General features: G+C 37.9%; 4 protein-coding genes and 1 long non-coding RNA gene across 5 annotated transcripts; 3 read left to right on the top strand and 2 right to left on the bottom strand.

The window, feature by feature from the left end:
* The first annotated feature begins 70130 nt into the window (after positions 1-70130).
* On the top strand, positions 70131-108357 carry SEL1L (SEL1L adaptor subunit of SYVN1 ubiquitin ligase). Its single transcript, XM_070941156.1, has 21 exons — positions 70131-70233; positions 78722-78759; positions 79314-79533; positions 82322-82489; positions 83722-83827; positions 85410-85572; positions 86600-86653; positions 86741-86800; positions 87168-87249; positions 88429-88583; positions 91271-91327; positions 92975-93043; positions 94977-95054; positions 95872-95934; positions 96397-96484; positions 97594-97742; positions 98303-98468; positions 100952-101026; positions 101452-101624; positions 102262-102390; positions 104281-108357. The coding sequence occupies exons 1-21, from the start codon at positions 70131-70133 to the stop codon at positions 104482-104484; spliced, it is 2400 nt and encodes a 799-aa protein (XP_070797257.1). The 3' UTR covers positions 104485-108357.
* A 6615-nt stretch (positions 108358-114972) lies between these two features.
* On the top strand, positions 114973-196117 carry STON2 (stonin 2). The gene is made up of 7 exons (XM_070941129.1): positions 114973-115061; positions 133133-133260; positions 134651-134872; positions 140165-140362; positions 183320-185179; positions 190566-190768; positions 195952-196117. The coding sequence occupies exons 2-7, from the start codon at positions 133173-133175 to the stop codon at positions 196033-196035; spliced, it is 2655 nt and encodes an 884-aa protein (XP_070797230.1). The 5' UTR covers positions 114973-115061; positions 133133-133172; the 3' UTR covers positions 196036-196117.
* Positions 180427-212892, bottom strand: LOC139315126 (uncharacterized). Its single transcript, XR_011600242.1, has 4 exons — positions 212781-212892; positions 208240-209150; positions 182374-182527; positions 180427-180854 (listed from the first exon to the last, which is right to left on the bottom strand). It is a non-coding gene; the product is annotated as an uncharacterized lncRNA (long non-coding RNA).
* Positions 211715-232536, top strand: GTF2A1 (general transcription factor IIA subunit 1). Its single transcript, XM_070941139.1, has 9 exons — positions 211715-211909; positions 213718-213819; positions 215248-215449; positions 216712-216776; positions 218112-218187; positions 222583-222716; positions 224162-224572; positions 226038-226127; positions 228590-232536. Exons 1-9 carry the CDS (start codon positions 211880-211882, stop codon positions 228695-228697), a joined length of 1218 nt encoding a protein of 405 aa, XP_070797240.1. The 5' UTR covers positions 211715-211879; the 3' UTR covers positions 228698-232536.
* Positions 232537-240419: 7883 nt separating this feature from the next.
* Positions 240420-284408, bottom strand: TSHR (thyroid stimulating hormone receptor). Its single transcript, XM_070931476.1, has 10 exons — positions 284233-284408; positions 268795-268866; positions 263178-263252; positions 262371-262445; positions 259489-259563; positions 258771-258848; positions 254018-254086; positions 247447-247524; positions 242531-242719; positions 240420-241839 (listed from the first exon to the last, which is right to left on the bottom strand). The coding sequence occupies exons 1-10, from the start codon at positions 284406-284408 to the stop codon at positions 240420-240422; spliced, it is 2307 nt and encodes a 768-aa protein (XP_070787577.1).
* Between the last annotated feature and the right edge of the window lie 3950 nt (positions 284409-288358).

Below are 288358 nucleotides of genomic sequence, written 5' to 3'. Positions count from 1 at the left end.
GGATTCTCACTTTAGAAGGCCATGACTTGCAAAAAGGCTGGCACGCCCACATTTGGGACACGGAGAAGAAAAGGAAGACACATTTCCACAGACATAAAATTAGAGACTCCTTGGTTCAAACATGGACTCAGATTAGGCAGAAATATTACAAAAAAATTCCAAATTGGCTCTCAACGATGGAGGCCCTGACCCACCCAAATAGGTGGGAGAGGGAGAAAATGGGCAGATACAAAGTTATTTTGGACGAAGGAGGGAGGCTTAAACCAAATGACATCCTACGAGAGCAAGGAATAATCCTAGATTGGTGGACCTATTCACAAATAAAATCCAGATATCAGAGAGATAAAGAACAATACGGTTTAGAACTTGGACCAAATGGATTGGATAAAGTCCTGATGGGAACAAATAAAAAGATTCTGGCAAAACTATACAATTATTTATTAGGCGAGGGTAAGTTTGAAGATGTCACAAAGAACCAAATAATTGCATGGGAGAAAAATATAGGGCGTGATATAAATTTTGGGGAATGGGAGGAGGCATGGAACAGAAATCTTAAACTTACTAGAGCGGTGGCATATAAGGAAAACCATTACAAAATGTTGCATAGATGGTACCTAGCCCCGGCCAGACTAGCAAAGATATATTCCAATATACATCCCAACTGTTGGAAATGTGGCCATGGTCAAGGCACCTTCTTTCACATGTGGTGGACATGCCCGGAAGCGAAAGGATACTGGAATAAAATTAGGAGGTGGTTACAAGAAATAATTGACGAAGATATTGAACTAACACCAGAGATTTTCCTCCTGGGAATAATAAAGAAACCATATAGAAAGGAAATGATACATTTAATGATCCACATAATTACAGCCGCTAGATTGGCATATGCACAGTACTGGAAAGAGAAAACTCAACCACCAGAAGAGCTTACAATTAAGAAAATACTCGAGTGCGCAGAGATGACTAAATTAACTTATGAATTAAATGATGAGAAGTCAGTTTACTATATGGTATGGGAAAGGTGGTACAAGTGGTTGCATGACAAAATGAAAGAAAGATCTAAAGGTGTGTTAAATACTGGTTAAAAGTGAGTTGAAATGTCACCAAATACTATTTATGTAAATAGTTAAAACACTGCACATCCGATACTAATTGAAAATGTTATCATACTTATGTATTTTATGTTTTATGTTTCTGTTTGAATGTTTGTTTTTCCTCTTTTCTTTTTTCTATTTTTTATATTTTTTTTTGTTTTTTGTTTTGTAAAAAACCTCAATAAAGTTTATTTAAAAATATATATATATATAAAAATAATAAAATAAAATAACCCCCCACCTAAGTGATAACCTGAGCCATTTAATGGGCTCCATGCCACTCTGCGTTCCCCAGGCCCGCTGGCAGAAACAGGTCTTCAGCGCCTTCCAGAAGAGTGTTAGTGTGGGGGCCATTCTAATCTCTGGGGGAATGATATTCCAGAGAGAGGGAGTCACCATGGAGAAGGCGCTTCTTCTGGGTCCCAGGTGTATCTCCCTGGGGAATGGGACCCACAACATTCCTTGCCTCCTTGCTCTGGTGGGTAGATGTGACCAGCAAGAGACGGTCCCTCAGATAAAGTAATAGGTTCTTACTATTAATGATCAATCACAAGGTTCTTGTTTTTCTTCCTTGGGATCTTTATTTTAACCTGGACTTAAAGCAGAAATTGGCAACTTTTTAGTGTCAAGGCTATTTTTGATATGGGTCACATCAGTGGTGAAATCCAATTTTTTTTACTACAGGTTCTGTGGGCATGGCTTGGTGGACATGATGTGGCTTGGTGAGCATGGCTTGGTGGGCATGGCAGGGGAAGGATACTGCAAAATCTCCATTCCCACCCCACTCAGGGGAAGGATACCGCAAAATCCCCATTCCCACCCCACTCCTGGGGCCAGACAGGTGGTATTTGCCGGTTCTCCGAACTGCTCAAAATTTCCACTACCGGTTCTCCAGAAACCCGTCAGAACCTGCTGGATTTCACCCCTGGGTTACATGGGTAAGTGGAGCTGTAGCAAAAAGGACTTGAGGCTAGAGGTAAAAGTAGGTGGGATACCCATTGTCTCTTGAACAATCACTTTTTCTCTGACACTTCAATCTTCAGGCTGCAGATTAGGGGCTACAAGGGGGTCCCAAGTGAAATCAGAAAATGCTTTACTGACCTTCAGCAATTTTTCAAAGGAAGGACTGCTCTAAATTATAACAAATATAAAAGTATCAGTAAGCATACAGAAACCTGAAAGCACTAAAAAGCCTCCCAACCCGATACTTCTCTATATCTAATTTGCAAGATTAATTAAAGACCTTATGGAACTGGATGCAATGTGAATGCCTTGAATCAGACATTCCAATTTAAGTGCAACCACTAAAAAAAATTGACAAATAAATATAAATTTGTGTTCCTAACAAATCATTTCTTCTTTTTGGGCAATATAAATGATTACATTATCTGGTAATTATTTAGCACACTGTATATAGACTTAATTGAGCTTCCTGTAACTGCACAATCTTAAAGATTTTAAGGCTAGTGGCATTTTCTAACTCATATAAGGGAAATGGATTGTATCATGAAAGTCACAATGACAATAACTCAACAGTTGAAAAAAACATATTTAAGATCAGAATCCTAAAATTAAGGTATTTGTTCATGATTATTGCCAAGTTCACATAATGCACATAACCAAAAGATAATTTTTAAACTAGAATGTTTTTAAAAAATCAGCCAATTTTGGCTTATTAACAAATCATGGATGCATATATGTCCTTGTTGGTGGAACACAGATTATATGATAATTTGTAAACTAAAGATCTTTACTTGAACAAAATATTAGGAGCCTATTTGGTTTTAAATTGGGGTTGTTTGAGTTTGTGGCATATTATGTGTTTATGTTATGCTGATCAAAAATATCTGGTACTCTCTTACTGTTTGCAAAAATTTTTAGATTTGGCACCATTTCATTTTTTCATTTTCATTTTATTAAATTTGTATACCGCCCTACTCCCGAAGGACTCAGGGCGGTGAACAGCCATAAAATAAAACATATAAATACAAAATTTAAAATAGAGATAAAACAAATTAAATAAATTTGGCTGAACCATATTTAAAACCCCAATAATTTAAAACCAAATTTAAAATTCCCATTTAAAAGAGGAGAAATTTAGGTCAGGCCGGCTTGCTGGAATAGGAATGTCTTAAGCGTGCGACGGAAGGTACGCAGATCCGGAATCCTCCGTATCTCGGGGGGGAGCTCATTCCAGTATCACCAATATGATTAAATATGTAAACCTAATCTACAACTTCTTTAATTTTTTAAAAAGACTTAGATGAAGGCATCTATTGACACAACACACATGACTCTATGCATGGGCATTATAACCACAATAATCAAATGCTGCAAATATTAGACTACATGATGCAAAAAAGAAGCATGGATATAAAAATTAATGAATAAAAGTTCAAGCATTTTTGTTTGAAAAGGAAAACGGAAGGAGTGATGGTAGTTGATACATAAATACCAAAAATCTAGAAAAAGTAAATGAATGAATATTTTTCTGGAATGTTTATTAAAAATGGAAAAATTGAAACATTTTAAGACACTCAAGTGCTAGTAGAAAAGTAGTAAAGCAATACTACTTACTAGTAGAAGGAGTATGATGTAGGTAAACTGTTGTGAGGAATGAATGTTGAAAAACCCAATATGGCTGTGTATAGACTGTTACATGGATGTGAGAGTTGGATATGCCAGGAGAAGCATAAAAGTTGAATATCAAATCTGTATGATACAGTACAAGAAAAGATAGTCAATAATGTATGAGTGTCAAATCAATGTGGACCAAATACAAAAGTGAGTGACCATAGGAAAGAAGTATATAGAAATGATTTAGACATGTAGAAAGACTGACCAAGGATTGAATCACAACAGTAATATATGAAGAAAGAAGGAATAATTGGATGAATAAAGGGAAGAGCAAAAAAGTCATGGAGTTGATAAGAACCTGAAAAAGAGAAACCTGAAGTTTAAAGAACCAAGGGCAATAAATGAAATTGTGTATAGACATGTTGAAAGTATGGCTTGAAAAGGTAACATGATATGGAGAAATGTAATAAAAACTAGTTTTAATTATGCTTTCCTTTTCTTTTTTTCCAGGTGATTTTGAGTTTTTCTGTGTTTTGGAGGTTGGGTTATTTCATATACTCTTTTTCTATAGCTTCATAATGTTTCTAATTCAGATAAGAAACCACATTATGTGTATTTATGTATCAATCAAACTTTATTATAAAAATACAGTACAATAAGTTAGGTAGATAAGATAGGTAGAGACAAGCAAACTATGACTTAGGTTGGTGGCCAGTTCCAGTGTGGCTATTCAGTCAAAGAAAAAATATTCCAATCATATGTTCTGATAAACAAGAAGAAATGGAGTTGCCTCTATTATGCTGTAAAACTTGCAGCAATCCAGCTGTAACTTGAAACGAGAAAAAAGGTTCTGCTTTACAACCGATTGCAGTTTAAGCTTCCTGGCACAACATGATGCAGAGTTCTGTTTGGATCATGCAGGAAAACCATGGGAGATTCAGACAGGAAGAAATGATTAGATTTTCCATCACTCCACTAATGCTGTCAAGCCTGCTGAATTTTTCATAAGACTCCAACTTGTGGAAAGCTTTCATGTCATCAGGGAATGTAGTTAAGTCTGATCTCTACATTGTCCCAAAAGACACAGCTGTGTTAACATGAGCAGGAGGAAAAAATCCTAAAACACTTTGGTTTAGGATTCAATAGATATTACCTGTATCACTCAGCAGTCTCAATATCTGAATATATATTTGCTTTGTTTTATGATCTCTCACTATTAGGCATTATTCTAGAATAAATGTTTATTATTATTAACATCATCCAAATTAATATCACAGCATGGTCACCTGGATGTTGAGTCCAATTGTTTGAATTCTGGCCAGGGGCCTAAGACTCATAGAGTCTTTTCTTATAGGGTCCTTGGTGCTCTCTGAGTTGGGGTTTTTTTTCATTGCAGATGTTTTATTACCAAACTAGGTAACATCATCAGTGTTAGAAAGGAGTGGATTGCTCTTTTTATATATCCTATTGACTTGCCCTTTCTTTGCCTTTCCTACAACTCACCTTTCCTCCAAACAGTTGGAATAATACACACCATGTTTTCAGATGTTATCCTTTGAGGAATATTTTTACTGAGAGATAATAACTAGGAAAAAGCCACCCGCTGATATTCCTCACTGTACAGAGATTTAAATCTACGTTTCCCACATGTAATCATGTCACATTAATGACTATCTTTTGGGAGAAGGGAAGAAAAACACTTTAGCATTATTACTTCTTGTAACAACAAACTGCAGTGAGCACCACCAGATTACCACCAAAACTTTTTGCTGAGAAACAAATTGGAGATATCAACATTTTCAGGGAAAGCCTGGGTTTGCAAAATATAAAAGAGCCTTGATAGTACAGGGATTTAGTGCACCCTGTTATTAACACAGCTGCCTGCAATTTCTGCTGGTTCGAATCTCTCCAAGGCTCAAGGTTGACTCAGCCTTCCATCCTTTCTAAGGTAGGTGAAATGAGGACCCAGTTTGTGGGGGCAATAAGCTGACTTTGTATAAAATATACAAAAGAATGAAGGCTATTGCTTAACACATTGTAAGCCACCCTGAGTCTCCGGAAAAGGGCGGCATATAAATCAAATTAAAAAAAAAAAAGGTATTTCCAAAACAAACTCCATCAATTCAAGGAAGCTAGATCTTGCTTAGAAGACTGAGAGACAATTGGGAAAGAAAAATTCAACTGGAAAGTAGAACAGTTTCATACTATCTTATCAGAACTTTCAGGAAGAATGGTTTCATTACAAATATATCTCAATATTTTATTGCAGATCTCGTCTATTTTTAACATTTAAATGACAGAATGTTGCTGATAATTTGTGCAACAACACTTGATTTCGAATTTACGGGATTATATCAAAGAAGGAGAACACTAAGGGAGATACCAATATGGCAATAAACTGTTAAGAAGGTTTATTAAGAAGCTGTTCCCAAATAGAGTGACAGTGCTAGAGGTCCTTCCTCAATCAACTACAATGAATCCAAGAGGCAAGGAGGGTCTTGGAATTCAACTCACAAAGAAGTTGATTTTGCAAGGCAAAACTTATAAATTGTTCCCCCTCTCACCCTCACACTTTGCAATGATGATATTGATGCTGGGGTGATTAACCAGCAGGAAATTAGTGTTTATATTTATATTTATTGAACAGGAATAGAACACAGGAGAGTAAACAGGTACACAATAGGAAATTCACATTGAAAGGGAAGCAATTGCACCAGCTGTTTGCCTAGTGCACTTGAGCTGCTCAGGAGATGAAAGCTGTCAGCTATTAACTTATTAAGGTCAAGGCAGGAATTTTGTTAGTTGCAGACTGCAGCATCAGTCACACTAGGAGGAGCTAATTGATTAAGATCATGAAGCCAAGCTTGTTAATTTGCAGTTAGCACTTATTAGTAAAGAACCGCACTGTGAAGAAAAACCATTCAAGAAGAGTACTTGTTTACATAATCTCTCTGCTTTATAGGGGAAGATGAAAAGAGGAAAAATGGCTCAGGCAGAGGATACTGATTGTTTAAAATCTACTTTAAATTTAATTGTCAAAGGCATTATACTATAGACTAGGGCAGTCAAACTCACGTCCTATGGGCCAGATGCGTCACACGCTAGCCACGCCCATGCCCAGTTTAGCGAAAGGGGGAAAGTTATGATAAGTCATGTGACAATACCATGATGACATGAGTTTGACACCCCTGCTATAAACCTATGTCTAATATTAGTGTTGACCTAACATTATAAGCAGAGGTGGTATTCAGCCGGTTCACACTGGTTGAGGTGAACCAGTAGCGGTGATCACAGGTGAGATCACGGGTGGGCCCGGGTGGGCCCGCCCACCTGCCCCAGCTCCAAGTCGTGCTATTTAGACATGTTTTCGAGGCTGGCCACATGCATGGAAGGCGCACAAGCAAGCAAAGTGCATGTGCAGAAGGTTGGGTGCATGCGTGGACAGCATATGGGCGCGTAAAGTGATCATGCTCAGGTGAACCAGTGGTAAAGGTAAGTGAACACACACACACATACACACACACACCGATTATATGGCAATGCAAGTTAAATCACACAGAGACTATACAAGAAACATTGTAAAAATGATGTTGGTGATGATTCCATGTGGCTGCAGTAATGTGCTACATTTCTCTGAGAGATCTTCATAATCTTGTGACTACAAATGGGATTTTCGGAAACTGTGAAAATGTTCAGAATATTTATGAAAATAAAATTCAATAAAAACAAAATAAAATGTCAGGAGCCGGGAAGAGCATGAGGCAGATGGCCTAAGAGCAATATAATGGAAAAAGTTGTTTGGAGAATTCCCTTTCTGAGGGAGATTGTAAAGGATGTGATAATATGCAGAGGACCCTGGTGGAAGCAGATTAACTAGACTCATTCAAATCAGGTTTCAGGTTCAGGCACAGCATGGAGACAACACTGATCACAAGTTTTGATGAGTTATGATGAGACCAAGAGAAGGATAATGCAATCTTCCTGAGATTAGAGTAAGAGTTGTTTTCCAGTGGCCCTTGTCCTTTCTAAAGGGATTGGTTCAATTTCAGAATGCCAGAGAAGGAGCAGGATTGGGGCCATTCTAATTTCTGCATTAGAATTATCTGTCTTCTCAAAAAGATGAAATCAGAGCTTTTCCAAAGGATTTTTTTTTGGACATGATAGCAATAGCACTTAGACTTATATATCACTTCACAGTGCTTTACAGCCCTCTCTAAGCTCTTTACAGAGTCAGCATATTGCCCCCAACAATCTGGGTCCTCATTTTACCAACCTCAGAAGGGTGGAAGGCTGAGTCAACCCTGAGCTGTTGAGACTTGAACTGCCAAACTGCTAGCAGCTGGTGATCAGCAGAAACAGCCTACAGTACTGCATTCTATTCGAACATAGAAGCCGCGGTGGTGCAATGGTTAAAGTGTAGTACCGCAGGCTACTTCTGCTGACTGCCAGCTGACTACAATTTGGCAGATCAAATCTCACCAGATTCAAGGTTGACTCAGCCTTCCCTCCTTCCGAGGTGGGTAAAATGAGGACCCAAATTATTGGGGGCATAGGCTGACTCTGTAAACCACTTAGAGAGGGCTGTAAAGCATTGTGAAGCGGTATATAAATCTAAGTGCTATTGCTATTGCTATCCATTGTGCCACCGCAGCTCTTGATACCATGTTTTTATTGTATTTATCTTATAGTTCTTTGATATTATAATTTCTATTATTAATTTCCACTGCTAATGGGAGTGGGAGAATTCTGAGATTCTCCCAGACTGAGACTCTCCATAGACTGCTAATGGGAGTTACCAAGAGTCTATTTATGATTGCAATGGGTTACAACTCTGATTAATAAGTAAAATGGAATAGAATAGAATAAAATAAAATCTCCGGATCTCCAGTCACTATGGAGACTATGATAAGACAGGAGGGATACTGGGAAATGCAGTTCATAGTTCAACAGATATTTGGAGGGCCACATGTTGACCACTTTTCCAGGTTGATGGCTGACACCAAACATAACAAGGTAACAAATGCAAGGCCTTTTTGAAACTGGAAAATTTAACATAGAATAATCATATAAATAATTTTGATTATTCTATATTAACATAGAATAATTATATTAAATTTATATTTCGCTGATAAAGAAATAAAGGGAGACTAGTATAGATCTATTTCAAGCTATTTAGCTCTCATCAGCTAGCCATACCCTTATTCGGATTCGAACTTGGGCTGCCTGCATATTAGGCAGTTGTATTAACCTCTGAACCACAAGTTCTCCTCCCTTCATCATCTTGAGCCAGAAGAGAGATTAAGTGTTTTTCTACCAATATACCATGTTTCCCCAAAAATAAGACCCTGTCTTATATTTTTTTTGAACCCTGAAATAAGCTCCTGGCCTTATTGCCACATGCTCAAAACCCCGATTAGGCTTATTATCAGGGGATTCTTATTTTGGGGGAAACAGGGTCTATATACTGTATATACAAAAACTTACACACACACACACACACACACACACACACACTTCTGTTTACAATGCATTATAGCTTTAATACTATAATGATAAGCAAACAATTATAAAGATTAGCAGCAGTGGGGAAAAGCAATCCTAAACTTTTTTTAAAATGGGAAAAGGTATAAGGATAGGAGGGCAAAAAAAACCTTCTTCTATCAGATATTCCTGCTGTGAACAATCAAAAAGGTGAAATTTTCCCCATCTTCCTTTCCCTTCCCCAGGGTAAGCTCTTCTAACCTGCTGTTACTGAACACATTATAGTAGGAGAAAGAGAATGGAGAGGTGCCTATTATAGACAGATTTAATCAGACACCACTCCAGTTGTCAGGCAACTTTGGAAAAGAAATTGCTTTGGTTTCTCTCAAATGAGATTAGTAAGTGTGGGGGAATTTTAATTTAGAAAGGTGATGGCCAGTCGCAGCAGGCTCATCACATATATTTTCTTCTTTACCTTTATGCAGTTCCTGGCAAGCGATTGAAAATAAAATTGGATGAGGAACACTAGAGAAAAACTGCTGAAAATATCTTTATCCACATCTACATTTATATTTATTTCCTGTATCAGTTTTGAAAGTCTAAGGTATGTTAAGAAACTTGTTGGTCTGAGTTTCCTCTGAGTGAAACCTACCGAGTATTTTCAGTATGCTTCGAAGGCAGTTTCATTCTGGAAATTATTCTGCTTACAAGATGCTTCAGAACTAAGTACTGCTCCATTCATATAAAAGGCATGATTTGTAAAGGGGGTGTACCAGTAGTGGGTTTCAATTTAGTTTGCTATCAGTTTGTTCGTGCACGCATGCATGCGTGCACGACACTTCTGTGCATTCACAGAAGCTTCCAAGTAGGTGGGCGGAGCCTCCCGCTGCCGCTGCTACCTGTTCGCCCAATCTGAGGCAAACTGGTAGCAACCCACCACTGGGGTGCATGTATATGCCCTTGTGTTAAGGTGCATTACTTATATTATGGGTTTGGGGAGGAAAGGATTGGTCATGGCATTTTAGTGCTGTGTTTGTCATGTTTAAAACAAGAAGCCCAAAGCCAGCAATTTGTACTGTCAGAATTCAGATATTGCAGTCAATAGAAGATTTCCAAGGGTTGTGACATAGGAGCTAGCAACCAAGACAGTCACTTGGTATACAACATGCCTTTATAATCTTGCTTTTCTTTAGTAAATCGTAGAGATGCAGGGAACCAGAGAAGGACTGGTTGTCACTGGGAACCCAATGTAGCTAGAACACTTAACAAAATAATTTTCTATTAATTCTAAAACTTTTGAAAACTTTTTATCTTCATGAACTAATTGCATCCTGTATACCTCAACCTACTCTATTAAAAAATTTAACCTGTGGCCCTTAGCCACCAAGAGTGCTTTCCCTCCTTATAATGAAATCTCTCCTGTGAAAAACTTTAAATTTCAATTTGGTGTTGGACTTGTACATGTTTTGGGCTTAAAGAGATTCAAAATAGCTCCACCTTGATTTTACATGGCATAATAGGGGAACAAGGGAAAACTCCAACAATCTGTTGCACTTTACAATAATAGCTCTTGCGATGTTCACTTCTTAACCAGGCTTACCAGGCTGACAGCTACTTAGAAATGCTCACATGCCACTAGTTGCCCCAGTCATGTGTACAAATTGAATTCAGTATTTAACATGTTCTCTCTAGACACAGATTTCACTCATCCCCATGGGTATCCATAGGAGGATTCAGGGCAGCAAATGACGAAGTGCTTGAAGATACTACCTGCAAATGCCACAACTTCCTCTCTAGCCTCCCATATAATAAAAAGTAACTTTAAAAATTAATAAATGAAACAAACCATCCTGAACTGGCTTTACATGATTTCATTCACTTTTATTAGCATGCTACTTATTTCCCATAAGCAAATATCTACTATATAATTTTTTAACAAGCTAATAAAAGATAAAATGCAGTTTCCTGTTTCTGTTCTCAACACTTGCCTTTGTAATTTCCAAATGTTATTACAGTACATACACATAATTTCAAGGAAATGTCTTAAAAGTATTTGTTCCTAACTAGTAGACGCTAGTAGATATAATATGGCAATATTCCTCTCTTCTGAGCTGGGATGGCCTCCATTTTGAATTTCTCACACTACCTGTTAACAATACCTGTTAGGAAATCTCTTCATAGCACTGTGGGCAAAGTAAAATGCTACCAATTCTTGTTGTACTGGCACCCTTAGTTACAACAGTTCTCATGCCTCAGTCTTCACAGTTACCGTGGACAAAATTGTTTTGAAATATATTTATATTAGTGAATTTGAATGTTCTAGTTTAAGGCAAATAATATTGTCCAGAAGAACTAAAGTTAGATAAAGAATAATATGCTCAACAAATGGATGTCAGTTTTCTGGACAAATATCTAATATCATTGTTGATGATGTGTCACTATGAAACAAGAAAATAAACCTAATGTCAAGGGATAACAAAAATAGAATAAAATGTTACAGAATAGCTATGTTTAGAGGCTGTACAAGATGTGTTCTTTTTAAGAAATGCAGCACACCTGACACACCATCATTCACAGAAATTTCCAAGGTGCTATTTGTCATCATCAACCTCATCAAAGACAGTTCAGCCGTATTCTTGCAGACTGTTAGGTCGTGAGATGCCACCATGCCTGACCACCACATTTATCAGTTTAGGAAACCAACATCCAATAGTTGGCATGATGAAATATGGAAAGCTAGATACAACATTTATCTTTGTTGGAACTGACTGATCACTCCCACGGTTTTAGTTCTGCCCATGCTGACACTCAAACATAATGTCTTACAATCTATCATTGGATCCACCTTTGAAATACAACTTGGATTTTTTAAAAATAGACAGAACTTGGTATGTCTGTCAGAGAGAGGGGAGGGGGGAGGGGAGAGAGAGAGAGAGAGAGAGAGAGAGAGAGAGAGAGAGAGAGAGAGAGAGAGAGAGAGAGAGAGAATTGCACACTAGCTCCTGTTATCTATCAGCTTGTTTCATTTAAACACTTTTTTCAGAATTTGGCCATGATTAAATTTAAGTATTTGAAAGATGCAAAATGGTAGAAATATTGAGCAATACACAGCTGGTATGGCTTTATCACAGGATATATCAGGTAGAAATTTATCTCCCCATGAAGTTAGAACTTCCTTTCTTCAAATAAATGGATGCCTACACTCATATTTGAAATGGATTATGAAATATGATAATGAATATGAACTTCATTAGTTCAGATGCTATATTGCCTTTAAATACAGTTACAACCTTAACTGTAGTTACAACCATAATGGAGTCTGCTTTGGTCATTAAACAAATATCACAGTAAGTTAAGTGAATCCATTGTTTGTTATGGTGCCAAAATAAAGTGACAGTTTTCAGCAGAACCATTTTAAACCACAGTTATGTGATCACAGGACACTGCGAACAACCATAAATGTGGCCATGTTTGCCAAGTACCAAAAGCACATCACATGAATGTCGAGAGGGGAAACTATTGGAATTTCAGATGCAGGTGATAAGTCCCCTTTTTCAGCTAGGTCATATCTTCAAATGGATACTAAGTGACTGGTCGTAAGTCAAGGACTTGCATATAAATTTTATTAAAGATTTTTTTAAAAAAAGGGAAGATAAAAGGAAGATAAAAACTAATTTAAAGCAAGAAGAGGGAAAAAAATAAACAAGCCAACAAGTAAAGGAAAAAAAAAAGAAAAGAATAGAAAAGAAAGAAGAAAGATACACAGAAGTAACTTCTGATCTTCTTAACCTCAGTTATAAGTACAATTATAAATTTACCTCTTACTAACTATATTCTTTCTATAATCTATCCTGTATAATCATCAAAACCTTAAATCATAAATTCTTTTTTTTTTCTGTTTCACACAAAAAGTCTATATGGGGGTTTCCAGTCAACAAAAATGTAGATATTGGTTTTTTGTATTAAAAAAGTTAATGTAGCCATCTCAGTAAGTTCCATCATTTTCATCAACCATTCGTCCATTGTAAGAAGCGACAGCATACAATGATCTTGCTGTAGTTATTATGTACAAAACCAAAGTTCCATAACTTTTTCCAACTGTTTGTCCATCCGTCTCGCCAAACAAACCCCTCTGATCTCAATTATGTTAAAATCCTATATTAACTTAAGGAAATAAGTGAATGGCAAATGTTTTGTCTCCTCTTCTTATCTGCCTTATCACAATTACAGAAAGACTTTTGCTATCTTTTGAGATTTTTATACCACTAGTCCTATTGCTGGTAAAGAGGTAGTTTTTCATATGTACCCTGTTTCCCCCAAAATAAGACATTCCCTGAAAATAAGCCCAATCGGGCTTTTGAGCGCATGGCAATAAGGCCAAGCACTTATTTCAGAGTCCAAAAAAGTATAAGACAGGGTCTTATTTTCAGGAAAATACGGTATTTTTGCTAACTTAAGTGTTATACCAAGCATGTTTCTTCCACGGCAAGTGCTTGTCTTTGATGCTAGAATACTATTGTCCCAGTTGAAGAGAAAACATTGTTTTCAGTCTAGCCACTACATACCATTACACTACTCTTTTAAATCCTAGAATGGCCTAAATATGTATATATTATCCCACTAACTAACACAGAATTAATGGCTTCTCAGTGGCTATATGCAGGGAATCTGCAGCTTTTCCTCTGTAATCTCACTTAAATCTTCATTTTTTTTTCAGAAGGTTTGGGGAAAGTATATGATTTTGGACAATCAAGTCATAACTAAAGAAAATATCAAAATGGAATTCTTAACATGATTGAAATAATCAAACAAATATTTCTAAAACAGATCAAGGTAAGGAGAACTGGAAGATTTTCTGGGCCTGTAAAAATAGCAAATATAAACAATATATCTGCAAAATTTAAAAAATGGGTTGTTGAGTATTCATCTAATTGAATGAGAAAAATATGTATGAAGAAGTACTGAACTGTTGAAATTGCAGGAAAATTAGATGCATAATGTAAAGGATGATCAACATGAAGACCAAATATACGAACTAAAACAAGTGAATGAAATACTACATTAGAAATGATAAACAATAAATCAGTGATACGCTTGAAGCATCTATCTTTTTGTGGTATTTTCATTTAAACATTATAAAACACAAAACACCACACTAGCCATTTTATTGTTAGGCCAGACTCCAGAATTTCTTTCCTGTGAATATGATAAATAATCCAGAGTGACATAGAATATCTCAAAGGAACTTTTTTTTCTTTGCTTTCTTCAAAAATTGTTTCTCAAGGGCATTACTAAGCAGATGAAGAAGCGTCCTCAAATGAACACAACCTCAAGAAAAGATAATCAGGATATAAATCCTAGAGGTAGATATATTCCATCTTTGTGACTTACAGGACTAGAAGATATATGGTCCACATTTCCCAAAATAATATAAGGTTGGTAATGTTTTTATCCTTCAATATTTGCATTTTCCTAAGATTTCTTCCCAAAGATGTAGAAAAATGGATTTTAAAATGCATGGTTTGAGAGAAAATGAATTCAACAAGAAATTCTTGTTCTAAGAAAACAATGCTTTTAAATTTATTATTGCGTGAACACTTAGTTATTCAGAAAGTTGCAGGTAATAGAAATGCAGAATATTTTCAATAAGGGAGAGTTACCGATGGCTCTAGCCTTAGATTTCTTGATGAAACAGCTCTGTATATTCTTAATTTGACCTTGGGCTTTTCTCTATTTTACATTTGGGGAATGAATTCTGTAATTAAAACAGTCCTTATCAAAGGACAGCAGACTCTTAACATATGTCTAGCCAGCTGTACATCAGAAAACCCCAACAGCTATTTTCAGAGTTATTAAGTGGATGTCATACAAAGGAGACAATATATATGAAGAGTGTCCTAGTGGACAGTCTGTTTTTGAAGATAGGTGGAAATGTCTTACTACACTCTTTTAAGATATCCTACCATAAAATGAATACCTTATAAAACAGCAGAATTTTCAATATATGGGATACACTGAACCGAGGTTTATGGACTATTACCCCCACCACCTGGCATTTTAATCAAGGTGTGAAATATTTTGCCCATTTCACGCATAACAAAAACTGCTGTGTCTTTAGATGCTGAAGAAAGAAGATGAGGTGGTGAAATTCAATGGAAATCCACTTGAAGTCAACTATCTGCAGGGTACACAGGGGGAAGGTGGGGAGAACAAGCATATTGACAAAAAAAAAATAACAAAAAAGTAACAACCTCTAATGTCATATATATTTTTGGTTAGGAATAGCTGATTCCCCAAAAGGCACAAGAAACATTCTTAGCAAATATAAAAGGTAGATGCCCACAACACAGTGTCAGAAAAAGTTAATCAAGTATAACCACTGTACTAAATGAACCTTATATCAGTGTCAATGCCAGGACACAGCTGCTAGCATATCAGGCCAACCATTAGAAAATGCCATGGCATAGTGGTATGCATAGCATTAGGCAATTGGTTTGGATGAATGGGCATATCTGACAGATGAAATGCATGATACCCACTCAATACAGACTAAAAAGGCAGAAATGTTCGCTATGGAAGATTTCAGCATATGAAAAGTTCAAAGATGAAATGCTTAAAGAAGATACAAAAAAAAATGGCTCCCATGTGAACTGGATTAGGATTCTGGTGAAAAGTTTCAGGAATTGTGAGAAAAGTGCCAAAGTGGAACTAGCCATGGGTTGATCAGTGGCCAAGCTTTGCTGAAAATTAGAAAAATGATTGCAATTGTAGTCTTTAGTATGTTCACAAAGAATAATGGGATATGTTGGCATCCTATCTTGATTCTTCTAGAACTGAAGTATCAACGGATACTTCAACATAGAATTAGGAAATTGCACATGTGTGTCTACATGTCTATTTTTTAATTAACTTTTAATTAACTTTTATTAAATAATAAAAGTTGTAAAATAGCAATTGTTTATACATGTTTGAGCTTCTGGATGAAGAACAAGTAGCATTGGAAACATTTTCCAACCAAAGACCTTAATCCTAACCAAAGACATCCACAGCAAGCTATGATAACATTAAAATGTTGAAAAATTTGTCATGTTATTACAATGTCACCTCACATATAAAAATGTAAGAAACAAAGCTTTTGTGTGTTGTGACATTGCAACATGTATTTCATCACATTGCTTCCCTTCTAGCCCTCCATGTGACACTACTGCATTATATGAAATTGTATTGTCCCGCCACCAAAGATGAAGTAAGAAATAGTAATATATATACATTAAATATCTTGGATTGCTAAACAGATTGATGGGAGCAAATTCATATTTTTTTTTCTTTATGTAAGTAGACGTGTTATGGTAATTTTATTAAACATTACAATTAAAAAGATAGAAACTAATACAAGCTACAAAAAAATAAAAATGAATAATAGAAAGAAAAAGAAAAAATAGGAATATATATTTTGCATTTGCAAAAATTTACCACACCATATGGCCCTCAGAATAAGTCACAAGAAATACTGAGGTGAATTTCAGGTATCAAAATAGCCTTGGTTTAGATAGATAATGCAAGCAGAAGTGGAGGAATGGAATCAGAAATCATGCAGTCCAGAATAATTATCATTTGGATAGAGATCTACGCACAAGATTTCCTGCAAGCTATACCAGACCACCTGAAGTGATAAGTATAAATAGATATTTCAAAGTACAGCTGAGACATTGTGTTTATGTATAATTTAAATGTTAAATTTCTCAACCTTATTCATAGCATCACTGCTTTGTTGGAAAACAATTTTAGGTGATATTTTTCATAGATAAAAATTACATAGATGATTACAAATTTTGCAATGGATAAAGTTACAAACAGTCAGCATTCTATAATTCTCTGAACATATCAGATATATATATGGATGCTGCTTTTATCTGTGCAAACTCCAAATGGGCACTGAATCTCCATCAAAATAAAGATGCTGTGAATAACACTGGAGACCTGAGCAACTTAAATTATCTGCTAGTAGAGCTTTTATGTATTTTTTAAAGAATATTAATATAGTTAATACAAATACAGGCATTAATGGAGATTTAATTTAATTTAAAAGTTTTCCCTGGTAAATTTATTTATTTATTTGATTTAGACCCTGCCTTTCCACTCTGGTGAATTTTCAGCAAAATAAATGAATAAATAAAAAATTGAAAGCATAAATTACGATTAAATGGATATTAACATCATAAACAATTAAGCCTGCTAAAAGTCATACCTCTTTACAGGTTTATTAAATCATGAGAGAGGGAGGGAGGGACAGAAAAAGAGAGAGAGAGAGATGATTCTGACCTCAGTTATATTTTCAAGTGAGCTCCTCTGTAGATCTTTAAAAAAACAAGCAGGCTCATCATAGGAAACATGATCTCTTATCTAGTCAGGTGCTAGTTAGCAGTTTTGAAAATACCTATAAACAGCATAAATTGGTAAGCAACTGGTAACCAGTGAAGAGCTTTCAACAGGCATCATATGAATACTGTATCTCACCCCAGTTACAATCATATTTTGTACAGCTATTTTCTTTTAGTCACTATCTAAGAACTGCCCTATGTACAATCCATAGCATCTTCAAGAAAGGATATAACCATAGTGTGGATAACCATCATGAAATCAAGTCTCCCAGGAAGGATCACAGCTAGCAAATCAGGTCTAATTGTGCAAAGCATTTCCCACTACAGCTGCCACCTGTCAATCAGGATCAAGCAGTACTTCTTAATCAGGGCTGTCAAACTCAGGGCCCGTGGGCGGGATGCATCACGCACTGGCCATGCCCATGCTCAAATTAGCAAAAGGGAAAAAAGTCCCGATATGTTACATGACACCACCATGATGACGTGAGTTTGACACCCCTGTTCTACATTATCAGTATGGTTTTTCAGGGAAAGAGCACTCTCATTTAAAACAAACTGAATTTTTATCCTTAAATCTAATTCACAGGGAGGGCCTGCTCCGGATACCGTCAGCTAGACAATGTCGGCTGGCGGCCCCCAGGGGTAGAGCTTTCTCTGTGGGCGCACCCGCCCTTTGGAAACAACTCCCCCTGGGGCTCTGGCTGGCTCCTGACCTCCGCACCTTCCGCCACAAATTAAAAACATGGCTGTTTGTGGCGCCTAGCCTGGACTGAGGGGGTTTTCAATTGTTTTAATGGGTTTTAATATTTGTTTATGTATGTATTTTATGTTTTTATTGGTTTGTTTTAATTGTTGTGAGCTGCCTGAGTCCTATGGAGATAGGGCAGCATATAAGTTATATTAAATAATTAAAATAAAAATAAATAATTCCCTCTTTACTATATACTGTATGCACCTGTCTTCTTTGGATTTAAATAATAATTCATTGAAATTATTTTTTGGCTTGGCGTCTATCCATTCTTCCTCTTTCCTCATCTCCTTTTGTCTTGCTTTTGTCTTGCCTCTGTAGGAAGTCACTTACTAGCCTCCTGCGCTTCTCAGGATAAGACTGTTCCATCCACTCCCAAGGTAAAATCAGTTGATTCTGCAACCTTTATTTTGTATGGGGATTAAATGCATGTGGGTGCTCAATACTGTTGACTATGGTATATATGTTGTGTATAAATGCCCACAGTTGTCCATCCCCAGGCATGATAAGGGTTAACACCACATCCACCTAGATCCTCCCTTGACCCCTCCTTACCTCAGCTCCGCCTCCCAGGTACTTAAGACGTGGTCTAGGCATCCAGAGGTCACTCCCAGCCATATACCTGTAATTGAAACATTGATTAATAAAGAGAATTGATTCACTGCATCCTGTGTTTGGAGTTATTGGGTAAGATCCTAGAAATAAGTCACAATATAACAGAATAACAGATTTGTTATAACATAACAGAATAACAGATTTTGAAGGGACCTTGGAGGTCTTCTAGTCTAACACCTTGCTCAAGCAGGAAACCCTATACCATTTCAGACAAATGGTTGTCCAAGGCTTAATGACCTTTTGTCTAACAAAGAAAGATGGCCTTCCAAAAGCTTATTCAACTTATCTAGCACTTCCTACCTTCTCTCTTGTAAGCAGGGTTTGTTTTAGTTGTCTTTGTGTCTTTGTTGTTGTTACTGTTCTATATTGCATTGAGAGCAAACTGCTGTATTAGCCAGAGGAAGAACATAAAAGAAACTCCAGTACAGCATTATTTTAATCTATTTTCCTTCTTCCCTCTATTTTTTAGAGGAATGCCTTTGGGATGCCACAAATCTGGCAGGGTGGCTACTGGATGGATATTCACCATCTAGAGCAACTCTATTGTGAATATACCCAGCATAAACTCTCAATATTCTAAATATTCTAGTTCCTTTACTGCCTGGCCTGCATCACATATGACTGTATAATATTAAACATATTTTACCCATAAGACTTCTATTTTGTCCTACCTAGGTATGTTTTTGTTGCTTTGGGTGGTAAACTATTATTTCGGAAATATGTTTGGAGACATTTACCTCCCTCTGAAACGTACAATGGGAAGTCTTTTTTTCCCACTGAACTATCTCATATTGTACACAGTAGAAAGGTGCTAAGATTGATTTTGTCAGTTTCCTTTGGCTGTCAAATATGAGTATTACACAAGATGTAGCTGTGATGTCCCCATGGAAGCTAAAAGTTAAATGAAGGGAAAAGTATGATTGGGTCTACTTCATAATGCTCACCTGAATGTTGTTTTATTGTTTTAATAAATTCTAGCCCACTGCATTTACTAGAAGCCATAATTAAGTAGTATATTGTTTCTAATTATCTAATTTTAGCCATTTGTTTAACTCAAACTCTAAGAAAAAAAACAGGCAAAACAGTCAGTCAGCTCCAAAGTTTTTGTAATATAGCCTTGACCAAAAAGATGCCGCTCTTAAGTAAGAACTAATAGGTACAAACAAAGCCATTTATTATTCCTTGGTTCCCTGTGGGAAAACTTGAGGCTTAACTAACAGCAAAAAGAGCATTTATAAATGTGGGATTGATGAAAAATGAATCAGCCTGTGTCAAACTGTGCTCAGTGGCTTCCATATCTGCCAGCTTCCTCTGCATCATAAGAACTTTCTACCTTCCTGTTTGAATTAGTTGTAATAAGATGGATGGAGAGAAGTAAAATGTACTAAATGAAATGCACTGCTCATCAGCTGCCTTCTGCTTTGCTGGCAGGTGGTTCCCATCCATATGGAAGAGTCAAGTGATAAGTCACTGCAGAATAACATTCCTCAGAAAATGGAGCCCCTGAATGTAGAAGCAATGTGTCCTGAATGCAGAGGACATATAACAGGAAAGGAAGCTACTCCACAGGGATCCTGTACAATCCATCATGCTATCACATGTAGCTTGATATCATCAGGCAAATAATTTGCATCAGTTGCAGTGATGTCATGAGATATATGATGTCATCTGTCTGTCTATCTATCTCAGGCAGGGGTGAAATCTACTTACCTTCCTTACCAGTTCGGAAGTGCCTGCGCCCCACGCACATGCTCGCTTCACTCATGTGTGTGCATGCATCACATGCGCACGTACACCTGCGCATGTGCAAAACCTTCTGCACATGCAGTTAAAACCAGGAAGTAATGACACCCAGGTGGCAATCACTACTGGATTGCCGAGCCACAGGGAAAAATCGCTACTGGATCAGGCGATCCGGTCCGATCCGAGAGCATTTCATCCCTGATCTCAGGGCTGCCAAACTCCTGGCCCGCGGGCCAGATGCGTCCTGTGCTGGCCACACCCACGCCCAGTTTACAAAGGGGGAAAAAGTCCCAATACGTCATGTGATACCACCATAACATGAGTTTGACTCCCCTGTTCTATCTTATAGGTCACCCAACTCCTGAACAACTCTGCATAGCTCACAACTAAAAAAGAACAGAACATATTTCAGAAAATGTCTCTGGTTAGATTTTCCATCTTAACCTCGTTCCTGGCAAAGTGAACCTAAGTTTGTATTGTTGCAATCTTTATACTACATTTTATATATTGCAACAAAGATCATGAGACTACAATCTGCACTCTCGGGGACCATATACACCAATAGGATTTTACTTCCTGTCCCCAACCTCATTCCCTGCTAATTTTTAGCTAAGGAATTAAAATTAAACCTAGTCTTTTAAAGGTTAGGTACCATGGCATAGGACCTGGGTATTTGCAGGACCGCCTTTTGCCGCTGATAGCCTCCCACCGGCCAGTATGCTCCCACAGAGAGGGACTCCTCAGGGTGCCATCAGCCAGGTAGTGTCAGCTGGCGACCCCCAGGGGGAGGGCCTTCTCTGTGGCAGCACCTGCCCTCTGGAACGACCTGCCCCCGGAGATACACATGATACCAGATCTCCAGGCTTTTTGCCATGTCCTAAAATCTTTTCTTTTCCACCAAGCAGGGCTGGCGTAACCCCCCCCCCCCCCTTTTGAGATGTTAGATTTTTAATTGTCTATGGGTTTTACTTGGGATGTTTTAAATTTTGGGCCAAAGTTGTGTAATTCTTTTAAAAAAATTTAAATTTTGTATTGGAATGTTTTTTATTTTTGGCTGTGCACCGCCCTGAGTGCAGCAGGAGAAGGGCGGTATACAAATTTAATAAAAAATAAAAAAATAAATGATTAAGAGAATCAGCTAGATCAAGTTCAAGTAAATATATATAATATAAATATAATTTGAAATGGACTCAGTGATTTTCTGCTTCAATTACCCTATTGCTCCAGCTCACAAGCATTCACACAACACACATCTGAGATTCACAAGCTATCTATAACTTATAAAAGTAAATGTTTTCTACTTCATTTTACTGACTATCTTTCTAGAATCGGTTTCCTTGATGGTGAAATTGGACTCTACTGATGTTTCCCATTGAAGATTTTGTTGCTTTGGTAATAAAGTTTCCAGTTTTTCTTGTTTCTAACACATTTCAAACCTAGGTTCAATGAGATATTTCAGCATTTGTGGTAAGCTTTTTATCCAACTTCTTCTTAAGTTTTAAAATCCCACACTAAACAATGTAATCAAAGCAATTATAGTCACAGATTTGGTATCAGGACTCTAAGCTATCTTTTGTATCATTGTTCTAATATGACATTGGGGGGGGTCTTCAAAATTGTGGCACTTGCCTCTGCAGAAGATAGGATTCCTGTATGAGATAATTGCAATGAATAAAACTTATAAGTTGTCTAGATAATTAGCATCAGTGCACATTCAGAAATTGCATTTAAGTAGTAGAAACAAGAAATCAGTATTACATACCCAAGTGATAAATATACAGTTCAGGTAATGGTTAGCAGAACACAAAACAAAATGAAGTAAAAGTGATTATGATGAAATGCACATACTGTATCTATTCAGGCAAGCCTGTTTTGACACTAATCTATAATGGGTATTTTATACTATTGCTATTTTTAATGTGCTGTTTTTATTTTCTAAACCATTTCATTCTCTTTCAAACTGAATTGTAGGAAGATCATGATGACAATGGTGGTGGTGGTGATATTGATTACGACAATGATAACAATAATTCCCAGATTCAGCTATTACTGAATGGAAACTAATACATTGGCTTTGTATTATCCTGAAAAGCAAGGTTTTCTCTGAAACTGAGGCGGAAGCTACTGAATAGATAGAAAATAATAACTATTTGCTATCTAAGCAAGCCTGAAATTATAGATAATTTGAATTCTGGGTAACTAACAGTTGAATAAAGTTGTGGAAACTTTAGAAGAATGTCTTTCAGAATTATAAGAATGGTGTATAACTTGGGAAAATCGAAGCATTGTAGCTAAACAATTAGAAAACAGATCTGACTGAGAATGAAAAGCAAACAAGCAAAAAACAGAAAGAATATCATTAGCGCCAGAAAAGAAAAAGTATTTGGACAATCTTTGTATTACATTAACATGCCAATCAAAATAATTCCAGCATAGTCTATTAAAGAAAAAAAACTATCTTACATATTCCTTTGCTTCTATTATATCAATACAACCAGGACTTAAAATAAGGAAATCAAAGGCTTTTACCAATCGAAAGTAATAATGGAAAATTTGCGAAAGTCAAAAAAAAATTGGACAGATTTGAGTAAAAGCAGAACAAATTAAAGCTTAAATAAAAATGCCACATATAGAACTAAAATTTGCTTTACAGAAATCAAGAAGCCGAAAAATATAAAGCATCTTCAAATCCAGATTAAGGGGAAAAAACATTGAATATTGGAAAATGTTGTGGGGAAATGATAAAATAAATAATAACAAAGCACAATGAATCAACATAGCTGAAAAAGAATTTAATGGAAAACAAAAGGAAGATAGGGTGTAAATAACAGAAATAGTTCAAATGAAGATTGAAACAATCAAAAACTGGAATGCCCAAGAAAAGATGAATTACACTTTTGGCTCAAACACCACAGAAGCACATTTCCAGGCTTCTTGAATGATTTTCTGAAAATAACAAAAAAAAAAGAGTAGATAACAACTGAAAGAACATTTCTAGTACATAAATCAAGGGGAAAAGGAACTGATAAATACAAGCCTACAACTAACCTGTCACTGCATTAAAGTTGTTCACTGGAATTATAGCACATCCAATATAGGCTTTTTTAAAAAAACAAAATGCCATTTTCTCATTGGAACAAAGAGGAATGTGCAAAAATTCACATGGGAAAAATGACCACCTACTAATTGATAAAATGATTCTTCAGAACTCCAAGAAAGGACAAATGAAATTTTTTTAATTACCTAGATAGATCATTTTAAGACATTTGATTCATTTGTTCTTAAACTGCATCTGAAAATACTAGGAAATTTACTAGGAAGGAATACTAGGAATTTACTAGGAATACTAGGAAGGAATAAGCAGAAAGATTGGAAAATTTCAGGAAATGTTAACAACTTCATGGAAAACCAACCTGATGGTAAATGGAGAAGTAAAAATGAAATGAGGCATATATCAGGAAGACTTATTGTGGCTATTACCCTTTGAACTAGCAATGATTTGATGCATAAATATCCTCAATAAAATCAATTTTTGAATACCAAGTCACAAAACGAAGCTTAAAAATAAACCACTCACTTTATAGAGATGACATAAAACTGTACAGTAAATCAAAAGCTGAAATCAAGTCTCTACTGGACACAGTCCTCATAATTACTGAACATAAGAAGAACGAAATTTGACCTGGGCAAATGTGCTATCTGGCAATTAAAGGAGGAAAGGTTATAGGAAATGATGGGCTGTAGCTAATGAATCAAAACACCATTAGACACCCAGTATCTGAAGAAGGTTATACAATATTTAAGATTAATGGAAGCACCTGATGTATTACATGGCTAGGTTAAAAAGACTACTAGTTCAAATTATATTTAAAAAAATTAATGTTAAATTTATACTACATAGCACAAATATTATTAAAGCAATCAAAATGTGGGCAGTTGCTGGAATTGATATACTGCAAGGATTATTGACTAGACCCAACCTAGATTGGACAAGCTAGGTCAGATCTAAATCTAGACTAAGGAAATTATGGACCATAATTCATGCATTTCAGACAAAAAGTGACATTCACAGATTATATGTATCCAGAAATAGAGGTAGTAAAGGCATACTATAAACAAACAAGCCGTGGAAAGGCAAAAACATAATATGAATGATTAACTTAAAAAACAAAAACAAAGAGGTTCTACTTTCAGAAGTTTGTGAGGAAAGGCATCTGAACACCACAAAACCAAAAAGGAATGCAATAGAGAAATAATTTAAAGTCAGATTAATACCTGGAAATGAAAATCACTCTGTATGCATGATTTTGAAAAACAGCAAAAGATTTGTGATTCAAAACTGAACCATTTAACAAAAATGAGGAAATAATCATATGAATAAATTCTGCAAAGCAATACCATCAAAGCCAAATTTGAACATTTTTCTGACATGGCCAAATGGAGATTTTAAAAAAACTAAGGATAAAACTAGATTCTCTCATTAGTGGCTCTAGAAAAATTACCATGAACAAATCCTTGATAGGGTTGAAATATGTGCCAACCAGGGGCAGGTTCCAAATTCCATCGCTACCAGTTCGCTCATGCGTGCGTGGGGCTTTTGCACATGCACAGAAGCATTTAGACGGGTGGACGGAGCCTCCCACTGCCACCGCTACCGGTTCGCCCGATCTGGTGCAAATCGGTAGCAACCCACCACTAGTGCCAACTGGAACTCATGAAAAAAAAAAAACCATCTTTATTATTTGCAGGCACCACTGGAACTCAAAAGAGTTATGCAAAATGAAGAGATAACAAATTCTGTATTTTAAAATTCAAACACTGAAGCACTTAGTAGTAGACATTGCTGCTAAAGAAAAGAACAAAGAAAGGTTCATTGACGTGGCAATACCTAGAGATAACCAAATTGATGAAAAAAATGGAAAAAATAACCATAATTTACAATACCATAATTTACAAACTGAGGTTGAAAGGTTGTGGAGGAATAGATTGACATACTAATTGTAATTGGATTTTTGGGTGTAATAACAAAAGGATTCATCAAACATTTGCAGATTTTAAATGGACTTGACGCCACTAATTTGCAAAACACTATTCTATTTGGAACAGCATGGCAATATCTCCATGACTGTTAGATCCTTAACTAGGACTCATTTGAGTCAACACTCCAGTAAATTAAACTGTGATATTCACTGGGGCAAATAGTGATGTATAATCATAACAGGCAAATTCATATAATATATTCCAGAGCATCATAAAACCCAATAATGCAATATTTCAATTAGATCATATTAAAACACTTCTTTTTGCCTACATTCTATGCCTTCAGCTAATCCCCAGTTTTCTGGCAATCAGAAATGATTACCAGTTACAATGTTTAACAAGAAAACTGAAAACCGAGAATTCATCCATGGATATACAGGGGAGGCTGTACTGAGAGATATCAAGATTCTTCTTTGACATGTCATAGATGATGCATTTCTGTTTGGGGCAAGAAGAGAACTGGCTATCTCTAATCCATTTTGGAAATGGATTGTCACAGTAGCCTCACCTTCTGCTATACCTTCTGTAGCTGACTTCTCTGCCAGTTGCTGCCAGTCTTCAATCTGTTTTCTGCTAACGGAAGTGACTATCAAACTGTCTATGAGGTATTTCATTTTTGGTTTTTTGTTAACAGTCCAAATTCCTGGGTTTCATATCAGGTTATAAAAAATGTCTTGAGAAAGAATGAAAAATGGTCATTAGTGGCTTAGCTAGTTCTTCTCTTATGTATCTCCAGCTAAATCAAATCTATTTATATTTGTGAACAAAAAATATACGAAACACATTATTTGCAGTTAGCTTTTTTTTCATTTCAGTGCAAAAGTATCATTTAAATGAATTTTAAATTGCAAAAAAAAAAGACAATATATAAGAAGTAAAGAAAAGAGAAAAAGAGAATAACCAGTAGCAACATGGAATGGACTGAATTATAGTGGCATGAAAATACCATTGGGAGGCTTGAAAGAACAAGTTAGGGATAGATCACAGATCACAAAATCTATGTGATTGTCAGGAATCAAGAAATGACTTAATGATACATATTTAATCAAATCAATGTGTTGAAGCAAAGCAGCATAGGTTGTGGCCATAGGTTCACATATAGCTCCTAAAGACTTGGGTGGAGCCTCAGAAATATACAAACTATGGAATTTTAGTAGCTTATCTGACAGAGAGTGAAAAATTATTAAATATGTAAATAAAACTTAGTTAATAGTATTAAATTTAAAATAATTTAAATGTAAAATAAAGTTAATGTTTGTCTGATCATCAATGACATTTTGGAAAATTCTCCCTGATTAATTAATTAGTAGTGTTGCTGCCGCACCAAAAATGTTTTTTTTTATGCCAGTGAGCAATGGCAAAGATGGAAAAATCCCTTCTGTGTCCAGAAGCTAATTTGTTTGTTAATTTGTTTATCTATTGCTACAGTTTATAAGTCACTCCATTTTCAGACACTCCAAGAGGGTTAATGAATTATTATATAATGTTAAAAACAGAAATCAGTTCAATTTAATGATATAAACAGGAAATGTGATAATTATGATAGCAAGGATGAATTTTTCAGTCTTTTTGCTTTAGTAGTTGTTTTAAAGCAAAATAAATGTATTATGTCTTATCTGCCACTTCTTTTCGTCCTAAAATCTGCCCCAAATCAGATCTTTAATACCAAATTTCAGCAGCACAAGGGTGGGTTACCTATTAACCCCTGTCCTACTACACAGGTTTCCTGCGAGGAAAAAATTGGTGCAGAAAAAATATAACTTAAATACAGTGCACAGAACGTTTCTGGAGAGAGAGTTAAGATTGGTGGACTAAACACCAGTAAATTAACTGTTAACAAAAGTCTCAGAGAGAAGAAAAAGAAAAGATAAAAATGGATTTGAGCTGGTTTTCAGAATGCATTAGAAGGCTCTTTCAGTCAGTTAAAATCTATTTAGTGGCTTAGATAAAGATAAGCTAGGATGAAAGAATCAACAAACAGTATACAAAATACCCAATGATTAACTGAGAAAATACATTAATGCTTATTTTTTCTTTATATGAATTAATGAGGAGTTTTCACTATGAAGAAATAAATTACAAAATTTAATATATTTTTTTTCAGCTTATTTCTAAAAGGGCAAGAGAGGACTTATTCATGGGGAAAAAAACCTGTGATTCTTTTTTTTTTTTAATCCATATTTGCCAGCAAAAGTAGTTGACAGGCTTTCCCTATGCCTATGATGCCACTAAATATCTATGAAAAATCTCAACCATCCTGGTCATTATTGTCCCAAAGGGGCTTTTCCAAAAGGCAACTGGACTTTCTTGATTATTTTTTTGTTTGAAAACATTTTGCTTCTCATCCAAGAAGTTTCTCCAGTTTAAGCTTCAAAAACCAAGGAGGTCCAATTGCCTTTTGGAAAAGCACCTTTGGAACTACGGTGCCACTAATAGGTCAAAAAAGGCAGGAAGGAAATTTATGTTCTTCACTTTTGCTAAGTAAGGAAAGGGAGTACCATGTGGGCATTAGAGAACTGCTGGAAACAGGACAGACTAATGACACATACTTTAAATCAGCTCATCAACACAGCAAGCATCATTCTATCTGGAGACCAAATATTTGAGCCCTGTATCTTTTCCATGCCTTTTATAAGTGAATGCCTAGATTCCAATTTCAATGTGCTGTGGACCATTGAATCCCATATAAGTGATCATATTGTTTCTGTCATCGTTAGGAAATGTGACCTATTATGGGTTTCTTATCAGTAAGTCAAACCTGATTTGACACTTCATGGGGAAAACATTCCTTACAAATCTCATAAAACTAGTTAGTTCACAACAAATCTTTAAGGTTCATTATGTCACACATGTACCCTAGCCAAAGAAATGTATAAGTATATCATCCTCAGCTGTTGGGTGACTTTTCTGCTTTGGTGTAATTTGAACTCATTACTCAGCCACATCCACCTGTTTTTCTTCATCCCAACCATTTCATATTTCCAGATGTTGATTTATTTCTCTGGATTGGTTGGGCTCCAAATGCACAACCATAAGTGATTCTCAATTAGCTATGGGATTACTGGAATAGGCTTCTTACACATATTTGTTGTCAGGCAGATACAGTCCAGATGGCTTATTGGAAGCAGTTTTCTTGATGTATAAGTAGAAGAACCATGTGAACTATGCACATCAAATCCCCATGTAATGCAGAGGTTGACTGCAGCCTTCTTATGTGTAAGACCTCAGTGTTCATGCTACCACTGGCAGAAGATCATAGAGACGCAATAATAAGAGCAGCAGCACAAGACCAGTATATCCTATTGTTGAAAATTGCTTTAGCACTGAAGCTTTGGCAAATCAGTGGGCATTGTATTTGTGCAACAGAGGCATTATTATATCTAAAGTAAAGATAGTTTGGAAGTATGAAATCAGTGGCACTGACTCTGAAGCACCTCATGATCTATTGACCACAGGGGACAGTAACACGTAAATAGAAAGTTAAGGATTGTCTCTTTGGCATTTTGCTTGCTTATAGTCTAAGAAATTATAAATATTAGATACCTTTGGTTTTTTTCCCAGGCATGCATGTAAAAAAAATGTGTGCTCTCTAATTGTCTTCCTGGCAGAATGTAACTAAGTAAGCTTTGTCAACATCTATACAACTCAAATATTTTGGCCACCTAATGAGAAGGAAGGACTCACTGGAGAAGAGCCTAATGCTGGGAAAGATTGAGGGCAAAAGAAGAAGGGGATGACAGAGAACAAGGTGGCTGGATGGTGTGTTACTTATTTTCGAGAATCTTGCCCAATAACTCCAGCACACGATACATTAGTTGAATCAACAATATTTATTTACAGCATATCTATCTGTTACAGATAGTCAGCTGGAACTGGGCTCCGGGCCACATGGATGGAGCTTATATACCTTGGGGGCAGAGTTGAGGTAAGGAGGGGTCAAGGGGTGAAGGGGTCTGTGGGTGTTAACCCTTACAGGTCATTGCCTCATGATGAGAGCATGTGGGTCAGGCATTTATACATGACAAATGCCTGACCGAGATGTTTGGGTGAGTTGGTTATGTGAGGAAGGTGCTATATGTGGACACCTAGCTTTGACATTAAGTGAGCGTGTTGTTTGTTTTGTAGCGGCTTGGTGAGTATGTCTGCCATCTGTTCCTCGGTTTAGCAATGTACAGTTTCAATGAACCCAATGCTTGAAAGCTGCCTGACGTGCTTGTGTTTAATGTCTATATGCCTCGATCTCTGGCCTATTGCGTCTGCCTTAGATATTTCGATGGCAGCTTTGTTGTCTTTGTGGATGACGATTGGATACGTAGGTTCAGCCCATATGTTGGAGAGCAAGTCATCAAACCAAACTAAGTTGTTGGTGGCCTTGGACAAACATATGAATTCAGCTTCTGTGGTGGATATAGCAATCAAGTTTTGTTTACCTGTGTACCAATGTACGGGGCTGTTATTAAGGAAAAATATGTACCCAGATGTGCTCTTCCTGCTTTTTACGTCCCCTGCCCAGTCAGCGTCAGTGTAACACATTAGTGTTCGTTCTCTGGAGATTTCTGGCTCCAGACATAGGCAGGCATTAGAGCTGTATTTCAAATATCTGAGTATCCTCTTGATGGCTTCCCAGTGGTATGTTGTAGGTTTGCCAACATGCCTGGATAGGAGGTTGATGGGTAAAGCGATGTCAGGCCTTGTCCAGTTTGCAATATACAGTAGTGAGTCTATGGTTGACCTGTAAAGGGTGTTATCAATGAATGTTCCTGCTTCATTATACATGTTATTCAAGAAGTCTGGCTGCATTGGAGTTTCACAAGGCTTGGCATCGAGCATGTTACATTTATGTAGGAGGTCTAGGATTTTCTCCTTTTGAGATAGCCAGAAACCTTTGTCGGTTTTGGTGATTTGTACTCCTAGGTACTTATCTACCTTTCCTAATATTTTCAGGGAGAAGTGTTTCCCTAGTTCATCAGCAAAGTTATCACATTTGCGTGCCTGGTTACCAATGTGTAATATGTCATCCACGTATATAAGGACATATTCAATGGAGTCACCTACTCTCTTGATGAAAAAACAGTTGTCAGCTGAGGTGGCTGAGAAGCCCATCGATCTGAGGATTTTGGCTAGGCATTCGTACCATCTTTTCCCTGATTGCTTTAGTCCATACAGGCTTCTATTCAGAAGCCATGTTTCCCCCTTTTGTGTACCTTTGCTGGGAGGGGCCTTGATGTAGATTTGCTTGTCAAGTTCCGCATGTAGGTATGCTGTTTGCACATCAAATTGGTGCACCTTGAAACCCAGGATGGATGCGATCACTAATGCACACTTGACACTCTCTGCCCTGACTGTGGGGGAATACGTGTCTGTGTAGTCTTCTGGGTATTTTTGTGCGAATCCCTGTGCTACTAATCTGGCTTTGTATAACACTTTATTGCCTTCTAGCGTCTTGATCTTGTAAACCCACCTGGTACCAATTGGGATTTTCATTTGGTACCTTGGCTGGGGTGTACACATTTAACTCTCGGAGGCTACTCATCTCCCTCTCCATGGCTTGCTCCCATTTGACCCTTTCCTCCTGAGGTACGTCTAGTACTTCTTCATAGGTGTTTGGGGTTAAGTTGTTAGTTTGCAGGGATAATACATAATCGTCTAGTCTTTTGGGTGCCTTGTTCCTGTTAGATCTAACTGGCCTGCTTGGCGGGGTTTCTGTTTCATGTAAGTATCTGGCTTCCTTCTCTGTGAGTGCGTCTAGCTTTATGCTTGGGTGATTTTCTTTCCACTCCCTGATTTCTACTTCCTGCCGTTTTAGTTTGGTTTCTCCCTGTCCCCTGTTCTCCATTATAACTTGACCTGCCCCATTCTGCATGCTATTGGGTTGTTCCTTTTTGGGGAATACCTTGTTTAGATGTATCTTTGACCAGTTGGAATGCTCATGGAAAACTGCTGTCCGGGACACTATGAATTTATTGTGGCTATCTATGAACCTAAACCCTTTGGTCCCTGGTTCGTATCCCATGAACCTCAACCTTCTCGGTGGGGGCAAGAAGTGGTCCCTGGTGGGTTGCAGTTGTAGTGGCACCCAGGTCCCGGTGATTGTGTTCCCTAGGTGGTTCTTGGTGGTGACCCCTTGCTCGTCGGCTGCCTCTTCGGGTCACTCCATGGCGTCTGGGTGCGGGCCCAGTAGTTTTATTTTAGTGCTGAAGGCTGAGGTTAATATCCGTATGGCCTTATCGATGTTGAGCTTGGTAGGTGAGCTCGCTGGGTTGGGTTCTTGCTCATCCCCATCTTTGTGGTTAATTTTTTAAATTGTTCGTGAGTAGGCCTCGGTTCCTACCAAACAGTTTAAATTACGGGCGCCCATTGGTTGCTGACATCACAGTCCAAGATGGCCACCACGGAAAGGGCGCGAATTCGGCTTCGGCTCTTTCAACGGGACTATGGTAAGGGTGCAAGTTTCCTATTATGTCTGTGGTCGTGTGGTTCGGTTCGGCCTCGTCCTCTCCGGTCACTGCTCTGCAGTCCTCGATTAGGCCTCGGAGGTTCGCGATGAGGTCCTGGTTGGTTGAAGCTGACTCTAGTAGTTCCAGTAGTTTTCCCCTTAAGTCGCCTTCCTTACTTGCGGTGGTTTTGGGGTCTTTTTCTTTTTCAGTTCGTTCTTCTTTGATTTTGGCTGGGGTGCCAGGGCTGGAGACCTGATCATTCGTGTCCGTCTTCTCTCTTGGCATGGCTCCCGCAGGTGATAGCTGTGCTGCCATTTTCATTGTGAAGGCTCGGGTGCTCGCTCTTCCCTTTGCTTCAGGTCGCTTTGGGGTTCCCGACATGTCTTAGAGTAATTGGGCTAGCCAACCATCCTCTGCTACCATATTGTTACTTATTTTCGAAGATCTTGCCCAATAACTCCAGCACACAATATATTAGTTGAATCAACAATATTTATTTACAGCATATCTATCTGTTACAGATGGTCAGCTGGAACTGGGCTCTGGGCCACATGGATGGAGCTTATATACCTTGGGGGAGGAGTTGAGGTAAGGAGGGGTCAAGGGGTGAAGGGGTCTGTGGGTGTTAACCCTTACAGGTCATTGCCTCGTGATGAGAGCATGTGGGTCAAGCATTTTACATGACATGGAGTCACTGAAGTAGTAGGCATGAGCTTAAATGGACTCCAGAGGATGGTAGAGGACAGGAAGGCCTGGCAGAACATTGTCCATGGGGTTGCAATGGGTCAGACACATCTTTGCAGCTAACAACAACAACAATATCTATATGGTTTTTTGAATATATATCCTTTGATGAATGAAGACAAATATATGTGTCCCAAAATAATGTTACAGGATCCAATCTGATCAGTCACTGGGACCAGCTGTTTAGTTTTCCAAGCTTTTGGACTCATGCTGGAGCCCATCCTCAAGGAACGTCTCTCTACCAGAATGTAGCCGAAAGGACATATTTTGGTAGAGAGAAGTTCCCCAAGAAGGGCTCCAGACTGAGTCCAAAAGCTTGGAAGACTAAACCTCTGGTCCTGGTGACTGAACCCAGGTTGGATCCTGTAATAATATTTCCTTTTCTGTTATAGTTACAAATCCTGACTCACAAATCAATGCACAGATCAGATTCCTATTCTCAGGAATGCTCACATGCCCACACATCAGAGGTGGGTTTCAGCAGGTTCTGACCAGTTCTGGAGAACTGGTAGCGGAAATTTTGAATAGTTCAGAGAAACAATGAATACCACCTCTGACTGTCCCTGTCCCCATCTATTCTCTGCCTCCCGAGTCCCAGCTGATCAGGAGGAAATGGGGATTTTGCAATAACCTTCCTCTGGATTGGGGAGGGAATGGAGCAGTGGTGGGTTCTTCCCGGTTCGGCGCAGTTCTGCCGAGCTGGTAACGGTGATGATATGACGTCACCAAACTGGTTCTCCCCCCCGTCCCCTGCCCCACCCCCCCCACCCCCCACATTATTCTTACTTTGTATTTGGCCCCACCCCCAATCTATTGCTGCCTCCTGAGTCCCAGCTGATGGCTAGAGAGAAAAAAACTGTTTAAACTCTTGCCGCGGGGCTCCAAAGGTCTGCCCTACAGCTGATCAGTGTTAAAAGAAAACAAATGGGTAAACCGGTGCCTGCAAAAATAAATGGGTAAACCAGTGCCTGCAAAAATACATGAGTAGACCAGTGCCTGCAAAAATAAATGGGTAGATCGGTACAGCTCTGCAAGCAGTTAAAAGCCTGGTAGACCAGTACCTCTGCTAACTCCTAAATAATTGTCACATGACCATCAAGCCACACCCACAAAATAAGCCACGCCCACAGAACCGGTAGTAAAAAAATTTAGAACCCATCCCTGGAATGGAGATTCTACAGTATCCTTCCCCTACCATGCCCACCAACCCATGCCCACCAAGCCATGCCACGCCCACCAAGCCACACCCACAGAACCAGTAGTAAAAAATTTTGAAACCCACCCCTGCCACACATAAAATGATTCCACCTCCACCAGTTAGTCCCACTGAATACATTGAGAAAACAGTGGTTTCTGCATGCACATAAAATGGCAATCACAGGCACTTCAGGGATTTCTTAATGTACAACTAGTTAATCACGGCATAAGGAAATAGGTTAGTCTTTAAAAGACCATCAGATCCTGCTTTTGCAAAACAAACTATCAAGAAATGGAGCAGCATATAACTTTAAATTATATGTGATAGACTTTAAACTGATTTGGGGAAAAAATCTTGTCCAGAACTAAAGACTTTCAAGTTCCCAAGGACTGTACTAGGCCCTACTCCTGGTCTGTAATGAATAGAGATTTCTTCTGCTGAGGGATAATGTTTCCTTTCTTAGAAAAACCTATGGACAATCCCATTCTTACTAACTTACCCTCTGCTTCTAATCTTTATGATCTGCCTGTCAGGGTTCCGACAGATGCCCTAATTAAATCATGAGCCTCGAGCCAAGCTTCAAAAGAAATCCAGTTATTTATTAGGAGTTTCATGCCGGCACATTCCAAGTGAAGCCAACTCTGAGCCCATTACTTTACAGCCCAAATTTCCCCACCCCCCAGGGTGTGTCATCAGTCACATTCGCTAACAGAGCAATTTCGCCGGTTGTGGAGAACACTCCCCTCCAACCGCTGTGGGTAACCCTGGGAGACAGCCTTGAGAGAGATTTGTCTGGAATGTGCTTTTGTTTTTGGCTGCCATGCTTCACCGTTTTCCCATCCCCCTTGCCTATGGCAACTCGAGAGCAGGCCAGGGATGCTTTGCGAGTTGACAGTGCCATCAGTATCAACTCTTAACTATACAGATTTTCTCCATGATGATCTGTTCCTAACCTAGTCTTTCAAGGCTTGCAATGATGTGTCCATTGTCACTGTAACTCAGTCCGTTTATCTTGCTGTTGTTCATCCTTTTCTTCCCTTTCCTTCCACCTTTCCCAGCATTAGAGAATTAGAGCTCTGCATAATAGATGCAAATCTATTCTGGATTTTACCTCAAATTCCATATGTTGGCCACAATCTACACATTTGTTCTAGGTTTAAATTTATTCTTGGAATAGCAGAGAGTAGCATCTATATTTTTCAGTGAGTTCCTCCAAACTTTAAGAACCTGCTATTCATTGGAAATCAATTCTTCCTTTTAGCAAATAAAACAATACTCAGTGGGTTATAAACATGGAGTAAGCAGAGGGTTTTTAAAGTTTATTTATATCCTAAGGATATTTCTTGATAAAACATTTTGAGAATTTCCAGGCGTCTTTCTGGTCATGTGATCCTAAAAATTGGGCAGTGAGTAAGTGAACAGAATACAAATTATTCCCCATTAAGGCTTGGGAGAGAGAGAGAGATCACCACGAAGAAAATTGTAGTATATTATGTTTATTTCTAGCTAACAAAAACAATCCATGAACGAATGATAAGGCAACAAGGTTAATTTCACTGGACAGAGAAAGGGAAAAAATGCCACAAACCACAGATTCCCTCACTAGTCATAAATATTTTTATTACCGTGAGATTAACACTCCTGGATAAAGACAATGCAGAAACCATATATGTAAGCTATTGACTATCATTCTGAGCCAAATTATGAATGCACTGTTTCCCAGTCTAAACTCACTGTCTGGTTTCTTGTTTTCAGCAGGAATTATCCAGGAATATTCTTATTCTTATTGATTTCCTGGAGTCAGATATGAAAAGAGATACACACTTTTTATGTCTGATGTTGATTCTGCTTGTCAATGTCACTTCCATGGTTTAGATTTTTCTTTTCTTTTTTTAGCTTTCCGTCCCATTTTTTCATTGATTTTAAAGGGGTAACAAAATTAAAGCTGCGTAAAAGAGTTAGAATGATTTAAGAGAGAAAGAAAGACAGAGAGAGACAGAGAGAGACAGAGAGATTGAGATTATATATAGATATCTCTAAAATAGCAGAGGAATCCAGATAGGGTAGCTGCTGGTAAGAAAATATTCATGTGTTCTTCTCTTTCCATGAGTTGATTATCTGTTTTAAGAACAGACTACAGACTACAAACTAAAAACTGTAGTTACTACTTCAGGAGCAGGGGCTGGGAAACAGAGAGAAAACTGTGTTGTTCTTAGCTGTACATGTATTTGGATCATGGCCAGTTTAGCAGATACAGATCTTTAAATATCAGCTTTCTGTATTGCTTGGAGTCCCCTGGATGGCTCTTGATAGTATCTCAAGAAATTATGATTCTTCTAACTTATTCAAGAAATTGAAGGTATTACTTCCCTGATGGAGTTGAGCTAGGTGAGTATTTAACCGAATAGTCACCAGTAAGTTCAGTTGCATCTGTCTTCGACGTTGAAACAAGAACTGCTCTCCTTTTCTATATTTTTTCAGTAAAGATGTTATTTGAAGGAGGTAACTGGATTTGTTTATGCTCCCCACCCTCTCTAAATAAAGTTTATTCTTTTGTATATTTTCCTCTGCCAAGATATTGTTGGCAATTTATCTATTTGCTAAAGCTAGGATGGGAACTTACAACTAATGGTGAGACTTGCTGTGCTCCATTTAGCAACAACTGTAGGGTCAAAGATTCCCCATGCTTATGTAACAATTTGCAGTGGCTGATGAATACTAATTGCCCAGATAGCTGGACTGATATTTGTTGTCTAGATATACAGTAATATACTGGCAAGATATTACTTTCATCTAACTTATTACAGTCACCCCTAATTATACATGCTCATCTGAACTCATATCCTTTAAAAACTGAGTGGAGGCATGAAGCCAGAAAAATTATTTGAGATCTACTCAAACACTTTCTTTATATAATGTTTTGGTCCTTTCTCTCTTTTCTTCAGTTAAACAATAGCAGATAAACAACTGTACTCAGAATTCCTAATTTTAAGAAAGGAAAACAGAACTGTGCAATTTCTTTTTAATTGGAGAAAGGAGCATTGTGTCATTATGATAGAAGCTTCACACCTTTTGTATCTAAATATCATATCATGTCACATATACAAAAAGAGTGCAGCTTGCAAACTGACAGTATGACACTATACTCATAATTTACCCATCCTCCTTTACTGCCTTCCTGCCAACAGCTCTGGTGGGAATCTTCTAGGTATAATTATACTGCTACTGCAACTGCTGCTTTCCACATTGAGACAAAGAGACAACATATTTCACACAAATTGGATGCTTTGCATTGCCTCATAGGCTCTTAGCATCCTTGGGCTATTGCAAGTGATGGCTATGAAAGGAGAGGGAACATGAAGCAGAACCACTTCTCTGTTAGAAGTGAGGGAGACCATTCTTTTCCATAGCAATTCAATGGCTGCTCGATTCAAGCCTTTATTATAGCAAAACGCCCCCTTAAAATCTGTGTAATTATATATCTTAGCATGAAATCTGTGTAGTTATATATCTTAGCATGACCTATGGGATGGTTTAAAATATTCAATCAAAGTACGGATGCAACCACTTTGATATACAGACCAAGGCAATTTCTTTCCCTAAAATATGGTCCTGGAAAGAGTCAGAATGTAATTGTTATACTAAATATCTGTAATCAGGAGAGCCTTTGCATAGATTCATATTGCCAGCTGGACCCTTTCTTTGATCGCGAGAATCTTCAATTACTTATCACATGGTCAGCTCACAACTGAATGATTGCAATGTGCTCCATATGGAGCTTCTCTTAAAAAATACCTGGAAGCTACAGCTGCTTCAGAATGCAGGGACACGAGCAGTAACTGCCACCTCTTGGAGTGTCCATGTGTCACCACTGCTACGTGAGATGCATTGGCTTTCAAGTCCAATTAAAGATGCTGGTTGTTACCTATAATGCCCTGCATTACATAACGTCTGGATATCAGAGACACTGCTTGCCTCCAATCATTTCTGCCTATCAGTATTTTCCAGCAGAGGAAAATGTTCTCCAGATCCCCTATATTAAATATTGCCATCTTGGGAGATCTAGGAAGCACGCCTTCTGTGATGTAGCCCCTACCCTCTAGATCAGTATCCCTTCCCCCCGGGGGGGGTGATATCCAGCAGGTTCTGACAGATTCTGGAGAACCGGTAGTGGAAATTTTGAGTAATTCGGAGAACCGATAGCGTTAATTTTGAGTAGTTCAGAGAACCAGCAAATACCACCTCTGGCTGGTCCCAGAGTGGGTTGGGAATGGGGATTTTGCAATATCCTTCCCCCAGGAGTGGGGAGGGAATAGGGATTTTGCAGTATCGTTCCCCTGGAGTAGTGTGGAAATGGAGATTTTGCAGTATCCTTCCCCTGCTATGCCCACCAAGCCACGCCCACAGAACCAGTAGTAAAAAAAGTTGAATTTCACCACTGCCCCCCACCAAGAGATAAGGAGGGCACCCTCCCTCCTAGGGTTCCAGAAAGCTGGCTTTGGTCCCAGACCTGGTAATGATGTTTATTATTTGTCTAAGGCCCTTTTGTTTTATTGATTTTTCTGGTTATTAGATAATCTGGGCTGAACACCTGATTTAATGTTTTTAGCTGTTTTTATGTGTGTGTTTTTCCTAATTTTATATGCTGCCCACACTTCATTGGCTTTGGATCACTAATAAATTTAAATAAATAATTTTCTTCATGTCCGAAAAATAGACTTGCTTTGTTAAGCAAGACAATACAACAACACTTTAAAAAACAACAACGTTAAGAATCTTTCTACAGCTTGGGCAAACTGACTTCTAGCTTCAGACATCACAAAATTAAACAATTTAAATGGAATGTGGGGTTAAAAGCTCTTGACACAGAACGTAAGGATAAAAGGAAACAATACCACTGCTCCATCTTAATTTATTGACAACTGGAGAATGCAATGCAGGAAGAAGAGTAGCGGAAAGAGTCTTGCATAGAGAGAATGTAAACTCTGAATTATAGTTAATATGGTTGAAGAAAAGGCATTTCAAGACGACTTTTAGAAAAGTATTTTAGAAACCACAAACAGCACCTACAAGTTTTTATGTCTAGTTACAGTTCAGAGATTCCTAGAATGCAGCAGTCCTGGTTACTTGCTTAAAGATTTGCTTTCTAACCCCAGTTGTTTCATTTTTGGCCAATAGACAGCTGCCTTTATCCTGGTTCATATATTACACTAAGTCTTAATACCGATAACTGAGTTGAGTTTGGCTTAATGTATTTTATGAATTAGGTCTTTGTGGCTTGGAAACCACATTTCATAGTTTAGTGCACTATGCCAATTTTATTTATTCAAGTACACCGACTAGGTATGGCTTATTATTGAGCAGACCACAACCTTATATCATTTGTGAACAGTGTCTCCAAATTCCAAACTGGCACTTCTTGATCCTTATTCAAACCTTCTGAAAACCAGAACATCTATTGCTGTAGGTGTGCTGACTTCTTCCACTAGCAAGGATCCCATAATAACTCATGTGGAAGCCACCACGTGTAACTGCTTTTATTTTTCCCAATATCAAAATTATTCAAGAATAACTGTACAATTGTACAATGGGGAGAAGAAAAGAGAAAGAGCCTTGGTAGTACAGTGGTCTAAAGCACCCTGTTATTAAGACCAGCTGCCTGCAATTACTGCAGGCTCGAATCTCGCCAGGCTCAAGGTTGACTCAGCCTTCCATCCTTTCTAAGGTAGGTAAATTGAGGACCCAGTTGTGGGGGCAATAAGCTGACTTTGTATAAATATACAAAAGGATGAAGGCTATTGCTTAGCACATTGTAAGCCGCCCTGAGTCTCCGGAGAAGGGCGGCATATAAATCAAATTAAAAAAAAAAAGGAAGGGGCTTTAAACCAGGGGTGTCTAGCCTTGGCCATTTTAAGACCTGTGGACTTCAATTTCCATGCTGGCTGAGGAATTCTGGAAGTTGAAGTCCACAAGTCTTAAAAGTTGCCAATGTTAGACACTCCTGCTTTAAGCCCTTAATCAGGCTGTTCACATGATAAATAATCTGATTTTCAGAACATCTAAATAATATTCTGATATAGGCTGGATTCATACATCATTCTGAGACATACATTGTGCTTTTATAAGCCACAATATCTGGGATCACACAACACAAATAAGCAGCAATGGGATTTAAATAATTTAACAACCAGTTCTTTGCCCTAAGGATTTCTTCCAACAACCAGTTCACCAAACTGCTCAGAAAGTTAACAACCGGTTCCCCCGAACTGGATGAATCCCACCACTGCAAATAAGTCAAAAAGATTCAAACCATATTAAGGTTTAGCCTAAATTCAGCCACTGTCTTCCATTGATCTGACTGTTATATTCATTTGTTGAAAGTAAGAAAATGGCCACAATCCTTAAGAAAAAGTTCCATTTGTAAGGCTACATAAGTGTGTATCACTGCATGTTTATATGCATTACATTGGAATGAAATTGTAAAAGCATTTCATTTGAAAACATTTCCTGTTGCTGACATCCAGCTAAGTAAAGTACTGAAACCATTTGATTCATGTAATGTACAAACTTCACTAACTGCTCTTTGGATTCCATGTGCAATTTCTATCTACTTATTACTAAATTCCTAAAAGGCTTGGAGCTGTGCAATTTGTTGCCTCCTGACTTGTGCACTGTCTATTTGTTATGGCCTTCTAGAGTGTATCATTACTTTCGGGGGAACAATTAGCAGTCCATTAGAGGACTTAAATTTAGGGGCTGCAAAGACTCCCCAAAATATATATGCCAGAAATATTAGGATGCCAGGGTGAGTAAAATTAGTGCATTTGAGAGATATAGATATGGCATATGCAAAATAGGCACTGTTTCCAATCTAAGAATTTGACGGCATAGGTAAAGATGTATTCAGGTTGCAAGCATTCAGACAGCCACTAGAGAGAAACAGAGAGATGCATACATTTCTCTTCCCTGCCATCTGGTGCTTATCTGAATTTTTATAGCCAGATGTGGTAACTCTACACTTACGTTTATGCTCTCTTTTTTTAATTTCTTGGATGGAACTGTGCTTGCCATAAAATTGGTCAAGAACCAAAAGGCTGGATATCATGCAGTCCAAGTTAAACAGAATGAAGCCATTATACCAGGACCAGGTATAAGAAGCAGAAAATCATGCTTCCATGCATTTTTGTTTGATTTGGCTATATTATTGTGAATAAATAGTCACCATAATTAATGCCTGTTTCAACTGAGAAACAGTTACTATACCTTATTGCTGTTTGGCAGCCAAGTCTCCAGTAGTGTTGCTACATTGCCACCTAGTGGCAGATAAATGCTCCAGAACGCATGGCTGGAAATGGGGTAGAAATACACAGGAGAGTTAAGATACATATTTCAGAGCTGAAGCATTGATGGTGCTCTTTGCCTATCTAATCTGTGCAGTTTAGTGAACATTTTGTTAAGAATTACACTTAAATTAAAATTGGGAAAATGTCACTGAACTGGAAGGACACCCAACTATCACTTTGCCAGAATTAATCACTTATTTCTGCATGCAGAGTAATGGATGCATTTAGATTTCATCTGAGGCAATGGATTTTTTTTTCTTACTCTGTACATTTCTGCATAGATGAGAGGCCAGGTCCATGTGCATAAATTTATCTGTCTAAACTGAGATTTGGTTAAGGGATCATAGTTGCATAAAAGAGTACATGTTTGGGGGTAAAGAAGACCCTGATTCAATTCACAGTACATTTAATGAAATTATATTGGACTGGATGACTGATAGAGAGTCCGAGACTCTGCTGACTCTTGGAGACAAAGGGAATAACTGTCAGACGGAGTAAACAGTACTGAATTTGACAGGTCAATTTTCTGACACAAAATCAGTCTTTATATAATTAAGTACAAGAAGCCAAACATCAAAGAATTAAACAGCTCAGAACAAGAGTTGATATTCATCCTCTCTTTTCCACAGTATATAGCAGGGGTGGGTTCTACTTACCTTTACTCCCAGTTCGCAATGGGGCCACTTGTGCGTGCTTCTGCGCATGCGCAGAAGCTTCCTGATGACGTCGGGGTCGGTGGATGGAGCCTCCTGCTGATTTTACTACCGGTTCTTCTGAACCGGTCCGAACCGGGGGCAACCCACCACTGGTATATAGCCTTATATTTAGAGCATATATGAAATGTTAGTCCCAGGTAAATTAACTTAATTCCCCCAAGATTGGATTTCATATAGTTGCCAGCTTGGTTCCCTGAACACTGGAACATTCAGGAATGATTTGTGTTTTAGGCCTACCTATTACAAAGCTTCTGTCATTACAGTTAGAATTCAAGCCATGGTTACTGCTATGTCTATCCCAACAGTGAATTCTCATCCTTTTGTGTGGAAAGTGGCTGTTCTGTCCCACAATGATACTGACAGGTCATTGATCTCCCATTCATTTGCTCTCCATTTTCGGGGGGGAGGGGGGAAAACTCCATAAAATATAGCTACTCGCAAGTATGGTTGTCAGAAGAACCATATTAGAAACTTTCTACTTTATTCATTTCCTCTCTTGCTTCTGTGCAGGCAGTTACAACACAAAAGAGAGCAGAATCACAAGCACCGAGGCTCACACAGAGAGAGGCAACACTTTTACCTCTGTTATGATTAGACCCTAGCAAATGCCTAGCAAATGCATACAGACGTATTCTCCCATTAATCCCCATGGAGAAAAAAGCATGGGCATTTTCCTTCCATTATTTCATTACAAAATACAGTTGTGTTTGACTCTAGGGCAGTGATGGCTAACCTTTTCCGGACCGAGTGCCCGAAGTATGCACCCAAACCCCCAAAATGCAATGTCCACATCACCCCCGCGCATGTGCCCTGCCCCTGTGCATGGATGCATGCCCCCACGTGCCCTGCCCCCCACGTATGCATGCAGCCCCCCGCACATAGCCTGCCCACATCATCATGAGGCCTCGCTACACACGCCCCATCCCTGCACATGTGTGCATGCCCTCCACATGCACCCCGCCCCTGAGCAAGCACGGCAGAGACCTGAAGACCAACTGGCCAGTGGAAGGTGCACGTGCATGCACAGCAGAGCTGAACTGGGGCAACGGCTTGTGTGCCCACAGAGAGGGCGCCGTGTGCCACCTCTGTCACACGGTGCCATAGGTTCGCCATCACAGCTCTAGGGGATGATGCTCATCTCCATTTCCTAATAAGGAAGCCAATGTGTCTGCCACATGGTCATGTGGCTGGAATGACTATATACAGAGGTGCACCGAACACTGTTAGCTTCCCACTGAAGTGGTACCCATGGTATTTATCTACTCTCATTTGCATGCTTTCAAACTGCTAGGTGGCAGGAGCTGGGGCAAGAATGGGAGCTCACCCGTTATGCAGTACTTGGCTCTCAAACTGCCAACTTGGTTGAGAAGCCCAGTATCTTAACTGCTAGGCCACCACAGGAAAAAAAAAACATAGGCCACTACTTTGACCAATGTTGAAAAGGGGGTTGGAAAGAGATTCCAAAAGTCATGGTTTCTATACTTTTGCTACTTTAAAAATTAGCTTAAGAATAAACATACAGATCCAGGTTCTGTGAAGATGAGAGGCTAAATGAGACCTACTGGTGCAATTATGTATAATTTATGAAAAATAATGTGTTTGGGATGTTGCGAGGTCCTTTTCAATTGTTTCCAAAACATAGAGAAAATTCTGCTTCCTTTGAGTATAGGCTGCAAGACCATGAGGTAGTAAAGCTAAAACCATTAGGTGTAGATTTTTTAGTTAACCAAGTCAAAATCTCACACTTTGGGGTAGCTATATCATCCTGGCAGACTACCATTAAATTGCAACACCCTTTGAACAACAGGGCTTCTTTCATTTCCTATTTGCATTTAATCCAGAAAAGCTGACAGGGGATGACAAAAGGACTGCTGTCATTAATTTCCAGCGTAATTAGTACTTACTGGACAAAAAAAAAGAAAGACTAAATCTCATTGCTACAATTTACAACTCAGCAAAATGGGTGCAGACCCTCCATTAACACTGGGAATTGGCACTTGGTATGATTGTGTGCAGTGGCGTATAAAAAACACATTACTTTGAGCAGATAAAATATTTAAGCTGGCTATCTGCAACTGGACAAATTGCAAATGATTAAAAAAAATAAACATTTTTTACTCTGCATGTGTTTCATTTCTATGATGGCTGTAACTGTGTCTCACACAAGGCTATTGGTAAAGGTAAAGTGTTTAATTTGTGTTCTCCACAGTCATTAGAAAATTTAAGCATTTGCTTGGATTCTATGGACTGAAGGTGAGCACCAAATTAATGAAGGCCATATCCGGCTGTGTTCCTATCTTGAGGCAAATTATGCATATTTTGATGAGAAAGAAGCAGTAATTGAATCTCCCTGGATTAAATTTTATGTGGCCATAAACCTACTATTAGTCCAGCAGCTAAATTTAATAATTCCTCAATGATGGTTCCATCCCTTAGCTGCTTTTGTTGTTCTTTTGCCCCTTCTTCCTGACACACAAAATGAGAGGCACAAATTAAGGCCAAAACAATTGTGAGATGATAGAACATTCCAGAAAGATGGGACTGTTTTCAGCCATGGCACTAATTCCCCTTGGATACTTGCTTTTAGCTTACCTTTTTATCACAACGTGTTTATCCACCATTTATTATTACTAGGAGTATAGGATTAATTCTCTCTCTCGGTTCAAATGTCTTAACCAAAATGAAGTCTCTGGAGCTGATTTCAAACTAAGCTATGCAAAAGGTACAGAGATTTCATCCCAGTTTTACAGTACATATGTACTATATGAAATCTATCTGAGATAGATTTCTTTGGAACTATATTTAACATGTAAAATTCCTCTTAAAGTTATTTATTTATTTGGTGCCTTTGAGTCAGTTTTTAAGTCCTGGCAACTGCCTGGACAAGTTTCAGAAGTTTTCTTGGCAAGATTTTCACAAGTGGTTTGCCATTACCTGGTTCCTAGGACTGAGAGGGAATGACTGGCCCAAGGTCACCCAGCTGACCTTCATGCCTAACCAAGACTAGAACTCATGGTCTCCTGATTCCTAGCCTGAAATTTAGCCATTACACCAAACTAGCTCTTACTTTTCATTTTTAATTATATTTATTTTATTAATAATCTCTGGAGTATTTTTATCTGCAATGTTTAATACTAGCCTAGATGAGCTTTTTCCATTACTTTTTGGTTCCCATACAAATACACCTTTCCATCTCAAGTCTTATATTATCTCTCCTGTTTGACTCCTGTGACACCCAGTTCAGAACCACATGATGCTGTCAAAGAGGGGTGCATTGTTAGACAGAATCAGATGGACATCTAGTAGCCATCCAAGTTTAGGTGAAGTACTAGTATGCTTCCATGTTGTATTTCCAGGGGTAATAACAAAGCTAATGAAGACACAATTATTTTAACAGACAAGCAAAAACATAAGACAACATTTCCCAAGCAAAGCTATCATACCTCCCATGGCTGTGGAGTTATGGAATAATTACCTACTTATTTTCAGAGCAAAAGGCTGGGGAACCTTCACATAAACAAATGCACAGACAAAAATGAAAAATGTGAAAAGAAAATTATGTTATGAGGAATATATATGGTAAACTGGATGTATCCTTTGGTCAGGCCCCAAACCAAGAATGATATATGGGCAGTTCTTCTAAGCTTGAGCTCTTTATTGTTTTACAGCTTTAGACAAAGTCTTGACAGACTGAGGACCCAAATATTTGCATCTACAATATATTCTGGGAACAGTTAGGGTGGACCTATCTTTACCATCTTTTTCTCACACATAATATCTGTACTGAGTTGTCTCTTGCTCCCCAGGAATGCACTCCCTCCCTCCTGGTGATCCACCTCCTGGCTACATTCCATCACACTTTTCTTTTAGAAAATTCTGCTTGAATGAGTCCTGTTCAGTTGTTTTTCATGACTTCCCTTTTCTTGCATGCAGCAGTTGTTTATAGCAGTGGTCCCCAACCTTTTTATCGCCGCGGACCAATCAGCCTTTGATAATTTTACCGTGGCCCGCTGAGCGCGCGCAGGGGTGGGAGCTTTGGGCCACACGTGCGTACCTGCGCGGGGCTCTCTTCCCTGGAGCCTTTGCGCACGGCCCAGGAGCTTTTGCGCACGGCCCAGGAGCTTTTGCGCACGGCCCAGGAGCCTTTGCGCTGCAGCGTTCATGTCCCCCGGCCGCTGCGCGGCCCGGTGCCAGGTACTCCACGGCCCGGCACCGGTCCGCGGACCGGGGGTTGGGGACCACTGGTTTATAGTATATTTTCTGCTGGAGAAGATCCTGTGGCTGCATAGGAAATGGTAGCAAGAGCTTTTTTTGGAATTAACAACATGGCTTGTTATGTCAAACCATGGCTTGGACTGGAGTGATGGCATCTTTGTTTCAAGGGTGCACTGTTACTCTGAATTAGATGCTGGTGGAACTCTTAGATAAAGGTGCTACAATTCTCTTAGTGTGCATTAGGAGTCACAGCTGATGTCAGGACACACTGAAGCGTCTTTAGATGATCCAGAAGCTCAGTTATCACTTGATTTAAAGGGGGGGGGGGGTCCACTTGGCTCACAGTAAATTCTTCTTGGTAATATTAGAAAGGGTTGATAACGATCATCAGTATGTGAGGGGAGGGGGTTGACTAAGATATTTAACTGGAGCAGGAATGGAAAACTTAAATATCTTACTTAAATGTAAAAAATTTGACTCCAACCATAATTTTGGTCAGAATCAGTTCCAAAGAACTGTGGCAGGTGGGAAAGATTCTCACAGGGGACATGACTGTTCTGACATATGGGGGAATCATTGCACCTTGACTTGGTGCTTGAATCAAACATGATGTAGGAAATGACCAGGCTGAGCCCAAGGGAGGGGTCAAACATGTCATAAGTCATGAGTCCCTGTGTGCCCGCAAGAGATCTAAGTCCAGCCCATCTTGAATTCCTTTTTTAACTCCCACACGTTCCCTTAATGATCATGAGGGTGGGACCTGGTGGGACCCAGAAGAAGGGCCTTCTCTGTGGTGGCTCCCTATCTCTGGAACAGCATTCCCCCAGAGATTAGAATGGCCCCCCACTCTAATACTCTTCCGGAAGGCACTGAAGACCTGGTTCTGCCAGCGGGCTTGGGGAACCCAGAGAGGGATGGAACACATTAAATGGCTCGTGTGATCTGCGGTCGCAGGGGGTGGGGGTGGGGGTGGGGGTGATTTTATTATATTATATTATATTAATTTATTTGATTCTTTTTATTAATTTTATTGTTTTAAATTAGGTTTTATATTCTGTAAGCCGCCTTGAGTCACCATGGGTGAATAGGCGGCAATATAAATTCAATCAATCAATAAATAAAGTTATCTAGAAGAATCTGAACTACTAATAGTCAATGCAAATTGGCGGTAGATAAGAGTCAACAGAATTCAAGGTGGTTGGGACTTGGATCTCTTGTAAGTGCAGAAGGACTTGAGACTGATGTGGCGTTTGACCCCTCCCTGGGCTCAGCCTGATCATCTCCTACACATACAAGTTCATGAGCTACCAACAGTTTTTTTTTTCAAATGGATGACATTGTGTCAATTTATTTGAGGATCTTTCAGAATTATCTAGCAATTTAATGGCAGGTGATAAAGGAAATAGGAATAAAATAAGGGAGGGCAAAAACAGTACAAACAGCAGCATTCTGAACACAAATCAAAGGGTGAAGTGAAGTCTGGGGTTACCAAGCCACCAAGTTGTTACAATAATCCAAGCACAACAAAATCAGCTCATTAACTGTTTAGCCATTTTTGTAGTGTGGAACAAGCTATTCATCCTACAATCAATCATTAAGGAAATGAGGTAAAAGTTACATTTCCCTTCTTGAGCTTACATTACCTTCTTGAGAAGTTACATTCTTCTTGAGCCTCATGGCTGCTATGACATGGATGTTTTTGTTACTTGCTATCTCTGCTCTTTTAAACAATTTATATTTTATTTTAGATTTTTACATCTAAAATTCTATCTAAAATTTATTAGTACTGTACAAATTATTTAAAAGAAGTGTTTTAAGGTATATGGGAACATGCATGAAAAATATAGAACTACCATATCTGGGCTGAAAAAACCTGAATGACCATTAGATTGGAGCAACATCAGGCACAAAACTGCTTTGTAGCCCATTTAGTGATTGTCCAGTTTGTCACAGCCCAGATATGATAGCTCTAACAAAGTGTTTATCTGAATTATTAGAGAAACAGTGTCTTTTGAACTGCAATATGGTGTGCAAGCCTGAAACAAGACGGCTTTAATGATACCAAAATGAAGTGCTTAATAAACTCTGACTCTTTAAAATGATTTGCATAACCCTATAAAATATTCTGCTGCTTCGGGATAAGTTTGGACCACATATTCTCCCCTCCAAAATATGTGGGGGTGAAGAAGTGCTTAATGTCCCTTGTTCTTTTCCTCTAGGTCCTAAAGAACATTGATAAATGAAAGTGCTAGAAGTAAGATGAAGTGAACGCTTGAAACAGAAAGCTTGTAGAAATCTCTGCTGAGGTAATGACAGCTGGGCTTTGAGGGACATTCTCCTATATGGGAATGTAAAATGGCACACTCATTTCTACAGAGCGGCTAAGATCTGTAGTTTCTTTCTTAGTCATACTGCATCCTGACACTTTTTCTTCAGAGCCTGCACTTGTTTGCTCTGACCTTAAATCATGTACTAGATCTGCTATGCTCATCCCTGTGGCGTGGCAAACTGGTATATTTGATTCTGACAGATGTCGACCTGGCTTTTATTTGACACGTTACAATTTCCCTCAGATCCATTAGTGCTTCACTGCTGCTTCCAACCACAAAACAGGATGGATGGATGGATGGATGGATGGATGGATGGATGGATGGATAGTGAAACAGATAGGACTGATTTATAAACTATAAAATAAATAGTTTGTCAGATTTCTCTGAAAGAAATTCTATGGGAGTGATTCATAATACCCACTTACTATGAAAAATGGTAAATTCCTAAATGTTTTACCATCTTGGATCTTGATTATAACAATTGTGACCCATAAAAGCTTTCCCTTTGGGCAACAGCTCAATTTTATAAATTCTAGCTAAAATATCACTTCTGAACTTTCAACAGATAAAGGTGGTATATCAAAAGAAACCACTTTATTTTTTTAACTTGTTTTTATTTTACTATCTTAAGGCTTCATAAATAGGCTGGGTAGAAAGATGTACGTAATTGGATCTTGTGGATGAAATGAGTAGCTGAAGCAGTAATTAATATCATTACTCCTTTGCAATTATTGTGATCCTTCATACTCTTTTCCCTTGAGTGTGGCCCTTCAAGCAATTTGCAGTAGAGAATTTACCTTTTTTTTTTTTTTTGAACAGCAGACTGCCCTTCGTCTTCTCTATTTTTGCACATTATGATTGAAGAAATGTGCATGCAAATGTCAGTGACAAAAATGTGTCAAACACCTCTGACCCTGAATGAAAAGCATTGATCTGTGAAAGAAAGATAGTGTATTGTAAGGAGTCCATCTCTTTTCAAAATGATACATGTCAATGAACGGTCCCTTTTGCCTTTAAAGTGGAAGAAAGGATAAGCAGACTCTCTCTAAGACTAATCAAAAGAGGAACAAATCCTTCCAAAACTATCTGTGGCTCATAGGAATTTAATGAAAGTTTTCGTTAGGAAGAGTTATGGTTCCCCTTGATGACTTTAATTTAATTTGCTTTCATCTGAAAGATTAAATTGCAGCAGGAGTTGGAGTTAGTTGATCACCAGAGACTCAATCCATGAGGATTGCAAAGAAAAGGAATTGGTCATAAAATGAGACTCAGTTCCACAGAGTCCAACTGAGATCTCTAAAAGCCAGACAGAATCTTCAAAGACTAGTCTAGGCTGTTTCTGTTAAGCCTTAATCAGCCATTTTCTGTAACAGTACCGGCCTAGAGAATAGTGAAGCTGTCTTTTGATTACTCACAAGGGAAATAATACTGAGTTTTTGCCTTAAAAAACTTCTCATCTGGCTCAGTTCTTTTGTCTTAAGTCGATACAACAGAAAATATTTGCACACAGTAACCCCTTTCCATCACTGCTAAAAAGCTCCCAGATCTAATTTTGGTTAATATTATTGAATGCAATCTCTGAGTTGCTATCATACGTACTTGCACTTCACTCATCATTTCCTTTTCTGCCTAGACACTAGAAGTAGTGGTTTTGCAAACTTCTGTAGAAGAATCATTGCTATCTGATAAAAATGAAAAATTGTTGAAAACAAACCTTTTTATAAATGGGAGTGTGGTCTGTACAAGTAATCATGTTAATTGCATGGTGTTAATTTCATTATACTTGCCCTTGCCATGTCAGTTCTTTGTACTACCTTAGTTCACTTTTTAAAATGTTATTCTTGGCATCAGAGATTAAGAATATCCAGTTTTAACTCTCCCCTTGATCACTTCTATGGTAGCTGAAATAACTTCAACATGTGGTTCTTCTGAGGAAAATTTGAAGGAGGGGGGAACTATGTATGTCACACTAAGTCCCTGAATGAAAGGTAGGAGATAGGTAGATAGATGATAGATGGATGGATGGAGTTGGGGCTAGTTAAGAATATATCCTAGGATCCCTTTGGCTCAAATCTCATTTCAGGCTGAACTTACCAGGTGGTAAAGTAAAATTGGAAGAATTAATTTGCCCCTCTGGGGATATAATTTATACCCCAATATGAGATGTCTGAAAAAAGCACATATTTGCAAATTTAGTGAAATTATTTAACAGGCTGCTCTGTAAACTAAGCAAAAGCAATCAGATACCTGGAATCACAGCCACATCTGAAGTCAAAAGGCACTAACAAAATAAGTGAAACATTAACTGCAAAAATTCACACTAGCTGCAAGTGTGTATCAGACAGGTAGGAATTGCCAGCATTTAGCACAGGGGACCAAAGTAACAATAACTGGTAACAAGTAAAAAATAAAAACTTAAAAGCAAATACTAAGGTCCTTTGTTTAAGCGAAGCCTATGCTGTGTAAAAAAGTAATTGAATCTACCCTTAAATTAATATTTTAGTATGCATAAATTAACTCAATCACTAAAGGTAATATCAGTCATGACTGTGATGACCTATTATACGGTTCCTAACTAACTGTAATTGCAAAGTCCAGTAACCAATCAAATGGAAGTAATGATTTTCATAAGCCTATAATGAGAGGTTTGTAACCCTATCTCTTTCCACACATTGCCTGTTGCCTTCCAGGACCATGTTTGTCAATAAATCGGTTTATGCTTCAGTGTTACTGTGTTCTGTCTCTTGTTCATACATACCATATAATGGAATTCTTTCTCTTTCAGTGGCCTTAAATCTACTAAGAATTCAAAATCAAAAGAGTCACTTTGGATAGCAAGATGAGCAGCATATGAATTTAATACATAAATAAATGAACCACTAGTTGTTGAAGTTTAACAACTCATATATGACTAGACTCCTGACTTAACAACATTCATTCAGTCACTATTTAAAGTTACAATGGTGCTGAACAAATGGTAGTGACAAATAATCTTCTAAATTACAGTGGTTGCAATCACATAATCAAAATTTGGGTGCTTAGCAATCAGTCCAGATTTACAAGCATAGCAGCCACTCAAACTCCCCCCTCCCCCTCCCCCGCCCAGCAATGCTGCCCTTCTGGCCACCTGCACTCTGCTGCTGCCACCTACCCCTGCCAGGCCTGGTTGACCTTTGCCATCTTCTCCCTTCTGCTGCTGGCCTGTATTCCAAGTGCTGGATAAGGCCTGGTCCTGGGATGTCCACAATAAGGGTGGCCGAATGGGAGAGACCAAAGGAAGCTTTCTGGACCTTGTTGGGGAGGAGCCAATGGGATGGAGCTAGTGGAGAAGGCAGAGCATCGATGTAGGCAGTGACTCCTCTGGTGGAGGGGATAGCTGAGATGAAGCAAAAGTGAGTATGGCAGGGGGGAAAGGCCTCATCTGCCAAATGTTAAGTTGGGGTGTAAAAAAAACATGTGCCTCTTTAGGCAGAATGGTCACAGGCTAGAGATGATGATACAATCCAAGAGAAACTAGCAGGTGCAAGGGGACAACTAGCCGCAGCCAACTCACTGCAGGACAATTCAATAATTCAATTTAATTATTTAAAATAATTTTAAAAATTAAGTTTTGTCATTCACATTTTGTTTTGTCCCTCATTTGGTATACTTTCTTTAATGATTCTATTCCACCATTTCTTCGAGATTAGTGTAACTCTGGTCCTGTGGCAAGTTGTCCTGTGGCGAATTGGCCATGATGAGTTGTCCCACAGTGAGTTGGTCATGGCAAGTTGGCCGTGGAGAGTTGGCCATGATTATGGCAAGTTGGATGTGAAAAGTTGTCCTAGACCCATTAGCAGGTCACAAGTTCCTTTTACTGCTTAGAAACTTTGCAAAGTTCAAAGCAAATACATAACAGTAATCATAAGGACTTTTTGCATAATATGGATTGGCACCCACTTTAAAACATATCTTCCTATGACTGTTTCAGGCAGGGCAGTTTACTGTACAGATATGTGATTCAGCTTTGATCTGATTTGACAATAGAAATCACTTGGAGAAAGTGCTTGCTTAATTTTCTGAAGACAAAAAAAGAAGATTGTCTTCTAAATTGTCAAATCTATTCAGAGGCATCTGATTCAATTCAATAATTCAATTCAATTTCTGATTTGATTCAGGAACTGTTCAGTTCAGAGATTCAGTCAAATTGGCTTCAGATCAATTCTTCAAAATAGAATTTTTACACAGCTTCATCTTAAAACTTGGCTGCATGACACTGGGATAATTGTAATAAAAACATATATTTCTTACTCCCCACAAAAAAGATACTGAATTTTCTAATGTTTGCACATTTCAAAACCATCTTTTTAATTCAAATAGGAATGCAGCATATGTCACCATAGTGAGGATTGTGTGCTGCTGACTTATGTCATTGCCTGTTCATTATGTTCCCTGGATACTAACTACTGGTAGCAATGCAGTGCCCTCCCCCTTCTCTCTCTCCCATTGTTCCTTTATTTTAGGCTTTAAAGTGATGTCTTTTCAAAGAGAGGCTTGTTCTCTACAGAGAAGGATGTTGAGAAGATTTCTCACCTTGGGTGAGAAAGCAGCTTTTAAAAGTGACGACAACAAAGAACAGTAAATTATCATTTAGTAAGGGATTTTTTGTGACCACCTATTGAACACAGGCCATTAGTGACAAAAACAAAAACAAAAACAGAGGCCTCATTACTTTGTTCTTTAAGCCAATGGCCCCCAACCTTTCGGCACCAGGGCCCAGCTCTGTGGAGAGAGGTTATTCTGCGAACCAGAGGGAGCGTGATTTCGCATGCTGCCTGCATCCCGCGGATGGGGCTTCACTTGTTTCCATTGCCTGTTTTCTGGCATGCCGTGATCCAGTGCCCCTGCTTTAAGCAATGAAGAGAAACAAAACATAATAGCATCCCCTCATTTGCACCCATGTAGTTTTCTAAAGATTTCCAACTTAATGCTACTGTTTTTTTAGGAATTTTAATAATAAGCATAATATTTTGTCCAGAAAGATAACAGATATTATATTTTATATCTGATACTTTTTTTGCTAAAAGTCACTTTAGATACATGAAAATTGAAATACACATTCCTTGTATTTATTAACTTTGATGAGTTATTATCAACAATTTGCATTGGTCTTTCTGAACAAAGATGACCAAATTCAGCTTGACTTGGACTGCAACACTGGGACAGACATAGGGATGTCAGCTTGACAACCATTTGACTTATGGTATTTTGAATTCTTTCAACTCATACATTTTTAAGGAGGTGAACAGGGTATATGGAGGGATGGCAGCTGACCAATTAGTCTTGTTAAAAATTAAAGTATGGGCTGTTAAAATCTGCAAACACATAGATTTCCTCTGCTATCAGAGACTGACTTATTTGACACGTGGAAGAGGCCCTTCTTCTGCATTGCTCCCAGTAGCATCCACTGCCTTGGGTATTTCCCCTAGTCTCCTTTTCTTTAGAGAAACAGCCATGATATTTGCTTTTTTTTCTATTTTATTGATGGATATCTGAATTATATTCAACATACAATTTTACTTGTATTTGTTAGTGTTACTTTTTGTACTCTGTACAATTTTATTTATTGCTAGTTACCTTGGGTGCACAAATTAAACAAAAAAAAGTGGCATAGAAATCAAATCAATAAACAAACAAAGCCTGAAAAAGCCTTCTAACCAAAAAAGTAGAAAGGCAATATAAGTGGTAAATCTGAACTGTTAGGATTCTGAGGGCTGAAAACAAGAATTTGGTGGACTACATCTAGTTCTGGAACCTCAGGTTAAGCACCTTATTGTACAGTCATCCTCCTACATATTAAGACAGCTCTCTATGTCTTAAAAATACTCATCAAACTCCTATATACAAGCTCTTCCTTTCACTCCTGTGCAATTAGGGTAAATGTGTGATGAAAACAAGAGGCAGCTGAAACACTGGGGGAAAAAATGCTATCAAGCCAAAAGGGATTGTTTTTCAATCATTCAAGCGAGTCACCTTCCTCTCATCAATGCAATTCTAGATTGTGCCACAGCTAGCCCTTTCCAAGAGGTTGGAAAATGTTCTGTCTGAGGATAATGATGAAAGAAGCACGTTCAGCCTCTCTCTTTAATGCCACTGTCAGCCTCACTAGCTAGTTTTATAAAGAGGAATTCAGATGGTACTGAAAACAGCCTCAGTTGCCTGCCTATTGGGAGTGACTGTGCTTATATTGAATGAGGTTCAATACAATAGAGAGTTCCCTTGAGTCCCTTTCATTGTGACAGTGATCTTGGGAAGTATATTACTCCCAAAATATTCTGTGCTGCTATGGCTGGTGCTGTGCATACCAGAAATGTACAGCATATGGCTCAAAAGCTGCCTGGATTCTGCCTAGCAGATGTCTCAGGCATAGCTTGATCCAAGAAAAAAAAATGTGAGTGTCACTTCCCACACCTTTCCCTTTGACTGGCTAATTGCTGTTTATGAAATGGTCAGCTGCTGAGAACTTCAGAGAACTTGAAATTCTGAATTTAGAAAACTTAGAACTACGCCGCCTTCGGTATAACCTAAGCATAGCTCATAAAATTATCTGCTACAGTGTCCTACCTGTCAATGACTACTTCAGCTTCACAACAATACACAAGTACACGATAGATATAAACATAAAGTGAACCGCTCCAAATTCGATTGCAGAAAATATGTCTTCAGCAACAGAGTGGGCAATGCCTGGAACGCACTACCTGATTCTGTGGTTTCTTCCCCAAACCCCCAAAACTTTAACCTTAGACTGTCTATTGTTGACCTCACCCTATTCCTAAGAGGTCTGTAAGGGGCGTGCATAAGAGCACCAGTGTGCCTACCGTCCCTGTTCTAATGTTTCCTCTGTTCATATCTATTTTATGTATTCAATTCATGCTTATACTTACATATCTTACCTAATAAATTCTTGACAAATAAATAAATAAATAACTTCAGATGGAATCCCAGTCAACAAATTCTTCAAATATGAAATGCTTCACCAACTGAAGCCAAGCAACTGAGGCCACCACTGCTGGCACACCAATTTGAGCTCCCACCTGGAAAGTCAAGGCAAAAATAATTATCAGACATGAAATATTGCAAGGATGTGTGAAACAAGAAAAGCCATACATATTTCTGTCAAAAGAATGGTCTCTGTAAACAAAAGGTAAACTCCAGTGGATGAAAGATAGAAGGCCAAGGCTACAATTTGACATGTTAAAGGGACTTTTAAGTAGGCTCCTGTTCCACCAAACTCTGCCACTTTGGAGAGATAAGTATGATAGAGTGCTAACACAACCATAAATCTTATTTGCAGAGTTGTACTGCTGCACAAGGGTCTTATGCTGGTGCTTTTCCCTCCCGCATTGCTGACTAGCAGCCTCTCCAGCTGCTAATAGGGAAGCAAAAGACTTAGCATCCATTCATTGGTTTTCTTGCACTTGTCCTTCATGGTGATGGAGGAATGTTGAGAGCAGGGGTATCAAACTCGATTCCATTGAGGGCCGGATCAGGGTTGTGTTTGACCTCAGGAGCCGGAGTGGGTGTGGCCAGGGTGGGTGTGACCAGTTTGATGTCACTTGTGTCAGTGGCGCCTATGGTGGCCAGAGCACTTGGCCAGTAAAAACGGGCTCCCGATCTCCATTTTTGGCCATGGCGGCCTCCTGCAGCCCTCTGTCAGCAAAGGAGCTCTGTTTCTGTTGGCAGAGGGCTGCAGAAGCATGTTGTGGCCAAAAAATGGGGCCTGGGAGGGCTGCGTGCAGCCCTCCTTGTTACGATCTGATAAGCGGCCGCCCAGCAACGGGAGGCTTCCTGATCGGCTGAGCTGATAGCTCGGCCGGCGGGAGGTGTGATTGTTTTAAAGTGTTTTATTGGCCGTGCGAGCCCAGCTGCAATATAAATAGCGGCTGCGCACGACCGATGTTAGGTTACATTTTAACCCTTGTGCTTGTTGCTGTGAATAAACTGTGTTGCTTATCTTTGTCTCTTATCCACCATTCTCAATTCAGAACACTCCTGAGCTTCATTTTTGTTGGCAGAGGCACCATGGGCCAGTCCTGTGCTGTTTCCAGGGCAGCCCTGCAGGCCATATCTAAGCACCCTGTGGGCTGGATCCAGCCCCCGGGCCTTGAGTTTAACACCCCTGGTTTAGAGCAACAAGGAGCTACTTGTACATCTGTCCCTTGTCATGGCTGCAAGCGGTGGGGATGGTGACTGCAGCAGAGGCTGATGAGTTGGGATTTCCTGTCATTGGGTAACCTCCTGCCTCACAGTTTCAGAAGAAACCTTGCAAAAGCTATCCTATTTCCAGGATAGCTGGAACTAGGATTTCTAAGGCTTACCCAGTCTTCCAAATGGTAAGGGGCCCCTCCCCAGAGATGGTATTCAGCTGGTTTGGACTGGTTCGAGTGAACCGGTAGCTCCAACGATCAGTTGGCCCTGTCCACCCGCCCCCACTCTATCCTGTCCTTTATTTCCTGCTTTGTAGCTCATCTCAATCACGCAGCACAGCTGATTTTCCCCCCTCACTGTTCTACCTACCATTGCTGACTTAGAAGGTAAGCAGCTGAGTTTCTAAATGCTCCATTTTCAGCTCTGCGCACCAGTGCCTTAGGCACATGCACGAGCAAAGCGCATGCTCACCGAACCGGTTGTTAAACTGGCAGCATCCCACCACTGCCCTTCCCCCAAAAAGGAGGAAGAAAGCTATATCATCCCACCAAAGCTACCTAATGGCAAAACCATTTTTTTGTTTTTTTTTGTAAAATTTATTGGCTGCCCATCTTACCACAGAGTAACTCTGAGCAGCTTACAATCGTGTATATGCATATACATATGCATGTTTATATGTATACAAAACATAAGTTAATACCAACCACTAAAATCCAATTAAAAATGGAGAGGAGGGGCAGAAGGGGGAGTTGGGAAATTTTAAAAAATTAACATTTTTAGTACAGTTAAAATCCTTCTGAGAACTGTGGCAAACACATACATAGGGCATAATCTGATATCACTGCCTCATAGATTATGGCCAATGGTATTTAAATATCAGATCAGTTAGTTCTCAGGGGCATCATCTAAAAGTTTTCACAAAGAGATGACTTTTCTCCTTCTCTAGAAGATTATTATATACCATACTAGTATCCATTTGAAGTACTTTTACTGAAGTATTTAAAGTTATCTAAAACAAAAATGATCCTTCATGTCAATCTATCTCAACAATAAAAATTATTAGACTGTAAATAATTTCTATCCATTGGCCATTGGCCATACAAAGAACAATTGAGAGATGTAGTTCAAAACATCTGGAGGCTACTATGTTGGAGAAGTCTCCCTTAAACTAACAATTTTTTATATTTTTAATAGATTTTGTTTCTGCAGTTATTTGTTATCCCCACCATCTTTTCACCACTTCAATCAGGGTTAGGGAGCAACACCAATAGTCAAGGTAGGGTAAAATCATCTGGGATTCTTGTAAGCCCAGAATGCAACTCTTAGATGATTTGTATAATAATTCTTTCTACATTTAGTATGGGAAGTCTATGAGGACCAAGAACAATTCCCTGAGCAAGAACAATTCTCACTTTAAAGTAAATAGAAAGTAAATAGTAAGAGAACAGTTTGCTGATGACTTTTCATTCTTTTGAATTTCCCAGGGGAGAGCAGGTACCTTTTACGAAAGAAAGAAATCTAAGTTGCCACCATCACTAGTTGTGGGTGGCATTTTCTATAACGTAGGAAGCCTACTTAGATAAATTTCAAGGTGTCATGTTTTGCTAGTAAGGAATATTGGATTTTATTTTATTCCTATCCTTTATTTTTACCCTTTATTCCTTTGTTTACATTTCTAAAGCCTTATTCCTTTCTTTAAACCCATCTTGTTTTTTCTATGTTTTCCTAATAAATTGTAGATATTATTTTAAACAGATTTTGGTGTAAATTTGTTTGAGTTTTCTGTATTTTTTTCTTTCTATCTAGTGGTTGTCTATTTTTTTTAGTCCAGAAATATGACTAGCTAATTCAAGAACAGAAGATCCTCAGAGCAAGAGTAGTAAAAAAATTTCCACCTATAATAGAAAACACAGGCTGGATTTCTTTCATATCAAAAAGAAAAAAAACCTTTTTTGTTTAAACTAGAAGAGGCACCCTGTTTATTTTTCCAAATTGGGCTCTAATCTGATTAAGGGCAAAATTTCAACAGGTGACATATTCTCCAACTTGATCTGCAGGAATTAACAGGTAAATTAATATGATGCTAATTTCTCTAGATAAAAACATACCAACAAAAAACACTTCAACTATTATCATTAAATATGTTTATCTCACATTTCTGAGAGAATTCTTAAGGCAGCAATTAAAGAGTAAAATTGTACCCTTAAATCCTTTTAAAATGTCCCTAACATTAAGGTATCACAATTAGTCCAATTATCCTTTTAAAAGTCCATTTTCAAGCAAAGTTGGACAATTGAGTTGGCCAGCCATATAATCATTTCAATAATAAATACATTTGTTTTTTAAAAAAATGATATCCATTGGCTGATTTTTCAGAGTTGAAGTCCCAACATGTATAGAGGATATATACAGCTGTCAAAAAATAATTCTCTCAAGTTTTAAGTTTGGAGTTTCATTGTTTTAGTTTGGTTTTGTTTTTCAAAAAAATCCTTATTAAACTGAAAGCATGGGACAATAAATGAAGCTTGTACAATGGTCTTTCAAGCATTTCAGCTGTTAAACTCCAACAGTTTTCAATTAATAGGAAAGAATGTCACCGTTAATGTTGGAGTGCCATCTAGTGGGAATGGTTCATTGAAGTAACCATGCTCCATAGGAATGCTTTCAAAATGAATTAAAAAGTTATTTTTAGAGCTGTGCCATGCTTGAATATAAGCTTCCTTGGAAAATAAAAAAATGATGAAATGTTACAGCCCAGTGCTTTGCTTGGAAGTCCACCAATTTTCTTAAAAAACCCTCAAGTTAAACAGGTGCGGGTAGGAATGTCCTACATTTGATTTAGCATGAACTGACAAATAGCATTTTGATAAATTTTGTTTTGTAGCTGATCACATGTCCAAAATTTGTGAATTGCTGGTACAACTCTCTAGCAATCAACTGTCCATTATAGTGGTGGATTGCTCCCAGTTCTGTCCGGTTCTATAGAACTGGTAATAAAACCGACGGGAGGCTCCGCCCACCCAGCACATCACCATTGGTGATCTGCGCCTGCGCAGAAGCTTCTGTGCATGCACAGAAGAGCGTGCATGCGATCCCACTGCGAACCGGTAGTAAAGGTAAGTGAAACCCACCCCGGTCCACTATATCAAAAAAAAAAAAAGTGTAGGAAATCCCACACTACATTTTATTAGATTCACATCTGATCAACATACAAAAGATTTATGGACGGGAATATGTAATGCTGCCAGATAATTGTTTTGTTGGAACATAGCTGTGCATTGCAAAGAACAGGAAGTTGCTGCTCCAAGTGCTATGGTAAAGCGCAACATACATTTTCCGAGCTAGAGAGAAGCAACCATTTGTTGTCCCTGACAATTAGATGCTACCCGATACCAGTTTTACATATTATTAGCTATGCATTCAGCCATACTGCAAATCTCATGGTTTAACTATGTTGGACTAAGTTTTTAATTTTCTTGCTTTCTCTTTTTCTTCTTCTTCTTTTTAAAGTAACATTTCCTGATAAACAGTGCTTGGAGGACTCAAAAAAATTCTCAAACTTTTGTATTATTTTGCTTGGCCTTAAGCATTGCCAGGTCAATGTATGAATTATTCCCAACTTTGCCATGGTTATTTTAAAAAATAAATCCTGATAAAATGCATGATAGAAATTGAACTAGTCTGTAGTCTAAAGAGAAGGGAGTACTTGACATGAAGCATAAAAGTCTTGCAATCTTTACCTGCGGAGTACCATCTATGTTTATTATAGCAAAACCAGAAACAACTTTATGGCACATTGAAATATATTTTGAACATGAAATATATTTGTAAAATAGTTAAATGGAGTACTTACAGCTAGGAAAGTTTATGCATTAAATGCGTAAAGCATCTCAAATTATAAGAATCTCTGTTGTTTTATAAGCCACCTCCACTATAAAGCACATGTATTTAACACAGCATTTTGTAGGTTGAATTGTTCTACGTGTACAAAAACATTTCTTGGACAAAGATTCTGACCTAAACATTGATTAGTTTTTTTCTAGGGTTTTTTCTAGGGTAATCACGTAGTGATTACCAAACACAATTCAATCCTGAACAAACTGATTTTATTAAAACAGCTGAGAATTAATTCATTCTCAGCTTAGTCCAAAACAAATTCTTCATAACCAGTTCTACAGCCTTATCACCAACCTTTGATGTCTTTGGCAACCTGCCAAAGGCTTTTCTTGGCAAAAACCCCACAAAGTTCAAAAGACGTTGACAAGAAGCACTGGAATCAACGTTGCTTTTCTACAAATAACCCAATGGCTAATTACTGCTCTTTTAAGCCTTATGGGAGTGGCCAATCATCTTCTGGCCTTACTCCTGAGTCATTCTTTTTGCTTCAGCTGCTCTTGCCTTCTGGCAGCTCTTCGCATGTGTGCACTAGGAACAGGCTCCTCCTGTTCCTCTGCCTCTCTTCTGTCCAGTTCTGGAGGCTCCGGAGTCCACGCATTGCTCCCAGATGGCCCTGGCCCCATCTCTGCCTCCAATGCAAAGCCCTCATCCGGGCCTTCCCCTGACTCCAGGACTGGCCCATTGTCCTCCCCAGCCTCCTCACCATCTGACTCCACTGCCAGGTCCGCAGGCTACTGGCGGACCACAACACCTCACTAATTACAACCAGCAGAAAGTAAGCTAACATAGAAAAAAAGCAGAAGGAAGTGATCCAAGATTGATATTTTCTTAGCAAAGTGACAAAATGGGAACAAAGAATAAATCTTTGATTCCTTATTTATAGCTCATTGTCCATTTGAGACAGTAAGTCATGAACTTCTGGAAAGTCAATGTATTGGATTCACATTTTCAATGTAGCAGTTTAGTTTTTTGCTCAGTAGATATACTGTAAACTGGAGGTAAAAAGGTAAAGGTTCCCCTCGCACATATGTGCTAGTCATTCCTGACTCTATGGGGAGGTGCTGATTTCCGTTTCAAAGGCGAAGAGCCAGCACTGTCCAAAGACATCTCCATGGTCATGTGCCTGGTATGACTAACGCCAAAGGCACACGGAACGCTGTTATCTTCCCACCAAAGATGGTCCCTATTTTTCTACTTGCATTTTTTACATGCTTTCGAACTGCTAGGTTGGCAGAAGCTGGGACAAGTAATGGCAACTCACCCCATTACACTTACACTTACACTACTCTAGGGATTCAAACCACTGAACTGCCAACCTTTCGATCGACAAGCTCAGCATCTTAGCCACTGAGCCACCGTATCCCTTAGATACTGGAGGTAAACTGTCTTTAAAAACAAATGTTCTATGTTTCAGTTTCCATAACTAGCAAGATGAATAAAGTCCATATTTTTTAAAAAATATTTTGACAATGAGAAATTACAGCTAAGTTTTTGTTGTTTTATATATATATGGACATTCCCAGTTTATTATATCTTATACAAGTGATAACTACTGAAACTCCATTTCTTTACATGGAATGATAGACAAACTTTATTATATAAATCTTATTTATTGTTTTAAAAACAAGGAAAACATGCAGCAAATCTCATATAATCAGGTCTTGAACAAAAAGTTACTATTGTAATAGTATAGTATAGTGTACAGTGTTAGTGTTAGTGTTAGTGTTAGTGTTAGTGTTGGATAGGATAGGATAGGATAGGATAGGATAGGATAGGATAGGATAGGATAGGATAGACTTGATGATATCTAAGGGCCATTCTAACTCTATGATTCTGTTGACAAGAATGCTTTGTCAATTCCTTATGTTATTGAACAACATATTCATATGCCTTAAGGATATAAACTGGAGTAATCTTGCCACTGTGTTTTCTTATGCACAATACTCAGGGTTATAATCATTAATGACAAATGTTCAATTAAATTGATCATGTTAATCTAAATGTCCAATTAAATTATTTAGGAAATTTATATGGCTGCCCACTCACTCACAGTGACTCTGGGTGGCTTACAAGCAGTAAAACACAGTATAAAAATAAAAAATAACCCCTACCCCAGGCGACAACACAGAGTCAGATAAGCCACTTGATGGGTTCCAACCCACTCTGGGTTCCCAGGCCCACTGGCAAAAACCAAGTTTTCAGGGCCTTATGGAACAGTGTCAAAGTGGGGGCCAGTCTAATTTCTGTAAGGATGATATTCCAAAGGGAGGGAGTTACCAATTAGGTTTCCAATTTTATCACATCCTTGTATTTGCTCCAATGGAGCAACATTGGAGTTACTCAACATGGAGTTCCAACTAATCTTGCTTTCCTGATAACTGTTTGTGTGATACATGCTTACTACGGTATTAATCTAACCTAAACATAGTACCTCAAACTGTATTTTATGAAGCAATCCTAAAATTTCTCTCCTTTCCAGGGATGAAATCTATTCTTAGCATAATTAACATCAAAGAGACCCATGTTAATTATCCATACAGTCTTATGCTTAAGCATTAACTGACTTCTCTTTCTGGGCTGACTCCAAAGGTTGAAATTGCGTTTAAACCATTTTTAAGCTATGAATTTAGTTTTAAATAAAATTACAGTTAAAAGATGTTGCTGGAGTTGGGAAAAGTTATTAACAGAGAAAATTACTGCTCTGCTCTGTGCTGGAGAGTTAATGAGATGGGAAAAAATGTGAGCATTTAATGGTAAGGGCTTTCATCCATTAGGAAGACAGTGTTAAGTCCTGAATATATTTTAATGAATTAGTTGGAATACAAGAATTAATTGTCACAGCTTGAATCAAGAGAAGATTTACCTTGTGCTTTTATGCTAAACAATTAAGTTACTTTCTTGTTAAATTGCACAATTTTAAGACAGCATCTTCAAGATATGTTGACTGCAAGTCCCATCATCCACATCCAACACCATATATTGGTGCCATGGTGCAAAACATGGAGAGAAAAGCAGGGTACTTAATCAAGGTCATAGAGCAACCTTGTGGGTAGCACATATTGTGATTTAGTCACTTAAATATGAAGGTTTCCTAATTATTATTTGGTCAACATTATTTTAGTCTAAATTTCCTTTTTTGTAACTCAGCACCATCCAAGTAAGTCAGGATTGCAACTTTCAGAATTCCAGAAGAGACAGGGAGTATTGATCCATTGTTGTTGTTAGTTGCGAAGTTGTGTCCAACCCATCATGACCCCATAGACAACATTCCTCCATGCCTTCCTGTCCTCTACCATCCTCTGGAGTCCATTTAAACTCACGCCTACTGCTTCAGTGACTCCATCCAGCCACCTCATTCTCTGCCATCCCATTCTTCTTTTGCCCTCAATCATTCCCAGCATGAGGCTCTTCTCCAGTGAGTCCTTCCTTCTCATTAGGTGGCCAAAGTATTTGAGTTTCATCTTCAGGATCTGGCCTTCTAAAGAGCAGTCAGGGTTGATCTCCTCTAGGGCTGACTGGTTTGATCGCCTTGCAGAATTGATCCATAGACACCCACAAATAAAGTAGAAATTCCCACTGCTTTGAGAAAACGCTCTTATAATATTGGTGCTCAATTATGCATTCCAAAAACAAAGAAACTAGAAGAACAAGGTAGACAATATAAACAGCATCTTTTTTCAGCAGGCAAATGTTTTTAGTCAGAATAAAATGGGGGGGGGGAAATTAGATACAGACCCATAGATTACAATGATAAAGATTATTCTTTACATATGTAAGATCTTCCCCGTCACACTGCTTCATTTAAAAAGGCTGTTAAGAAATTCACTGATTTTTCTGAGCTACTTAATTTAACCCTAGTTATGAATAAATTTTAGGTATGGTGGGTATTAATTTCTCTCAATTTAATATGCACAGTTTTATAGGAATCCAGTCTATTTGAAAGCACAATGCATTAGCTACAAAAGGCCTTGCTACATTTTTTCAATAAATATTCTATCTTGTTCTATGTAGCTTAATTGCTGTTTATTTATTTTTTTTCCCCATAGTGATAATTTTCCATTTAAAAAGCATTTCCATTATATGTAACCTGGAGATTTGCCTACTATGCATCAATTTACTGAATACAATGTTATTCCTTAGCCATGAAAGCCAGCTGGGTGATCTGGGGCCAGTTAGTCTCTCTCAGTCCAATCCACCTCAAATTAATTAATTAAATCTTATCAATCTAACAGAAAGCAAAAGCTTGTTTACAAAAGCAGCATAATAATGATCAGAGAAAATACAGAAAACTAAACTGGATATCAGATTTTGAAATCACCAATGCCCAGGCTGCAAGTCAATACAGGTACAGTACAGTCCTTGAATTTAACAGTTTGTTTAGTGACCATTCAAAGTTACAACAGCACTGAAAATAGTGAGTTACGATCATTTTTCACACTTATGACAACTGTGGCATCTCCCCGGTCAAGTGATCAAAATTCAAATGCTTGGCAGCTGACTCGTATGACGGTTTCAGTGCCCCAGGGTCCTGTGATCACCTTTTGTGACCCTCTGACAAGTAAAATCAATGGGAAAACCAAATTCACTTAACAACCATGTTACTAACTTAACATATGCAGTGATTCACTTAACAACTGTGGCAAGCAAGGTCGTAAAATGGGACAAAACTCACTTAACAAATGCTTTGCTTAGACACAGAAATGTTGGGCTCAATTGTGGTCATAAATCAAGGACTGTACAACAGAGTGTGCATGCCATTGCCTCCCCTTTTTTGCAGGCTTCAGAAGCTTTCAGAAGCTTTCATGATACTATTAAACTCTCACAGCAAAATTGCAATATATTGGGAATTGTTTTCTTTCCCTGCCCACTCTTGGAGACTGAATAGGATTATTTTTACCCTCCCCTCTAATAAAGCAGATCACAAATTTCAATCCCATATATCTTGGTAACATCCTACATCAACCCTATGCCATCTATGGCTGTCAGAGATGGAAATCAAGAAAATAACAGAAATGCAATCTCTAGCCAGGGGAAAAAAAACATCATTGCAATTACATAGGAATAATCTACATGCTGTCAACCCTGAAGTGAACCTGGCTGAGGCCATCTTGGAAGCTTCAGTGTTGCCACATAACAGAGAGAGAAGGGAAAATAGGTGGGATTAGATGGGGTTTTATAGCCAAAGCAATAAAGTTTTTTCCTGTGGGAACCAAGGACATTCTCACAGGTGGCTGGCCAGAGGAGGAGTGAAGTAACCCAGCAACTGGATTGCATCGCATGACCAGTGATTTGGGGGAAAGTGGAAACTTTTACTTTTTAATTAGGTGAAAGCCACAGGAACTTTAGAGTCAGCTTTCACCAGTTGCGCCAGTAAGATTTTTAGAATAAACTGTTCTTTGAGGAACTTGCCTACCTCAGAGTTCTCCTTTCTATGGGTACCACTCCAAGCCACATTGTGGAGGGGGTGGTATGTTTCCTGAGGTGGATGAGTAAAGAATTCCAAGAACATATATTCCCAGCAGGATCACCCAAGGTATGAAGGTCATCCCAGCTGCCCAGCTAAAGCAAACAGGCATCTACATTGGGACAGCAGCAAAACAGGAAGGTGCTGGAGGTGGATAATTACTTTAGTAACAAAGGTAGAAACATTGATTCATATTGTACAGGAGAAAACAATGATAAACTGCTCTAGTATTTTACTGAGAAAACCTGAAAGATTGATAATATAAAGTGACAGATACTACATGACAAAGGAGATGCCAGAAGTTCAATATGATTTTAGAAATGGCTGACAACAAGAGGCATTATTGCAAATGCACATTAGATAAGAAAATCAAAGAGTACAAAAAAAAAAGAAATCAATACAGTATATGTTTAACTCATTTTGAAAATCTTTCAATTGTGTTATCAAGCTGAACAATGCCTTTAGACAAACGGAAATACAAGAACATCTCATTGTCCTCATGAGAAACCTATACCTATCTCTGCAAGCTTTAATAATGAAAATTCAGAACAATAAAAAAATTGGGACTAAAATTTAAATGCGCAGAAGACCAAACTACCTAAAAATGTTGTATTTAGCTGTATTACTTTCAACTGTCCTTAGTATTTCATAGGCTGGAAAAATTTTGTTCAATTATATTGAGATTTATGCAGCTTTCTTTCTAGGGCAGGGGTGTCAAACTCAAGGCCCAGCAATTTCCCACCTTGCAGCAAACAGCAAACAGCCTGGTCAGCTTCAGCACACCCTGATTTAGCATGAACAGCTGATTGGCGGTTGGACTGGCCTCCTGGGATACCGTTGATCAGCTGTTACAGGCTGAGGGGATTGCCGCTGCCCATCACCGCTGTCTTTACCCATCGCCATTGCTGCCTATCGCTGCCTCCACGCATCCCATTTTCGGTCTCTGCACTCCCCATTTTTGGCGTCCACACATTCTTTTTTTGGCCTCTTGTACCTATTAAACTTCTTGACACATAGGGGCTGTAGTTTCCAGCAGGATTCTGCCCGTTTATCTCCTTTCTTGTGTGTCCCTATAAACCAGGGATTGTCAGATAGACTGATACTTTCAGAGCAATCACCATTTCCTGTCTCAGTTCAGTCTTCTCTCTTCTATAATTTTAGTAGTTCCTGCAGGTTTCTAGCAACAGATAGAATTAACTTTCTATCATTATGCCATTTCCTAAATGAAGCTTGATCTTTTTCTTTTATGCAAGTGTAGGAAGTTAGCACCCACCCCTTTCCTAGAGGAATGAAATATTTTGGGAAATATTAAAAAGGCAGAATATTGAGAAATGGTTGAGAAATGGAGAAGCATGTTTTAAAGATGAAGCAGCTCCCATCTTCCTGCCCCCATCCTTTGTCAATGGGCCAGAGGCAGAAACTCAATCTTTGTCAATGGATCATCATCTGCAACACAATAGGACCCATCTAACAACAGAAACTAACACAATAGGACCCATCTAGCAACAGAAACTCACCACCTGGCACCTGGGAAAATTACATCAGTCAGCAAGGCTAGTTAAGACCTCCACCCTCTGGGAGTCTGACAACCAATCAGGATACTCTTTCTGGGCCCCCAGGAAGTTCAAAGCCAGAGAGGGCATAAAACCCAGGGACTCACTGCGTCTCGCCCCTTTTCTGTACAGGAACTCAAACCATTAAATCATCTTTCCAAGCAGTCTCCATGTTTCCAGTGTCTTTTTCCCCACTTGGAGCTGAACCCAGAAGGATATTTCTTCTAACATAACCTACAGACTCAAGAATATTTTTTTCAAATAAAGTTTCACAACTTCAATATTTCTCCCTCAGGGCATTCTTTCTACTACACGAAACCATCAGCTTTCCATAGCAGAAATAGCCGCAGGTTAAAGAAGCTTCTTGTAAATAAGCAGGAAATGGGGGAAAAATAACCTTTTTTAAAAATATGCAATGCACTTCTTTCCTCTAATCGAAGTACTTCCCAATGGGAAATGATGTATAATGAATGTACCACTCCCGAACCTGCAACAGATCTTTTCAAAAACGCTGTTCGTTTGCTTAAATAGGAAGGCAGGATGTAACAAAACATAATAAATACTTTATTGGCCATGTGTACTTACACACACAAGGAATTTGTGTGTAATATAGTTATTTTTTCTTTAATGTACACTGAGAGCATATGCACTAAGACAAATTCCTTGTGTGTCCAATCACACTTGGCCAATAAAGAATTCTATTCTATTCTATTCTATTCTATTCTATACTATTCTATTCTATTCTATTCTATTCTATTCTATTCTATTCTTTTTTTTTTTAGTTTTAATGTTTTATTATTAAGAAATTATAATAATACAATTTTTGTCCATCCGGTTACATAGTATGGAAAAAGAAATAAATAAAAATATACATGTTTGTACATATATAATCTTTGCAAACCAGTTACATGGTATAAAAATGTGTTCTCATATCATTCTTAATGTGTATATATATAATAAATCTTTAAAGGTAAATTAGTAAATACATAAGACATATCTTCTGCTTACCCATGTAACCTTTCCTTGCCTCATTATATTTCCTACCATCTATAGTACATCTTCTCTTTCTATTTCATTTAACTATTTCTTATACTTGCTCTAGTCTCTTTCCTTTTTTTTTATTTCATCTTCCTCTTCTCTAACCACCCGTACCACTTGTCCCACACGCTATAATAATCAGAATCTTCTCTATCATTAATTTCTAACGTTAATTTGTTCATCTCGGCACATTCCATTATTTTGCCAATTACTTGTTCCTTAGTTGGTATTTTTTTTTCTCTTTCCATTGTTGAGCGAAGGCGATTCTTGCTGCTGTTGTTATATGCACTGCCAAGTCTATTCTATTCTATTCTATTCTATTCTATTCTATTCTATTCTATTCTATTCTATTCTATTCTGTATTAGTAATATAAATGTCTGCCGAAATTAAGGTGGGGAGGAAGGAAAATTACTCTCTGCGACACACGGTTATGCTAAAATCTCGGTTATTTCTGGGGAGGTTCTGCGTGCCAGAAAATCATGTTCAAAGAAATCAGAAATTCTTGCTCGTCGTTACAATGTACAATTGGTTCGCATTGTGAGCAACGTCATTCCTTGAGGCGGATCCTTGACATCAAAAGGTCTGAATTGGATTTAATTCCTTTTTGCAATGTCTCCTGGTCTTTGTAGTCCTTTCGGACGACTTCTCGGTAGATCAGAGGTCTTCAAACCTGGCAGCTTTAAGACTTGTGGACTTCAACTCCCAGAATTCTCCAGCCAGCTATTCTATGCTGTGCTATGAGAATTCTGGGAGTTGAAGTCCACAAGTCTTAAAGCTGCCAGGTTTGAAGACCTCTGCGTTGCATTGGTCGCCCAGTGGGGAATTCTGGGATTCCGCACATCTTAAAAAATTCCTGCGGTTGAAAACAACACTGATCTATCCCGAAGTGTCGATCTCTTTCACCTGCAGAATAAAACGTTTTAAATTCCAACGGACTCCCACGTGCGGGAATCCCGCAAGGAAGACCGATAACCCTCCGATCTCCTCTCTCCTTCCCTTCCTTCCGCGTTTGTAATTCTTCGATAACCCAGAGCTCAGAAGCGTCTTAATTGGCCGCCCCGCCTCCTCCGGCGTTGGATTGGCCGCCAGAATGACATTGACGCGTCGCTCCGCCATTGGCATCGGGCTCTTACGGGCCAATTCAGAGAGGCCATGTCAGAAAACGCGCGAGCCAATGAAAACGCGCCGTCTCCAGCGTCGAGCAGCTATTGGAAGCGCCGCATGGGATGCACTGATTGGCCGTCGGGCGGCTGTGGGGCGGGGAGCAGGCGGCAGCTCTCCGGGTTTTCTCGGAGTGCCGCGGCGGAGTCGCTTTCGTCTTCGGCGGGATGGGTGTTTTGTCGCGGGCCGCGCCGCGGTGGTTCCTGGCACGGGCGGCGGTGGGGTTGCAGCTGTTGCTGTTGCTGGCTTCCATCAGCTTGGCGGCTGCTGGTCAGTACGAGCGCTTCCGGTGGGCCTTGCTTTGTGGACGGGGTGCCGAGTGTGGGAGGGGGGAGACCCTGATTGAGAGGGCGGCGGCGGCGGCGGCAGCCGGGTGGGGGGTGGGGATGGGGAGGTGAAGCCAAAGGCCGAAAGCCGGTAAAGGCAAGAGAGGCCAGTCGAAAACCGGGTCAAGTGCGTTGGAATAAATAGTTGCTTTTAGTGGTCCTTTCTCGCCAACCTCGCAGATTAGCCTCTCTTTCAGCTTTGACGTTTAGCATTTGCAACCCTTCACTCCAATACTTCCGCTAATTTTATTTTATTTTATGTTATTTATATGTCGCTTTTGTCGTGTGTTTTTTTTATATTATTATTATTATTATTATTATAAATAATTCAAGGCGGCGAACAACCAATTAATCCAGGGAGGAGAAATCTTTTAGCACGGGCCCCTTTGTGTTGAAAGGCACTTGCTCTGCAATGAATGTATATGGAAAGCTAAGACTCGGGGGGTTACCCCAGGGCAGAAAAGAGGTGATCCCCCCCACCCACCCACACTTGTTGTAAGGCCCCTAGCAACTTTTTCTAGAGCACAGCATGGAATGATCTGCTAAACGAGGAGTGGAAAGGTATGTTTGTTAAGCGCTTTACTAAATGTTGCTAAAGGTTTTGACTCTTCCTCCCCCCCTCCCATAATATGGTTATTGTATATATTGTACAAGTCTGTATAAATATCCAGACAAGTGCATATATAATAGGTATTTGGCACTTATTTGTTATATTTATATCCCATCTTTCCTATAAAAGCTCAAGGCGGTGACTATGATTTCCTTTTGCCTATGCAAGCTTGTAAATATGATCTATGTCTGCAGCTGAAGCCATTAATGCACATTAAAACGCACTGTACCAGACATGTTGTCATATTTTGCTCATAAGGTACACATTTGTCTTTTTGCATCAGGAAAGCTGTTTCTTGATAACAATTTTTCCCCCTGAGGAATGCTAATTTATTGTAATATGTTATATTAACAAAATTTCAAAAGCTTCTACCAAATAGTTACTGATTATTACATTATATTACATTATATTATTACAAAATAAACTTAGAAAGAAAGAAATAGAGAAAAAGAAAAAGTGGGGAAAGAAGAAACATAACTTCCAATCTTCGTCACAATAATAAACAAATTTGATATCTCTTTGCCTTCCTATAAGATTACAAAGACAATTTTTTTCCACAAAAGCTGTTTATTTAATTATTTCCAAAATCTTAAAGTAACAGTTTCAATTTTCTAAATTTGCCGGGACCTTTAATTTATAACTTAGATCAAAATCTATTTAACTTTTCCTGTTTATTTCCTATATTTTAAGTTTTTAAACTTATGGCTAAATTTTCTTCTGTTCAAAAATGACTGTAAACTCATCAGGTGGCTTTTCAGTTCTCTAATAGCCTTAAGATAGTTAAATAAGCAGTCATTTCTGAAAGTGACTAGAAATAAAAAAGAATAGAATAGAATTCTTTATTGGCCAAGTGTGATTGGACACGCAAGGAATTTGTCTTGGTGCATATGGTCTCAGTGTACATAAAAGAAAACATACATTCGTAAGAATCATAAGGTACAACACTTAATGATAGTCATAGAGTACAAATAATCAAATCATATTAGGAAACAGTCAATATAAATCGTAAGGATACCAGCAACAAGGTTACAATCATACAGTCATAAGCGGGAGGAGATGGCTGATAGGAACGATGAGAAGATTAATAGTAGTGCAGACTTAGTAAGTGAGGTTAGCAAAATTAGTGTCCTTTAAAAGATTCCATGGTGGCTGTGAGCATGATGGTTGATCCCTTCCTCTCCTGATACTCCAACCTGTGGGAGACTGCTATCCTGCTGTCTTCTCCTGAGGAGCATCCATCCTGGGTTACATGTGGTTAAGCTCCTATCATTTCCTTGTCCTTGATGATTCTTCAGTAGTCTAGCTTTTTCAAAGACTGTTTAGTTTGCCATATCTCCCCAAGCCTTTTCTTGATATTTCTCTACTCTAGAAATCTATATTTATTGTCTGGCTGGCCAGAATGCTCTGAAAAGCACAAGATGCCAGATGGTGATGCTTATTGTTTGTGTGAAATAATGTGAGCTCATTTCTGCAGAGGGGGATAGGAAGAAGTTGAAGAATATAAATGAACGAAATAAATTTAGCAATGAAGTAAGTTAATAACTGATAGCAGATAGGGAGGTTCATGGTATTAATGGGTGGGTAGTAGTTTTTCACTGCCTTGAATGCCTGAGAAAGTTGATTGTCATATATAAAAAGAAAAGCAGTGGAGACTGATAACTGACATAGTTACATTATTATTCCCAAGAATGCCTGGGGAGAGGAATGGTACAAGGTACCTTCTTGTGGACTGACCATTAGTGATCCCTCTACCAAACCACCTGATTTCGACCTGCCTCACTTTGGTCGAAATTGAACAGAATTAGATGTGATACTGGAAGATGTGCCACGGCCCTGTATCAGTGGGAATGGGAAGATTCCCACTGATAAAGCAATTGTGGTGCTGATATGCAAACTATTCAACATATTGTTCCCATGAAGTGTGCTCCCTGGTTCCTTAGATCTACATGAAGCAGCACCAGAGGCGATCGCCTGAATAGTTGACATCCAGTTAGGAGGCCACTGCCATATACTCATAGACGTTTTACTTATAATTACATGGACTGTGTATATATGTTACTTCTATTCTGTCATGTTCTCATTGTACTTTAAATAACTGAGATAGTAAAGTCAGTTAACAGGTTTGACTGAGAGAGTAAAGCAGATAATTCTACCATTAAAAATTAACTGCCCCACTAGTAAATAAAATATAATTTAATTTTTCGATCAAAATGTTGACTAATTTCTCTCATTCACACCTAAAAACCAAGGTGTTTAGTCAGTTCAAATTCACCCACATAATTTTCAAAACTGTAATAGTATTTCTACATATTACTTAATAAGCGCTGGATGTATAATAACACAAGATTTTTCCTAGCAAAATGGTAGCCTCTCATTTTTAATACTGGTTTAACTCTAGGCATATTTTATATACATTATAATACATATTTTATATACAGAATTTCATGCTGTAGTTGTATTATGAATATTTGTCTAGAAATAAGCCCCATTGAATATAACAATTGTTTAACTATTACAGCATACAAAATTTTATCCGAAAAAAGTAAAATCTTTCTTGATGACCTAGCTTTGTTATATTCTTATTGTCTCTTCTACATGTTTAAAAAATAGCTTTGTTATGTTACAAAAGTCTTTCACAGAAAACATAGGCAGACCAATGCCAAGATGAATGCTTTATCATCATTGATAATGACCATTCGAAGTTACAGCAGCATTGAAAAAAGTGACTTATGGCCATTTTTCACAGTTATGACTGTTGCAGCATCCCCATAGTCATGTGATTTACATTCGGATGCTTGACAACTGACTCACATTTATGACGGTTGCAGTGTCCCGGAGTCATGTGTTCTTTTGTGACCTTCTGACAAGCAAAGTCAATGGGGAAACCAGATTCACTTAACCATGTTACTAACGTAAGAACTGCCATGATCTACTTAACAAATGTGGCAACAGAGGTCATAAAATGGGGCAAAACTCACTTAAGAAATTTCTCACTTACCAACATAAATTTTGGACTCAATTGTGGTCGTACATTGAGGGTTATCTGTATTTTGGCTGTTAGGGAAAGTGCACTTTGAGTACTTACTACATCCAAAGGTATGGTTTGATTTGTTTTTGTTTAAATCTAATTGGAAGTGTGTATTTTTCCAGAACTATTTTTTCAGAGTACCCAGCTTTGTGAAGCAAATGAAACAAATATTTCTGAGCTCATGGATATACAGAACTAAAAAATTCCTATTCCAGACTGACTAGAGTCTTGAACATTAGCTTGACTTTAACGCTGGGGATATAATGTTATATTTTGTGATATATGAAGCACTGAAGCATCCTTCTGTTAACTTATTGCCCTGCAGATTTGTAGATTTTAACTTCAGAATTGGCCACGTTGCAGAATTTTAAAAGTATAAAAAGATCATACCTCCTCTCCCTCTTAATTAGATTTACCTCTTGCTTTTCCTTTTCTTCTGGAAGCTACCACAGTGGCCTTTTGGAGCAGGTTGAGATTGTACTCAGCTCAAAATCAGTCAGTGTATTCCATTCCTGGGAGTAGACTTGAATCCATCCTAGTCCAACATGTTTATTACTATGATACGCCACATTAGCTGAGAAAGGCTCCTCTAAAGTTTGCTGAAAATTATATTCTTGATGGCATGGATCACTTGTCTTTTTATTTCTTTTTTGCTGATTATATAAGTGTTTTTTTCTGCAGTAACTGAACATTATTTGCAATTTCTAGGTTGTTCTTGGATTAATATCCTACCAGATAATTTCTAAAAGTTGTACTACAATTTTTTTGTTTGTTGGTGTGCTTTAATTTAGCTGATGGGTTTGTAGAAATTACTTCGGGTGTCCTGTTTGAACTGTTTCATTATCAGTAGTTTTAGATATTTACCATGAACATAGAGGTGAGATCTCAGTATACAATATATGGAAAGGTCTTTTTGCTTATCTTTCGTTTTGCACTTGCTTTTTTGTTACTTGCTGCACGTCACAACTTTTGTACATGAGAAAGAACATGTGTATAAATAAATGGATTGGGTTATCTGCACAATATACTTTTAATTGGTCACAAAAGATATTGATAAATCACTTGTGGCACAAGACTTGTTATAGTAACCAGACATCTTAGTCAGGAATACTTGCTCAGCTTGTTATTGAGGAAGTTTGCCCGATCAGAGTCTTCAGTCACTATTAACATCCAACAATGCAATTGAGAAGCCGAGATTATGAAGAAACTCTTAGAGCAAAATAACTAGGAGAACCAAATGGCATCAGTAAAAAGGCCACAAGGAAGCCACATGAAGCCATGTGGCTAAATTGATCCATCTGTAAATATCAGTACATTGCACATAAAATCACTCTTGAAGAATTTCTAATAAAATGAAGAGAATGGATATAGACTTTGGATATAATTTTCCAAGATTCAAGGTCTTGTAAATTGCAGTGTTATTGACTGTAGTTTTATGTTGGAATGGAACCACTCTGAATAACAAGAGTCACGTGTATTCATCTTTTGCAAACTCTGGGTTTTCATATTAGAAAAACAATTTAGTTAATTGATCTGGAATTGTTAATAATCCTTATTTTTTTCTCATGGGAATCAATAATTAGCATGTACTTGTGTTTTTAATATACACTCAGATTAAGCTTTTAAGAAACCAAACCTGAGTGTTTATCCTGACAGGGTTTCTGGTTTTTAAAATCTACTTATTTTTTGTTGAGTCCTTGAAATATAATGAACCTAAGCTAAGACTTCTCTCATTTTTTTTTCCACAAAATCTTTACCAACTGAAAAGGAAAAGACAGCTAAACAAACAGAACCTGTTTTCCTTATGATACATTGCTTTGGAAAGAACATCTTATCTGCTGACAGTCAACAATGTGTTTGCCTGCAACTTAATATAGAGCTTGTTCCTTCAGAGAGATCTTAACATGATGCAATGAGAATGAAATACAGCCAACTTGCTTCACTTTAAAGATACAAATTATTTCAATACATTTATCGGTGTGATAGTTTAATGGGTTTAAATTAAAATAATAGCCTGTTGTACCCACAATACTAAAGTGAACAGAAATCTTGTGATTTATTGTGAAGTTGATCACTAAAAATTTGTCATTGTTATCTATGTTTTTTAATTTGAATTGTTTTCAAGTGAAATCACTTTTTGATATTGATTGCAATGGTTTTCTCATGCTAAATATGCTGCTTTTTTCTGAATAAATCAAGTCTATATTACTGGTCTGGAAATTTTATGAAACATTAATTTTTAAAAAGTGATTTCTAATCTGCTTTCTTTATTATATAACATTGCCCAAAATTTATTGTAGATTTTTTTTCTTTTATTTGTAAATTTTGCTGTGTGAAGCTTCAATTAGAAGACCACCTGTCTATGCTCCATTCAGTTCCTTATTTTTGGCTCTTTCCTTGTATCAGTATTTTATTTTCTTATATTAGCTCTGTTTCTTCTAAAGCACTTTTCCTCCTGCCTAAGAATTCTAGCTGATCTAATTTTTTTGAAATAGACATACTTTAAATAGATATACAGTTGCAAGAAAAAGTATGTGAACCCCTTGGGATTATGTGGAGTTTTGCATGAATTGTTCATAAAATGTGCTCTGAACTTCATCTAAGTCACAACAATAGAAAAACACAGTCTGCTTAAAATAATACTACACAAACATTAGATGTTGCCATGGTTTAATTGAACATAACATGTAAACAATCACAGTGCAGGGAGGAAAAAGTATGTGAGCCCCTAGCCTAATGACTTCTCCAAGAGCTAATTGGAGCCAGGAGTGAGCCAACCTTGACTCCAATCAGTGTGATGATATTGGATGTGTTGCTGACGGCTGTCCTGCCCTTTAAAAACACACACCTGTTTTGGGTTTACTGGTTTCAAGAAGCACTGTCTGATGTGAACCATGCCTCGCAGAAAAGAGCTCTCAGAAGACCTACGATCAAGAATTGTTGACTTGCATGAAGCTGGAAAGGTTACAAAAGTATCTCCAAAAGCCTTGATGTTCATGTGTCCACGGTAAGACAGACTGTCTACAAATGGAGAAAGTTTAGCACTGTTGCTTCTCTCACTAGGCGTAGTCGTCCTGTAAAAATGACTGCAAGAGCGCAGCGCAGAATGCTTCATGAGGTAAAGAAGAATCCTAGAGTGTCAGCTAAAGACCTACAGAAATCTCTGGCACATGCTAACATTTTTGTTGACACATCTACAATAAGGAAAACATTAAACAAGAATGGAGTACATGGGAGGACACCACGGAGGAAGCCATTGCTGTCCAAAAAAAAATTGCAGCACGTTTGAAGTTTGCAAAAGAGCACCTGGATGTTCCACAGCACTGCTGGCAAAATATACTGTGGACAGATGAAACCAAAATTGAGTTGTTTGAGAAGAACACACACCACTATGTGTGGAGAAAAAAAGGCACAGCACACCAACATCAAAACCTCATCCCCACTGTAAAACATGGCGGAGGGAGCATCATGGTTTGGGGATGCTTTGCTGCGTCAGGGCCTGGACGGATTGTTGTCATTGATGGGAAAATGAATTCCAGAGTTTATCAAGACATTTTGCAGGAAAACATACAACCATCTGTCCGCCAACTGAAGCTCCGCAGAGGATGGGTGATGCAACAGGACAATGACCCAAAGCATACAAGTAATTCAACAAAAAAAATGGCTTCAACAGCACAGAATACGCCTTCTGGAGTGGCCCAGTCAGAGTCCTGACCTCAATCCGATTGAAATGCTGTGGCATGACCTTAAGAGAGCGATTCACACCAGACATCCCAAGTATATTGCTACACTGAAACAGTTTTGTGAAGAGGAGTGGTCCAAAATTACTCCAGATCGTTGTGCAGGTCTGATCTGCAACTACAGGAAATGTTTGGTTGAGGTTATTGCTGCCAAAGGAGGGTCAACCAGTTATTAAGTCCAAAGGTTCACATACTTTTTCCTCCCTGCACTGTGATTGTTTACATGTTATGTTCAATTAAACCATGGCAACATCTAATGTTTGTGTAGTATTATTTTAAGCAGACTGTGTTTTTCTATTGTTATGACTTAGATGAAGTTCAGGGCACATTTTATGATCAATTCATGCAAAACTCCACGTAATCCCAAGGGGTTCACATACTTTTTCTTGCAACTGTACATATCAGTCACATTATTATTGCAATGTGTCTGTGCTTGATGATTATTCAAAATAAAAAAGAAATAAACTCGCATTTTACAGCAAGAGAAAGAAAAATATAATACCTTTTACAGGTTTTCAGCATATTGACTAATTTGGAATGATTTATTAAATTAAATTGAGCAGTTTATCTTTAAGATGTGTTTTATTTACATACCTCTAGTTAATTCTAGATTGCCTTTTGTAAATGTAAGATTTCTTTCTTTATTGAAACAATCTATATTTTCTGGTCCAATTGCCACACTAGTCTAGATAGTCCTGTGACCTTTTTAGTTAGAGGTGAAGGAAAGAAGTAATAAGTAAAATATCTACCACTAATTTTTTTCACTGAAGACAACTTATGCTTTATAACCCTTCCTGGTTTGGATTATTTATTTGCAAATAAGATATGAATTATAATTACTGTATATATTCATTTATTGGGAGGTATGTATCTCTAGCACATCGTTGTACCGCTTTGGGTGCATATTGCATTTATGCATCAACATGCATAATTTCATGTTAATATTTGCATATTATTTATCAGCAGAAGCTTTGAGACAAAATTAATGCCACTTGTTAAGAATATGATTTATTTCCAAATTTTGCTGTTAAAATCATCCTCTTTAATTTTGTAGACGAAGAAGCTGCTCAAGAGGAGTCTTTTGAATCAAAGGTGACTAGTCTTTTGTCTGGGATTCCTTTTTCATAGCTATGAATTTTTGAATCAATGAACATGGTACAATATATAATTGCGATGAAAAATTCTTTACTTAAGTTTCATGGATGAATAAAAGCTTAAATGAAAGAAAATTATTTTTATTTCAGTGATTCTATTATTTTGAAATATCTTAGATTATTTAATTATTTCCACACAGGTCATTTGAGAATTTAAATGGGAAATATTTTCAGCTAATTTCCAGTGAATCTATAACTGCATTAGTTGCACTATCCATTAGCTGCATTGGTTGAAGCTGGTGGAAGTCATAGCTCAGCAACATCTAATGGGATATAATGAAAGATGAGTTGCTGGGAGTAGAGAATAGACATATTTTTAAAACAAAAAGCAGATTCTGGAAGAAAATGTGATAAATTGGAATTGTAACAAAGTAGTTTACATTGTGTCTTTTGACTTTTTGTATGCAATTGTCATAAAATAAAAACTCCATATTTTACTATATTTTATAACAAAAACTATGTTTCTTTTTTTCCCTATTATTTATTTTGTAGTCAACCTTGCCTTCTGAAGAACAAGTGAAGGATCATTCAGCAGGAGCTCAAGTGGTAGCAGGTCAGATCTTTATTGATTCTGAAGATCCAGAGGCTCTAGCTGAAGATGGAGATGGTTTTGGAGAAGAGGACAAGGAAAGGACTTTGGAGAGCTTAAGCTCTTTAGAATTGTCTGCTTTATTAAATAAAGACCTGGAAGAAGTAGAAGCAGAAAAAACAGGTGATTGTGTGGGTTATTAAAGTTTTCCATCTGCCGATCTTAAGCAGTTTTGTATATTCTTTTTAGATGAGATTTGTAAGAGCTTAAGGAAAACATTTTTACTTTGTTTAGAGAAATTGGTAAAACTATAGCAGTCAAAGTCAGAAGCCTCATATTCCCTCCTTCCTGTATTAGTTTTGCTCTTTTTTTCAACAAACTGTAATAATAGTAACATACATACTGCTTAAACAATTGATTTTTTTTTTTTTTTTTGATTTATATGCCGCCCTTCTCCGGAGACTCAGGGCGGCTTACAAGGCGTTAAGCAATAAACAATGCTGATTTAAAGGAATAAATATTTGGGATTTTTCTTGTATATTTGTAGACCGATTATGTGGTAAAAATCAGATAATCTGTCTACAAATATACAAGAAAAATCCCTAATATTTATTCCTTTAAAACAGCATTGTTTAAGCAGTATGTCCTAAATTCTGCCTACAGCTTTTTTTGTAATTTGATGCTCCTTCTTAGGACATGAGAACCAGTTTGGTGTACTGGTAAAGGTGCTAGCCTAGAAACCAGGAAACTATTATCTCTAGTCCTGCTTTAGGCATGAAAGCCAGCTGAGTAACTTTGAGCTAGTCACTCTCTCTCAGCTGAACCCACTCCGTAGGTTTGTTGTAGAGAAAATAGGAGGAAGAAGGAGTATTAGTTATGTTTACCATCTTGAGTTACTTATAAAATAATAAAGGTGAGAGAACATTTTAATAACTGATGGAAATATAAAAACTGTATTCAGGTGTATCCATGAATCAGTAGAATGGATTTTGCTGGTAAAATAGCTTTCTGCCTGTCTTATATGTCAGCCCCACCAGTGTATTCATACGGTTTTAACAATGTTACATAATTAATCAGACTTTTGACCTAAATGCTTTTGATGAAGGTTGCTGGTAAATCTCTTCAATGTCAATTAAAAAAACCATAGCTTGCATTCTGTGATTTTTAACTAGCTTCACTGACTTCAGTCACTAAATGCGGACAACGTTATAAATCTTTGCATCTTGTTTCCAATATTCAGATCCCAATTTTGAAACAGATTTTAGAGGTGATGGTAGAGATACCTGGTATTCATCACAACCCCATAGTAACATATTCTTCGATGAAAGCAAGATTACCAAAGAGAATACTCAGATATTTAAAGATTAGTCCGTCTATATGAGAACTTGGATTTAAAAAATAGGAAACCATATGCATATCTGTTTATTAATGCACTGAAAACAAGACTACTCACAAAATGGAAAATGCTTTGTTTCTACCTCTAAACAAACTGCTGAGCTCTGGAAGTTCTGCAAGACAGCTTGAGTCTGTTATGGTTTAGCCGCAGGATGAGAGCTTTTAAAATATTTGTTCTCAACTTTGTGTGGGAATAAGCCTTATTCTGAATTAATTTGCATGACTGCCTACTTATCTTTCCTCTGAAAAGACAGCTATGCTGTTCACTAGCACAGGAATTATTCGTAGACAAGGTGGAGGGGACAGATTTCAGAACATTAATCTAGAAAAATAAGATGAGAAACAAATCTGAATAGGAATTGCAATATGTATTTTGACTAAAAGAAGCGATATTGTTTTTCTTTCATGATATCTTGTCTGTTTCAGTGCAATAGCCTTGTATTTTGTTTGTTGATTGGAACTCTCTTTATATCTGAATTCACATATAATTCTAAATCATAAACTGGATTATTTTGAATCTTAGCTTGTGGAGATAAATCTCTGCAGATTATTTGGGGTTTACTACAGTGCATATAGTAGAGAAAGAATTACAGATAAGCTATTATTGTACTTACTTACCATATAAGTTTTATTTGACTATAAGCAGACAACCTTTATGATACGATAAGCATTTGCAATTTGAAATGTCCCAATAGATTTTAAGAATAAATGTTTCAAAAAGTTAAGACAAGGAACATCTGAAGTCCTTAATCATTATGAAACTTTTCACACATCTAATTATAACACTGAAAGAGAGCATGAAGTGATTCTTGCTCTCTTTCAATGCTGTATCATAGATGACTGAAGTTCTCTTCAAATGCCACGTCAAGTTGCATTTCCTAGTTTTATGTAAATTTCAGAATTGCATTTCAACTTGTAAAGAGATCATATTCTTCCCAAATCCTAATCTATTTTTAATTAAGTTTAAGGACTATAATAGTAAATTGTTACAGAAATATTGCAGCATTAAAATGAACATGGGAACTGTTATTAACAGATTTAAATAGATTCTACCTTAAATAATTGAATTAGATGATTTCATTGTGTTGATTTTATTTTCTCTTAATTATTTAGATTTTGTGAGTGTTGTGTTGGCTTCAGTTGTGGGATTCAAGTCATTTAACAACCAGTTCTCTGCCCTAATGATTTCTTCCAACAACCAGTTTGCCAAACTGCTCAGAAAGTTAACAACCGGTTCTCCCGAAGTGGTGCGAACTGGCTGAATCCCACCACTGGTTGGCTTTCATCTGTACAACATGGGGATAACTTTTCATACATTTGGTTCTTCTGTAGAGAATTTTCTGACTGGCAGAATTTTTGACAATTCATATGTGATTCTGTTATCTGTTTCAATTTCTTGTTCTGAATCTGCATATCCATTGTGATGAAAATGTTTATAAACTCCCTGAAATTCCTTGTTATATATATTTTACAAAGGAAAGCTATAAGAAATAAAATTATGTTAAAACTTACCAACAGTTGGTGACTTGATAAGCATTGTAACTTCAGGATGTTTCACATGGGTTGTTTGTTTTAGTTTTGACAGCTATTGGAGGAACTGCAGATGGCGAGTTATGTCGGTTCCCCTTTCTCTTTATGGAGAAGGAATACTCAGAATGTACTGCAGATGGGAGAGAAGATGGGAGACTATGGTGTGCCACAACCTATGACTACAAGACTGATCAAAAGTGGGGCTTTTGTGAAAGTAAGTATGGCTTTCCTAAGAAAAGCAGTTTTCTGACTTCGTGAATTTAAATTAATGGGTGTTATTCAGTAAGGGACAGATATAGATGAATGCGAAAAAATATGTTTGTACATTCTGATAGATGGATTTAAAGGGTCCATTGTTATAGAGATTCTGCATACTAACAGCATGGGAGCTGTTGCCAATACAAGTACTGCTTACAAGCGGATCTCCCAAAGGTATTTGCCAGGACCTAAAAACATATCTTTTATATTTTTGCAGGTGTTAAATTAAGCAGCTAAATGAAATAACACTCTTCTTTAGCCTAATGTTGTATATGTGGCTATTAACTCACCAGTCAATTTTTACTTTTTATATTTTAGAACTTTTAATACATTACTCATGAGCTTGGTTTTTCAGAGCAGAACTTAGGTTTAAAGTTCTGGTGCTGGCATTTAATACAGTTAAATTAATGCTTCAGGAAAAAAAGAGCAATATATGAGTAATTTGAATATGTGGATATTTTATCCACATGTTTATAAAGTTTTGGAAACTATAGAAGAATATCCTGAATAAACAATAAAGAAGTATTTCTGTTTTTACTTTCTTCATGATTTCAACTGCCAGTTCAGCTTTTTGCTTAAAATAATAACTCATATTAACTGGAACAATATATTTTCTATGCTGAAATACAAAACTCACTGATCACTGGAAAGATTTCTATCAATAGAGTTAATCAAAGCTTCATTTCCATTTATTTTAATTCTAAAAATGTAGCAGGTACACACAATGTTGAGTTTTGAAATCTGTCAGGTGTAAAATTTCATAAAATATTCTGCTTTCTATGCAAAAAACGTGTTTTGAGTATAAAATAGGATGGTTTGGACCTTGGGAAATGCTCCAAACAGCTCGTTTGGGGGGGAAAGTATGTTTTCATATTTTTTTACTCTGAAAATACTGCAGAATGCATTGCATATCCTTAATAACTGATATCAATGGGGTTTGCATAAATGCACAATGAAGACTGACTTCTAAGAATACCATCAAACTATGAGCCAGACATACTCTGGTTTGTTTTAATATATGATTGAGATTTTTTTTTCTTCTCAAAGCCTTTAGTGATTGCCACAGTATAACAAAAATGGCAAAACACAATAGTTTAACAAAAAAGCCTGAAATAAATGGTCTCAGAATAAAATGAGCAGCATTGTAGTGAGTATTAATTAGCTTTTTAAAAAAAATCTTTTTATTAGCTGAAGAGGAGTCTCATAAGAGAAGACAAATGCAGGAAGCAGAAGATGTTTACCAAACAGGGATGAAAATTCTTAATGAGAGCAGGAAGAAGGCCCAGAAGAAAGAGTGAGTTTTCTTCTTTGTTTAGCTCATATCTCCTTTTTGGATAGAAGGATATCAATAGTTTCTCCCAAATTCATCAAATTTATTTGGATTACAAATTCTGGGGATCAAACTAGCAAACTCAGAGCCCTGATACCTGTATGTTCAATATATGCAGTGACTGAGGAACCTCTAATGTGCTCCAAGGTTCTTTTACAAGAGGGTCCCCAACCTCTAGTACCGTGATGGTGAACCTATGGCACACATGCCACAGGTGGCACGCAAAGCCATATCTGTGGGCACGTGAGCTTTGCCCTAGCTCAGCTCCAGTGTGCATGCACGCGCTGGCCAGCTGATTTTTCGGGACTTCCGGAAGTCGAGAAACGGGCCATTTCAGGCCTCCGGAGGGCCTCCATGGGGGTGGGGAAGGCTGTTTTTGCCCTCTGCAGGTTCCTAGAAAGCCTATGGAACCTGGGGAGGGCAAAAAACGGGCCTTCCTGTCTCACCAGACGTTCAGAAACAGACTGTTTCCAGCCTCCAGAGGGCCTCCGGGGGAGTTGGGAAGGCCGTTTTCACCCTCCCCAGGCTCCAAGAAAGCCTCTGGAGCCTGGGGAGGGCGAAAAATGGGCCTACTGGGCCCACCGTGCCATTGCATGCCAAAAGTGGGGGGAATGCGGGGGGTTGTGTGCACATGCACTGGGCTCATTGAATTATGGGTGTGGGCACGTGTGCACATGACCCCCCACGCTCCCCCCACTTTTGGCACGCAACAGCAAAAAGGTTAGCCATCACTGCCCTAGTCCATGGATTGGTCCCTGTCTGCAGCCTGTTGGGAACCAGCCCATGCAAGCAGTGGGCGAGCACACAAAGCTCCATTTGTGCAAGTGGCGGATGCGCACGCGAAATCATCCCCACTCCCCTGATACTACTGCTGCTGGTCCATGAAGCTGGAAAAGTTGGGGACTACCGTTTTACAAGATATAGCTTATCAGATAAATGTTACCTATTAGGTTAAAACTTAAGGTAGAAGAATAGACAAGTGCCTATTTCTGTGAATCATTAAGCCACCATGATGTGACTTCCCTGCTCCCAAATTATTAGATTTGGTAGGCTCAGCACATATTTTTTGTCATAACCACCCCCTGCTAACAAACTGGAAAAAAAATAGCTTCAGTATTTCAATCCCACCCCAGCAATAAAAATGTTTGGCTTGATGTTTTGCTATTAATTTTCAGTATATGAGGACTTGTGTTTCAGTTATGACATTGCATTCATGTTTTACACTCTGTATTTACATGAGAGAAATGTGCTAACTTTTAGGGAAGAGATTTGAGATCTGTCCAAACTTGGATGTATCACCCAGAAACTTTCAAAAGTTTTTAGCAAGATATATATATGTAATAATAGACAAACATTATTAATACATAATGAGAGAATAATCATATTGATTAATCAAATGTTAAATGAAATCAGATTTGGGTTTTAACAATATTCATTCAAAGGACTCATGCAGCCATCAGCTGGAGAATTTGCACACCATCTACACAAGCATTTTTGGAACAGCATTAATGCTTAAAAGAACAACATGCATTTTTTCTTCTTTAAGGGCTTATCAGTATTTCTTGAGAGCCGCTGACATGAATCATACTAAGGCCATGGAAAGAGTGTCTTATACATTATTGTTTGGTGACTACTTGAAGCAAAATATTCAGTCAGCTAAAGAACTGTTTGAGAAACTGACTGAAGAAGGATCTCCTAAAGGTCAAACAGTATGTATAACTTTTTTCTCAGGGTCCACAGATCCGTCATTCTTGTTGTGAAAAGTTCGGGGGGGTGGGGAGGAGATTGTATATAATTGAAAAGTATGCTCCCTTTTTAAACCATATTTATCTATATACAATTATATTAATTAACTTACAGATACTAAGTCTAAAGGAACAATAAGGGAACAAACCAATTTCATATGTTATACTTCCAACAGTGAGATTGAGAGCTAGCCCCTTTTAAACATTTTCTATTTTTAATAAACATGTTGAATGTTGCATTCTTTTTATTTTAAGATTATACAAAATTGAGCCTATTATTCTTAGACATTGATCTGTTAATATAATAATATATAATAATATATAATAACTCCCAACATTTTATCCAAGAATTGGGAGACAAAAAACTAATATTAGCCTTGCAATATACTTTATTAAAAAAGACTGTCGATCTAAAATCATCCAAAACACATTCTAATACAATATGGGCAATAATTTAAACATTTCAGATACTGCTAATGTTTCTGGATAAAATTGAAATCAAGCAGCCCAGAGTCATTAAGAGTCCGATTCCATACAGATTTAATAAATAATAAATTATTATCATCATCTCATAAAACAGAATCTCATATATCTTCAGGAAAAATTCTCATACTATGCCCAGGTGTGTCTAAACACTCATGTCTGTGTTTTAAATTCATGTTGGCTATTCTATTACTGTTGCTATTTTGTGTTAAATTTTCTGCACCTGTGTCAAAACAAAACCCATCATGGAGCCTTCTGTGGTGGGTTTTTTTCTTTTAAAAAAAATCCCACAGGAATTATTTGTGTGGCATTTGTTATGGGCTTCTCCATCATCATTGCAGCGCACACACTATGACTAAAAAAGGTCAGATGGAGTGGTTTCCTCTGAATTGTGTGGTGGTACTTGTTCACTTTTTATAAGAGATGTCTGGATATTTAATTTGGATTCTGAAAACATACCTAATCAAAGTAATCTTGTAAAAATGCTAGTTTTTAATGTTTTTTTCAGGCCCTTGGATTTCTATATGCTTCCGGTCTTGGTGTTGATTCCAGCCAGGCGAAGGTAATGCAAAGCCATCATCTTTTGTCTGTTTCTGTTAGTATGCCATTGAAAACAATTGAATTAATTAGCTGCACTTTGTTTTTGTAGGCATTAGTTTATTATACTTTCGGTGCTCTTGGAGGAAATTTAATAGCGCATATGATTTTGGTAAGTAGAGCTTTCTCAACCATACAAATAATGACATAAAACAGCGAAATCCTAATAACAATCTTATCTTCTAGTTTTTATGACTATGTTTTGTTCTTATTGAGAATTTATCCCAATGAACACAGAAATTTACTTTGAAGAGATAAATTTATTAATTTGCTTTTAGAAAGGAACATTGTAATTGTAATTTTATGTATAAGGTTTTGGATTTGCTCAGTTTTATTGTTTTTACTTATTGCATTTTATCCTGAAGTTCATTGAAACAGAAGTTGTCAATGATTTAACAAAAACACGTTATGTCTGTTTTGAATATTTTCAAATGTAAGACAGCGGTACTTGCTTTATGACAGTAGTTGTTTCTTTCCAGGGCTATCGGTACTGGGCTGGAATAGGTGTTCTTCAGAGCTGTGAATCTGCACTTACGCATTATCGCCTAGTAGCTAACCATGGTATGTACATGTATTTATATACATCAGTAGATGGAGAGATAAATCTATGCATTTCCATTAGCTGACATATAAACAGGATAATTTTGTGTCATTAAACTGGAGTAGTTCATTCCCTTTAAATAGAAATGTGGTTGGTAATATAGATTATATGATGGCTAGTAACCAACTAATGCTAAAAGCAAAGCTTGGAATCTGATGTTTGTTTCAATTGACATAAGTTTTGTCACAAGATCTAGAAGGGAAACATTTCAATATGAAATGTTCAATAAAAGAGCTGAGGTGGCACAGTGGTTAGAGTGCAGTACTGCAGCTACTTCAGCTGACTGCTAGTTCAGCAGATCAGCAGATCAAATCTCACCGGCTCAGCCTTCCATCCTTCCGAGGTGGGTAAAATGAGGACCCAGATTGTTAGGGGGCAATATGTTATTTAGTATACTGTCTTTGGTGTAAGCCGCCCAGAGTCCTCGGAGAGTGGGCGGCATAGAAATATGACTGCTAAAATAAATAAAATATCCCTTGCATGGTGTAAATTTGCTCTGGAACATTCAGATATCTTGTAGTATATTTGGAGAAGAGATGGGGGGAAATCTTAAGCAAATAGAATTGTGCTATTGTATTATTTCATTTTCCACAAGAAATAATAGAATTGCAAGCATATAATGAATGTTTTTCTTTGGTACAATATTATCTTAATTAGATGTTTCAAATTTACTTGTTATTTTTGCAATACTGGGTATTATTCTTGCTTGAAATAATTGGTTCTGTTTAACCCTCTTATTAGGAGACCTAGCTGGCACCACAAATATTTGTATAAAGAAATAGAAAGCAGAACCTCTTCACACTTATTAAATTAGTTGTCTCATGCTAGTGTTGTGTCTATCACCCCCCCCCCAAATTTAATTTACAAATCCCTAAAACATTTTTCTTCGTGGAAATTATCCATAATTTGGAGGTAATCTTGAGGGGCTCCCTTTTCATCTTGTAGCAACTTCTGTATCACATGACACAATAAAAGACATAAGTTTGCTTATAAATATGTATGTCTCAGTTATTTAATGGGCATTTAGAACAGGTGAAGATTCCTTTTAGTAATTCAGTGGATGAAAAATATGATATGCACTAGACCTTGAATTATATAAGGATAAAATTAAATGTTTCTACCCTGTTCTTTCTCCCTAGTGGCTAGTGATATCTCTCTTACTGGAGGCACAGTGGTTCAGAGAATTCGTCTGCCGGATGAAATAGAAAATCCAGGAATGGCAAGTGGAATGTTGGAGGAAGATTTAATACAATACTATCAGTTCTTAGCTGAAAAAGGAGATGTTCAAGCACAGGTAATTTAACTGGCAAACTAAGAGGGCAAAGAGAAAAGTTAGTTAGGGAGCTCCATTGAGACTTGAGTGAACAGGAATAGGGAATTTGGCCAGTTTTTGGAGTTGAATAGCTTCACAGAAGAAGGCTTCTTTGCCTAATTAGATAAAAGTTTCATTCTTTCAATTGCATTGTGTTTGTTTGCTTGCTTAACTGAGGGGTGAGACAGTTGCAGCCGATTTTTGATTAGCTAGCGGGTGAAGGTACATTCTTGCAGTTTAGTCTCTGGAAACAGAGAAGAGGCACTTGAAAGTTTACAACTGGACCAGACAAAGAGAAGGAAAAGCAAAAATGGGAATGCAACTGAAGACAGTAGAGAGGAGCACACTGACTGCCCATCTCCAGAAACAAAACAAGTAGTTCTCGACTTACAATCACAATTGAGCCCAATTTTTTTATTGCTAAGTGAGACAGTTGTTAAGTAAATTTTGCCCCATTTCACAATCTTTCTTGCCACAGCTGTTAAGTGTATTGCTGCAGTTGTTAAGTTAGCAACATGGTTGTTAAGTGAATCTGGCTTCCTCACTGATTTTGTCAAAAGGTCACAAAAATGTGATCACATGACCCCAGGACACTGCAACTATCATAAATTCATGCCAGTTGCCAAGCATCTGAATTTTGATAATGTGACCATGGAGATGGTGCAACAGTGATAAATGTGAAACATGGTCATAAGTCGCTTTTTTCAGTGCCTTTGTATCTTTGAACAGTCACTAAATGAACTGTTGTAAAACGAGGGCTACCTGTATTTGTTTGTTGATACGTTAAATTTATTTGCCCCCTATCACCATGGGACTACTGTAGGCAGCCATCAACATAAAAATAGAGAAATGAAAAGAAGGGTAAGTGTAACAGTAACAATATAGTGACACAACAAAATAAACAATGAAACACAGTAATATGAGATTAAAAGTTGGGCAGGGACAAGCAGGGAATGCAGGAGGAAAGGAGGGGTTTGCTATCAATCTAATATCCACCTCCAGTGTGATACTCCCCCATTGGGTCCCCTGGCCAAATGGCAGAGCCAGGTCTTCGGGATGTTGTGGAAGAAGAGAAAGGTGGGAGCAGATCTCACCCATGGGAGGGGTGGATAGGATGTTCCAGAGGGCAGGTGCTACAGCAAAGAAGGCTCTTCTGGATCCAACAGCCAAGCTTTCACTGATAGGACCCGTGGTAGGCCCTCTCTGTCAGCACGAGTGGAGCGATCCTGATCTAGCAGGATGAGATAGTTCTTCAGGTAACCTGGAATTTAATAAACAGGGCTGTTCTTAAAATTAGCAAAGTTATTTACTGAGAGAATGATGCAAGTAATCACATCAAACTAAAGGTCTTGAAAATAATAGGGTATGTGTTAGTTACGCAGGATAGTGATGCTGATAAGACATTCAAGAATAACAACATGAAGTTTTTTCCCCAAGGTTGTGCTATTTAGATGGTCTGTTTGCCATATTTGTTGGAAATAGTGAGAGTTTATTAGGAAGCGAGTTAGGGAATGCTCAACTATACTCTTTAGGTATAACATTTTTTAAAGGAGCTTTTTAAAGAATGCAAGTTCCTCCAAGGTTTTTAAAAAGGCAGCTTGGTTGGTTATAGAGCATACTATATTTTCAAAACATGATGGAGTCAAATTTTATGTAAAGCTGGGAGAATATTTTCCTTTCCTTTCTACAAAATGCTAAGAATACTTCTATGAGTCATTTCGATTTAGATTGCGCTAAAAGTAATTTGCACATTCTCTGTCCTGAAACTTAATACATTGAGCTGTGGTTCCATGACATTATTTTACACAAGCTAGCAAAGGCATACTTTGCTAGCTTGTGTAAAATAATCAATACTTCAGAACACTGTAATGAGCAATATCTTACAAAATACTATTAGACAGCTCTCATGATAACCATGATTTGTTATTGCCCATCAGCTTGTGATTACTTTTGGAGTACAGAGTGTTGCCTTTTTCTCATTGCCCATCTTTTCTTGTTTTGGATTGTTATAAAAAACTGGTGTAAATCAATGTTACTCAGCAGAAAACGATGTTTGGGATAAATGTAAAGAAAACCTTATTTTTTCTGATTAGTTTTCAATATGCAGGATGTAATTTCATGTGGATGCATGGCTCTGCTGTTCTTTGGATGTGAGTGGGAAATGTTCTTCATTACACTGGAAGGTCATGTAGTGCTTTTGGGCAACTTAAGGCAGTTGTATCTTTTCTTCCAATCGTGTGGCTGCCTGCCATAGTTATAGTACAGTTCAGGAAAAAAAAGATGCATTTGGTGACAAGTGCCTCATGAGCAGTCCGATGTGTTCTAAACCACCCTTTTTCTTTAGAAACTGCACATCCCAATTAACAATCTGAGGAGATAGAGCCTAGGCTGATATGTATTTATTACATTTATTTGCCACCTGACAGTGTCAAACCTTGTCTCCATTAGTTTCTATAAAACCTAGCATGGAGTGCTTGTAGGTATCTCATCAATTCTGAGGTGAATTGCTATTTTTTTAAAATTGCAGCAGGGCAATTTTTCTTTAAAACATTGCCTTGACCTCTTTTTTTGGAGGTTGTCCCTTTAGTGTGTGCGTTCTAATACTCTTTTCCTTCGGAGTACGCTTTCTTGATAGGAAATTGAATAACATGTTTCAATTACTATTGCAGGTAGGGCTTGGACAATTGCACCTTCATGGAGGAAGAGGAGTAGAGCAAAATCATCAGGTATCTGTAGGGCAATACATAAGATGTTGGTACATTTAACTTGTAAAATGAAACTGGAATTGAGAAGCTATTTATTGCAATAGCTGTCATCTTAGCATAACAGTAGAGCTCTAGAGTCTAGGAGGTATTTCAGTGTTTAGGGTGGCCAATGCACAAGGAGCCTAATTCCAGTTAGTTACAAATGTCTTCTATTATGTAGTTCATACCTGACATTGGTCTGTATGCATTTACTGCAGCTCACAAATACATCCCATCTTGCCTGTTGAAACTTGTTCTGCATGGATGTATGTTGAAAAGTTTATGTAGAAAGGTAGAAGATGCTGTTCACTTGCTTGAATAAGCAGCTAATGTTATTAATAATGCTGTTTTCTTCATGTAAGAGAAGAAATTGTTTAATTCAATTTTGATATTAAATAAGGAAGCATAGACTATGCCTGTGGTGAGAAACTTAATAAATAAATTATACATTAAGTAAAGAAGTGTTTCTCAACCTTGGAACTTTAAGATACATGCACCTTAAATCCCAGAATTCTGGAAGTTGAAAATTACATGTCTTAAAGTTGTCAATTTGACAAATGCTACTGGAATGATGCAATTAAAATCGCAGTAATGCAACTAAAATAAACCAAGGTATTTTTAAAATATAATACAGTTCTAAGATAACTTTAAATATATTCTTTAATATAACAATTCTATTAAATTTATTTATTATAAACTTACTATAGCTAATAATAAAGCAAACAAGTTCTTGTCAGCTTTCATTCCCTTTGCAGTGCTAGTTTACTAATAGGAATTGCTTATATGGAAGAACATTTAAAAATAATACCTCTGAAATAGAATAGCACCTTCTTGTTCCTCCACATCCTTCATTCTCATAATGTGTGGACCAGGCCGCCTACTATGATACCAAGGGTTCATAAAGTCACAATGTAAAAAGATATACTAGTCATAATAAGTATTTATACCCTTTAGCTAATTAAAAGGAAGGTATAATAGTCATAATAAGTATTTATACCTTTCAGCTAATTAAAAGGAAGATTTCTCAAGTTCTCAAGTCATGTTTTTGATGGATCAAAAATTGTGCCTTGAAGCTATGTCTACTTGGAATTAAGCACTATTTATCACAGTGGAATTGCTTTCAAATAAACAAGGGTATGGTTAGGCTATCAAACAAATGATACTTCCCTAGCATGCAGAAAGCGAAACAATTGTTGAATTTGCATATTTTAGTATATTCAGTTATATAAAACTGGTATATCTATTGCTCATATTCATAATGCAGATTATTAAAAAAATTGAATGAATGTCAGATGTTATATTAAAAAATTATTGTCACATACAGTGGGGCAAAAAAGTATTTAGTCAGCCACCAATTGTGTAAGTTCTCCCACAAACTATTGAGATGAACTTTTGATATTGACCAAATACTTACTTTCCACCATAATTTGCAAATAAATTCTTTCCAAATCAGACAATGTGATTGTCTGGATATGTTTTCTCATTTTGTCTCTCATAGTTGAGGTCTACCTATGATGACAATTACAGGCCTCTCTCATCTTTTTAAGTGCGAGAACTTGCACAATTGGTGGCTGTCTAAATACTTTTTTGCCCCACTGTATTTATATTTCTACTCTTTTTCTTCTCCAGAGAGCTTTTGAATACTTCAACCAAGCAGCAAATGCTGGCAACTCACATGCAATGGCATTTTTGGGGAAGGTAAGGCACAATTGTCTTTGAGCTGTGTATTTGGAAATTACCTTTTGATTACTACTATAGTTAGAGGATATATTGTTGTAGAAAATAAGAGATAGCTAAATGTCAGTCAGATTGTCTATTTAAATGTTCTTCTGAAAAGCAGTATCTGACATTACAACTTCAATAGAGAATGAAACCTTCCTAGGCTAGTCTAGGAATTAGCTTTAGCTGCCATAAACATACAAAGTCCAAATAAACCAAACTAAAAGAATTACAAATTACAAATCCTATCTGTCCTAACTGTGCCACATAAATTACTCTTCAGATGATAGTCAAGATCCCTCTGCAAAAGTAAATCACGTTAAACTCTGCACTTAAGTTTATCAAACTTCAGATATAATGGACAAAACCAGATATGATGGACAAAATCTATGCAGTAGATTTCTATACTTAACCCACATTCACTGTTTTATGTATGCATAAATTTCCCATTTATGTAATGAGAGTATGAAATAGAGGAAACCAACCTTTTATCTCTTAACTTTTCACAATTTTCCTGCCTAATCTAGGCTCTCGGTTTGGGATGGAGATATCAGTGTTGTTATTGCTTCTGATCAGTGCGTAATTCCTTTTAGAAACAGAAACCTTGAAAAGTAAGCTGACCTTCATGTCAAGCTCAAATTGTAGAGGCTTCATAGTCACCTTCAAATAGTTTTCTTGACAACAATACAGAAATAGTTCACAAGTCGTTCAGGGATTTCTTTTCAATGCTTCTATGAATGGTCTGCAGCCCTTATGTTTCCCTCATAGTCTTCCTTCCAAATATCAATTAGGTCTGCTTCTACTGAGTTTTTCGGGATTAGTGAGGTTATCTAAACCAATTAAGGTGTTCAGACCACTAGATGAGTATGTCCCACAGAGAACACGACTAACTTCTCAAACAACCACCATTGGGGTAGGAAGTACTGTGTCTGCTAAGCTTACTTTCCTTTAATGACTCTGATACACTTAATTTTATTCATAATTTTTTTTAGACTCTAAAAGAGGATTGAGAGAATTACTTTATTTAGAAAAAGACTACTAATTTAGCCGTAGGAGTCAATTTTGTGGTGTTATTATGGTAGAAACCTTCACTCTTTGAAGGTTTTTAATGTATTTATCAAAAAGTCACACTTTGTCGAATTGTAATTAGACAATTTTTCTGGACAAAATCTGACATAAATGCTTCCCTCCATAGTATTTTCAACCACTTCCCAAAAGTTGAGATTTACCTAGGTACATCTGATTATTGGATACTTTCTTGTACTAAATTGAGAGATGAATATTGCACATTTATTGTAGAATTCTATTAGTTTGATGAAACATGTTCAGAATTACAGCTTAAAATATCAATGGTCGCTTTAAGAACTGCAGGAAAGTGTCCATAGATATAGAGATGCTGTTTTTTCTGCACTCTAGTTTGTGAAGCATGGGTTGAAAGGAGATTTTTCTTCCTTCCCTTTCTTTTTTAATGGACCCTTCGGGCTACACTTTTTTTTTTCCTCTGTCACAAAATAAAAGTTGTTAGACAAGGAAAACCAATCCTAGAGGCAAATCTGAATCATGCAAATCTTGCTTCCAGAATGAGAAAGGAATATTAGTCCATTATTGGATGTCTCCATTAGATCAAGCCAAAAGGAACCTTGGCAGAAAGGACAATAGGCTATTCTTTCTCTCAAAGGAAGAATCTTTCTTCTAAGATCCTGTTATGATACATACATTGATCAACTAAAACAAATTTTACAAAATTGTTTTACATTTAAACAACTTTTAAATGAAATTATTATGTTTTTTATTAATCTCAGTATAATTAAAAGAGTTCTGCATTAAATTGGCCAGATCTTATGCCAAAAAAATAAATATTTTTTTCTAAAATTAGACTCTTAATAACTTTCAGTTACATTTGTTTTTATAGATGTATTCAGAAGGAAGTGATATTGTACCTCAAAGCAATGAAACAGCCCTACAGTACTTTAAGAAAGCTGCTGACATGGTAGGTTGCTGAACTTGGTTCTTGGTTACAAGAACTCATATATATACGGTACAACTGTATCTTTGGAAGCCAATCATTTTGAAACTAAGTGTTCTACACACAACAAATACATATATATTTGTTTTTGAGGAAAATTACTGTTCTGATATATTCAGAAAATCCAGATAAAAAGTGCATTTTTAAAAAATCACAAATGTTCAGTATTCTCCATTTATAACCTTCCACATTAATAACTAAAACGGGTAAGTGGTTTCTCCTGTTGTCTTCCCACGATGATTACCCATACTTGTAAGACATATGTGAGTGACCACTTCGTGGTGTCTGTCATTTTTCCCACACGATATAATTTATATGTGCAAGTCTGATTATTTTCTTCAAGGCTTTATGTTCAATTTGTTCTGATATACTATTTTAATTAGAGTTGTAATACTGCACATTTGGTATAAAGATTAGGACAATTTAGTAATGAAGTGAACAAAATAGAGAATGTTTGTTTTCAACTCAGGACAAAACTGCCCCATTGATTCAGTATCTTGCATATTTTATGTTTTATACGGAACAAAACTCAAAACATTTCATGAATCCAACCTCAGGGAGCTTGGACCAGTTTTTGAAACAGTTTTAAATTTCCCACTGCAATGCCTGGGAGAGGAGTTGTCAGTCTGACAAATATACATTAAAATAAAACTTAGGAAACATGACCATTTTGTTTTGAATTTAAAAAGTTCTTTTCAGGATTGGAATATTTGCTTCCCATTTTATCTCTTTACAAGTTACTGGTTTTGAATTAGATTTTAATCACAGTCTTGTATTTCAGGGCAATCCAGTAGGACAGAGTGGTCTGGGAATGGCTTATTTATATGGAAGAGGTGTTCCAGTGGTAAGTCTTCTTAGGAAAATGGGAGTAACAACTCTATTTAAAAAAGAGGAGGTTGCTTTTCCAATATTAGAATCGTATTGTTTATATAGCCTTTTATATTGCACTTACATGGATAAAAAGGAAAATACCATTTGAAATGGAAATTAGAAAAAATATACTTTTAGGTGGTGGAAATGTTCAGGTAAACAACTCCAAGTATAAGAGGTAGCAGAGAAGAAATGCATCGAAGAACATTTTTTATGTTTGAGAGTGGCAGAGTTGGCAGAATGAACGACATAGGATCAAATGAAGTGTAAGAAAAAGGAAGCTATGGAATGCACAGTCAGATTCATATTTTACTCATTATCACTTAAAAGCATCATATATATATTCACATTAAAACATAATAAAAAAGATTTAAGACTGCAATGAAGATTTTTAGTGTAGAACCCTGACTGATCCTCCATCATCTGTGTCCTTTAGAACTATGAGCTGGCCCTGAAATACTTCCAGAAGGCAGCAGAGCAAGGATGGGTCGATGGACAGCTTCAGCTGGGCTCCATGTACTATAGTAAGAGACTTTTTCTGATATTCAGAATTTACATTTTGGAACTGGATATGTCATTTTCTTCTAGGAAAATGTTGGAAGTAATTGAATAATTGAGACTCTGGTTTATAAAAGAAACATTTTTAATTTTCACCTCATAAAAATAGTCCATAAATTAGGTTATTAACCTTTAAAGCATGTCATTTTAAAAAGTGTCATTGTTGAATCAGTTTCTTTTGCCTGCATATTATTGATCTTTTAACATGAATCCTTAAACAATGTTAAATAACAGACCAGAGTGTATCTCTGTTTCATAGCTGGAAAAATAAATATAATAGTGTATGGCTAGTTGGGGTTATTATATATTATTTTATTTCTGCCTAATAAATGAAATTCTTTGGACAGATTATGAAGTTAATAAAGATATTAAGAATAAAACTCATTTCATAAATAACATGGGAAATTTATTATAAAGCAAATGGAAGCCATATTTTCATAGACTGAAATTGATATGTTCTTTTATTTGGTGACCTAGTCTTTCTTTCTGGCTTTTGATTATATTGATCCAGGAAGTGGATCAGGAAACTGAGCTCTTTTAAGTTGGGCTATATGTTAGGACACCAAATATAATGTATCAAGCAGAAAGCAAGATTTCAAGTTTGCATTAAACTCACTACTCTAAATTATAGGAAACTGAATGGTTCGTAAGTTCATTTAGTATTATGTATTTTAATTTCACAATTCAGACTGAACTGGTGAATCTTATTACTGTCAACTAAGTGAAATAGCAACATAGATGAAATTTAGAGAGTGTACAGATCAAAGGACATAAATTATGAGCCGAGGTGGCACAGTGGTTAGGGTGCAGTACTGCAACTACTTCAGCTGACTGCTAGTTCAGCAGATCAGAGGATCAAATCTCACCGGCTCAAGTTGACTCAACCTTCCATTCTTCCGAGGTGGGTAAAATGAGGACCCAGATTGTTAGGGGGCAATATGCTATTTAGTATACTGTCTTTGGTGTAAGCCGCCCAGAGTCCTCGGAGAGTGTGCAGAATAGAAATATGAATAATAAAATAAAAATAAATAAATAAATAAATTCAATTATTCCTGCTGATTCTTTTCTTTTGTAGATGGCATTGGAGTGAAAAAAGACTATAAGCAAGCCTATAAATATTTTAACCTGGCTTCTCAAGGGGGCCACATTCTGGCCTTCTACAATTTAGCACAGATGCATGCCACTGGCACTGGAGTCATGCGGTCCTGTCATACTGCTGTTGAGGTAAAAATCACTTGACTTTCTATGAAGAATACAGTTTGCTGTTTAAAGAGTGAAGTCATCTATTTGGATAACAAAAGGCTTACATTTCATCCAGCTTATAAACATGAGCTATTCCAAGTTCTTTAAAGTTTCGCATAAAGTAAGATGAATTCTAAGAAAAACAACAGAATTAGCTTGCTAAAACAGCAGCATCCACTGATAAAATCTATTCACTCTTCTTCCCTATATGCACCAAACTGTGGAGCTTTGGTGGTTTCTCAAGAATGAACTTGTGGAACTTGCTTGAAAAAGTTCAATGCTATAACATTTAATGTAAACTAGAAACATTAAAATAAGATTTGTTGGGAGTTTGTGATGTTGAGTGAGTTCTTAAACAGGTTTGATCATCTTTTTACCTAATGCTTGATTGTTCTTATTCATTTTTGCAGCACTGTTGAACATTGGTGCAGAATCTATGAACAAGATAATTATTTCCACAACTACAATATATTTCCAAATAGCCACTAAAGAAATATCTGTAAAAAAATCTTTAAAAGAATTATCTTTTTTTCCCCCTGTAGCTGTTCAAGAATGTGTGTGAACGGGGCCGTTGGTCTGAGAGACTCATGACTGCTTACAACAGCTATAAAGATGGCAATACGAATTCTGCAGTTGTTCAGTATCTGCTTTTGGCAGAACAAGGCTATGAGGTTGCACAAAGCAATGCTGCCTTCATTCTTGATCAAAGTAAGGATTAAATAGTTCCTTGTGTTGCTGGTCTAGTACAATGCAGTGGTAATTTTTAGCATCCAATTCTTACTTTTGCTTAGCTGTTTTTGCCTATGCACAAATGCATGTGGTATATCAATGTAATATTCATATGAATTATGAATGAAGCATAATTCGTAATCCCATGAAAAAAAATTAAAAATTCAATAGCATCCTGAAATTAGTATTCTAAAACTATAAACAGAGTTTAATGAAATGTTTCTTTTTCCCCCCTTTGATTGCTCAATTAACAACCTTAGACTCGAGTGAAAATTTTATTTAAATGCCATTTCAAAATGAAAGCATTCATTTTATTTCCTTTTTAAATTATGGATGGATGGATGGATGGATGGATGGATGGATGGATGGATGGATAATGTCAATACATCAATTACTAATTATAAATTCAGTTCTATTTTAATAATATTGAATAATGAATTTGTAGATTTTTAACTGGTTAAAAAATAGCCCAAGAGTTAGTTATTAATACTTCTTCCTAGTACTAAATAATTGGATGATTGAAAATGCATAAACAGATGGTGTTTAACATTGCCAACAGACAGCAAACTCTGCTGAACTGATTCAGCCAATGTAAATTTTCTGCTTATCCTCTTAATAATAGATTTCATCCAAAACACATTAAGGTATCGATTAACATACATATATTTTGGAGTTCATCTCCTCTGTTCTTTGCTTATCAGTATCTACCATCCTATGTGCAGCAAAAAGTAATAGTTATGTTTGCAGATGGTCTATTAGCAATGCTAAAATTTAGTGCTGTAAACTTTGTCAAATTGAAGTAGCCTAGATAACTTTATATTTGCAAAAAATGAGTGTTTAGCCAGTTATCTAATATTGCATCAGCTTCTAAATTCTTTCTATCCCATTCAATTTATGAAAGTTAATCTCATAACCTAAAACCGTGATGACGAACCTATGGCACGCATGTCACAGGTGGCACGCGGACCCATATTAGTGGCCACGCCAGCTCAGTTCTGGGGCGCCTGCCAGCTGATTTTCGGGCCTTCTGGGCCCACCAGAAGTAGGGAAACAGGCTGTTTCCTGCCTCTGGAGGGCCTGGGGGGGTGGGGAAGGCCCATTTTTTTTTCTTACCTGGCTCCAGATCCTCTCTGTGTATCTGGGAAAGGCGAAAACAGCCTTTCCCACTTCCTTGGAGGCCTATGGAGGCTCAAAGGGCCCATTTCCCCACTCCCGGTGGGACAGGAAGTGATGTTTTTTCCTGTCCCCAGCCTCCAGAGACTCCTAGAGAGGCTCCTACAGACTCCTAGAGAGGTTCTGGAGGCTGGGGACAGCAAAAAATGTCACTTCCTGTTCCACCGGGAGTTGGGAAATGGGCTTTTTCAGCCTCTGTAGGGCCTCCAAGGGAGTGGGAAAGGCTGTTTTTGCCGTTCCCAGATACACAGAGAGGATCTGGAACCAGGTAAGAAAGAAAAACGGGCCTACCAGGCCATCATGTGCCAGGAGCGGGGGGGAGGCACGCGTGGGCATGTGCGCGCGCGACCCCCGCCCCCCCTCTCCTGGCACGCGATGGCAAAAAGGTTAGCCTTCACTGACCTAAAATCTAAATATATGACTTCAGTGGAGATGTGAAGTATTTGCATGACTTATATGAATGAGGCAGTGCTAATATAAATGAAACTCACAGACAAGGGCCCAAACAGCTCGTATAAGACTCCAAGCATTTCTGCATTTCTTCGCTAGATAGAGTAGAAAAGAGGGATATTCTTTTTTAAATCCAGTGTGTATTTCAGATGTGACCCAAACATTATTTTCTGGATTGCGATTGGTTTTTGTATACATTTGACAAAATGTCTGTATAAAATTCAGGATGCATAACTGTTTGCCAAGCTTGAAAGTAGCATTTTACTTTCAACATTGTATATACATTTAATGTACATTGTACATTAAATGGCAGTCAAGACTCAGGGTGAAGTCAGAAACCAAACTGGATTTCATTTATTTTCTTTACTAGTTAATTAGAATTACATAACCTTACCAAGATAACTCTTCAGTCACATATTCAATAATTTCTCCTTCCACAGTTTTTTTTAAATATACAACTTCTGGAAGTCTTTATTCGCTCCATCCGAACAAATTATGAACCTTGGGCCTATTATTTTCATGTTATGTTTTTGGCCTTTTGTCATAATAAAATAGAATGAGGACAAATACTCTGTCCAGACATCTGAGACAACTAGTAAGCTCTGACTCCACTGGGTTTTAACTTTGCAGAATTCAGTAATCACCACGATCCCTCAACTGATTAACATGCTTGCAAACAAGGGTATTCTTGTTCAGGTAATTCAGGTTCAAGTTCTGTTCATCTCTATTTTTGTGATGCTTGTTGGGAAAACAGCAAAATGGGTTACATGATTAATACATGACAGGAAAAGAAATGACTTGGACCTTTGCTGTCTCACCTTTTTTTCCTCATACTACAGAAGAAGCCAGCATAATAGAAGAGAATGAAACCTATCCCAGAGCCTTATTACACTGGAACAGAGCAGCCTCACAAGGTCAGTCATTTCAGAATTTAGTCCAGTTTCCTAGCAGTAGCCTCAAGAACTGAGCTGTTGTGGATGATTTTTTATCATACTAAGGAGTTGTAGCAGTACTTGTTTAACAACTGAAAGCAGATCTTGATAGTAATGTGCCACACATTTTAATAGAAAACTGAATCTAAATATATTTGATAGATTTGGAGTATTAGGCTTCTGCATTCATATGCTTGTTGTACTAGTTGCCATAGTCAGTTTGAAGTGAAAACATCATTTTTGAACTAATTCAATCTAGAAATAAAATTCTAAATAATTGGAGACGGGTACAGATTTTGTCTTCAGTGCAAGTCTGTTCTCTCCACATTAATTAGAGCATCTTGAAAGGAATGAAAAATAGCTAAACAATGTTACAAGTCCTTTCATAGAGTTTATTTTCTTGATAGGTTACACTGTTGCTAGACTAAAACTTGGTGATTATCATTTCTACGGCTTTGGCACAGAAATTGATTATGAAACTGCATTTATTCATTATCGCCTGGCAACAGAGCAACAGCACAGTGCTCAAGCCATGTTCAATTTAGGATACATGCATGAAAAAGGACTTGGGATTAAGCAGGTAAGCAAGTGCATAGTTATTCCCATAGTTTTGCAGTAACACAAATATATGTTTCAAAAGACTGTCAGCATCGTCTGCTTTTAAACGAGTATACTGCAGGGGTGTCAAACTCGCGGCATCACATTGTCGTCATGTGATGTGTCACGACAGTTTTCCCCTTTGTTAAATTGGGGGTGGGCATGGTCAGCATGTGCCGCATCCGGCCCATGAGCCACCAGTTTGACATCCCGGGTATACTGTAAGTCAGAAGTAAACATGTGGCTTTCAGCCTAGCTTCAGAAGATTCTGTAAGTAATCATTTCAGACATTTGACCAAAATAATCAAATTATATTATTCTCTGAGTAGAGATTATTTGGATTGATAAAATTGTTTTAGTGTGATGCAAAATGGTAGTGACAGTCAAAAGCACAAGATATAACTATTTAAAACCATAGTTTCCAAAGTTCTTGTTAACTTTTTATTATTCTGTCATAAGCATTATTAAAGAACAGTAATAAATTTTATTCCATTAACACATGTACAGTAAGTAATTCTTGTGAGATACATACACGAAAGGAAGAAAAGAGATTCCCTGTACAATATTCATATGATTTGGTTAGCTGTTTTTGCAAATTTCGTGTATTGTATGTGTTGTAGGACATTCACCTTGCAAAACGCTTCTATGATATGGCAGCTGATGCTAGTCCTGATGCTCAGGTTCCTGTCTTCCTTGCACTTTGCAAGTTAGGAATTATTTATGCCTTCCAGTATGTACGAGAAACCAATGTAAGTAATGATGAAGAAAATGGTGTTATTTAAGGTAATCTATGTAGTGGTGATAGCTTTTCTTTCATGTGATTAGTTTTGATGGATTTATGTGCGTGAGATATATATATATATATATAATATACACACATACCTACCTACCTACTTACAGTAAAAATGGTTTTTAACATAACAGTTTCTAGGATTTGGCTGAGAAAATATTTTGAATTTTATGTCCATTTCTATGGTAATGGTGTAAAATCTCTATATTTCTTGATCAGATGTAATGCTTTTGAGTTCAGTTCAGTTCAGTTTAGCCAGAACATCAAGGACCAGTTGTAAGTGCCACTTGTTCAGCACTGTTGTGCCTTCAAATAGTTGTTGAACAAATGGTCTTAAAAGGACTACTTGTATTGCACAAAACTGGCTGTTCTAATATCCTTGTGAGGAACTTTTCTGACAATCCAAACATGCTATTCCAAGTATTGCAAAAACTGTCTAGCCTCAGAACATACTCACTCCAACTTGGGTTCCAAATTAGGTCTGCTGAAACAATTGTAACTTTCCTACCATCAAAGCACAGAATATGAAAATCTCATCTAGTCCACTATCCTGCCAGAAAACATGCAGGAAATCTGTGAGCATGAAAATAGAAGCCCTCTTATTCTATTAAGCCTTAGCAATTAATATTCAGCAAAATAGCCTGTCCACAGATTTTAGCCTGTCCACAGAAGGAAACAAGTGTGTTATTTGTTTTAGGCACAAGTGGCTTGGGTGAAATGGGGAAAAAGCCAAGGATACTGACAGCCAGAGAGAGGGAGCGAAATTAAAGGAGAGTGTAATATGCCATTTTTAGGAGCCCGTTTTTATCAACAGAAGCATCAGCATGAAGAATAGGCAGACAGGCACATAAATCTGTGGAAGAGAGAAAGGGAATGACACAGTGGTGGAATTCAATTTTTTTTACTACCAGTTCTGTGGGCGTGGCTTGTGGGTGTGGCAAGGGAAGGATACTACAAAATCTCCATTCCCACCCCACTCCAGAGGAAGAATACTACAAAATCCCCATTCCTGGGGGAAGGATATTGCAAAATCTCCATTCCCATCCCACTTTGGGGCCAGCCAGAGGTGGTATTTGCCAGTTCTCTGAACTACTCAAAATTTCTGCTACCGGTTCTCCAGAACCTGTCAGAACCTGCTGAATTTCACTCCTGGGATGACAAGCAGAAAAGCAAATGAGATAGGCTGTAGTGGAAGCTTCCTCCTTAGTGCTAAAGCTGTCAGGAAAGGAACATATATTTATTTATTTAATTAATATAATTTGTATGCCGCCCTATCTCAGTAGGACTCAGGGCAGTTCACAACAAATAAAAACAAACCCAATAAAACATAAAATACATAAATATGTATACATAAAATACATAAATATATAAATATATAATTTAAACATAAATTAAAACCCATTAAAATAATCAAAAACCAAAAAATATATGCAGGCTGTCCATCAGCCATGGTGGCAGTTGAAGGAAAAGTTGGAGAGACACTGAGAACACTAGGCCTATACTGCTCTGGCGGCTGCTCTGTAGAGAAAAGAGGAGGCCATGTGCACAACTTGCCTCATCTCCTTCAGATGTTGTTTCATCCCAAATCTGGGATGAAACACTCTGGGCATCAGTTGCACCTAACTGTGACTGATCTGAACTCATTTATTAGATTTGTTCTTAATTTGAAACTAAATATTTTCCTACATCACACATACCAGGACTGAATTATTTCTTCTGCATTGTTACTGTCCATCAAACATAGTACTCTTGTCATTTAGAAAGATGCTGAATCTATGAGGAATTTCATACACATTGGGGTTACAGTATGAATTAATTCTCTCCCCCCCCCCCCAATGTTTCTATTTAGGTCAAGGAGATATTTTCACACCTGGACATGGACCAACTCTTGGGTCCTGAGTGGGACCTTTACCTCATGACCATCATTGCTTTACTTTTGGGTACAGTAATAGCTTACAGGCAGAGGCAGCATCAAGGAGTCCCAAGGCCTGCGGGGCCACGACCAGCGGTACCTCCTCAAGAACCTGCTCCAGAACAGCAGCCACCCCAATAGTAGCAGCTGGAGGTTCAATGAAGTGAACTGGAATTTCTAGCTAGGACTCTTTTTGTGATCTTATGACAACAGATCAAATAGTTACATGCACACAAGATTCAAAAAAGTATTGAATTGAGAAAGCAGTTTAGAATTATGCCTTTTTTCAGGGATATGCATCTTTTTTGAGATGGAGTGGAATGTTATTTCAGTGCCAATGGAATAACAAAATAGATTTTATGAAAAAGAAATGTGCTACTTCATGCCTACTATATTTAGTTCATTCAGTGCCCTTTTCAACTGTCCTTTGATTGTTCAAAAAGAAATATATCATGAGGTTTAATATGAGAATATCAGACCTTGTGCTCTTTTAAGTAAATGGTTGTAGTCTTTTCCAAATATGTTTGTGATTGTGATAAACCGGACTTTATTTTATGGTTCTCCCAATTATTTTGAAACCAACATAAACCTCTGTAGTGGTATCAGCCATGAGGGTCTGGATGCTTTAACTTAGAATGACCAGTTATAAACAGATATATATTCATGGGCTACTCTTTCTAGAGGTCAGGTTTAAAATACAAACTACACCTGTGCAATGACTATTTAAATAAGATGAAACCTTTTTTGTTTAGCATTCAGACTTGCTTGAATTATGCACACTCAATCTTTCTGGTATATCTTTTCCCAAGTGTACAAGGCAGCTTGTTAAGTCTTCCTTTTTTTTTATTGTTTCACAAGTATGCCAAGATTATCCAAGCAATGGGCTGAAAAAACAACCAGTGTTAATCAACCTCTTTATTTCAGTGGTTTTTTTCTGAAGTATTTTCTCATTGGATATCATTGGTTTGCTTTTCAGTCCATCATAATATATTCTTATGATTCAGACTTATTTGGGGTTGAAGATTGTGCAATTAAGTGTTATTAATGTAACTGCTATCTACATATCTCTTTAAAATATGCACTCTGATGTTATGCTGCACATGGCTCTTGGAGAACTAGTCAGTGAATATGCATATGGTAGACTATCCTAACTGTTGTTTTATAACAACCTTGCAATTATGAGCTATACCAACTATGCCAGATTTGGGTAGAATGCATGTGATTTTTAAACTTTTGCAAAATGGGAATAGAGTGCATGGCTAAGATTGAAACATGGAAATTTTCAAAACAGTGAGATGAGTTAATATGAGTTGCTGTAGAAATCTAATCCCAAAATTTCCTTTGCAATGTCATGAAAATAACTTTGCTGTAATATTAATTTATGAAGATTTTAAGTACTCTACTAGGAAAACGACAATAAATTTTGGCTGAAGGCCCAATTTTAAAAAATACTTTTTGCTACTTTTGCAAACGTAGATGGTTCTAGTGCATCATTATATAATCTTGAGTACCCTGGATGGAATAATATAATGAAATGCTGTTCTCTGGAAACTAAATCTCATAAGTGCATTTAAGAAGTATGCAACTTCTGTATATAGCAGTAGGCTCCCTCGAGTAAGTTTAGAATACAGGACGGGAACAACAGAAGTCCCCTTATAATGAAAGTGGAGAGAGAGAAATTGAGTTTGTATAAATCTAAAATAAAAGGATATTTTTAACAGGATTGCTTATATCTACAGGAGGCTGTTTTAACAGCAAGGCATGTTTCTTAGCAGTATTACTGAAGCAGGTAGTTGTGTAGACAGAGCTTTCCTTCCAATTGTACACATTGGATAAGATGAAAATTTTCTTGCAATAAATATGTCCCAAAAAGAAAAAGGAAACTAATTAAAATCTGTTCAGTTATTTGGGCTGCAGTTTTTTTAAATAATTTGTAGAAAATTTACCTATTTCAGAAGAAAAAAAAACCTTGCCTCAAGAAACCTTGGCTCTTCTCCAGTAAAAGGTGCAAATGGAAAAATGTTCCAAGTCTTTAGTATGAATAATGGTCTGCCCTTGTGTGTATTGTGTACAGACTCCTATGTGATGAACTCCAGAAATTTATATTAACATAAAATCCAAATTATTATATTAAAACTTTTTTTTTCTGAAATATAAGTAGTAATTTTTCAAAATGATTAAAACATTTCCAATGACTTTTCCCTTTGACATTACTTTTAATTACTATGGTGAGCTATTATTTCTGCTCCTTAATTACAGGAATGTAACGATGGATTCTATATGCTTAAATTTCACTTAATGTAATATCCTGCATCTAGCACTTGAAAGAAAATACAAAATTGCAACATTTTACACCCTTTGATCTTTTGCTTTCAAAAGTCAGGATAAGCAATATTCATACTTCCTGTTTTTAGTGTTGCCTCATCTATATAAAAATATTGATTTAGGTTGTATGTGCTTTTGAAAAGCATCAAGCTAACTCAGGGATTTAAGAATTTGTAGATTTTCTAGGTTATCTGCCTAGACAATTGTATCTGATTATTCTGATCTATTCTAAATTGAACTTTTACCATTTATTTTTAATTAAAATGAACACTACCAGAATAGAAGTACTTTAGTTCTGTTGATGCTAGGGAAGAGACTTTAATTTTTAAATTTTAATATGCAGTAGAGTTTAGTAAGCAACCCACTAATTTTGGGGAGGAGGGTGAATTAAACTTAATCTAAACAGGCTAGTTGACAGGAATCAAATTTCTGAACACAAATTGTTATAATTGAAAGGCATTCTTCTAAACTTACTGGAATTTAAAGGCTGTTACTATAAAAACAAAATGGCTGTAGCAAGCCAAGTAGGATTAGAACATAAAGTTGGTTTAGTGTAGGCAATTAAAGTTCTGTTTAAACTTAGTAATTTTTCTTACCCAATCTTTTTTTTAAAAAAAAATCTTTATTTTACCAAATGTGGAAAATATTATCAGAAGAATGTTTTGGGGAATATAATTATATACTGTTTGAATATTATAGTTCAGATTGTTAGCTGCATTAACATGCTATGCATACGTATGGAAAAATTTATTCTGTGTAGACCAAACTGTTTTGAGAATTTAGTCAAGAGTATTTGAAATTATGACAAACATTTTACCACATTGGTGAGGTTGTTAGGATCTGCATTCCTCCTCTGTAATATAAAGCATCTTAATCTAGAATCTGCAATGTGGCTGTACATGAGGATGAATATTGATCTTTGAGAATGTATTCCAGTGTATTAATTCTGTTTCTTAATAGTGGTAAGAAACCTGAGAGCAAGTTTTTCTGCATTTTAAGAAATTAAATGTACCGTACTCCGACTAAAGGTGTAGCCATCACTGTTAGAGCCAATTGCTGAATGTAAGGTTTCAAGCAGGTGCAAACACTTGCACATGCAACACTATTATAGTAAAACCATGTACCTCCACACCACAGATCCCTGGTGTAAATGATTCAGTTGATATGAGTGGAAAGCTCAGTGCGTCTGAACACAAGGCTTTAGTGCAAATTAATATTGATAGAAACATGCAAGTCCTGGCTGTCTGAAGCTGGACTTGGGCCAAAATGCTCTGCTTGCTATTGGTAATGATCACCACGTATCAGGCCCTTCCAGTCTTTTAATATTTTAAACAGAGCACAATAAACTGAATTTTTTTCAAAGAATTGGTATGATTTGAATGAATGCATTTGCAGAGAGAAAATAAATCTGTATGTCTGACTTGGACTGACATACATTGACAAAAGGATAAGTCACTAAGTGTGTATAAGGGGTTTTGTAAATTTTCTTTTGTATTTAAGATGATGCAGTATAAAGGCTGGAAAAGTGTAATATAGCTGTAAACAAAATCTGTTAATAGAGAAATGTACAGATTCATTTTGTATTATATCTTGTTAAATAAAGATGCCACTTTGGTGATTGGCCTGTAATGAATGCTGTAAGAGAACTTGTGTTGCCTTTTATTAAAGATATTTTTGATAAAACAGTGATTCATATTGTTAAACTTTACATTCCCATCTTTCAAATTCAATAATGATTTGTAATCCATTGTTTATTTTCTCATTGAGTTCTAAAATATACACGTCATCATGTATTCCTGCCATAAGATAATTGCTAAGAATTATGTTTTTATGTACTTTATACCCAATGAATGTGTTGGAAGAATAAGCGAGCATTATTCTTGTGTGTATCATTTGTAGTGATATTTTGTCTTGTCTGCAATATATATAATATACATTAATAAGGGTAGACAAAAAAAAGCCGTTTATGTCCATAAGAACAGTTTCCAGCATAAGAATGGGCAAAGAACAACCCACTGCCTTCTGGCAGCATATGTCTGGGCATTCACAACCCTTGGGGGTGTACGCTCTGTTTAGCAGTCACCATGGGAACGAAATTCTTTGTACAATACTAATCTCATTCCCTCTAAAGAACGTAAGGATTTCTCTATAGTACAGCCTTCCTGATAACTTTAAACATCACTTTATTGCAAAGTTTTGTTATACTCAAGAGTTTACATTTAAAAAAAAGCAGCAGGATTTGAGAAACAATGCAGATTTGTAACACCAGATTGAAATGAGCGAGCCATAATGTAATAAGGCCAGACTTCAATGCTTTCAGGCAAGCTGTTTTCTGTTGGCCTCTAATCTGTTAGATAGTTGTAAGAGCAACCACTCTAATGCATACTATAATGAAAGACTCAACGTGCTTAGGGAAATTGCCATGACAGTGCTGCTGTGACATTAAACAAGCCCCTAACCTGATTTTTGGGGACAAATTTAAGTCAGATGCCTGTCACAATGAACAGCACCACCAGTCAATCACTGCATGAGGTAAAAATAGAAATTAGATCATTGTATGTCAATAGTCCTAAAGGTTCACTAAAACAATTCCAATCTACTTCCAATTTATTTTGAAACTTTTTAAAAAAATACTTCAATAGTATTAACATTACAATCCAGCACTTGTGTACAAAATAGACAATATTAACTATTAAACTGAATATACCGTTAATAAATGTGTTGTTGAAATAAGAGTAACAAGGTTGTTTATTTTGCATTGCTCAGCTTTTCTAGCATCTCCACTTTATTTTTGTTTTACATACAGAATAAACTAGATGTGAGTTATTTAGCTTCATTTTTGTTCTGTTTCCTGATCTGACTTATTGTTAGTTTATATTCATGACATTTAGTAATTTTTGGAATTGCATTTTTAAAAGTGATTTGAGATGTATAATATTTTAAAAGGAAACTGCAAGAGTATGGATATTTTGCATTTACTTTAAAAGATAAGAACTAGCTTAAACTTCCAATAAAATAGAGTAGAATATTTCTTACCTAGATTATGCTGTATGTATATTTTAAATGAAGAATTAAGTTCATAATTTTTGCCTGAGGAGAAAAACACAAAATGGAAAATTATAAAATGAGTTAATGTTCATCAGAATGAAATAATACAATCTAATTGTATAACTCCTTTCTTTTACTTTTTGTTTGTTTTATTGAAGGCTATCTATTGAAGTTCACGCAAATTGTTCAATCTGCAAAAAACACTCCCAAAGCAATAGGAATGAGCTTGTACATTTGAGGGGAAATAGTTCAAATCCAGACTCCTCCTACCCTCCAGCATGAACTACCCAAACAGATTATTGACTCACATTCGAGCTGTTTTTAGGCAGACAGAATCATTATGTAAACATGGAACAGGTACACTTCAATGTCAAGACTGAGAAAAGAACTCTCAAAGAGTCTGTTGACTCAAAAGAGCAGGAGGGAAGGAAATATATAACTTGGTTTTTGCATTCTGCAGTACGAAATATTGGGGTTGCACAGTTGAGTTTTTGAAAGAATAGAGACAGATAGCTGTGCCTGCCCTATATTCTGACTGACTGATATTCAAATTTATGTTAATTACTTATAAAATATTGTTATACAGAAAATATATATTTTTAACCTATGATTATTTGTCCGTTTATTCAATATATATGGCTGCCCATTTCAATAAGTATCAAAGGGGGGCAGGGTTTGAAGGACATAGACTAATCCTGTTGGCTTCATCATTGTTCTGCCCCTTCATATTAGAGGAACAATACTAAATTCTGTTTCAGATTTTCATCGAATTCAGGTAATTGTTATTCTGAAATAGTATGTGAAATTGATAGATGACTGGATAAAGCCTGTTCAGATAAAAGGGAACTTTTCTTAACTGGAAGACAATGTCCTCAACTGAGTTACTACCACATCTTAAAAGCACTGAATATATTTCTGTAGATGGTAGGTTTCTTTAATTAAAAATTGGGCAACACTGTTGTAGATATTTTTTTCTTTATTCCACATTTATTATTTTTATAAGTAGGTCAAGCCTGTGAACATACTTTATATTCCCTCCTCCAATTTTCCCCACAACCCTGTGAGGTGAATTGGGCTGAGAGAGAGTGAGTGACCCTAAGTCACTCAACCAGCTTTCATGCCTAAAGCAGGACTAGAACTCAGACTACTAGTTTCTAGACTTAACCACTAGACCAGACTGGCTCAAATTTTGTTCCTCCTTGGCAGATACCATTTGCTGGTTTATGTAGACAATTTATATGGCACCCAATCTCATTGCAGTGACTGTGTGTATGTGTATTACTTTATTAAATTTCTACAAAAGGTAAAATTAAAAAAGGAAAAGTCCAAGAAATGAAAAAAAAGTAAGAAAAGAGTAATTTCAACTTTTTTCAATACAGTTACAAAGATAAAATACAAGCTGTTGTTCTAAAATGCAATAGCATACACTATTTCTATAATACACACATGACCATTGCGATGCCACAATGTTTGTAAGTGAAAACTAGTCATAAGTCACTGTTTTTAGTAATGTAGTCACTAAACAATTGGTTGTAAGTCAAGGTCTACCTGTAGTTAAAAGTAATGAGACATGCAAAAATAATTTACAATTTTTACAATGTACTATACTTGCCCTGGATTGCTGCAGTTAAAACATATTCATTCTCTTACTAGTCCAGTAAGACTAGATTCCACATTTCTCTTTCTCCCTCCCTCGAATTTACACACAAGCGACTCAGGGCAATTTACAAAATATTAAAGCAAGGTTTCTTACAAGTAACAAATACACTGGACCTGATGTTCTCTGATATAATTTACATAAAATTCCTAATCACATTGGTTGCCTTATGATTATTGGAACATAAGATTAATAAAATAGTGCATTGCTGTAACTGGATTTATTTATTTATTAAATTTATATCCCGTCCTTCTCCCCGAAGGGACTCAGGGCGGTGAACAGCCGAGAATTAAAATAACATACAATATAAAAGTTAAAATAACTAAAAATAAATTAAATTAAACGGCCGCCCCAATTTAAAACCTCTAGCAATACAATTAAAAAACTAACCCATAAAATTATTCAGGCCAGGCCGGCTCGCTGAAATAAAAACGTCTTCAGGGCCTTACAGAAAGTGCAGAGATCTGGAATCAGCCGTATTCCGGGAGGTAGCTCGTTCCAGAGGGCGGGTGCTCCCACAGAGAAGGCTCTCCCCCTGGGGGCCGCCAGCCAACATTGCTTGACCAACGGCACCCTGAGGAGGCCCTCTCTGTGAGAGCGTATTGGCCGGTGGGAGGTTATCGGTAGCAGAAGGCGGTCTCATAAATACCCTGGCCCTAAGCCATGGAGCGTTTTAAAGGTGAGAACCAACACCTTGAAGCGCACCCGGAAGACCACCGGAAGCCAGTGCAGCTCGCGCAGGAGAGGTGTTATATGGGAGCACCATGTCACTCCTGTGATCACCTGCGCAGCCGCATTCTGGACCAGTTGGAGCCTCCGGGTGCTCCTCAAGGGGAGCCCCATGTAGAGAGCATTAGCATAGTCCAGGCGAGAGGTGACGAGAGCATGAGTGACTGTGCATAAGGAATCCCGACTCAGAAAGGGGCGCAACTGGCATATCAGGTGAACCTGATAAAAAGCCCCCTTGGCCACAGCCGTCATATGCTCTTCTAAAGACAGCCATGTGTCCAGGAGGACGCCCAAGTTGCGAGCCCCCTCTGTGGGGGTCAATGACTCGCCCGCAATAGCCAGCGATGGCGCCAGCTGGCTATATCGGGATGCCGGCATCCTCAGCCACTCGGTCTTGGAAGGGTTGAGTCGAAGCCTGTTCCTCCCCATCCAGACCCGCACAGCCTCCAGACACTGGGACATCACTTCAAGGGTATCGTTGAGGTGATTTGGGGTGGAGATGTACAGCTGAGTATCATCAGCGTACAGATGGCATTGCACCCCAAATCCATGGATGATCTCACCCAGTGGCCTCACAAATGTTGAACAGGAGTGGCGAGAGGACCGACCCTTGTGGCACCCCACAAACAAGGCGCCTCGAGGTCGACCTCTGCCCCCCTGCCAACACAGACTGCGACCAACACGGTGCCTCCCACCCCCAATCCCCCCAGCCGGTGCAGCATGATACCATGGTTGATGATATCAAAAGCCGCTGAGAGATCTAATAGAGGAGGACAGAGGAGCAACCCCTGTCCCGAGCCCTTCAGAGATCATCAACCAACGCGATCAATGCCGTTTCCGTGCTGTACCCAGGCCTGAAGCCGGACTGGCACAGGTCTAGATAGACAGTTTCATCCAGGTACTGCGGGAGCTGTTGCGCAACCACACTCTCAACAACCTTCGCAATAAAGGTTGGAGACAGGACGGTAGTTAGCCATAACAGCCGGATCCAGAGAAGGCTTCTTAAGGAGGGGCCTCACCACCGCCTCTTTCAAAGCAGGTGGCAGGAAACCCTGCCAAAGAAGCATTTATAATCCTCTGGAGCCAGCCTCGCGTAGCCTCCCGGGTAGCCAGTACCAGCCAGGAGGGACACGGGTCCAGTAAACATGTGGTTGCGTTTAACCTCCCCAGAATCCTGTCACGTCCTCAGGAGCCACAGGATCGAACTCGTCCCAGATAACATTCTCAAGACCTGCCTCAGCCACCCTGCCGGAATCTACCCAGTAGAATCTACCCAAGCCTTCCCGAATCTGAGTGATTTTATCGTGCAGATACTGTGCAAAATCCTCAGCCTGCCCTTGCAAGGGATCCTCCCGCGCTCCCTAATGTAGGAAGGAGCGGGTCACTTAAACAAGGTGGCTAGGCGATTATCTGCCGTTGCAATAAGAGCGGAAAAGTAATCACACTTTGCCGCTTTTATCGCCACTAAATAGGTCTTAATATGAGACCTAATTAGTGTTCGATCGGATTCAGAGCAACTGGCCCTCCAACCACTCTCTAGGCGTCTTTTCCGGCGTTTCATCCCCCTCAGCTCCTCGGTGAACCAAGGAGCTGGGCAGGTGTGACGCCGGGTCAGAGGCTGCAAAGGCATGACACGATCCAAAGCCCCGGCGGCCATCCTATCCCATGCGGCCACCAGATCTTCAGTCGAGCCAAAGCCTCAGGAAATGGCCCAAGCTCCCTCTGGAATCTCTCTTATATTTGCACATATAAGCCATCAATTATTTTTTATTTGCTACAGTGGCTAGTTTCATGCAATATTCTGTGTCAAAATCAAACAAATTACATTGTGGCTTGAGGCAAGTGTGAGAAAATAAATGCTAATGCTCTGTTGTTATAAAATGTCAAAATCCATGCCAAAAGGAAACACATTGCTGTGGAACTTTGCTTTGGACCTAAGTGAGTGAAATCCAGAAAGATTTACAAAAAGAAGACCCTGTTTTGTTTTGTTTTTTTGAACCCTGAAATAAGCCTTATTGCCATGCACTCAAAAGCCCGATTGGGCTTATTATCAGGGGATGTCTTATTTTGGGGAAAACAGGGTATAATAAAAAGTAAGGTCTTTTTTTTTATCAATTTCTCCTTGAGATTAATGTTTCCATTTTGATTGGCTTCTGGAAAACGCAGAAACATTTTAAATTTATCTTTCAGAGCTATATTGATCATTCAATTCAGTGGTGAAATTCAATTTTTTAACTACAGGTTCTGTGGGCGTGGCTTGTGGGTGCGGTGTGGCTTGGTGGGCAGGGCAGGAGAAGGATACTGCAAAATCTCTATTCCCACCCCACTCTGGGACCAACCAGAGATGGTATTTGCCGGTTCTCCGAGCTACTCAAAATTTCCGCTACCGGTTCTCCAGAACCTGTCAGAATCTGCTGGATTTCACCCCTGGTTCAATTCCACCTGCTGTCCATTTTGGAGGAGAGAGGCACAACAACTGCTTAGTTTGGCGCCGCTCTTTGGGATGCAGCATTTTCAGCGTGCGGAAAATATAGCTAACGCACGTTTAGAATGGTGGTACTAAATTATTACACATCTGTGTATCATCTGTGCGACGGATTACAAACAGGGAATCCACACTATTCCGGCCGCCCAAGGGAGGGAACACCCCGCCTCCCATACGTAACTTGCCACGCCCACAATCTTCTTCAGCCAATCCCAGCTCGCTTTCGCTCTCCTTCGGCCGGCTCAGAAGATGGCCCAATAGAGAAGCTCTGGCTCTTTTCTTAAAAAAAGGGGGAGGGGAGGAGGAGGAGGAGAGAAGCGGAGCTGCTCTCCCACTTCTAAAGCGGCTGCCGGCTGTTGCTTAGCTTTCCTGTCGCTGTAGGGAGATTCAGTGTTACTTTCCTCGGCGCGGTCCAATTTCTCCTCTTCCGTGCCTGGAGCAAGAGAGGGAGTCCAACTGCAGGGAGTTCCGCAGGTAATCTGTCTTTTCCCTCTCCGCCTTTCTACGAACCGAATGAGCAGGTGGTGGATCCCCGGCCAGTGGTAGCCAAGAGTCCGCTACGGTTCCCCTTTCATATCTGCTCAACGTCCCCTGCTCAGTTGTGGTGATAAGGGAGCTTCACCTTTGAGGAGAAATACGTCCACGGCCATGTTCCCTCTTCTGAAATGGATCAAAGGGAACCCGAGCTTGCTTGGACGAATGCATCACTCGGCGGCAGGCTGGAACAAAGACCAGATAATAGCCGCTTCATCACCACCACTACCACCTTCCCTTTCGGTAGCTTGGCTCGCCTTAGCTTAAGGCTGCGTGCAGCTGAAACAAGGGGTTATCGGAGTTAAGAGTGCGGCTTGTCTCGTCTCTCTCGAGCTCAAATCTCTGTTAAAATATCATTTCGGCGGCTGGCATGGGAAAGTCAGAGAGTGGCCGCTTACCCTCCCCCTGCCCAGTGCGAGATTAGCACTTTTGTGTATAGTTTAGATGAGTAGGTGAGGAGTGAGTTGTGGTTAACTGGTGGCTTGAGGCACTGGTCATAGCCTGGTGAATGTTCCTCTTGTACAATGTAATCGACTACCAGACTCCAGATGGGAGTTACTATTAAGGAAATGAGCATAGCCTTAACTGCATCCTGTTGCTTTGCATCCTGCCACGTTCAGGCGTTCCTTCTTAGGATCCTTACCTGGGCAGTTCAAAAAAAAAAAAAAAAGGACCTGCTTAAAGGAGAAATAAATATATTTCCATCTTACCTGCCAGCCACCTGTCAAAGTGCTGCCAGAGGGACTGCTCTACCTATCAAAACCCACTCTGCAGCTCTGGCAACCTTAATGGACATTTTCAAGGAAGCATAAGACAGGAATGGGAGAGTTACAACTGAAAGGGATGTTACTTGGATTCCTTCCCTGTAAAAGGGTTATGACTGAGGATGATTTTACAAATTAAAGCCTCTTCTAAAAGAATGCACTCATAATAACCCGGGGGGGGGGGGAGAGAAAGGGTGGAGATGAAGCTTTCAACATATGCAAATTCACAATATGCCTTGCTTGCTATTCTCCTGCTTTGAATGCATCAATTACTCTTATGCTTAATGAACCCAGCTAAATCTGCTTGTGTATTAATATTTTAGATGGCATTCTCAAGAAATGAAAACCGAAAAGACAATTTATAACTTGTCTCAGTTTGTTTTATGGAATTTAGTAATGGACTTATGGGAAAAAAGCAGTGTAGTAAAAATAGAATGCAGTATATGTGGGAGTGGTAAAACTATTGTTTCCTAGATTAATATAGGAGTGTTATTTAGCACAAAAAGGGAGGATATTTTAGATGTCTCTACCTGAAGCAAAGCAATAAGTGTCACCCAACTCTGGACCCCAAATCAAGATGCATAGATTCAGAAACCAGTCTTGACATTCTCTCACTGGGGCAGAAAAATCTGTCTGCAATTCACCCTCTCCGTGGTAGTAAAAATATAATATCAGCATTGAGGCATCAAGTAATTAGCAAAATTCTATGCATTCATACCATCTAAAATTAACAACCTCTTACCTAATGGTAATGCCAGCTAAGGTTTTTGTTAATGAGGGAAGGGACCTAATTTCGCTGGGAAGGATGAGAGGTTATACCTTAGGTGTCAAAACATCTTGGAACACTCTTCACCTTAAACTTCTATTATATGTGTGCACACATATCCCTTTCTTAAAAAATAAAATAAAAAAACCCAGATTTTAGAGAATTAGAAGCCATTCTAAAAGAAAGGAGGGTCAAATATCATATTTTATCATTTGAAGAGTTCTGCCTTTAGGATGGGAGGAAAAACTTTGAAGCATTAATATTGTATTGCCCTTGCAGTAGTGAATGCCTCAGCTTATGTTAAGGCATGGAAAGATCAAGAGGAGCTTTGAATAGCCAGTGTTGCCAATTCATATTTGCAAGTTATTTCCTGAGGAGTAAATCCAGTTGGGTTTGGTTGAATTAACATATCACACCATTCCTAGACATTGTAATTTTATGCCAGTGGTGAACAATATTTAGAGGTCAGAGACTGATTTCAGAAATGTGGGAGGCGCTAATAGCTACTGCAGATGGGGCAATTATAAAAAGCCAATACAACGTGTTACATATATAGCATTTTGTTTCTTTCCCACCTTTTGGGGATGGGTGATATTTATGAGGTTAGGTTTTAAAATTGTATTTTAGGTTTTATTGCCTTTTTCATGTAAATGTAGTGAGAAACTGTTCTAATACAGTTGTGCAATTGTACCACTGAAATTTAGTACTAAAATGAAAGAAGATTCCACTGACTGCATATAGCCTCAGGTTGCCTGATCCTTTTCTGTGAGCTAAACTGAAATCTGAGGATCTGGATAAGCAAAGGCGTAAGAAAACATAATACAACATAGGTGGAAGGAATGCAGGCACTAGTGAACTGGGCATCAGAAAACCCAGTAGAAAGATAAACGAGAAAAGCTTGAGAGAAAATGTAGTAGAGAAAAAGAGAAGATGAAGGGGAGAACTTGAGAAAGAGTCTCAACAAAAAGGAACCAAATTAAAAGTCAAAAATGAATATCACTGTTAGTAACAGAGCTCATACCAATAGATAAACTGTTCCCTTTAGGGTTATTATACAGTCATGGGAAAAAGTAAGTATAGACCATGTATTTTTTATTTTTTTTTTACAAAATGGGCATGCCAATATTTTATCTTTTTTAGAACAATATATAAAGATAAAAGTCATTTAACTGAACAAAAAAAAAAGCCTATGAAAATTGACTTTGCAATTATTTATTTTTTAAAAAAGCAGATAGGCCATTTTTTTCTGCAGAAAAAAAAATCCTTGATTCCAATAGCTAATATTGCCCTCTTTGACGAAACAACCTCAAGTAGGCATTTATGATCTCTGACATTGACCAGGAAGAAAGGTTTTTTTCATGTAGAATTTTTTTTCAGCTGGACAACGTTTGAGGCATTTCTTGCACACAGAGCCCATTTCAAATCACCCCATAGCATCTTAGTAGGGTTTAGATCTGGGCTTTGAACTGGACAGTCCAGAACCATCCATTTCCTTGTCCCAAAGGTGCTTTTTCAAGAGGCAACTGGACTTTCTGGTTTTTCTTTGAAGACATTTCGCTTCTCAAGCTCAGACTGGATGGTGGGGAATGGAACGGCATTGGTAAGGCAGCTCTATTCCCTACCATCCAGTCAGAGCTGAAGAAGCTTCTTGGCTGAGAAGCAAAATGTCAAAGAAAAACCAGAAAGTCCAGTTGCCTCTTGAAAAAGCACCTTTGGGACAATCATTATTTATTTTATTATTTTATTTTATTTTTATACCGCCCTTCTCCAACAGGACTCAGACCTGGATGACTGAGAGTCTCCATAGACATCCATTTCCATTTCCTCGCCCCCTCCCCCGCCCACTACTACATGATCTTCTGGGCAGTGGAATGATTGGTGTACAATTGTTTAGCAATGTTTTTTAAAATCCTTCCAAACTAAGTATCATTATAAATATTCAATAATCTTCTTTCTGAAGGCCTCAGAGAGCTCTTTCACTCTAGGTATGGTGCTAAACACATCTTAACAGTGACAACAAATAAAACTAAATACCGTATTTTTTGCGCTATAAGATGTACTCTTCCCCCCCAAAAAAAGTGGGTGGAAATGTCTGTGCATCTTATGAAGTGAATATTGCGTCACAGACCAGGCCATGGGGGGGAGGGGTTATGGTGGTGGTGACAGGCAGCGGTGGGGAACGACCTGTCACCCTCCTATTGCTGCTGCCTGTTACTGCCACCACCTTTTGCCCCCACCATTCACTGTCGCCGTTCGCCGCTGCCGCCTATTGGCAGTTGGATCAGCCTCCTGGAATACCACCGATCAGCTGTTCCATGTGGGAGGGGATCGCTGCTGCTGTTCACAGCCACTTCCTGTTGCTGCCGCTGTTCGCTGCCATAGCAGCAACAGGTGGCAGCGGCAAACAGTGGTGGCAATCCGTGCTGCTTGGAACAGCTGATTGTTGGTATTCCAGGAGGCCGATCCAACCACCGATAGGCAGAAGCGATGAGTGGCAGTGATAGGTGGTGGCAGTAAATGGCAGCAGCGGTGATAGGTGGCAGCGGCAATAGGTGGCAAGCAAGGGCAGCTGGTGGCGGCGATAGGTGGTGGTGGCGGTGAGCAGTGGTGATAGGTGGCAGCAGCAACAGAATAGACCCGGGTCCCAGGAGAAAAGTCCATTGTGGGGACAGCCTCACCTATGGGGAATTTCTTCTGTAGCTTCAAGGGCTTTGGGCCAAAACCATATAGGGTTTCCTGCCTGAGAAGGTGTTTGGACTAGAACGGGTGTCTGCAACCTGCAGCTCCGGAGTCACATACGACTCTTTGGGCCCTCTGCTATGGCTCCCTGTTGGATGATCCCACCACTGGCTGGCCCCACCCCTCACCCTCCCCTCCCAGTCACTCTTTACCTGGCCTGAGAAGGTAAGGGCGATGGCGGGGAATGGAGAAGAGGCCAGGGCAGAGACAGAGAGATACAGAGAGAGGGGGGGGGAGAGAGAGACATAGATACAGAGAGAGGGGGGGAGAGAAGGGAAGGAGGAGGAGGGAGGGAGAGAGAGAGAGATCTCAAAAGGGTTTTGTGGTTCCCATTGTTTTTTAGCAACCAGTTCTCTACCCTAATGACCAGCTGGGTAGGCGTGGCTGGGGGTGTCAGGGTTATGATCGATCCCATTCTGACTCTGGGAAGATCACCCTGATTAATTAGAGGGTGGACCGTGGCTTTTCCAAGTTGCAATATTCTGAAATAAAACCCGAAGAAATATTCTCTAATAAAACTCATTTATTTGTTATAAAGAAAATAAAACATCTCACTAACTAAGAAAAGTAATTGTTACATTTTGAAATAGTTCATGCCAGCTGCTTTTCTCAGCAGCCGACACCTCTGGCAAGAGAACAAAAGGAAAGAGTGTGTGAAGGAACGTGGGTGGATGCGGATACATGTAGCTTACGGATAAGAAGTTGGCAAGCTACGGAAAGTCTGACAGTCCAGAAATAATGAGCTCAACTGGTAAATAAAAGAACGCAGTGACGGGGGATGTCATGTGACTGGTGAAAGTGAATGATGTTGAGTTGGCCACGCCCACCAAGGTTTTGTGGCTCCAGATGTTTTCTTTTCAGTGGGAAATGGGTCCAAATGGCTCTTTGAGTGTTTAAGGTTGCAGACCCCTGGACTAGAAGATCTCCAAGGTCCCTTCCAACTCTGTTATTTTGCTATTCTACCTACCTTCCTTCCCTCCCTCCCTCCCTTCCTTCTCCAGCACTGTTGTTTTTTAAAAAGAGATTGGAGAAGCAGTTGACTGACATGCTAAAGGGTTTCCTGTCTGAGCAAGAAGCTGGACCAGAAGACCTCCAAGGTCCCTTCCAACTCTGTTATTCTGCTTTCCTTCCTTCCTTCCTTCCTTCCTTCCTTCCTTCCTTCCTTCCTTCCTTCCTTCCTTCCTTCTTTCCTTTCTTCCCTCCCTCCCTCCCTCCCTCCCTCCCTCCCTCCTTCTCCAACACTGGTGTTTTTAAAAAAGAGATTGGACAAACATTTGTCTGAAATGTTGTAGGGTTTCCTGCCTGAACAGGGGGTTGGACTAGAAGACCTCCAAGGTCCCTTCCAGCTGTTATTCTTTATAATAGCATGTTACAAGAGGCAACCGAAGATAAGACTTGAAAGGTTTAAACAAAGCCATGCAAGATTTTCGTGGCCGAAACAAAATTATTTTTTGTTTTCTTGTTTTCTTCCTAAAAACTAGGTGCGTCTTATGGTCTGGAGCATTTTATGGAGCGAAAAATACGGGTAACTGAGTTAAATAACTGGTTCCTCCCAGATCCTTTCTAATGATCTAATCATTTGCACCTGATCCAGTACACCTGATTCTAGTTTCAGATATTTGAGTTAGTGATAAATGTAGAGATGTGCTTACTCTTTCCAAATGCAAAATGTACATTTATATTTATTTAAATTGTACAATGGATTGCAAGAATAATGCATGATATTTATTATTTTATATTCCCTTTATGTACTATACCATTATTGTTGGAATGAAGTTCAAATACGTGTACATTGAAATATGTTGAAAAAAATCCAGCGTGATGTACTTAACTTTTTCATACTATTGTATATCTTGTTTTGATGAGAAATGTATCATATTGGGCTTCTAGGAAGTTGTTCCAGCTCATTTACAAAAAAAAAAAAAGAGGACTATGTAGATACACAAAAGGAAGTGCAAATTTAGCTATCTGCTACAGCTTGGTCCCCCTTTGCCTGGTTAAGTGAGTATTGAGCAAGTTTTGAAACCTACATTCCCAACTTTGTCTATATTTTTATTCAAGCATATAAACATTTTTTAAAAGCTTGTTGAATCAGATCACCTTTGCTTCTGCCCAATATCATTCTTCCTTGATCACCATAATGAAGAAAATGACAAAATCTGCATCATGACATCATGAAGCAAATTCCACTCCTCTTTATGTCTCAACATTGGGCATAAGTATATAAGTAATTAATTGGGTTTGCATTGTGACATTATGATGTAGATGTTATCATATTTCTTGCCTTACCAATGTCTAAATTTCTGCCCCCAAGAATGTGATCTTCAAAGTATACTGCCTCTAGAAATGTAATTTCCATATAAGGAGCATGGTCATTTGCTATTGTTCTTTATCTAATCCGCTTTTAAGATCACTAAGCAACCAACCTCACAAACTATGGAGATCAATTCTTGCTACAAGATTTACAGCCCCTGCATTACCATACTAGGAGATAGCAGCCTCAAACAGCAATTCTTGATAGGAGAGAACAGCCATAAGATGTTAGAGAACAGAATTGTATATTAGGTTTGTGTAGTCCTTTGGTATTAATTTGCAAAAAAAAAAAAATGCTTTGGAGTTGTGTGACAGCACTTTCTTTCTTGGAGTCATTTCTGAAGCATTGCAGCTATAATGGGTGTGCTTCCTAACCTCACCGTAGGTACAGCAGAAGATGTAAAAATGCTTTAAATCTTTGAAGATGCCTTAAAGATTAGTTGCTCATTCCGTCAACTTCTTTATATTGTGACAGTTTCCTATCAATATAAAGGATTATCCATTGAGCTGTTCCTAGTTTTACTGATACATGTCCAATTTGTAAATATTTCCCAGAAATGAGGGGAAAATGTATCTCTCTGAGTTTTTGAATCTGAAAGTCATACCTTGCAATCATGAAAAGCCAGTTTTCTTCTGGAGTTTTCAAGTGTAAAGTGTTCCATTCATATTATGCCAGACTTGTTTCCACAGTCAACTTGGGCAGGGCACTAGTAGCTTATTTCAATAGTGGGGATTTTAGTAATAGGCAGAAGAAAAATCTTACATTCTGAAATACTGCCTGCTCCTTCAGAGGTTCCATTTAAGTAGTTGACATAGGAGATCCTAGGAAACCCATAGGAAAAGGGTTTCAGCTTGGTCAATTAGAATAAGAATAATTTTATTTCTATACCGCCCTTCTCCCGAAGGACTCAGGGCAGTGTACAGCCTATTAAAAGCACAAAGCAAACATCAATTAAAATAATTTAAAATTATTAAATAATTTGGCTCAATTTAAAACCCCAGAAATTTAAAACACCCAATTTAAAATTATGTTGATAGCCCGGCCTGGTGGAACAACAGGGTCTTGAGTGCACAGCCAAATACCCGGAGGTCAGAGATCTTACGCCCTTCCGGGGGCAGTTCATTCCACAGGGCTGGGGCTCCCACAGAGAAGGCCCTCCCCCTGGGTGTCGCCAGCCGACATAACTTGGCCGATGGCACCCTGAGGAGACCCTCTCTATGGGAGCGAACTGGCCGGTGGGAGGCTATTGGTGGCAGAAGTCGGTCTCGAAGGTACCCGGGTCCTATGCCATGGAGCGCTTTAAAGGTGGTGACCAACACCTTGAATCGCACCCAGAAGACCACTGGGAGCCAGTGCAGCTCGCACAGGAGGGGTGTCACATGGGCACAACGAGTTGCGCCCATAACCACCTGCGCGGCCGCATTCTGGACCAGTTGGAGCCTCCGAGTGCTCTTCAAGGGGAGGCCCATGTAGAGAGCATTACAATAGTAATTAGTAATTAGTAATTAGCAGTTCCTCAGAAAGGCAGAAAGAAGCAGGCTTGGGGAAATAATACAATGACATGGGGAAATTGACAGCTTCACCAAGCCTCTTATAGTTCCCGTTTCTCACCAAGAGGGAATCCATGTGGCTTACCCTTCCTGTTGCTAAGCAACAACTCACAGATCCTCAACATAATATTTTCCAAATTCTACCCAGATGGCTCAACTCTGAGGCTGATAAGTTTTGAAAGTTTCCGTACATACACTTGAGTTACAGTGGCAATTGGGACCAGAATTTCCATCGCTAAACGATGCAATTATAAAGTGTGACATCGCGTGGCTGCATTGCATAGCAATGGCAAACTTTGCAGTCCCTGTTGCTGCCATTAAATAAGGATCATGGGCCATCAAGTAAGCACCTCCTTGCAGTTTCCTGCTGGCTTCCAACAACCAAAGTAATTGGGGGGCAGGGGGAAAGGGACAGGGAGTTTCAAATCCCAGGCAGCTTCAAACAGGCCAACAGGCAGGTAAGTGACTGCTGACAGAGGATGGCACAAGAGAGTGTGTGAGTGGCCAGGTATGTACAGTGCAAGTGCAGCAAGGCTTGGGGAGAGTACACAGGTGAGGGAGATTTATCTAAGCAACTTGCGATCTTCTCTGCCAACAGTGAAGGTTGGAAATTGCTATCATGTGACCATGGGATGCTGCAATTGAGCCAGTGGCCAAGCACCCAGATCACAATCAAGTGATCTTAGGGGTGATGGGATGACCAGAATTTTGAGGACTGGTTGTAACCATTACTCATTCAACACTGTTGTAATTCCAACTGTCATTGACCGAATGTTCGTTAACCGAGAACTACCTGTATATTCTTACAAAACAACTTTAAGAGGTGAACATCTATGGCTACTGGTTCCTTTTAAGGATCTGGTTAGTGCAATAACTGCTATCACTGTTATCAGTGTTCAAACATTATGCATATTTTTTGCATTCTTCTTGCAGAATTTTGTTGCTGGGACAAACACAACTCCTTGTTTAGTGGCATATTGACTGCAGTAGGAAATATTGTCGCCTTACTTGGCTTAGTCATTTGACTCATCATGCTAAGCGCTAGGAAGATATTTTTATACACATTAACTTAGTTTATATTCTATTAATAACTAAAGAATTTTAGAGCAAGAATTGATCAAAATTAATTCATTATGCAACTGTGAGCCTTTCTCTTCAAAAATTGTCTGATTAAAAAGCTTTCCTGCCCTCCAAAAGACAAGGTAATATGAAGCATATTTTCAATAAAAGCAGAGCTCATGGTAGTTTTACACACATATTTTATTATATCCTTTTATAAAAATAGAAGATGGGATTCGAAGTTGGGAAAAATAATATATATTTTAAAATAATAATATATTTTATTTATGACTAAAAGTTATTGTTTTCCACTCATAAACAGAATGCCCAGGCATTGTGTGAAGATTGAAATTAAATGAGAAAAAAATAGTTGAGAATATCAAGAGCATTGCCACACATAGAATGATGTTGGCATGCTGTGAACTGCTGAGAATCAGGCTGAGAATTTGGAGTCAGGCTGCATTAATCTTGAATTTAAAAAATAAATACATAAATGAAACAGTAGAATTAACTTGCTTGAGAAAATATATTTTGGAAGGACGTGCCTCTCTAAGAATGAAATGCTACTTATATCTGCATCTTAAATTCATGATGTTTCTTGTCCCTATTGGATGGCGTGCTGGCTCAGCAGTTCAGATGCTGGCCTTGTCAGCTGGACAGCCAGCAGCCCAGGTTCGAGACCTGAGCGCCATGCAACGGAACGAGCTCCCAACCTTGCCCCAGTTCCTGCCAACCTGGCAGTTTGAAAGCGTGCAAATGTGAGTAGATAAATAGGTACCATTTCGGTGGGAAGGTAACACCGACATGACGATAGAAATGTTTTCAGACAGTGCTGGCTCAATGGCCTTGAAATTAGGGGTGAAATTTACTTACCTCTGCTACCGGTTTGGAAATGTGCCTTCTACGCATGCACAGAGGGACAAAAACAGGACGTGATGACATCTGGGCGGGTGGGCGGAGCCTCCAGCCCCCAGCGCTACCAGTTCACCCGAGCCGGATAGAACCAGCTGAATTTCACCACTGCTTGAAATGGAGATGAGCACTGATCCCTACAGTCAGCAACAAGAAGTGAAATAAAATCCGCAGGGACTCCTTTACCTTTACTTTGTCCCTATTGGTTCCTAAATGCCATAAGTAATTAGAGGGAAGAATTTAAATGTGTGTTTTCTGAATTCTTTCTTTGCTGTTAGTACAGTACTGTTTGGTATCTGATACTGTACTGCAATATGGTGAAAGTGGAAAGCTAGTGGAAAACATAGATTACCATGTTATTACACTGAACAGTGCAACCAACAATGAAAGAATTTCGCTCAAAGAGAAAAAAAAAACTTTTATCTACTAATATCTACTAAGAAAACAACAGGAAACACCCCCACCCCCACCACTCCATTCTCATTTTAGGTGACATAAACATAAGGTAAGTGGTAAAAGCAATAGTTCTGCTATCTAAATAAATTATGGTTACTGGTATATGTATATATTATACTACACGAGGCTGGCTCCAGGGTGTTGTCAACGCTTCGTTGAGTGAGGGTCACTTCCCCGCCGCCTTGAAAGAAGCGGCGGTGAGGCCTCTCCTCAAGAAGCCGTCCCTGGATCCGGCAATATTGGCCAACTATCGTCCTGTCTCCAACCTTCGCTTCCTGGCGAAGGTTGTTGAGAGTGTGGTCGCGCGACAGTTTCCACAATTCTTGGAGGAAACATCCTATCTAGATCCGTTCCAGTCGGGTTTCAGGCCTGGACACAGCACGGAAACGGCATTGGTCGCGTTGGTTGATGATCTCTGGAGGGCTCGGGACAGGGGTTGTTCCTCTGTTCTGGTCCTGTTAGACCTCTCAGCGGCTTTTGATACCATCGACCATGGTATCATGCTGCACCGGCTGGAAGAGTTGGGGATGGGGGGCACCGTATTACGGTGGTTCTCCTCCTTTCTCTCCGACCGGTCGCAGTTCGTGTTGGCAGGTGGGCAGAGGTCGACCTCAAGGCCTCTTATATGTGGAGTGCCTCAGGGGTCGGTCCTCTCGCCCCTCCTGTTCAACATTTATGTGAAGCCGCTGGGCGAGATCATCCGTGGCTTTGGGGTGAGATACCACCAGTACGCTGATGACACCCAGCTGTACATCTCCACCCCAGGCCACCCCAACGATGCCCTTGAAGTGATGTCCCAGTGCCTGGAGGCTGTGCGGATCTGGATGGGGAGGAACAGGCTCAGGCTCAACCCTTCCAAGACTGAGTGGCTGTGGCTCCCGGCATCCCGATATAGTCAGTTGACCCCATCACTGACTATTGGGGGTGAGTCGTTGGCCCCCACAGAGAGGGCTCACAATCTGGGAGTCCTCCTGGATAGGCAGCTGTCCTTGGAGGAACATCTGACGGCTGTAACCAGGGGGACCTTTTGTCAGGTTCGCCTGATCCGCCAGTTGCGGCCCTTTCTTGATCGGGATTCCCTGTGCACAGTCACTCATGCCCTCGTCACCTCTCGCCTTGACTACTGCAACACTCTCTACATGGGGCTCCCCTTGAGGAGCACCCGGAGGCTCCAACTGGTCCAGAATGCAGCAGCGCGGGTAGTGACGGGAGCAGCCTGGCGCTCCCATGTAACACCGCTCCTGCGCGAGCTGCACTGGCTCCCAGTGGTCTTCCAGGTGCGCTTCAAGGTGTTGGTTATCACCTTTAAAGCGCTCCATGGCATAGGGCCTAGCTATCTTCGAGACCGCCTGCTGCCACCGACAATCTCCCATCGACCCGTGCGCTCCCACAGAGAGGGCCTCCTCGGGGTGCCATCAGCCAAACAGTGCAGGCTGGTGACCCCCAGGGGGAGGGCCTTCTCTGTGGGGGCACCTACCCTCTGGAATCAATTGCCTCCAGAGATAAGGAGAATCCAAGACCTCGGTGCCTTCCGCCGTGCCCTTAAAACCTTCCTTTTCCAGCAAGCCGGGCTGGCCTAATTTTTTAAGTGTTTTTTAAGTGTTTTGTTTATTGTTTTTAATTAATGGGGCCAAATTTATATATGTATATTTTAACTGTATTTTAATATTTGTACTTGATGTTTTTACTTGGCTGTTCACCGCCCTGAGTCCTCAGGGAGAAGGGCGGTATACAAATTCAAAATAAAATAAAATAAAAATAAATATCATGCTAAGCCATTTATTTAAACATGGATCATTAAATAAATCAAGAGTTGGCTGGACTTGTTCAATGTGCTAAACCATCAACTATGATTTATAGCCCACATAGGCTACATTATGCTTTAGAATATGTGAACCAGGATTGTAGTGGATTACATTTCAAGAATTTCAGAGGACTAAGTTAAAGTATACTTTAATCAGCAGGATCATCCTGTGCGACTCTATACAGCTATTTCAATGCACAAAATTAATGACACAGAGAAGCAACCTCATGTGAATCTCATTGGATAGATTATACATATAAGTGGGCAGTCCTCCTGGCTTTAGGGTACAAATATGTAATTGGATATTCTAAGAAATGAAAACTGCACATCTGGAGTGTGCCATGCTTAAGGAAGGTTTTTATGAAGCAGCATGGAAAATTAAAATAGAATTTCCAGAGAGGTCCCAGGAATATATGAGGATATTGCATATTGAGAGGAAGAAGGAGAGAACAATTTCAGCTCAGACAGCAAAATGTCATTTGAGAGATAAAGGAAAATATTACTGTGACAGTATTCATGTTTAGATTTTTATGAGTCCTTGGAGGAAGACTAATCTGAAGGGTTATTATTTAAAAAGAAATATTTTAAAGGCAATTTATTTGCCACCAGATTCTTGAGCCGGAATTAAAAGCATCTTGTTCCTGTATTATAATTTTTTCATTGTATAAATGAATTAATAAGACTTATTTAGATATTGAAAAGATAAATAGTGCAATTCAAATTCTACATTTACCCACCTATGCCTGTGGTTCTCTCTTAGCCTAAATGAGAAATGAGTTCAGAAATTATGAACTAACTTGCTAAATTGTACAACAGATTCATTTCAAGTAATTATCAGTTTTTTCTGTTTTGTGAAAGAGTGATATACCATTGACAGTAAAAGGAGAGACTTAAACATGAAGAAAAGCAATGCTTATAGTAGCAATGCTATTTTCCTGTCGTCTTTCTGAGAGTTTTTTTTTTCCTGGATACTTAAAAAAGAAAAAAGGAAGGAAGTTCTCTCATTTGCTTCCTCTGTGAACCTCTAGATAAAATTTATTTTGTGTGCAGAACTGTAGATGCCCTGCCTTGTCTTCCTTTCAGGATAATCTCATTACTGCTTGGAAAAATTAGTGCTGTATTTCAAAATTATTCAAAATATTCTTAGCCAGAAATTTAAGTATGCAGTAAGCTAAAAGAACAGTTTGAACCAGTCAGGTGGGGGAACAAAACAGCAAAATATTGAAGTCCATAGATCCCTCCCTGTCTCAAGGGCAAAATCAAAAACGTAACACTGCTGTGACCTTAAATGTCTTGAATAGAGATCTGCAAAGCCAGTTTGCTTGTTTAAAATAGAACTATTGCTTGGGTCTAAGTTTTAAGTAGTGTACACTATAATTTTAATGGGACAAAAAGAAAGAATGGGAGTGATTTACTTAAATGTCACGGTTGTGAAGGAAACTTGTCAACTCACTTTCTTGCCAAGAACAGGGTAGTTGTATAAAGATAAAGAAATTATTTTCAGTGGAATGGCTTAAAATCAGAAGTGTCTTGAGTTCCTGCTTAGAATGTTCTAAATTGGTTTGTTGTCTCTCTGTGTTTTTTTTTTTAATGAGAAGGAAAGATTTCTATCTTTCTAAGGACTATGCAGCGATCCCCATCTCAGGGACAAAATCAAAATAAAGCACATACCATCTACAGTACAAACTTTATTTTTTAAAATGAGAATCTTGCAATCATACTGTTTATTTATAATATGGCTTCTGCTTGCCTAAAAATGTTGCAGACTTTTTCTTAAATTATGTACAGTAGTTTTCTAACTTTGATGGGAAAAGAAAGTACAGTGATGGAATGTATTTAAACTTGGTAATTGTGAAGAAAACCTGTCAGTTTCCTTGACAAGAAGAACAAAGAAGCTGCATAAATTAGCACAGTCATGGCAAAACCATTCCCAGCCTTGTTTTCTTTTCTTGCAGCATCTCATTCAAGTATTTTTCTCACCCCTCTTTGAAAAATGTTAAAATTGTGTATTGATTCTGATTTGATATATACTGGCCTTATATCAAATGAACTGAGTTTGTGCCTAAGATTTTGGGTTTTCTAGCCCAGTGCCTTAACCACTACACCTCTACAAATGGGCTCTCGTGATAAATATACAGGTAGTCCTCAACGTACGACCACAATTAAGTCCAAAATTTCTGTTGTTAAGTGAGACATTTCTTAAGTGAGTTTTGGCCCATTTTACGACCTTTCTTGCCACAATTGTTAAGTGAATCACTGCATTTGTTAAGTTAGGAAAAGAGTTATTCAGTGAATCTGGCTTCCTCTTTGCCTTTGCTTGTCAAAAGGTTACCAAAAGTGATCACATGACCTTGGCACATAGCAACGGTCATAAGTATGAAGCAGTTGAACCAGTTCAGCTTAGCATCTGAATTTTGATCACAGGATCATAGGGATGCTACAAAGATTGTATTTGGGTTCCTCCCGATTCGGCCCGGTTCTGCTGAGCCGGTAGCGGTGACGATATGATGTCACTGAACCGGTTCTGCCCCCCCGCCCCTCCTGCATTATTCTTACCTTTTATTTAGCCCCACCCCCAATCTATTTCTGCCTCCTGAGTCCCAGCTGATCGGCTAGAGGGAAAAGAAACTGTTTAAACTCTTGCCACGGGGCTTCAAAGGGCCGCCCTACAGCTGATCAGTGTTAAAAGAAAACAAATGAGTAGACTGGTGCCTGCAAAAATAAATGAGCAGACCAATGCCTGCGAAAATAAATGGGTAGATCAGTGCCTCCAAAAACAAATGAGTAGACCGGTGCCTCCAAAAACAAATGTACAGCTCTGCAAGCAGTTAAAAGCCTGGTAGACCAGTACCTCTGCTAAATCCTAAGGAATTGTCACATGGCCATCAAGCCACGCCCACAAAATAAGCCTCACCCACAGAACCGGTAGTAAAAAATTTTAGAACCCACCCCTGGGTTGTAAGTGTGAAAAATGGTCATAAAACACTTTTTTCAGTGCCGTTGTAACTTTGTAAGACAAGGATTACCAGTATTGTGAGACAAATTTTCTTAAATTATGAATAACACAATTTTTACAAATATGCATTATTTTATTGATACTTTGTAATCTCTACAGTCTTAAATTTTTTATACTTCTGGTTTGTAAATTTAATACATCCCTAAGTATGGTTGTGGACAAAGAGATTGCAAACTTTGGTGAAGTGTATTTGTAGAGGTTTAACAATAAACATGTCATGTCTTTCTTAACTTTTTCCTACCTTCTTCACTTTTACTGCTCTCTTGAACTTCTCAATCAACCTCCAGGAGGCACTGCTATCCTAGTGGTTAAGGAATTCATGGTTTCCAACTTCACCATAGAGTTTTTGGGTGATTTTGTGCCAAACTGACCCATGCTCTCTATCCCACCTTACAGAATTTTATTTGGAGATAAAATGAGGGGAAAATTCCCTTAGTGCTATTTTAATTCCCAAAGAACAGTAAGACAATAACGTATATAAAAATAAATGACAATTGACTCTTTAGTTACTCATCACTGAATTTTTATAACTGGAGAAGAGTATATAGGCATCTCAAGACAATCCACTAGTCTGGCGGAGACTAGTGGAGAAATAATAACAAGATACTTGACCTTGTTTACAAGACTAACTTCAATGATAATCCAAGCTATTTTGCTGCTTGAGGCAGAGCATAATACCTACGTCAATCAAATTATTTTAGCATCTGTGCTTCACCAGAGTCTCTCCTTGTTTTTGGCAGCAGCATGTAATGGTAAAAATAATTATTTGGTGCCACTTCATAACATCTATAATCTGGAGACTGAAGCAGCTGAATTATGGTAAAAAGTCAGCTTTAACCTCTTTGTGGACAAGACTAGGGACAAGCAGCCTTATTTCTGCACTAATCCCATTAGATTGTTTTACTTGCTTCTTTTAATTTATTGCTTTTTAAAGGGTTCAGATTATCAATGGTTACTGCATTGAATTTTTTCTCTGCTCATTTTCTGCTTTATGATGTACTATGTAATTATAAATTACTTAGAACACTAGGGACAATAGACAGACTTACAACACTTTAAAATAAATATATATCACATTTTTCTCATTCTGTGGCAGATAGGACACCAACTTCTTTGAGCATGCCCAAAGCATTCGTTTTCTTGTACTTTAGAGTTATTTAATCAATGTGAAGAACTGGCCAATCCTAAAGTGACTTACAATAAGAACAATTTTAAAAAGCCAATAAAATGGTGAAATCAATGGAAACCAAAAAAGAACAAGATGTGATTATGCAAATTATTCCACAAAACATCCCAGGGCTTTGGGAAAGATGCATTTTTTGTGGCTTGCTACGGTCAGGCCAAAGGCAACTCAGATCTCTGAGGAATACCATAGCAGAGGACAGGTACCATATCAAAGAAAGCCTGATTCCTGGGTCCCTTTAGATCAGGGGTCACCAACCACCAGGCCACATCCTACTACTGGGCTGTGAGCCATTTGGAACTGGGCCACAGAACTGGAGGGCGAGCATATCCCCATTTGCACAAGCAGCAGGCAAGCGCATGTACACATGCTCCATTTTCTCAAGCAGCAGGACTATCCCTCTCCTCCCCCCACCCGCCAGTCCACAAAGCCAGAAAGGTTTATTTATTTATTTATATTTATTATTTTGGGGGACTCTGCTTTAGATGACATCGTTTCCTGGATGGGATCGAGAACAAATGCCCATTGAGCAGAAACAACGAGAGAAAGGTGATCCCACAGATAGTCAGGCCCTATGCTATGAAGGATCAACAGCCTACCTTGAATTGCATCCAGGAATTCATTTTAGTTTGCACAGCAGAGATATTCCATGAGTGTCCTGAGCCATGCCCACAACTGCTGATGCAGCTGCATTCTGGACCTGTTACAATTTCTTTCGTGCAGCGTGTTGTGTTGTCAGGCTGCTATGGGAATTGTTGTATTTTGTGTTTGAAATTTGTTGTGAAATAACTTACAGTAGAAAACCCATACCCTCTGTTCAGCATTATGGTCATATTATGCTCCAGTGATTCATTGTTCCGTGAGAAATTTCTTTGTTGAGTTGACTTTATTGAATTCTTTGTAGTTGTTGATAAAGAAATTGTTGAGAGGTTAAAAATGCCACTAATTGTAGTGATTATATTTGTGTTTGAAGAACTGTAAGGAGGAAGAGCAATGTCAGTACATGTTTATGTCTGCGGCTGCATTAGTAAGTTTATTTATTATACATTGCAAATATACAAGGGCAGAAGATAAAGCAACATTGACTTTGATAATTTATTATCTTCATTCTTATGTAATACAGAAAAGCATTGAAAATTGTGGAAACTCTAAGGGAAAGAATAGAGTAAGACACTGCATTGATATATGGTGATTAAGACATTGACAAGGAGATAAATACAGGTAATGTCAGTTTTGTATTAATTGGGCCTCCTTTGCTAAATAAATGTTATAGATTATTAATGTGGTTTAGAGTGGTCGATAAAAGCACAGACTATATGCCTTACATATAATAAAGCTATACAGCTAAATTACATATTCCTAAAAAAAATTCTTTATAGATATGTTTCATTTAAACAAAAAAACAATTTAGAGTCAACTGGAGTATCTGTTCTATATTGTTATCTTAGATTCAGATTATGTGAAGATGAATAGGAAAGTGCAGCAAGCATGACATCTCTGGCCAACATCATTCCTTCCCCGCAGTCTGAGTGGGTCTCCTTCAGTGACGGCCTTCACCGTTCTGTTACTTCCCAAGGTAAAACTCTCCTTTTTCATGACATATAGGTTCTTGCTATTTATTGAAATGAATAAGCATTTGAATTCAGCTGTAGTCAAAAACAAAAACCTCATGTGGCTTATGATGAATAAAAGTTCTGCATATGTACAGTTCTCCATCCTCAACTCCCCACCTATAGGATTCTGTCACTTTCCAATTGGATGTTACCAGAAGAAGACTCCTTAAAAAGACTAAGGAAAACATTGTGCATAATTAAGTCCCTTGTAATTATCCCGATCTCCTGATCAGATCCCAGATAGTCTACTATAAAATGTAGTAACAGTTATAGAGGAAATATAAGGGACAGCTATAGAGCGTCCACTATAATTTTTAAAATGTAGATTTTAAAATTATATTTAAAAATGGGAGGATTCCAGTATTCTTGAATACAAAAATACTTGGATTTTGGCATGAGATTGTAAAATCTTGGGAGAATATACTGTAGAAACTGGTAGGATTTCAGGTGACTAAAAAAAAATATTTTTGAGAAAACAAGCCTAGTGTCAAAAAAAAATTCTGAAATATAATATTGCAGTGAACCATATCCATAATTAAGCTTATTGGATAAATTTGGATCATTCACCCAATATATCTCAGAAGATGTCAATAAAGATAAAATGAGGCCATGATGTCCAGTTTCCTTGGCTTCTGGAAGGAAGCAGGATAAATATAGTCCTAAGGATCTGGTTTCAGATAGACAACCAGGACATAGTAGATCATGGTTTTAAAAAGAGAAAGAGAATGCAGTAGTATGCTTTGACACAATTGTGTTTAGAGAAATGAGAATTTTATTAGTGTACATTGAAATACAGATCAAAATAAACCATTTATGGGATTCCTTCCACGTCTACAATTTTATGGTAACCTGGGCAGAGCTTTTCATTACAAAAACTCAAGGCTAAGAAGTTCCTGTAACAAAAAGGAAGAGAGTATCGGTAGCAGTCCTTTGCTAATTTTCCTTTTCCTTTTCTTTCATTTTACACCCCATATGTTGCCATTTCAATATGTATTTGCCCATTTCTTCTACATAATAACTGGCTTCTTTTTGAAAATGCTCTGTTGAATAAACTTAGTTGGCTGGATTTAGCTATAATACAAAGTCATAGACCAGGACTTAGAGTTCACAGAAGCTGAGTTCATACGCCTTACTCAGTCGAAACAAATCACATAGGAGAGTCTGAAGGTAAAAGTAGAAGAAAATCTGAAGATATTCAGTGTGACTACTCTGTTTTTCTGTTTAGCAAACACAGAGCATTAAAGTCATTCTATACTGTTCACATATGTTAATAGATGATAAAGTTGTGTGCCCTTCTTAAGCAATTAGTGTGATGCCATGTTACTCATTTTTACAGTGTGGTTGTCATTACAGGTCATACTAGGGAGCCACTTGAGAGATTTTTTTCCTCCTCTGATACTTCCTCTGAAGGCATCCAAAATCTAGATGGAGAACTGCCAAGTTTTTCACATGCTGAATTGGGAGAAAGAATAAACAAAACAGCTGTAGGTCTTGATCTGCCTTCATCCTTCAGCACATGGGTCCAGTTTGAAGATGCACCTTGGACCAACAGTTCACCAGAGCATCCACATACAGGTTGGAATGTCACTTATTTATTGTGTTTTATAGCAGGGATTAACAATAGGCTACAGCACCTTTTCTAACCTGATACTCTCCAATGTCCTAGATTATAATTCCCATCATCATTCAATTAGCATTCACAACCTAATGGATATTAATTGGATTAATGAAGAACTGGGATGGTAATATATAATTCAGCTTCTTTCAAGTTCTTCTTCTTGGAAGTTTCTGTACTATTTGACCTAGGACGTTTAAGACTCAACTTGTACTGTGGATGTTTCTTAAGCATGTTGGTAAAGGAAGCAAATGTCTAAGTTTGTTGTAAAGCATTCCTGTTGCCCAGAGTCAGTGTGCCATCCAGGTATTAAACAAGAATATTGTAAAATACTTTCCATACAGATCATTGGTTGTTGCCTTATTTGCTAAGTTTTTGGTAGCAAATGATACAGCTTTTTAGGAGAACAATGGGTGCTAGGTGTTCTAGAACCTACGTATAAAGGGAATCTAATCTGAATTTTGATTCGGTATTCCAAACAATTGGATGGAGTGATGTTTTTCATTTAAACTAATCAGTAAAACTATAACAACAGGGGATTGGGTTTCACACAGACTCTTCTTCCTGGAATATTTACTAAAACAGAAAATAATTAAGTTGATCTAGCATGTGATGAGAAACAGGGGAACTAAATTAATATTACAACCCAGTACATCAGATTATTTTTATTTCATTTTTAAAGAAATGTTTTTAAAAAGCTGTGCTAGATGAAAAAGAATTTCACAGTATGAAGACAAGTTATTTCTTTTTTATTGCTGCTTTAGAAACAAACAACTTTACCTCTTTTTTACCTGCCTTTTAAGATAAATATGCCTTCTTCTTGCACACATGTGCTGCATTACCATAACAAAGGTCTACTACTGGTTAGTCTGCAGTTTTAAAATATGTAATGTTGAGATTAAAATATTTGATTAGCTTTAGTTTTTTTTAAAAAATAAAAATTCCTATGTTTTCATCTAGTTATACGAGTAATGGTATGTGGAATATGACTAGTATGGTATTAGTGGGATGATAAGAAAATAACTAAATGAGGGCTTAAGAAGTGACTTTGATCATCTCCTTTAAGCTATTTGTCTCCTGTGGGGGAGGGGAGGACTGAAGCCAGTTGGCTAACAGTTAGATTTACTGAAGGATTGATCTGCAACCTGGAATTTACTGAGGCATGGAAACTAGATTCAGAAAACATCTGTTTTGATTGCAATGTGTAGCTTACACTCTTCCCAAGGACTTTGTCTGATAAATAACAGCCCTGGTAAATAATAACCTGATAAAATAATTCAGGTGACAAGGAAGTTATCTCACATCCTTGGGAACACTTATTCACAATAGGGCAAATCTCACATGATACTTATTATCTAGTCTGGAGCTAGAAAATATGAAGTCAGGGTTAATAGCAACAGAAAGAAAGCAGTAACTAGAAATGAAGATATATTAAAAATACTATTTGGTGTCAGGGTAAAAGCTTATTGCAGTTGAATTGCTGAAAGTGTTGTCAGAAGTCCAGTCTCCTTTAGTGTAACTTACTTTCAAATATAGGCCACTGCAAGGATACAGTATGACTGGAAACATGAGGGATTAATTTCTTAGAAAAATTTAAACCAGGTAGGATTTTATTTCATGGTTTATGGAATGATAGCTATGATTTTAATAGTCTCATTGGTAGTTTCTTTTTGAATATGGCATTTGAGGAGAAACTATAACCATATTCATATATTCTTGGAGTATGTACAGATTGATTGCAGAGATTTTTGTATGAACATATAGATTATGCATCTGGAAGTTTTGTATATACTGCCTGATATTCTGTTTACTAAGAAATTGTTTTTATAAATGATGTATGCATGCAACCAAATAACCTACATTAAAAGTTACTTTGAATGTGATCTACAGCAAGCATCAGACTTCCAGATTTCTTCCCCGCTACTCCTTCCAGCAGACTTATGGTAAATCTTCAGAAGAGTTAAGAATTACTACCTTCAGGTTTAGTAATTCTATGTGGGATGAGGATGAAAATGCAACTAACAACTCAGAATATACAAAACAATATTTAAGAAAAAGCAATTTTAAATTCAACCATAATTCTGTCATAATAAAGTGGAAGCCACTTAAATCCCAAATCATCATGATAAATCTGGCACTACATCATCTGTCTCAGGAAGTTAAGAATTGCTGTATATAAGTTCCATTTTTCTCTCTTAATATTAATCCTCTGAATTTGTAGAAGCACTCAGTTTAATTGTAAAGTCTGGCTAACACCAAAGCTTATCACTTAGGAGAAATCTCATGGGTTAATAGAGTTGGTTTTGCTCTGCTTTGTTCTCTGTTCTGTCTTTCCTGTCTGGTGTGATACAGACTGTTACTTTCTTTATGACCAACTTCAGCTTTTTTGCTGAGCCAATCTAACTGGCTTTGTCATTTCTGTGCTATTTGTGTCCCTATCTAAATATTGCATCTATGCAGCACAGTTAATAGACATTGCTCTGTTATAAATTAAGTTAAGGTATAGTCAGCCAAAATTTCTCTCAGTAAGAACATAAAATAATAGGGTTGGAAAGAACCTTGGAGGTCTTCTAGTACAACCCCCTGGCCATGCTAGGATATCCTATACCATTCCAGACTTTCTTTGGGTTTAATGGGAGGGATGCACATGATCATAGAAAGAATAATAAAATAACAAAACAGAATAATACAGTTGAAAGAAACCCTGGAGGTTCTCTAGTCCAACCCCACTTCCCATCCAAACAAGAAACCCTGTAACATTGTAGACAAATGGCTGTTCAAACTCTTCTTAAAAATCTCCATTAATGGAATACTCCTAACTTCTGAAGGCAAGCTGTTCCACTAGTTAATTCTTCTCACTGACAGGAAATTTCTCCTTAGTTCTAGGTTGCTTCTCTCGTTGATTAGTTTCCATCCATTGCTTCTTGTGCTTCCCTCAGGTGCCTTGGACAATAGGCTGACCTCATCTTATTTTAGACAGCTTCTCAAATATTCAAAAACTGCTATCATGTCACCGTAGTCCTTCTTTTCACTAGACTAGACTACCCAATTCCTGCAATCTGTTTTAACCTCCAGCTTCCTAATCATCTTTGTTGCTCTTCTTTGCACTCTTTCTAGAATCTCAACATCTTTTTTATACTGTGGCGACCAAAACTGGATGCACTATTCCAAGTGTGGTCTTACCAAGACATTATAAAGTGATACTAACACTTCACTTCTCCTTAAAAAGATTAAGGAAAACCTTAAGCGTAAGTAAGTTCCTTGCAATTATCCTAACCTGCTGACCAGATACCAGATGGTCTATTTTTAAGATGAAGTTACCAAAAGTATCATGCAGAACATTCTCTAGTTTAGAAATTCTTGTCCACCAATGAAAAGACAACCTAGATAATGGAAGAATTAGGGTCTTCAGCTGTTATTTGTGGCCATAATTTTCATTTCCTCTTTTCAAACACAGTGGCTTGGTTTTCTCTTTATGCTCATGGGCACCTTAAACCAGAATTTGAGAGTGAATTTGGAGAGACATAATCCTTCTGGTGTGTGCAACAAATTATAACTCCTGAGAACAGAAAATGGCAAAATTTTAAAAATTAAAATTCATAGTACAATAAAGGTACATTTAAAAGAAATAGGCTTCAGAAAGGGAAGATAAACAAAAGAATAAACATAGGTGTATCTGAGATGAGGGATTAAATCTCAGGAAAATCTAGTACAGTATAAAGGAAACTGAGTGAGGAATGTGAAAAATAAAACCAAATGTTAATGCCATTCAGTCAAATCATTCACTACACCCAGAAATCTAAATAAATTAGATGTCTTTCTGTTTCCTGCAAGATTTTTCTTCACATTTTGCAGGAAATTTTTTCTTCCAGACAGCTCAGGGGTGAAATGCTACCGGTTTGCACCAGTCTGGGTGAACCAATAGTGATAAAAACTACTGGTTCGGGTGAACCGGTAGTAAAAAAAAGCTAACAGTTCAGGCGAACTGGTATTTCTGACGATCAGCTGTGCTGCGCTGTCCCCCCCCCTGCTGTTCTACTTACCTTCCCAAGCACTGCGCATGTGTGCACAGCAAGCTATTGGCACATATTGCGCATGCGTGCATGCAGCATGCTTTTGGTGCACACTGCGCATGCACGGGCAGCGAACCGGTGGTAATCAGTGTCTCAGTGGCGAAGCATTTCACCACTGAGGCAGCTATCTATTGTCCCCAGGTAAAATCCAAAATAGAAGATGCCATCAGAAAGTTTCATTCAAAGGGGCGGAGGGTGAGGAGATGTTTGTGCTCAGGATTAGCCAAATGACTTTCCAGATTTATCTTCCTAGAGGTAGAAGGGATTCTCTGACACATTCTTACCTAACAGGAATCTCTAGAAGATTGAATTGCTGCAGGTGCCCTCATTTTATTTCCCTGACTATAGTTCTCCCACGATATGAGTGTGTATACGATTCTATGTGCTTAGTGGGGAAAGGCTGGCATGTGCATCCTCTTTCCCTTCAGCTCTCAGATATGTCATATTCTATTAATGTGCCCACCTCCCAATCTCCTTGGCATCTTTGATGCCTTCCCTATTTCCTTCCAACAAGGGTTGGAAGGGTTCCAGGACAGCATGTTGCATTACCTTTGATCCTCAAGCTTTCCAATGCCTTGCCTTCCTTTCCTTTCCTCCCTCTACCACAGCTGATAATATCCCATTCCACCAGTCTGCTTTCTCCTAATACAGCAAATTTAAACACTCAAAGAGCCACAAAGGTCCTAACCGGAAACCCCCCATTCAATTCTGGAGCCGACCGGAAGTCCGGTTCCCCTACCTTAGAGTCTCCTCCTAGCACAGCATACTTTTTCCTCTACCTGTCCTAACTGAAAACCCTATCAATTGTGAAGGTGACCAGTGACAGGGAGCTGCAGCAGAGGGATGAAAGAGCCACATGGTGCTCCAGAGCTGCGGGGTAATGTCCTAATCTTTCCAGTATTTCCAGGACTTGTCTATGTCTCCTCAACAGCTGATAACCCTGACCTTTGCCTGCTCTGACTCGTCCCCTTAAAACACTTGTGCCTGGAGCATTGCCTTTTCTTCTTAATTCAGGACAAAGCAGCACCATTTTGCCTATATCTGGACTGAATGAATGAGTTTGGTCTGGAAACAAGCCCCCTGGTAACGCACAAGGTCCATGTTCTGCACATTCTTCTCTTGTACTTGATAATCCCTTTTATGCCATTAAACGTAATAAACTTATTTTTTTCTTTTAAGACTCATCTCCAAAAGTATTTTGTTGGATGTGTCCTTCTTTGGGATATTCTGAGAGACAACCTCTTACTTCAGAGAGCAGCTGGACAACTACTTCAGAGAACAGTAGCAGCCCAAGTATCACCCCTTCCTACACTGATCTTCAATCAATAAATACAGAGGATTTGACTAGTGGAAGAGCATCCGCTGAAGACTCAACTGGTAAGCAACATTTTTTATTTATTTATGTAATATATTTATAGGTTATCTCATTCCAGACAACTCTAGTCATACTCTTCCCTTTTATTGGCCAACTGTTGTTGAATAAACTTTTAGAATTCAGGAAATCTGTTTCCAGTCAATCCCCATCATAGGGAAATACCCATACTTCAGGCAGCATCAAGTAAGCTAGTTTGTCTTATTCCTACATTCTGGATGCTGTTACTCCAGTTATCAAACTCCAGTAATGAGGTGGTGGATGTTGGACACATGTTTGAAGTTTTAGTTACAGTACTGGTTTGCCCCAGTGTCTTGGTACTTCTTTCACATTTTAAAGAATTCCAACCCTTGTCTATGGAGACTCTCAATCATCCAGGTCATAGTTGTCCCACAGGTGCTTTTTCAAAAGGCAATTGGACTTTCTTGGTTTTTTTTCTTCGAAAACATTTCGTTTAAGAAACTTCTTCAGTTCTGAATTGAACTGAAGAAGCTTCTTGGATGAGAAGCAAAATATTTTTAAGGAAAAAAAACCAAAATCCAGTTGCCTTTTGAAAAAGCACCTTTGGGATCTCCATCCCTTCCAGTTAAACCAGGATAGGATTTTTTCCCCCATTAATAGGTGGTGCACAGACATTATTATGAAACATGGAGTTAATTCTTTTCACATGCCATTGTCTCAAATAATTTAGTTTTCCACTTCTGTATATCCATTTACTTAACAAAACAAAATACATATTGGTGTTAAATTACAAATAACAGATTTATCTTGACCCTAAGATTAATGTTGGAATACTGTAGAAGAGGAAACAAAGACCAAAAATTATTGATGGGAAACCTTGTGATTTGATATTTCAAATAATATGGAATCCTGTACTCTGCAGCACCCGCCTGCCTACATTCACATCCACTCATGCTCCTGCCTGCTCTTGTACCCTCCCATGTACCCACCCCAACCATCTCTAGTGGTCCTCACTTAATGATACAATGGGAACTGTTGGAATTGCCATCGCTAAACAGCATTCATGTGCCATTATGCTTTACAAGCACATTGCTTAGTGATGGAAACTCTAGTCTCAACCACTGTTGTAACCTTGGGATTACCGCAGTGGTGGGTTTCTACCAGTTCATCCCGGTTCAGGTGAACCGGTAGTGATGGGAGACTCCTCCCACCCACCCGGACTCTCTGCGCATGCACCGAAGGTTCTGCGCATGTACAGAAGTGCCATGCGTGAGTGAAGGAAGCACACACATGTGCACGCTCACAGTTCCGAACTGGTAGCAAAGGTAAGTGGAACCCACTACTGGATTACGTGCAATGTTGGATTCCTGTTATGTTATCAAAGTAGGAAGATGCTCACCTTAAGGCATACATAAAGTGACCGACTGTATTTTGGTGAAATTAAACTGTTCGTTCCTATGCATTTTGGGGTTTTTGGAGATCATTCCATTGCTTTGTAGTTAATTCATATATGTAAGTATGATACATTTTCCAATGTAAGGGTAGTCATTCATTGTCTTCAAGTTGCTGATGATAAAATAAGTTTCTTTTAGGTTTTGAATAAGATCATTAACTACATATAATTTGGCTTCTAAGAACATATGCAGCTGCTTTCATAGAGAGAACTCCAAATACAATATGTAGCTATTTCCTATTTCCCTCCTTAGCCAGTTTTCTTTGGACAGAAGAAAGTACAGTGGAAAAACGAAGGCGAGCGTTTCTTTCTTTTTTTTTTTCTTAAAAGAAACCAACCCTGTAAAATTCTGAGAATAAGAGGGTAATTCAGGGGTGCTATTCAGCAGGTTCTGACAGATTCTGGAGAACTGGTAGTGGAAATTTTGAGTAGTTCAGAGAACCAGCAAATACCACCTCTGGCTGGCCCCAGAGTGGAGTGGGAATGGAGATTTTGCAATATCCAAGGAGCCTTAGTGGCGCAGCAGACTAAAGTGCTGTTAAGTAGCACTTAGCTGCCAGCTACCTGCAATTACTGCAAGTTCAAATCTCACCAGGCTCAAGGTTGACTCAGCCTTCCATCCTTCCGAGGTAGGTAAAATGAGGACCCGAATTGTGGGGGCAATAAGCTGACTTTGTATAAAAAAGAACACCGCTTGGGGGTGCCGAAAGCCTTACTAAGCAGGTATATACAAAAATATGAAGGCTATTGCTTAATGCATTGTAAGCTGCCCTGAGTCTCTGGAGAAGGGCGGCATATAAATCGAACCAATAAATAAATATCCTTCCCCTGGAGTGGGGTGGGAATGGAGATTTTGCAATATCCTTCCCCTGGAGTGGGGAGGGAATGGGAATTTTGCAGTATCCTTCCCCTGGAGTGGGGTGGGAATGGAGATTTTGCAGTATCCTTCCCCTGGAGTGGGGTGGGAATGGAGATTTTGCAGTATCCTTTCCCTGGAGTGGGGAGAGAATGGGGATTTTGCAGTATCCTTCCTCTGGAGTGGGGAGGGAATGGGGATTTTGCAGTATCCTTCCCCTGGAGTGGGGTGGGAATAGAAATTTTGCAGTATCCTTTCCCTGGAGTGGGGTGGGAATGGAGATTTTACAGTGTCGTTCCACTGGAGTGGGGTGGGAATGGGGATTTTACAGTGTCCTTTCCCTGGAGTGGGGTGGGAATGGAGATTTTACAGTGTCCTTTCCCTGGAGTGGGGTGGGAATGGAGATTTTACAGTGTCGTTCCACTGGAGTGGGGTGGGAATGGAGATTTTGCAGTAACCTTCCCCTGGAGTGGGGAGGGAATGGGGATTTTGCAGTATCCTTCCCCTGGAGTGGGGTGGGAATGGAGATTTTGCAGTATCCTTCCCCTGGAGTGGGGAGGGAATGGGGATTTTGCAGTATCCTTCCCCTGGAGTGGGGTGGGAATAGAAATTTTGCAGTATCCTTTCCCTGGAGTGGGGTGGGAATGGAGATTTTACAGTGTCGTTCCACTGGAGTGGGGTGGGAATGGAGATTTTACAGTGTCCTTTCCCTGGAGTGGGGTGGGAATGCAGATTTTACAGTGTCCTTTCCCTGGAGTGGGGTGGGAATGGGGATTTTACAGTGTCGTTCCACTGGAGTGGGGTGGGAATGGAGATTTTGCAGTAACCTTCCCCTGGAGTGGGGAGGGAATGGGGATTTTGCAGTATCCTTCCCCTGGAGTGGGGTGGGAATGGAGATTTTGCAGTATCCTTCCCCTGGAGTGGGGAGGGAATGGAGATTTTGCAGTATCCTTCCCCTGGAGTGGGGAGGGAATGGGGATTTTGCAGTAACCTTCCCCTGGAGTGGGGAGGGAATGGAGATTTTGCAGTATCCTTCCCCTGGAGTGGGGTGGGAATGGAGATTTTGCAGTATCCTTCCCCTGGAGTGGGGAGGGAATGGAGATTTTGCAGTATCCTTCCCCTGGAGTGGGGAGGGAATGGAGATTTTGCAGTATCCTTCCCCTGGAGTGGGGAGGGAATGGAGATTTTGCAGTAACCTTCCCCTGGAGTGGGGAGGGAATGGGGATTTTGCAGTATCCTTCCCCTGGAGTGGGGAGGGAATGGAGATTTTGCAGTATCCTTCCCCTGGAGTGGGGAGGGAATGGAGATTTTGCAGTATCCTTTCCCTGCCATGCCCACGAAGCCACACCCACAGAACCGATAGTAAAAAAAAAATGAATTCCACCACTGGGGTAATTGGACAATTGTACTCATCAAGAAACATGTTGAAATTATGTCTGAGAGCAAACTAGTCCTGGGTAAAGACCAGCTGCATATGCAAAGTACAGCTATATACCAAATAATATTTATGATGCATAATCACAGCATCACAATATGCTAAATCCTTATTATGAATCTAATATATGATTGATGTATTTTCTATAATGGATGGAGATGAGAATTAGCAGTAACACTAAGTGCTGTTATAAATCACTTCAATTTGATTATTGGAGTGACTTATCCATGCAAAGGTGTAATTTTCCATCATCAAAACAAAGCAAAGATCCTGCTCTGTCCCCAAGAACTGAAAGGAAAATAGGGGGGGTGGTAGTGGCGGGAAGAGATCTGCTTACTGAAATAAGAAAACCCACTTAAGGTTGTTGCACAAAAGTGTGGGAAAGAATCATGAGATCATAATTGGTAAGAAGCAGAATTATGTGGTTTAGCACTGATGGGAGGTTTACAGAACCAATTTTAGAAGCAGTTATTTTAAATGATAGAAAGCTAATTAGAAGCAGATTTTCTTTAAAAAGAATAAAGAGTCATAGAAGAAGGGTTGGGCTGAGAAGTTGGGTTACTTTTTCTAACAATTTGTTGCAATTCTCCTACCCTTCCCTGGATAAAGAAAATGTTGGTGTATTCTATAATCTGGATCTAAGTTAACTAATATATGATGTACACATAGAAGTCTTAAGGTTGTCAATTTAATATTTTTAATATTAACCAGTTTTACACATCCAGGGATACAGAAAACAGAATAACAGGGAGGGAAGGGACTTTGGAGGTCTTCTAGACAAACCCTCTGCTCAACAGGAGACCCTATACCCATTATGGCGAACCTATGGCACGCGTGCCACAGGTGGCACGCTGAGCCATATTGGTGGACATGCGAGCGTTGCCCTAGCTCAGCTATGACGCGCATGCGCGAGCCGGCCAGCTGATTTTCGGGCCTTCTGGGCCCACCAGAATTTGAGAAACGGGCCATTTCCGGCCTCCAGAGGGCCTCCGGGAGGGTGGGGAAGGCCGTTTTTGCCCTCCCCAGGCTCCAAGAAAGCCTCTGGAGCCTGGGGAGGGCAAAAAATGTACCTACAGGCCCACCGTGCTATCGAGTGCCAAAAGCGGGAGGAGCGCAGCGGGGTCGCGCACACATGCATGGGTGGGGGCAGGTGCATTGAATTATGGGTGTGGGCACAGATATGCGCGACCCCCCCGCCCCCCCCCCCACTTTTGGCACATGATGGCAAAAAAGTTAGCCATCACTGCCCTATACCATTCTGGAAAAATGGCTGTCTAAACCTCCAGTGAGGGAGCATCTACAACTTCTGGGGGCAAGCTATTCCACTGATTAAATTGTTCTCATTGACAGGAAATTTCTCATTAATTCTAGATTGAATCTCTCTTTGATAAGCTTCCATCTGCTACTTCTTGTCCTGCCCTCAGGTGCTTTGGAGAATATGTTGATTCCCTCCTCCCTGTGACAGTCCCTCAAATTTTGGAAGACTGCTATTATGTCACCCCTAGTCCTTCTCTTTATTAGACTAGATATACCCAGTTCCCGCTTTAGCCTCCAGCTCCAATAATTTTTGTTGCTCTTCTCTGCACTCTTTCTAGAGTCTCAATATCTTTTCTGTATTTTGGTGGACCTAAACTGAATGCACACAATTTATTCCCCCACTTATGGATGTGTGACATTACATTAGGTAGTTCCTTTTTATGTGTGCTTATAATTTATGTAGTGATCTAGATGCAGCATATTTTATTTATTTATATGGCTGTCCAACTAACTAAGATGACTCTGGACAGCTTACAACATTAGAAATCCACAATATAAAAATCATATACTTCTCCTCCCCAATGGCAGCAGCAAAACAATGAGAGCAACTACTTGATCAGCTAGATATCAAACACTTAACATTCAAATTGCATCTGGCATGATAAATGCTGGAAAATATTTGGACTTTTTTTTTCAACAGAAATGAAAACAATTGATTATATAATCCAGAGTTTGGGTAGAACAAATGAGAACCAGGAATTATTGTCAGAGGTACTCTAGTCCTATAAGGATCGGAAATTGCAGACTTGTTAATTAATCTACTGCTACTCTACTAATTACAAAAGAGAAATTAAGAAATTGTAATAATCAAGGGCAACTGTGAACTTTGTGATCATTTGAGGGCAGGTGGTAATTTTTCAGGATGAGTCACATTTCTCACCAGGCTTCTGATTAGCCAATGCACAATTTCCTTTCATGAGATTGTCAGCAGGATGGTGATTCATAATTAGATCCGCAATATCAGTTTATGTTCCCTCTGGAAAATCTATAGGACTTGGAATTTTCTGGAAAACTCATGATACATGAGCAAAAGCAAGCAGAACGTTTTGTTCCTACACGTTACATAATTTCGCTTACCTGATTTATTTTGCTCAAACACAGTGTAAATCTGTGATCTAATGCCCAAGCAAAACACCACTCAATAGAATAAACATGACCAGACAGCTAGAATATCTGAAGCTCTATTGAAATAGTAGCAATTAGCAAAAGCAACAGCTTGGGCCAGGGATTAATTTTCATCAAGGTTAAAATAGACAAAACAAAACTAGAACAGAACTTAGTATATATAATAACAATCTTTCTGGCTGAGCATCAAAGAAGGATGATAAAAAGAAAATGATATAATTTAGGAAAAAAAAGGTGGAGGCTATTAATCAGAATGAAGGTTATACCGTACTAACAACCTGTAGCTTTTCTTTGAATAGAAAAACATATAAAACACTTTTCATTCATCTCAGCTCACTGAATGGCTCAAGCTTTCTTTCAAGTGAGAGAATGAACTATATCTGAATGCTTGTTAGATCATATATAGCAAATGTATTTAACTCTATATTTACCTTACTGGGTCAGATAAGTAACCACCACTTACTGGTCTATTAGGATACTATTGTTCTAGATCCAAGGCAAATCTTCACTTCAACTTCAAGTATTTTCCCACTTGACTAGAGTGAGAATATTAAATGATACGTGTGTGTATGTATACACATATACAGTACTTATTGATACATAAGACATAATTGAATGAAATTTGTAAAAGTATCTTATTCTAAGTAGTGAAGTTTGTCACTTGCATGTTTACATTACTTTCTCAAGACTGTGTTACATATTCCTTCCATCCTTGAATTGACAGAAAAATGTTACATAAATTGTGCTGCCCACACAGCTGAGCTGTATTATGTCTTTGTTATAAAGTCAGGAATTGCTGTTGTCCTTATTTCATTTAGGAGCGTTTTGATGCACTAACTGGTATTTTCCCATTTCCTTTCTCCTTGCTGACAATAAAAACACTCCAATTTGCTGCCCTTAAGTTGTAGTGGTAGGACTGTCTAGCTTCTCATTCCAACTTCATCCCATAGCCTTCCTATGCATCAGAATCAGTGGTGGGTTTCACTTACTTTTGCTACCAGTTCGCGCACCCGTGCGCCACTTCTGCGCAGAACTTATTTGATGAGGTCTGGGTGGGTGGGTGGAGCCTCCCGCCGCCACTGCTACCAGTTCACCCGAACTGGGGCGAACTGGTAGCAACCCACCACTGATTAGAATGTTGGTTTGTTTTCACATAGGACTATTGATCCTTTGTCAAAACACTAAAACAAACAAACAAACAAACTGTTAATTGGGACAAAGCTTGCAAAAGCAGGGGTGATCTTGTTAAAGTCCACTACAAACTGAAGCACAAAGAACTCAACAAACTTAGGAGAAATTACACAACAACATGGGAGCTTCCAAAGCAAATAGTTGTCCTTGTTCTTTTTTGACTTTATTATGTCAAAGTGTCCCTCATTTAGTTGTAGTGGTAGGGCGAAATGAAAGAGCAGAATCACGATCTAAGTCCAATGGTCAGATTTGAATCAAGATTCTTTGTTTCTCCCTGTTTTGAGTTTTTTTGTCGTCATTTGCAAAAAATAATCAAAAAGCAAAAGCAGTAGTATGACTGGCTTTGAATGGAGCTAGACTAGACAATCTTTAAGACTCTTAAGAGCCCACCAACTCTCTTGGTAACATCCCACCAACCCTATAATCATGCTACAGGTTGACTTCCCCTATTGCAAAATTGGTATATAACTAGGCATTGGAAAGACAGAACATTATGCAAACATATGAGTGAACCTTTGTTGCTCTCATCATCTTGGTTCTTGGCTGTCATCCTTAGATGATGAAGGGAGATCAGTGGGACAGTTCCTCTTGTCTTTGGCCATTAAGTTGAAACACAGTTGTGCAGCAAATATATGACATAAACTTCAGACATTAGGATTGTTAAATAAAATATTTATGAGGAACTTTAATTATAGGAGGAAAGATTTGGAGTGAACATTAGGAGACACAGTAAGAGGTATTTGACATAACAGTCCTATCAGCTAAGATATTTTCAATTTTGTTATGCACATTTTATAGAAAGGAAAAGAGCTTGCACCTCTTATTTTGCTTCTATAACATCCAAATAAAAGTAGATTGAAAATAAAAAACATGCTTTATTCAGGAGCAGGATGCTTATTCTAGTGTGACCTAAGATAAAACCCCATATCAACCATCTATCCAAATTTTACTTGGCATTATGGGCTGGGAATAAGTAGAGGCATGTTATGAGGATATGTCTTTTAAAACCAGTTATTATTTTGTACCATAGTAAGTTAATTTGAGAATCAGCCTTATGTCTCTGACACACACACACACACACACACACACACACACACACACACACACATTATCTATGATCTTTTTCTGTTTATAATATGCACTAACCAATTTTCATATTTAAACTGTTCTTTAAGGAATGGGGAAGAGCAGTACTGGGTTTCACTTACCTTTGCTACCGATTTGGAACTGTGAACATGCACGCTTGCTCGCTTTGATCGCACGTGGCACTTCTGCACATGATGACATCGGGTGGTTGGGCGTAGCCTCCCACTGCCGCCACTACCTGTTCGCCCATAGGGGCGAACCAGTAGAAACCCACCACTGGGGAAGAGTAATATTCTTCTGTCTCTTTGAGAATTGAAAAGTCTAGGTCATCATTTCATTTCAAAAGCAGTTTTTTTGGGAGGAGTGGAGGTAGTAGAACTGGGGAAAAAAGATATGTGCTCTGCCCTTTGTAAATTTAGCACATACGACTTTAATAGAATAATTATATCATGTATAGCAATTTGAGAGAGAGAGAAAGCTACTAGATGTTCCTGCTACCATGGTAAAATTTAATACAGGATGTGGGACTCAGTAGAAGTTTACATATGCTATGCTCAAGAAATTGGACACACAAAAGTGGCTAATCAGAGACCAGTGTCTGTGAAGTTTGGTATCATCTACTTGTTAATGTTAAAAACTTTAAGTGTAATTAGTCTTTTTCTCAAGTGGCTAGAAAACTGTGAAACACACAATAACTGAAAAAGAGCAGGGAAATCACTGAAATTTACTCTGAATTATTCCCCCATTTCTCAGTCTTTAAATAAAAGTAGATTCTTAAAAAAATAATTCCCTAGATTTAAGATAGAACTGTTATTCCCAAATCTGCACTTTCACTTTTTCTGTTTCTTCTGACCTCCAATTCTTAATCTCTTTTGTTCCATATATAAAATATTTAGAGAGCTTATGATAACTTCACCAAGTTACCAAGTTAGAACAACAAATAAATCACAATATCTGAGTAGGGTCCAAAGTCTAAAGTCCATCCTACTTCACCTCATTCTGCTTTGTAACTGTGATATTTTAGATTTGCTCCGAGTGTTTTTGAAATGGTGATTTTTTTTGCCTCTGAAGTTCCTTTAGTTGTCATTCTTTGGTCTCTATAAAAATAAAAAAATGATGATGCACCAGTTCTGTTATTCATTATCAAAATTGTATTTTTTTCTTTTAATTTAGAAAAAAATATTTTTTTAAATTTTAATTTTTTAAAAAATATTTTTTTAAATTTTAATTTTTAAAAAGTGGTGTAGGGTTTTCTGCCTCAGCAGGGGCAGAAGACCTCCAAGGTCCCTTCCAATTCTGTTATTATATTATATATTTTATTATATTAAATGATGAGAACGGTAATGTTGTGTGACCTATTACATGTGGAACTTTTAGAGAAATTGCATTAGCTGTGCTATGCAAGTGTAAAGATCTCCGTAATCAGGAATGGTAATACTTTGAAATTGCCCACTGCTGAAGAAATATTACAGAGAGCATAAAATAAAAATAAATGTTAACTTATCTGATTTGGGCTTAAGAACAATTCAGAACCCTAAGAAGACAGTTTTGTGTTGACAGTGTGGGCTGTGATCCTTTTAATAATGTGGTTGACAAATTCATTAGTTTAATTTAAGACCCATTTTAATTTGTCCTCAGTAAATGAAAATAGCAGGGTTTTTTGGTTTAGATTTCCTCACAGTTCGATTTTTATTTTTCTTCTCATTAAACACCTCAAACACAATTAAAAGGAAAAAGGAGAATAAAGCACTGTATTTGGACTGGCTGTTTTTGATGAAGTAACCAATTGATTGAAATTGGAGCTCCAGGCAGCAGTGCCCAGACACCTATTAGCTCATGCTTGAGGTTTGCTGATGGTTATCATAGCTCAGACATGGAAATGGAAATTTAAAAAGCCACTGCTGTAATTTCCTGAACTGTCCTAAAGAGATTTTGAGGAAAAGATATAATTTAATAGGTGTGTTTGAGTGGAATAAACAGACAATTTAACTCTTGACTGCCATCAGAGTAGATGTAAAGCATTCAGAAGCCAAAATAGCAAATAGAAAGGAAGCAATGTGTTTTGTTAATAACCATGGATTTAATTATGTCTTTCGGGTATAGATCTTCAGAGTTCTGACTGGACGAAAAGTAGTTGTTATGTGCTTTATAAAGTTCTCTGTATTAAACTGAGTTGAGAAAAAGTGTGATGCTTGCCAATCCTCAAACACTATAGCACACAGCTAAATCATACTGAATAAAAGAATCTTGGCTCTGCAGATTAGGCAGTTAGTATTCTCCAAAGTGCTTTGCCGTGCCTCTTTTGTGACACGATGTTCTCTAACTGCACAGCATTAGAATTTGGTTGGGAAACTTTGCATAAAAGAATTGGAACACTTTTGGGTGCTTTGCTTTCAGGAACTTGTTTCTTCTCTTGCTTCTGGGCTGATTTGTTTGTAGAGTCTGAACTGCCTCAAGCAATGTAATATCAGTGTGAACTATGGGGTATCCTTGGAGATTAGCAAGATTTTAAGTCTTTTCTGTTCTTAACCTCTTTCAAGACTGAAGCTAACAGGCATTTTATTCCATAGCAACTTGCTAAGTCTTGCCCTCTGCTTTTTTTTCTCCCTCTTTGTGAAATATATAAAAACAGTTTTGTATGTTTTATAACTTAAGCAGACAATGTAAAAGGAATTCTTTGAGTGCCATAATCTTTCTTGATGCTTTGCATTAATTCTTAGCCATAAGATGAAACAAGAGGTGAACCTAAAATGCTGAAATATCTGCCCATTCTTCATTCTTTTGTTTTCTCCTTTCTGGGAAAGCAACCCCTTGCCAGGCACTAACATATCCCAATAATCCCTTTTTTTAACCATGTTTTCATGACATTGCTCTCAGCAGTTTAAAATCATCCTTAACTATTCAATTGAAACTGATTTTTTTCCTCTTGTTCTGCCACAGTTTTTGCCATGGATATGATCTGGAATACTTTATCAACAATATGTTGCTATATGGTTAGAACTGGAATCTGCCCAGCATTCATGGGCCACTTTACACTGCTATGGGCATACCATCCCACCATTACTGATCATTGGAAACTGCCTTTCATGTTCATTTGAGCTTGAGCTGTAGAATTAGACACCTGATTTCCACAAAGACATTGTCTGCCTAGTAATTTCATAACACTTGTCCGGTCCTATATGTGCTTCTTGTAAATATGGGTATATAGCACTCTTTTGAAAGAATAGTAGTCTGCACTAGACTTAAGGTTTACTGGACTGTTGAGGGTCCTAGTCCTGAGGTGCACAGAAAGTCAATTTAAATAAGGCAGCCAAATTATATTACATGGGTATTTCAAGGTAGACCCATACTACCCATGTAGTCCATGCTGGACCAACTGTAACTTTTAAGTGGTCTTCAATCCCCATTGTCATAATCCAAATGTGAAGTGACCAAAGCATGAATGACTGTGAGTAGAACTTCCTGGTCTAGAAAAGGAGGAGCAGAAGACAAAACTATACAAAGGCCATTGTAGCTATGGTTACTACCTTCTCTTTTACCAGAAGCTAAGAGTCTAAGAGGACCTCTCAAATTGTATGCCATTTCTCACTGTGTAAATGCCAGTCCATTAAAAACTAAACATGGTAACTTCACATATCAAAGCCCACAACCACTAAGATTAAGCCAGAACCTATTTTAGAAAGCAAAAATGTATTAGGTATTTTCCTTTTGGAAAATTAAAATAAATACACAAGTAACTCCATACCAAGCTCCCATACCTGTTTTATTTCCTTGGTAAGATTTATTTTACTAGTGTTCTATCCAAATTTATTAATTGCTTTCTCCCAATCCTTTATGGATTTTTCCTTGCCATAGTATAATATTAATCTTCCATTTTCTAAATTTAGCTTTTAGTTTGATCCTGAATGAAACGAGTTCAAAATGAAACTGTCTGTTCTTTAATTATTTAAGTACCAGTAGTTCTTATTCTTTAAGTGTGCACATGTCTAATATTACAAACTGAAAGTTGTTCTCTTACATAATTTTGTGTTCGACAATATAAAATTTTATTGGAAACAGAAACTGGCTGAACCTGATGGCAATGATGGAATTTGTTCTTTTTATTAAATTTTTCCTTTCTCATTGTTTGACTTTTATTAATCCTTTTATAACAATTCAGGCTATTGCTTTCTTGTTTTAAAAAGAAGCACTTTTGTTACTAGAAGCATTTAGTTAGCCTGATAAGAGTTTCGGTGCAACTTCTTACTCAAAGAAATGGCATTGTGAACTATTGTGTTTCCAGACACGATCAAATAAAGCTGCAGGTAAAGACTGCAGCAAGATTTGAAAGATTACCTTTTTTTTCTAGCACTAGAAATTCTGCCTTTTAACTGATAAATGACCTCTCTGGCATGGTTATGAATTTTAAAGAACATCAAGCAAAACATTGTTTTGAAATTAGTTTCCATTGTGCTTTACAGTAAAGCAATGGAGCAGCCCTTCTGCTTCACAGACCCGATTAATAAGGGTGACCGAGCACATCTTCATTAAACTGTTGGCGTTGCTGTGTTAGAGGATTTATTTGGTCCTAGCCTACTTTCAGATCACGACCTTAATGAATCAACAGTAATGACTGCACTCTGGAAATGTTTTGTCGAGTTGTCATGGATCTGAAAGCAATTAGTACTTCAGTACCTTGTATTTTGGAAGAAGGGAAGACTCCAGTGCTTTCTTTTTCTTAATAAGAGAGTCTAGCTGTCACAAACTTTAAAATTCACTTGTCTGATTGATCAGCATGTTACCACCTTCACCCAAATCAAGATAAAAAGAATATTTTATTTTAGAATGTTCTATTCAGCTTATGAACGAAGCACTTTTTAAAAAAACCCTAATGTTTCATGTAGCATGCTATTTCAGGCTGCAAAAGATTTCCAGAAGGAAGATCCTGTAGCAATATCGGGAAAGCTAAGGTTGATAACATGCTAGGGTTGGTAATTTACACTAACAATAAAAAGGGATTTAAGCATTTTCAAAATTAAATGAGATGAATATATTATTCATTGAAGATGGCAAAATGCAAGCACGGCACTAAAGACTTATGCACTAGGTCAGTGATGGCTAACCGTTTTGCCGTCGTGTGCCAGAAGTGGGGGTAATGGGGGGGATTGCGCATGCGCGTGCCCACACCTGTAATTTAATGCCCCCCGTCCCCCCACACATACACATGTGACACCCCCCCCGTTCCCCTCCGCTTTTGGCATGTGATGGCACAGTGGGCCCGGTAGGCCCATTTTTTTTGCCTCCCCAGGCTCCAGAGCCTTTCTAGGAGCCTGGGGAGGGTGAAAACATCCTTCCCCACTCCCCCAGAGGCCCTCCGGAGGCCCGGAAACAGCCCGTTTCCTGACTTCCGGTGGGCCCGGAAGGCCCGAAAATCAGTTGGCTAGTGCGCATATACGTGCCGGACTGAAGTAGGGCAATGCTCATGTGCCCACAGATATGGCTCCGTGTGCCACCTGTGGCACGGCACTAGGTGCTCAGTTTATATTTTGGTTCAGTCTTCTCCAAATAGAGTATGTATTTCACCAGGCAACTGTGAAGAGTAGAATTAAAGCTTGGGATTCATAGTCAATGGTCAGATATGGCCTATTTACTTTTAATGAATATAAATCATGACTTGCCACTTATAGTACTGAAGGAACTAGTGATATCTTGCTGCACCTTTTTGTACAAGCAGTCCTTGACTTATGACTATTGAGCGCAAAATTTCTGTTGCTAAGTGAGACAGTTTTTAAGTGAGTTTTGCCCTATTTTACGACCTTTTTTGGCCACAGTTGTTAAATGAATCACTATGGTTGTTAAGTTAGTAACATGGCTGTTAAGTGAATCTGGCTTCCCCATTGACTTTGCTTGTCATAAGATCACAAAAGGGGATCACATGATCTCAGGACTTGACAGCCATCATAAATATGAGTCAGTTGCCAAGCATCTGAATTTTGATCATGTGACCATGGGGATGCTGCAATGGACATAGCTATGAAAAACAGTTATAAGTCACTTTTTTCAGTGCTGTTGTAATTTCGAACAGTGACTAAGAAACTATTGTAAGTCGAGGACTACCTGAATTATTTTTGAGGAGTTCTGATAAATTGATGAAGTATCAGATGAGTAGAGGCACTTAAGGCATCTTCCAAAAGTGGAAAATGGAGGATCCAGGAAACTACCTATCTAGCAATTTCTAAACATCTTAAATACAGTGCAGTAATCATAAGAAGCGAATGTAGATATGGCAATACCAAATTTTGCAATTACTTTATTCTTTTTTAGTCTTAGTAGATTGTGAAATTGATGTAATTACATTTTGATTTCTAAAAGCATTTGACAAAATGTCCCACATTATTCTGATTTGCAAACCAGTAAAGTGTTGGGTGGATGGCAAAGCTATTATGTTAAGTATAAAATCATTTTTCAATAGTGCTCTTCCATGATTTCTCATCAAAATGGAGTGAGATACTGAATAGGGTATTATAAGGCATAGTCTTCTGCCTTGTAGGAATTAATTTTTATTAATTATTTGAATGACAAATGCTAGTCAGATTGCAGATGAGATAAGATTTATATCCCTGGAAAGTAGAAATAAAATCTGAAATTAACTTGATACATTAGCAAAATGGGCTGAATATTTTTAAAAATGGTTTATCCTCGATAGTGATCAGGGGTGAAATTTATTACTACCGGTTCTGTGGGCGTGGCTTGGTGGGGGGGATAATATGACTGGGTGGGCGTAGCCAACTTTAAAAAAAAAAACTTTTCAAAGCATTTTTTCTAATGCTTTGAAAAGCCTCTGCCGATCAGGCGACTCAGCTGGGATCGTGAGAGAGGCTTTTTTAAAAATGCCTCTCTGCCGATCAGGCAACTCAGCTGGGATCATCAGAGACTTTTCAAGCATTTTTTTTACCACCTCTTCGGCCAAGAGGTTGCAGAAAAAAAATGTTTTGAAAAGCCTCTGACGATCCCAGCTGAGCCACGCGATCATCGGAGGTTTTTTTTTTTTACTTTTAAAAGCATTTTTTCGTTGGAAGACGTTGTAGAAAAAATGCTTTTAAAAGTAAAAAAAGAAAAAGTCTTTGATGATCGTGCGGCTCAGCCAGGCATGGTGGGGGAGGTGGGTGCAGGGATTTTTGCTACCGCTTCCCCAAACCACCAGTCGCCATCGCTATCGGATCAGGCAATCCGGTCCGAACTGGGAGCATTTAAGGTTGCCAGGTGTCCACTATTTGAGCGGACAGTCCGCTTTTTTCACATTATGTTCACTATTTTTTTCACAAAATAGTGGACATTTTTTTTAATTCAAAAGCTTTATGATTATATATTTTTTAATATTTCTCAACGTTGTACTGAAATTAAAGAATTATTCCTTAAACACAAAGAATTGATCAAAGCTGCGCAGTCAAATAAAAAATACACACGACAGCAAAGTAAAATGTAATTTAATATTTTACATATTATTATAATATATTTGATGTTTTGAATTTTAAGTAAAGTTTTGAAGTGATTATTTTAATACGTGTTAAAATGTTTGTAAGAAAATATATAATTTAATTGTAATTTTTTTTTTATTTTTTTACTACTTAACCACCACCCCACCCCACCCCGCTTGTCCGCTATTTTTTGGAAGCAGACCTGGCAACCCTAGCCGAGCATTTCACCCCTGATAGTGATGATATTCTTCACTTAGAGAACAGAAATTAAATGCAGTGTTCTAGAATGGAGATACCTGGCTTGATAATAGTATTTGGAATAATCTTAGAAACAATTTTAGAATAATAGTTAATTGCAAGCTGACTATGAGTCACTTATGGGACATTGTTGGGGAAAAAAAGGCAAAAAAAATTATTCATATCCACAGAAGAAGAATATTGGCCAGTCTTCCTGCAAGTAATGTGTCCAATTCTAGTTACCACACCTCAGAAAGAATTCAGAGAAACTGGAACAGGTTCAGGGAAATGAAATCACAATGATCAGAGGACAGGAAGCAAAGTCATATGATTGAAGGCAACAAGAATGTTTAGTCTTGAGAACAGAAAACTGAAAAGGGTTTATGATAATCACTTTATAACGACTGGAATGGTTGAGGTCTGTTCTTGGTCATAAAAGATGAAGCTGAGAGAAAAGTGTAAATTTTGCCTTTTCTGTCTAGAAGACAAAGCTTAAGATTTCTTCTTAAGGCTGTCTTTGGGAGAAAAACACTTCACTTCAGTCTTCATCACAACAATAATATCCTTTAGAAATTAAATACGCTTAGTTCAGGGGTCTCCAACCTTGGCAACTTTAAGACTTGTGGACTTCAACTCCCAGAATTCCTCAGCCAGCAATGCTGGCTGAGGAATTCTGGGAGCTGAAGTCCACAAGTCTTAAAGTTGCCAAGGTTGGAGACCCCTAGTTTAGTTGACTGCCATTTTACTCATTTATATTAGAAAGACAATGATTAATAAATACATAATGCAGGCTCAAGCACAATATACATCCTACAGACTTTCCATTAATGGCATCCTTGCCCATAAATCAGAACTTTGTTCGTCAATTCTGAATTATAATACTTTCTTTAGCCACAAGGTGGTGTAACCTAATACCAAATTCACTTTTTTAAAAAATAAGCATGTAATTAGTTTATACTAAATCTATGTCTCACCCTCTAATACTAAGTAGTGAATATAAACCATCAAGTCTGATGTGTTGATCATTTATTGCCTATTATTTGACCATTATTGCCTATATTTGACCACAGAAAGCCACTTGCTGACATGCAAACAATACTGTATTGTTTGTATTTCAGCTTTCCAGGAGTCCAATTCTGCTGAGTTTTTATAGATTAAATGTGCAATCTCCTCCATGGAAAACCAAATCCAGGTAACAGTTCACTTTAATAGTCCTATAGGGGATGTTCATTGTTCCTGATTGGCAAAATAGAAGATATGCCATTATGGCAATGTTGCAGTTTGCATAATAATATCATTACACAAGTGACAAAAATATGATTTGATGTTCATTTGGGTAATGAAATCATGCAATTGATGAAGATGATGTCACTTGCATAATACCCTTATACACGGATGTTAATCATTATGAATGTTGGCCTGCTGTATTGTATGATTATCCAACACTTTGAAGTTTCAATGTATTCCATTATTTTTATATTGTATGCCTTTACTGAGGAAAAGGAAATGAATATTGCAGGCCTACAATATTGTCCTTATGGATTATCATGACATCTTCAGGAGATTCCAAGGAGCAATAAGAACTTCCACTTCTAGGTCAACAATTAAAATAGTCTGGAATTTTTTTGTGATTTGTTGGATTCCTATTTCCATTGTTTTTCATGCTGGAAATTATGGGAGTTTTCCCAGTACATCTGGAGGTCATCAAATGAGGGAAGACTACATTACAAGTTCATCCCTCTTCTTTAAACCTGAAAAGTCAACTTTGAGAGTATTAGCCAGTGCCTTGTATAAGAGTGGTTTTTTTTTCAGTCCAGAGACTTTATCTTCAATTCTGATTTTAATGTAAGTTGACTTACATTAGCATAGATGATTGACACTGAAGGTGGTATTGTAAATTAAGTTGCTTTAAAATATTCCCCCAACTACTTTAGAGGAAAATATGTTGCTGTTAAAATACCATCTATTATTGACCTAGTCACTCGTGGAATATAAGATTTTCAGATTGTCAGAAGAGGTTTTATCATCAGTTTGTGTGATCTGAAAAATGTATGGATTTAATACAGTATTAATTAAGCTAAATAAAACTGCCTCTTTAAGAGTTTGTTTTTTAAAAAATCTGAAGTAATTCTTCATAAAACAAAACAAAACAAGTGACATTGTTCATCCCAGAAATGGGATGATCTCTATAGTTCAGATTGATTTCGCAATAGGGCTTCTGTGTCTTTAAGTGCTGAGTTTTGTTGCCCACAGGCAGTTATTAAAAAACAAATGATGCTTCCATGGCCCTGTCCTTTGTGCTTCTCCCTTCAGGTATCACTTCCTTTCCTCCCTACCACAGAAATCATTAGCCCATTCCAAGTATGTGAAGGTATTATGCTGCCTGTTTTTTTTTTTTGTTTTTTTTTTGAGTCTCTCTCTTTTCCTTCCTCCTGGGTGTGCCTTGTTTGATTTGCAAGTAACCTGCTAAATTCTCTCCCAGCTTCCCTCCCTCCCCCTTACGCCCTGCCCACACCAAATGAGCTGGGCTGACTGAGGCAAGCAAACAGCCACAGCTCCTGCTCAAGCATGCATAATGCATACCGCCCCGCGCCACTCCCACAGCCCCAGTGATGCAAAGGGAAGCCTCACCACGGCAGGCATTCGAATAGGCGCATACTCAACTAACTAACACACGGCACCTTCTCCTGAGTGCCACAAGGTATTTCTTTCATTTTAGCTTTGGGAAGGAGGCTGGCAAGTTTTAAATGGGCAGTAAGGCAAAAGCAGAAGCAAATGTTGTATGGGGCGAAGTGGGACAGGGGGATTGAGTTGAGCAATACTTTGCTTGAGATATCTTTGAAACTCTGGTGCTGAAGGTTTAACTGCATGTGTAACCTGAGAATACTAAGGTGGCGTAAGGAGCATGTGCTTTTAACTGGTGATTTGAGCTGGGAGCCTAGGGGGATGAGACCGGCTGCCCTTTGCCTGCATCTACACCTTGGCAAACCTTCTTTTTGGTTCTAACTTTTGTAAAAAAAAAAAAAAAAATCGGCTCATACACCTAGCTGCACATAGACTTGGTTCATCAGGGAAGAGTTTGCTCCTCATTTTAAGAAGAAATGTTTATGCTTTTAGCACACTTGCTGAATGGCAAAGAAGGAGAAGCTTCTTAGTTACTTGGGGATAGTCCAAGGTTTCTGTTTGTTACAGTTTTCTTAAAATAAACAACAGAATGCTCCATAAAGCATGTCAGCATCTAAAAATAGTGACAGGTGTATTTCTGTACAGTATTTTGGTTTGTTTTACAAGTTCATAAGACAATTACAGTGAATTTCATTTTCATGAATTAAACCCACTACTGTAAAATCCCCCACTGATCACAACCTTTAAAAAAAGAGAGAGAGTTTCATTCCATGTTCTGTTTCACTTTTTTGCAAGTTTGACATTCAACACTGAAAGGTATGGCTGGGATAAAGTTAGTGAGACCTCTGAATGACTTCCACAAAAATACACAACTATTATGGTAAATATTAAATCTAGCAATCTGTCAGAGAAAAGGGGGCTATCTGAAAAATACTCCGTTCTATAGTGTAAAAAATGAAGGCTTACATTCAAATAATTGATATGGCGATGAGGAAAACAAATCTTGATTTTAATGATATTTGGAGAAAATAAAGGTTCCTAGGAAATCACTGCTGTGACTTTAAAGCCAAGACTTTAATTTTATAAGTCGCTGAGTGAATAATTTTGTTATAATAATTGTATGATTAGATATTCTTCTAGGTAGAGTTGCATTTATTTGTTTTCTTCTTTTCTTTTTGCTTGGACAAGTGCCAAATAGTGTTTAATAATTGGTCTCTATCCAATAACATCACCACACCCAAAGAATCTTGAGGCTCTTTCAATTGCCTTTTGAATAGGTCACAACTTATAGCACAAGAGAGCTCTGTGGCAACTTAAAGACACGTAAAAGTATTGGGCTAGTGCAGAATGCATCTACTGAAGTGGGACATTAAAAAGTTAATGCTACAATTAGTGGTCTTTATAACATACTTCTTTTGGGAAGTTCCTTCCACAATCTTTTGGACTAGAAGTCTACTTTTACATGTTGAATGTATTTGTGGAAATCTTGCAGTTCTATAAGCTTTATTTTATCTTCACTCCCCAAACCCAGAAATTATATACTGTATATCAAGCACTATCTGAAGTGGTGTAGGGTTTCCTGCCTGGGCAGGGGGTTGGACTAGAAGACCTCCAAGGTCCCTTCCAACTCTGTTATTCTATTCTATTCTATTCTTGGCTGTATGTGTGGTAGCCACAAGCACACTACTGTAGGAAGAGCTATTAGTATTAGGATTAATGAACCTTAGGGAAAGCAGAAATCGGGTATAAGCTTCACATATTATTAGGATTAGAGTTCAAGTGATGGGAGGGAGCTCTGAGTACGTACAAAGAGAAGGTACCATCTAGCACAGTATCTCAATCTTGGCAACCTTAAGATGTGTGGATTTCATCCTCCAGAATTCTCTAGTCTGTATGCAGTTCTACACTTACACACCCAAGATTCAAATAGCCCCCCCGTTTTTTGAAGGAGTTGTTGATGAGCAAAACTGAAGCCTCTCTTTTTTTCTTTTTCTTGTTCTCATCTGTGTTGGCTATCTCTGCCATCTTTGTTCTTTTTTTGTGTGTTGTTTTCATGTTTAAATGTATGTTTACAATACAAGCTTAAGAGCATTAATGGACATTAAGAGTAAACATTAAGAGATATTAAGAGCAAATGTCTGGGACTAAAATGGACAGACATTTCCATAATTTATGTCTATGGATTTGTGGTGGACATGCCTTGCTTCTATTTTATCTCTAATATAATCATATCTGTAAAATGGACATAATGGATAGAAGTTCCACAATTCATAAGTTCCCCCTCTCTCCTTTTAGTTAGTATGGCAATCATAAATTGTCCTCATACATTTCTGGTGCTTGGAATCAGGGGTGGGTTCCACTTACCTTTACTACCGGTTCGCAGTGGGAGCACGCTCACTCTCTTCTGCGCATGCGCAGATCACCCATGATAACATTGTGGTGGGTGGAAGGACCCTCCCACCGGTTTTACTACCTGTTCTATAGAACCGGACCAAACCAGGAGCAACTCTCCACTGCTTGGAACAGGAATGGAGAACTTCCCACTTGCAGGCTGGTGTTAGCATACCACTTTTCTCTATCCTAATTATAAAGCTTGGGACAGCTTCACAATCTCATTGAGTACATCGAATTTCCAGTGAGCCATATCTAAGGTGAAGGATGGATGAAATGGGAAGCCATCATTTCGAGGTGTTCTGAGCATTCTGAATAGCTTCTCTTTTTAGACGTTGCCTGATATCATTACATGGAGAAAGAGGAGAATACTGGACATATCCCACTGATGTCAGCAGGTTTGAGGAAGATTGAGCTGTTGTAAGCAATGGGTTACATGTGCGAGTAGAACCAAGTTTATTAAAAGCGTCTAAACTTCAGGGGTGTCAAACTGGCTGTCTGCAGGCCAGATGCCTCACATGCAGGACAAAGGCACCCCAGCTCCATGAAGGAAAAAAACGTTGTGATACATCACGTGATGGCAACATGGCACCATGAGTTTGAGACAGATACTTAAGACCCCAAACAACAAATAATGTACATCATAGAAGTTACAGGGTATGATAGAAAGCATGTACTTTTGAGCATTCCCTCGTTGTTGTGGGGAAAAGAGAGAAGAGTGAAAGAAATCAGAGCAAAAACAAAGACTTTTCTCTGTTCCTTCTAGTCTTTTGCACCTAGTGGTCAATTAGAAGCCCAAAGAACCAGTGCTTTTGGAACTGGAACTGAATTTTCTACAGTTTGGTCTTCCGACCATATTCTGTGTGAAATGGTCTATATCAGGGGTATCAAACTCAATTTCATTGAGTGACACATCAGGGTTGTGTTTGACCTCGGTGGCCAAGGTGGGAGTGGCCAGGGTGGGCATGGTCAGCTTGACCTCACTCACGTCGGAGGCACCTGTGGTGGCCCAGGCACTCTGGCAGTGAAAACGGGCTCCTGAGCTTCCTGCAACCCAGTGAAAATGGCGCTCGGGAGGGCTGCCCGTGCCCTCCTGAGCTCCATTTTTGGCTGTTACCGCCTCCTGCAACCCTCTGCCAGCGAAAACAGAGCTTGGGAGGGCCGCACATGGCCCTCCCAAGCTCCGTTTTCACTGACAGGCACCACGGGTCAGTCCTTTGCTGTTTCCAGGGCGGCCCCATGGGCCAGATCTAAGCACCCCGCGGGCCAGATTCGGCCCCTAGGCCTTGAGTTTGACACCCCTGGTCTATATAATAGAGCATTTGGTAGTCTCTGAACTTGGTTGTTTGCTTGTAGATGTTTCATTACCCAACTAGATAACATCATCAGTGCAAGTGAGTGGTTTGCTTCCTGTTTATATACAGTAGTCTGCCCCAGTTTTGATGAGGGTGCAGTTTTCTCCTTGATTAGGGTATTTTTTTTGCTTGATTGTTTGCCTGGTATTAATCTCTGTTTAACTTGGTGATAGCTGCTGGAGAGGATATGTTCTGGGTTTTTATTATTATTATTATTCTTTCTTAGCTTTTATGTTGCCTCTTGAATAGTTTGTAAATTTGGTTTATCTCTATGTGTCTATTGATGGCTGAATGCCAAGCTTCCAGGAGTTTCTTAGTGTTTTGGATTTAGTTTGGTAATGCTCACAGTTTTCCAGTTGATTCTGTCCATATGTCTACTTGATGTTCATAGATACACTCTGCTAGTCTTCTATGTAGCCTGTCTGCCTACATAGTGGCAATCATTACACCGTACGTAATAGATGGCTCCTGTTTCTTCTTGGACTACTGGGTCATTTGGTTTACTTAAAATGTTTAGGAGGATTTCAGTTGCTTTGTATCGTACAGCAATGCTGTCTGGTTGTAATAGTCTGTTACTTGTTTTTGAGTTATGATGTAATGGAGTGACTGGTCAGAATTTTTTTTGATAAAGTTGTATGAGTATCCATTTTGTTGAAAGATGTGTTTCCTTTTTTCTGGTGTTCTGGGTCACTGCAATATATTTGTATTCGTCCTTTCCCCCACACATTCAGAGTACATTTGAAACTCATTCTACTATCAGAAATGGAAGTCAGCCTTTTTTTCTCACTGGGACAGTGCCCTGGAAACCACAACTACAGTGTTCAGCCAAAATGCATGGAGTACTGGTGTTTGTGAGTGAATTGTACTTACTTGTGAAATTAAAGATACAATGAAAACATTGCTTTTAAAAATAGAGAAATAATGCAAAAAGGCTATTGCAGAATAAATGATGGGAAATGGATAGCTCCAATTAGTCACAGTTTGATGAAAAACTGAGAGTGGTATAGATAGGAAAATAGGTTCCTTTATTTAAAGTTTATGAAATGTGGACTGGACTGTATAATTTAAAATAATAATTGCTTGTGACTTTAATTTTTTTTTTTGTCTCTGTTTTTTCCCCCAATTTTTTTCTCCTATAAGAAATGGTAAGCCAGAATTGTAGAACTGTGCCAGGAAAGCAAAAAAGTAAAATTAGCCAAAGTTAATGCATGATGTTAAGAGGAACAAAAAGGGTTTTGTAGAAATGTTAAAAATAAAAGGAAAATATAACAGCTACTTAATGAAAATAGATAAATATTAATACATTACAATGAAAAAGCAAACAACTCAGCTCACATTTTCTTCAGTCTGATCCAAAAACATATATGTATCCATCAGGAAACTGAAGAGCCAGAAAAAGGGCAAGGTTGAAGCAGCAGATTGATAGAAATATGAGGGAGAACTTAAATTTAAATGAATTTTAATGCCGACAATCAGATTAATTGCACCCTTATGTATTACCCTTGTGAAATCCTGAAGAACTGAATACCAAGATGAGTGGAGGGGAACAAATGTTTTAACTGTTCTCAAAAATAAAGTATAAGAAAAATCAGCAAGAAAGATGGAAGAGGATTTCACAAAGAGATTTATCTGTCACCATCTTAGATACACTGCAATTATTTTACACAGTAGAAATCATAAGCCAAAATTTTGGCAAAATATATTTGCCATCCAACCTGGGTCGGTCACCGACCCAGATTGGATCCTGCAACATTATTTTGGGGCATGTATATTTGCTTTCCTTCATGAACTACATTTTACTTTCTTCAGATAACTTTCTTAATACTCTAGTCTAGATATAATATACATTGGCTTTAGCAAATTATTTGATAGAATATCTTTCTAATGAGCATGTCAGTTAAGTGTGGGCTGGATGAAATTATAATAAATGCATGCAAAGCTTTATAATGCATATAAAGCTTTCCTAAAAATGGTATTTAGAATAGCTCATCAATGGTTCCTCATCTATTTGGGGAGAGGAATTGACGAGATGCTACAAGGATCAATCCTGAGTCCTTTGTGGTTTAGTATTTTTATTAATGACATGAATGAAGAGATGGAGGTAATGTTTATGAAATGAAATAAAATTGAGTGGGAGAAGTAACACCCAGAGGTTATTTCATTTATACCTTTGGGCAGGATGGGTGTAGCCCCCATTGAGGAATGATTGTGTGTCTGTTGCTTCCTGGTTTTGCCATATTTTCTTCTTCTTAATTGCTACCTTGTTTTTATGTTTTTGCTGAACCATCCAGAGTCATTGGGTTTGGGGTAATATACAAATGAATATATAATAAATAAGTTTTATCTAGGAGATGAAAGCAACATAATGGAATTTTACAGAGACAAATGCAAAGTTATTTGATTAAGAAAGAGAAACTCTGTGTGTGTGTGTGTGTGTGTGTGTGTGTGTGTGTGTGTGTGTGTAGTATAATTTCTAAATCAAGGGAAGGAATTTTTTCAACCTTATTCAGCGTTGATCATATTTGACCTCAAGTATTGTGTCCACTTCTGGGAATCACACATTAAGAATGATTCTGAGAAATAGGTAAAGATTCAGGCCATCAGATGGTCAGGCCCTTCTAGATACTATGAAGAGAGACTGAAGAACCTTTTAATGTCTGACACTGAGAAAAGATCACTGAAATGGGAAGTTATGTTAACATTCTTCAATTATTGCAGAGTTGTCACACAAAGGAAAGTGAAAACCAGCTTTTCCAGATTATGGGGCATGTTAACCCTTCTCACACCAGTGAAAGAACACTTCTTGTCCCCCAAATTCCCTCAAATTTTCTTTTGGGGATTTTGGAGAAAATAAAGGCAGAGGAGAAGAGAGAGGGGAGGGGAGAGGGGAGGGTTAGGGTAGGTCTTATGGACATAAAGTTCACAAGAGTTTCATTTCTTAATCATGTTTGGATATAACTAATTTACAGATAAAGAGAAGCCATTAAGAACCTTCAAAATGGCATGTTTTATAATACTAATTGAGTTTTCTTCAATCCTTAGTCAAAGAAGTTTTATATACAAGCTGAAGAATTTTCATTACTTTTAATAAAAAACAAAAAGATGATTAAGATATTGGGTTTTGGAAAGTTGTAAATGAACTAGGATTTGAAATAAGATTTTGAAATTAATTATTACAATTCTTTCTATGGGAAAATACTGTTGTTTTTTCTTGGAAAAAATTGGATGGAACTTTGAAGGTTGGACACTAGAGGGAAAAAGAAAGAGATAAAGATTATAATTAAAGGAGAAGAACACTTAAATTTAACGTCAATAAAGATTGGAACAAAATACTTTCACTATTGGACAATATGTGTGAACAATGGGCCCAGAATTTAATTTTAAGTGTCTGCCATTATAGAGAGACTGTATTTAAAAGACGATATAGAAGAAGAAGAACAAGTTTTACTGGACAAGACTGATATTGATTTGAAAGTGGATTTAAAAATCAGGTCACAAGAATGATATGGAAAAAAATGCTATGTGGAATATACAAACAAAACCAGTTGATGTTTTAATAATTAAAAAGTCTGTACAAATAATAAACTAAAAATGTGACCTAGATATCTTTCCCTTATTGGATTTACAAAAGAGACTTGTGAAAGATAAAAGACAAAGAGGAAAAATGAAATCAAATTCTAGGATATTATTGAAAGTGATTAAAGATCAATATTGTTAAAAATAAAAGGCAAGAATATAAATTATTTTATTTGATCAAGTTAAATTAGATGTGTTGTTATCTCTGGTAACCCCAATGCATGTTTGCTGATCAGGACTGAACAATGAGCTTTTAAAGTTTTATTTATAGCTAAGAGATGAGATATGAGAAGAAGAGATCATTTATTATATTTTAAAATAAGGTGATAAGTTATTAAAATTGTTTATACTTGTGATGAAGAGGGAAGTTGTTTCTTTATACAGTGTATTTCTTTTATTTCTCTTTACTATATTCTTATCTCTTGTTTGTTTTCTGCTATTCTAGTTCTTCTTTTCTGCACTTTTTCTTTTTTCTTTCTGTTTTCTTGGTTTTAATTTTAAATATTATCTTTTTAAGTGTGTGTGTGTGTGTGTGTGTGTGTGTGTGTGTGTGTGTAAAAGAAATATTGGAAAATCCTTCCAAAAAGTGTGATGTTGACTTCATAATCTTACCATCATGTTAAAAAGGCTATCAGAACTAACTCTATGGCTCTTAAGTTTCAGAGTTATTCAATTTTGGTAAACCCAGTCATATGAGCTGCTTGAGCACAATCCAGCCATAGAACTGGCACCTTTCCAGACAATCAGATCATTTACATGTTGCTCTAGTCCAGTGAAAATAGCTTGCAGGAAAACATCTACTATGCTTCCATGGGAATGTTTAAAGGCCCCCTTGCTGAGAAAATCCACATTATGGATTGTGATGGGTAGTTTCATAAAATGCAAAGTTTGTGTATTAATTATGGAAACCCAGAATAATTTAACAATAATTCATCTACCAACCTCATTATTTATACAATATTTTTTCTTTTTCCCTCCCTGCTTTCTGCTGGAAAGATAACTGTAAGTTCTGTAGGACAGACTGTAGGCCCCGCATTAGCTATGTGTTGAAAATGAAAAGTATCCTTCCTTTCTACTAATAATGATCCAATTTGTTGCTGTTGTTGTTCTTATTTCTTGCAAAACAAAATGCTTGTCCTTGATAAAATGTGATACTTGATTCCATGTGCCTTGCAAAAGAGGAAAGGATTTATTTCATTCATATTAAGTTGTTTGTTTTGCAGCCATTTTATAACCTACAGGGTCAAGTCCTGGCCAGACACAAGGACTAAAATATTATCAGGAATGCTGATCTATAAGACTTTCTTTTCTGATTTGAAGCATGGGAGAAAGACTAGCCCAACCATTCCAGACTTTTGGAGTTTGCACTTAGCAAACTGAATAACAATTGAGTAGAATATATATTTATATATTACACTTTTAATGTTTTATGCTTTAAACTACCCAGGGTCATTTTGTTATGTTTATTTATTAAATTAATTTGCTGGTTGGATGGCAAAAAAATTTACTAAATAAATAATTTATTTATTTAAAATTATCATCTTAGAAGCAATTGTTTTGCAATTAGTGGTAGTAACAACAGTTAGAAATGGCAAATTCTGCTCTACTTTATTTACTTTTGTAAAAATGATCTTTATAGGGCAAAATAAATAAACCATCTCTGTTGTAAAGAACTCAGATAATGAAAAGCTTGTTTGGAATCCAGTTTAGTTCTGAAATTTGGGCACAAAGGAAATAGTATTTCTTTTTCTCTCAAGAAAAATAAGAAAAATGTAGCAAACTTTTACCATCAGTTAGATACTAGTACATTTTTTTTTGTTTGGGAAAGGAATTTGGTGGACTCCTGTCACTGGTGCCAACATTTTAATAAAGAATTTGTGCATAATTCATAAATTGTTCTCTGCAACTCATTCTTTGGTTCAGGCTACATCATCAGACATGATTCTTTCTTCACTATGATTTTACATCAACAATGGTGGTAGTGGGAAGAGGAGGAGGAGGAGGAGGAGGAGGAGGAGGTGGTAGTGGTGGTTCAAGAATTGAAGCCTGGCATTTCCTTAATAACTTCAGAATTTCTCTTTATTGAGTTTTTGGATCAACTTGTTATCTATCCTCTTTCCATTGTCACATTTGGAATCAAAGGTGTTTCTACTTCCTGTGCTTCCACATTAGGCTGAGACTTATTTAACCATCTCCCTATCTAAGTATGCATAGCCATGTGTAGCCATGCCTAATTGTGATGATGCAAAAATGCATGACAACATCAACAATGCAATTGCCACCCTATCATACTTTTATCACAACATCCCAAACAAAAACATAAAAGGTGGAGTGTGTACTACAATATTGCAAAATGTGTTTTGTCACTTGCACTAACTTGTGGCTCTGTGGGATGCCTACACAGATATGCAAAAACAATCCATTTTATCCGTCCTATCTGAAGTTTTTGAAATTACAAAAAGAAGCAAGAGTTATTCAATAAATAAACATCAATCTATTAACTATTCTCAAATCATCTCTTGTGAAGCAAAAATAACTCTGGAATCATAGGAAATATTATAGGTCTCATATTTATATGGACTATGATGGTCTATGATAGCTCATTGAGGTCAAAAGCTGTAACATACTTTCCCTCTAGTATACAACAGAATCTCAGTTACTTGCTCCTGGACCATTGTATGACATTTACTATTTTCCAGATGATTTGAACAAATGGAAGTCCACTATTAAGGAGTATTTTAGTTTATAGCTAATATTAATGTGATTTTAGCCAATATTCATTATGTGATTGAAGTTGTCCTCATTTGTAAGTATAAAGACTTCCGCATGTAACAAGCAGTCTTGCAGAAAAGAAAAACAAAAACAACCCGAGATGCATAGCTACCCTATGTTAACCTCGTGTCCTCTTTCAGCTGCAGCTGTTGAGATCTACACGTAGGATGGGGATATTCTGCTACAAAAATGATATTTTCTGTACTTTATTGTTAACAATGGAACAGTATACTTTTCATATACTTTGACACTTGGGGAGTTTCAGGACAATATGAAAATTTAGTAGATTTCTAGATTTGAATCTAATAAACTGTGAAGTACACACTGTAGAAAACAATTAAACATAGCCTTTCATGAAAGGGGTAACCATAAAATTGTGCTTCATTAAGCGACATCTTGTGTTGGACAGAGATTTCGAATTGATTGGCTCATAGAACAAACAGCAGACTCTGCTATAGATTTCTGTTTGCTTTGCTGCTATAGCAACAGGTTAAGGATTCTTTTTCTTCTGTATTATCTGTGGTTTTTTAGTTAAGCCTATTCGTTGGGAATATAAAAAGCTAAAACAAAACTGGAGGGTCAGATTTTAGATGTGATGAAATAACATTCTTAACATATATTGCCTGGAAAGGAATTTTCTTGGGATAAAGTTTTTCTAGGGGTATATAGCATCTTAACTAATCTTTAGTTAAGAAGATTGCTCAAGTCACCATTTGCAGCCAAATGAACCTACCTTAACCAAAATATCTGTTTTAAAGACTTGCTTTCTGCATTTACCTTATTGGGAAGGTAAATTGATAGCTAATAGGGTGAGGATCCTGACTGCATGAATATTGAATTTCCCACCATATTAAACCTCTTTATTTATTACACATTGTTACTCTGAAACCACTTTTGGAATTGATCTTATCTTCCCAGAAGACATTTTACTACTGTCTATTTTTTAAAAAATTCTGTTGTTGTGGTCTTTTAAAAATTTAATCTTCTGGTATTTCTTTGAACTTCTGTAGAAGAATGTGTCAACTGTTCAAAAAAAAAAAAGGAACTCCTGGGACATTATTTTACCAAGAGTATAAAACTTTATTGAATAAACCAAATTGGCACAGAAGAAGCAAAATCAGCTCTGGGTTTCCTGTGCAAAAACAAGCCTAGTAATTCCCCCTTTTCCCTATAGGCCACTCACGGTCTAAAATGTCCACCAATCAGTCCTGTTCATTTTGTTATAGGAAACAGCAAGCCACACCGGGACATCTGCTCAGTGTGTCTTTAAAATGCCAGCAATATCTCACCGTGCCGAGGATGTTTGAATACCATTCTCCCACCTTTGCATTCCATCCACCCCCTCCCTGTTATTGTCAACTTGTGAGGGAAGGAAAAATGCAGGTGAAAGTGAGAATCAGCCTTGACAGAATGCATATTCTTAAAAACAGCATTTAATGGATTCAGTTTCCCAAAGAGTACTTCATAGCATGTGGACATCTGTCTGCAATTTTTTAAAGTAGCCACATCTTTTCCCCAGATGACCCAGCTAATGAGGTGTTGTGTAGTCATAATGAATAAGTGATTGAAATTAAATCATAATACAGACTGATGTGCAAAGATCACTCATGAGAAGGCATAACGGTTGTTTTCATAGAGAACTGTATGATGCAAGCCATCATTTCAGTAGTTTAATACATCATCTAACTCAGTGTTTCTCAACCTTGGTAGCTTGAAGATGGGTGGACTTCAACTCCCAGAATCCCCCAGCCAGCAGGTTGAGAAATACTGATCTAACTCTTGATCATGATGATTCTATATGTCCTGCCAGGTAAGGCTTTTTAAAAATGTGTTATTTTATTGTCTTTGTATGCTATCTTGAATCACATGGATAATAAGGTGGTCTTACAAATCAAACAGACAGATAAGTGTGTGCTCCCAAACCATAACAGCATGAATGTAGTACCATGGGACATACTACCTGTGGAACGGAGCCCATGATGAATCAGTGGTTGCAATAACAATCTTACAAATATTCTAGAGCTAGACAAAGAATTAGATATTTAAATGTCCAGAACTATTTGGAGTCAGTTCATATAAACCGTTACGTGGAATTGTCTGCACTGTAGATTTGTATGCATGAATTGTGCCTGAAAGAATTAAGGAAAAGATTGATTGGAACATTCAATTGTAATATTTCAATACTTTGAATGGCTACCAAAAGTTTTCCTGGTAAAGATAAAGAATTTCACCACTGAAAAACACCCACCTGCAAACAAATCAAATGAATGTGTTATTATAACTCAGAATTAGCCCAGCTTTATAATTTAAGAAACAAGAGACTCCCTAGTTCCCACCCAAAAGGGGGTGTTTTGAGGATATGAAGTAGAATGCGATCCCACAATTATTATTAGGTATTATTATCATAATCGTGTATTATTGACTGTGTCTTGCTGGTTAGCCTTTCTTCTGAAATTGCAACCTCAATGCTTAGTCTGGACTTTAGTTCCTTCTGTCCCTGCAAAGCAACAGCAGGTAATGAGCATGAAAAGTTATAGAAAGGAAACAGTGGCCTGGCCTCTTGCTAATTCCATTTCCTGGATTTCTGTGATGCGACCCCTGGTAACCCCATGAATTTTGTCCATCTCTGCACACACACAAAGGGAACGAATAGAAAAGAAAGGACATCAGTAAGATAACAAAGCAATATTGGCTTCTGTTAATTTCCTGCAATTGTTTGCAGTTGTGTCTGCGTTAGAAGCTTTATGATGAAGGGTTGTTTATCTCCTTGACAGGAGTATCTGTCACTGAGTGATCTCAAAGAAAAAAGAAAGAAGGTCCTCTTTACTCCAGAGATGAAGGTCACTGTATGAATAGTGTTCTTGTTAAGGGAACTGCACCCACATTTTTTTTTTTTTGGCTTTTGTTTGGAGTCTTGATGTCTGGCTTGAAAAAGATTTCAGTAACTACAAAAAGATTGCTGTGTTTGTGGAATCCCCTGGGTCACCCGTTTCCAAAGAAGGGGAATATGGACTGCCCTGAAGTAGCATGGGTTCCTTCATGATCCCTCAATTGGAGTGCCATCAGGCTGTTATTCTGTTCAGAACAGGTCAAGAAAAATAGAGACCTTATTTTCTGCCAGATTTACTTTCAGGTTGCCAGGGTGGTTTATTTTTGGTTCAGTTTTAATTCAGTGTTACTTGAATGGCCCTAGCTTGCTGTCTACAGATTAAATATAGTTGCTTTGTCTGACTCTACCACAAGATTATGGTTAACCATGACTGAGAAAAGTGTAACTGTTTATTAACTCAAAAGATCTTGTGCAGGTAGTTTTTCTCGCCATCTGCAATTTCTTCTTCATACTGAAGAATCGTTGGGGGGGGGGGGCGGGGAGGAGGCACATTCCAGACTAAAAGAACAGGCTGTTATTTTGAGTAGTGAGGGGAAGAAAATGACAGTCTTTGAAACTACAGAACTACCTTAGAGAAAAATAGTGTTTTCATGCAAAAAATGAGTTACAATTGAGCATTTTAGGTAACTGGGTGTGTGAGAGAAATATAGACAAATAATGTAGGAAGGCTCTTGTGTCCAAGGTGTCCATTCATACGTCATGCCAAGCCACCAAAATTGTTCTTTTAGGCTTAGCATATTTTCTAATCTACTTGATTGTAAGTCACAATTTATGCTTTATTCAACTACAATGAAACAAGCATGAATTAACATGATGCGTGAACCCAGCCACTGTCTATATATTGTGTAAGCCAGATGTATATTTTATATGCTTGCACTTAAAGGACTCTGGCCTCAGACTCTTGCATCTGTTAATTCTACTGGGAAGATCTTCTATTCCAGGGGTCCCCAACCCCTGGGCCACAGCCAACTAGTGGGCTATGAGCTGTTTGCAGAACTGGGCCGCAGAAGCGGCAGGTGAGCGCACACACATCCCCACTTGCGCGAACAGTGAGTGTGTGCATGCACGCTCCATTTGCGTGAAGTGGAGGGTGCATGTGCCCGCCACTCACACAAATGAAGCTGGCCGCTCATGCGGAACCATCCCGTCTTCCCCTGCACCAGTCTGCAAAGCCAGAAAGGTTGGGGAACCCTGCTCTATCCCACACATTGTAGAGCAGCTTCCAATCACCTTATTTATGATATGACTCATTGCTGAATTGTTATAAAATTAGGTCTATTGTTTTTAGAATGTATACCCTCTTATTAAAGTCAATGTATGTTATAAACAAAGTATTCCAATATTTAATAAAGCTCATCTATCTAGTTTAGTTCTATTACATGGATTGATAGTGTGTGTGTGTGTGTGTGTGTGTGTGTGTGTCTGTAAGAGGGAGAGGGGATATTTTAAAATATCCAAAAAGAAAAATAAATAAGAATAGCAAAGTAAACTAAAAAAACAAATTTCAGTAAAACTTCTGTTTCACTCATGTATTACCAAAAAAAGAGACCACTTTGCTTAAAAAATACTTAAGTTGATTTTTGAAGGGAAGAATAATTGCTATATTTTAAATAAACAGCCAGATTGGAAAAAAATGTGAGCAGATGGCTTGTGTGCTACCTTACTCTGCTATACAGATGCATAGCACATTATTTATAAAGTATTTTAAGGCTCCTATTTTTATATCTTACGGTCAAATTATGTTTGGATTAGAAAACTTCAAACTGAGGACACTTAAATGTGTTGACTTCCTTATAAGAAAGATTATTATAATTTCATAACTCAACCTTTTAAAAAAATGTTTATCATCTGAATATGCCAACATGATTCTATAGTCTGGTCCTGCAGCATTCCAGATACAAGTATATGGCTAAGAGGCATTAATCATAATTGTAATAAAAATAACAAATTTAAATTCTTGTCATTTTGTCATCTGCTTATTCTCACAAGCTAGTTTGGTGAAGTGATTAAAGCACCAAGTTCGAAATCAGTAAAGTGTGAGTTCTAATCATATCTTAGACACAAAGCCAACTGGATGATTTTGGGCCAGTCCTTCTCTTTCAGCCCTAGGAAGAAGGCAATGGTACCCCACTCTCAAAAATTACTTGTCCAGCAATCAGCAGAAGTCAAGACTAACTCAAAGGAATGCACAAAAGAAAGTTTTTCTATCAGAATTGTGCCTTTCTCATTCTTCATTTTGGAGCTGATAAAAATTTTTCATGGAAAACTCTGCCCTTTAACTGGGCAGGAAATTAATTGACTATATAGCAACTGATGAAAATAGTACTTTGATGTTACATCAGATTGATGTACTATCACTCAAGTCATCGTCTTCGTTTATGAAGTAATCTTAAATTATCTTGTATCTCCTCTGCCCTGGTGGACCTATAGCATCCCTCTTCTTACTACTTGAATCCAAATTTTCTGTCTATTACCCCACCAACTAGAATATGACAGAGAGAAATAGGTTAATATATCTTCCTTGGTATTGTCAAAAGAGGAAAAATCTTGTTCTTTGTGCTTTTCTTGGTAAGAGTTTAAAGTGAATGCACTATGCTATTTATCAGAATTAGAACAAGAAGAGGTATCATACAAAAAGGCTGCTTGCCTCAACTTGCTCTCGCTTGGAGCTTTTAATAAAATAAAATGGATAGCATCTTCTGTATGCTTTTCTTTTGTTCCTGTCATTCCATTCCTGGAAAATAACAGTTTCTAGAAATAGTCTTAACAGTAATGAATTATTAAAGATCCCAGACATAAAAACAGCTGAGTAGCTTGAAGAGGCATGCTTAATGTTTTTTGCCCCCCAGTTTTGTGGAAATATCTCTGAAGGATGGTATAGATTTAGTGTTCAACAACATCTTAAAAGGCCACAACTTCTCATACTCTGAAGTAGGCATATTCATTTAAGGGTTATTTGTTATTATGGTTGTTAGCAATTTCTGGGTTCAGAGGCAAATTTGTCTCTGAATATCAATAATTTAGGAGCCAAAATATTGAATCTCAGCGCCTTCGGGTTTTGGGGGAAGTATCCTGTAAGCATCTACTTTGTCAGCATAGAAAATAGATGGCTTTTAGTCTGGTTTAATTTAGCAGGGCTCTCTTTGGGTTGTTGCTGCTCTTAAGATCTCTGATGTTTTTGGAATTGTTGTCTTACTCATAGTCATAATTTCTAAAATAGTACTGATGTTCTTTGGGCAGAACTAGATTACACGGGATTCCAATATTGATTCAGACTTGATAAGGGGAGATTTTGACAATGTCTCCTTAATTTCCTCAAGTCACAGTATGTTTTTAGGGAGCACTACCTCTCTACTTTTTATTCCTCTAGTCCAGGGGTGTCAAACTCAAGGCCCAGGGGCTGGTTCTGGGCCATGGGGTGCTTAGATATGGCCCATAGGGCCACCCTGGAAAGAACAAAGGACCGGCCCACAGTGCCTCTGTCCGAGCTCCGTTATAGGCCACGGCAGCCTCCTGCAGCCCTCTGACAGTAAAAATAGAGCCCAGGCAGGCAGTGCGCACTTCCCCAAGCTCTGTTTTTGCTGGCAAAGAGCTGCAGGAGGCGATCGCGGCCAAAAACAGAGCCTCGCGTGACATCAAGCTGGCCATGCCCACCCAAGCCATGCCCCCCATCCCCCCCCAAGGTCAAACACAACCCTGATGCACCCTCAATGAGATCAAGTCTGATATCCCTGCTCTAGCCTATTCTTGGCCAAATAAATAATTTTCCTTACAGTGGTAAGGAAATATATCAGTTATAGTAGTGGAATCCAAGAGTCAGAACCTACGAGATCAGGTTAACAAAACTTCAGATAATATTTCTTCAAAATCCCCAGGTAAACATTTAAAATACTACAAATGATGGCTCAAACAAACATCAACAACACAGTTATAATGCCAATAAAAATATTTCAAGCAAAGCAATAGCAGTACTTATCCCTGAGATATTTGTATAAGTGCAACTTCAACTATGAACTGGCCTGAAACCTACTAAAGTGTCTCTTACACAGACGCAAGCATTTTCAAAATATCATGTTGTGAATAACAAAGGAGAAGTCCTCTAGACCACTGATTAAAATAATATATTCTGTAGACAGCACAGTGTGGATAAAAGGAAGCTTATTTCCTATTTGTTCCTCATCTTATGAATTATCATCACCAACCCCTCCCTTTTTGAAACAGTTTGCTGCCCACGCAGCCTGCAATAGCCATGAAATTGTTTCGGTTGTATATTCTGAAGCTTATTACAATTATACTGAAGTTTTTGTGCATTTGAGAGAAGCATTTGTTCCCAGGAATGGGATATTTTACTTTCTGTGCTTCAGTTAGTTCAAGGTCACCTATATAAACATGAAGGTGTTATACACGTTCATATGCATAAGTAGTTGGGGTGTATCTATCTTTTAAAAGTAGAAATACCTTTACAAGAAATATTTATTTCCTTACATTATGGATTAGATTGTATCCAAAATAGAAAAATTATGAAAACTCTTATCGGAAAACATAAAGATACAGTAAACATGCATTTGAACAGATAATCTAAACTATTCTCTTTAGTAGAACAATAGTAACTGTTTATCTAGATGAGCAATATAATCATATAAGGAAAACATTTGCATTGGAAGTATAAAGGAAGGTCCTGGGCCCTGCAAAGGACAACTGTGGTGAGGCTGCTAAATGTCATCCTCTGATTTCATAAATCAGGCCAACAAGATTTTTATTCTATGGATTTCATTTCTCAATATTTTCCAGGCTTTTCCTCTCTGGACAGGAATACTTGGCACTAGGTTGTCCTAGGTTGACCGAAAATCTCCATAGACATCTGGCACTAGGTTATCTTCATAACCTGTTCCATTTATGTTAGATTCATTTTTATTTTTAAACACAGAGCTACAAATCATTATGCTTAATCATCGAAGATCCTAACAGCACAATCTTATATACAGCATTCAGGCAGGTTTGCATTTAAAAGTGTTGTGTCTCTCTGTGTGTGTGCATGTGTACCTTCGAGTCAGTGGCAACTGACTTGGAAAAGTCCATGTACTTTTCTTGTCAATATTTCTGATTGATTTGCCATTACCTGCTTCCTAAGGCTGAGGCAGAGTGACTGGCCTCAGGTCATCCAGCTGTCGTGGCCTGCCAGCGGCCTGCGTGGATCGTGGCTGATCCCAACGAGGAGGCTGGGGTGTTGTGCCAGGAGCCGGCGCAGCTGGTGCTCACATCGGACAGCGAGGAGGCTGAAGAGGATGTGGTGCCAGAGGCAGAGACTCAGCCAGGGCCTTCAGAACCTCCAGAGGCTCCTTCAAGTGGAGAGAGCGAAGTGGAGGAGCCTCTTCTCAATGCTCGAGCACGCAGGGCTGCCAAAAGGCAGGAGTGGCTACTCAGGAGGAGGAGGTCTCCTCGAGAGTAAGGCTTGAGGATAATTGGCCACTCCCTTAGCCTATTTAAGTCACACGCCTTTAGTAAGTTTCTTGCTGGAAACAACTTGTAATTATCATCAGAGCATTTTTGGAAAAGTCTTATCTTGTTTTCTGGGCTGGTTGCCAACCTTTGCCGGACTTTGGTTTATTCTTGCTACTTAATAAATTTGATAAGGACCGTTGGTATGTGTCAATATCCTCGGAAATCCAGAGCTGGGGCAGAACACCAGCTGGCTTCATTCCTAAGGCAAAACTAGAACTCACCTGATTCTAGCCTGATGCCTTAACCACTATACCGAACTGACTCTTAGTAATGCTTACTCCTTATTATGTAGATAGAAGATTAAAGATGATATGAGATCAAATGTGAACTTTTAATTTAGAGTTTCAGGAATTACTTGATTTTCACCTGTCATGTTGCTGTTGACTCTTTAACAACCACATAGATAGGTTTTCTCCATGAAGAATCTTTTGATCGGTGTAAAATGAGTTATCAGTTCACAAGCACTTGAAAAATTGCAGTTTCAGAAATATTGAGAATGCTACTGAATATTATGTAGCATTGTATGTCAACCAAAACGTACCTTCTAATACAACCTACATGTGTTTTTCAAATCCTGATTTCTTTGATAATCGGTCAGAGGTACCTCAGTGAGAAGAAATACCTGAAACATAGCTTGAGCAAGATTGCTCCCTTTCCCACAGCAAATAGTGGTGAAACCTGAGTGTATTCTAAACCAGTGAGAACTCTTAATTCAAAAAGAAATTGTGATGAGGCCCATCATTGCCTGGTTTGGGTACATTATTAGCTGGTAGCTTCAGTTCTTTGAGTGCAGTTGAGAATTTCAGGAAGCTGAAAATTAATTTTGTTTCTGATAGAGCAGGTTAATGAAAATAGCAAAAGAAGATAAAAAATTATCCAAACTACCTACTTCACGGCATAGGTGGTATTCAGCAGGTTCTGACCAGTTCTGGAGAACTGGTAGCAGAAATTTTGAGTAGTTTGGAGAACCGATAAATACCACCTCTGACTGGCCCTCCCTCCATCTATTGTCTGCCTCCCAAGTCCCAGCTGATTGGGAGGAAATGGGGATTTTGCAGTAACCTTCCCCTGAGTGGGGAGGGAATGGAAATTTTATAGTAACCTTCCCCTGCCACGCCCACTAAGCCACGCCCACAGAACCGGTAGTAAAAAAATTTGAATCCCACCACTGCTTCACCGGTGTCAAACTTGCTGCGTCATGTGATGTCTTGTGATGTTTTTCCCATTCGCGGAGCTGGAGTGGGCGTGTGGGCGTGACGCATCCAGCCCGCAGGCCACCAGTTTGACACTCCTGATCTACTTAGTCTTATGGATAAGCTGTAGTCAGATGTTTATATACTCTCATTTAGTGACTACATTCCATTCCAATACTTTGGTCACTAAGCAAAATGGTCATGAGGTGATCATGTGATTGAGAAAGACATTGCAAATATCATTGGTTGCAGTTCTCTCATTCAGATAATGTGCCTTGCTCTTTTTCCCCCTCCCTTTTTCTTTTATCCCTTTGCAGGGCAGAGATTGCTTAAAGAAGTGATCTCTTCCTGAACTGCTTTTCTGGACAGAGCAAACTCAACTCTGTGACCTTAATTGCTTGACTAGAAGCCTCCTGCTGGCTGCACAGCTGCCTGAAACTTACCAGACTTAATCAGTTTCACACTGAAGGCTTTTGTTGTCAGATGCAAGAAATTTGGTGGGGAATGTGCACATTGGTCAGAAAATTGTTGTTTTTAAACTACTGTTTATTACTGTCATACATGTGAATGGTCACTAAATGAGGTAGTTACTAAACGAGTGGCTATTTCTTTTATCTGGATTTAAATAGCTGATAACACTTTAAAGCAAAAACAGACTGGTTGAGGTTTCCCAATCATAACATACAAGGAAATTGGTACACGTGTAACTGAAATGCACAGATTTCTAGAAATCCAAGAGCCCCTTTTAATGTTCACACAAAATGATGGGACAATAGGAAAAATTGAAGCCTTGTGCAGGTCTGAAAAACTTCTACTTGCAAAAAACTTGAAGTCAGAGCCATTATATAAAAACTCTACTTAACATTCTTTTATATGCTTATGCACATTCCTATGCAACATCTCTAGGGAATTATCATATAGAGGTCTTTAAAGAGATAGACATAGAAATAGAGACATACCTACACAGATACATACTGCCATATTTTTTTTTATAAAAAGATTTTTATTTTTTTAAAAACAAACACTACATCGTTAATCAGTGTGTCATCTGGGTACAAATTTTTGTGTCATATTTAATGCTTACCACCATTTTATATATATATATATGCTTTTACATTTCAATTTATTGTATCTCCTATTAAAACATTTTCCTTCCAAATTTATTTAATATTATACCACTTTTTGTCCATATTCATTTTCTATCTAAAGGTAAAATTGCCTCCATATGTTATAATACTCCGATTGTTCCTTCCCTTTAATTGCCAATGCTAATCTATTCATTTCTGTATATTCTAATATTTTCTTAATTATCTCTCCCTTTGTAGGGATTTTTTTCTGCTTTCCAATTTTGTGCAAATACAATTCTCGCTGCAGTTATTACACGAATAATCAATTATACATTTTCTTTACTAAATTTCTCTGGTAAAATACCCAACAAAGATAGTTCCGGTTTTAAATCAATATGTTGCTGAGTCATTTTCTCTAATCATATTCGAATTTTTGCCCAATAGTTTCTCGCTTTTGCACATGTTCACCACATATGATAATACGATCCTGGTGTCTGGTGGCATTTCCAACATTTAGTTGATTTATCTTTAAACATTTTTGCCAGTCTTTCCAGTGACATATGCCATTTATAAAATATGTTATATAGGGTTTCACATAGTTGCTGCCATTTATCTAGCTCTATTGTATACCCAAAATTTTTCGCCTATGCTATCATTGTTTCTTTTACTTGTTCTTCTTCTAATTTAATACAAAGTAAGTAGCTATACAATTTTTTAATCATTCTCATCTGTTCCTGTGAGTATCTCATCCAATTCTGTCATCTCCAAGTAAAAACTATATAACTTAGCATCTTTTTCATATCTCGATTGTATTTGCAATTGTGTATACCAAACCATATCAATCCCTTGTTCTTCTAATTCTTGTTTCATTTTCAATTCCCCCTTTTCTGATAAAATATCTAATAATATTTACATACTGCCATATTTTGATAACATATATAACATGGCTTTGTAGTGGGCTGGTTGTTATACGTGGCAATAATATTTGACCATATAATGCTCTTTTCTCTGGAAAAAAAAAAAGTCATGGAGTAAATATACTGAATTTTAATATTAAAGATAAGTTAAGTAATATTAACAATTAATATTAATATTAATCTATTTTAATCTAAAACCAATATTTTTTGTAATACAGTTTAGTTTTATGGCACCATCTTCTGGTCACTCTATTAAATCATTTTTATTTAACAAAAGTCATGGTTCTGAAGTTCTAATGAGGATTGACAACGTGGTTCAAAATTCTCATGCCGCTACTAGGTAGTTATTCTTTGTTTATTTGCTGTTTATTTTATTCAGAATTATTTTCTGACTACCCTCCAGAGCAGTGGTCCCCAACCCCCGGTCCGCGGACCGGTGCCGGGCCGTGAAGTACCTGGCACCGGGCCGCGCAGCGGCCGGGGGACAGGAACGCTTCAGCACAAAGGCTCCTGGGCCGTGCGCAATGGGCCTGCGCAAAGGCTCAGGCTCCTGGGCCGTGCGCAATGGGCCTGCGCAAAGGCTCCTGGGCCGTGCGCAATGGGCCTGCGCAAAGGCTCCTGGGCCGTGGCCCCACCCCTGCGCGCGCTCAGCGGGCCGCGGCCCCACCCCTGCGCGCGCTCAGCGGGCCGCGGCCCCACCCCTGCGCGCGCTCAGCGGGCCGCGGCGATAAAAAGGTTGGGGACCACTGCTCCAGAGAATGATATTCAATATTATAGCTATACTGTTGATCAATAATTCAGTTCTTAAACTGAGGTTTTTACAGTAAAGAAGAACTTACTGTCATTTACTCTGGGGAATCCAGTGTTAAAAATTTTCATGAATTACTGAGATAAGGATAAAAATTGTTCGCCTTCATGGTACTTTGAATGTTATTTTTGAGAGAGTACAACCTGTGTATTTAATCTAATTTAGAACATAGAATAACAGAGTTGGAAGGGACTTTGGAGGTCTTCTACTCCAGCCCTCTGCTCAAGTAAGAGACGCTATACCATTTCAGACAGATAGCTGTCCAGTCTCTTCTTAAAAGCCTCCAGTGATGAAACATCCATAATTTCTGAAGGCAAGCCATTCCACTGGTTTTGTAGGATCAGTTCTTAGTTTTGAGGTTTGAGGATATACTGAAGGCAAATGCTCATACCTGTTCAGTCTTTCACATGGTTTCTTGATTTCAGTCAAATATTTACATACGAACAACAAAATGCTTTACTACTTTATGCTCTACGATTTGTTGTAGTCGATGAATAAACTTCACTCTAGTCCTATTCAGTATATTCTGTGGTGATAAGATCTAACTCAGGGCTGTCAAACTCCAGGCCCATGGGCCGGATGTGTCATGTGCTGGCCACATCCACACTCAATTTAGCGAAGGGGGAAAAAACTCACATGACGCCGGTATGATAATGTGAGTTTGACACCCCTAATGTAACTATTACGTCTACAGGGATTGTTATTTTGGTATACCTTTTCATATCAAAATATATGCATCTGTCTCTTTAACAGAAGCAGATGGAGAAGTAGAATTTGTCTAGGAATATAAAAAGAATCTTACCTGCAGCAAGGCAGATCTATTTAATACATCATCCTGTTTCCCATATTCCTCTTCTATAGGAAACCCACAAGTAGAACAGAATAGTTTTCTGCTATTGTTCCTCAGCAATCAATGCTTCTGTTCCTGGAGGTAGCCTTGAGTTCTTAGAGAAAAGCTAAATGTAAGTGCAAAAGAATAGTAACATGTAAGAGGATGTTTTTCACTGCAAGCAGAAAATTTTGCACTTTAGGCTGTCATAGTGAAGAAAAAAAAATACACCACTTCTCTGTAACAGGATTCTAGTAGCATCTTTTCTGACTTATTAAAAGGCATAGGTTTTTGTGACTTGAACTCACTTTATCAGTTGTGTATAGAGTCTTTTTTGTTTTCAGAATGTTCTTTGGCTTAGATTTGCTAGCTCTTACAATGTCTTTATAAGAGACAGGAGTCTGTTTTTCCACTAGCCATGTATATTTCCATCCTAAAACTGGTTTTTGACATTGCAATAAATATGCACTCGTACAGATGTGACAACATGAAATTTTATCTTTAATAAAATATCTGATCTATTTTAAACTTATGTAAGAGCTAGGACAATCTCACAAGGAGAAAAGGCCTTATACAATGGTCATCCTTAAAACACTCTGCTCTTCTTTTCTGTAAAAGAAATATAATATCTGCTAGTTATTTAATAGATATTTATAGATTCTACTAGTATACTTAAAGATATTTAAACAATATAAGAAAGCTGATTTTCAGAAGGGTAGTTTTATTTCTGTTAAGATTTTATTAATGGCTTCTATATAAATGAGATAAAAGGGACCATTAATATAACTTGTTCCTCCCAAGAAAACCTTATGAGCCTACTGGAATATCTTCATTCCTTCATTATTATGTAATCAATATGTGTATAATAAAAATATCTCAGTCATTGTGCAGTAATTATATTCTTTTTTCCTTCTGTCAGACAATTCTTCATCTCTTCTTGAAGATGAGGAGCTAGGAATGGAGGCCACCAGCTGGCAGCTGAACAACACATCCATTAATGGCCACGGTGAAAGTGCAACCACAGCCCGTTTCCCCAGTTGGGTGACCTTTGATGACAATGAAGTTAGTTCCACTTCTCCAATAACTACATCTCCTGTGAAACAAGATTCTTCATCGTTATTAGAAGGAGCAACAACAGCAACCACACAGGTCATAGATGTGAACACTAGTACTCCTTTATCCTTTAAAAAAAGGGAACGCCCCAAGAGCACCTTGAGTGATTTTTCTAAAGTTCAGAAGCTCGACCTTTCTTCCATCACCTTGCCATCAGTTGGGGGAACACCGCCCTGGAGTGCTACTAATCCTTTCCTTGATGTATCACTAAAGGATGTTCAACCTTCTCCTATCAATCCATTCAGTTCTTTCTTTGAGGAAAGGGATAGACGTACCCAAGGCAACTCTCTCTCTAGAAACACTAGTAAAAAGCAGAGAGATTCTCTTCTTATCCTTCATCAGGAACCTGATTCCATTAGCTTCAATGAGCCAAGTACACACCTCAGACATAGAGATGCTATTGAGCAACTCAAGCAGCTCCATATTGGTGATCCAGATCAACTGAACAGCCTCAGTCTGCCAGATGATGACCCTACAATCTCCACTGAGCTCTATAATACCATGTCCACTTTGGGGCCACCTCAGCAAAAAGATGGCTGGCCAATGATGCTGAGGATACCAGAAAAGAAGAATATAATGTCTTCTAGGCACTGGGGTCCAATATATGTCAAACTGAAAGACAGAAGATATTTACAACTCTTCTATGAAAAGGGTTTGGAAAAGCCTTTTAAGGAATTCAAGCTTGAAATAAATCATGAGGTTTCAGAGCCCAAGCTTCAAAATTATGATGAAAATGGAAGGATACACAGTGTGAGAATAGACCGTGTTACTTACAAAGAAAAAAAGAAATACCAACCAAAGCCAGCTGTTTCTCACATAGCAGAAAAGGAACAGGTTATTAAGCTAGGCACCACCAATTATAATGATTTCCTTAGCTTTATCAGGGCTGTTCAGGATTCATTGATGGATTTGCCTGCTTCCTCAACAGATTTAAGTACAGTTGGACTTAATTACCAAGAGGAAGAAATCACTGTTGACGTAAAGGATGAATTCTATGGAATTTTGGCCAAAGGAGACAACAGGATCTTGCAGTATAATGTATTGACACGAGTACACGTGCTCAGCTTTCTTTCTGGACTGGCAGAGTGTAGGCTGGGCCTCAATGACATTCTTATTAAAGGGAATGAAATTGTTTTGCGGCAGGACATCATGCCCACAACCACTACCAAGTGGATTCAATTGAATGATTGCCATTTCCATTCATGTGTGGATGAAGAGGCATTTGCCAGTGCCCGTGTCATTATGTTTAACCCTTTGGATGCTTGCCGGTTCGAACTGATGCGCTTTAGGAGTGTCTTTTCTGAGAAGACCATGCCTTTTACTCTAAGGGTTACGGCTAGTGTCAATGGTGCTGAGGTGGAGCTTCAGAGCTGGCTGATGATGTCACCAGGGTTCTCATCCAACAGAGATCCTCTAAGTCAAGTCCCCTGTGAAAATGTGATGATTCGTTATCCTGTGCCGCATAAGTGGGTGAAAAACTTCCGGAGAGACAGTGTCCTTGGGGAGAAGTCCTTGAAAGCAAAGGTGAACAAAACTGCTAGCTTTGGATCCACCAGCGTGTCTGGCTCTGAGCCAGCAATGAGGGTAACACTAGGAACTGCCAAATACGAGCATGCTTTCAATTCCATTGTGTGGAGGATAAATCGCCTACCTGATAAAAATTCTGGTGGGTACTGCTGCATGAATTAGATTAGCTTGTAAGAAAGACACATTAGTATAGTTTCTCAGTATCTTGTTCAGAAATTCTAATCAATTCTTGTGTGAAATGAAGTTGTTTCATTTTCTGAAAGTATGACTATGTAGCAGTAACAATAACAACAACAATAATTTTATCATCTGTGTAGTACCTCAGCTTTCTTTCAAAGAATATGCTTTGGGGTGGATAGGAGTGTATGTAGCCCCTCACTGCAACTCTTAAAGTGGCTACATTGTCAAGCATCTATCATGTAATAGACTCCTTGCCCAACAGCCAAATAGTTTTCAAATTCCACAAGGATAATATCAGGAGAAAGATAATGAGGGATCTGGTAATGTACTAATGCAATATTTTTCAGCTTGCTAACTATTTTTATTTTGTTGTAAAATCAAGGAAAAGTCTAATATAAAGCTTTTCCCTTATTCGGTTTCAACCACTAAGCAGGCCTCCTTCAGAATTCTATTTCTTGTGGCAAATCTCACAAGATTTATTAGAGGTACAAAAAGAAGAAGCTATAACACATTGAGCTTTCTGAAGATGTAATTGATAATCTGCCAGAAAAATCAGTACTTTCTGAAGTACTGAATTCAGTGAAAGGCACCAGCCGGCCTTTCTCACATGTAAAGTAGCTCTCAGCATGTGTGAGATTTCAGAGCTGTTCTTTTGTTCTGAATCTTTAGGAAATCAATTATTTTCCACCTAAAATTCTATCTAATATACTCTGTTCTCAGCTGGAACTGAGGAACTGAACTCCTAGAATTTTTATTACTGACAGAATTTTTTTTATTACTTTTAACTCTTCTCTAATGTTGGGAACAATTTTTACCACATCTTTCCTTAGCAATTTTGCTTCATTACAGGAATTTCAGAGAATGCTGATAACTGCCTGACTACAGTACAGCACCATCTTGTCCGGACATGTCTGATCTCCTGGCATGTTACAAGCAAGGCTGTATTGAGAGACGAATAAGTTCTTTTCTGTTCCATCAGCTTTGTTGCTGTAACATACGAAAAGATAAGCCTGCTTGTCCCAGGCAATTGAGGGTTTAGTATGTTTTTCAACTGAAGGCCCCTGACCATCTTCTGTAAAATTGGATAGTGAACAGGAAATTTATTAAATAAATTATATTATAAATTTATAAGCCACCCAGAGTCACCTTGTAGGGGACATGAGTGGCATAGAAGTTTAATATATAAAGACATTAAAATATCACTACAGCACAGTAATTCTAGCCCATTGTTGACACTGAATCACAGCTCTAATTAACAGATTAAAAACCATTAAAAGAATTATTTTTCTCATACTGGAAAGCATTCCTGTTTGTGTCAGACAAGAAACACACATGAAATAAAATCAGGGATAATCAAATGAATAGCAGCAGAGATATCAAGTAATAGAGGAGTGATATAAAAAGGGAAGACAAAATCATGTTGCCGAATTGATATATTTCGAGGAAGTTTGTCAAAACAGTACTAGTTTTAGAAATGCTAAAAAGTATTTCATGGAACTGAAAGTTTTAGAAATGCATCTAGTTAAGATCTCAGAAACTGAAAAGGGTTGATCATAGAATTTGAGCTCCTCTATTTTACATGGAGATCTCTCCTGATTCCAGAAATTTTTTGAAATCCAATAAACCTATCCTTGTACTTTTTATATAATCAAAAGTATTAACAAAAAAAAAAAAGAACACTAAAAGTATTTTCTTAATTACTTGCTTACATATTTATAATATTAATTATCTCTGTCCAGTGGCTGGATAATTCCACCAATTTACAGTCTGGATTCCCATATGATTCTAAACAAATAAAAGCAATGAACCAGTGAAATAGTCACATATTAATCCTTTGCATGAATACTGTAGAACTGTTGCATATAAATAATTGGGCCATTGTAATCAATGGATGTTCATATGACCTTGGCATAACTAAATCTTACTTCTCACTTGGGCCTTGGTAAACTGATTTTCTGATGCATGGAAATAACATCCATTCTGGATACAAGGCAAGTGCGCAGCTGTCTTTTGTTGTGTTTGAGAAACAGCTGTTATGATGTCATAACTGAACTTTTCTTAAAAAAAAAGTTACGTTGGGCCAGTTTGAAGTTGTAAGATCAAAACAGATCAGCTGAATTCCCCTGAAAAGCATTGCTTTTTGCAGTATTGTTCCAACAGCAGCTTGACAACTTCTGATGTATGCTTCTCCATAAACAACTTGTTGATGCTGGCTGATAAATAATGGGCCTTGTTTATAGGCTGTGAGAAATCTCTGTCCCAACTGCGTATGATTCATTGTTTCAGTACAAAAGGATGTTTTTAGTTAGACAGCATCAGGCAGAATAAAGAATGTTGAGAAAATATTGATTCATGGCATGTTTTTCTGCCTAGCCTGAAAACAGGGCAGCCCATATTTAATAAGAATAGACTTAAAGTACAGCTTTGGGGCTGTGCACTGTAGAAAATCAACATTTAATCAAACATCCCTTTCTCAATGTGTACTGTATGAAAATTGCTGAAATTTTAAAATAAATCCCCTGCAAAATATTGTATAGCCGTGATGGCTAACCTATGGCACCCATGCCAGAGGTGGCACGCAGAGCCCTCTCCGTGGTCACATGCGCCATCACCAATTGCTCTTCTGGTTTCCAGTGTGTGCATGTGTGATGGCCAGGTGATCTTTACATGTGTGTTTTATTTCATGGCTGTGCACCACCCTGAGTCCTTCGGGAGTAGGGCAGTATAGAAATTCAATAAAATAAATAAATAAATAAATGTGTGCACCAGAAACCAGAAGACCAGGTGGCCTCTTCAAGTTTCTGGCACTCCGGCGCATGTGAAGACCAGTTGGCTAGCACACATGCACATACCAGAAACCAGAAGACCAGGTGGCCGGTGAGTGCATGAACATCGGCCAGCTGGTCTTCCAGTTTCCGGGGCTCCACTACATGCACTTGCACACATGCACATTCCAGTTTGGGCACTCGGTGCCAAAAAGGTCGTATAGATTATACACATGCGCATACACTCAACCAGCAAACAGGCTTTGTTTTTGTGTCACACTGACTTTCACTATCTTTAGTTTGAGGCTTCGTGTATTGCTTGAACTTAGCCAGAATGGCTTGTAACTATGATTTATGATGCAGTGTGTTTTGAGGTTCAAGAAAATCATAGCCTACTCAGTAATTTGTAGATAAACAAATCATGGTTTTTGATGCAGTTTTCAATCCCAGTCACAGAGAAAGACAGAAAAAGACACTCTTGGGTAACTTCCCCCAAATAACGTCCCAAACAGAGTGAGCAATTTTGATTCCATATTGCTAGTGTCCTCTAGAAGACTGGATGATCTCTGCTTCTCAAACATTCTTCACTCCTCCTCTGAGGATGGTGAGACTGTGGTAATGTCTTTTAAACTAACAAAAAAATATCCTGATTCTGTTTCTAAAGCCGAAATTAGCAATCTTATTGTTGTTGAATGGCATTCAGAATAATCTGATACTGCATATCACTCATCTGTTGGCTGAAGCAAGTTGTGAGCAGGTCAAAAGTCAAAAACAACTAGGATTTGTCATGTTCTCGTTCTATCAGCCCCTTTGCCCTTTACTTTCTCTTCCCTTTTGACACTCTCATATGTCTCTTTCTAGCCAGAAAGCTGCCGCTGAACAGATTGACAGTTCATGCCAGGAATCTGAACTGATTGCTGACACAGAACTTTTGATATTACAAAAGGACCACACTACTGCCCTTCCATATTTTAAGCAAACATCTACATAAGCACAACTACACACACGCACAATGCAAGTTGAGCTGTGCAGGTGTGCACGCTCCAACCAACCACTCATGCAGCCCAATTCTGAATAGGTCATAGCCCAGTAGCGGGCCATAGCCCAGCAGTTGGGGACCCCTGTTTTACATGAAAGGCAAAATAATATATTTATAAATCATGCTTTATATCCATGAGAATACTCAAAAATGATCTTGTTGTATGGCATCTATCATTTTTGTCTCTACAGTGTGTAACAACAATCAAGGCAAATCTAAAAACACTTCACAGAGAAATAACATGGTATTATTCCTATATCACAGACAGGGAGATTGGGGCTCAGATCATGGTTGCGCAAGATAATAGAGAATTCACATATTTAAGCAGAAAGTTACTAGTTTTGGACATTGCACACTGAAATTCAGGTATTTGACACAAAAGGTTGCCCAACCATTGTCCATACTACTGTGTTCATTGTTGTTTAAGCCAATGTATCACAATTTTGCTTTAGAATTGATATTCTTTAAGCCTAATTATATGTTTATAAAATTACATGAGTAAAGTATTCTGAATGGGAGAAAATTAGATATGCATCTACAGCTTCACAGCAAGAAGAGCAACTGACAAACACATTTAGTTAAAAAAAAAGTGGGGGAAAAAGTGGGAAAAAGTTAAGTAAATTTATTTCCTCTTTTTGATGTAAGCTTTTCATTAAAAAAATACCTCAATATCTTCTAATGAACAATTACATGCAATAAGTCATAATTTTTGTTTGCACCTTATACAAGTGCATACCAAATATTTGCCTTGCAGCCCTAGAAAAAATTAGATGATGTATTTGTTCCTGAATTTTTCACATGAAGAAAGTACATGGTTCAAAATAATTATCACTCATGGTCATCAGCAAAGAACAATGAGTTGTGCCTATTTCTCTGGGTAATCATGCCTCAATCCCTATATTTTAAAAGAAGCTGGGCTTTCCTTACTGCCTTGGGATTGAGCATTTTAAAAGACCACGTTTGTACGCATTGGATTATTCTTTTCTAAATAAACATGTAGAACTGTTAATAGCATGCATCAGCCTTATCTACTATTGTATATGCCAAGTGATAATTCTGCATGAAAGAAGAGACAACCAGCCTTTAGCTAGCATTAGCTGACAGTTTTTCAAGCATTTTTTCCAGGATTCATTGTGATGTATTTGCAAGGAATAAGCCAGAAGCTTGTGAGAGTTGTGCAGCAATATTCTAAAATGTGTGGGCAGTGTGGCTTTCCAACTCCCTTCAGTTAACTAATTTTGCCAGTGATGATGAATTGTAGGGATTATAGGAGCCGTAGTTGTTTAGACAGGTTCTAGAATTAGAATATATGGTACTAGTAATATTCTAGTGAAGCTTTATTTAATGCCTGTATGTCTTCTCAAGTTTGATTTTAAAAAATAAGTTGTGTCTCTCCATATTTATGTCAAAAAAGCTGACCTCAGAATTCTAACATAATCATTTGAATAATTCAGTGACTTTCTTTTGGTATTTGTCATCCTTTTTCTTCTAAGATTCCATGTCGGTGTTCTCAGTTGCCATATTCTTTCATTTCTTTTTAGCTGCAGGTCATCCTCATTGCTTCTTTTGCCATCTGGAACTTGGCTCAGACCGGGAAGTGCCTTCTCATTTTGTCCGCTATGTGGATGTAGACTTTGATATGCCAGCAAGTTCAGCATCCAAGGCTGCCGTTCGGTCCATCTCTGTGGAAGGCAAGACTGATGTGAGGAAGTGGGTGAATTATGCAGCACATTACAATTATAAGGTATGGTTGAATAACTGATAACTACTCATTCACCCAAACCCACATCCACTCTTCTGTTTTTCTTTCAAAGTTGGTGTGGTTTACAGGAGCTTCTGGGTTTGTTTATTTTTGCATTCAGATAACTTTTGATAGCATGCCTTCTACAGAAGCACTAATGTATGAATAGTCAGATCTTCTATGCTATCTGATGTATGTTGCCTGCAGTAATTTAATGGATTAAATCAATCTCCAGCTTTTTGGCAGAATATATGTTGCATGAAAAGGCCCCAGGCTCAGAACCTGACATCTCAAATAAAATGATCTCATATAATAAAAATCAGAAGCTATCTCTTTTCCTGAGCCACAGAAAAATCACATTTAATTACAATGGGACAAAGGTCTGTACATTACTTAGCTTTTCAGTATGGACTTTTAAATTATCATAGAACGGGAAGGGACCTTAGGGACCCTATTGTCCATCCTATTTGTCAGAACAGAATTATTCACTTCCATGAGTTATAACACTCTATCCAGAGCCACATTTGGAGACATGTATAGCATATAGCATTATTTGGGAAAGGCCCTATTCTCCAAGCCAACTAGTCATGGCTCCTGCTTAATCCATTAATCTTCCTACTTGCTTGTTTGGATTTGTTTTGGACTTGCCACAGTGTTTAGCATGTTCATGCTTGATTTGATCATCCTTCTGCTTTATCAAACGTTCTTACTTTTTTCCTTATTTTTTAAAATATATTCTTTAATATTCTTATAATTCTTTTTCAAAGTTTCCTAGAGTTATTTTTTTTTCTCAAAACACTTTCTCCTTCTTTCTAATTTACTTTCCTTTAGTTAAACTTCAGTTTTTAACCTTGAAACTTTCACTGTACTTACCGATTTCTTTCTTTTCTTTTCTTTTCTTTTCTTTTCTTTTCTTTTCTTTTCTTTTCTTTTCTCTTTTCTTTTCTTTCTTTCTTTCTTTCTTTTTTTTTTGCCTAAGCAATGAGCCATTCTTTTCCTGAGCCTTCACCCTTCTCCTAATCACCACTGTGGGAACGCCCCTGTGGGTGAACGCAGGAATCTTGCTGGCCTTCTCCCAGCCTTCCTATATTTTGCTCAGCTGTTTTCCAGCTCTTCCTTTCTCTTTCATAACAAAGGGTTAAGGAAAATGACAAGACTGCCTCCCCCTTCTTTTTAAAGTCAATTTTGCCTGGAATTCCTAGGCATTCAGTTTGAGAGCTTCTCAGCGCCAGTCTTGCCTAAACGCACTCATATTTTCAACTTAAATTTCCCTTCTTCAACTCACCATTTCATCTGCTTTCTTCTAGGAAAGCCTTTTAGGTCTTGAATTACTTAATTGCTGTTGGCTTTGTCACTTTGAGTCTTTTTCTCTTTTTTTTTTTTGTCCAATTTGCCATTTATGAAGTTCCAATGAACACCAGGCTCATCTCTGAGCATTGTCTCTCCTCCAGCTATTTCTCAATTGTCCCTATTTACTGTACAGCTGTACTTCCCTATTCCCAGAAAGTGCTTTTCTGTGTACCCTCTTTCCCCAAAAATACGACACCCCTTGATAATAAGCCCAATCACACTTTTGAGCGCATGGCAATAAGGCCAAGCACTTATTTCAGGGTTCAAAAAAAATATAAGACAGGGTCTTATTTTCGGGAAAACACGGTACTTCAGGTCATGTATTCCTGTGGAAGAAACTAACTCATGGCTTAAGAGCCGTGGTGGCACAGTGGCTAGAATGCAGTACTGAGGGCTAACTCCCTGCTCACTCCAAGAGTTCAATTCTGAATTGATTCAGCCTTCCATTCTTCCAAGGTTGGTAAAATGAGGACCCATATTATTGGGGGCAATATGATGACTTTGTAAACCACTTAGAGAGAGCTGTAAAGCACTATGAAGCAGTACATAAGTCTAAATCCTATTGCTATTGCTATTGATGAGAGGCAGGTCACTTTGCCATCTCATAGCTATTTCAAATGTTTTTTAAAGGTCTCTTGGTTTTGGAATATTACATCTATTGTAACACTTATATCGTTCCCATTTGTAAAATGGTAGAATGGCTCACATTTATAGATTTGAAGAATGTGTACCTTCATGTCTCTACGTAGACCTTGCTATTTAGACTTAGACTTAGAATAACTTTATTGTCACTTTGAATTGCCCCTTCTTTAGTTTTTAATAGTTTGACTCATTTACTAATTTAGAGTTTCATTATTTGGTCTCTCTATGGCCCTATGTTATGTATGTTATGTCATATCTTTCGACTCCAAAGTGTAATTTCATTCCATTGTTTAGGTTAATTACACATTCCCATTCACATTTCTTCGCCACATAGCTCAAGTTCTTCTGCACTTTGTTCTCTGGATCAGTTATAAGAGGTCTCCAAATCAAGGACCAACAATAGATATCACCAAAGAAGCTACTATCCTACTGGCATGACTCTATATGCTTCAGGTGTTTGTACACAAGTTTTTCTCTGTAACATGAGTCTTGTTTTTCCACAACTACTGAATCGTATTAAGTTGCAGCTTAGTGGTTTGCTTCACCAAATTGGCTTTATTCATTTGAACATTAAAGAACTCATTCCCTTCATGGTGGTAAAGAGCAAAAATCTTTTTGGAGACATTCCCCTTGTGTATCCTTTGTATAGTGGGGGAACCTGTCTCCAGGACCTCTGTATCCTAGGAGCTTGGTTTCTTGTGACATCAAAAAAACCCTCAAGGTTTTTGCAGTTTGGAAGGCATTGGAAGTTTCCCCATGGTCATATTATCCATGATAGTACTATCCAATAATATTGATCATTCTGCAATAATCTAATGCATAACAAAAATGCAGTATATATACTTGAAAATTCAAAACAAACAAACAAACAAGAAGAAATAAAAATGTTACACAAGAAAATACATAAAAAGGACAACAGTAAAAACACCCTGTAATTAGTTACTGTAATTAACTGTGCATCAGCTGTTGTTAGTCTTCAAAAAGAAAAACTAAATTTTCAGCATTAATCAAGCCTGTCCAATTGGTTTTCCAAAGGGAGAGATAATGTAATAGTTTCTGATTAAAACAACAGAAAACAAAAACGACAACGAAAGTTGAAAACAAAAAGAACAGAAGCATTCTTTGAATCCTGGAAAGAAGATACTGTTAGGAAGATCCTCAGGCTGCGTCTTCCCTAAATCAACAAGTTATAAGAGCTACCTAGAAGCATGCCTTCTCTGTTTTCCCATCTGCCCAATGGTATAAACTTCCTCGTGGAGTTCAAAAAGCTCTTACCCTCCACCTTCTTTCACCATTATAGCTTGCCCCTATTTCCACAGAGATATGATATTTGGAAGAGTTTCATCTTGCCTTTAGCCAATTTGCTATGCTTTAAATGAGCCTTGAAGATTTGGCTGTTTCCCCAGCCTCTAGCTTAGTTGAGTATGAGTCAGCTTGAAAAGGTTATATCCAGTATTGTGCTAAGTCTGTCCCGCCTGGCTATGTTCATCTTTTATTTCTTTGTTGAGTTAATATATTGGATTTTGTTTCCAATCTGTACCCTGCTGTGAGTTGGCTGTCCTTATAAATTTAACGTACTGTATTAATAGGTAAAATAAATACACGTTGGCCTTTCTTTTATATTTGAAACGGCTAACTTTAGCTCTCTTTTCATTAAAGGGAGTCATCCCATTTCCCCCCCTTTCCTCAGACAGTGCTACTCTTTCTAGTCTGCTAATGAAGCTTTTTATGAGCCATCCAGCACCTTTCCAGCCAACATTCCTACCACTTTTGGCCTATAACTTTAGCCTTGTTCTTTCTATATTTTCACATTAACATTGAAATCCTTTCAGCTGTGTCTCCTGACCAGGGATGGGTTCTACTTACCTTTACTACCAGTTTGCAATGGGATTGCATGCGCCGAGTTTCTGCACATGCGCAGATCGCCTATAACGACATCCGGGGCAGTGGGCGGAGCCTCCCGCCTGTTTTACTACCGGTTCTTGCGAACTGGTCTGAACCGGGGGCAACCCATCACTGCTCCTGACCCAATTTACTTCCTCTGATGGAAGACACTCTTTCTGGTAGGCAAAGCATTGGCTCATTGGCTGAAACCCTGTCTGCTTTATGTCCTTCTTTCTTTATTTTTATAGGAACAAAGTAGGATGCTCAGATATTTCATTTCTTCCAAAATCAATCTGTACCTATTGTTTGGAATCATAATGCCTATTCATCACTTGAAACACAGCACATTCTTTGAATATCTATGGCACTTTCGCTTTTTATCTGAATTATATACAGTACTGTTTCACAAGAATCAATGTTTATTCCTGGCCTTCTGAGGTCCAACTCAAAAGTATGGTTCCATTCCTCACCATATCCCAGAATTTATCCTAAAGAAAATAGTAGTTATCAAACTTTGCACAAGTTGTCCAAATAGCTGGGTCTCCTTATAAGCATGCCGTAAAGGTAAGGGTTCCCCTTGCACATATGTGCTAGTTGTTCCCGACTCTAGGGGGCAGTGCTCATCTCCGTTTCAAAGCTGAAGAGCCAGTGCTGTCCAAAGACATCTCCGTGGTCATGTGGCTGGCATGACTAAATGCCAAAGGCACACAGAACGCTGTTATCTTCCCACCAAAGGTGGTCCCTATTTTTCTACTTGTATTTTTTATGTGCTTTCGAATTGCTAGGTTGGCAGAAGATGGGACAAGTAATGGGAGCTCACCCCGTTACGCGGCACTTGGGATTCGAACCGCTGAACTGCCAACCTTTCAATCGACAAGCTCAGCGTCTTAGCCACTGAGCCACCACGTTCCTTAAGCATGCCTTACTCAGTATAATTTTTATGTTCATAAATCTAATGGAGAGAGAGAAAAGGCACATTACACATACATGGGATTTTTTTTCTTTGTTTCCCCATTTGCTTTATATAGGGTTCAGGGAATCCTTCCCTCTCAAATTTATATATCCATTAAGTTTGGTGGACTTTCCCATCCTGCAATGAATCACCATGACACCACTTCAGTATTTCCCATGTAGGCAGCATGGGAACCTACTTTTGCTGGAGTCAGTTCTGCATACCTGTCATCTGTGAATCAGAGGAGTACTGCCCATTCTTGCTTTGGGACAAGTAATTCTTGAGTGAAACATACAAAACAAAAATTAGGTGGCCTTTTGCTGTTCTCCACAAAACTCCCAGTTTGTTTTTCTTTCAGGTGGGAATAGAGAGGAAAAAAAGCTTGAATCCAGATAATTTGGGAGAAGACGGCGATAATGTCAAGGAATGTGCTGTGCAATGAAAGGAAGAAGTAGCTATCCGAAAAGAATAGAAGCAACAAGAATTGAAGAACAAGGAATGCCGTGCCTCCCTTCTGTAGTCCGAAGAACCAAGAAGTATTTGAAGTGACATTTCGCTCTCTGAACATACTTAAAAAATTCTTTTGGGATATGTTTGCTGAGTAGTTTGGGTAGAATTACACTAAGTATATAGGCTTGCAGTGCACTCAAGCCTGTTTTCATCTGTTCCAGTATACTTTTTAGAGCAAAATAACTGTATTTTGTCAGCTACAGTTGTCAAAATTCTAGTCTTGTTAAGTATTTTCCAACCATACACTTGACACTTCCTGATAACTGGTAATTCAGTCTTCAGTGGAGTTTTTCCAGGTGATCTGCAACAGCCCTGGGGATGGGAGGTGTTGAAGAGACACCATGATATCAACCTTTCCATGTTTCTTTCATGCCTATGGCTCTCAGTGAGAAATTCTAAACAACCTTTCCTATCAGCTATTGGTAGGTAGAGAGAGCCATTGGGAACTCCAGATGAAAGACACATGATCTCAGTTTTCCTGTATGCCATCTTTGAGGAAGAATATTTAAATATTGTATACTTCCCTTGGCAAATCAGAAACTTTTTATGCAATTTACTGAAATACCAGAGTTATTCTTTAGACATGATTTAGTTATAGTTACCAGTTGAAAGGGACTAGGTGACTTTTGGATCACTCTTACCTGGGAAGATACTGAGGGGAAAGTAGATTTAATCTCAGTTAGATGTTTAGCTAGGCTGGTTACTATGTGTTCCCCAAATCATTACCATACTGCATACATTAATATGCTGAACTTTTAAGTTTTGATGAGGTTGGTAAAAAAATTGGTCAACTTTTATAAATGCTGATAATGCTACTTTCAAATTCTGTCTTAACACTACGTTTTATTTCCGAGATACTTCAAAGAAATAATTACTATCTTACTAAACAATTAATGGTATTACTTTATACAAGGTAGACATAGTGGCATTACAGAGGTTTTTATGAATTCTTGTGTCCACACAGTCTTTTTCATAGAGATGAAAACTTGACTTCTTGAAAAAATCTCAGTTTATAGTTGTTTTTTAAAGAATCAAGTTTCTAATTTTCCAATTTCTGGGAATATTCCTAAACATGTCTGGACATATCTTTGAAGAACTTTCTATGAGTACACATTGGAGCTTCAGTATTCTCCATATCCTTTTTAATCCCCCCTAAAGTAAAAGTTACCAATTGCTATAGGAGTTGTAGTCCAATATATTGGGAGGAGCACCAAGTTGGGGAGCTGTACATATCTATAATCATACTTTCTGTCAAGCAAGAATTTAGAGTATTTTTGCATGGGTATTGATATGTTTGTATGAGTACAGAAAATTCTGATGGGCATCTTTACTTCTGAAAATGCCCGCCACAGTTGCCGACAAGACATCAGGAAATCTGATGTCTAGACCAGTTACTCAACCCTGAAGCACAACACTGCCCAAGATAGTGCCATGAAAGCCTACACACAGAATCCTGTCTAAAATATTCTAGTGCTCTAATAAATCCCAGTTTTAAATAAATTACTAGGGCCAGATTAGATGCAAATTTCACATATTTTGTCTTATAGACCATATTATTCTGGAAAATGGGCTTGATGATGAAATTACTGTCCAATCGCTTGTATAAGGAGGGGAAGCTGTAATTGGTGCTTACTCATAGGCCAACAATTTCAGAAGAGAATATGTGGAAGTCAGGGGTGAACTCTAGAATCCTTGCTGCTCTGTGAGCTTAGTTGCTTGCTTACAGTTGTTTCATTACCCAACTAGATAATAGCATCAATGCAAATACAGTAAGTGTGGGCTTTGCTGTTTGTATACTGTTTATATACAGTAGCTTGCCCTGTCAGCTTTGGTGATTTTTCTGTTGGTAGTTCTTTAAGCAGGGTATTGTTTTCTGCTTGATTGTTTGCCTGTTGTTATTCCTTGTTTATTTGGCTGTTGGCTGCTGGAGAGAATATATTCTTATCTTTTTTATTTCTTCTTATCTTTTTTATTGTCTCATTTGAACGGTATATAAATGTGATTTCTCTCTATGTGTCTATTGATGGTTGGTTTGTCTGATTGCCAAATGTCCAGGAATTCCCTAGCACTTTTGGATTTAGTTTGTCTAAGATGCTCAGAGTTTCCCAGTTGAAACTGTGGTTGAGTCAGCCCATGTGTTGTGTTGTGAGATTAAGGAGTTTTCATGTCTTCTGACTGTTAATTGGTGTTCATGGATGTGCTCTGTTAGTTTTCTGTTTGTCTGTCCTCCATAGTAACTGTTACAATCTTTACACCATATATTATAGATGACTCTACAACATACATCTGTAGCATACAGTGAATCTTCTATAACAGGGTAAAGAATGGAACAGCCACTATGTACCCACTGGAAAGAGTGCAAAGCCATAGTCAACTTTTCACGACTGCTTTGATTCAAGAACTAATTTTTCTGTAGTGTATTTTAACTTTTGTTCTTGGTTTATGTTCCAGACTATTTGGACTTCACTTTTGAGTTGCCTGGCTTGTTTTCATCTGCCCTTCTTTGCTATATCTTACTTTTCACTGACTGTGTGAGAAATAATTCTCGCAATACCGATAACGTCCCTGTCTTTGTAATGATATAGCATTTTCTCATTTGGGTAAACTGTGTAGGACAAAAGGCCCATTGATGTCCATTACTGACTTCATATCATCTAGCACATCAAGAAGCACATCTGCCTATGTCTCCTAGCTGCATTGAGCTGAATATTGTTTACTGTGGTTGGTTTGCACATTTAGTTGCAAATCACAATATTTATAAAGTATTTAAATATTATGCAAGCTTGTCTGAACCAGCCCTTCAACTTCATTTAAAATCTGCCTCAAAAATTGATGAATGCCTTTTTCAGTGAATACTAAAGCATGAGGTTAAGTGGAAGTCTTTAAAAATACTTATTTCACACACTGATATATGGGTGTGGCAGAATATTCAGGAAGCCTAATTAGATTTTACCTAATCTCAGAGAAAATGATTTGGGGTAGGGAAATGGACATGGGGAAAATTATTTCTATGTAATGTAGTATGTGGCCCATTGGGGAGTTTAAAATGTAAATATTAACATATTTTTAAGGGTACCCAGAAGTTATTCTTCCCTTGGTGATCAAGTTTAACGTGGTCTGAGCAGTCAGTCCCTTTCAGAATATATCATTATGAAGAATGCACTAACAACAGTTAAGGTATAAGAGAATCTGTGATGATTAGCAAATAACAGCCACATCCTGTACTTAACAAGACTTAACAAGAGAGAGGGGATTGTAGAATTGAGGAGGAGAAGCTGATTCCTGGCTGATATTTGGGTCCCTACAAATTAACCATCACTGTGGATTAATAACATCTGCCTTATATAGATTCACTTTTAATTGACTTGCTGGTACGCAATCCATTGTTCCAGTCAATTGTAGATTGTAATTTACCATCTGATTTAAGTCCTATATATGGGAAACATCTTTCTATGGTATTGGCAGATTTGTAATGGGAATCCCATTAATTTATTGTGAAAATGTTACCTAACATAAAGCAACCCCAAAGCCCTTAAAGACTTGTGAGGATAGACAAAAGGGCTTGTATTGCAATTATGTTGTTGTTCAGTGCCTCCATACAGATAAGTCATAACCTCTTGCACTAATGTGATTGTTGTTTTTTTACATATTTTGTAATAGGTTTCTACCTTTTAATGTACTTTGAAAAAGTCTATACACTGGCTAATTCTTTTAAAAAAAATATTGTGGCACTTCTCCACCCTGTCAGAGAAATGTCGTTTTGGAGTTTGGGAAGGACTGTTGAATAAATGCAAATGAATTTGACATTCAAAGCAGTCGTGTCTTCATTTTTATTGTTGTTCATTTTTTATATAGTTGAAAAGGAAAAGATAATGCCATAATATAATGACTTCTTAAAACATGAATGGTTCAATTTCAAGATGTATTTAAAAGGTGACTACATGGATGTAAATTTTGCAACATACATAAGTGGCTTATTTTTGCCTTGTTCTGGATGTTCTTTTAATTTTCCAGTCTAGTCTTTGACTCTTGGATTTCCTGATGGTTCAAATGCTAACCACGCCCAGGACTACTTTGCAAAGCATTACCGTAAGGAATCCCTATGGAAATTATCTAGCAATCTGTGTAAAACAGAATGAAGGCACTGATTTCATTTTCTTAATGTCATAATTTTTGATATCCACCTTTATAATCTGATGTAGTTAAAATAGTCACTTAATCACAAAATAACTTGATCTGATCATTTTTCAGTATACTGAGTACTTGTTAATAGGGAAAAATGAGGGAATTACTATCAGTCTTCATTGATGCTATTCACTTGCCTTGCATAGGTCCTAAAGGAAGAACACTATGGGACCAAAACTTTTGGCCCCTTTACCATTCATTAGGCAATCAATATTTTTAGATTATAGTTCTCACCACTTAAGTATTATGGACTAAACCAGGGGTGAAATGCTCCCAGTTCGGACCGGATCACTCGATCCAGTAGCGATGGCGGTGGGTGGTTCGGAGAACCGGTAGCAAAAATCCCTGCCCCCCACCCCATGCCCAGCTGAGCCGCACGATCATCAGAGGCTTTTTTTTATTATTTTTAAAAGCATTTTTTCTACAACCTCTTCCGATGAAAAAATGCTTTTAAAAGTAAAAAAAAGCCTCCGATGATCGCGCAACTCAGCTGGGATCATCAGAGGCTTTTCAAAGCATTTTTTTCTGCAACCTCTTGGCCAAAGAGGTGGTAAAAAAAGTGCTTTGAAAAGTCTCCGACGATCCCAGCTGAGTTCCCTGATCAGCAGAGAGGCATTTTTTAAAGAGCCTCTCTGACAATCCCAACTGAGTTTCTTGATCCACAGAGAGGCTTTTTTTAAAAAAAAGTTGGCCACACCCACCCAGTCACATTACCCCCCCCCCCCACCAAGCCACGCCCACAGAACTGGTAGTAACAGATTTTACATTTCACCCCTGGACTAAACTATTAGCAAAGTGTTAAGATTGCCTATACCTCTGATCCAGAATAAGTTCAATATCTCATGGAAGAAAAACATGGGAACTTTAAAAAGTCTTCAACTTTGATTAGGAATCTTCCTCAATTTGCTCCTATGGCCTTCTGGTCAGAATGCCAACTAGCCAGGAAAAAATGATGCAATCCAACAATGCCAAATATAAGTTATCCACATGCCACATTTGTTACTGGTCCACCTGTCCTTTTGCCCATGCCAAAGCAAAGCAAATTTCCCATATGAAACTTGCAGGCTGGCTAAAAAACTTCCCTGGGCAGTATTTGCCTGACCATTGCAAGAGATTCCCTATGCCAGGCTGGGAGAGCTGCTGCCAGCTTGTTTATTATCAGCTAATTTTGCTCTGCATCCATCTATATAAGAGAGTGGAGTATGGCAGCTTAAAAATAAAATTAGCAATTATTGTTTATAAATGGGACATCCTCTGCTAATTATTAAATTATAATTATACAGTATGTGAAAGGACAGCATTTTACTATATAAGGTGGGGAGAGCAGCTCTGTTCAAATATATGCAATACCTGATCAATATAACACAAGAACAAAATTGAAATTCATTATATATTTGCTTTCCTTATGCTGTACATTTCCTTTCATGTAAGCATCAATAATACGAAAAAAACTAATGCAGGTGAATTTGGAGATGCATTTGTTGCTAAAATAAACATAAGTAAAACAAAATGCACAATTATAGATTTTATTTTCTATAATGTCCAGTTCTTTATACGTTAGTTAACGATTTGGCACAAGAGTGGAGTCAAAAAAAGAAAATGGAAACTCCTATGTACATACAAATTCTTACTGGAAACACATAACATTTCTCTTTTTTAAGTAGATTTTATTGTTAGCCCAGCAACATCAGAATTTTACAACGTTTGACACTTTTGTGAGTTGTTTTGGTTTAATTCCAAAATGAAGAAACATTAAGATACAACTTCACGCTTCTTATTTAATTTCCTCCTTTTGAGAAACTATTGCCATCTTGTGGTTTGATGTTGCTAGTGTTATTCAAATACTGGGTAAAAAAAAATCTAGCAACACAAGTTAAACTGCAATAAAATTACACAATGTGAATGTGTTTATAATATAAGAAGATGCATACAGATTGTTTTAAAAATAGACATTACATTACAAACAAAAAATATTGATACTTAATTTCTCACACTGCGAGATAACAATCTGAAGAGTCAGAAAATTAAAAAAGACTAAAATCAATAAAAGCAGAACATATCTAGTTATAAAATAAATTTTCATCAGTTGGATCAAAATGAATTTCAGCTATTTACATGCATTTCACACCAATCATTATGCAAATTAAAAGAATAAGACACCATTACTGTCATCAATGTCTCATGAGACCAATATCCATGATCAATAACATGCAAATATTGATCTGAATTATTTAATAATCCTTTGTCATATTGCTGTAAAGCATACTTGTACAGTATAAAACACAGATAATTTCAAATGTTTCTATTTTTTCTCCTCCTGATCTTTTTCTCCTTTTAGGATGCAACCTAACACAGCTAGTTTTTATTGCCTAATTAACTCCCAAAAGTTAATAAAACAGCAACAAAAGCTTTGGTTGACCTACAATGATCATTTATTAAAGCAATTGAGGAGGAAAAAAACAGGGAAAACCTAACCAGGGATAGGATGGGGAACAAGTCTAAGAAGCTATTGGACTCTGGCTCTCTTCATGTCCAAGTATTGCCCATTCTGATGGGACCAGGTGGAGATGATATCGGGTGAAATGCTCCCGGTTCAGACCAGCTCGGGCGAGTAGGAAGTGATGGTGGCGGGCAGTTCGGAGAACCAGTAGCAAAAATCCCTGCCCCCTCCCCATGCCCAGCTGAGCTGCGCAATCATCAGAGCCTTTTAAATGGCTCTGACGATCCCAGCTGAGTTGCCTGGTAACCGATAGCAAAAATCCCCCCCCCCCAGCCACCAGCTTGCTTAACTTAGCTGCTGGTCTCAATGCCTGCCTTGCTTCGCTTGCTGTAACACCTGAAATCCATTGCACCAGCAAGCAACTGAATCTCCCTGCCTGCAATCAAGCTCATCGGTGAGCAGCTCTATCTGCCTGCCTGCCTTGTATCTTCTATTGCAGGGGTTTCCAACCTTGGCAACTTTAAGACTTGTGGACTTCAACTCCCAGCAAAGCTGGCTGAGGAATTCTGAGAGTTGAAGCCCACAAATCTTAAAGTTGCCAAGGTTGGAGACCCCTGTTCTATTGGGTAAGTTTTTTTCCCCTTGGGAGCTTTAAAAAAAATGGTTAATTGGAGGTTTTTTTAGTTGTTCTTTTTTTAGACCTAGCCATTTAAACATTAGGAAGTTTTAAATATAGCTGCTTTTATATAAAAATTAAAATAAATTAAAATAAAATAATATTTGTGCAGCTTTCTGAGATTTAGGTGTTTCTGTAGTATTTCACTCTAACTACACAAACACACAAAATCTCACAAAGCTGTATGTGGAATTTTGTTTGTGTAAAGTGTGAAAGTTGGTTTTTTGGGCTTTTTGTGGCTGTGTGAGGTTCCTGCTTGTTGCAGGGGCCATTTTGGGTCTAGCACAGCTGCTTTTACATTGTGGGTGAGCCAGTTATGTTGTGTTGTGTGTGTGTAAAGTATGAAAGTTGTTTTTTTGGGCTTTTTGTGCCTGTGTGAGGTTCCTGCTTGTTGCAGGGGCCATTTTGGGTCTAGCACAGTTGCTTTTACATTGTGGGTGAGCCAGTTGTGTTGTGTTGTGTTTTGTAGGTTAAAAAAGGGCAAAGAAGTGACATTGACTTGGCCACGCCCACCCAGTCACCTTACCACCAAGCCCCGCCCACTAATTAAGTCACGTCCACAGAACCGGTAGCAAAAAAAATTTAGATTTCACCCCTGGATGATATCCAACAATATTTGCAATGGTACTAGTTTCTCACACATGGTCTATTACCAGTTCTAAAGCAAGTAAAAGCAGTTAACAAAAAGAATGCCACTGTGGGTAGTCAGTTCAGACAAGAAAATATTGGCATAATTTATGGTGATGTAACCATGTAACCAAGGCAGTGGTATTAGGCATCCGTTAAGACTGCAGGAAATATAAGGTCTATGAATAACTTTTTAACACTTGATTTAATCAGTTTATTTGATGTACTACTCTATGAGAAATATATGGCCAATGAGATTTTACATATCTATATTTCTGATGATCCTTAATGAATTTTTGTTGAGATCATAACTGAAGAGACTTTGTGAAGTTGTTTATGGATAAAAGATAGAATATGGAAAGAAAATAATTTATATTTCTTCTGCTGAAGTTGAAAACTCGTTTTGTTATATATTTTTTCTTTATTATTTTTCTCTACTTTCTGCATCTTCTATTTTTTTAATTCTATTTTTGTATGCTACTGCTATAATTATAATCATTAATATAATTACTATAATTTTTTCACATTTCTAGATCAAGGTTTTGAAAATATAGTCTGTTAAGTATAAATAAAAATTGGCATTTCTTTATGACTTCATATTGTTTTACAATATAAAAAGCTGACATGACAAAATATCCGCAGGCTTTAATTTAAGCTTTATTAAGTCCAAGGTAAGATACTTTATATACTGCAAGTTCAAAATATTACTGTTCAATTCATAATAACAAAATGTTTAATACAGTATTGTAGAGTTTGGCATTTTTTCTTCCCATTTGTTTTCATTTGTTTCATAGAAGCATAAAATGTTAAGATTGGAAAATATTTTAGACATGAACTGGTCCAAACCTCTGTAGGAATCCACTACATTTCTTTCATTTATTTTTAAAAGAATTAAATCACCACTATGGGTATCCACTACAAGATCATGTGCCATCTTCCAAGGTTGTCAGTTCCATGAACAGTTCTCATCTTTAGCATCTTTTTTTCTTGATAATCAACTTAAATCTATTTTGTTGTAATTTGAAGTCACCTTTTTTTGTCCAGTCTTCTGGAACAATTGTGAACAATTGCATCATTCCTTTTAAAAAAAAAATATTTATCACATTTAGACCAGTTAGCCGACATGCACATGCACGCCAGAACCCAAAAAAGAGCAGCTGGCCGGTGCGCATGTGTGCTGGACCAGCTGGCCGGCACGTATATGTGCAATGGAACCCGGAAGAGCAGCTGGCGATGGTGCATGTGGCCAGAGAGGGCTCTGCGTGCCACCTGTGGCACGCGTGCCATACGTTCGCCATCACAGCCCTATATCATTTCAGACAAATAGTTGTCCAATCTCTTCTTTAAAACTTTCAGGGTTGGAGCATCCACAATTTCTGGAGGCAAATCCAGAATTACTGATTAATTGTTCTGCCAGGAAATTTCTCCTTAGTTCTAGGTTGCTTCTCTCCTTGATTAGTTTCCATCCATTGCTTCTTGCTCTGCCTTCTGGTGCTTTGGAGAATAGATTGACTCCCTCTTCTGTATCCCTTAGATCAGTGGTCCCCAACCCCCGGTCCGCGGACCGGTGCCGGGCCGTGGAGTACCTGGCACCGGTCCGCGGACCGGCCGGGGGACATTAACGCTGCAGCGCAAAGGCTCCTGGGCCGTGCGCAATGGGCCGTGCGCAAAAGCTTCTGGGCCGTGCCCCCACCCCTGCGTGCGCTCAGCGGGCCGCGGCGATAAAAAGGTTGGGGACCACTGCCTTAGATAATATCCCTTAGATATTGGAACACTGCTATCATATTCCTTCTTTTCATCAAACTAAACATACTCAATTTCAGCAACCGTTCTTTGTTTTAACCTCCACTTGTCCACTAATCGTCTTTGTTGCTCTTCTCTGTACTCTTTCTAGAGTCTCAACATCTTTTTTACATCGTGGTGACCAAAACGATGCAGTATTCCAAGGGTGGTCTTACCAAGCCATTACAGAGTGGTATTAAGTACAGGTGATATTGATTCTATCCCTCTATTAATGCACCTAGGACTGAACTGGCTTTTTTGGCAGCTGCAAATATAATTTCACAGGTCTGTAGGGGCTTACATTGTAGCATGGCTATACAGTATTACAATGATCTTATCATAAAAAATAAGAGTAGTACTTTGGTTTTATTCATTTTTCCAAAAATCATTTTTGTCCTTTATTTTGGTCATTTATCTTTTACCATACAAATGATACCACTTAATGTATAGACTTTCACATTCATATGAAATATGGAGATTGAATTGTCTTTTAGAATATTCAAGAAAGTTTTCTTGAATTTAGTTTTCTTGAATATAGTTTTACTCTTGAATTTTCCTTTGTAAAGCAAAATTATAAACACTTCTTAATCCTTACAAGCTTCTTTCAAATATGTCCTTTTTTCAAGTTTGTCCTTTATTTTTTCCGACAAAATATCCTCAACCATAGACCAAAGGATGGCCTATTGTTTAAATAAATGTTATAAGCAAGAGACCCCAAAGACTAATCTGGAGCAATGAAATCTCTGGACAAAGCAAAGGCACAACTATTATACAGGATGTTGTATGATATTCTAAAACTCTTCACCGTATCTGAAAAAGGCCTACACCAACACTGCAGAATACTACAATCAATGTTGACAGATGATGACATATGCAATATTGATGGAAGTGCTTTAGAAAGCTCTTTGGAGATGCATTTCAGATATCCTTAAAACCACCATTCCATTTATTGGTGAAAATTAATCTGAACATATTCTGGTTAAATCATTGCTCTATGATTTATGGAGGATGATGTAACCTCCATAATGAAATCTGTATCTTTTTCCAAATACTAAAATATTTTTCCTCATTAAAACAGCTATGCAATGGAGACTCACCACAGAAAAGAATCAACATTTTCTGCAAAAGAACAAAAGGCAGTAAATAAATTGAAAAGCCAACACGATGCAAAGCACCAACTTCTAGAGGCATATTTAACTGTGGGAACCAGTCATTATCTCTAAATATGCCTCTAAAAGTTGGTGTTTTGCATCATATTGTCTTCAAAACTTATTTACTTTTTTTTTTTAAATCAAGAAACGTAGAGTGCATGGTATATGCACTGATCTTGATAGGAATTTCTAGCCAGGAAGGCTGTTGCTGTTGCTATACTTGTAACTATACTTGTAACACTAACTATAGATCATGAGCTGTGTTATCAGCCTGCAGCAAAAAGAGATGGATGAGAAGCAATATTATTCATTAATTCATTTATTACATTTATATGCTGGCCATCTCACTGTCAAGCAATTCTGGTAAATAACTTCATTAATTGTTGCTTTGGGGTCAGAGCTAGTCAACCAATGATTTTTCAGAACTGTTCCTATTCCACGTTGTCAGTATGGGAAGCATATTGCTTTATTAATTGGTATCCAAATCTCAGTTCTCTGCTTTTTCCTTCTCCATCCCCTTTTCTCTTTTGAGGTGCCTAGAGTGTCTGCCTGTGATTTCAAACTTTTGAAATCCATTGCATTTAAGTTTTTAAGTCTTTTTGACTGAATAACTGTAACCATAAATTAATACGCATGGAAAAAATTGTGGAAACAGGTAGCTTTAGAAAAGAAAAACTGTGTTAGCAGCTCTTGTAAAACACAGCTTCATAGGTGCTTCCATGTCTCAATTTCTGAATTAGTTTGAAGTCTAAATAGTGGCTGGTGCAATTTGGATTAACACATTTTAGATTGTAAAGAAGTGTTCAGTTGGAGAACGGAAGCATTCAGAAAAAGAATCTCCATAGACATTCAGTAAGAGAGAATATAAAATTGCAGGAATGCTGTGGCAATGAGATAATTTTATGGATGTTATTAAAAAGGAGATAATGAAGAGAGAAATGCAGATATACTTGTGGGTAAAAAAATAAAATAGAAAAAGGGGAACATCTTTTTCTGCATTTCCTTCCCATAGCCTTTTCTTCTGTATTAGGTTTTTAAATATGTTAGCTAGCTGTTTCTCATGATTCTGTGGCCTATTTTAAATTACATGTAAATTAAATACACAAATGTTTTAAAACGACATTTAAAATAGGGTTCACACAAAAATCTGTCAAATAATAATCATTTTACATTTAATTTGATTAAAGGAAGAAGTAACCACACTGGGATTTTTTTTTAACTGTGAAAAACAAAAGACAATTGTGGTATTTTAGAGATAAATTTATTATTACTTACGTTTTTGTATATAACAGCCCACTTCAATACATGCCCACCGTTCAGAGTCCCTCTGAGGGAGATGGTGGTTAAGAAGTTTAACAAACAAACAAACAAACAAACAAACATTGCAACTTAAGATGCATCTAATATTGTGAATTGCCTCCAGAAAAGGCTACATAACATTAGATCAGTATAGGTACTCCTTCACTTACTACCAAAACTGAGACCAAAATTTTGGTCACTAATGATGTAATCATTAAATGAGCCATCGTATGATCAGGCCGAATTCTACTACCATTTATACAACCTTCTTAATTACCAGTCAGTAAGCAAATTAGGGGTTAATAAGTGAATCAAGTGGTCCTTAAGTAAATCTGACATCAATTGGTTTTGCTTGCCAGAAGCTGGCTGGCAATGTCACAAATTGGGTTCACATGACTGCAAGTCACTGCAACTGTTGTAAATGCAAGCCAGTTGCCAAGCACCCAGATTGCAATCAAATGACTCTGCGGATGGTGAAATTGTCGTAAGTCTGAGGATGAGTCATAAGGCATTGTAACGTTGAACTGTTGTTAAATGAACAATAGTAAGTGAAGGACTACTTGTAATTTTACTATTGTTGTTTTATTAAAGTAACTTTTACAAAGGGAATGGTTGTTATTCGGTCACTAAGTCATGTGACCCCATGAACCATAGCATACCAGGCCCCCCAGTCTTCTACTGTCTTCTTGAGTCTGCCCAAACTCACGCCCATTGCATGGATGAAACTATGTAATTATCTCATCCTCTGCTGTCCCTTTCCTCTTTTGCCTTCAATCTTTCCCAACATCAGGGGTTTTTCCAATGAGTCCTCTCTTCTCATTTGTGGCCAAAGTATTTGAGCTTCAACTTCAGCATCTGCCTTCCAAAGGACAGTCAAGGTTGATTTCCTTTAGAAACAAAGGGAATAGGCCATCTTTTAGTAGAGTAGTTAAAAGTCACAGTATTACTGACTGAGAGCCATGTTAAACAGGCAGTGGGATCACTCTGACAGTGGGTAAGACCATGATCTAAAAGTGGGTTCCTAACATAATACCTGGTGAGCAAGAGAAAAAAAAATTCAAAGACAAAAAATTGTAGACAAAATTAAAAAAAACATTTCAACATTTTAAATTGATCTTGGTTGCTGCAAAAAAGGCTGCATGCAGCTCCCTATGGGCTGGGAAAGTCCAGCCCATAGGGACTTTCTTACTTTAAAAGGGGATACTGTTCCTATGGCATCTAATAAAGCAAGTCAGGTCTGACTCTCAGACCCACATTTGATAGGAAGTTACAGAAGACTGCTCTTATTTGGACTTTTTGTTTCTTTACTTACTTCTTTAATTATAAAAAATCAGTGTCTACATTATGTTCAATCTTCACCTACTTGTTTGTAGTCCCTCCTAAATAGCCACTCTCCCTGTTGCTCTTTTTTGTTTGACTTTTGTATTTCTTATATAAAGGCAGGGTTATATGCATACATAATATACTGTTGTGTGATTCCATGAAACGAGTATAATGCAAAATAGAATTTGGAGCTAAATGAAATTTACAGTTCTGCCTTAGCACTTTGCATTAAGATGGCACATAGCTTTTAAAGACTGAGCCAATGAATCTGTATCCATTTTCAGCGTACTAATTAAACACATTGTCCCTTCTGTTTAAATTGTGGTTGTCTGACACAGGGCAATTGTGAATATCTATGTACAAAACTGATGAATATTACAGCCAACTAGGATTCTATGAACTTAGAAAACAGCAATATTTGCAAAAATGAGAAATTATAGAAATACAAGAGAAAATGCACATGTGATACTCTGAAAACAGTGCATGCTAGTGCATTTTAAAGTGCTGTATTAACACTGCATTTATGGGAATCATTAATGTTATACATTACCAAGTTTATGAACTATTGGCAAGACAAAGCAGAGATTTGGGTTTCTCATTCCATGCCAATACAGTATCTAATGTTACAGGTATCAATCAGTTTCACTTGCTTCCATTCACAAAATTTCAAGAAAAGTAATACAAGTCACTTCTCAATAGATCTGCTACAATAGTAATTTTCATTTTGATCCAAGTTGTATTAGCCTATTCTAAAATGGAATTTTCTAGGAAGGAATATTCTAAAAAGCTATTTTTATTGATAAGTCATTTTGTACATAACACTTTGATTCATAAATTACTATGTTCCTAGGATTGTAAAAAATATAATTTGACTTTCACTACTTCTCTGTACCGGAAAAATACTGGATTTGTGACAGTACATGTTTTACTGGTTTTACCAGTAAAATAGTACTGCTTTGTCAACCCTAACCTTTAAAGAATGTCCCGAAAGCACATTGTTTTAACTACCCAGATTCACGAAAAAGCAAGGAAGATATCCAACTTGCTTTCCAAACTTATTGAATTTCCATCTATCAGAAACCTACAGGAAAGCAAAAAGAGAATCTGAACTCATGTATATCCGAATATAGGTCAAGAATCGACTTGCTCCTTCCCAACAAAAGTCCCTTCCCCTACATCTTCATGGTAATATGTAATTGAAAAGGATGGAGAATCATTTGATTGAAACGGCTGGTAAGCAGTCAGTAACTCTTGCTCATTTTATTGCAATTCCTCAGAAGGCGATTGTCATCGGCATCCTGGGAGTTTAGCCCTTTATTTTATTTTAATTTTATTTATTTGTCAAGCATATAACAGATAAAAGTATAAACATGATTATGAATACATGGAATGGATACGAATAAAAAGCCTTTGCTCAATCCAATTCTGTTGTCTTCGTTTGATTTTAGCACAGCAGTTTATGAAACCTTTATATTTTCTGTCTGCGCACGAGGGAAGAACAACAAGAAGCTATTAAGTCTACGAGATCACGTATTTTGTATCATTTTCCCGCCTAGCGAACACGGAAACCGGAAACCAGACTTATGTCTATTTTTCACCTTTATGGCAGGAGTCCCCGAAGCACCCTTAGAAAATGAAGGATAACATTGGGTGGGGGGGGGGGAGGAGGGGAGAGGACATCTCTGTTTGTGCTGAATGGGTGAGACTCTTCTAGGGATCGGCGTGGCCGCATTTGGAGCGCGAAAAGATCCCGCTCGCGCCCAAGGACCGTCGCGCAATCTCTGCGGCTGCCGACTTAGCCCCACCTCTGCGCGTCCTGGCGCCAGGAAGGCGGAAGAAGTTCGACGGGAGGAGGCGGAGGAAGACGATTTCTCGCTCCTTCTCGCGGCGCTTCCCTCCTTCTCCCCTCCGCGGCCTCCCCCTTTCTCTGGCCGCTCGCGCAGCTGCTCGGCACTCGCTATATAAAGGGCGAAACAAGCGGAGCAGACGGCTGGCGGCTGCAGCCCAAGGGCCGCCGTGTGAGGCCGGGCGGCGGAGGAAGGGGGGGGGGAGAGAGGAGAAGAAGAAGAGCGAGAGGGTGGCTTCTTCCGCGCGGGCGGGTTAGCCGGGCTGAGGAGGACGCCCCTGAGGCGAGACAGGGCGGAGGAGGCGGACAACAGCGGCGGCGGCAGCAGCGGGGAAAGGGGGGACCCTAGCTCGCCTCAGCCTGCTCTTGTCCGGAGGGGGGTGTCGGGGGCGCCCTGCCTCGGGGTGTGTGTGTGTGTGTGTGTCCTACCCAGGGGTGGTGCGGGACATGGCGAGCTCGACTAACACAAACCCCGTGGTAAGGACTAGGGTTGCGCAAGGGGCTCTGAACGGGAGGGCGGCGGAGGGGTGGGTGGGGGGTGTTCGGTTTGGGGATGGCGGGGCAAGGGCGGGACGGCGGCGGGAGCGGCAGCAACAGCCGCCCCGGATTCGCGGGCTTCCTTCCATCCCTCCTGTGGGGAAAAGAGAGGGGCGAGCGAGCGCTTGGGTGCCGCTTCGGGGGAGGCGCGGAAGAGGCGCCGCGGGGTCTGGAGGGAGCCCGCTTCGTCTCTGCGAGTGTGGGGGACGGGCGGGGAGGGAATGGGGGGAAGGCTGGGGAGTGAGGTGGCGGTTTTTTCCCCCGACTTGGAGGAAAGGCCAGCAGGGGTGGGGGGAAGCGTGCCTGGAGGTGAGGCTTCGCCCCCCAAGCATTTAACCTGCAACGGCCGTGGTCGAAACCGCTTTTTTCCGCAGACTCTTAAGGCATCGGTAACGAATGGTTGAAAAGCACCTTTTAATTCCTAGTCTGGCAGAGAACGTCTCTTCCTTCCCTTCACTCAGGGAGATGTATTTTTATATTCTTATCTATATCTGAGATAAAGGCCCTTTTGATCTGTCCGAGTTTTCTTCAGGAAGCGCTTTTATATTAATAGCCTCTCTTTTCTTTCCCGCCTCCTTTTCTATGCTTCTCCCTTCAGTTCTTTTAGAGAGGACAGGCTCGGCTTCTGAGTCTCGGTTTCACATCGGTATACAATAAGCAGTCACACGGAAAAAAAGAGAAAAAAAAAACCCCTCCCGGCCCCTTTCATCACTGTTTCTAAGGCACTAAGGAAAAAAAAAACCCAATGCAAATCAAATGCACTCAAAAATAAGCACCCCACCGGCCAAAAAATAAACCCCTGCTGACCAACCGAAGTCCTGATGCTGATTTGGAGGCTCTCTCATTTTGTGCTCTCAGATCCATCATGGCTTCCCCTTGCTTTTCTCTCCCTGTTCCTTGTGTTCCTCCTCCCTGTGGCTGCCCTGTTTATATAGAGCCATTGCCGCTCTCTAATATAGACTCTGCCAGGATGGGAAGGTGCTTTCCAGCCCCACGTCACCGCCTCTCCATTTAAACACCACATCAGCCTTTAAATACGGAGAGAGCTGTGGAAAGCAGGCTGGGAGGTGCCTGCACTACATAGGCACGGACCAAAAAAGCGGCTGTCTTTGTTGCTTAGAAGCTTTCGCTGGCTCTTTTCAAGCACCATCACATGATAAATAGCTGCTATTTCTTGTTTTTCTGTATAAGGTTATTTTTTTGTAAATCGTTTTTATTCTACCGTTAAGTTTATAAAAGTTCTATGGAGTGACTATAGTTGAGTGCAGTGGGATTTTTTTGAATTAGTTTTCAATAGGAAATCAAAACAGCATACACTACATTTTGTAATAAAATGCCTCATGTAATTATTTTTCTTGCTCTTAAATCATTTTTTTACCTTTGGAATGTAGTAAAATTTCTATGGGTATTATTGAATTGTTTTAAATCATGCCATCTCAATTTTATCTGGTTGAGAATTGAGATTTAGTACGACTGTTGTCAGTGTGACTACATTGCCCTACAGTGAAATAATTTGATTTAAAAGTCAAAAAGGAGGATTTGAAAGCTCTAATGCATAGTTGACGTAGTCTTCATCTTTTTATGCTGGAAAAGTGAAATTCTGCTAGGCACGTCTGCTAGAAAACTTGGGGTTTCCATGTAGTTTTTCATTTACTTAGGTTGTTTTCACTTTTAAAGGACCGTCAATGTTTTGAAATATTGCAATAATATATAAACATTTTCAAACAGTTATTTGTCACTTTTTAAAGCCTAAATTGTATAGGTCTGTGATTGAAGATGTCATTAATGATGTCCGAGAAGTCTTTCTTGATGCAAGTGTGGATGAGCAAGTCCTTGTGGAACTTAAAACAGTAAGTTATAACTTCATGTGTCTGAAATAATTCTTACCTTTTAGCAGGCGAGGACTATAAATATGTTTGTGTAAATGCTCGGCCTGTGAAGAATAGTCCTTGAATCAGTCCATCAATAAATTGTGTGTGAAGAAACTTGGTACGATATGCTTTGAGTATGTTTAATAAACTTTATTAAACGTTTCTAAAAAGATGTAAAAACTAACACAAACTACAAGATAAAACAAAGAGAAGGAAAAAAGTACGGTGCGAAAGAATAAAAAGAAAGAAGAGCTTCTGATTTTGTCTGCAGCAAATATGATTACAAAATTATATCTTACACTTAACAATTACAAAAATTACTTTTTTCTATTATCCCTTTTTTTCTAATCAAAGCCACAAACCATAAATACATTTTCCATTTCATGCAAAAAGTCTGTAAGGGGTTTCCATTCAGCCATAAATGTAGATGTTATATTTTCTCTGATCAAGGAAATTAATTAATTCCATTAATTAATCCATTTCTGCAAACACTTAGCCATTCCTCTGTTGTGGGTAGTGTCAAACCTCTTCACTTTTTGAACATATAATTCTGCTGCAGTTGTATAAAAAACAGTTCCATGACTTTATTCTACTTACATTGATCCCAAAAGAAAAGTCTGTGATTTCAATATTGCTTTAATTTTTTTAAATGTTCTGAATTAATGTATGTATTTGTATCCCAAAAGTTTTGGTTTTTAACATATCCACCAAACATAATACAATGTCCCTTCATGATGTTCATATTTCCAACAAAGATTCAAAGCACCTTTATGCATTCCAGACAATTTTTTGGTGACAAATAAACTATAACAATGCATCATTATTTTATTAAAAAATCTCTTTAAAGTTAGAACATAATAGAAATTTTAATACTTTCACCCATCTATTTTCCTTTTGTTCCATTTGTATATTGTAACCAAAATTTTAACCATTTTATATATTCAACTCTAATGTCTCATATGTCAATAAAAAAATATACATTTTAGCAATAACACGTTCCTTGTTAGTCCATAATTCTGTTTCAAATTCATTCTTAGAATATTAAAAACCCAATTATCTTTTATCCAATATGCTTCAAATATTCCTCTATAGGTATCAATAGGAATTCAGAAGAAGCTTTTATTCCCTTGTTTTTCATGCAAGAGATACAAAAATAGATTGGATGATGGTCCATAATAAATTTCAACTACACTAATCTACCCAACATTGGCCAAGGAAGTCATTTTTTTGAAGAAATTGATGGGATGCTACAAAGAGTCAGCTGACTACTGATAACTTGTTTCCAATGTTACATTTTAAAAATGTGTAACTATCATATATGTCAGTAAAAAAAAAACAACCTAAAGTTTGTTTATAATTTACATTGTTATTTACTCACCAGTAAATGTTTTTTTTAAATAAATACAGCTATGGGAAAACAAATTGCTGCAATCCAAAGCTGTTGATGGATTTCATTCAGAGGAACAGCAACTTTTACTGCAGCAGCAACAGCAGCAGCAGCAACAACAGCAGCAACAGCATTCCCATCATCACCACCACACGCAGCCACAGCAAACAGTTCAGCAACAGTCCCAGACCCAGCAAGTCCTTATTCCGGCAACACAGCAAAGTAAGGCCCTTTCTGAATCTTAAGAGGGTTCTTGCCAATGTTCCAAACTTGTAATCGGGAGATTACTGGCACTCTAGGTTTGTAGTGTAGGTCCTTGTGTGGTCACCAAAAACAATTTTTAAAATATTTTCCTAACAACAATCCTGTGAGATAGGTTGATCTGGGAGAGAATGACTGGCCCAAGTAAGGTTTCTATGAAACTCAGTTGATGTTACTGCCTAGTTTTGTTTTTATGAGTTTAATTTTAAATATGGTTTTTATGTTATTTTAATTTTTAATTGGGACCCACCCAGAGTTTGTTATAAGATGGGTGGCTATTTAAATGTTTTAAATAAAAAAGTATATTATTTGGCATTGTAGTTTCAGTTTTTTCCCAGCTGTTGCCCATTTGAATTATCATTTCATAAAGTGTCACCTGAAAGCAAAATATGTCCATGTAGTATGCAGGAAAGTTGATACTAAAATAGTTTTCTTCTTAACCTTTTCTTAAATATAAGTAACTTTAGATAAAATTCTAACTCATGGATGAGCAACTGTTTTTCGGGGTCCATTTTTTATATTATATTTTATATATAGACAAAGCCAGATGAAAAATTGTTGCCAAAAATTGCCAGTGGCAGAGGCCTAAGCAGGCGCACAAATTTCTTGAGTGAGATGGTTTTTTACATTCATTCAACTTGCAGTTAATAGTTTTTAAAATAAAATGAGACAAAATTAAAGTCAAGGACGATACACCCCCCCCCCCCCATTCCCACAATATGCATGTGGATATTAGTGAATAAATCTTCAGAGAACTAATACTCCATTTAAATCTCTGATTAGATTTTCTTTGCACTTCCTTGTGCAGGGAAAAGTGTGGGTTTCTAGGATAGGGAGATGATGGAGCTGAGAAAGAAGCATATGGTCAGCCAAATATAGAGTTTTCCTTACTGAATTAAGGAAATTGTGCCCAGAGTTACCTTATGGTAAAATGGGTGGCCTATAAATTTTATAAATAAGTAATTTTATTCACAAAACAGCCATTTTAACTTTGAAGTAGAATGTGCTTCAAATTGAAGATATTTTACACACCACTGCAAGAACAGTTATAAATTAATAACAGGATTTCTGTATTTGTTACAGACTACTTTTAACTCAACTGTATATTTTATATCAGAGTTTACAATATATTTAATTCAAGAGGAAGCATAATAATTTGTTATCAATACACCTTATAAAATGTTTTATGATGGTCATAGCAGTGATTGCTTGTTTTATTCCAGCACCTCAGCCTCAAGTTATTATGCCAGATTCCAAACTGATTCAGCACATGAATGCATCAACCATGGTAAGAGTATGTAATTCATAATGTTTTAACTGTGCATAATAAAAATCAGATAAGGGAAGATAGTTCTCTTAACAACGTGTTTTCTTCCTACGTTCACTATTTTAGCCAGGTTCAAGATTTCAGCTCTTTTCATTGTTAGGAATTTGTTTTAACAAAACATGATTTCGATAGTATCATCTATTGCCTTCACACTCATATTCTCTTAAAAGCAACCGTCTTATGCCAGTAGATTACTCCCATTAAAATTGGTCTCTTCTAATTAATTGACCTTAATATTAAAAGAATCTTATTTTACTGTTAACTGGAAAAATGCCTTAAATTATTTAAAGATGCTTCATTGACCCAATACAAAGGAAAATATGTTTTCTTAAAAAAAAATAGAGTGGTTGCAAAATTTGAGAAAAAGCCTATGTTTTAATCTATTAGTAGGTTTTCTCTATTTCTTAAGCACTTTGCACTAGGTTTGTCCTATTGGTGATAACTGCTGTCAGCTTTGCACATCTGTATGTAGCTAGAATTAGTTTTGGTTTTACAAGCAATATAATTTTTCAGAAAATGACAGGCGAATGTTAAAAATAAGTTCATCTTTGCATTCATATGGTACACGCAAATGCTGCTTAAGATAGGACATTGCATTTTAAGCTTGAGAGGTTCTTAGCTTTAATATTTTTAAAAAATATATCAATGAAATATACTAATAGGGAGCTCTGGTTTCTACATTTTTACATGTCATTTTGTTTGCCTATCATTTAAATTATGCTTAAAGTAAATGAAATTATAGGAGCATGTAATCATAATTAAAATTTCATGGGTTGCTGTAAGCTGTTCTTTAAGCATGACCAAATCTAGGTCAAATCAACAATTAGAGATTGGGGGGAGGGGGGCGGCAGAGTTGCTTTATTTTACATAGCTAACAACAGGATGCATAGGCAACTTAACTTATGCTGTGTTATTAAATACTGTTCTGTCTTATTTGAATTAAATCTATCAACAAGCTGAATAAATTTCAGTTTGATTCTGAAGTTTGAAGAGAACATAAATATTCGATTTCACTTACCTAAAATCCACATTCTTGTACAAATATGTATAAGAATGTATACAAAGATTTATGTGATGTTCTACTTCTGACAAGTCAATTCATTTCATTAAAATTAAAAATAGAAAATTACTTTTTAAATGAAAAATAGTATGAAAATATGTATGATGTTGAATGTGACTTAGTTTGACTAAAATAAGAGTAAAAAAGCATTTTGCATATAATCTATAAATCTCTGTCTTGCTATATCTCAGGTTTGATTTCCTAATTTAAGTAATGTTTTGTACTATATCTTTCAGAGTGCTGCTGCTACAGCAGCCACTTTGGCTTTGCCTGGTGGAGTTAGTCCTGTTCAGCAATTACTTACAAGTTCAGGTATTTTTTTATCTAATTTTTCAGTCCAAATATTTATATGGTGCTTCTCATTAAAATCTTAGTATGCTTGCAACAAATCCTATTTCAAAAAGATAATTTAAATAAATCAATATTAGTATATGGAAAGAAAAACATAAGAAGGTATGAGGCAGCTGATGTAAACTGACCTTGCTTGATAGAGATATTTACAGGTAGAATTATCCAAACCTAAAACAATCTTCTACAAGATAAAGATTGTATTGAAAGTTATAGATTGTAATCTGCCATGCTGGTCTAGTGCACTTGTTAAATATTTTTTTTTCAACTTCCCAACCTATTATAGAGAAAGAACAACTCGGCCAAAGTCACCAGGTAGCTTTTATGCCTAAAGAAGGACTATAATCTGGGTTTCCCATTCGTAATCCAACATCTTCACCACTATACCACATTGTTTCGAAAGTCAGTTTACATTTTTTCCATACTTTAATAATACTATTAAAGTAAAAATATAAATAAATCAATAAAATCTGTAATGCAAGAAAATTTTCTTAAAGCTCATTTTCCAAAAACTTGCCTAGAAAACTATGCACTGTTCTCAATAACTCAAAATGATTTATGAGAACATTCCAAAGTTTTAACTGCTTTAAAACTTATTCTATAATGCAAGCACACAGCTCTATATCTCCTTACCAATTAATTGCAAGGAAATAATTTTGAACAACTTTTAAAAGCTGCATAATTTTTATAATGGACTGGATGTAAGAAAATAGACTGAATTTAAATCTAGACAAGGTGGAGGTACTGTTACTATAACAAAAACAGGATTTGGGAAATTGAGGTGAAGCTTAGTTGGACTTGCATTAAAAGAGTTAGTCTGTATTCTAAGAGTACTTTTTGATCCTTAGTGTCTCTGGATTTGCAAATATAGGTAATCCTCAAGTTACAGCCACAATTGACCCAAAATTTGTTACCAAGTGAAACATTTGTTAAGTGAGTTTTGCCCCATTTTATGACTTCTTATCACAGTTGTTAAGTGGATCATTGCATTTGTTAAGTTAGTAACATGATTATTAAGTGAATTTGGATTCTCCATTAACCTTGCTTGTCAGAAGGTTTCAGAAGCTGATCACATGACCCAGGATATTGCAATTGTCATAAATATGACAAGTTGCCAAGCATCTGAATTTTGATCACGTGACCATGGGGATGCTGCAATGGTCATACGTGCAAAAAATAGTCACAAGTCACTTTTTTTTGTAACTTTTGTTGTAACTTTCAATGGTCATTCAATGATCTGTGGTAAGTCTAGGACTAGCTGTATTTAGTAAGGAAAATGCCTGCACAATTAAGGCTATGTACCAGCTGTGAGTTTCTAAAAATGCTTACTGAGCTGTGACTTCCTGAGGTGATCACCATTTACCTTGATGGTTTTCTACACTTACTAAAATGTCCCATTTTAGTAGTACAACATGATTTTGCATAGGGCTATTCTTGAAAGATTTACTTTGGCCATGTCATGCATGCAACTTGTTGGAGAAGTCAATGATGCTAGGAATGATTAGTGGATTCAGCAGAAGGGGCAAACAAAGAACTCACTGGCTTGATACTATCAAAGTTGATACAAAGATGAACATCCAACTACTAAAATAAGCTGTGCTTGACAGGGTTGCACTTGCCAATAAAGTCACCAAGATTAGGACAGGACTGAACAGTTAAAACTACTACGCCTCTTGAAAGAATTTGAAAAATGCAATTAGTGCAGAATGTTGAGAGTGGTATGCTAACCAAGGTTCAAGATAAAAAAATGCCTACACTGCAGGATCTAGGCTGGTTGCCATTTGTGTACTGATCAATATTTAAAGTTTTGGGGCTTTTTTTTAAACCCCTAAAATATAAACTTGACTGATGAGACTCCTATATTTGTAAAACTATCCAGTCACTTAATAAGAGGATTCCTTTTAAAGATGCCCTACAGTGCCAGAGGCTCATCTATCTGGTACAAGAGAGAGGCCCTTCTGTGTAGCCCCGAATGGTTCTCTATAGGAAGATACATTTGGCTCCTCCATTCCCAATGCATATAATTTATGCATTGCATGCCTTATTCTTTCTCATCTAGTCCATTATCAAAACATTTCAAGTTTTTGAAAGCATTTGGATGTTTAGCATCTAAATATGTCCAAAGTTCCTTTCCTCAGTAGTTAATAAATAATTTGTGAAGAATTGCAGATGATGATCACCTGGATCAATGCAGTTTGAAAGTACTATAAGATACTTTATATTAATAGAATATGAATGGTGTTCTGACAGATATTCTTATATGTTGAGAAAGAAAGAGGCAAACTTAAGGCAAACTTAGAGGTGAAATTGCTTATTTATAGGAGTATAAGTACTATTAAATAGAACTTAATCTGGTAATAGTATTTTAGGTAGGTGATAATAAAAATGAGAAGCATGAGAAATACAAAATTTAAAGAGTATGAAAGCGGGAGAAAATTATAAGATCTCACAAAAAAACTCTTAACCATCTTAAATAAAATATAATGAGGTCATCTTCCTGGGAGTAAATCCCAATGATTTTTGAAAAGAATAAGTTTTTTAATAACTTTGCAGATTTGGGGTACATGCAGCTAAACAATGGACAGAGTTTTTTTTAAAATAAAAGTTGGAAACAGGATGTCTGAGAAAATGCCCAAATAAATGTGCCTGATATCTGTGATCATTTCCTGGCCTTGTAAACAATCACAACCATGTGTCAAAAATTCAATTAACTATTAGCTCATGCCTATAAAATGGGAATCTTCTCAGAGTGGCAGTTTATACCTGAGCCAGACTAGATAAGGTTCAGTGGCATTTTGGGGGGGACGGGGGGGGGGGGTGTTAGACCTTGCCCTCTTGTGCTTACATAGAAATTGCAGACTGATTCTCCACTTGACTCTCTCCATCTGGCTTGGCCAGACTCTGACACCTTGTCACTTAGACCAATAGGCTAAAAAATTTCTAACAATCGCTCAAGTGGGTGAGAATACTATCTATTCTCAAATAACATCTCACACCATGTTCTATATTTAGGATTTTGTAAAGCTCTGTTTTTGCTTTCTCTTTACCTTAATAGCACTTTAAAATAGGGATGAAAATTCAACATTTCTTTTACATGTTATTTAGTATCTCTGATGGATAGGATCATTGTGTTTCCTTCTTGGGAAGCTGCTTTCCCAGAAAAATTATGTGTCTGGTGGCTACTGTTTTGAGGAATTTAAAAAGCAACATATTGTTTCAATCTTGGGTGCATATTGATGGAGACACTTGTGCAAGACATGTTGGAAGCAGCAGTCCGTCTATTACTACTCTCTTAAGTGAAAATATGATAGGAGGCAGCTTATGTTAAGAATTTAGCACCATTATTGGATGGTGACAGTACTCCCAAATTCTGATCTAAGGGAGTTGTCTCTACAGGAGAAGAATGATTATTGTTTGGGAAAGAAGATGCTGTAATATTGCATAGATCTCAGCAAGCTTTCTGGACTTACCTGCCATCAGTAAAAGATACTAAAATACTGGATGCAAAGGATATTACAGAGATTCTCCATGTCCCAGATGGCAGTTGTTTCTCTCCCTTTTTAGAACTCCTCCCTCCCCCGGAAATGGATACAAAGAAAGTGCCATTAACCATTTAAATCCATTCCTTTTTCAGAGAAGGATTTCTAATATTATGTAAGTGTAGAAATTTAAATGTGGAAAATTATCGATCTTTTCCACTAGATGGAAAAGGTGGGAAAGGAAAAAGATAGGTATACTGAGAGACTTGGGCAAGGTAGAGAGTTTGAAAATCTTGTTTTATCATTTTCTAAGCCATTAGAGACTTAGATCTTCAGAAAAAATGAAGTGAGTCATCACAGAGGGAGGAAGGCCAAAGGTATGGGATCCAATGTGACAGGAAACAGGCCCAAGTCCTGTAAGGATCCAGCCAGGTGGAAGTTAGGTCCAAGGGCCCAATGAAGCAGGATGGAAAGGAAACAGGCATGTAGGAGCAGCTGCAATGTCCTTGCAATCAGTAGTAAGAACTGGCAGATTACCAAACCCACAAATTTTGTTCTTGTGACTGTGGAGGCTATGTAGCTGCCATAACTTTGAATATAGATCGTAAACCCCTACATTCAGTGCCCTCTTGGTTATGCTATTGATATATCGACTAGAAATAAGATTTCTCTGTTGTGCTGACCTGTCTCTGGAATATCTTCCTCTATAGATGAAGCATATACTGGCTTGTTTTTTATTTGACTTTCTGTTTAAAACTTATGATTATTTTATATTATATGAAGCATTTAGTTTTGGCTCCTGTAGGTACCCAGTATGCATTCATTTTCCTTTACCTAAGTCAATAACTGAAATATTGAACTAGGTTCCTTTTTATTACAGGCCAACTCTTACAGGTGGTTAGAACTGCCAGCGGTACTCAATACCTTATTCAGCCTCAGCAGCAAGTAGTTCTACAGCAGCAGGTTATACCACAAATGCAACCTGGTGGAGTTCAGTCCCCTGTTATTCAACAAGTAAGATTGCTGTTAAATAGACAATTCTAAACTTCTTTTGTATTGAATGTCATAATCCATCTGGATTTTAAAAATTGCTTAATTGCAGTATAGTACTGAATTAGTATACAGGCTATAATATTGGATCTGATTTCCCCTCCCTCCCCATCCCTTTCCCTATTTTCACATTACCTAGTTGTGTTTGTTTGTACCTAAGTGCCTAAACAAGCTTCTACTTTCAGATGATATAAATATTACTGGTATATGAGAATAAAGATACTTAAGAGCAAAAAAGGGGGAGTATAAAATGTTATGGTACAAGAAAGAGTTTTGGAATATAATGAATATTTTTTGGAAGAGCATGGTAAATTTATTTGATTTCAATGAAATTAAAAGGTAAATTCCTTTCAAAAACCATTGATCATTAGAAATCCTTTTATGCTGCTGTAAGCATGCAGCTCCAGGTTAGGCAAAAAATATATGGCAAATATATAGCAAATAATAGGTAAATTATACTAATGCTCTTCTGCAGTACATTTCTAGTCATGACTCAGTCACTAAATATTAATATATTAAGTATTTAAACAGTGTCCTGACTATCTAGGGGTTGGAGATCCCTGCATTACAATGCTTGCCACTGCATTTGGCCCATTTACTGAAATTTCTGGGAAGTTATCGAAGGTAGTCCTATGCCATTGGTAACAGGAGTGTGAGTAACCATTACTAATACTCAAATTCTAGGAATGGGTACAGTGCTACTTTGAGTAAATTCAGATTGCTGTATTTGCTAACAATTTACATTGTCCTGTTGATAGTTCCTCTGGTCCATCCTTTCTAAGTGTATGCAGGTCACTTTAGAATAAAGCAGAGAAATAGTTTCTCTTTGAAGTTATTGCTACAGTTTAGGTCTGAACTTGAGCTTGTTGATGCCTCTTCTTCTGCCAACCTGGTAAAGGTGATAAAGAAGAAAACAAGCAAGATTTGTTATTTAATTACAGTTTTATACAGATCTTGTACTACTATTAAGTCAGTGTAATAAACGTTGAATTCATTATGAATTAGGGTGAACAAATCAATTGTACTGAGGTCTGTAAGCATACAAGTGGAAAGTTAGTGAATAAAGATACTGTATTAGTTGATGGATCACTGTGGGGTAAATTAGTTTTTTATCATTTTATATTTAAATACAATGGCATCTTGGTACTCAATTAAATCGAAACTCATTTGGACTATGACCTGGTCTAAAGAGATGGCTGGAAGTCAGTGAGTTGGGAAGGAATGATATGGAGCAGCCTTAACCTAAATCACTCTTGGAGCCTTCTAGAGTAATTTTTCAACAACCAAAATATTCCTGTATTGAACTGTGGCCAATCTGAAACAGGAAGAAGTTTTAGAAAATGATTATTTTTGGGGGGTTTGAAATATGTACAGCCATACTCATGATATTCTTTTTTTTTTAAAACCAGGTTTTGGGCCCAATTCCTGGAGGAATCTCGCAACAGACAGGAGTGATTATTCAGCCTCAGCAGATCTTATTTACTGGAAACAAAGCCCAAGTAATACCTACAACAGTGGCTGCACCTACATCAGCGCAAGCACAGATTTCTGCAACTGGTCAGCAACAACCTCAGCAACAAGCAGCACAACCACAGGCACCTTTAATGCTGCAAGTAGATGGAGTGTGTGATACATCATCTGAAGATGAAGCAGAGAAGGAAGAGTATGAGCCAGCACAATCACAGGCACTTTCAGTGCTGCAAGTGGATGGAGCAGGTGATACATCATCTGAAGAAGAGGAGGAGGAAGAGGAAGATTACGATGATGATGAAGAGGAAGACAAAGAAAAGGATGGAGGTGAAGATGGCCAGGTTGAGGAGGTAAATTTTGATAATATTTGTTTTGAGTTATTTTATGTTATATCTACAGATGCATTTTTAATATGTACATTTTGGCTGAGTGAATACCGTATTTTTCGGAGTATAAACCGCACCTTTTTCCCCCCTAAATGGAAGTGAAAATTTAGGTGCGTCTTTAGATGTAGCCCCACTCACCCACTAGCCCCCACCCATTGGCCTCTGCCTCGCAGCAGTTACATCCTTGCAAGCAAACAGCAAGAAAAAACAGCTCCTTTCAGCTTCAGCACAGCCTAATTAGCACAAGTTGATTGGATCGGCCTCCCAACTCTTAGCTGATTTGCTCTCAGCTGTTTTGCGCAGGGCTCTGCTATTTGCTGCAAAGAGGTAAATTGCTGGAGCAGATTTTTTTCCCCTTGTGCTAATCAAGCTATGCTGAAAACGAAAAGCAAAGCAGGCTATTTGCTGTTTGCTGCAACAAGGCAAAATTGTTCAGAGGCAGACGGAGATTTCTTTTTCTTCTTTTCTCACCAAAAAAGATAGGTGCGTCTATACTCCGGTGCATCTTATACTCCGAAAAATACAGTAAGTACTTGCTGTTGTGGATCAATCATAAATAATTATCTGACTCAGTTATTTTCTTTTTATGTTATTGAAAGGTACCCCTACAGATTAGAGAAATATCAGCATGTTTATGGATATTTCAGATTTGCAACAGTTATTTAGAATTTAAGAAGGCAAGTTATTACTATTGAATGATTCAGTGAAGAGTGGTGGTAGAATTAAATAGCTTGCCAGGAAACTGAAAGAGAAAAAGTCCAAGTATAACATTTTGGTTCACAACTACAACTGTTGTTGTCTCTAATTGGAGGAGTTAAAAGTTGAAAAGAAAAATCAAAGAACCAAAATTTTTGTACAGGCACCAAGTTTCCCCGCAAATAAGACCCTGTCTTATATTTTTTTGAACCCTGAAATAAGCACTTGGCCTTATTGCCATGCGCTCAAAAGCCCGATTGGGCTTATCATCAGGGGATGTCTTATTTGGGGGGAAACAGGGTAGTCCTCAACTTATAACAGTTCGTTTAGTGACCATTCAAAGTTATAGCAGCACTGAAAAAAGTGAGTTCTGACCATTTTTCACACTTACAAACATTGTAGAATCCCCTTGGTCACAAACAAAATTCTGCCATTTGGCAACTGATATTTATGACAGTTGCACTGTCAATGTCCTGGGGTTATGTGGTCACCTTTTGCGATCTGACAAGTCAATGGGGAAATGATTCACTTAACAATTGTGACAAGAAAGGTCTAAAATAGGGAAAAATTCACTTAACAAATGTCTCACTTAGCAACAGAAATGTTGGGCTGAATTGTGGTAGTAGGTCTGCCTGTAATTAGAAAAATGCTTACATTACATCTAAAGTGCTGTGCTTGTATTATGAAGCAGTTGTTCTCAATTCTATTGATTTACAAAATTAATCTCTTCTAGGAACCGCTCAATAGTGAAGATGATGTTAGTGATGAAGAAGGACAGGAATTATTTGACACTGAGAATGTTGTAGTGTGCCAGTATGACAAGGTAATATATCAAACCAAATGCCTCTGTCTATTATATGTGTCTGTCTATACAGTGCATTTAGAAAGTATTCAAACCTCCTTCACTTTTGTCAATTTTGTTGTGCTGCCGCTGATTCTTCAGTTGCTGAAAATCATTTTTTGTTACTCATTAATCTACATTCAGTATCCCATAATGACAAAGTGAAAACAGAATTTTAGAAATGTCTAAATTTATTAAAAAGAAAAAACTAAAATATCACATTGGCATAAGTATCCAGATCTTTCACTCAATACTTCGTTGAAGCACCTTTGGCAGCAATTACAGCCTCAAGTCTTTTTGGGTATGACACGACAAGTTTTGCACAGCTGGATTGGGGGATTTTCTGCCGTTCTTCCTTGCAAATCTTGTCAAGCTCGATCAGATTGGATGGCGACTGTTGGTGGACAGCCATTATCAGGTCCCTCCAGACATGTTCAATAGGTGCAAGTCTGGCTGAGCCACTCTAGGACATTCTCAGAATTGTTCCTAAGCCACTGTGTGTTGTCTTGGCTGTGTGCTGAGGCTCGTTGTCATGTTGGAAAGTGAACCTTCAGCCCAGTCTGAGGTCCTGAGCGCTGTGGAACAGGTTTTCATTGAGGATATCACTGTACTTTGCACCATTCAGCTTTCCATCAATCCTGAACAGTCTCCCAGTTCCTGCTGCTGAACACCCCCACCCCCACAGCATGATGCTTCCACCACTCTTCCCTGTTCTGATGATAATGGGCAGGTGATGAGTGGTGTCTAGTTTCTTCCAGACATAACATTTAAAACTGGCCAATCTTGTACCCCACAATCTGAGAGTTCTTCAGATGCTTTTTTGCAAACGCGAAGCAGGCTTTCATGTGTTTTTCACTGAGGAGACGCTTTGGTCTAGCCACTCCACCATAGCCAGATCTGTGATAGTTGTCCTTCTGGAATTCTATCCTATCTCCACACAGGATCTCTGGAGCTCGGACAGAGTGACCATCATGTTCTTGGTCACCTTTCCCTAAGGCTCTTCTCTCCCAATTGCTCAGTTTGACTGGGTGACCAGCTCTTAGAAGAATCCTGGTTGTGCCAAATTTCTTCCATTTGAGAATTATGGAGGCCATTGTGCTCTTAGGAAACTTCAATGCAGCAGAAATTTTTATTGTAGCCTTCTTCAGATCTGTGCCTTGCAATAATCATGTCCCTGAGCTCTGCAGACGGTTCCTTTGACCTCATGGCTTTTGCTCTGCTATATAAAGCCTTTGAAGGCTTTGAGGCCTTCTATAGAGAGGTTGTGCCTTTCCAAATCATGTCCAATCAATTTAATTTATCAAGGTGTAGAAGCATATCAGCAACGATCAAGAGAAATGGGAAACACCTGAGCTAAATTTAAAGTGTTGTTGCAACACTTTAAATACTTATGAATACTCTGAATACTTATGCCAATGTGATATTACAATTTTTTCTTTTCAATAAATTTACAGACATTTCTACAATTCTATTTTCATTTTGTCATGGGGTCCTGAGTGATCAATGAGAAAAAAATCAATTTCAACAATTGTAGAATCAGGCTGCAGCATTACAAAATCGACAAAAGTAAAAGGGGTCTGAATTAGTGGTGGGCTGCCCCTGGTTCGTACCGGTTCTATAGAACCGGTAGTAAAACCAGCGGGAGGCTCCACCCACTGACCCTGATGTCATGAAAACGCTTTTGCATATGCGCAGAAGAGCGCGCGCACGCGGCCCCATTGCAAACCGGTAGTAAAGGTAAGTAGAACCCACCCCTGGTCTGAATACTTTCTGAATGCACTGTATACTTATATTAATATTAGCAAAATATTTCCTGACAATTAGAATTATTTTAGTAAATAGGTAGATGAATTTATTTGGAAAATTTTTAACAATTAAAAAATCCTCAATTGAATGACAACGGTTTAAAAACTTTGGGATCTATCCAGTACAATATAATTCTGTGCACAGTTATGAGAATGTAGGAGAGGACCATCTTAACAGATGTATCCCAGATCTTGCTGCTGCTTTCCAAGGTGCCTGTTCAGGCTCATTAATTTCTGCTTCAGGCGGACTTTAGCATGCTGGATTGGTAATTTGAAAAGGTTTACAAAAATTTTGGATTTCAACTGGATATTATTTAGAAATATTATTTTACTTTTCTATTTTAAAACAGTTTTATTATATTTCTATTTTAATTGTGATTTATTTGACATAGCTATGAAAGATAGAAAGGATTAATATATATATTTATACTTGGATGTATATTAATATCCTCCTTTAGGAACTTATCTTGGAATATTTATAGTACCTAATTTAAAACAAAGTTTTTAGCGCAAGAAACACAACAGTGCTGCTCTGTTCAGACATACACAAATACAAATCTTTCCATCTATTCACAACATACTGATCATTGAACAAAATGCAAGACCTTTCTTGGTTTTTTTTTTATCCCATCTTCCCAGATACATAGAAGTAAGAATAAGTGGAAGTTTCACCTCAAAGATGGAATCATGAATCTTAATGGCAGAGATTATGTATTTTCCAAAGCCATTGGGGATGCAGAATGGTGAATACAGAAAATAAACTCAAAGCTAAGACAAGAAAGGTTGAGACTTGGACAGTACACTTCAACAGAAAAATCTCTGCAGACCCATAAAGAAACAATAGAACTGAGGCTACCAGGACAGAAGAATAGCATGGCAATGTTGACACTACTTCAAATGGGAAAATTGAGGCATTGGTGCAGCTAGCTCTGTCCGACAGCTGGTTTTATATGAATACCTTAATTAACCACTTCTACCTATAGATAAAGGTAACTAGCATGTGATGCTTAATCTCCCCTTCCGCTGATTTGAAGGAACTCTTCTTTTTGGTAACAATACTATGGAAAAGGCTTAGTGTGTTTTTGTGCATAAATTGTGCTGAAACGCTCCCCTGGGGAGTGGGATTGGTGAGAATCTTGCTCAAAATTGTACATGGAGATTTAGCCAATTGGTGAGGACTGAGGTGTTGAGTTCTAATTACTATTGAGTAAACTATTTTTAAATCTTGTGCTGGGCCATGTATAATTTTATTGACAGTTTTAGGCCTTTTATATAAATTTTGATCCTGGTACCAAAAGATCTCATTTGTATTTTAAATTTAATAATGCTGAATATTTTATTTAAAAGGACGTTGTGCTTTAGTCTATGGATGAAAGTGATAAAAATCTCCATCTCCCTTTGCTCTCTTAAGAAAAGATTCTTGAATATTCTGAAAGATTGCGCAATTTAATAACTTGTTTGTTGAATAGCAAATTAATAATCTTTTAAAAATAATTCCACTTGTGAGCTTAATGTGTATTTTCGAAGTCCAAGTGAATATGCACTGCAAGTGACAAACGAGAGCAGAAGTTACAGGTGACTATGCACTTTGGAAAGGGATCTAAAGCATTGAAGGAGCTTCCATTTCTCAAATCATAATTGGAGAACTGAATCACATTTATTTTAATAAGTAATAACTTAATGTAATATCAAAGTATTGTTGAAGATAAATTTCTCTGTTGTAGCAATAGTATTTGGGAATCAGGTTTTCAACAATGCAGGCTTTCCTAATGAGGCGCAAAGGGCTGAACATCAGCCATATTAAGGGAGCAACACACCTCCAAATTGTTCATTCTTGCAAGATATGTATTACACACATGGTAGCCAACTGTGGTAGCCAACTGTGAAAAGCAGTGAAAAAAGACCAGGGAATGGTAAGTAAAGAAATAGGTGTGTGCTAGTAAGAATGCCATCTTTCTTCAATACTAACATTTCTGTTCTTACAAAAATGAAACATTTTGAATACTAAGCAAAATTGCCAGTGCATTTAATCACCATTCGAGTTTTCTCTTCTGTTCCCAAATTAATTTCTTTGCATTTCAATGTAAATCTATCGGTTATTTCTGCTTGCAGGAAACTCATATTGCAATGGGCAATTTTTCTATCCCATGCTATCTCTAAAACTGGCCAAATATGTTAATTCTGTTGTATAATAGCATTTGTAAGGCATTTGCATTTTTATACTACATAAATGTAATTGAAGGCTTCCATTTTCTGGCCATATTGATTGTTCACTGAACCTGAATTTCTTTTGAGTGCAGTGGAGTTTTGGCTTTGGACTTGTAGATATCTTCAAATAGCTTATTCCCACTGTGTAAAATAAACAGACATACCACTATTATACATATCAACTTTTTGATTACATTGAAATCAATTGCCATTTTCCATTAAATCTTTATGTATCTTGTGGCCACCATATATCCTAGTCCTTTACTCTGGTTTAATATAGATTGAAAAACAATTCAGAAATACAGCACTGTGAAACTCAAAAAAGGCTACAGGTTTCTTTTCATTACTGAAACATATACTGTACAAATGAATTAACATTCTAGACATCATGGACACTGAATAGCTGCTTGTCTCTAGCCTTTTATTTATTTTAAAATAATACCACAGCTTTAAAAGTGACTTATAAATAGGTCTATATGGAAACAGACTTGATGTTTTGCAAATTTATTATGGGTAATCTTTGGTTGGATGAGGGTGTTAATAAAAGGACCTGTGAAATTCTTTTGGAAGCCAGTCATATACCAAACTTGTGCTCTTACTTGCTTCATCAAGTGTTCCTTTTTAAAAATCAAATAGTGTGCTTTTTAAGTTACATTTTATGGGAGCAGCTTCCTGTAGGACTATAGCTTACTTACAAGTATTACCATACTTGAATTTTAATCATGGATTTAACAATATAATTAAGCAGACCATTTTGTTAGATTTTCACTAAAATTATCATTCCTTTGAGGGAGAGGCAGGGCAAATATTCCCATGATTAGTCCTTAAGTATTTATAAACTATTTGCTTTTGTTCTTATTTGGCTTAGAATTGGAAGTAGTTACTATTGGAATAGTTCAGTACCTCTGCTTTTGAAGCAATTAACGGTTTGCAAGAAGGGCTTTATTTTTAGATTTGCACAGAGAACAGGAGCACCTTTTTAACTTTAAAATGGTAAAATAGAGAAAGCAAATACTTTGGTTAAACTAATATGAAGATTTATAGTGTAATTACACAAAGGATGAAAGTCTTGTGCCTTTGCAATCTTCAGATACTCCTGTTTTACTCCATGATTTTAGGACCATGGGTCTCCTTTAGTAAATGATACCCTACAAAGCTTCAATTGTAACCTAATATTTTGAGTCTAATCTTACTGGCTTTCTAGAATGTGCAATCATCTGAAACATCTACATTAAACATTGTCTTTTTAGAAGGTTTTAGATTGTCACAAATAATTTTATATTGGAGTATTTAAATTTAATGTGTAAAATATTTCCCCCCTCTAGTGGCAGTCCAAGTTCTCTTTTACTTGTCTATTATCGCAACTTGTTTTTTGTTCTCAGTCATCACCACGGAAATGGATCATGAATTTACAAATATTTTGCTACCCTTTTTTCAAGGGAGATTAAAATTGTGATTGAACTACAATTTCTGGGAAAAGCAGAAGATTTGTAGTGATTGTTACAACCAGATTTGCAGAGATACCATTTTAAAAATAGTGTTAATACAACTATGTTTTCATTCTCTGTATACATCAAACAGCAATAATATCCCAATCAAATTACTACTGGATAAACTGTGTAGTTCCGTAACAAGAAGAAATTATTATTTGTTCACAATTATTTGCTCTTCTGCTTTAAAAAATCTTTTATTTTGATTTTTTGCAAAAATCAGCAAAAGTGGTTTAGAACAGATTTGATTTTAAAGAGTTTCATTGTTTAGAAAATGCTAGAATAGCTTTCCTCCTGAAATGTCCTTCATCTTGAGGACATCCAATGGAAAAACCTGCATTTGAATCTCTTTTATATTGTATAGTCTTAAATTACATAAGAGATTCTAAGAAATCAAGCATTTGGGATCAGCGGGATAACAATTTTGGTTGAGCTATTCTTGATTTGTGTTTTAGGAAGACAAAAGATTTTTTTTAAGTGGAAGAATAATGGCAGGCTAGCTGCATGTGACATCAGATATTCGCTCTTGTGTGCCTAGGGTACCAAAACTTAAGAGTGAGAAATATCCTTAGTTGCTGTTCTGAGCTACTACTGTCAACTGCTGTTGTACATATACTGTTATGTGTAAGGGGGTAAATATATTTATTATGTTTGTAAAATCTGTACAATTAAAGATCTGTACAATTAAAGATCAAGGATGTTCTTCCTAAGATGTACAGGATGTTTCAAAGGCCATGCTTGGAATACAATTAGAAACTTAGTATTTTGATGTACTAAGACCTATTTTAAGTTTAATATTTTGCCTTTGCAAAAAAAATTAAAGATGTTATTTAAAATAAGCTTGCCACTTTATTTACTATTTTGTGTATTAAAATACTTTAATGTGTATATAGCTGTGTTCACTTTATTCTAACTTAATTCCATAAATAGTATGACAAAATTGTTAAACCATGGAATGGCTAATTGGTCAAATGCAGAGAAAAGGAGTACAGATTATTTTTACCAGGTACATACAGAGCTGGGATTATATTTTATTGTGGTTAAATAAATATGGTATTACGGTTAAACAGAGCTTAGGTGCTAATATTACGCCTTTCATAGACCTCTCAATTTTTATGTATAATATTACTTCCATAGGAGCTTGTAATTTACTCAACTTTTGCTTATTCTAAAATTAATGATTTATTTCTGGGACAAAGTTGAAAGCATTGTTTTTATCTCTTCATTTGAGGGTTAAAATGTAAATCAAGCACAGACCAATAGCCTGATCTTGTTGCCTTGTGCATGCGATCTCCAATGGAATGCAATATCCACATGTAACATGCAGGTTGGATTTCAAAGTTTAATTTCAAACTATTACTGGGATTTTGCATGATTTGAATGTAGAAATCTGATGTGTTTGTGTGGATGTGTATAAACTATGTCAGGAAAAACATACAATTAGGCAGATGTCACAAATGAGGTTTACCTGAGGGCTTTCAAAATTTTCAAAAATTTACCTGCTGTTTCCCCTAGATGGCAGCAAAAAGGCAATGAAAAATACCACAAAGGAAAGTTGCAAGTAAAAGATAACCAACTGTTTGTTAGCTTTATAGTTTCCTCTTTTTCAGCAGTATACATGGAACTCTTTCCAGGGTACCATAAATTTGAAGTCTACTATTCCTTATAATCACAGTTTAAAAGTTTTTACCTAAATTCAGTTCTTGAAGTAATTATTTAAATATTTATGACTTTCAGGCTATAGATTTCAATTTGCTGTTTTATCAAATTTATATAACTGCCCATCTCACCAGAAATGACTGGATGGTGCACAATCTTAATAAGAAAAAGTATTTTCTAGTAGTTCATAATTGTTACTGTAAATATTTTCATTAGTGTAGTCAAACTTGTGACTTGTGCAGTGGTGGGTTGCTATCGGTTTGGCCCGGATCGGGCAAACCGGTAGTGGCGACAGCGGGAGGCTCTGCCCGGACACTTCTGTGTATGCACAGAAGCGTCGGGCGCATGTGTGCCCACGAGTGAAATGGTAGCGACGGAATTTGAAATCCACTACTGGACTTGTGTGCTTTCCATATTTATAAATTAGTATTCTTCAGACAAGGACTTTTGCAAAAAAGTAACTTCATTATAGAATATCCTTTAATTGCACTTTTTTCTTACTACCAAGAAAATAAACTGAAATTTTAATTGTATCATTTTTAAGCCTTGTAGTTTTAGTGTCATTTTACTTTTTACTTTAATGATTTTTATGAACTTACATAAATATTTAATGGCTCAACAATGACCACAATGATAAAAAAACACTTTTTGTCAAACTGATCAGACATGGTTAATGTAGTCATGTGTGCTCAGTTCATTTTTCTTGGCTCACATAAATTTGACATGGCACACAGCAATCTTGGCTAAAATGTGGTTGGCTAATTTTTGATTCAGTGTCGTGTATGCAGAATCTTTGAATTGGCCAGTTAGTCCTTAAAGACTTAAAGCATCATGTTTTCCACCAGCAAGGCAATTGCCGTCATTGATTGAAGGATAAGAATATTCAGAGTTTACCTTCACAATTTATGGTATGCTAATGATAACAAACATTCTTAGCACCCTACTAAATTTTGCTTAAAGAACCAGCAAGAGAATTTAGGAATCTGGATATATATTTTTTTCATGTCCTGGGCAAACCTTTTTCATAAAAACAAGACAGCGAAACAAATTCCATAAAGAAGCTAGTTGGTTATATTTTGAGCGAAGTTCTAGATAACTATTATGGTTGGCTGCTCTATCAGCCAGATATTTAGAGTGGATTTGATATTTTTATCCACCTATCAAGTGCTTTCTGTTTGTTTGAAAGTATGATGATTATTTAGTGTATGGCAATAATGATGATAAATAATTTGCAATTGTTCACAATTTAACACTGGTGAAAACATAATAAACCCAAGTCCTAATCAAGGACCTAAGATAGCACTTACAGAGATATGTAGGCAGCTCCAAGCAAGATGTTTAGTGTACTTAGTGTGTTCAGATCCAATAAATTAAAAATGCTCAAATATTAAGGATCCTTTAAATATTGCTCCAAAGACTCCAGTCACAATTGTTATTGCGGTGGATTTCTTTTTCCATAAGTGTTGAACTTCAATCTGCAAGTCCCAGTATTTTGCAATTTTGGGCGATTACTTTTCCTCAATTCTTGTATGACCCAATATGGCAACATCAGTGAAGATTTACCCTTTTCAATGATTGGTACATCAGACATGCTATGAACAAGATGCCTGTCTATTTGGATCTTAAAAGTCCTATCAGATTTTAATTTAACCCACTTGTTTTCCAAGCCTCAACTTGATATTCCCAGGAATTTTTACTACAGTTGAATCTAAACAGCAAAATTTCCACTGATTTTGGCAACTTGATCATGATGCTGCTTGTCATCAATTTATGAAATGTTGCTTTTTGTGGAATTTTTTAATGATATAAATATGTGAAATCACAGCTGCCACATTTAGCTGGTATTGGTCTTCATATGTACTAGTTCTTCCCAAGAACCTGTGATGTCATAATGTATCAGTGTAGTATATTTTTTATCACTTTTTTTTTTATAAATAACACAAGGTAGCAAACATATCTAATGTGTTCTTCTTCCTGTTTTCCCCACAACAATAACTCTGGGGTGGGCTGAAAGGGATTGAAAGTCACCCAGTCAGCTTTCATGTCTAAGATAGGACTAGAATTCCCAGCTGTCCTGATTTCTAAGTCTCGTGCTGATCCATGCAGGAACTGAAAGATGGAAATTTTGTCAATGCACAGAATTTCTGTTCTTTTATCCCATCTTTGTATTTGGCCAACCCAAAGCTTTGGAATTTACCTATTGCCCCTGCTTCCTACATTTTTCAATAGTTTGCCAATGTCTAACCTTCCATTTCTGTATTTATTTCCAATAGTACTTGCATAACTGATCTTTTTTCTTTCTTTTGTTTCATTCTATAGATCATGGGTGTCAAACTTGTGTCGTCATGGCAGCATCACGTGATGTATCATGACTTTTTTCCCATCGCTAAATGGCGTGGGCGTAGCCAGAGCGTGGCGCATCCAGCCCGCAGGCTGCGAGTTTGACAGCCCTGCTATAGATCCTCAAAATAATCAGTTGCTGGCAATTAGTCAAAGGCCACCTCTGATCGTACATATAAATAGATGTGCATTCCCTTTTTTACATGACTGGGGGCATAAGTTATCATGGTTTTTATAAAAGAGAACTCTTAAATGATATTGTTTCATACACAATGGATTCAGGAATGTGGAATCCCAGGATTCCAAAGATAAAAATTCCAGATTTTTAGGGATGGGTGAGTGGGTAATACTTAGATTGAACTGAAACAACACATAGAAACTATTGCTTCCATTAATATAATATATTAGCATAGTATGCTATGTATTTATCATAATGGAGTTTTTAAAATAATTGTATCCCAGCCTTGAAATGTAAGTTGAGTTCTCTTATATGGTAGATACTGTTCATCTTCTTTATTAATGTTTTAAATTATGCTGTTAAAATAAACAGAATTATTAAAACACTTGGACTTTGGTTTGCTTTTGCATTTATTTAATTTTTAAATTGGGCTTTTAAATTTATCTAACATTAAACTCATCATAAATTAATTAAAAGCCTCATTTAGTTCATAATATTTCATGATAAAACAAATAGTAACCGCAAATAGGCAATTAAACATACATATTCAGAAATAAGTATATCTACACATAGTAGACTTAAATGAAGAATTAAATCTTTATTATATTTCTATGGCAGATTCTGTATAAATTATAGTTGCTATAGAGGTAATTCAGAGTCTAGCTAGCATAATGCAAGGTACTAGGAAGTCAAGGAGAGCTGTTGTCATTGTGTGCCCTACTTCTCTTTTCTTTGATGGCAATTGTTGCAAGAAGCATACTAATCTAACTAGTCTTTGGTCTGAATCCAGAAGGACTCATGGTACATTAAGTGCTCTGAATCTACCTTCCTTAGATAGTATTGTACTATCCAGCTTCTAATTCAATACAATAGTCTTAGCTTTCTAGCTGCACCATTTCAGTGTTTTGATGACAGTGGCTGGAACTTAGTTGAAGAAGTCTTTAATGTAAGTGAAACCACTTGATTAGTTACTGTTCCAGGATAATGATCATGGTTCTTCAAGAGTAGGTCCTTCAGATCTTTTGGGTTTTTTTTTATTTTTTTAAGGAACATGCATTTTCAGTTCACTGAAAATAATGGTATGTTATTGCTATCACATACAGAGATGCCAGTCAGTGGAGAATGTACCCACTTGAATCTGAATGGCACTAAAGCAGATTGACATTGGCTGTCTTTGTTGGGTGGGAATCCCTAAGAAAGCAACATGCAAGAACAACATCTAGTCAGATATACAGAAACATTATACCAAATTTCCTATTTGTCACAAAATTCTATTTAAACTTCAAAGAATCTAATACGTAGGTAGTCTGATGGAGGCAAAACTGCATTCTATCAGCATAGCATTTATGCATGCAGTTTATAATTTAAATTCCTATTTCGTTCCCTTTTGCAAGAATACAAGAAAAGGGATTTATTTTCCCAAGTGAATAATTCTGTTCAGCTGTATGTATACATGTTATTGTTTAATTTTCCTTTAATAATAGAACAATACTTTTATTCAATTTTGAACAATACAAGAGCCTTGGTGGCGCAGCAGACTAAAGTGCTGTTAAGTAACACCAGCTGCCTGCAATTACTGCAAGTTCAAATCTCACCAGGCTCAAGGTTGACTCAGCCTTCCATCCTTTCGAGGTAGGTAAAATGAGGACCCGGTTGTGGGGGCAATAAGCTGACTTTGTATAAAAAAGAACACCCCTTGGGTGGGGGGGGGGGCGAAAGCCCTACTAAGGTATATACAAAAGTATGAAGGCTATTGCTTAACGCATTGTAAGCCGCCCTGAGTCTCTGGAGAAGGGCGGCATATAAATCGAACAAATAAATAAATAAATAAATAAATAAATAAATAAATAAATAAATAAATAAATAAATAAATAAATAAATAAATAAATAAATACTTTTTCCCAGACCAAAAAAATCATGAACATTAGAAGTTAAAACAACACATGTTTTATCAAAGCATGTTTGCTAGTGACTTTAAATAAACATAACTTAGCTGGTAAGCACAAATAAGATAAATGTGTTGTTTAAAATAAATCATTTTCCCCTCTGGCTTTATTCTTAATAATTAAAAAAAGAACAAAAATAATGTAGCATTTTTAGGAACCTGTTAGACAACACTTAAATTTATATCATTTTTAAAAACGAAATGTATGCAGACAAAGCAAGAAAATGTTTTTAAAACATGAATTTAACTAGGGTATATTTCTCCTCCCTAAAAGGGAAGGATTGGAAGGCGATTTGTAATACCATTGCTTTTTATATTCCTGCCACATTATTTCAGGTGCTTATTTATTTCTATTTTAAATATGACATATTTTTTTTTCTTTGGTTGTAGATTTAGGAATGTAATTGTGTTGAATGTTGGGTGGGGATGTCTTTTCATTTTATAGATGCATAAAATTTACAAGCAGTTTATATTTCTTCTTTCATAGTACTGTTGATAAAGGCATCATCTGAAATGCACTACTAAACTAAAGTTTATTCAGGAACACAGCTATAATTATGATAGCAAAGACTGAAGTAACCCAAGGTCCTGCTTAAATAGCTGGTCCAATGCTGTTATTGATCCCAAAGCCCAGTTTAATTAAAATGGAAATGGACAGGGCAACCTTTCATCCAGAGCATTACTTCTCAGAGGCTTTAGAATACAGAACCCTTGAAAGGAGGCGTAGCTATGACCTTTTCTTCAACTGCTCTTCGGAATTTGATCGTGGGATTATGGGATTCCCCCCCCCCTTATACACAGAAATTGAGCTTGGATGTGAGCCAAAAAAATTGTTTCATCATTATTAACTTCCTTATAGCTTGAAAGAGAGGATATTAATTTCATTAACTGGATGTTAATGATATTTCCATTCTTTCCATTCTACTGCTGTTTGGACATTCAAACAGTTGGGTTCTTTTTGCAGTGCAACATATTTGTTTCTTGCCAATTTCATGAGCTAGTTCAATGAATCAATGTACGGTATAACCAAGGTCTTAAATCAAATTCCCAGAATTCTTGCTTCCCACCTCTCAGACACAAATAGAAGGATGACACATCACATGAATAGAAGCCTCCACTGGACATTGGGGTTCTTTCCACTGTACCTTTTTAAAAAATCCTACCGATGCTTCTGGTTGCATTTAAATGAATTTGTTTTTTGGTGGGACTCTAGGATTCCATGGAACAAAACTTGGAAAATCCTGCCATAGACAACTTACAGTTCCTGTAAGAGAGTGTTGAACTGACACAGCATGCTGCCTCCAGGTAGAAGCTATTGTATAATGTAGGGCATTCTATAGAAAATGATAGACAAACATTTTACACTGCATGAAAATAAAGTGGCAAGATATTGTTCCATATGCCTTAGTCCTAAATCTGTTTCTTATCTTCACAGCTCTAAGATGTGTGGACCCAGCCAAAGGGGATTCTGGGAATTGAAGTCCACATACCTTAAAGCTGCTGAAGGTGAAAAATACTGTTTTAGGTACAACTAAATGTCTCCACTATGAGCAACGTAGGTGGTCTATGTGGAATTTGTTCAATAATTCAGCCTTACTAATTCTTACTGATATACTGTATTAAATTATTATCAACCTGTTTTAATTTTTTGATGCTTTGTGATAATTGGCTGCTAAATGTTACAACAGTGGCTTGAAAACTGAATTTTTTTAAGTCAGCAAACTTGATCTGGTCTGGAGAACATAAAAGAGGAACCCTCTGTTAATTTTGAGTATGAAGGAAAATAGTTAATGTCTTTTGTTAAGAGAATAGAGAGAGAAAGAGAGAAAGTTGCAAAAAAAAGAAGAAAAAAATGAAAGAAGACAATGAAACTTTTATACTAAAAGTACATTTCAATTGAAGTCCGTTAAATGAACAAGGTAGAATTACTATTCTCCAAATAATGTAAAAAGGTACAAAGGCAGAAAGATGTCATAGTAAGCTAAGAATAATAAGAGCAAGACAACAGTTGATTGTTACATATTTACCATTTTACCAAAAAGGAAAATAATTATGTTTACAATTAAAATGAAGTAGAACTTTCTAAAAATTATCCATATAATTTTATCAGATTGTTCAATGTACCCTTGTTAAGCAGAAATATTAATACAAGGTCAGTTAAGCATTTTTTTAAAAAAAAATATTTAGAACAAATAGATGTTTCATAGTTAGGCATACTGTTTGATTTAGCTTGAACTTTCTAAGCCTGTTGTGAGTAAAATTGATGTATTTTGTCATTTTAAAAGAGCTCAAGTAAGAATCCATATGATCTCTACTCCATTGTTGAGTGGAGTAAAATTTAGGATATTTTTCTTCCTTCTACAATTACTCTGGGGAACAGAGTGTTTCCTGAGGGATATATTATTGTCCTCCTCCTCCTTGTGGATTTTCTGTAATAAATGCATGGCATTATGCAAACAGACAATTGAACTCAAAAAGTGCTTGGTCTGATCTACTACAACTTGTCTAATATTATTAAACTTACAGTTATATATAGATGGCTCACAGGTAAGCAGAATGTGTCTTAAAAATTCCTATCAAAAGAAACCATGCCCTTTATAATAGAACAAGGATTTCCAATATCAAAATATTATTTTAAGTAGTGATGTGCTACAATATAGTCAGCTTATTATTTTCCATGGATTCTTGAATATGTAACATCATTGCAGAGTGGTATCCTCCAAGTACACCATGAGGGTGCCTTTGATGGCTAGAAAGGTTATGGACAATTCCATGGTTGCCCTTATGATGGCCAGAACCACTGCTGTCCTTGGGCGAGACTGTTTGGCCCCTGTAGAGTTGAGCCTGATGTTCACATAACCCAAATTTGCTAAGCAAGATGAAGATATCTCTTCGGAATGCTTTGGTAAAGATAGCATAAAGGAATGGGTTGGCACAAGAATTGAGTGGATAGAACAAGACCAGCAGAATTTTTGAGTTGCTGACTGTTATTAGGGGTCTGTTCATAACAGCAGATAAGGCATAGAATGAGATCGGTGCCATACATAAAAAGTCAGTGAAAATTAGCACAGCCATCCTTTTTGCAATGATTGTGTCTTTGTCCCCTGACTTGTATTGGGGATTCCTTACTGTAATATAAATTTTAATATAGCAAGCACAAATGATGATGAAAGCAACAATGTTCAACAGCAAAATAATGATAATGTAAGCTTGATCTACAGGTGTTTCAGTGTCCATGGGAAGGCAGATGCTAACTTTTGCATAACTACTGACTCCAATCAAAGGTAAAAGGGCAAGAAGGAAACATATCAACCAACCAGCCAACATAATAAAAGATGCATGCCAAAGGCGGATTTTTTTATCTAAGCGCATGGCAAACGTAATAGCATACCACCGTTCCAGGGTGATTGTAGTCAAAGTAAAGACTGATAACTCACTAGCAAAGACAGTAAAAAAGCCAGCTGTGCTACAACCAGGCCCAGTTTGCCAATCAATGGCATAGTTATAATACTCTGATCTAGTATAAAGATCCACTGAAGCAATTAAGAGAAGATACAATCCCATACAAAGATCAGCAAAGGCCAAGTTACACATCAAGAACCGTGGAACAGTCAACTTGTAATGGCTAGTGAGTAAGATAAATAGAACAAAAATATTGCCCACAATGGCCAGCAAGTTTACAAACCATACTACTATCCTTAAAAATCTGTACCCCATTACATCTTCGCAGGGGTTGAACTCATCAGGCCCTGGGCTGCAACTAATATCATCGTTACCTGTACAGATAATATAATCATAATGATTGTCGAAAGTCACAATATTCTCTTGGGGGTTCTTGAGTTCTTGACCAAATCCATCTTCTCTATTGTTATGTTCTTCAAAGAAGACATAATAACGGGAATTTCCATGAAGGTCTCTAAATTTGGAATTCTCATCATGAACAGCATCAGTGTGATCTGAATAATCTTCTGCATAATCTTGATAAAAAGGAGCCCTGAAGGTACTGGAAGATCTTCTCTTGCGAATGCTGAGATTGTTAGTTTGATTACACAGCAAGAACTCCAAGATTCTAAAGGAGCAATAGAAAGCATGATTAATAAAACATGTAGTTTATCTACAGCAAGCAAATTAATCAGTGGGGAATATTTATTGTGAGCTAAGGCAACATTATTTGAGAAAAGCGCTACATTCTAGCTTTGGAATAAAGCTACAATTCTAAGGTCTAATTATGATAATGACATTTTGATTAGACAACTATTCCTTTAAGAAAGCTATTACCCATTTAATTATACTTTAGTGTTATTACACTGCATTTGCTTTTACTTCTGTTTATTATAACAAATTGCTATGCTTCCTTTCCTTTATAAAATTCTTTTGTACAGTTTACAGTAAACATCATGCTTCAGAACAAATGCAATCTAATCTTATTAAAATGGAGCAGCCAATTGAGTATAAAATCTGCTTTAAAGAAGTTCAAACAGTATTTAAAGATGATGATAATTTAGTCTACGGTGAAGAGGTGGACTTCATTCGGCGCTTAAATAAACATGAGGTTGACTTTCTATGGAGAGAATTTGAAAGTCTTAAGTGCCATTACAAATGTTCGCTCTCTCATTTGCATCACTTCTGATGTGGAGAAAGGTTGAAGAGGTTTCTGAAAGTACATTTCTATTGTTGGGCAGGTTCATGAGCCAGAATAAAATTCCTTAGATAGTTGGATTCTAACCCATTTAGAATTTAATACCATTTTTAAAACTCACCCCTTAGCTTTCTTCCAATTCTTGAAAGCACAACAGTGGCTTGGGTATGACAGAGCAGCGTAAGTTAGATAAGGAAAAGTTTTTACTGGGGGGAATTTCTTTAGAGTCCAGGTATTTTGAGCCATCAGTTCTTTCAAGTTTTCTAATCCTCTTTCTGGCAGTGAAGTGATACATGTCTGGGAGACATCACTGAAGATATACACAGAGGAAAAATTAAGGACAATTAATAATGTCAGTTTCTCATAAAATGCTTCATGAATCTTTAATTTATATGCCATACAACTGTCAAATGACTTAAAAGAATTAACAACCACAGAACCAAAGCCTACATGGTTTTGTTTATAGATGAACCAGTTTCTTCCTAAGTACCACAAAGAATAATTCACTCCTAGCCTCCTTATACTAGACTGTCTAGACTTAGGATATATTTTTGTGTATGTGTGCAGCCTAACCATGTATGACTTTAGAATGTGACCTAAAGACTTCTTTCCATACCATCAACAAAATGATTAGCATTTTCTCCATGATCCACCATTTTGGCATGACTTTCCTCTGTTGTGTTGCTTGACACCCGCTTTCTCCATCTTTTAGACAGTAATTCACTGGATTTTTATGCTAAGTGGCATCTGACATCCAGTATTATGGTTGTTTTTAACTGGCCAAATATTTTTAAACTTTTGCTTGACTTAATATTTCTGAATTATCTTTGGCCTGTTGGCTTACAATTTGAAAATTTTAAACTTGAAAATAATATCATCACACAGCTAAGAAAGAAACAGGAACGCACTCTTTTTTTCTTCTTTAAAGAAAATCAAACTTAATACATTCAAAATAATTACAAGCCATGCAAAACAATTATAAGAAGAATAATCCTGTTTAGCTGAAAGTAAATTGAAGTCACTCAAAAATGGAAAACTCTCTCTCTCACACACTCTCTCTCTCCCCCACCCCTCTCTCCACAATGAAAATGATTCGGATGTCTTCCCATTTGTTAGTTCACACTGCTCCTATGCCTATGTTTTAAGCATCTTTGGTACTATTGAGATTGGAAATTGCTTAAGGTATTATGTACTGTAAGTAATACTTTTAGCAAGGTATATTTTGTACTATCTTTGCACTTTGTACTATATTTGTAGACTGCATATCATTAAAAGTTATCTCTGTTGCTATTATATAAACCATTTTTTAAAAAAAAACTTTTAAAAAATTAAATTGTCATCACACTTTACCACTGTGAACTCTGGATAGCATCCATGGTACTTGCTCCTCAAATTTTAACACATAACCACAATCTTATTTGGTAGCCTGGGTTGTGTGTTTCCATGGCAGAAGAAGAATTGAAGAATTGAACCTGAGTCATTCCACTCATGGTCCAGCAACTTGTATGTAACCCAGAATATTCCAATTTTATTTTTGGGCCACTCAGTTTTGCAGAAAAAAAATATATAAAAATAAAGGAGCAGATTCCTCCATGAAGAAGATGTAAGAATCTGAAGCTTGTTTTGATATATACCTAGAGGCAGGCTTGAAAAAACTTGAAGTGGAATGTGATTATCCTGCATCAAGTATTAAACAAGAATTATAACTTTGCACTCATGTCAGAAGCTCCGAGGCGCTTCCAGTTTGAAAGGATTAGCCGGTGACATCACCTTGTCCTTGGGATGCCCAGATGGGGCTCCTTTCATGTCTCCAGCAGGAGCTGGAGTGAAGGATGAGAACTCAACCCCGCTGCACGGCAGCTCTCGGGTCTCAAATGCGGCTTGCTAACCACTTGAGCCACTGTGCTCCTAGAATTATAACTGAAGATGTGAAAGGAAATGGCATATAGAAAAGAGTGAAGAATATGGTGACCAAATTATTATTTGCATCATGAATTCAGTAAATTATATTCTTAGTGCAATTTACAAACAGGAATTGTCTTACGGGACTCTTTGCGGTGATGGTATCTACGCATTTTGACTTTCCCTCCTCACTGGCTGACTAAGTAGAGACTTAAGAATTCAATTTATACCTTCTGAGCTGCTATTATTTTAATCTTCATATGCACACTAAGTATACAATAGGTCCTTTGCTTAGACCCAAACCTAATAGGTTTTCAAGTGCTCTTCCAGGATTTGTCAGTCCATGCTTTAACTGGAATAGTTTGCCATATCTTGATTGCTACCACATTGCCACATTATCACTAATGCTGGAAATTGTTATCTAAAATATGCTTCAGAATTCTCATATGTTTGACATATTTTCTGTTGTCCATTATGAACTTCTACTATTATTGCTTTTTAACAAGCTGCTGTTTTGTCATTTTTATGTTTTTTTTCTATTATTTTGTATTTGCAAACAGCTCTATAATCCCATTATAAGCAACATACACATTTATAAACAAATAGCTGTTTAATTCTATGTATGACTCTTTTAAATAAGACATTACTTAACTAATCATATTGACATTTTTTAACATTCAGAAGAATCTGAAGTTCTCTAGTCAGTTTCCTTAGGTGCTTCTGTGTACAAACCAGTACAATAATAACCCTACTAAGATGAATAGTTAGATGAGCAAAACAGAAGCTTAATATTTATTGGATTTTTTTCTGTTCCCAAGTACATTACTCCTTTCATATTCCATGATTTCATGGTGGTGGAATGTGAAAAAGTTCACCTTCCAGAATATTAGTCTACAGTATAAACATTACTATTCTCACCTAATGTTTTCACTTAAAAAAACAACAACCAAAAAAGTTGATTGTATGAACAGTATTGAAGCCACTCTGACCATCACAATTAAAAACAAAACAAAATTAAAGCCATATGGATTTCCTTAGACAAAATAGATAGATGTAAAATTTGCATAGTTAAATACAGCCTGAAAATTGGCATGGTCATAAAAGCTGCATTTTGTGGTCGACAAGGATGTTGGGAAGGCTGCATGAGTTCCTTTGGCAGAATACAACTTTTGATCCTTGCTCTAGGATAATCTAATGGAAATTTCTTTTGGAAAGATATAACTGCCCAAGAATTCAGTTTCTCTTGAAATCAAGCTCTGAGACTTACCCAGCCTTTACTTGATCGTTGTTGCTTTTCTAAGATGCTTTGGCACCTCTGTACTGGTGGTACCTACTAATAGTGCCTTCGCTAAACCTATTGGAACTAACTTCTCACTCAGAGAGAAAGAAAGCCTGGAGGCTGCTCACATGTGTTTCAAGATTGAATCAATACAGATGACCTTTGTTATTTGGGATTTTACTAGCTATGGTTTTACATTTCTGTAGTTGCTAAAATAAGATCTCAGTTTCTGAGACCCAGTTTCTACAACATACACATATACAAACATACAGACAGACATACTTATATGTATGTATATAGGGGCGGGATAGCTCAGCGGCTAAAGATACTGAGCTTGTTATCCCGGGTTCAAGATCCCAGTGCTGCACAATGAGGTGACTCCCATTCCCTGCCCCAGCTCCTGCTACTTAACAGTTTCAAAGCATGCAAAAAATATATCTGTGTCTCTACCCTGTTCTCCTGGACCTACAACTTTTTGACATTTTTTCCATATGTCTATTCAATGTTTACTATTTTTCTGTAGGAATCTATTGATTTTGCCTCAGGTTTCCTCTTTTTAACTGCTTCCTTTGATTAGTTAGCTGTCAGTTCCTGGCATTTTCCTGGCATCATTTTCCTTGCCATAGCTGATAAATTCTGTTTTCCACTCTTTTTATTTTGTAATTTAGATATTTAGAAGTAATGAACCAATCCACATGCTAGAAACAAACATGTTAATCACATAATTTTTTTTCTTTCTGTAATGAATAATTGCTCCTGCATTGATTATACAATCCTAGTATACTTACTGAATTAAATCTATTCTCCCTCTGAGCTTTTATGCTAACCCCAAAATAAATTAGTACCTCTGTGAATGTTCAATAAATTATTTCCATGTTGATGAAAACAATGTGAGTCACCATGAAATATGCTAAATCTACTGGTGTTAGAGAGTTATTGACTATTTTCTGTATTTCTCCAACTGCTGATAGCTAACCTTAGGAAGAAAATAAAGCCTCTTTAGGGAAGCAGGTTTAAAACTGAATAAATGTTTCATAATATCACAGATGAATTTAGAACAGTACATGGCACACAATATGATCAAGTTATTAAGCTCATTTTGTTTTTGCTGAATTTGTCCAGATCTTGAGCTCTTTATTTAGAGCTTACTTTACTACCTAACATAGTAAAGTAGCTCTCAGAAAGCTCATTAAATTCTATTGCAAAGGAGAACAAATGCATGATCTTTCTTCTAATTCATAACAGAATTGTTTCTGTTAGTTCAGTTTCTTCTGGTTCATTGCTTGCTTGTATTTGAGGATAAATATAGTTTTATGACTAGGGGAGAAGAAGAGTACTTAATAATACCTAATAAAGATATTTTACAGATGTGTGCAACCTCTGTTCTGAAAGGGCTGTAATAGGGGGCAGTGGGGAAAGCAAAAAACACATCTGCCCAAAAAGGATGACAGCAAAACACCTTTCTGATTGTTTTCAAGAAAAAAAAAAGCATGGACATTTCATTCTAACAAAGGGGCTATCACTAGGTGGACATCATGAAGCCCTTGGAGCAATTCCTAATTGTGTAATATACATACCACGATAGATTGTAGGTAGATAAACAAACCTGAGCAGCAGAAAAGTCAACAAGATAGGACTGGCCAAGCCTTATAAGATAATAAGTCTACAGTCTGTTGGCCTTGTATCATTTCCTAGTCACCTTACAGCAAGAACATGACCCCACATGAATACATGAGTAGACAGATCATGTCTTACCATTATAATTATTTAAATAATCAGAGACCTAGCAATCATTACCCAATATTTCTTTATGGATAATACTAGAATAAGTCAATATATTCTTCCCCATTACTCACAGTAGGCTTGGACCACTTTGAACACCCAAAAATGCATCTTCATCAATAACTCTGAGATATTTGTTCTTATGCAGGTATCTGCAGAGAACAGTAACACAAATTTTAGTGCTTAAATCAGAAATTTTAATTGAAGTGAAGTCTTAAATGCAACAATCAAGGGGATTTATAAAAATTAGTAACAGTTAAATATTCAGAACAACTATCAGCTTAAAGTCAGGTAAAGATAAATTAGGTTACAATTTCAAAGGCTAGGAAGTTAACAAGGCAGCAGGGGTGCCTCAGGCCACCAGCCATCCACAAAGGTGCATCATACCTTTAGACCCCATGAAAATTGGCAAAGCCAGGTCTTAACATTCCTCCAGAAAACCAGAAGATAAGAAAAAGCTTATCTACCCTAACCTCCATTTCCACCTCTGTGTTGTCATGGATTGAACAGAAAGTCAGAAAGTAGGGCTATTAAATTTGGGCTGCACAAATCTGGATGAAACGACCTAATAATATGTGAAACATCTCTTTTCCAAGCAGGTATCATTCACAACATCACAGTTATTAAATAGGAATTCTTTATAAGATAAAAGAGGCATTGTGTTAGTTGTTAAAAGGCTCTTTATAATTCTGGAATTCATACTTAGTCAATATATAACCTTACATAATCAAAGGGGTGGATATATTCTAATTAGGTATATTTGGTTATAGCCCAGTATTTGCGAATTAAATAAATGACATATGAATATAATGTGCCAGTATGAGCTACTAAAACCAAAGCCCATTCTCACACTAAAAACATCATTGTATCTAAGCTTCAGCAAAACTAGACAAAATTAGTAATGGAATGGATTTGTTAATCATTTAGAGTATCTAAAGTCAAAAATATTTACCATAAACCTCATTAAATGTGCTAGGTTGTTGGTTAAGGTGCATGTAGAGCTTTCTGTAAATAACTCTTCTATAAATAACAGACTTTGATCCTGCTCTGGAAAAGATGCTCATTTACATGAAGGGGACATCCCTTTGATGACTGGGGATATACCTTGACTTAAAACTAAAATTGAGCCAAGAATTATGGTCATAAAACATCCCGATTGCTAGTGACTCATCACACGGCTGGTCTGATTTTATAAAAAATTTTTTGCAGCAGTTATTAAGCAAATACCATGGGTTGTAAAGCAACTGATTTTTAAAAAAGTAAATATTGGTTTTCAAACAAAAAAATGTTGAAAATCACGGTCACCTGATTGCCATAAATGCAAGGCAGTTGCAGAGTGCCCAAAATGCAACCATGTGACCATTTGGGGGAGCCGTCGGGACTTTTGGTGTCCATTGTAAGTTCAAATAGTTGCTATATACTACAGACATATTTGATCCCATATCAGTGAATGAAGATGCAGAGATGAACAGCACCATATAATGGACCTAAATGTTTGAAGCTTTCTTTCTTTTTTTTTTGTGTATGAAAAAGTTTTCATGGTATGAGTGAATTTAAACCACATTTTCAAATTTCCTGGCTCAAAAATGGTGGCAAAATATGCTAGACTATAAGTGGTAAGACTTTCTGGTTGGATGAGGTCCAAAATTTAAAATGATTTCTCCAACTGCCCATCCATGATTTATATTCTGTCTCTCAATCTAAAAACTGAATTATTAACATTTTAGGGTAAGGATTTTCTTAATTTTGTAGAAAGTAAATGGCATCAAAGATCCATTTATATAAAGAAGAAATGTGGCCTTATAGCACATCGTGATTTCTTGTTTATTTGTCTGGCATCGTTATCTAAGAGCTAAGGCCAATCAGTCTGAGTGTTTTAGTTAGAAACTTGCATAATACTATGCTGCTGGCAATATGTTCAGGTTTGAAGTCATAAGAGTGACCAAGCCCTAAATGTTCTGTTGACAGAGATTATATTTTGTTTCTACAGGTGCCAAAAGAGAACAACCTTGGAAAAAATATTACCTCTTTTTGGGAAACACAAGTAACACAATGTTAGAACGAACAGGGTTTTTTTTTCCCCAATCAGAGATTGGAAATATATCTGGGGTTCTGCATTTTGCATTAGTTACTTTACAGATAGCATAGTCAGTTTTTCAAACCGAGTACAGTATGGCAATTTTGTTTTTAAAAGTATGGAATACAGTTCCAAAATGCTTAATTCTGAGAGCACATAAAAATACCTGAATAAGAATTACTTTAGTAGAAAATGACGACATAGTATTTTATGCTTCTATCATTGAACAACTAATGTAATTATAAAATTGTTGCAGATTATATATTCTAATAATAGTCATTAAACTGCATGTTCCTTTCTCAGAACAATTTAGGGTTACGTTGTTGTGATTGTTGCCGTTTGAAAACCAGAAGTAAGAAGTTCCTAAAAAGTTGAAAAGCAGCAAAATGGATACATGGCACTGATTAGCTTTCCACCAGAATGGTTTTGAAACATAGCAGTGTTTGTCATCATTTGTACCCATGTTTTATGAACTGTGTTATGGTTTCTATTTTTATGCTACATAAACTGTACAATGATTACACAACAAATATCGTCATTGCTATTCAGATAAGTTACAAATAAAGTATTTGAATTAAATAAAAATGGTAAATGTTCCAATTGTTTAAACTCTAATGGAGTTCAGTGGAACAATCAGAGTACCCATAGAAAAAATAAGGGAAGTAGCACAAATTTCAGCATCTCACAGTATCTTCAAAGGTAACACAGATATCACTATAAATACTTTTGTGGATCATAACCCACTTCATTAAATGCATGTAATATAGTTCAGTGAAGATTTGGGACAGTAGATATGTTTCCAGTTGATGCAGAAAATTTACACAGCTTGCAATTTTGTTGTTGAGAAGGTTGTTGAGAGTGTGGTTGCGCGACAACTCCCGCAGTACCTGGATGAAACCGTCTATCTAGATCCGTTCCAGTCCGGCTTCAGGCCCGGGTACAGCACGGAAACGGCATTGGTCGCGTTGGTTGATGATCTCTGGAGGGCTCGGGACAGAGGTTGTTCCTCTGTTCTGGTCCTATTAGACCTCTCAGCGGCTTTTGATACCATTGACCATGGTATCATGCTGCGCCGGTTGGAGGGGTTAGGAGTGGGAGGCACTGTTTTACGGTGGTTCTCCTCCTATCTCTCCGACCGGTCGCAGTCTGTGTTGGCTGGAGGGCAGAGGTCGACCTCAAGGCACTTGGTTTGTGGGGTGCCACAAGGGTCGGTCCTCTCGCCTCTCCTGTTCAACATTTATGTGAAGCCGCTGGGCAAGATCATCCGTGGTTTTGGGGTGCAGTGCCATCTGTACGCTGATGACACCCAGCTGTACATCTCCACCCCAGACCACCCCAACGATGCCCTTGAAGTGATGTCCCGGTGCCTGGAGGCGGTGCGGGTCTGGATGGGGAGGAACAGGCTCCGACTCAATCCCTCCAAGACTGAGTGGCTGTGGCTGCCGGCGTCCCGATATAGTCAGCTGGTGCCATCGCTGACTATTGGGGGTGAGACATTGGCCCCCACAGAGAGGGCGCGTAACTTGGGTGTCCTCCTGGACGCACGGCTGTCTTTAGAAGAGCATTTGACGGCCATGGCCAGGGGGGCTTTCTATCAGGTTCGCCTGATACGCCAGTTGCGCCCCTTTCTGGATCGGGACTCCCTATGCACGGTCACTCATGCCCTCGTTACTTCCCGCCTCGACTACTGTAACGCTCTCTACATGGGGCTCCCCTTGAGGAGCACTCGGAGGCTCCAACTGGTGCAGAATGCGGCCGCGCGGGTACTTATGGGGGCGACATGGCACTCCCACGTGACACCTCTCCTGCGCGAGCTGCATTGGCTTCCAGTGGTCTTCCGAGTGCGCTTCAAGGTGTTGGTTCTCATCTTCAAAGCGCTCCATGGCTTAGGACCCAGTTATTTACGAGACCACCTTCTGCCTCCGATAACCTCCCACCAGCCAACACGCTCCCACAGAGAGGGTCTCCTCAGGGTGCCGTCTGTCAGGCAATGTCGGCTGGCGACCCCCCGGGGAAGAGCCTTCTCTGTGGGGGCACCCGCCCTCTGGAATGAGCTACCCCCAGGGATACGACTAATCCCAGACCTCCGGACCTTCCGCCGGGCCCTGAAGACTTTTTTATTTCAGCAAGCCGGGCTGGGTTAAAATTTTAATTGGGTGAATTTTATGGGTAACGGGGTTTTAAATTGGAGAAGCCTAAGATAATTTAATTTTGTTTTAATATATTTTAATATTTGTATTGTGAGTTTTTAATTCTGGCTGTTCACCGCCCCGAGTCCTTCGGGAGAGGGGGCGGTATAAAAATTTAATAAATAAATAAATAAATAAATAAAATAAATAAATAAATAAATTGTTATTGAGTATATTCTCTTTCATTGAAAATGAGCAAAAGGTTAACACCACTTCAGTCATTCAGAAGGTCAAGCTAAGATTTGGATCCAATAGGGAGACCCCCCCATCCTCAGTCTTAGGTCTGCCTTCTAGTGAAGAAGGTCTTTTTCCTCTCAGCTCCATCTGGGCCAAGAAATACATTCATTCCCTTTGAACTAACTGAATAAAATAAACTTAATGGGACTGAAAAAGAGATTGGAGTGAATAGCAGATTGTGAGAACACGCAGCAAGGAGAGAGCTGTCTTTCCCAGAAATTTCTCCCTACCCATTTGTTTCAGTGAACAGTCAGAGATCTGTAAGTTCCTTTGTGTAGAATCATAGAGATCCCTAGAAGGTCACTTTGGCTAAATCAGACTGCATGGTGGACAGGAAGCAATGAAAAAGGTGTTGCACAAGTGTGCTCCTTTGTGGAACTGCCTATATTTTCTTTTGGGGAATATTCCAATACTTGTTCTGGGAGTAGATAGTAAAACAGATATATAATCCAACCTTGGACAGACTGAAGAGTTTGCAGCCTGGTCTTTGGCAACCAGAATGGCAGCCTGTTATGGTCTACGCTTAGACACTGGAAAGCTGATTGTTAGTCCATAATTAATCTAGCATCCAAGCTTTGGGGGAGGCAGAACTTGTTTTGGAAATCTTCTGATACAATGCTAGTGGACAGTAAAAATAAAATTAAGCGCTTATCATCAACAATAGAGAGCACCTAGTATGACATCATATAATTGGCTTTCTTTTGGGTTAAAGAACGATCTTCCTCAAGGAAGTCAAGGAAGTCGAAGCTGGGGGTTTCTGGAAAGGGAAGAAGCAAGTCCAAGTCCTAGGATAAAACAACCCCTTACTGACATCACAATTTCTCAGGTTGCCAGATTATGTCAAAGATTTTGGAACACCTGGGAATAGACTTGCAAGAACAGGTGGGTGCTGGAAATAGATATGGTCTGAAATGTTTTTTGTGACCGTTTAGTGTGCATTAGTACAATAAATGTTTGATTTTTAAAAAAATTATTAATTTATTTAATTTATTCAAAATAAAAACTAACCACTTTTTAAACTTTTCTAACAAATGCTTGTTAACAATTTGTGCCTGAAAATTTGTGCCTGTTAACAATTTGTGCCTGAAAAAAATGCAGAAGGTGATTATGTCCAACATTCTCTTTCTGAGAATGTTATTTTTATCTTCTGCGAAGAATAATAGAGGAATACATCTTTTTCATAGATCTGAAAGACGTTATTAATTTTACATTATATAAGGGAACATTATATGGTATTCCTGTTACTAGGCTAAATTAAATGAATCATCTGCTTCTAAAAAAAGTGAAGGTGCAGTACTGATTGGACAGACGTAACTCTTTCAATTGTACATGGAGAATTTGATCAATAGCAGAGACCGAAATGTTTTACCAAACATGTACAGGAACAGTATATGAAATATCTTCTTGCCTTGAAAGCATTGGTAGGAACAAGCATTAATGGTCACAAAATTTACATCAGCAACTTCTTGAAAATGGAATTCATATGCTTTTTAAACATCTCTGTTTCTTTGATTACTTTCAAGTAAAGTGAAGAAGTTATATTTCACCCACTTAAATTCACCCTCCAAAAATTCAGCAGTTTGCTGCCATGAAGTTCTTGCTTAACAATCACAACTGGGACCGGCAACTCTGTAGCTAAGTGATGAGGTTGTTAAAAAAAAAAAAACCTCATATGATTGTGATTTTTCTGCCAGCTTCTTTATTGCCGCTCCTTATAGAAAGCTGGCTGTGAAGTGCACAAATGGTGGTCATAGGTCCGAAGGATGATGCAATGGTTGTAAATGCCTTCTAGTTGTGAAATGCCTGAGTTTTCATCACTCGACTGTGGAGATGCTGTAACAGTTGTAAGTGTGAGGACCAGTCATAAAGTTACTTTTTCAGTTTCATTATAACTTTGAATGATCACTAAACAGAGCGTTGTTAAGTGAGTACAATCTGTATTCTGGTTCAGAGAATGAGAATTCAGCAACTCCCCAGTTATGAAACTTTAATGATATCCTTGTCACACTTAACATACAGAATTAACACAGACTTCTCTTTCAGAACTTTTAAAGTTTATGGTTAGAAACTATTTGTGAGTATTTATTTTTGAGCTGTAAAAATACAATACAAGGGCTATGATATATTAAATTATTTACTTACACAGAATCTAACTTAGTTCCATTAAATGCATGGGCTTCTACCACCGTGAAACCATTATTGTAGAGTTTCCTGTTAATAAAAAAATGCATTATCAGTGGGTTTTTATACACATTTTGTCCAAAATTATTTTAAATTCAAAATGATAAAATCCGATCAATACTCAGCACTATCTTCTATGATTATATGCACATGAATGTCTGAGGTATCCCTCTGTTCTGAAATCCAAAATAAAATAAAATATAAAGTAAAATAACTATGTTGTAAGAACTACCATGAGATGGTTAAGATCACGTCCACTGATATTCAATGTATCTCCTTAAGTTTTCAGAATGACCAGGATACCATCAACTTTAAATCACAGCAATGATATCCTTTGCTATTAACAACCATACCTTGTTATCGTTTGCTGCTGCTACTGCTATTACAAAGGATCTGTATATAATTTCAAAAAGTACAATAAATACTTGATTTAGCAAAGGGTGGGGACGGCAGTTTAATTTAAACCCAAAAGTCTATCAAAATATGAGTAGAAATGTTTAAGGTTAAAACTACACTGGGACATGACAGAATTTACTTTCCTGTAATAATATTAATTACAGTAAAGCCCCAGAGATTTAGAATGATATATTGATTGATGTGTTGAACTAAAGTTGACAGACCCAAGTTCTAATGTATCCTAAACCACAGAAAGTCATTGAGCAATCTGGGGTTGTTCTTAGCCCAATATATCTCACAGGGTTGCTGTTGTTGGGGCAGATAGGAACATGGAAGGAACACTGTACTGCCAATGGAAATGATTAATACAGTAAAAGTACTTAAGGACTTAAGTTCTATATCTATGAAATGATATTGTGAACCTGAACATAGTATAAATATACCTACACTACCCATCAACCACAGACACACAAACACACACACACTGCCAGGAAGCAGCAAAAGCATTATTATTTTTTTACAAAACATCCCACAGAAGCATTATGGGAAATTAAATAGTACTCACTAACATGGCAGTCTAGGTAAATAGGAAAGCATACTGCTTAAAAAGTTTAAAATCATAGGCATATGGAAACCTGAATGCTTATATTAGCTCAGGGGTGGGTTCTAATTTTTTTTACTACTGGTTCTGTGGGTGTGGCTTATTTTGTGGGCGTGGCTTGGAGGTCATGTGACTCGGTGGGCATGGCTAGCTGGTCATGTGACCTGGTGGCCATGGCTATGTGTATAGGGACTACTCAGAGGGCTGAAAAAAGTCATTTCTGACAGGTCCTCACACTTTTGACTGGTCCTCACACTTATGACTGGTTGTCATTTATGCCTATTGTAGCATTCTTAACAACCGTGTCACTCATTTCACAACTGCTTCTCTTCACCATGGTGACAAGATAGGGTGAAAAACGTAAAATGTGAGGACAGTCGTAAATTTGAGGACTGGTCAAAAGTGTGAAGACCAGTCAAAAATAACTTTTTCAGCCCTCTGAATAGTCCATATGCACAAAAGGATTCAATTATTTCTTCAAAGTGCTGATGATTGCACCCTGGCTGGAAGAACTCCAACAGGGGAGTATTTCCTCCCAACAGCGATGTAAAAAGCTTAAAACAACCCTTCCCCTTTAAGAAAGTCAAGCAAAAAAATAGTCTCCAGAACCGGAAGTGACAGTAAGTCTAGACATACTGCCGGAGAGGCAGTTTCTGTAATAAAGTTTAGGCTAAGAAACAACATCAAATATTGTAATTAATCCTTACAGGATTAACTCTGTAAAGTGGGAAAAAACAAAAGATTTCTTTTAACAACCGGTTCTCCAAACTGCTTAACTACTTAACTACTCAACAACTGGTTCTACCAAAGTAGAATCCCACCACTGGGTCTACCCACTTATTTTTGCAGGCACCGGTCTACTCATTTGTTTTCTTTTAACACTGATCAGCTGTAGGGTGGCCCTTTGAAGCCCCGCGGCAAGAGTTTAAACAGTTTTTTTCCCTCTAGCCATCAGGTGGGACTCAGGAGGCAGCAATAGATTGGGGGTGGGGCCAAATAAAAGGTAAGAATAACCCAGGGCGGAGAGGGCGGGAGGGTGAGGGGGGACAGAACCGGTTCGGTGATGTCATATCGTCACCGCTACTGGCTCGGCCGAACCAGGCTGAACCGGGAGGAACTCACCACTGTATTAGCTCATTGTTATTTTTAACTTGATATGCAATTCTACAGTATCCCTGTTTAAATGTTTTAAAGCATTACATTAGCAGTTAATTATCTTCTTAATAAGGGACATGGTGGCTTAGTGGCTAAGACCCTGAGCTTGTCGATTGAAAGGCTGGCAGTTCAGCGGTTCGAAACACTAGTGCTGCGCAATGGGGTGAGCTCCCATTACTTGTCCCAGCTTCTGCCAACCTAGCAGTTTGAAAACACATAAAAAATGCAAGTAAAAAAATAGGGACCAGCTTTGGTGAGAAGATAACAGCATTCTGTGCGCCTTTGGCATTTAGTCATGCCAACCACATGACCACGGAGATGTTTTCAGACAGCGTTGTCTCTTTGGCTTTGAAGCGGAGATGAGCACTGCCCTCTATAGTCTGGAACGACCAGCACATATATGTGAGGGGAACCTTTACTTTTACCTTATCTTCTTAATAGTAAGGTAGGTAATTGAGAAACAGAGCTTAATCAAATAGTCTAGCTCTGCCCCCATAATGATAAGTATCTCTCTTAGTCCAGGAGAAAATGACACAGGAAATCTCCAGATATTGCTGAATTATCTTTTCTATATCTCTATAACCAAGAAAGATGCTTATAAATGCTTATTATAAATAAGCATCTTTCTTTGTTATTTCAGCAGGGAATATTGAGAGTTGTGGTTCCAGAATGTTTGAAATAATAAGCACATTGTACAGTGCAGATAGTAACTAAGCTTCATCCTTTATTCAACTATGTTAGAGCTTTATCTAAGTGCACACCAATAAATCTAGAAAATGATCCAGCATTGAGGAGTGAACAGTGGAAAAGTCAAAACACAAGACCCAGACAGACAGATTCCTTTCATGCTAGACACAAGAAGCTGTTATAATGAAGAAAACGGTCAAACAATTGGCAACTCCAAATCTCAACCAACAAATGCTCTGTCTTACACATTGGCAAAAAAAATCAGAACACAAAATACAAGCTGGGTAGATATGACCTCGTAGACTACCCTCACTCTGTCAAGGACCTTGGAGTACTCATCTCTAATGATCTAAGTGCCAGAGCTCACTGTAACAGCATTGCCAAAAAGGCATTAAGAGTTGTTAACCTAATCTTGTGAAGCTTCTTCTCCGGTAATATTGTACTGGAAACTGGGGCATACAAAACCTTTGCTAGACCAATTCTCGAATACAGATCATCTGTCTGGAGCCCGCACTGCATATCGGACATTAATACAATTGAGAGAGTCCAGAGATATTTCACAAGAAGAGTCCTCCACTCCTCTGCTCACAACAGAATACCTTATGCCACCAGACTTGAAATTTGGACTTAGACAACTTAGAACTATGCCACCTTTGAACTGACCTAAGCGTAGTACAAAAAATTATCTACTACAACGTCCTACCTGTCAATGACTACTTCAGCTTCAACCGCAATAATACACGAGCACATAATAGATACAAACTTAAGGTAAACCACTCCAAACTTGATTGCAGAAAATACAACTTCAGCAACAGCCTGGAATGCACTACCTGACTCTGTGGTTTCATCCCCAAACCCCCATAACTTTAACCTAAGACTGTCTACTGTTGACCTCACCCCATTCCTAAGAAGTCTGTAAGGGGTGTGCATAAGCACTTACTGTCCCTGTCCTATTGTTCCCATTTATTCGTATCCATTTCCTGTATTCATAATCATGTTTATATTTAATATCTGCTATCTTATACATGCTTGACAAATAAAATAAATAAATAAAAAATCAACTATTATAGTATCCAGTAATCCAAGCCACTATCTATATTAGCAAAGTAAAATGCGCTGTATATCCTGAGGCTATTTCTCCTCCCCCACAAATAGAACAGTCCATCTGGATTCTTTCTAAGAATATACAATAGATAAACCAAGGCAAATTTCTCTAGCTTAGAATAAATGTTTTTCTGAAGTTGTAGAACTGCTGTTCAGTGGGGATAGAAAGAATCTTGATCAGCAAATCACTGAAATAAACCATTAAATGTTACCCAACAGCATAATAAAATTATGATTAATAAATCTTCTCAAACTCGGAGGACTTCCTGACAATCCAAATTTCAATAATGGATAACAAAGTCTGTTAAATATTCATGACCCTTTGTCTCCTGTGAAATTCCACTTAGTTAAATTGTGTGTTTCCTGCAGTTGTTCTAAACATTTGGAGATGAGGAAGAAAATGATTATAGCATTCAGGAGCTTGTAATCATAAGCCATTCTGTTTTTTTGATAGAGAAAACAGGAATCTTGGCAGAGAAGGCTGAAGGAAGGGTGAATGAAACTTTTTTTCTAAGTTATCAGTGATAAAAACTCCTGGCCTTTTTGTAACAGAGATTTATATAAAGTTGCCCCTGGCGACAGAATCTACTATAGTCTACAGATGTATTCCAGGGCGAGGCTGGCTTGGATGACTTAATGCCAACGCATAGAACTGCATCTCTGAGCTCCACTTCATTTCTGGTTCAGATCTTACCACTTCAGAATAGATGAAACAAAATGATGCAAAACAAAATAAAACAGAAAAAATGGTTTTAGGGCAGAATAACATACAGTATAAGGGAGTCATTACATAATCCCTGGAATGCATTTGAAGGCAGTGAATTCAGGTATGGATTATCAGCAATTTCACTGTGGAAAAAAAGACAAAAAACATTTAGGATTGTAATAAAATTGTAAAAATGTATTACTGTAACTCATGTGTATTTATTTTCTTATAGTTCTACCGTTTGCCATCATATAATCACTTTTGTTGTTGTCTTTGGGATTCAGAAGTGTTACTTGGGATGAACAAAATCTTTGCATTACTTTATGTTTCCATAGAGAAGATTAAAATAGACAAAAGGGTTTTGTTTTCAATAATAGCATCACATTTCATAGTGTATATTTTGACTTCCTTCATTGGAGGATTCCCAGATCATAAAAGTTACAGCTGTATTGTTACTTTATGAGAGATTTTAATAGATTAAGGCATTACATCTGTTTCTGATAGTTTTTATATTATTAAAATATAATTTGTCTATCTTGAGAACTTGTGATGAAATATTTTTTATAACTGTTTGTTTTTATTAATTAATAGAATTACTATTTCGTGAGACAAAGAAACCAATATCCATTCCTCCACTTCACACACAGTCTCCACCTTTAAATTGCTTAGCGCATTGTAAGCCGCCCTGAGTCTCCGGAGAAGGGCGGCATATAAATCAAATTAAAAAATAAAAAAATATATACTAATACCATTGACTTCTCTGCAGTCCTGATACATACTTACAGCAAAAAGTTCATATTTACTGAGTTAATTTTGGTGAGATCAGGAAAAACACCAAGTCCAGTATTCAAGATCACACTAAAATAAATAAATACATAAATACATAAATACATAAATACCTAAATACCTAAATACATAAATAAATAAATAAATAAATACATACATACATACATACATACATAGTAAATCAAGAACAACAGGTAGCAGGGTTGACTCAGTAATGTGCTTAATACAGAAAACAATTCATTTATTGCACTATAGCCTCAGCACTCTTTGTATTACCGTAATAGCTCCCACAAAAACTCTGGACATTTACAGTATACGTGTACATCTTTGTAGTTCATCTGTTAGACTGATAATTAGACAGACAAGCAGCATCTAGAATATTTTAGAATTAATAATTAAATTTAGAAAAATAAATCTGCTTAAGTTCCATTCCCAGGCAAGGTCAGGCAGATGCTTCCAGATCTACTTATATTTGCAGACGGATATATTCTAATTTCCTTGTGCATTGATGATTGTAAAACTGTAGTTTCATTTTACAATCATAATTTATTCTGATGAGGCTTATAAACAGATGATACAGAAAATAAAGCTAAAGATGTAAAGCTAAAAATTTTCTGAGAACTTTAGAAGAACCTAAATGTGTATTTCATAAAATAGGAAAGTATCTTGGATCAAAATGAATTTTAACTCAAGCCTACTGTAGTAAATGTAATATATTCTTAATTTTTGTAACATGATAGTATTGAGCTTTTAATGACTCATTTCATTTTAAAATTTACTAATTGGTTAGCATAAAAATAACTGAGTGAAGATTATGTTAATAAAATTAATTATTTGGATGGCTTTCTCTAGGAAATTACATTATATGGATTTTATGCAATAGAATTTAATTCTCCAGTGCATTGATGATATATATAGTCACACTGAATTAGACATTTATAGAGAACATGAACCTCTGCTTAATTTAGAATTCAAGATTGAATTTGTCTTTTCCAAGTGAACCTTTAATTTTCTTAATCAGAATATTGCATCCCATTTTTATTCCCTGCACTATATAAATATATTTTAATAGTAATAGGTTTTGTCCTTGCAGAGGCTGAAGTTGACTCTTTGGTCCTTATTATTTCAAGATAATCCTTCATAATCATATATTGTTTAATTCAATTATTTGTGGTCTGTTCTTCCATCTAAGGTGATTATTCTGATAATTTTGCTGGGACATAGTAATCAACATTATATGAGAATACTGTAAAATGTTGGTGATTGTTTGGAAAATAAGTAATTAAGCAATTCTTAATTTCTTCACTGCATAGTGCTTGTAATTTGATTTTTAAATTATGATTTATTTTTTCTTTTTTAAAAAAATTGTATCATTGATTTCCAAGATCCAAAACATAAAACCAAAACGCTCTCTCTCTGCCTCCACTTTCTTCTTTCTCTCTGGCTCTAAACAATTAAAATAAATTATTAACACCTGCTTAAAATGAATCACTGGAGGTTGGATTGTGTACAAATTATTTAGAACAGGTTTGTGTCAAGTACGATATTTTAAGCCATTTATCTTGCTGCTTGAAGTCCTATTGTTCATTCATCAACAAATTATGGGGTCTTTTTTTCTGACAAGTCAGAAAAGCTACTAAGAAGCAATTGTATCAACTGACCTAGTAAGTTAGCCCCCCACCCCTGACCCCCATATTAACAGAATCACTAGTAGGACCTATCACAAATTCTTCCATGATTTTTCGGAAACCAACTGGATCCTGTAGTCCAGGGGTGTCAAAATTGTGGCGTCACATTGTTGTCACGTGACATATCGTGACTTTTTGCCCTTTCGGTAAACTGGGGGTGGGCGTGGCCAGCGTGTGACGCATCCGGCCCATGGGCCATGAGTTTGACATCCCTGCTGTAGTCTTTTTGGATTAAACAATATGTTCTAATGTTTTAATTTTCCCACAGAAGTAAAATATAGACACTAATTTAAAGTAAAATAGATGGCACTCCTTTCATGAGAATGGAGAAATCAGAAACATACCAATCCATGGAACATCTTGGTCAAAATGAAAGATTAAATTTGTCTTGTCTGCCTTAAGTGTAACTAATGAGAATAGACCGGTGGCTTTCATGGTGCTACATTTTCTGTATTGCTTAAACCAGCCCCAATGTGGATATTGAAATTATTTAGCAGCCTGAGTCAGGGATTCTGTACCACCAGCTAAAAGACCTGTCCAGTCAGTTTCCACTGATATTCACTAGTGATGTACAGTATTTGGAAAGGTATTGCTTTTTGCATTCTGCTTGTTAGTGGTTCCTTAAAGAAGTCACAGTTTCTCTTGATAATGAAGTCTATGCAAATTAAGATGCCCAAACTAGAAAATACTTTGCAAGGCAATACAAGTAGTCCTTGACTTATAACAGTTCGTTTAGTGACCATTTGAAGTTACAACGGCATTGAAAAAAAGTGACTTATGACTGTTTTTCACTCCTATGACCACTGCAGTATCCCCATGGTCATGTGACCAAAATTCAGCCACTTGGCAACTGACTCATATTTATGAGGGTTGCAGTGTCCTGGGCTCATGTGATCACCTCTTGTGACCTTCTGACAAGCAAAGTCAATGGGGAAGCCAGATTCAGTTAACGACTTTGTCACTAACTTAACAACTACAGTGATTCACTTAACAATTGTAGCAAGAAAGGTAAAATGGGACAAAATGTCTCACTTAGCAACATAAATTTTGGAACAATTATGGTCATAAGTCGAGGATTACTTGGATATTGTTGCCTATATTTTAGCAACTAGAAGGTACATGTAGTATATTGACATACACTTAGGATGCACCTGAACAATGATTTCTCGGAATTTTGTTTAAAATACTTACAGATATTTCAGCATTGGGAGGTTCATAAAGGCTTGATTATCTATGTATCTCAGATTTTTAGCATTTCGAATGTCTCTGTTGAGAACATAAACACATTTCCAGAAAAAGTATTAATGTTTATAATCTTGTTTATTTGTAAATTAAACATATATGCAAAAATATAACAATAGATATAAATGCACCTTCCAAATGGACAACTATTTAAAATCACAACTGCCAAAACATCTCAGGGAGACATTTACCCAAGCAAGATTCGAATAGCTTGATACAACGGTTAGATTTGGGAAATTCCATTCTATTCCATACAATGAACATACATGTATCTTGGAGCTGAACTGGTAGAAGATCTGACTCCTATATTATTGAATTGCTGTTTGTATAAGTGGGCGAGAGATAAGTACCTTGATCCACATATTAAACATATGGCCCAGAGGGGCCCATATTAAAACAACATACATCATGTGTGGCCAGAATCTGAAAACGACATTTAATATAACACAATTTCTGACTAAAATGGTCTGACTGAGATTGGCATATGTGGGCCTGATTGGGATAGATTGCAGGGGTAATACAGAAATATAATTTTACGTCATTTTATTCTATTTTTGTAAATTAAACATATATGCAAAAATATAACAATAGATTCTTCAAACCATAATCTTACAGAATTTATGGCTTCTTAGTGAATGTATAAAGTAAAGCAGAAGGGCATAAGAAAATTACAGAATACTTAAGAGGAGAGGGGAGGGGAGGGGAGAGAAGAGATTACAATTTATGATTTGGAAAGATTTCTTTTAATCTACTTACATGTGAGTGACTTTGTTTAAATTGTTGAAAGAATAAGCCTCCAATACCTGCAGCACTATATCTATGCTGATATAGCTACACAGAAGGAAGAGAGAGAAATAAAATTCAGACGTCAAGACAGATGACAAGCCAAGAGAAGAATTCATTATATGAACAAAGTGACCAAGCCATCCTTGGAAACACAAGCCAAAGACTTCCCCGCCCCTCACAAAAAAGGAATATTCCCTTTAGATCTATGCACTGGAACCTTAAGGGTTAAAAAGCTGACATAGATCCCAAATAAATATTGCTCTAAAAACAATGGTCCCCCCCACTTTCAATGTGAAATACCTTTTTCATTCTTACTGGAAGAATAGAAGTGGTGTACATGGCTGTGGAGGCAAAATCAATACACTAGACACTAAAAAGGATGGTAGAGGACAGGAAAGCCTGAGGAATGTTGTCCATGGGGTCGCGATGGGTCGGACACAACTTCACAACTAACAACAACAAAGGTACTAAAGAATCAGCCATATGTGGTAATTTAAGGTGGGGGAACAGTTTATTTATTTATTTATTATTCAAATTTCTATACCGCCCTTCTCCTTTCGGACTCAGGGCGGTGAACAGCCAAAATAAAACATTTATACATAAAGGACGATTAAAAATAGATTTAAAATAATTAAATTTGGCCCATAGTTTAAAATTTATCAATTTAAAATCCATATCAAAATTTAAAATCAACCATAAAATCATAAAATCAAGAGAGACCGGCTAACTGAAAGAGATGAGTTTTTAGGGCCCGACGAAAAATCCGGAGGTCGGAGATCACTCGTATCTCTGGGGGTAGATTGTTCCAAAGGGTAGGTGCCACCACAGAGAAGGCTCTCCTCCTGAGGGTCGCCAGCTGGCATTGTCTAGCCGACGGCACCCTGAGGAGGCCCTCTCTGTGGGAACAAACTGGCCAGTGGGAGGCTATTGGTGGCAGAAAGCGGTCCCGTAAGTACCCTGGCCCTAAGCCATGGAGCGCTTTAAAGGTGATCACCAACACCTTGAAGCGCACCCGGAAGTCCACTGGAAGCAATGCAGCTCGCGCAGAAGAGGAGTCACATGGGAGCGCCCCGTTGCTCCCATAATCCCCCACGCAGCCGCATTCTGCACCAGTTGGAGCCTCCGGGTGTACCCCAAGGGGAGCCCCATGTAGAGAGCGTTACAATAGTCCAGATGAGAGGTGACGAGTGCTTGAGTGACTGTGCGTAGGGAGTCCCGATTCAGAAAGGGGCGCAACTGGCGTATCAGGCGAACCTGATAAAAAGCCCCCCTGGCCACGGCCGTCATATGCCCTTCTAAAGACAGCCGTGCGTCCAGGAGGACGCCCAAGTTGCAGGCCCTTTCTGTGGGGGCCAGTGATTCACCCCCAATAACCAGCGATGGCGTCAGCTGGCTATACCGGGACGCCGGCAGCCACAGCCACTCAGTCTTGGAAGGGTTGAGTCGAAGCCTGTTTCTCCCCATCCAGACCCGCACGGCCTCCAGGCACTGGGACATCACTTCCAAGGCATCGTTGGGATGGTCTGGGGTGGAGATGCACAGCTGAGTATCATCAGTGTACTGATGGAACTCCACCCCAAAACCATGGATGATCTCACCCAGTGGCTTCACATAAATGTTGAACAGGAGGGGCGAGAGGACCGACCCTTGTGGCACCCCACAAACAAGGCGCCTCAGGGTCGACCGCTGCCCCCCTGTCAACACGGATTGCGACCGGTCGGAGAGATAGGAGGAGAACCACCGCAAAACGGTGCCCCCCACTCCCAGTCCCTCCAGCCGGCGCAACATGATACCATGGTCGATGGTATAAAAAGCCGCTGAGAAGTCTAACAGGACCAGGATAGAGGAGTAACCCCTATCCCGAGCCCTCCAGAGATCATCCACCAACGCGGCCAATGCCGTTTCCGTGCTGTACACAGGTCTGAAGCTGGACTGGAGCAGATCCAAATAGACAGCTTCATCCAGGTACTGTGGAAGCTGTGGCGCCACCACACTCTCAACAACCTTCGCAATAAAGCGAAGGTTGGAGACTGGACAATAGTTAGCCAAGGTTGGAGACTGGACGATAGTTAGCCAAAACAGCTGGATCCAGGGATGGCTTCTTGAGGAGAGGCCTCACCACCGCCTCTTTCAAGATGGCCGGCAGGACACCCTCACTCAAAGAAGCGTTGATAATTCCCTGGAGCCAGCCTCGTGTAACCTCCCGGGAAGCCAGCACCAACCAGGAGGGACACGGGTCCAATAAACATGTGGTGGCGTTCAGCCATCCCAAGATCCTGTCCACGTCCTCGGGAGCCACAGGATCGAACTCCTCCCAGATAACACTCTCAAGGCCTGCCTCAGTCATCTCGTCTGAACTAACCCAGTCAGCGGCCAAGTCTTCCCAAATCTGAGTTATTTTATCATCCAGATACTGTACAAAATCCTCAGCTCGGCCCTGCAAGGGGTCCTCCCGCGCTCCCAGATGGAGAAGGGAGCGGGTCACCCTGAACAGGGCGGCTGGGCGGTTATCTGATGACGCGATAAGAGCGGCAAAATAGCTAGATTTCGCCGCTTTTATCGCCACTTAATATGAGGACTTAGTAGGACTTAATATGAGACCTTACCAGTGTCAAGTCGGATTCGGAACGGCTGGCCCTCCAACCGCTCTCTAGGCGTCTTTTCTGGTGCTTCATCTCCCTCAGCTCCTCGGAGAACCAAGGAGTTAGGAGCTAAGTGAGTTCGGTGCGGGGTCAGAGGCCGCAAAGGCACGACCAGGTCCAAAGCCCCGGCAGCCGCACTATCCCAGGCGGCCACCAGGTCATCAGCCGAGTCGTGCGCTAGAGTTTCAGGAAATGGCCCAAGCTCCATCTGGAACCTATCAGGATCCATCAGGCGCCTGGGGCGGAACCACCTGGTCGGCTCCGCCTCCCTGCGACGGGGTGCGGCGGTCAGAAAGTCAAGTCGAAGGAGCGAGTGGTCAGACCATGACAAGGGTTCAGTATCTATATCCCCTATATCAAGGCCACTCAACCACTGACCAGAGACAAAAACTAAGTCCAGAGTGTGTCCCCCCATGTGAGTAGGGCCGTGAATTACTTGGGTCAGGTCCATGGCCGTCATGGAAGCCATGAACTCCCGAGCTACCTCAGAAGTTTCACCGATGGATGGCAGGTTGAAATCCCCCATGATCACAAGTCTGGGGGTATCAGCCGCCACCTCAGCTATAACATTGAGGAGTTCGGGCAGGGTCATCGCCACGTGGCAGGGAGCCAGGTACGTGATCAACAGACCCATCTGCACCCCACGACCCCACTTCACGAAAAGGGACTCACATCCGGCTATCTGAGGCACAGTGGTCTCCCTCGGATCAAGACCCTCTCTTATAATGACCGCCACCCCCCCCGCCCCTGCCCTGAACTCTCGGCTGATGAAATGCACGGAAGCCTGATGGGCACATCTCCACGAGGGGAACCCCCCCTCATGGCCCAACCAGGTCTCCATAATACCTGCCAGGTCCGCTCCCTCCTCTTGAATAAGATCACAAATGAGGGAGGCTTTATTTACTACGGACCTGGCATTACACAACATCAGCCGGAGACTCAGGCCCTGAGACTCTAAGCAGCCTGAGGAACGGGAAGAGCTAAGTGTCCCTCTTCTTCTCTTGAAGGACACCTCAAGGGTTGAAGGGATAGGGAAAAAGGACCTATAGGAAACAAGGTTCAGAAAAATCAGATTTTCAGTCTAAATCTGAAAATGTAGAAATATGAGTCTGAATGAGCCTCAAGTCTTTCACAGAATGGACACCAATGACCATGAATGCCTTTTGCCATTCGGTTACTGACAAATGGATTCAGTAGAGAAAATCAGAAGAGATGCAAACTCTGAATCTTTTCTTAAAGGCTGGGATATATAAATATAGGAGGAATTAGGTTTTGGGGTATTTTTTTTAGGATTTTAAAGCCAATAAACAGCATACTATAGTATATGCAGAAGTAACCAATGCAGTTACCTTACCAGGAGTGTCAAACTCAACCCCATTGTGGGCTGTATCAGGATTTTGTTTTTCCTTGGGGGGCTGGGGTGGGCGTGGCCTGGTCATCATGGATGACTGGGTGGGCATGGCTGGGGTGGCATAGGCCAGTCCCTCGCCATCTCCGGGATGGCCCTGCAGGACAACTCTAGGCCTATCAATGGCCGGATCTGGCCCGCGGACCACATCTTTCATACATCTGCCTTATAACTTCTATTTTTTAACAGTTGAAGGAAAGCTCAATGTAGAATGCATCACAACAGTCTACAAATGCTGAAAATGTATTTCATTTTTAGCTGGTATTTTTCAAAACAAGATATTTGGTAAGAGAATATAAGGAGGGAAACGATGCTACTTGAAGGCTTTGAAGCAGCCCTGGCTAAAATAAATTCAATAAAAGTTGAAAGAGATTCTCCTTTATATTCTTCCAGAGCTGCAGTCCAACCTCATAAATATTTGAACAGGGACAGGGTCTGTCTGTGTTTGCATTGTCTTATCTAGTTTTTACAGCAAAGCTGCAAGAGTGCATGATGCTACAAGTGTTTGTTTATCAGCCAGCTTGTTGTAGAGTTTGACGCTGATTAGAGTTGCAAGGAAGTTATTGGCTCAAAATCACCCACTGGTTTTGGTGCCTAAGGGAAGACTAGGTCTCTGGGTCTCTCTGCTGTTTATCCAGCACTTTAACTACTAGATCATACTATCTGTCTGTTTCTATCTTTCTATTTAGATGTTTAAGTGTTTCCACTCTACAAAGGTAATCCTCAAAGGAGAGGCAATCAGTATTACTAATAAACATGAAACTGTAACACGGCAATACCTCATAATTATCATAGCAATTACCTATATAGATATGTATTCCTAAACCAGAAAACACTATAATCACTACAACCTGAGTATTTGGATACATCCCTGAGCTCTTTCCTTCCCCAAAACTTTCTACTGAAAACAACTAACATGTTTGATTGAGACCTAACTTATATACCTTCAGACTTGCAAGATTGTTGTCAGCACTCCCAAGTAAACCAGCACAGCTGAAATTATTTGACCAAATATATTCTACAAATATTTTGACATGCTCAGACAATGGCTTAGGATATCTGAGACAAGATAATTCATTTTTCTATCACTTCATCAAGTTCGTGCAATCCTTGCTGGGGGCTCTCTCTCTCTCTTCTCTCTTCTCTCTTCTCTCTCCTCTCTCTCCCTCCCCTTCCCTCTGTCTCTTTCCCCCTCCCTCCCTCCCTCCCTCCCTCCCTCCCTCTTTCTCTCTCTTTGTGCATTTGTGCGTGCCTTTGAATCAGTACTGACTCCTGGCAACCATCTGAGATAGTTCCTGCAGTTTTATTTCCAAGATTTTTGAAGTGCATTTACCATTGCCTGGTTCCTAGTGCTAAGATGGAAATTAAAATGGAAATCTTATAACTCACAATCTCTCCATTTCTAGACTGGTGCCTTAACTAGTACAGCAAACTGGCTGTCAATTCTTTCTTTTTAGCCTGCAGAATTATGCAACATTAAACAAGGAAGAGAGCAAATATTGCTTATTTTAAGAAAATAATGTGGGTAAAAGCTTACATCCTGGAGATGTTGGGTAATGTGGAGAATGCTTCACTAGGAATTCTTTTCAGATATGTATCCATAAACCTCCTGTAGGAACAAAGCTTAAAAAATTAATATATTTTCAAGATTATTATGCTGTTCAAATTCTCTACAGTAATGATTTTTAAATCAGAATGGAAATAATAGCAGTGGAAAACCTGGATTACATGACAGATGGGCAGTTCATTAAGTTTGCTTCCTAACAAGTTTAAATTATTTTCATCAAACTTTATATGACCATTGAATACTCAAGCAGAAATAGACTTTTCCTGGGGGATCATAAAATGAATGATAATACAAGCATAGCAACATTAACATTTTGCTATCGTTGGTCTGTCAGTGAAATGCTCAATCACTGACCTTGAAGAAAGAGGAGATACTGATAAATTTCTACCTTGATATCAGATTGACATAACTGAATAAAAAATAGAATTTTGAAAAAAAGATAATAAAGAATAATACACATTTTATATTATCAATTTTTAAGGTAAGAGCATGTTCCGTTTTCTTCAATATTACAGTATCTGTAAAAATGATTTTGCAACATCTGAATACCAAAATAGGCAGAATTTTATGCCAACTGTAACACTTTTATGAAATTTCACTTCAGACATTGATGAAACATTGTATACAAATTCCTACATCTAATTTATTTATTAGTTCAATTTATATGCCCCCTTTCTCCAGAGACTCAGGGCGGTAATTAAGATTTACAGCTGATATTGCATATTATTGAATGGGTTGTTTCAATATTTTATTTTTTTTCTTTTAAAAATAAAGAATCATAAGCATTGATCGCACTGGACAAGAGATTTTTCAAAAGTTTCATTTTCTGAAAACTCAGTGATTATGATAGACCCCTTGAAACTTGAGAATAATTATAAGTTGAGAACGACTATATCACGCAGGAATCTTGAAAAACATGAATTAACTTTTAATAACTATAATGTATTTAATCACATTATGTTTCTGACACACTGCATGAGTTCAGGAGTGCTAAAAGTGTTTTGCTGCTGATTTCCATTTGAACTCAGTGTATGATGCATCTCATTGCAGTATCCAACAATAGTCAGCCAGCATTGATGGATTCCAATTGCTCTGATATATTTTTCCAATGTGGGAATGTCCTTTTACCACATTTGTTATTGATTGCACTGAAATTCTGGGAAAAGAAATCCAAGTATGGATGCAAAAATGAATCTTCAATGACATGTTGCACTTCATGGTCTTGTGCTGTAGGAAGTTTGTCAACCAGTTGTGTGTAGTTTGCTGCTCTGTGGTTGCCAAGAAAATTCTCAACAACATCTTTGGATATTTTTTAGGTGATATCTCTGGCCCCACTAACGGTCCTTCAACTGTTTATCATTGATGATGTATCTAATCTCTGTACCATACAAAAATACCTTCCTTACTCTTGCATTAGTTATTTTTGGAAATATCTGTCTCAAGTAACGAAAACCTTCACCTTCCTTGTTCATCACTTTCACAAAATTTTTAATCAATCCGAGTTTTATGTGAAGTGGATGCAAAACATCTTTCTTGGTCCTCAAGTGATTTTAAATAATTGGATATATAAAGACCAGAACGGATTTTTACCGGGGAGACAAATTAGGGATAACATGAGAATTGTGCTAGATACGCTAGAGTACTATGAGGAACACCCCGGAAAACAGATGGCTTTGATTTTTGTCGATGCTCAAAAGGCATTTGACAACCTAAATTGGAAATTTATGATTAAACAAATTGAGATTATGAAATTCGGAACAAATTTTGAAATGATGATCAAATCCATCTATAACAACCAAAAGGCGAGTATCCTGGTGAATGGGGATAGGACTAAAACATTCCAAATTAGTAAGGGAGTAAGGCAAGGCTGTCCCCTATCCCCTCTATTGTTCATTCTGGCCCTAGAAGTCCTTCTACGGAAAATTAGAGCTAACGATGAAATAAAAGGATTGAAGATCAGGAAGGAGACTTATAAGACACAAGCATTTGCAGATGACGTTGCCCTAATCCTTGAAGACCCTATAGAGTCGGGACCTAAAGTATTGGAGGAATTAAGTAAATATGGAGAGGTGGCAGGCTTCATATTGAACAAAACTAAAACTAAAGTATTGATTAAGAACATAACTGAGAGTCAGCAAAACGAGATAGAAGAAGTATTAGGACTACAGGTTGCCAAAAAAATTAAATACTTAGGAATTTGGATTACATCAAGATGTTCGACTCTGAAAGACGATAACTATATTCCCCTAATTAGAAAAATAAAACAAGACCTAGATAACTGGAAAAAAATAAGATTATCACTTTTGGGCAAGATAGCCACAATTAAGATGAACATCCTCCCCAGAATATTATTTCTATTCCAAAATATACCAATAAATTTAGATAAAAAATTCTTTCTAGAATTAGACAAAATCATTAGAGAATTTATATGGGAGGGGAAAAAACCGAGATTTTCCATTAAAATTTTAAGAGGCAAAAGAGATATAGGTGGATTTGGACTCCCGGATTGGGAAACATACTATAGGTCAGCCAAGCTAGTTTGGATAAGAGATTGGATCACCCTGGAAAATGCGAGAATAACTTACTCTAGAAGGCCATGACTTGCAAAAAGGCTGGCACGCCCACATCTGGGAAATGGAGAGGAAAAAGAAGACATATTTCCATAGACATAAAATTAGAGATTCCTTGATACAAACATGGACCCAGATCAGACAAAAACACTACAAGAAAATCCCAAATTGGCTCTCAACGATGGAGGCCCTGACTCACCCAAATAGGTGGGAGAGGGAGAAAATGGCCAGATATAAAGATATTCTAGACGAAGGAGGGAGGCTTAAACCAAATGATATCTTACGAGAGCAAGGAATAACCTTAGATTGGTGGACCTACTCACAAGTAAAATCCAGATATCAGAGGGACAAAGAACAATATGGTCTAGAACCGGGACCAAATGGATTGGACAAAGTTCTGATGGGAACAAATAAAAAGATTCTGGCAAAATTATACAATTATCTGTTAAGCGATGAGAAGTTTGAAGATGTTACAAAGAATCAAATAATTGCATGGGAGAAAAATATAGGGTGCAATATAAATTTCGGGGAATGGGAGGAGGCATGGAATAGAAATCTTAAATTGACTAGAGCGGTGGCATATAAGGAAAATCATTACAAAATGCTTCATAGGTGGTACCTAGCCCCGGCCAGACTAGCGAAGATATATCCCAATATACATCCTAATTGTTGGAAATGCGGCCATAGCCAAGGCACCTTCTTTCACATGTGGTGGACATGCCCGGAAGCGAAAGGATATTGGAGTAAGATCAGGAGATGGTTACACGAAATAATTGGGGAAGATATTGAACTAACACCAGAGATTTTCCTCCTGGGAATAATAAAGAAGCCATATAGAAAGGAAATGACACATTTAATGATCCATATAATTACAGCCGCTAGATTGGCATACACACAGTTTTGGAAAGAGAAAATTCAACCACCAGAAGAGCTTACAATTAAGAAAATACTCGAGTGTGCAGAGATGACTAAATTAACTTATGAATTAAATGATGAAAAGTCAGTATACTATATGGTGTGGGAAAGGTGGTACAAGTGGTTGCATGATAAAATGGAAGAAAGATCAAAGGTGTGTTAAATATTGGTTAAAAGTGAGTCAAAATATCAACAAGTATTATTTATGTAAATAGTTAAAACACTGCATATCCGATACAAATTGAAAATGTTTATTATATTTATGTGTTCTATGTTATTGTTTGAATGATTGTTTTGTTTGTTTGTTTGTTTGTTTGTTTTTCTCATTTATTTCCTTTTTGTTCTGTAAAAAATCTCAATAAAGTCTATTAAAAAAAAAAAAAGAAGCACTTTCAAAAACAGATTTCCATAAAACAATACATGATGGATTAAATTATAGGTTATTTTCCTGATAGGCAGGAAAAAACTTTGTAAAATAAATCCAAAAGTGTTCAGGAAGCAAATTTTTGTTGTCTAGTGTTATTATGCATTACAGTATAAACTTTCAGAAAGGGTGACTTTTGGTGGTATACTATTTGTTGCAATCCTTCCTCAAGTTTTCCTTTATATGAGGATTGATGCAAAAATTCCTAAATTTAAATATTTTCCCATCAGTATTTTAATCTAAATCAGGGATGTCAAACTAAATTTCATTGAGGGCCACATCAGGGATGTGGATGACCTCGAGGGACATGGTGGGCGTGACTGGCTGGACGGGTATGGCCAACTGGATGGGCATGGCCAGCTTGCCACTACTCACTGGGTGTGGCTGACTGAATGTGTGTGGCCAGCTTGCTGCCACTCCCCAAACTGCTGGCATGTTTCCTCTTCACACTGGGTAGACTTGGCTGAAGCCACGCTGGCCTGATGTTACCTCTTTGCACTGGGTGGACCGGGCCGAAGCCGCATTGGGTAGACTGGGACCAAGCAATGCAGGCTGACTCCTTACATTTTCTAGGAGGGTCCTGCGAGCCAGATCCAACCACATCATGGGCCAGATGCGGCCTGCGGGCCTTGAGTTTGACACTCCTGATCTAAATCACACCACAGTCATCCTACTGCTGTTTTCTCTTTGTTATGTAAGGTAATGATTGCAAAAACAAAATGAGATCTGTACTAGAGCTGTTGCTGTAAACATATTTGAAGCTCATCCCAACTCCTAGAAATCATAGATTACTCCTATACAAGATAGGGCTGAAGTATTGACATGTATTAAATGATTGTCAGTAATGATTTAAAGAAGTTTATTAGATATATCTTTGCACATTGTTGCATATTACACTAACACACACATCTTGTAGAAATCATTCTTTGAGTACTGAAATTAACGTAATCAAATCAACCCCCCCCCATACATCAAATAGGGAGAGCAGGTCATAAAAAGCTGATGGGAGTGATAGAAATCAGGTTCGCCTGATATGCCAGTTGCGCCCCTTTCTGGATCGGGACTCCTTATGCACGGTCACTCATGCCCTCGTCACTTCCCGCCTCGACTACTGCAACGCTCTCTACATGGGGCTCCCCTTGAGGAGCACTCGGAGGCTCCAACTGGTGCAGAATGCGGCCGCGCGGGTACTTATGGGGGCGACATGGCGCTCCCACGTGACACCTCTCCTGCGCGAGCTGCATTGGCTTCCAGTGGTCTTCCGAGTGCGCTTCAAGGTGTTGGTTCTCATCTTCAAGCGCTCCATGGCTTAGGACCTGGTTACTTACGAGACCACCTTCTGCCTCCAATAACCTCCCACCGGCCAACACGTTCCCACAGAGAGGGCCTCCTCAGGGTGCCGTCCGTCAGGCAATGTTGGCTGGCGACCCCCCGGGGAAGATCCTTCTCTGTGGGGGCACCCACCCTCTGGAATGAGCTACCTCCAGGGATACGACTAATCCCGGACCTCCGGACCTTCCGCCGGGCCCTGAAGACTTTTTTATTTCAGCAAGCTGGGCTGGGTTAAAAATCTTTTAATTGGGGAATTTTATGGGCAAGGGGTTTTAAATTGGAGAAGCCAAAGATAATTAAATTTTGTTTTAATGTATTTTAATATTTGTATTGTGTGTTTTTAATTTTGGCTGTTCACCACCCCGAGTCCTTCGGGAGAGGGGGCGGTATAAAAATTTAATAAATAAATAGAAATCTGAAAAATCAATAATAAGAGGGAATCAGATATGTTAGAAGAGTATTATCTGCATTTTTTGCAGCTTTGATTTTTAATTACTGTAAACAGTAATTCCCTTCTGTACAGTCATGTCTAATTCTCAGAGACGGCCTGCACAAGTCTCTGCAATTTTCTTTCTTTTCTTCAAGATTGTTCATAAGTGGACTTTCATTGCAAGAAAGTGAGTGGCCAAAGGTCACCCAGCTGACTTTGTCCCTTTGGTGAGACCAAAACTCACCATCTGCCAATGTGACCCTCGTGTGCATTCTTGAAATCATTCAAATAACAGCTCAAGCCTATATCTATTATAAATTGAGTTTTTTTTCTTTTAAAAATGTTGTTTACAATGCTTCATATTACAGCTGTCAGAAATTTCTTCTGTAGTATCAGTGTCTATGGATATTCCAGGTTTCTGGAATGAATTCAGTGACAGATATTCAACCCTCTAGGATTAGCAGAGAATGAAGAGTGAGCTTCAGGCAAAACCCTATTTATTTTTCACTTGTAAAATAAGGAGAAAAAGCTTTTACTGTCTTTCACAAATTCTTCCCACAGACTCTTACTTTAAAAAATGCTGAGGTTTAAAAATCAATTATTTTAAAGAAGTGTATTCTATTTATTCTTAAAATTTTCACAATTATTAGTATTGTAGTGGATTTTATACTAGCTGTTTACAAACAGGATTGTCTTATTAGGTTATTTAAGTCAAATATTCCAGTTCTTCCCCGTGCCAAAACTAGAGATAGATAATAGAAGATTATTAGTATTAACTAATAAATTAAAATGATAGCATATAAATAATTGAGCAGTCATTGATCTCTGCTTATAGTTTATAACCCAATTTAACTCAGAATAAAACTTAAAGTCCTGTCTCAAACATTCTGAGATATTATAGATATCCCTATCAGTAGACAGAGAAAGGAAGAAGAAGAAAAAACATTCTTTGTTGCAGCTACAGAAATTTCTAGTCCTAGAAGTTGGAGATCTAGAACAGCCTGGCCTACTTACTGTATGCTTACTGTATAAGCGTGCAACATTTTTTCCAGGGAAAATTTGACTAAAATATTTGGTAGTTATTTATTTCTATTTCTAAATGATTTATGAACAGAAATGTTCATTCATGAAGAATCCATGAAATATCCCACCCTTTTGAAACATTTCTGTCTTCCATAAACATTACCAAATCATCTTACAGAGCTTCAAACATGAATAGTGGCTAAGTATTGCTTAACAAAGTGGTTTACTTATATGTCATCCTGTCCCACACTACAAATTGCAGTTCTTTAATGTTCACTGGGAATATGTAGCACTGAATTCATTTGAGTGGAAGTGCAAGGCTGAACATTATCGATATATCTATAATTTCCAACAAATTTTGTAGAAATTTCTCTATAGAAGATGCAGAGAATTAGGTTGCACGTTTTGTTGAAAGATAAGCATTATCCTTCAAATCCCTGCTAAATAACAGCTATCTACCCTGTTTCCCCTAAAATAAGACATCCCTTGATAATAAGCCCAATCGGGCTTTTGAGCGCATGGCAATAAGGCCAAGCACTTATTTCAGGGTTCAAAAAAATATAAGACAGGGTCTTATTTTCAGGGAAACATGGTAGATTCAGTATAGAGTCTGTTACTATTCAAACAGTTGTATCATGGCATACATGGTGTACTATGGCATACAATGTATCATAGTATCATGGCAAGAATTTATTGTGTCAAGTTAAGGAGAAATTTTCACAAGAAAAGGCTTGAAATAGATATAGAGGATAAAAAAGTGCTACAATCTTTCTGATAACAATATTTGTTTGATTAGTATTATATGTATTTGGTTAGTATAGTGGGTGGTAAAAAGAGATCAAGATAGCAAATAGTAATGTCAGTTATTTGGTGAACTGAACTGCAAAACAGAAATGCAAATATATTTAATAGGGATTTGAAGAATAATGCTTATCTTTCAATAAAACATGCAATCTAATTTCTCTTGGTTTTTCATTTCCCTTTGAGCTGATAGAAAGATCAGGCTGGGCTTCTAGAACTCAGTAAGTTATGAGAGGGAACCCTGTATTGAAATCTTGAAATGGCAATAGCATTTAGCAATAGCACTTAGACTTATATACCACTTTGCAGTGCTTTATAGCCCTTTCCAAGCAGTTTACAGAGTCAGCATGTTGCCCCCAACAATCTTGGTCCTCATTTTACTGACCCTGGAAAGATGGAAGACTGAGTGAGAATCGAACTGCCAAACTGCTGGCAGTCGGCAGTCAGTAGAAGTAGCCTGCAGTACTGCATTCTAACCACTGCGCCACCATGGCTCTTATTGCAGGGGACAAAGTTGTTGGGGACAAGGGAAATCAATAGAGGGACCTCACAAAGAACTAGAAGTGAAGGGACATTTCTGGGCATCACAATTGAGAAGGATTTCTCTGTTACATCTGACCTGACATGTTATCATCCATACATGAGCCACCTGAGCATATGAAAAGATAAAGGGAAAGTCACAGTTCCCAGCTCACAGGATTTTATCACAATATTAATCAGATGTTACATTAAAATAGGAGATAAAAAGAGAACCAAGTTTTCTATTAAATAGACAGTATCAATCCACTGAATATGTATAGAATGTAAGTATTAGAAAAATAAGAAACATTCCGGTTTGTTTCTTTTGCATGGTAAAGTCAAATGGAATAATTGGTTCAAATGCATCACTTCTTCTAATTCTCTGAAGCATTTCATGGTTTCAAGAACCCAGGATGGTTACCATTTATACTTTCCTAAAAAGAGAACAAAATTTTATATGTTGATTTTTATGTCAAAATATAGTCAGATTCAGGAGCTTGGTAGATGTGGCTGGGTGGTCATGTGACTGAGTGGGCATGGGCAGCTTGATGTCACTCACATTGAGGGGCGCTTAGTCTCGCCTGGCTTCTCGTGACCATGGCGATGCTGCAACGGTCATAAGTATGAAAAACAGTCATGTCACTTTTTTCAGTGCCATTGTAACTTTGAAAGGTCACTAAATGAACTGTTGTAAGTCAAGGATTACCTGTACAAAAATACAAAAAGCTTCTTTGCTTGCAAAAAGCTGCCCTAAATACCAATCATTAGATTAGAAATGGGGGAATACACACTGAAGATCAATGAGTCACAGCTGTCATGGAAAGCTAAACCATTCTGTCTGAATACCTTCCTTTTTCTCAGCAATACCTGCAACCCAGAGTTACAAATCAGGCAGGCAGCACATTGAAGAATTAAAATAGTTAAAATACAGCCAACTCTTGCTCATAAAGTGAAACCCTTTAGTAGAGAGGTCATTTAAGCTCTCCAGAAGGTGGGTGGGCATATTTGGGCTACAAAATGCCCAACTAAAGTGACCAATTAACAAATTAACATCTTGAGTGAGGGCTAATTCCATTCTGTCTTTGTTCAGACCTTCCTGCATGGAATTTTTGCCTATGAATATAGCTATCTATCTTTTTATCTCCTAAGTGCTGACACTGGGCTATTAAGGAAGATGGGGGGAGGCTGCTTTCTCCCTCTAAGAAAACATTTCTCATCCAGGGAAATATATTCTTCCTTTTTAATATTTCTCAAAATATTACATTCTTCTAGGAGAGGGGTGGGTGCTAACTTTCTACAATTGGTGCTATGTTACTATGCCATATTATCATGGGAGCAAACTCTAACAAATTAGAAGGAGGCTCCACTTATTATCAGTGAGCAATCACGTAGCTCAGTGGTGAAATTCGAACTGGTTTAATGGTTTGCTGGCAACGCATGTGTGCTGCGTGCACATGTGCAGTGCTTACCAAACACGCGCTGCTTGTGATGAGCAGTGTGCACCAAATGCGTTTTCTGCATGCACGTGAGCATGTGCAGTACATGCCAAAAGGAGGCTTGGGAAGGTAAGTAGAAGCAAGGGGGGGAATCAGCTGTGGTGCGTGATTTAGCTTCGCTAAATGGATTTCCTGCTTTCTAGCAAAGCGAAACTGCGCTGCGTAGCTGACACCCTCCCGCTGTTCTACTTACCTTCCCAAGCCTCCTTTTGGAGCATGCTGTGCATGCTCATGCACGTGCAAAGTATGCGCCAAAAGGAGGCTTGGGAAGGTAAGTAGAACAGCGAGGGGGGGTCAGCTGTGGCGTGCGATTTAGCTTACCTAGAAAGGAGGATTTCCTTCCCCATTGCACAGCTGATCATTGGAAATACAGTTTGGAGGAACCGGTACCTTTTTTTTTACTACCAGTTCACCTGGTTCACTGTGCTCAGTGAACTGACAAAGCTCCCAGGGAAAGCAATCATTAAATCCGTTTGCACCACTTAAAGATACCAGCTGGTGTCACTCACCTTACAAGATATTCTAAGGCAGTGATGGTGAACCTTTTTGGCACCAAGTGATGAAAAGGGAGCATGCACACATCTGGACTGCAACCCGGAAGAGGAGCTGCCCAGGGTGCATGCGTGCACCCAAAAATGAACTTCCGCTTTTAGGTACTGAACTTCCGGTTTCGGCCAGCTAGACTTCCGGGTTTCTGGTGTGCATGCACACATGACAATCAGCTGGCTGGCACGCATACTCATACAGGAAAATGGAAGACCAGCTCTTCTAGTTTCCGGCATTGCCGTATGCAAAAAGGCCAACTGATCATCACGTGTGCATGCCCAGCAGAAACCCGGAAGAGGACTGTGCACCGCCGCATGTGCGGCAATTAAGATATGGATTAGGCTAGAAATACAGGCACACTAGAATCTTTCCTTCCTCCGTTCCTTGCAAGATTAGCCCTGTAAAGTGGGAAAAGATTTCTTCCAGCAACCAGTTCTCTGAACTGCTCAGAAAATTAACATATGGTTCGGGAGAACCGGTGCAAACCGGCAGGATTCCATCACTGGGTTAAGCTATTTTCCAAGGCACCTGAAGGCCAGACAAGGAATAATGGATGAAACTGATCAAGGAGAGATTCAACCTGGAAATAAAGAGAAATTTTCTGACTGTGAGAACTATCAACCAGTGGAACAGCTTGCCTTTGGAGGTTGTGGGAGCTTCATCACTGGAGGCTTTCAAGGGGAGACTGTATTGCCATTTGTCAGAGATGGTGTAGGGTCTCCTGCTTGGGTGGGGGGGTTGGACTAGATGACCTACAAGGTCCCTTCTAACTCTGTTAATCTATCAATCTATCTATCTATCTATCTATCTATCTATCTATCTATCTATCTATCTGCAGCAGCACTTTGTATCAATCCAATTGAAAACAAACAAAAATGCTTACAGTGGCATATAGCATGGAAAATTTAAGAATTAGTATACATAAAGATATAAAACAACTTGAAAACCTTTTAAAGATTCTGCTGAATACAACAACACTCTAAATTGTATCTATCCTGATGATTTTAATATTGATCTTCCAGCACCAATGGACTGCAGGCTTCAAAAGAAAAGCATTCCTATAACCCACCCTTCTGTGATTCAGTCTCTAACAACAACTTGTCCCACAGAAATTATTATTATCAAATTTATTTTGATAAATAGAGATATATAGAAAACTATGGCAAGTAATCTTAAAGCCATAGCACAGAACACTCCAGGAACCTGAGACATGATATGATTTAGCTATAGCGTGAGCAGTGAAACTTCAGAATTCCTGTCCTGCATTGCCTACACAGCAATAAAATTCAGAAAACCGGGTAAGCAATAAAACAGAACTTTCAGTTCTGTTGATTTTGGCAAATCACTCCAACCTCACCTCCCTATCTTGTGATCCTTGACTAATTTTGAAACTTCAAAAAACAGTTGAAAGAGATCTATTCTACTTGATCCAACCAAGTATCAGTAGCTTACACCGGATTAATTTGCTCATCTAGAATCAAGTCTTGGATATTATCTTATTATTCATCTTTCAGATATTAGCAAGCAAAGCCTTTAAGCTCAATCAGTAGTTTACCAAGTGGTCAATTAATTACAATAGTAAATTACTAATTGGCTTTTACTATTACTAATTGACATCTGTCACCTACTAATTGACTACTAAGGTTGCCAACATGGATGACTAGTGTCTGCTACCCTGTTGACGTAGAGAATAGGACAGCTAAGTACAGGTGGAATCAGTGATTCCAATAAATGGAGACAATCAAAGTGAAGCCAAGAGTCATAAGAGGGCAAAGTAAAAGTGTGTGATCTCTAATTGATACAGAAAAACAAAACACTCCTACAACCTGCATTTCTGTGATTAGATCTCCTGCAACAACCTGTCCCACAGGGATGGTGAACCAAGGCAAGTACTGGTCCCCTACTTACAATACTGCATTTAGTGAGTGTTCAAAGTTACAACGGCACTGAAAAAGTGATTTATGATCGTTTTTCACACTTACAACTGTTGCAGCATCCCCATGGTCATGTGACCAAAATTCAGATGCTTGGCAAATTACTCATATTTATGACGGTTGAAATGTCCTAGGGTCATGTGATCACCTTTTGCGACCTTCTGACAAGCAAAGTCAATGGGGAAGCCAGGTTCACTTAACAACTTGACAACTGCAATGATTCACTTAGCAACTTTAGCAAGAAAGGTAATAAAATGGGGCAAAATTCACCTAACAAATGCCTCACTTAGCAACAGAAATTTTGGGCTCAATTGTAGTCCTAAGTCAAGGACTATCTGTAACGGTAAAAAGTGCTGAACTTCCCCCAAGATTGATATTTACAGTTATAACCCTTCTTGATTTAGTGTACAGAACAATGAAATAACATCTTAAATCTTTACCTATGTTGAGATCACTATTATCAGAAATTGGGGGTAGATCAGCACTTTTTAAAAACAAACACGCATGCTTAAATATAACCATAAAGGGTAAAAAATCAGTTGTGTTGAAAAGAAGTCAAAATCCATAATGAAAGAACCAGCCATATAAATCAACTGAAACAAACCAAAAAAAAAAAAAAAAAACAACTAATTTCCAAGCTTCCATTTTTCAGAAAGTCTGACTCTTGACTCTCAGACAGTTCACATTCTCACAACCAGCCAGTTCACATGGGTGAAACCTGGCTTTTTAACATATAAGCATGGACAGGTCCTCCTCCACTCTCCCGCCCTCCCTGTCTTTAAAGGAAAAAGACTGCTTTCTTTAAGCTAGAGACAGAAGCTGCTGGATAGAGGCAGGAAAGGAGTGCCACAGCCTCAGCATTAACTGATTGGAATTTCCAGGGAAAAAGGGAAATTTAGACAAAAATTTCTTTCCAAAAGCCTTGTTTATTTCTGTAGAAATAGGTAAATATTTTAGTCATGAATCTGGGTTAGACGTTTTGATTTATTTTGCTGTGTACATGTTAGAAACTGACTTCTCTCAGGTTCCTATTTCTTTGAATACTTAAGTTTGTGGTAAAGAGGTTCCACTGAGTTCAAGTTTTATTTTTTCTCTATAAAGCTCTTGTCAGCTGATATATTTTGAAGGGGTGTATTTAATTGTACAATGCAATTGAGGGTTTTAATTGTAGAATGTTTCTTCATCTTTAAACTTTTATGATATGTTTTTCATTGTATGTCATACACAATATATGTTTGTGGGATGGGCAATTATATAATAAATAAATAAATAAAGCCAGTATCCTGAATGAGGTTTCTAATTAAAATGATCAGTCAGGAAGTATTTTTAAAAATCTTATTTTTAAATCAATATTTTAAAAAAATGAAATTTGATTTTATTCATTCTTGCAAGGTGGATTTATTTCCAAATGGCGAAAGGAAAGATTAAAACCACTGGTCACATGCTTTTATGTTATGCCAGGTGCTTTCATTACAGAACTTGACACCTTATCTCCATTTTCTTTTTTTTATTAGCCATAAGGGGAGTACAGGTTATGGTAGTCCACTCTCTCCCATACAGCAAAGTGAAGAGGCACCTCCAGGAACATTACTGATAGGAATAATTGTGAAGCAGCTGGAGCCAGGCAGGAAGTCAGGGCTGGGAAAAGTCTTCCAGGAGAGCTTCAGGAAGATAGAGCTGAGGTGGTGTAGTGGTTAGAGTGCAGTACTGCAGGCTACTTCTGCTGACTGCCAGCAGTATGGCAGTTCAATTCTCACCGTTTCAAGGTTGACTCAGTCTTCCATCTTTTCGAGGTCGGTAAAATGAGGACCCAGATTGTTGGGGGCAACAAAGCTGACTCTATAAACCACTTAGAGGGGGCTGTAAAGCACTATGAAGCGGTATATAAATCTAAGTGCTATTGCTATAAGATTTCAGACTTCTGGAAGCCCTGTTCTTCTACCAACATATACATATTTCTTATGAATGATATTTATAGTTTGATTGAGATTGATATTGGTCAACTTTATCTGAATTTGAATTCTTAGTTTTGAGTTTCCATTATTTTGGAAAATAATTTGTTTTTAGTGCAAGTTTTTCAAGCTGGAACCTAAGTAAAATCCCTTCTCATCACAACCGGGGCAGTATATCTTCCTCAGTCTTGGATTCTCTACCAGAGTCCTTGGAGTTGAAGGTTCTATGTGGCATCTTAGCTATTCCTGGTACTGCATTTTTATGAACAGAGAGCTTCGATGTTGTTCTAGGCATCTATTGGGGCCACTTTCTCATAAACTGAGAACTGAGTCACAGCTCCAAGTGCTCCTATGACCACCACACACACTTTGACCTTCACTTTCCAAATCCTCTCTTCTGCCCTGGTGCTTCTCCAGCTTCTCATACTCCTTCCTGATGTTGCTATCACTTGGCACTGCTACATCTATCACCATCATTGCCTTCTGGATATACCGTATATATATCACGACTAGCTGGATCCCCGTGCTTTGCTACAAAACTATGTGATCAGGCTTGATAAATCGACACTTACAGCTTGAATCCTCCCCTATCCTATCCCCTTCTCTCCCTCAGGCTTTCTAGTTCCTTCTCTCCATGAGGCTTGACCCACAGAAGCCTGTCCTATGCGATCCCATTCTCTCCAGAGTTATTTTCAAGTTGGGAGGGGGAGTAGAACGTCTAATTAATTAGCATCAGAGCATGTTATAATAATATAGGAAATGCTAATGCTCTGATGGTCATTTCGATAAATCCTTTTTTAGTAAGTACCTAGAAGCCAAGAGGAACATACATGGCAAATTTCAAGTTTGTAGGCTTTACGGTTCTGGAGATTTCATGATTAATGCGTGAGTGGTTTTTGCTTTTATATATAAAGATTTTAGAGGTAGTGATGACTCATTATGAAAACCAGTACTCCCCGGGGGAGTGGCTTCCAAAATTAATTTAAAATTGCAATCAAAAGTCTCAGAACATTGGGGACCAATGAGCTCAGCAAGCTTTCTCATATTTCCATTAGGGTTAAGAGCTTAGATTCAGTTCCAAAAGCATTCTCTGTAACTCATGAAAGCAGCTGGATTCATGGAGATACATACAAGTACTAGGTTCTTATTCCCACATTTCACTGTCTGGATTCAAGCTGCACTTTGCATTGGCTTTAAAACTGAGATGGTGGAGAATGGATCATTCAGAAAACAAAATGCAGAGGAAAAAGTCCAATGGGATCAAGATCTGGATTGGGAACACTAAGACAACTATTGCATGATCAGTTACATGCAACTGATTAAAAATATGCTAAAATTCATAGGTAGCTTAACTCGGAAGCCTGTTGAACATTGCAGCAGTCTTAAAATATGGGTTAGCAAACCTCATTTAATACAGTCACTAGGCTGGATTCATACTATGCTGAGTATTGTATCTATGTACTCACAATGTCTGTGTGCTCTGTGGGAGTGTAGGGATGAAACTGATCTCCATACAAGTTATTTTATGGTGTCCCCAGTCAGAACAATCACACAAGGATGAAGGGCACACTTCTGTGCCTTTACTTCTCTGGCCCAGTTCCAGCAGAAGCAGCAGCTGAAGGAACTTTGCTGGCCACGACATCTTCTTGTTCCTACTGCTACAGCAGCTTCATTATCTTGCGTAATCTTTTGCACCCGAAACAAGAGAAGGGCTAATGAAGGTCCTTTTCCTGTGAACAGAAGAAAGCTGGAATCGCCAAAGAAGTGTCCCATCCACCTATTTTCCCTAAAAATAGAAAAAAAAAGAAAAGCTATGTACCAAAATACAGTATGTTATACAACTAGCCGTCAAAGCCATTCTGTTGTTTATTAATTTCAATATGTCTCCATATCAATTAAACATTAAAATAAGATGAAAATAATAATAAATATGCCCAAACATTCCAGAGTAAAGTCTGGGCCACGCAAAATACCACAGTAAATTTCTACTACACTGGCTTCTGGGAAGCATATTCCTCTTTAATCAACTAAAGGCCTTCCAGAATGCTGAACAAGGCTTCTGTATGTTATATTAAAAAATATTCATACAGCCTAACTATGACTTGATTTTCTTTTTTAAGCAGTGTGGTCTCTTTTGGCAGATCTCCCACAAATCTGATCCGAAAGACTTGCTTTTTCAAGAATAAAAAGGGGACGTCAGAATTACACTGTTACATTGTTGGCAGCTGTATTGATTTGAGATTATATTAGGACACCAACCATGGAAAACTTGTCATATCAAACAACTAGAAACTACATAAAGAACACTTGGGATAGTGGATTAAATATTTTGCTTTGGAGGAAGAAAGCTGATTGACAAATTATTTGCAATATATTGCAAATTAAACAATGCAATAATATATTTTCAAATGTTTTGCAAAACTGAAGCAAGGATTGTTTATTTTCAAATTCAAAGCTTTCAGTATTTGATAATCTGACCAATTTTGAACATTTGAAAATTGCATGGATTCTACCATTTTGAGGAAATATGATATGATATATGGATGAATAGTTAATGAAAGGTAAAACAGAGATCTAAGCTGGTTTGAATATGTGCAGATAAAAACTTTAACAACATTGTTAGCAACATTAGAATAACAAATAAATAAATAAAGCATATATTTCCAAATTATATAAATAATTATAAATGATTTAAAATCTGATTTGCAAGTTAAAGAAATATATTATTGAGTGACTTAACAGTAGCCTAAGTACTTCTGAAAACCAGAAATATTTCTGGAAAGAAAGTCAGTCATCAATTATATATATGAAAGTTTCTATATAGAAATTGAACAAATGAATAAAAATAAATATAGGAATGAATAGTAAGAGAGGAGAGATGTGGAGAGTTTTCCAATGAAATAAAAATAATGCATATAAATTATAGCTCAATCTATTGAAGATATAAATCTCAAGTAGACTTTCCAATTCACTTATAATGGACATAATAAATAATAAATAAATAATATATTTTGTGATAAATAGAATATTGGGTTTTATCATTTTTGAATTAATACTAGATTATGAAACTTCAACATATGGAAACAACTTATTATATTTTTGTATCTAGAATAACCTAAAAAAGGGAGGAGAAAACAGTTTTAAAAAATTGCCCGGCGTTTTTAATTTATTCATTAAATTACAACACATTTGTTGTCAACAAAAAGAGATTAAAAACTGAACATTTTAATTAGAAACACTATCCTAAATTAAAATTAAAAAAAAGAATATGATTGAACATTTAGAATTGCTTGCGATCTCAAGCAATTTCATTTAACTCGTATTATATTGAACAGTAAGATTTAAACATCTTTGTCATCAAAAGTTATTAATGCATATATAATTTGCATTTCAATTTTAGCAATAATTATGGGGGGGACGACTATATTTTTTCTAAATGCAATTGAGAATCTCAACATTCCTCTCCAATGTTTAACACCATCTATCCTGTTTTGGCTAGAAATTCTGAAAATGGCATTTTACAGTATTATCTTATATATCATCAAAAATTAAGTTCAGCCGGATACATCACAGCCAGGAATAGTCAAAAGTGCCTTTTTCTTTCTCTTTATTCTAAGACTTGCAAGCAGCATTCGTGCGTGCATAACTGTCGGACGGCTATCAGATGAAACTTCCTGCCCTTGGGGAGATGAAATTGTGAAGACACCTGCCAGGCTCAATTTCCACCTGCTGCCATTTGGGCCCTCTGGGCTCCAACTATACCAGGATCTTTCAGGATTCTAGCAATTCTTCATATGGAAACTCTCCAACAACCCCTCAGCCCCACCAGTCTTGAGGAGCTCTACTTTAAGGAGCCTTCCCCCCCCCCCTTCTCCATCCCTTTCAGTCAATGTTCCTCAGCCTTGGCAATTTTAAGATATGTGGACTTCAACTCCCAGAATTCCCCAGTAAGTACAATGGCTGGGGAATTCTGGGAGTTGAAGTCCACACTAGTTAAAAGTTGTCAAAACTGAGAAACACCATCCTGAACGCAGCAGTACAGATACTAACTGCATCTGTTTATTGATCCTCACCGTGACTCGCAGCTCAGTGAAGTTGGTCGGTGTCAAGGAGGATGAAGTCTTTTCTCGTCCTCTTCTGCCCAGCGCCTTCTGAAACACCCGGCCAGAAGCTGCAGAGAACCTTCCAAAGTCCCATCAGGGATGGACAGCAAGGCGCCGCAACTTGCCTGAGCGGCAGGTAGAGAAGGCAATTCCGCTCGGGACTCAGTAGCAACATCAGTGCCAGCAGCGTCTTCAAGGCTGGCGGTCGGTTGCCATCTAGTGGCGACAGGCCAGATCGCACCAAGTCGAAAGCTTTCCGCCATGCAATATGTGTGAAGTTGCGTGTTAATACATCTGCTTATCGGTTCACTTTAGTTCAAAATTAATTATTGCTCAAAACCACCCATTTATATTCTGCTTTTAAAATTCTTCTTAGTGCTGAAGACGGATAATAATACTAGAAAAAAAAAAGGTAACTCTGTGTTCACCCAACAACTAAATGTAGTTAGTGAGTAGCTGGAAGCATTTGCATGACATGCTTACAGTGATTTATCCAAACGGTCCAGTTTCTGAGCTCTCCCAATCCATTAACTATAATCTAACTACATAGGCTGAATCTGAATTAAACTAGCTTAAAATGAAGTTCAGTTCAATCTCTTGAGCTATAAACTAGCCGGCCATATGAACTTGTGCAGAGCCAGTCCAGATAGTCAAGTCTGTTTCTCAAGAGCTCAAAAAATTGTATGAAATTCAATTAGTTAATGTAGTGAGTCAAAATAGTAGGCCACACACTTCTGTTGCCATGCTTTCTGAATCATATGTGGCTATGTGATCCCTTAAGCTGCTGGACAATGCCCCAGTACCAGCCTCCCATAAACAGCAAAGATTCTCTACCTATGGTCTCATGGTATTCTCTCCATCTATCCAAATTACAATTTAAATTACGGCAGTCATGCCTAGATATGCTTCTATACACAGAACATACAGTAACCCAATTTTTTTTTAGACAAAACTATGTGGCTATAATGTGGGTTATGGCCCTGGAATTAGAACCAGGACCAGGATCAGGGGAGAGGTCCCTAGTCCACCATAGATGCTCATTAGAGATTTAGGTTTTTTTTTTTTAAAAAGATGTACTGAGTGCCAATAGATTTAAACATTGTTTTAAATTTACACTATGTAAGAATACAATAGGCTATTGGGGGTGGGGGGGGGAAATCATTAGCTGTTACTTGGGAGGAAATGTTAAATTATAACCTTTTTCCAAATTGTAGAAATTTATTTTGCATTGGTCACAACCCATCAGGAATACTGGGCTCTAATCTGGGTTAGTCTAGTCTAATTCGAATAATTTAGAGAAATTAAACAGGTTCAGAAAAATCAACAAATATGATTGAAAATTAAAAAAACAACTGAAGGAGATTGAAGCAGCTGTGCAGGCCCGGACCTAATGGATTCTAGATACAGGACAGCACATTTCCTCTGAGTGTTAGTGGGGAAGAGGGGGTATTTTGTTCCTTTTTTGCTCTCCAGTGAGTTTCACACACCA

Source organism: Pituophis catenifer, unplaced genomic scaffold (genome assembly GCF_029215685.1).
Source record: "Pituophis catenifer annectens isolate HBS135680 unplaced genomic scaffold, rPitCat1.0.hap2 SCAF_1, whole genome shotgun sequence".
NCBI lineage: Eukaryota > Metazoa > Chordata > Lepidosauria > Squamata > Colubridae > Pituophis > Pituophis catenifer.
The sequence above is the reverse complement of the archived record's forward strand: the minus strand, read 5'-3'. Positions and strand labels throughout refer to the sequence as shown.

Bases quoted from the DNA above. Each gene is read 5' to 3' on its own strand.
- SEL1L (XM_070941156.1), top strand. From the start codon at position 70,131: ATGGGTGTTTTGTCGCGGGCCGCGCCGCGGTGGTTCCTGGCACGGGCG. The intron at 85,573-86,599 runs GTATGTATAACT...TGTTTTTTTCAG, and splicing joins GATCTCCTAAAGGTCAAACA to GCCCTTGGATTTCTATATGC. The intron at 97,743-98,302 runs GTAAAAATCACT...TTCCCCCTGTAG, and splicing joins CCTGTCATACTGCTGTTGAG to CTGTTCAAGAATGTGTGTGA.
- STON2 (XM_070941129.1), top strand. From the start codon at position 133,173: ATGACATCTCTGGCCAACATCATTCCTTCCCCGCAGTCTGAGTGGGTC. The intron at 134,873-140,164 runs GTTGGAATGTCA...TTTTCTTTTAAG, and splicing joins ACCAGAGCATCCACATACAG to ACTCATCTCCAAAAGTATTT. The intron at 185,180-190,565 runs GTGGGTACTGCT...ATTTCTTTTTAG, and splicing joins CCTACCTGATAAAAATTCTG to CTGCAGGTCATCCTCATTGC.
- GTF2A1 (XM_070941139.1), top strand. From the start codon at position 211,880: ATGGCGAGCTCGACTAACACAAACCCCGTG. The intron at 215,450-216,711 runs GTAAGGCCCTTT...GTTTTATTCCAG, and splicing joins TATTCCGGCAACACAGCAAA to CACCTCAGCCTCAAGTTATT. The intron at 222,717-224,161 runs GTAAGATTGCTG...TTTTAAAACCAG, and splicing joins AGTCCCCTGTTATTCAACAA to GTTTTGGGCCCAATTCCTGG.
- TSHR (XM_070931476.1), bottom strand. From the start codon at position 284,408: ATGTCGTGGCCAGCAAAGTTCCTTCAGCTGCTGCTTCTGCTGGAACTG. The intron at 247,525-254,017 runs GTAAGTAAATAA...TGTTCTCTGCAG, and splicing joins GGAACTAAGTTAGATTCTGT to ATACCTGCATAAGAACAAAT. The intron at 241,840-242,530 runs GTGAGTTTTAAA...TTGCTCCTTTAG, and splicing joins AATTGGAAGAAAGCTAAGGG to AATCTTGGAGTTCTTGCTGT.